This window comes from Rhinatrema bivittatum, chromosome 13 (genome assembly GCF_901001135.1).
Source record: "Rhinatrema bivittatum chromosome 13, aRhiBiv1.1, whole genome shotgun sequence".
NCBI classification, from domain to species: domain Eukaryota; kingdom Metazoa; phylum Chordata; class Amphibia; order Gymnophiona; family Rhinatrematidae; genus Rhinatrema; species Rhinatrema bivittatum.
Window position 1 is genome coordinate 17,472,502 of NC_042627.1, and position 288,358 is coordinate 17,760,859.

The window sequence follows — 288,358 nt, forward strand, 5'->3', positions numbered from 1 at the left end:
TTTCCTTCCTGCCTCCACCTTCTTTTGCTTATTCTACCCTTCGCATTGCACCAGTATCCCTACACTTGCCCTGTTTTCATGGTGTTCAATGTCCTCCCTCCCTATCCAACCCTCTTTCTAACCACCCCCCCCCCTGTCATTCACCTATCCTACAGACTGTAGGCTACAGTGCTACTCTTTTTTTTCTTTTCCTCTTCCCCGAGGAAACTAATCCTTAATCAGGTAAAAACAAAAAAGCAGCTTCTTCCCTTAATCTGGCCTCTTACCTCTGAGAATGCAGCAGCGACAGCACGTGCAGGGGTGAAAGCAGCTGGCGTTATCGTCTCAAAAGCTGCGAGCAGCACGGAGGAGATGAAAGCAAAAAGACGACAAGTTGGAAGAATTCGCTTTCTGGAAGACTCCATGAACCTTCCTCTCCCTTTTGCCCCCTGCGGCAGTTCCTACCGCCTCTGATTTAGTTGCTGCCGACGAGTCATCACTCTGCGCCTGCTGGTTGGGCTGCAAGAGGGAAAAAAAAACCGACAGGAAAGGACTAACAGTCAACTACCCAAACACCCAGCCTAAAACTACCCCAAACCACGCACAAATAGTTTTCCCGCATAACGGGAGGGAGTGAAATAGCCCAACCTAGCGACCCTGCCGCCAAAGGCCGCAAGTTACCGTGGCAACTAGGGAGGACGTGACGACATGGCGTCCTAGGGGGGACGCTGCGGAACTTCCGGTTGGCGGCTGGAACGAGAAGGCCTGGGGAAGCGGTCGGGTTTCCCTGGAGTTGGGTGAATTCTCGTTAAGCAGGTATAGAAGCCCGCAGTCCTCCGGCGGGCTGGAGAGTGTGGTGTCTGCTGGGTGTGAAAAGAAAGAACCGTGATGAGCTGATGGCCGAGGCGGGGAGGGAGGAGGAAGCGAGGAGCGAGAGTGGGGCGGCACTCACCCCGCACTTTGTCACATCCCAGACTGTCCCTCAGCCTTCCAGAGTTGTTTCTTGTCCATGCAGAACGTCGGGATAGTTTGCATCGGTGTCCTCATTCCGTCCCCTTATCCCGAGTCTCCGAACTTGCTTCCCTTTTTTTTTTTTTTATTATCCAAGACTCCATTTCTGTGCACTTATGTTGTAAATGATAAAGGGGGTGGAACAGCTCCCCTATGAGGAAAGGCTAAAGAGGTTAGGGCTGTTCAGCTTGGAGAAGAGATGTCTGAGGGGGGTATGATAGAGGTCTATAAAATCACGAGAGGTTTAGAACGGTAAATGTGATCAGTTATTTACTCTTTTGGATAATAGAAAGACTAGGGAGCACTCCATGAAATTAGCAAGTAGCACATTTAAAACTAATTGGAGAAAATTCTTTTTCACTCAAAGCACAATTATTTTCTGGAATTTGTTGCCAGAGGATGTGCTTAGTGCAGTTAGTGTAGCTGGGTTTAAAAAAGGTTTGGACAAGTTATTGGAGATGAAGTCTGTTAACTGCTATTAATCAAGATGACTTAGGGAATAGCCACTGCTATTACTGGCATCAGTAGTACTTAGTGTTTGCGTACTTGCCAGGTCCTTGTAGCCTGGATTGGCCACTTGGAAACAGGATGCTGGGCTTGATGGACCCTTGGTCTGACTCAGTATGGCAATTTCTTATGTTCTTCTGAGTCTTAGGGCAATAAGTAGGTCTGATAAAATGATGATAATTTTGATTCCTGTATTTCAGATCAGTCTGGCAATTGCTTTTGGCAGAAACTTATCAGAAAGCCTTTACATGACATTAAATGTATTTGTTATATGAACCTATAGTACAAAAGTAAATTCTGAAATATAAATTTGCCTTTGTGCTTTAAACTTCTCAAAATATTACCTGGTGAGATCATTAGTGGGTTATCAGCTTTGGGACTTGCTGTTGCCGCACCTCTGAACCTAACTCTTTTATGGGAAAGACTTGTACTTCATAGAAGTAGTGCATTTTTTCTGGTAATGCAGTTAAATGTGAAGGCTATACAGTTTAATTTGATGCCCTTCATATGATTATCTCAAACATTTAATAATTACAATAGAAAATACTGCACATTATTGCAGAACAATAAAAGATGTCATGAGGCTCACATTTTATGCAATTTCTGAAGAATGAGCACTGTAATATATGGTTAGTACAGTAAATCAGGAATAGTGAGCAAGGACTAATAAACTGATATATATATGGTAGTAAAAGTCTTATTACCATAAGGTGAAGTTACTAGTGTATAACTTGAATCAGAAACCTCAGAATTACCATAAACAAGGACTAGTAAACTGATATATATATGGTAGTAAAAGTCTTATTACCATAAGGTGAAGTTACTAGTGTATAACTTGAATCAGAAACCTCAGAACTACCATAAACAACTGCTAAGGCATTATACTACTAGACAAGTGATGTTACTTGAATGCTGTTCATTTCTGCTAGGGAAAGTTTGTTTTAACTAGTAAATAGATATTTGCCAAATAATTCAATAAATCCAGTATAATTTCTATTTAAAGTAACACTTCAGCTTAAGTTATTTAAAAAGCTGTGTGAGTTGCAACATATTCTATTGTATAGCACCTACTGAAGGAGAAAATCATTCTTAAAATGTTCTGCTTACTTTGTCTCTCATCAGTATATATCAAAAGCGGGCATTTCTATTTAACTGATAATTTAAGCAGGTAAAGTTCATGTTACTTTTAAGTGTATTATTGCACTTCCCAAAATCTACATTTAAACAGAATATTTATGCAACATTGGCCCTGCATTAGTTTTTACAGGATCATTCACAGGATATCAAAATCTCAGCCCCAAGTAACTTAATTTGAAGAATGGTCCTATAAGAATATAAGAAATTGCTATACTGGGTCAGACCAAGGGTCTATCAAGCCCAGCATCCTGTTTCCAACAGTGACCAATCCAGGCTACAAGTACCTGGCAAGTACCCCAAAACTAAGTATATCCTATGCGACTGATGCTAGTAATAGCAGTTGCTATTTTCTAAGTCAGCTTGATTAATAGCAGGTAATGGACTTCTCCAAGAACTTATCCAAACCTTTTTTAAACCCAGCTACACTAACTGCACTAACCATATCGCCTGACAACAAATTCCAGAGTTTAATTGTGCATTGAGTGAAAAAGAATTTTCTCCGATTAGTTTTAAATGTGCTACATGCTAACTTTATGGAGTGACCCTAGTCCTTCTATTATCCGAAAGAGTAAATAACTCCCCAATGTCCTCTTCAGTAAACACCGAAGCAAAGAAATCGTTTAATCTTTCCGCGATGGCTTTATCTTCTCTAAGTGCCCCTTTAACCCCTCTATTATCTAACGGTCCACCTGACTCCCTCACAGGCTTTCTGGTTAGGATATATTTTAAAAAGTTTTTACGGTGAGTTTTTGTCTCTTCAGCCAACCTCTTTTCAAATTCTCTCTTAGCATGTCTTATCAATGTCTTACATTCATCCTGGTGATGAATAGCATATAAAAATATCACCAATGATGAGCATTACATCTAACATTTCAAGTTCAATAACATTGCTAAAAACAACTGAGAAATAAAACATTTACATACATTTACATCAGCTGGAAAGGATTCAGTATTCCTTCCTAAAGTCAGCTTCTTGTTCCTATATATTGCTCTTCCATAATGAAGAATGATGTAAGATGCTGTTCTATTCAACCCTCCTGAATTTTGTATGTTCATATTGTACCTCACTCTGGATGTAGGAAGGGTGGGTAATAAATGCTTTTTAAATAAATAAATGACTTCCTAAAACAGAAACTCAGTATAATAAACAATGTAGTATGCAAAGAGGTGATGTCTTAACACAGTAAATATTTAAAGAAAACAAAGTCTAGAGAATGAAATAAGATCACTTAAAAAATCTGTTGAAAGAGCTAGGTTTTTACGTGTCTATGAAACTATAAATAATCTTGACATTACCTGGCTTTCAATGGCAGGCTATTCTAGATTACTAGACAAGCACTAGTAAAAGCCCTCTCACAAATTGTAGAAAGATAGACTGCTTTCAGAGCAGGGGTAGTCAACAAAATTTTTTTTTTGAAGATCACAGTACCTCAGGAGGTACTGAGAGAGGGAGGGTATTTAACCTAGTCCCTGACCAGCAACACCTTAAGTGTTAAGCATGTGATTTTTAAAAATAATCTGAGAGCCAACTTGTAATCAATGGAGCTCATACAGGTACCTACCTCTTGCGCCTGAAGTACTACAATCGGCAGCATTTTGAACTAGCTGGAGACTGTTTCTTTGGTAAGCCAAAAAGCGACTTTTACAGTAGTTGAACTTAATCAGCATTAGTGACAGTTAACACTGTCTGTAACTGGTCCTTAGCCAGGAAAGGGTTGTTTTGCCTTATCAGTTGTAAAGAAGTAACTAACATATGGTTAATCAACCAGTTATTATCAAACTTAACTTGTAAGCTTTTAGACTTACATTCATCATTTTGCTATAAATTTTGCAGGAATAGTGCCTGCGATTAAAAAAAAAAAAAAAAAAAAAAAGGCATGGTTAGGGTAACTTTTGAGATACTGCAATTTGTTCTATTTTAGCTCTTCACATAGGTATTTTACCGCCCGCGATATTTTTCGCATCACAAGCTGCAAAGTGCCCAGACAGGCATTTCCATGTTTTGGACTGCTGAGGGGGCGAGAGAGAGACTCTTTATAAGACTCTTATATGTCAAGTATTTATATCCCTGTAGGAGGGTGAACTAGTAACTCGAGATGAGGTTTTGGTGGTGGTCTAGGGTTTGGGGGCGGTTTTACATGCCTAATCAGAAGTACAAACAGCACAGTACACATCAGTGAAGTTCTGTTGTGATTTGGAGTGAGGAAAGGTATACAAAAACGAGATTTGTACTCTCAACCAAGTTTGATGCTCTCTCTACCTAGCTGCTGTCAAGCAAATTCCATTTTGGACATATCGCACAGCATAACACCAGGAAAAAAGGTGTAGTTATTTCCGGTGTTAAAATGTGCAATATGCTATTGCCCACAATGTTAAAACACCCTTCATTTTCATAAACGTTGCCCAAACTCCCCCCTTTTGACTAAAATTTTAAAATTTGCATATGCATTTCGTGATGCATTTTTTATCACGGGCATTAGGGCGTTATCGCCCTAACGTGATTTGATGAATGACCCTGTTAGTTTGGCGATGTACAAGGGCTGAAATCTGATTCTTAACATTGAAAACTGCAGTCTTTCAGAGCTGCCTTTGCCAGTCCTGGAGCTCGCTGATCTGCATGCTGAAGTGACCGCCACCAAAAATACAACCTTCCAGGTCAGGTACTTCAGGTCACAGATGTGCAGTGGCTGAAAAGGAGCTTTCATCAGCTGAGCTAATATCATGTTGAGGTCCCAAGACACAGTGGGAGGCCTTAGGGGGAGGCTTCAATTGAAGCAGGCCCTGCATGAAATGTACAACTATAGAATGTACAGAGTTGGGTGTACCATCTACACCTTGGTGGTATGCGCCAATTGCACTAAGATGAACTCTAACAGAGTTGGTTTTTAAGCCAGCTTCCAACAGGTATGTAAGGTAGTCATGCAGTTTTTGTGTGGACAGGAGAATGGAGCTAGGACTTTCTGCTCACACCAATTGCAAAACCTCCTCCACTTCAGTCCATAAGACTTTCTAGAAGCCATCAAGAACCGAGACACATCCTCCAAGATCAAGCAGCTGCAGAATTAACTTCTCAACATCGAGACTGTGAGCAACAGGGCCTGGAGGTTGGGATGCCGGAGGCTGCCTTGATCTTGTGAGATAAGATCTGGGAAGCTCCCAGACTGTTCAGTCTCCAGATGGACAACTCCCATAGGAGTGGAAACCAGATCTGTCTCAGCCAATGAGGGGCTATGAGAATTATAGTCAGTGTCCCGTCCCCCCCCCCCCTCATGAAGCTTCAAGAGAGTTTTCATCACTAAGGGAATCAAAGGATTTGTATACAGAAGGCCCTTGCCTCAATGATGGACCAGGGAGAAAAAGAGGCTGGTTTGCCAGGAGAGGGAGCAAAACCAAGGCACCTTCCTATTGCAAGGGGTCACAAACAGATCTGTGTCACTGACAAAAATGTTGAAAAAAAAGTCAAAGGTCCGATCCTTGAGGCACACAGCTGGTTGTCCTCTTTTCTCGGCGTGAACTCTATTTACCACTATCATTTGTCACCTCCCCCTCAACCGGTTTCTAACCTAGTCAGTCACTTTAGGGTCCATACCAAGAGCTCTCAATTTTTTTATGAGTTGCTTATGAAGAACATGTCAAAGACCTTACTGAATTCCAAATTCACTGAATCTGGCGCTTTCTTGATCCAACTCTCTGGTCACACAGTCAAAGAAATGAATCAGACTTGTCTGACAAGATCTACCTCTGGTAAAAACCATTCTGCCTTGGATCTTGCCTTCATTGGATTCCAGAAACGGCACAACTTCTGTTTTAGCAGTGATTCCATTAATTTGCTCACTACAGAGGTCAGCCTTAACTGGCCTATAATGCCCAGCCTCTTCCTTACATCCATTTTTATGAATAATAACCACATCCGCTCTTCTTCAGTCTTCTGGAACTACTCCTGACTCTTTAAAAAAAAAAAAAAAAAAAAAATTAAAAAAAATTGAAAAGGTCAGAGGCCATCTTGCTGTTTTATCCTAATATGGTGGTATAAAGGAGAAGAAAGTAGGCGCAGGCTATGAGGAGGATATGTGGTGCTAGAGGCAAGTTGCATACAATTTAATAAAGTGCATTATGCTTCATCATTATACAATTGCTAATGTCTCCAGTATCACAAATAGAAATTAGTAGCTTAAGAGCCCTATGCCCCTTATATTGGAAGTGGTTTAAAGCTGTGATCTAGAAATGAACCTGGGTACCTATTTTGAGAGCCTTCAGATAAACCTGATGCAGGGTTAAAACAGCTGAAGCAGTCTGCACAGTGGTGCTTCCTTGAGTAAATCCACTATCAAAACAGCAAATGGCACTTACTGAAACTGATAAAACACTGCCATAGAGGTTTAAATAAAAAAAGAATTATCATTCTAATTGTACAGCATGGACAGATTGGCAAATGCCAAACCTATAGTTCTTGGTTCTAATGTGGTACTTGGGTACATGAAAGAAGAGCCCAGAGCACATTCTGGGTTCTGCAATGCAGTCCTGAGCACATGGCTTCATCGCCAAACTCTAAATGATCACTTTACGTTCCCAAACTCCATTTGAGGTGGTCTTCAGTACACTGCTCACTGCTTTTAAGTCAATCTTTTTTTAATCTGAATTAAGGAATTATTTAGTGGATGATGCTCATAACTTTTGTTGTACACCTAAAATGTGCATTAAAAACCAATAGAAATTATTGTTTGTCTTTCAAGAACCAGCTTTGAAATATGAGTTACTTATTATCACCTGAATGGGATATAAAATTAGTGTTTGCTGGAATCACTCTCATCTGAGCGATAATTGGGGAGCAATGTCCTACACTGCCAGAGGAATGAATTGAGTTCTGTCTGCAGTTATTTCTTGTTTGCCATTTTTCTTGCAGGTTGTGCTTGTAATTAGTGCCGAATATGGCTGCAGACTGGCTTGGGAGCATTGTATCCATTAACTGCGGGGAGACTCTGGGAGTCTATCAAGGGAGAGTGTCCGCTGTGGATCAGCTTAATCAGACCATCTCTCTGACGCAGCCCTTCCACAATGGAGTTAAGTGCCTAGTGCCAGAAGTCACGTTCAGGTTAGTAACTTATCTCCTTGCCTTGCACTTCTCTTGTACATTAACTGTGGTCCTAAAGAGCCATAAACACATCTGTCAGAGCATCCACACAAAATATATTCATCAGGTTCATATTTGCCTTCATGTTCTCTAAGAACCTGATTCACTGGTATAGTTTGTTTATCCTGAAAATAAGGCCTGTTCCCTGTACGTACCCGGAGCAGTCCAGACTGCTGGGTTTTGCCCCCCCCCCCTCTAGCAGATAGAGACAGAGATGTTTTAAAAACAAAGCTCCGCCTTATATAGGAGAGTGCCACCTACAGTCCGCCAGTATTTCTCTGTCTCTAGCAGATGGTGGAGGTGCCAAACCTACAGTCTGGTCAGAGTCTTTAGTTTGGGTTAGATTGGTTTTAGTTAGTAAGAGTTTTCTATGTACTTTTCTAATTTCAGGGTTTGTCTCTTTAAATTTATTTTAAAAATATAGAAGCATTTCCTGTGGTCCGCCTCCCAGAGGGTTGTTAGGCTGTGAGAGGGCCATCCCCTGCTGGTCAGAGGCTGCTGCCGACGGGGGTTGAGGACCCTAACTATTAATTGAGGCAGCGAGGGTGCGATACCGGGAAGCCCGGCTCACTCCACCCTAAAGATCAGCACCCTGGACCACGGTAGGCTGTTTTCGCTTTAAAAAAAATAAAATAATTTTTTAGGTACTTTTTCTTTACTTTTGTTTTTGATCAGGCAGGCTCTCCCTCCCTTGCTCTTATCAGGGTGGGGGGGGGGGGGGATTGTCAACCCCAGATTCCGCAGGGGGCGGATGACCCAGAGCTAGATCCACCGCTGGCGGAGAGAGGCTCTCAGGTGGCGGAGGGCGATGACCCTTTTTCGTAAAGACGAGTTGGCACCTCTTATTCCAGCTATACTCTCTGAGCAGGGCATTGACAACCCTCCCGAGGAATCCAAGCTCGGGAAGATGGACCCTGTTTTGTTGGGCCTGAGAGGTCCTGCTACTGCCTTTCCTTTTCATTTTTCGGCAATGGACTTGTTTCGAGAATGGGATACCCCGGATCTCGGATTAAAAGTCAGTAAAGCCATGGATAAGCTGTATCCTCTGCCAGAGGACGCCTTGGAGATGCTGCGGGTTCCGAAAGTGGATTCTGCAGTGTCCGCTGTCACGAAGAAAACCACGATTCCTGTCACAGGAACGACAGCGCTCAAGGATCTGCAGGATAGGAAGTTAGAGGTGCAGCTCAAACAGATTTTCGAGGTCTCAGCCATGGGAGTCCGAGCGGCTATTTGTAGTAATTTTGCTATGCGAGCCGGGCTTCGCTGGGTGCAGCAATTACAGGCCAATGTAGATTTCTCGGCCGAGGAAGCGGCTCAGACGAACCATTTGGAATCCTTGGTGGCTTATTGTGCTGATGTCTTTCATGACCTCCTCCGGACATCCGCCAGGTCCATGGTGTCGGCAGTCGCTGCTAGCCGGCTCTTGTGGTTGCGCAACTGGTCTGCAGATGTGTCTTCTAAGGCTCAACTGGGGTCCTTGCCCTTTAAGGGTAAGTTACTTTTTGGTAAGATCTTGGACCACATAATTCAGTCGCTGGGAGAGAATAAGGTGCATCGGTTGCCGGAAGACAGACCTCGCTCACGCGGTTCCTTCTCTTCTTGAGCCAGATTCAGAGGGAATCGGAAGTATCGACCGCCTAAGTCGCCCGCTTCGTCCTTTTATTTGGCTCCGGTGAAGCAGCAAACCTATACCCAGTCTTTTAGGGGTCAAAGATTTGGCAGACCTGGGGCGGTTCTCCCTTCCTCAGGAGCAAAATTCTCCCAATGAAGGAGCGCCAGTCCACTCCTCGATCCCGGAAGTAGTAGTAAGTAGTAAGAACAGGGCTAGTAGTAGTAGTAAGAACAGGGCAAGAAGGAGGTAGACTGGCCCTGTTCTTCGAGGAGTGGACCAAGGTGTCTACTGATCAGTGGGTCCTGTCCGTGATAAAACAAGGCTACGCTTTAGATTTTGCACGGCGGCCCCGAGATCAGTTTCTCATCTCTTCCTGCGGGTATGCCACAAAAAGAGCAGCTGTTTGGGAGACATTGCAGCGGCTGCTACAATTAAGGGTCATAGTTCCTGTACCTCCAGGGGAGCAAGGAAGGGGTTGGTACTCAATATATTTCATGGTACCAAAGAAAGAAGGATCGTTCCACCCCATCCTAGACCTCAAGGAGGTGAACAAGTGTCTAAAGATCCCACGATTCCGCATGGAAACTCTCCGGTCGGTCATTACCTTGGTGAGGCAGGGAGAAATCCTAGCTTCGCTAGATCTCACGGAGGCTTACTTCCACATAGGGATCCATCAGGACCACCAAAGGTTTCTGCGGTTCTGCATCCTGGGACAGCATTTTCAGTTTCGAGCTCTACCCTTCGGTCTGGCGACTGCGCCACGGACTTTCACCAACGTGTTGGTGGTGGGACCAATGGTCAGTTTTCTCAGTGGAAAAGGGTAAACAGTGGAATGCCTCAGGGATCTGTACTTGGACCGGTGCTTTTCAAAATATATATATACAAGCCGTAAAGCCCGTTAAAACGGGCTACATCCCTCTGTCTCTCACCTCCCCCTCATTCTCTCTCCCCTCACTCTCACCACCCCCCTCCCCCACCCACTCCTCTCCACCCTCCCTCTCCTCTCACTCAGTCCCCCCTCTCCCCTCCCCCCCTCCCACTCAGTCCCCCCTCTCCCTCCCTCCCACTCACTCAGTCCCCCTCTCCCTCCCTCCCTTCCACTCACTCAGTACCCCTCTCCCTCCCTCCCTCCCTTCACCCACCTCCATTTCCTCCCGGCGCCGTAAGCGCGACTTCCCGCAACCCTCACCCGGCTCCACTAACTCCTCCCGCTCCTGCCGGCAGATCTCGGGGGGGGTCACTCCCGCGCGCGCGGCAGTGACCCCCCCCGAGATCTGCCGGCAGATCTGGGGAGGAGAAGTAGCGGCACCGCGCGTGCGCGGTGCCGCTACTTCTCCTCCCGGCAGATCTCGGGGGGGGGGGGGTGGGCGCGGGAGTGACACCCCCCCCCCCGAGATCTGCCGGCAGATCTCGGTGGGGGGGGGCGCGGGAGTGACACCCCCCCCCCCCGAGATCTGCCGGCAGATCTGGGGAGGAGAAGCAGCGGCACCGCGCGCGCGCGCGGCGCCGCTGCTTCTCCTCCCGCTCCTGCGGCCCCACCGCCATTTTTTTTTTCTGATCGACATCCTTGCCCGCACATGCACAGTAGAGCTGTGCTCTACTGCGCATTTGCGGGCCGTCGGTCACAGGCCATTTATAAGGTAGATATGATCTGGAAAAGAATACGAGTGAGGTTATCAAATTTGCGGATTATTTATTTATTTAAATGGTTTTATATACCGACAACCGTTTGCACGACGTGTCGGTTTACATGTAACTTGCAACCAAAATATATATAGGCATTGCCTTTACAAAGAACAGTAAACAGTAAAACGCAGTAACAGAGCAACAACTAGATAATTAGGAATGGGGGATTCAAATAGGAGTGACATAAGAGGGGGCAGGGAAGGGTAAACAAATAACAAAAAGGGGAAAGGTTATGCACAGGGTTTGGCGAAAAACATTTGTTATGTACAGGTTATATACATGGTTATATAACCCTGTATACAACACTCGTGGATATGAGGTTGTATACATGGTTATATAATAATCTTTATATACAAGGTAGAGTGAGGGGAGGAGGGCTAGAGGGGGCAAGTGTTAGAAATGGGTACAAAATTATTCAGAGTAGAAATGATACAAAATTATTCAGAGTAGTTAAATCACAAGCAGACTGTGATACATTACAGGAGGACCTTGCAAGACTGGAAGATTGGGCATCCAAATGGCAGATGAAATTTAATGTGGACAAGTGCAAGGTGTTGCATATAGGGAAAAATAACCCTTGCTGTAGTTACACGACGTTAGGTTCCATATTAGGAGCTACCACCCAGGAAAAAGATCTAGGCATCATAGTGGATAATACTTTAAAATCGTCGGCTCAGTGTGCTGCAGCAGTCAAAAAAGCAAACAGAATGTTAGGAATTATTAGGAAGGGAATGGTTAATAGAACGGAAAATGTCATAATGCTTCTGTACCGCTCCATGGTGAGACCGCACCTCGAATATTGTGTACAATTCTGGTCGCCGTATCTAAAAAAGATATAATTGCGATGGAGAAGGTACAGAGAAGGGCTACCAAAATGATAAGGGGAATGGAACAGCTCCCCTATGAGGAAAGACTAAAGAGGTTAGGACTTTTCAGCTTGGAGAAGAGACAGCTAAGGGGGGATATGATAGAGGTGTTTAAAAACATGAGAGGTCTAGAACGGGTAGATGTGAATCGGTTATTTACTCTTTCGGATAATAGAAAATCTAGGGGGCACTCCATGAAGTTAGCATGTGGCACATTTAAAATTAATCGGAGAAAGTTCTTTTTTACTCAAACTCTGGAATTTGTTGCCAGAGGATGTGGTTAGTGCAGTTAGTATAGCTGTGTTTAAAAAAGGATTGAATAAGTTCTTGGAGGAAAAGTCCATTACCTGCTATTAATTCATTATTTATTTTTTTATTTATTTAGTGATTTTTTTATATACCGCGGCACGTTAAAAACATCACCTCGGTTTACAATAAACAATAACACAGCAATAAGCTTTACATTCAACAGGAAATACAGTGTACAAAATGGTTCAATTATTAACAAGAATTTAAAACAAGTACAATAAACCAATGAACGAATGCAAAGAACAGTTCAATGTTAAATAGTAAGTCGAGTGTTAACCATGTGATCAGAGACAGTAAAGTCAATTTATAGCAGCGAGGAACATCTATACGGGTCAGCAGTGGAGGATCGTAGGAGACGGGTTATACAGGATAGATAAATCGGAAAGTCAGGAGTAGACATGGTCAGTGAGTGTAAGCTTGCTCAAACAGCCAGGTTTTGAGGTTCTGCTTAAATTTCCTGTGGCAGGGTTCTAGGCGTAGATCAGTGGGCATTTTGTTCCAAATGTTAATGCCGGCTATCGTGAATGAGCGTTCTCTAGTGGCCGCATGTTTGATGTGTTTAATTGGAAATAACGAAAGTTTGGCTTGGTGCATTTTTCTAATTGGTCTCTTTGAAGTGTGGAAAGTAAAGTGGTCGTGGAACCATTGCATATCTTGGTTGTAGATCGACTTATGGATGAGTGTGAGAACTTTGAAAAGAATCCTAGATGCTACAGGAAGCCAATGAAGGAACATGAGAGCTGGAGTAATGTGATCATGGTGGTGTGTATTAGAGAGTAGGCGAGCAGCGGCGTTTTGTAACATCTGTAGTGGTTGTAGTGTGTTTTTAGGGAGACCTAGAAGTAAAGCATTACAGTAGTCCAGTTTTGGTAATATTGTGGCTTGAAGCACTGTCCTGAAGTCATAAGGATGTAGCAGAGGTTTAATTCTTTTTAGTGTATGTAATTTGAAGAATCCATTTTTGATTGTATCCGTGATGAATTTCTTCAAGGAGAAATGATTATCGACGATAACGCCAAGGCTGCGGACTTGTTGTAAATGGAGTGAGTCCGAGGGTGAGATGAGTGATGGGTTGAAGGAGGTATTATTGTGTGGTGAAATGATGAGTAGCTCTGTTTTGGAAGTGTTTATTGCTAGGAAGTTTTCAGTAAGAAGTTTCTTTATTTCCATCAGGGCCGAATCCCAAGTTTTAAGTTGACTTAGAAAATAGCCACTGCTATTACTAGCAACGGTAACATGGAATAGACTTAGTTTTTGGGTACTTGCCAGGTTCTTGTGGCCTGGATTGGCCACTGTTGGAAACAGGATGCTGGGCTTGATGGACTCATGGTCTGACCCACTTTGGTATGTTCTTGTAGAGCGTCATTCAGCACCGGTGATTCTGGTAGCACCGGAATGGCAGAGACGTCCTTGGTTCGCAGACCTCCTCAATCTCGCGATGTCGGGAACCATTCGGTTTCCAGGAATCCCGGATTTGCTTGGAAGAATCCGATCACTTCTGTCTAGCAGCATGGCTTTTGAGCGGCGCCGCCTAAGTGACAAGGGTTATTCTCCTGCAATAGTGACTAATCTTCTCCGTTCGCACAAAACTTCCACTAATCTTGCGTACGTTCGGGTTTGGAAGGTTTTTGAGGCCTGGTATCTTGATCGAGACATTTCACCGATCCGGGCTTCCGTATCTGATGTTTTGTGTTTTCTGCAAAAGGGGCTGTCCATGGGTTTATCGTGTAGTTCATTACATGTTGTTTGTGCGGGGCGGTGCAGGGTGGAACTTTGGCGGCACATCTTGATGTGGCGCGGTTCCTTCGGGCAGCTAAGCATTTATGTCCTCCGCTTCGCTTGTCCTTATTGGAGTCTGAATTTGGTACTTACAGCCCTGTGTGAGGCGCCTTTTGAGCTTTTAAGGAGGACAACTCTGAAGGATCTTACATTGAAGGTGATTTTTCTTGTCGCTATCACTTCAGCTCAGCGGGTGTCATAACTCCAAGCTCTTTCTTGCCGGGAACCTTTCTTGAGGATTTCCGATTCAGGTGTTTCCATCCGAACGGATCCTTCTTTTCTGCCAAAGGTGGTATCTTCTTTTCATGTCAATCAATCGGTGGAGCTTCCAGCCTTTGGGGATCTGGACTGTTCGGATCCTCTGTCCCGCGATTTGCGGAAGCTGGATGTTTGTAGAGCACTTCTACGCTACTTGGAAGTCACCAATGAGTTTCACATGTCGGACCATTTCTTTGTGCTCTGGAAAGGTCCTCGATAGGGTCACATGGCTTCAAAAGCTATCATTGCTCGTTGGATGAAAGAGGCTATCAGCTCCTCTTATTTGCTAAAGGGTCGAGTTCTTCCAGTCGGCCTCCGGGCTCATTCTACTAGGTCGCAAGCAGCGTCCTGGGCGGAGTCTCATTTCGTTTCTCCACAGGAGATCTGTAGGACGGCAACGTGGAAGTCACTGCATGCTTTCACGTGGCATTACCGATTGGATGTGCAGGCTACAGATTCAGGAGGATTCGGAGAAGGTGTGCTACGAGCAGGCCTCTCTGGATCCCACCCCAGATAGGTACAGCTCTGGTACATCCCAGTAGTCTGGACTGATCTGGGTATGTACAGGAAAAGGAAAATTAGTTTCTTACCTGATAATTGTTGTTCCTGTAGTACCACGGATCAGTCCAGAGGCCCGCCCTGTCAGAGTGATTCAAGTGGGGGAGAGTCCGCTCGCCTATTTTCTGCAGAGTTTTGAATTTTTCCTGTTCCTTATTGCCTGTGTGGTTCTATAGGTTCTGGTCTTACTGGGGTTCAGTGACCCGGTGGTAACGTTTCCTTTTCTTGTTCAGGAGTTAGTGTATAAAGTTATGGTATCTTATGGGAGCCATCTTGCTTTGTCATTACGAAATACTGGCGGACTGTAGGTGGCACTCTCCTATATAAGGTGGAGCTTTGTTTTTAAAACATCTCTGTCTCTATCTGCTAGAGGGGGGGCAAAACCCAGCAGTCTGGACTGCTCCGTGGTACTGCAGGAACGAAAATTATCAGGTAAGAAACTAATTTTCCTTTTATGTTGCTTGAGTATGTGGTTACCTATCTCTGCTTTTAATAGAAAGGTGTCTTATTAAAGTAATTTGCCAAACAACATAAACACTTAGACTGATTGGTCTTTTTCTGCCATCATCTACTATCTAATCTGCCCATTTTTCAGTCCACACTGGTAATGATACATCCCAGCTGCCATCCTTAGAGTATGGCCATTTACTACAAGATCTCTTTCCTTATCAAGTACTGTCTTTTTTTTTTTTCGTTTGTTTTCTTCCTTGTACACCACGAGTTTGGGTAGTTGAACACACAAGATCCTGTCTCACACCCCACCTTTCTCACAAAACTCTGCAATAATCTCAATAGCCAGCAATATTAGCATGGTCTTTGCTCAAACATCCGGTTCCTTAGGTCCCTTTGGTAACCTGTCAGACAGACCTGGCTATGTGAGTGCCTGTTTTTCCGCTAGGTATTCTAGTTACTTCATTATTTGCAGCCTGCCAGATAGACCCAGCTGATAATTTGATTCCATTTTCACAGCCTGATCTAAATAGTTACCATTAGGAGTAAGCTTCCTAGGTCCCCTGCGTAGTCTGCCAGACAAACTTGGCTGCATTGGCACCTGTGTTTCCACTAGGTCTTCTAGTTATTATAGTAGTTTCAGGCTACCAGACAGATTTAGCTGCTGGTCAATTCTACGATCACAGCCTGCCAGGCCAAGTGGCTGCCTGTGTTTCTTCTAGGACTTCTGACATTTTAAATTAACCACTTGTTTATTCATTCTGGTAGCCCCAACACTCATAGTTGAACCTATCCTATATGGCGCTGTACACGCTTATATGTGTGCCACTAGGTCATGCTTTCTCCTGTTTCTTCACTTTTAGCAGTCGGGGGATCCCCATTGTATTTGTTTATCCCATGCCCTCTTAAACTCTTATGGGCTAATTTTTAAACCCTGGTGCGTGCCAATACCGGGAGGTACGTGCTTGGCCGGGCTGCATGCGCATCTCCCAGCACGGGCGGAAGAGCCAGGTTTCAAAAAAGGGACGGGGTGGGGGCATGGGTGGTTCGGGACAGCGCTCGCCGGCAGCTGGCCAGCGCGTGGAACTTAATGCTAAAAAATTAGGTTAGTTGGGGGGGGGGGGTGTTTAGGGGTTGGAGTGGAGAAGAAGGAAAGGGAGGAAGGTTAGCTAGGGGGTTAAGGAAGTTTCCTCTGGGAGGGACCTGGGGAAGGCCCAATCGCGTTGCTGCGCACTTCTAACTTAACCCCCCCCTTGCGTGTGCGAGTCTGCACCCGCCCGCACATGCGCGCGCCGGTATCTGATTTTATAACATGCGCGCATCTCTCTTAAAATTTACCCTTTAGTGTTTTATCTTCCACCAACTCCAGGAGGGTATTTCATGCGTCTTAGTGACCTAGTAAATGATGGCAAAAAAAAAAGGCCCAAGTGGTCCACCCAGCCAGCTTTATTTTAATTTAACTTATTTTTTGGATTCTGGTAAGGGTAGTAACTGCAGCTCTGTGCAAGTTACCCCAAAGCTGATTATCCTTTATGTTCATTTCCATCCTTTAGCCACTAGGGATCCTCTGTGTTTATCCTATTGAATTCCATTCCATTCCATCCACTAAGTGTCTATAGTATGGACAGCTGACTAATGAGAAATGTGATCATGCATAACTGTAACATGCAATTAGCTCTAGGCTATTCCATTATCTTTGAGTGAGAGAGAATGAGTCAGTTATTTGTCTTGTGTCTGATGCTCTGTTGAGCTTTTTGAGCTGGTTTCATATGTTAAGGAAGCAGAAGGAATAAAAGCCAGAAGGAAACATGCAAAGTGGGCCTTCAAGGTCTAATTTTCAGGATATCCAGGATATCCATAATAAATATTCAGCATATTTCTCTCAGGATAACTATTCTTACTGTATTGGTGCAATTAATCTTTGGCTTATTGAAAACAAATTAATTTTCAACCTACAGGAAATAAATATTTTTGGCTGAATTTTCAATGGCCTATGCGCGTGGCTGGGTCCTGCACGTGCTGTGAGCGTTTTTGAATGGGACCATCCACGTGCATAACCCCCTATACTTGCAGAAGTGCCGGCCTATCGGAAAGGGGTGGGCCCGGGGGTATGGTCTGGGAGGAGCAGGCCGGGACGGCACCATTAGACACTGACCTAGGCAAGCTGCCGGCATGCGGAAGTTACTTCAAATCGGAAGTTGAAGTAAGTTTACAAAAAAAACCCCCCAAAAACTAATAGAGGAGGTTAGAGGTCGGGGAGGTGAGAGGAAAAAGGAAGGTTTAGGGAGGGGATAGGGAAGTTCGCTCCCTGTCCACTCCTTAATTGGGATGCTTGCTGGACAGCCTGAATAGACCATTGGTTCTTTTCTGCCATCATTTCTATATTTCTGTGAAAGTTTCTCTCTCCTGATTTTAGATTTGGAGTACAAGTTCTAGTTTTCTCCAATTAGAGTACTGTAACTTGGTATGTCAGTACCCTCCCTGTCCACTCCTTAATTGGAGTGGACTGGGAGGGAACTGGAGAAAACCTACTCGTGTCGCCGAGCATTGCTTTTTGAAATCTCTCTCCCCCCGTGCGTGCGAGTCCTGACCCACCAGCACATACGCACGTGGGTTTTAAAATTGTCAGGGAGGGAACTGTAATTTATAACATACACGCGCATGTTATAAAATAGCCGCGTCCATGTGTGGGTGCCGGGAACCGCATGCACATGGACGCACGTGCAGAGTTTTTAAAATCTACCCCTTTATGGTTAAGTAGAACAGGATTGCTCCAGAACTTGCCTTATTTGGTATTAAATGATACAGAAATACAAATAAAATCCAAAGTATGTAGTCTGGGTGTTTGGATATAAAACTTTGTTTAAAACTGCAGGTTATATAGTAGCCAAGGTGATTTTTTTTTATAAATTGTGGTTAATTCAGGAAACAAAGAAAGTGTGCATGGGGATAACTTGCTGGTGTGGCGGTTACTGCTTTAACCAATAACCCTTGATACTTCTGATGCAACTCCAACATTTACTGTCTGCTTCAGTGGCAGGGGAAAAGGGGAATTGGATTTAGACAGCAACCAACGAAGGCCCCCAACTTTTACGGTCTGGGGTACTAAGCATGGGGGAGGGAACCTGCACGGAGCAGCAGTTACTACCCTTAACCAATAAGCCTTGAAACTTTTGATACAACTGCAACATCACTCTCTGTTTCGAAGGAGTGGGATGGGGATGGAAAGAGAGAGGATTTGGATTCAGAGACGACAAACACAAGCCGTGACAATTTTTGTGTCTGGGGTACTGATGCTCAGAGAATAAGATAAACACAGGACGGCTTCTACAGCCAATTCTGTAAACAAAGCACATCAAGCAAAACTGACTGATACATGGGGGTAACCTGCACAGCATGGCAGATACTACCATGGGATGCTTGTTGGGCAGCCTGAATGGACCATTGGTTCTTTTCTGCCCTCATTTCTATATTTCTGTGAAACAGTTTCTCTCTCCTGATTTTGGAGTACAAGTGCTAGTTTTATCCAATTAGAGTACTGTAACTTGATATGTCAGGATTTGCTCAAAAAGTGGTTACAGTTGTTTCAGTTTGTACAGAACACTGGGGTAAGGGTTATAATTGGCAGGACTTGATTTTCAAGCCCAAAACCCTCTGATAGGAAGGAGGATTCACCTATTCCTGGAAGAGCGGCGGAAGATCACCAAGGACTCAAAATTGTGGAGTTTATGCTTCTCCCACTCTCCAGCGTTGCACCATTGTTTGGCCTTCAATCTGGATCTGTTCCACTCAACCCAGCTCCATTTCTAGATGGAGTAGCTTCTCAGCCAGCAGGCAATAGAAACTGTCCCTTCCAAAGAACTTGTCAAGGGGTTTTACTCCTGCTATTTCTTTATCTCCTAGAAGTCAGGGGCATTGAGATCCATCTTGGATTTACTAATACTGAACAATAGCTTGTTAACAGAAGTTTAAAATGAACTCCCTCACATCATCCTGTCCTTTATTCAAATAGGAAACTGGATATGTGCTCTAGATCTGAAAGATGAGGTTATTCACATACCCATCTATCACTCCCTTTGGAAATACCTTCATTTCACTACCAATCCAAAGTTCTTCTTTTTGGGCTCTCAGTGGCTCCAAGGGTTTTCACAAAAGGCCAAGTGGTAGTGGTGGCACACATTCATCATCAGGGAATTTGTGTCTTTCCTTACTTGGATGACTGGCTAGTGACAGGGTCTTTTCAAGCATAGGTGTTGAACTCCCTGCAGAAGAAGATCCAGCTCTTTCAGTCACTAGGGTTTGTTATCAACATTACCAATTCAAACCTTGTTCCTACTCAAAGAATCAAGTTCATTGGGGCATGAGTAGATTTCCAGGAGGAGAGAAATTCCTCCCATTGAAGCAGATATTCTGCCTTTGAGCTTTGATCCAGAGTCTACTACAATAGGATCAAGTTCCAGCCTGAGAAGTTCTAGTTATCTTGGGATACATAGTGGCAGCAGTGCATGTGGTTCCTATGACTGTCTCAACATGTAAATTTTTTAGTGGGGCATCTGTGCTCAATGGGATCAGTTGCTTCAGTCCTTGTTGTTCCTAGTGAGGCTTACCGTAAACATGAAGGGGTCTCTCCAGTGGTGGCTAGACCCAGACATCCTGGAGACTGAGAGGCTTCCTTTAGCTACTACCTCATGTAATGCTGGCACTGAATGCATCCACCTGGGGATTGAGCTCACACAATGGCTTCTTCCGAACCCAAGGAATCTGGTTATCAAAGAACATCTGTGGCAGATCAATCTCCTGGATCTACGAACAATCAGACATGTGTAGAGAGTTTTTTCACATCTCTTTTGGCGAAAGAGAATTCTGATCCAAACCGATAAGTAAATAGCAATGTTCTACAAGAACAAATAAGAGAGCACAAGGTTGTGGATAGGACCAACTCTAGGCGAAATGACATCCTGGGTGAATAATACCTACTCCCATATTGGGCTTTCCCTGAAAATGGCAACCGGCCTGGAGCCAAGGGTTGCTGTAGGTCACCACTAGACTACCAGGGAGACATCTTTTAAGTGAAGGGGGGATCGGTGGGATGGGATCCGCCCATGGCTCATGCCAGAACTGTTAGGCCACAATGGGATGGTGTCTGCTGCGGCTACGCCAGGGCTCTTATCGCAGCCACACCGGGAGTTTCTTCAGCCATGGTGGGATGGGTGTTGCTGACAGGGCCAGGGTATCCTCCAGCTTATGGCACCCAGGCAATCACCCAGCTCATCCTACCCAAACATCGTCTCTGGTCGTGGAGGCTCTGCCAGGAATCTAAGAATTTGGGAGTAGCTTGCATCCACAGACCCTTTCTACAAGCAACCTACCTTCCTGTGATGTCCAACATGTTGGCGGATTGCCTCTGCAGAGGTATTTCGTTCCCATAGACTAAACAGTGGCAGTCAGTTTAACTAGTTTGCATCAGAGGAAAACAGGAAAGTAGAAAAGTTTGCTCTGTTCTTCAAAAGCAAATTCAGATCTGCTCTGGATGCTTTTCTACTCAAGTGGGATACAGATCCACCACTTTTCCACCATATCCATTAGTGGCGAGAACAGTGCAGAAAGCAGTAAAGGATAGGACATGCCTGCTCCTTATTGCTCCAGCGTGGCCCAGAAAGTGTGGTTCTATTACCGTATCAGGTTCAGTCAGCTCTCCAGTCCCTCTGGGATGCAATCCAACTTATTCAGTAAGGGGAGGAAAACGCGCGTCCAACCCGCAGCACCTAATAGCGCCCTTAACATGCAAATGCATGTTGATGGCCCTATTAGGTATGCGCGCGGGATACAGAAAGTAAATATGCAGCCAAGCCGCACATTTTACTTTCAGAAATTAGCGCCGACCCAAAGGTCGGCGCTAATTTCTTCCGGCACCAGGAAAGTGCATAGAAAAGCAGTAAAAACTGCTTTTCTGTGCACTCTCCGACTTAATATCATGGCGATATTAAGTTGGAGGTCCCAAAGAGTAAAAAAAAAGTTAAAAAAAAAAATTGAATTCAGCCTGCGGCTGTCGGGCTGAAAACCGGATGCTCAATTTTGCCGGCGTCCGGTTTCCGAGCCCGTGGCTGTCAGCAGGCTCGAGAACAGACACTGGCAAAATTGAGCATCGGCTGTCAAACCCGCTGACAGCCGCCGCTCCTGTCAAAAAGGAGGCGCTAGGGACGCGCTAGTGTCTTTAGCACCTCCTTTTGCCAGGATCTACCGCCAGACCTCATTTAAATACTGCATCGCGCGCACCGGCAAGTGGCCGGTGCGCGCGATGCAGTCCCGCAGACTTTACTATATCGGCCTGTTAGATTGTAAGCCCTCTGGGGATAGGGAAATACCTACAGTACCTGAATGTAAACCGATGTGATATCTCAGATTGAATGTCGGTATATAAAAAAAAAAAAAAAATAATAATAACTTGATGCTATGGATGTTGCGTGCTTTCTAGTCTCACCACTGTCCAAAGAAGTTGAGAATATTGTAATTGGGCCAGGAAGCCTTCAGCTAGAAGAGCTTACAGTTTTAAATGGAAAAGGCTTTTATCTTGATGTCAAGAAAGCTCCCTGAACCCATTTTGCCTGTGCTCCAAAGGAGTTGCTCAAGTACTTATTCTCTCTGTCCTCCTTGGGTCACAGTACATCAACTGTCAAAGTTCACCTCAGGGCCATTGTTGCTTATGTTCAACTGGATGACAACCCGATCGCCATATGTTCTTTAGTGTCAAGGTTCATGAAAGGTTTATGGCACACAAGTCGCCAGTGCCATGGGATCTTAGTGTTGTATTGGCAAAACTATTTTAAACTGCTGGCTTCCTTAAAATTCTTCTTCTGAAAAGTAATGTTCCTAGTTGCCCTTATGTCAGCTATAAAAGCCAGTGAGCTTCAGGCATTGGTTCATTACTCACTGTACCTACAGTTTTCCCACCACAGAACGGTGCTGCATGTTCACCCCAAGTTTCTGCCCAACATAGTTTTGACCTTTCATCTGAATCAAGCCCAAGTTCTTTCCAAGACCTCAAGCACATGAAGGGGAGAAGGCCTTCCTTTCACTGGAGTGCAAAAGGGACTTGGCATATTATCTGAAAAAACTTGACCATATTGTCAAGCTTCCCAACGTTTTGTCTCTTATGATTCTAACAGACTGGGACTAGCTGTTTTAAAAGGCACGGCACTCTGTCAAGGATCATCAAGTAAGATCAGTGTCTACCTCAATGGCTCATCCTAAGAATCATGCCCATTAAAGACATTTACAAAGTTGCAACATTGGTCACCACTTCATACCTTCGCATCCCATTGCTGTCTAGACAGTTTATCAAGAAGTGACAGTAGCTTTGGCAAGCAGTTTTGTGCAGTTGTCCACTTAGGAGGTCCAAGTTGCTTTTCAAGTGCTCCACCATGCAGTTCTTAGCTTGGGACTCCCCATGTGTCATGACTAATTCAGCCCTGCTTGTCGATGACTAAAGCAAGTTTCCTTACCTTAAATGGGGTCCTCTGTAGATAAGATGAAGTAGCCAAGCTTAATATCTGCCTGACTCCTTGGAGAGTTGACTATCTAGCTAAAGCTATGCTCTGCAGTCAACTAAGATGTTCAAGAGGCAGCGGGCACAACAGAAACTCCCATGCCTGTTCAGTAGAACAAAAGCTCTATCAGCTAGGAGAGAAGGGTCCGTTCAGTGCCGTCTGTTGATGTCACTCACATGTCATGGCTGATTCATCCTGCTGTGTATGGAGAACCCTGTTTATGCAAGCAAACTTGCTTTCATATAGGTATTGTTTTTTTCTGTCACACAGGTTTCATGTTTCCAAACTGTTTTTCCTCTGTTAGTACATACAATAATAATACTTTTTATGTATTTTATGCCTTATCGTTTTGGGTGTTGAAAGCAAGCTCCTTTACTAACGACTTTGTCCCTTGTTTAGAGCGGGGGATATAACGGAACTGAAGATCTTGGAGATCCCTGGCCCTTTGAGTAGCAGGAACTCAGTGGATGTGCAGCAGACAGAATCCAGCATTCCTGGGATTGGGTACCCAGCGGGCACCAATCAGAATGGCACAGGTAAAGTGGTGAGAAAGCCCATTACATCAGCCACTGCCCCTCTGAACATCCCCAGGAAAAGTGATATAAGGAACCAGGATGTGACCAGCTCACCGCTGCAGTGCTCCAAGAGCTACGTGGACAGACACATGGAATCCTTGCTTCAGTCTAAAGGCTTTCGGCGCAGGCACAACTCCTGTGAGTATCCTGTCTTGCTGCTGCCTTTCCTCTCCAGCTGGATCCTACAGGTCTATCAAACCCTTCATCAAATACCAGCACGTCATTGTATTCCCTGGGGATGTTAAAAGAACTTTTAGCACAGCAATAAAAAAATGTCGTCCTCACTTCTCCAGTGCTCCCTTCTGGCATTCCTAACGACCGTCTCTCATAGATGCTGTAGAGGGTCTAGAGGCAGAGATCTTAGTCTCTCACATGCTCTCTCCAACTCCTCTAGTGCTTGGGGGATTAGTAGTAGTAGTAGTAATTTTTTGTTTTATTTATGATACTCAAAACAGATTACATTTTGGTACTATAGTTATTTCCCTATCCCCAGAGGGCTTACAAGCTAAGGATCTCGTTTACTAAGCATTTTTCCCGTAGACATGGAATGGGACAAAAGCCTTAATAAATCAGGTCCTAAGTTTGTGACTGAGGGTGAAATGACTTGCCCAAGTCATTTCACCCTCAAATCCCCACAACAATGAGTTGTTGTGGGGATTTGAGCTCTGGCTTCCTTGATTTACAGCCTGCTGCTCGAACTACAAGGCTGCTCTAACTCCACTTTGTGCTGTATTCTGGTTAAAGGTATTTAACTAGGAGGACTTGTAGGTGCGTCATCAGGGAGATCAAAACTCGTAACTCACAGATGGCCAAAAAAAAAAAAAAAGTTTGTAGTTTGAAAGGTCTTATATAACTAATGGGAATTGATCTTGCATCTCTTGTGTTTTGTGCATCCATTATTTCCTAATATTTATTCACTGGAGTTTTCAGCCATGCCAGCAGCTTTCTTCAGCCTCTAGTGTTTGTCATTTGTACCTGCAAGACAGAGCACGATTCCTTTGTTTTGCTGCCGTGTACGTTTCTTTAAATAGTATACTGTATACTTCGTGAACTTTTCTGAGCATCTTGTCATTTGTGTGCATGTTTGGTTGGTGGTTTGTGAAACGAGACACGCATTTGGTGATGTCTCTGGTATTGCTGTAGTGTTGCTTGTGCTGAGTGAGTTGGTAAGGATAATGTGAAGCCAAAGGTATCAACATTCCTGAAATGACAGGAAGCTTTTATTTTTGGAATTGTATATGCACATGAAATAGAACCATCACATAGAGTGAGTACAGAGAATGAAAGGATATAGTTTGAATGTTGTTACGCCAGATCTCCTTGTGGGCATGAACTTCCTCCTTTCACAGGGCACAGATAAACAATCTTCAGCTAACTTATTATCTTATCAGAGCTGTTTTATAGAAACATGAAATTGTTGAGGGCTAGTAATAAATTTGAAAAACGGTTCACATTTTCCATAAAAACTTGAGATGAAAGATAAGGAATTCATAGCATCACCCACACATGATTGAAAAGACTTATATGGAAAATTGCTTTACGTCTATGCACAAAGTATTCTGATTTCTCAATAGGCTGCTTGCAGACACTTTGATAGCAAGTTGCGCATTTGTCATCCTTTTGGTGTTTAGCAAGGAAATGCTGTTTATGTGAATGTGTGAGACATGACTGTAAGCCCCACGTATCAGGGGCCATTACTTATCTGTACAGCGCTGTGTACATCTAGGAGCATCATAGAAAATAGTAGTGGTGGTGGTGGTAAGTACTCCAAAAAAAAAAAGGAATATTAGTTTCTAACCTAGTCCAAACTTTTTGACAGTGTTTATTGCCATAAATATCACTGTTAAACTACCACCTTTCTCCCAGATGCCACAGCCTTTCCATTGGCTGAACCACTGACAGCAAACTGGCAATGTCCTCGTGCTGTTTTGGTCTTTTTGGAACCTGCTCCCTCTGGGGCTCTGCTGCTATGATCTTTCACTTGACGTTACCTAGGGTTCTTCCTGTTTTTATTCTTCCATCCTCTTCCCTCTTTAGCCCAGCCATCGCAGCAACGGTCTTCGATAGGAAGGCCACAGATAGCAGCTCCCTCAGGAACTTGTGATGTACTCCGAGTCCCACCTATCGGTATCACTGCTGTGCCAAAGCTGGGATTCCCAGTCTCTCCGGCCCCTTTCCGCCTGATCAGCAGAAGCCATACTTGTGAATCAGACCCAGGTTTCCTCCCTGGCAATGCAAAGCGCTGTCACTAAGAAGTCAGGCCGACCCACATGCCAGCCGGCCTTCTTTCCAAAGGAGGAAAACTATGGTTATAAGATCACCTCGTCTCCCTGTTTGTGTTCCTAATAACGTATGTGTTATAGGGATCGGTTAACGCGACATTTTCAGTACTTCAGGGGGTCCGTGGGTATCTTGTTTGGGGTAATTATTATTTTTTTAATCTCTGTATGCATTTGTGTTTTGGAACGTAGACTTCATTATCACTGTGTGAAACTTCTTATTTTTCTCATATCTGCCAGTACTTTCCCCATTTGTCACCCGTCACCATACACATGTCCAGCTCTTGAAGTGCGGGTTACAGTTCATGTGCATGTACATATATGAATTGATGTGCAAAAATACCTTGTTGTACATGTTTCTATTCTCTGGATATTTGGGTTAACCAGAGAGTGATATTTTGACTTCCTTATCCTGAATAGTGTGTGCTCATAGGTGGGAATATACCAGATACCGGCATTGTGACACGGGTACTGCTTTCATCATACAGTATAAACAATGACTCTCTTGATTGGCAAAATGGGAATTGAAAATCTGAAAGAATCTTTTTCTCCAAGTATTGTTTACTGACACCTATTTAGACACCTTTTTTTTTTTTTTTTTAAAGCCGTTGGATTTTACTTTTAAACAGGAGAAAAAGCACGAGTCACAGAGCAAGCCCCCTGGCCACAAGAATTACTAAAACACAGAACCAGTAGACATTGTCCTGCTAGTGAAATCATAGAGTACAAAACAAACATTTTAGTATGCTGATAAAAAGCAAAAAAAAAAAAAAGAAATTCTGAGATAAAAGGGTAAAAATGGGAATCATATAATAAGGTCTTTTGGCATAGTTGTGTTTAAAAAGACAAGAAATTAAATCCTGTTCCTGGAAAAACTGCTAGAAAATATCAACATTTTAACAGTTCATGGCAAATTAAACCCCCCACCAACTCATATGGAATTCAGCACACAAAATGCCATTTGTTTGTTTCAAGGGTTGCCGCTTGGCAATAGTGATCATAATATGATCAAATTTGAATTAATGACTGGAAGAGGAGCAGTATGCAAATCCACGGCTCTCGTGCTAAACTTTCAAAAGGTAAACTTTGATAAAATGAGAAAAATTGTTAGAAAAAAACTGAAAGGAGCAGCTACAAAAGTAAAAAGTGTGCAAGAGGCGTGGTCATGGTTAAAAAATACCATTCTAGAAGCACAGTCCAGATGTATTCCACACATTAAGAAAGGTGGAAAGAAAGCAAAACGATTACCGGCATGGTTAAAAGGGGAGGTGAAAGAAGCTATTTTAGCCAGAAGATCTTCATTCAAAAATTGGAAGAAGGATCCAACAGAAGAAAATAGGATAAGGCATAAATGTTGGCAAGTTAAATGTAAGACATTGATAAGACAGGCTAAGAGAGAATTTGAAAAGAAGTTGGCCTTAGAGGCAAAAACTCACAGTAAAAACTTTTTAAATATATCCGAAGCAGAGAACCTGTGAGGGAGTCAGTTGGACCATTAGATGATCAAGGGGTTAAAGGGGCACTTAGAGAAGATAAGGCCATCACGGAAAGATTAAATGATTTCTTTGCTTCAGTGTTTACTGAAGAGGATGTTGGGGAGATACCCGTACTGGAGAAGGTTTTCATGGGTAATGATTCAGATGGACTGAATCAAATCACGGTGAACCTAGAAGATGTGGTAGACCTGATTGACAAACTGAAGAGTAGTAAATCACCTGGACCGGATGGTATACACCCCAGAGTTCTGAAGGAACTAAAAAATGAAATTTCAGACCTATTAGTAAAAATTTGTAACCTATCATTAAAATCATCCATTGTACCTGAAGACTGGAGGATAGCTAATGTAACCCCAATATTTAAAAAGGGCTGCAGGGGCGATCCAGGAAACTACAGACCGGTTAGCCTGACTTCAGTGCCAGGAAAAATAGTGGAAAGTGTTCTAAACATCAAAATCACAGAACATATAGAAAGACATGGTTTAATGGAACAAAGTCAGCATGGCTTTACCCAAGGCAAGTCTTGCCTCATAAATCTGCTTCACTTTTTTGAAGGAGTTAATAAACATGTGGCTAAAGGTGAACCGGTAGATGTAGTGTACTTGGATTTTCAGAAGGCATTTGACAAAGTTCCTCATGAAAGGCTTCTAGGAAAAGTAAAAAGTCATGGGATAGGTGGCAATGTGCTTTCGTGGATTGCAAACTGGCTAAAAGACAGGAAACAGATAGTTGGATTAAATGGATAATTTTCTCAGTGGAAGGGAGTGGGCAGTGGAGTGCCTCAGGGATCTGTATTGGGACCCTTACTTTTCAATATATTTATAAATGATCTGGAAGGAAATACGACGAGTGAGATAATCAAATTTGCAGATGACACAAAATTGTTCAGAGTAATTAAATCACAAGCAGATTGTGATAAATTGCAGGAAGAACTTGTGAGACTGAAAAATTGGGCATCCAAATGGCAGATGAAATTTAATGTGGATAAGTGCAAGGTGATGCATATAGTGAAAAATAACCCATGCTATAATTACACAATGTTGGGTTCCATATTAGGTGCTACAACCCAAGAAAGAGATCTAGGCGTCATAGTGGATAACACATTGAAATAGTCGGTACAGTGTGCTGCGGCAGTCAAAAAAGCAAACAGAATGTTGGGAATTATTAGAAAAGGAATGGTGAATAAAACGGAAAATGTCATAATGCCTCTGTATCGCTCCATGGTGAGAACGCACCTTGAATACTGTGTTCAATTCTGGTCGCCACATCTCAAAAAAGATATAATTGTGATGGAGAAGGTACAGAGAAGGGCTACCAAAATGATAAAGGGGAATGGAACAGCTCCCATATGAGGAAAGACTAAAGAGGTTAGGACATTTCAGCTTGGAGAAGAGACGGCTGAGGGGGGGATAAAATAGAGGTGTTTAAAATCATGAGAGGTCTAGAACAGGTAGATGTGAATCGGTTATTTACTCTTTCGGATAATAGACTAGGGGGCACTCCATGAAGTTAGCATGGGGCACATTTAAAAGTAATCGGAGAAAGTTCTTTTTTACTCAACGCACAATTAAACTCTGGAATTTGTTGCCAGAGGATGTGGTTAGTGCAGTTAGTATAGCTGTGTTTAAAAAAGGATTGGATAAGTTCTTGGAGGAGAAGTCCATTACCTACTATTAATTAAGTTGACTTAAAAATAGCCACTGCTATTACTAGCAACCGTAACATGGAATAGACTTGGTTTTTGGGTACTTGCCAGGTTCTTATGGCCTGGATTGGCCACTGTTGGAAACAGGATGCTGGGCTTGATGGACCCTTGGTCTGACCCAGTATGGCATGTTCTTAGGGTAAGTGTTCACTCTTAATAAATACTGGAAAAACCTCATCCCTTGTCATCTTCCAAAGCCAAATGCTCATACTGCTACGGCAGCTTAGCTCCTGGACAAAAGCCTTCTGTGATCATATTGTGTCTTTTTCCAGTGTGTTCTGACTGGCCACAGGCTTCGTGCTTCAGTAATGTTAAGCTTCCGTACAAGGCATGGTATGTCACATTGCATTCTGGATAGAAGCATGGCTCAATGGAGAGATGCAAAATGAAGCAATGAAGGGGCTCTTCAGGAGCTAGCTCAGCATGGTCCAACCCTGTTGCTGCAACCTAGGTATCGGCACTGCTACTGCTTGCCGTCATGAAGCAATTTCTGTTCTACCATGCCTGACAAAGTCTCTAGAAATGTCAAAAGTGCATACAGATAAAAATTGTTAACACTTCCCTGCATTGTATTCCATTTCTAAACAGCTTGAAGAGAGATTATCCTGACCTGGCTTTCAGAATAACAGTAATTCTTTGTACCCTTATAATGATGGAAGTTAACTTCCCATATCATTGTCTGCATGAATTGCAGTGTAGGGAGTATCTGACACCCATACAGCTAGCTGCAGTCCTAAAGTGCAACAAGGAACTAGGGGGTACAGAGCATCTCACCTGCGGTGCCTTGGCTGTGCTGGAAGCAGACACTGCATATTCATTATTATGAATATAGCTCTTTAAACAAGCCTACCTTTAACACCTCCTTACATCTTCCTCTCAACCCCCTTCTTTCCATGGAGATTCCTCCTGCCCACTCCCCTTTCTCCACCCTTTCAAACTAGATATATTCGCCTGTATATAAAGCAATGCCTCTACATCCTGTGATGCCTCGCAGATTCCGAACTTTGTGAAATTTATAGTTTAATTTTCCTGTCCACACATTATACACGCGATTGGATATTTGCATCCCAATTTAAATGCTTGGGACTCATCTTCTGTATCTAAGTTTGCGTTATCACGTTCAAGCCGTACGCTTGAATTTGTATATAATTCTGCTATATCGCCTTCAAACTTTATGCTTTCTTTCCTACGTGCACTCCCTCTGCACCTCCCGGTTCTCCATTACCCTGTTTTTTGTAACTGCTCCCTTCCTTCTTTGTTTTCCCCCCTGTTACATGTAAACCGGCATGATATCTCTGATGACGGTCGGTCAAGAAAAAATCACAATAAATTATTGGAAGCAAATTGGAACAGAAGTGCAAGGAGCCTGCAAACTTGCTGTCTGTCACAGCTTCCCACCCCCATCCCTGTGATCTGTTGCAATGGCGTGTGCAGTCAGCAGGCGACTGTGCTGCCTCTTCCCTGTCCTAATGAAGTGAGTGGAGCTCTTAGAAGCACTGGGTCAAGGCCATCCGTTTGACCCACGGCTTTGAAACAGTGCATCTTTTACTCCAGAACTTAATTTCCTGCCACTTCAGGGCGTGAAAATCCACGGAGAAATTTGTGCAAGTAAAAGCCCTGCTCTAATAAAAGCAATGCAACTTCTGTCTGAAAGTGCAAAATGGAAGCAGTGGGCAAAGGTCCCACAGCCCTTTCTGCATTATTTGGGGTTTACATGACTTTATTTTCCCTTCAGAGTTGGCAGAAGGTGCATTATTTCCAGACTGGAAGCTGACGGACTTGTGCCTTTTACCTGAAGCTTAGGGATCAAGTTTAGGGCTCATTTTAAGTTTTTCAGTGGACAAATAACTTTTTTTTTTTTTGCTGCAAACCTTTTAAATCAGAGTTTTTGTAGTTTGAGGCTATGCATCTCTTTTGCTAACACTGGAGAGTTTTTTTGGTAAAGGGTGAGGCCTGGCAGTCTTTGTATGGGAATTCTTATGGGTGTTTATTTTTAAAACAAGTCCGTGCCTGATTTCCTCTTGAGCATTTTATTTCTCCAACCCCACCTAGGACAATATAAATTTGGTTATCTAAGGGGCTGAGGTAATAGATGCCCTAGGCTAATGCATTTTTTTTCTGCAGCAAAATTACTTTCCATATAGTAAAGTTTTTGGCACAGAAAATGGGAAGTAAAAGAAGTGAGCTGATTTTGGCATACTTTATGCAAATGTATGGTAATAACCTACATATGGAATTACTTCCAATGCAGCAAAATGTGCTAAAAATTAGCTCACTTTTTTACATCTTTTTAGCACTGATTTTTTTTTTTTACTTCATCCTTTTGTGTGAAGTAAAGTTTTAACTTCCATTTAAAGCAAATATATACATCAGTATGTGTATATGTATTCAATAGAGCTAACTATCAGCCACCCACACACCTTGATTGAGTTCCCCTTACCTGTGACCCCTGGTCCTAGGGCTCTGAGTAAGGAACCCATGTGCCCTGGAAGGCCTGAATCTAGGACCCCCACTAACTAAGCCCCATAGTCCCTTAATGTCTCCCAGCCCATACCCTCTTGATGCCTGCAACCCACTAAAGCAGTACTTCTCAAGCTCTACCTTTTTGTTGTACTTATAAATTTGCTCAATCTTCATGGCAACAGAATTTAGCATGATCCTCCCCTCTATTCCCTTCCACCAGCAGGAGAGCAGCAGTTTTTACCTACTGTATGTGTCTCATTCTGCTGGCTTCAGTCTAACGTCAGAACATGAGAGCCAGCGGGTCCCATGAGATTACAGGGCCCGGTGCATTCAGAAGGCGCACAAAGCTAAGAAGTGATCCTCTCCTCATGCCAGAGGGCAGGAAGGAAAGGGAGGAAGGTTTGGTTTGTTATTGGGTTGAGGGAGTTGGTGGAATATGTTGGGTTGGGGGGATGATCAGTGGGATGTGTTACTGAGATAGGGCTCAATTGGGTATATTTCTGGGTTTGGGGGTCAGTGAGGTGTGATAGTGAGTTTCAGGATTTAGGACATTAAAGGATATGTTACAAGTGGGGGTCATTAGTGAAGTGGGTTTGGGGGCTCAGTGGGATACATTACTGGGTTTGGGGTGTCCATGGGGTACATTATAGGATTGAAGAGATCAGTGGGCTTATTACTGGATTTGGGGGTTAGTGGAATATGTTACTTGGTTTGAGGGGGGGGGTTAGGGGAGGTATGTTAATAGGTTGGTGGTATTAGAGGGTGTTCTAGTGGGTTTGCCCCAGTGGGGTGCATCGGTGGGTTGAGGGGTTCAGTGGGTGCACTGAATATGGGATATGTTTGGGAGTGGGGAGGCTAGTGTTGGGAGCCTGACTGGTCCAGCGTTCTGCTGCAGGGGCACCCGGATTAGAGAGCCTCTCATTTTTTTGTAATTCCATGGTTAGCGAGTTATTTTTAACTTTCATCTCAAACTGCTGAAGTTAAAATGGTAGTAATGTTAACTGCTGTTGACATTTTTACTTTACTCTCATTTTACTGCACTTTATTAAACACTAACTTTTAAATACTGGATGCAGTGCATATTACATTTAAAGTAAACTTTTTTTGCATGGTAGTTAAAAGCATTAAAAACTTAGCGTTCATTTTTTTATTTTTTTTTTAAACAGCACTGCACTCTGACTGATCCACAGCACACGCAATTAGTTAGAGGAGCACATTTGTCTGAGAAAACTGTCTGAAGCACTCCCCACATGTTTTTAGCATTAAATTATAGCGTCCGGCTGCCTCAGAAAATAAGGATAATTCTATATATGCAGACAAAACAATTGTTTTATATAGTGTGAATAGGGTATTCCATACTATGAGGTATAGTTGCATTTATATTGGAGTACATGCATATTTAGTATTGTGATACTTGCCCTTGAGAGGCAATTATTGGCCAAAAAATTAGGTGCAAGTATTTTAGATACATTTATCTGCAAAGACTCTATTGCATTTTTATAACATTTTCTGTTGACACACTTAGGAAGGGTTGGTGCGGAGGATGAGTTCTTTGAGTATCTGGTGTGTATCTGTGACTCTCTGTAATTCTGTTATCCGTATAGATGCACACACGCATACAAGGGGTAGAAGCCCACATTTTTAGAACTGGGGGAAACAAGTCTGACTTTTTTTTTTTTTTTTTCTTTAAATATTTTTCCTTTGGTACTCTGTTTTTTGTTTCTTTTCAACTTTTGTTTCTTTGTATTTTAACTTTTTGTCGTCTTTCCCTTTCCTTTCTCCTCCTCCTCCTTTCCTTCTATCCCCTTCTTCGGGAGTCAGAGACAGAAGTCATCCCCGGTGGCAACAGCCCTTTTCTTTTCCAGGTTCAGCAGTTGCTCTCATGCCCAGATGCAGGCACTGAGTGCCAAATTTTAGACACCCAGGGGATCTGGTGCCTGGGATTTTTCTAACATATGTTTTTTGTACATACACTTGCTTGTGATATACAAATGTGGAGTTGAGGGTCTGCTTGGCCCATTCATATTCAGTTTTAATAGTACAATGTTTAGTTGTTTTACTAACTTGGATATTGTCAATATTAAATAGATTGGATATTATTAATGTTAAATACTTTTTTTAACTCATTTTTTTTGCTGTGCTTGGAGTGCCTTGAGTTTTGAATATTGTCAAAGAATATTCCTAAAATATTTGAGAACCTCTAACCCTGGAAGTCTGAAATTTGACTTTGGGTTGTGATGCTTTATGACCTGCCCTTTTCACATGTTCAAAATTCTCTGTGTTGGAAGCGATGACGCTTTTACAGTGTGTTTAAAAAAACCCAACCCAAACCTTAAGCTGAAGAAAAGCACAGCAGTTTCTCTTGACCTCTAAGATATCCCTTAGCGTGTTAAGTCAGGAACAAAGTTCTCCTTTTACAATACTTGTGTGACAGAAACCAATAAACAACAAATAGTAATGTAACTTGCACAACAATGGATTCCGTGCCGTGCTGGCCCTGCAGTCACTCACGCTAAGGGTTGGCAGTAAAAGTCCTGAAAGGCAATCCCGCAGGAAGCTTGCCAGCAGCTCTCCTGAGACCGTGCACTTGCTTTGCCGTCCTAACTGAAAGGTAAAGAAATCTGGGAAGTACTGTTTACTCTTTCCAAGGGAGGCGGCTCTCATACTGTGGCGGGCTGCCAGTTTGGTGGGGCGCCAAGCCCAGCTCTGCTTAATAAGCTGAACACACACAGACAGGAACCCTGACAGATCCAGAGAGTGCTGACAGATTTCCTTCATTGAAAAAAAAAAAAAAGAGAGATGGAGGAGTTTTTTAGGGCACTTTGTGTTATTTTAGCATGCTTTTTTTTCTCCTTTCCTCTTTGGTGCTTTGTCCTCACCTCTTTCTCATTCTTTCGGTTTTTCTCATTCTTTTCCTTGCTTTCATGCTCGCTCCCGTGTCCAACTATTCTTACTTCTCTCCCTCAGAGGCTGATGCGAGGAAGTGAACCGAAGTTCGCAAACACCTTAACTGCACAGTAAAATGACAAATACCATGTGCTATCTCATTTGCAAGTGCTTGTGGTTTTACCACATGCTGTTTGGATATTGTGAACATCTGTGCAAAACTAAGCAATGAGCTGCATAATTGTGTAAATCGGCATATTGAAATGTGTGAATGCAGGGCCAGTACCACAAGAAGCTTAACTAAGCCTCAAGGAGGCATAGTTAAGGTTTTGCAATAGACATTATCTCACTCAAAATTATCATCAAAGTAATTTGCATGCCAATAACATGCACTGTTATCACAATTTAGTACATTGGCCTCTTAGTGTTTTATCTAGTGTGGTTTTTTTTTTTTTGTCTAGAATAGAAAACAGAGTTACAGAGAGACTGGCAGCTTTGAGAAAGTGAGGATAGGTGCTGGAGAGTTTGCTAGGACCATGGCCAAGTGTTTTAGTACCCAGTAACAGCCATTAGCACATATCAGCACTATTTCAATCTTGGTATCAAGATCTACATTCAGACTGGATTGAAGCGATGCCCTCCACAATCCCACAGGCTGATGCAATAAGCTGAGCATTAGAAAAAACAAAAACTGCACTGATTTTCCAGCGCACATTTTTAACACTCAGGTTACTTTTTTTTTTTTTTTTAAACTCTGTGCAGTAAGCTAATGTTATGCAAATGCATCAGGAGTTTAAAAATTGTGCAAAAACTTGTGCATAAGTCAAATGCACATTTTAACTCAGGAAGAGAGGGGGGGGGAGCCATCTGTGACAGTTGTGGCTACCACTTAGCCAGTTAAATATCGATTTATCTGTCTATTTGGTAGTGGAAAGCAGCTACCAGGTAGCCGGATAAGTCAATACTTATCCATCTGTCTGGCGTGGGTCACCGCTACTTAGATGAGTAGTTTATCCAGCGAAGTAGTGGTGACCTGTGCCAGATAGATGGATAAGTATTGACTTATCTGGCTGTCTGGCCGCTACTTATTTGGATAAGTCTGTACTTTTTCTTCGGACATTTTTAAAGATTTAAAAAAATCTTTTTCCCTTTTTTTTAGGGGTTTTTTAAGTGCCTGTAGCTCTGACCTAGAGTTAAATTTCCAGTGTTAAAAATGTACACTGACCCGATGCAGTCTCTCTGCAGCAGGGGATACTACTTAATGTCAGGTGCATGGGATTTCCATGTGAGGGTGCTAAAACAGCATTCCTGATTAAGGTGTGCATTTTCTGTGTGCAAAACTCCTCGCTGCATCGGGAGTAAATTTTGTGCACAGAATATGCACCGAAATGCAGACAAAAAGGTACATTGGCCTCCCAGTTTGTTGATTTTTCAACATATTTGGGAGCGACCTCTGTGGTATGGACAAGCCATTGATCATCTTGTTGCTTTAATGCAGTGTTTAGTCAGTATTTGTTAAGCACCATTTTAATGTGAAATTGAAATGTTTAAATTGTTTATATTATGTATTTGTAAAGCTGCAAATGGCCTTTCGCTCATCTTCTATTACTTTTAATTCTGCTGTAAACTGCTTTAAGTTAATTTCATATTCAAAGCTGCGTGTAATGAATTGAAAAAGAGAGAGAAAAGAAATGCTGAGTTGCAGCTTGCTAGCATTTACTGTGCCATTCGTTTTGGTCGGTCCCTTGTCTCCCTGGAATTGGCACATGGCGATCAAAGCCTAGTTATTTTCAGTGCTCTGTTTCTAGTGAACAGCAGATTGCAGAAGACCGGGGAAAGGGAATGCGGTATGTTCCATGTCACCTTTGTGACCGGATGTGAAAGGTGGCAGTAGACAGCTGGGTTAGAAGTAGCTGCTGGTGTTAACTGATCTTTGTCATTCGCGAAAGCCGAGACCTCCAAGTGTTTCGTTTTTAATTGCATCGCAATTGTTTTAAGCAGTCCATATGCTGCTTAGTATAAATAGAAGAATCCTTGGTCCAAAGGGTAGATAACAAACCGGTACCTATTTTGGTTGAAACAGCAAAATTCAATGACTGCAGATACGCATTGACGCATTGAAAATTGGTTTAAACTGATTTTCATGTTAATTGTAGGCTGGTTTAAGAACAACTCCAGAGCTGCAGATGCAGCACTTCAAGGCCTCTCACCAGTGCTGGAAGCCAGAGCAGGCAGAGGGTGCTGCGTTTTAAGTTCCGCCTCCCAGCAGGGAAAGTGCTTGCCCCTCCAGTGTCCTCGGTGCTGAATTTTAAGCCCCCCACCACTAAGCAGCTAAAGCGCCTGCTGTTGGTGCTGCCAGTGCAGTGTTTGAAGTGAACCCCTCTTCCTTCCCACGCCACCAGAAGCACTGCCCAGCAGGCTCCCTAGTCCCACACAAAAGCAGACGTGTAGTGCTGCAGAGCGCGGGAGCCACAGCAAGTATGATGCGGGGGAAGGAGCTCATAGCCACCACCCCTAAGGATGAATGATGCTGCTGTTTGGGTGGAGGGAGAGGAGGATTCCTGGTGGGGGCAAGGATAAAGAGGCACATGCTAGGCAGAGGATAGGGGGGGGGGGGGGGGGGATGCTGCTGAGTTGGAGAGTCTGCTTAATTTTGTTTTACTGTCTTGGCTTCTGTCCAGCAAAATAAACTCAAATATTTACCCAGAAAAATGAGTAACTTTTTTTTTTTCCACTGACTTTCTTCTATTTTTGTTTTTGTCATAATAAACCTTGATAAATTCCCAGGAAAAATTAAAATAATAAAACCAAAAATGAAGGTCCCTATTAATAGTCTAGTTAAAGCTTGTTTTCCATGAAAAGCTATTAAAAAAAAAAAAAAAAAAAAAAAGGCAGATTCCCTAGGAGAAAGCAATGCAGGATGTTCTGTCGTTGAAGATCTAGTACTACGTAAGATGTCAGGCTGGATTAGACCAAGGGTCCATTAGCCTAGCATCCCATCTCCGAGTCACTAGGAGGTGCCTGGCACCTCCTTATTCCCAGGAATAAACGCTGGCCTCCCCTGATTGCACCTTTTGACTTCCATTCCTCTTGTGCTGTATTAATGTTTATATCTGTATATATCTACCCCATGGACTGAATTCTGACAGTGCTTTAATGATAATTATTACTACTATAACTAATAGTTGCATTCAGTTGTAGAAAAACTTCCTCAGCATTCAGTAGCCGTGCTTTAAAGGTTTTATATGGCAAGCAGTGATTTTGTGACATTTTATGTTCATATTTTGCATGTGGCTTAATTTGAATGTATTCAAAAAGGCGGGTAATAAATTCAAATAAGAAACATACTGTTTTTATCTGGAAAAACATCTTGAGCAAAGAAGTATGTTTTGCCATATTAATTCCATATACAATGCCCTGTAAAAGTCTTCATAATCCTTCTACATTTTTCACATTTAGCTGTCTAAAACTTACAAATAAAAATGCATTAAAATAGGAGTTTGTTTCACTGATCCAGATAACATTCTCTACACGTTCATAGTGAGAGAACAATTATAGAAATATTCAGAAAGTGATTAAGAATAAAGGTCTTAATTGCATAAGTCTTTGCATTTTGTCATAGAAAACCCAAATTAGCTCTGGTTTAAAAGATTGCATTACCAAAGCCTATAATCGGTTTACTAAGGCCCACCTGTGTCCATTCACAGTAGTTGAGCTGATTTGAATACTCTTGGATGAAGAATCGAGCTGTTTCTGTTGTATGCCGTGAACAATTTGCCGCTGAAAGAAAACATTGGAGGAGGTTCATAAGAACATTTGTGTGTTTGAATGTCCTTTAGGGCACTGTCAGGTACATCACTGGCATGGTCACAATCTGACTATCCCTGTAAAGTCCATAGCTGTGGATTAAGGAAACTGCTGTGGAAGGGTCACTGTGAGGCCTAGATTTCTGTAAAAGGACTGCAGAGGACTCTGGCAGACTGGGGAAAATAGTGACCGTTCAACAATTTCAAGATTACTCCACAGACATGGCCTGTATGGAAGGATGGCAAGAAGGAAGCCACATAGAGTTTGCAAAGAAACATTTAAGGTATACCACATACAAGGGAGAGGGTTTTGTGGTTTAATGAGGTCAAAGTGGAACTTTTTGGTCTCAGTGTTAAGCAATATGTGTGGTATAAAACACAGTGCATCTCTCTGCTAACATTATCCCTGTAGTAATGCATGGTGGTGACAGCATTATGCTGTGGGGCGTCTGCAACAGCGAGGACAGGGAGGCTTGTTAAGATAGACGGTATAACGTACAGGCAGATCCTGAAAGAAAACCTGTTCCATTCTGCCACAGACTTGGGACTTGGGAGAAGATTCACCTTTCAGCAGGGCACCGATCCTAAGCAACAGTGGACTGGCTCAGCATAAAGAAAGTGAATGTCCTCTTATGGCCCAGACCTGAATCCAATAGAAAATCTTTGACAGGACTGAAGACTGCAGTCCACAGATGATTTCTATCAACTTGAAAGATGGCAGGTTCACTATAGTTGGACAATAAATAAAGAGCCTGAGCTTTTCTGCCAAAAAGAATGGGCAAAAACTGCACCATTCTGTTGTGCAAGGCTGGCCAACACTTACCCTAAACGACTCGTGGCTGCTGTTGCTGCAAAAAGGGCTTCTACCAAGTATTGAGTCAAGGGAATATTTATTTTATTTTATGGTACACACTAGAGATGTGAATCGGAACTGAAATCCAAACCGATTCTGGTTCCGATTCACATCTATAGAGATGTGAATCGGAACTGAAATCCGAACCGATTCTGGTTCCGATTCACATCTCTAGTACACACTGACCACCATAGCCTCTGAGCAAGTCACAACTTCATTGCAAAAAATAATGGAGTGAACAATCAATTTTTTACAGACATATCAAATACAACAAGACTTATGCAGTCAAGTCTTTCTATTCTTAATTTTGGACTAGTTCTGTAATTGTTCTTTTATTTAGATTTATAACCCATCTTTTTTTAATACAAAATTCACCCAAAGTGGTTTACACTTCATCATTCCTTATTTGCATACGTCTCAGACCTGATACAACCTACCACCGACACACCTCATCAAGAAGACTCCACCAGAAACTGTGATGAACTCGCCAACTACTTCAACGACAAAATTACTAAAATAATCGCCACCATTCCGCACACCAACCAGCCTGCACCCAACATAGCACTTCTCTCCACACTATCATGGAGTCAATTTGAAACAGTTGCATCAACCGAAGTAGAATCAATAATTCAAAAACTAAACCCAGCTGCCCACCCCATCGACCCCATTCCTATAAAACTCCTAAAGCAAATCCCAAACACCATAGCCAAACCCATAGCAGACATAGTTAATATATCACTCGAACAAGGCACTTTCCCTGACTTTCTCAAGTGTGCCAGCATCAAACCAATCCTCAAAAGAACACAACTCAACAAAGACGACCCATCCAATTACCGACCCATCTCAAACCTTCCCTTCCTCGCCAAGATCCTTGAAAAAATCGTCAACCGTCAACTCGCAGCACATCTGAAAAACTACAACATCCTATTCCCATCTCAACATGGATTCAGAAAACACTTCAACACCGAAACACTCCTCCTCTCCCTCACAGACCACATCCTAAGAGACCTGGACCTCGGCCAATCATACCTCCTCATCCTTCTTGACATCTCTGCCGCCTTTGACACTGTCAAACATGAAACCTTACTAAACAGACTAAGTGACATCGGTCTTTGCAACACCACTCTCAAATGGTTCAAATCATACCTAACAAACAAACAATCATACCTAACAAACAAACTTTGAGGATCATCCCTCTCCTCCACCCTCTTCAACATCTACATCCTCCCCCTCTGCACACTTCTAACCGGGCTAAATCTAACCTATCTTCTTATCTTCTTATGTGCAGATGATGATCAGATTCTCCTCCCCATAAAAGAAACTATCACAAACACACTAAAAACCTGGGCCAACCTCCTCCCGAAGATAACACAACTACTATCTCAAATGTCCCTCAACCACAGCAAAACTGAAATACTTCACATCAACAACAAGACCATCACAACTCTCAAAGACCACAAACCAGCACCCGCAAAAGACGACAGAATAACTACATCAGCCAGAGATCTCGGTGTTATCGACAATGAACTCAACAATAAAAATCACATCAAATCAATAATAGAGGATGGATTCTACAAATTGCAAATACTCAAAAGAATCAAACCACTCCTCTCTGCCCAAGACTACAGAACAGTTCTCCAAGCTCTGCTTTTCTCCAAACTTGACTACTGTAATGTCCAATACAAAATGCTACAAAGTTCAATGTAAAAATGTTACAAAGCTCAATGTAAAATACTACAAGCTTACCCAAAATGTTATGTTTCAATGTAAAACAAGAAGTCTACATCGATAGGCTCCTCTGTTACCCTGTAAACCGTGTGATATGTCCGATGAACATCGGTATAGAAAACTAAATAAATAAAATAAATAAATAAATAGTAGCAGCAGATCTGCAAAGGCCATTTTGCAGCTTTACAAATATAGATGGTGTATAACAATTTAAAGTGGCAACCATGAAAATAGCAGCAACAAGCATTTCATTTCAGCAATAAAGGTGCTCAACAAAATATTACATTCTGCAAACAACATAGTGGGAAATATTTATTTTCTGAATTAATTTACTAACATGCAGCAGTGTTTTTATGAAGCCACATGTTTAGGGTATTTGAGAAAACACCAATAGTGTCCCACAATCTCTTTAATTTTCTGCATTTTGGATTTGACATTAAAGGCTAGACACAAGAACAAGACTTTTATTAGCTTCCTAAAATGAGAGTAATTATGAATTTATTGGAGCTCTTTTAGGATGACGTTCTAGAGGGCACGATGCTGTTCTTTTTGATTCTTTTTGATTATTTTTGAGGAGCATTGAGGATCTCTGAATAAGGATTTTAGTGGTCTAGAAGGCATGTATATAGGCCCATCTGCACATAGCACTTTGAACATCAGTGATAGTATTTGAATGTTGTTCTCTCTCGTACTGGTAACCAGTGTAGTTTTTGTAGGACTAGTGTGATTATGGTCATGGTTTTTGCACCCTTCTATCAGCTGCAGCTGTATTTGAATCATCTGGGGTTTTTGGAGGACCTTGTTTGTTAAACATTTTCACAATGAAAGTGCAGAGTATGCTGTGTAGATTGGTGAAACAAATGCCTACTTTAATACATTTTGATTTGTCCTAACAAATATTCATGAAATAGATTTGCATACAACTGAGGAGGAGTACAAGCAAATCTGTCATGCATATTTATTAGGAATATAATGAAAACCAGACTAGTGTGCGGCTCTCAAGGATCAGAGTTATCCACTCCTGGTTTAGAAGGTAACAAATTATTAGCCCTGCAAACTAGGGTTGTCCATTACTTCATGAAGCAAGTAGTACTTGTATGGGCTGGTTCTTCCTGTGTTGCCAATGTGCTTCAAGCCTGTTTTAGAAAGACATATCTTGGGTGAAAAGATAATCAAATTTTCTGCTGAGTTTGCCATCAAGAGTGTTAACTATGTCAATGGTTTTTGTTGATGTGAATTTTTGTCTACAAGGAAATAGATTGAAACCACAAGCTCATCTTAGATCACCAAAAAGACTGTTGTGGACTTTTTTTTTTGTTGTTGATTATTTATTTATTTATTTATTTAGTAACTTTTATATACCGACGAACGTTGGGAACATCTCGTCGGTTTACATATAACAGAACTGAGCAACAGGCTTTACAATTTTTGCGTAATTAGATAATTAAATAAGGAACATTTAGAGCATACAAATAACAGATTAGATTATATAAGTAAAATTATAAAAGTGTGATACATGAAAGAGGTTATCTAAACGGGGGTGGGGAGGGGGAGATTCTGATATATAGGGGTGGGGAGGGGGAGATTCTGATATATAGGAGGGTATCCATAATTAAAGGAGGTAAATATACACGTGATTGGGAACAAATTTTTTATATAGAAGTTTTTTTATATACAATATGTAGTTCTGATAAATTCACTTTATGGGGGGTGAGGGGGAAGAGGTAGTTTAGAGTAGAGGGAGGGGGTGAAAAGGAGGTGGAAAATAGGTGGGGGGAGGGGGAGAGGTTAGGAGTTGTAGGGGGTGGGGTTAGAGTGGTTGTGTGAATATAAGGGGTAGAAGTAATTGAGGAGCTAGGATTGGAGACCCAGGTCTGCGGGGGGGGGGGGTGAGAGTGTATGTGTGTATATTAGGTATAAGAGTGTTTGAAGAACCAGGTCTTCAGGTTTTGCCTGAATATTTTTGGGCAAGTTTCTTGGCGGAGGGAGGGGTTGGGTTTTAAATAATTTAATAATTTAATAATGACCTCTAGGTAAATCACTATTTTTGTTGGTCCTTTGAGGCATCAAAGGATGAGGGGAAGAACGTTATAGAAATTCATCAGATTAAGCTTCCATATTAAAAAAAAAAAAAAAAAAATATATATAAAATGTGTCCATTCTCTAAGAAAGCGGTATGAGCAAAAGCCCAACATCAGAACTTGCTGATTGGAATCTATCAAAATCTGAATAACTAGTACTACCATTGCTCTCTAGAAACTCATCCAACCTACATTTGAGAAATGGTTACTGATGTGACCAGAACTAGCAAAATCTACAACTATCTGGAATGCTATGCCCCCTGACCTCAGACAAAGAACCCTGTCTACTGACGTTCAGAAAAAAACTCAAGACTTGGCTACTTCAACAAGCCTTCCCTTAATCTGGGACCTCCCCAGCTACAGTCACACTCCAAGGCCCTCTAGTCAATGCACCCCATTACCGATATTTATTTATTATTTAAAAACTTTTCTATACCGTTGCTAAGTTATATACCATCGCAACGGTTTACAAATAGGCACATAGACTAAGGTTAGTAAATCTAGGATATCGTACATTCTAACAGGTGCCAATAAAGTTTGGTTACAATTTGTTATTGTTGAGTTCCGAGTTACCTCTGCCACTGGCTCCTCTGCTTCCCAGTTCGAGTACCCCTGTTTTATTGTAAATTTTCGCTATCCTTATGTTTATGTTAACGTTTTTTCCCCCTTGTCCTTGTAAACCGATATGATATGATATGATCTGTATCATGAATGTCGGTATAAAAAAAGCACTAAATAAATAAATAAAATAAAATCTTCATTTCCACTCAATAGAAAGAAGTGTTCCCTCCAAATGAACTTTTAAACATCTCTTCTTTCTAATCTTAATGAGCTTGTTCTCCCCATAGCTCTTAGCGTGAGATGATTAAGTGACACCAATGAGCCCAGAGATACTGTAAATTGAAAAGTAAAGCGTTTATTCTTAGACTGGATAAGATTTACAAGTGAGCGATGCTGTTGTGTAGGTGAGTGAATGAAAGGGTAGAAAAGAAATCTGTCCTTAACTTTGGCAGTCTTTTTTTTTTTTTTTTTTCTCTTTCAGGGTCATCCAGTAGTCGCCATCCGAACCAGGCAACTCCAAAGAAGAGTGGCCTTAAGAATGGGCAGATAAAGACTAAAGATGACGAGTGTTTCGGGGATGATATTGATGAAATCTTGGACACAGATTTTGACTTTGAGGGGAACCTGGCGCTTTTTGACAAGGCAGCAGTGTTTGAAGAGATCGAAACTTATGAGAGGCGAAGCGGCACACGCTCCAGGGGTACACCAAACGAGAAGCCCTCTCGCTACCGGCATGACGAGAACATCCTGGAGTCCGAGCCCATTGTATACAGGCGAATTGTTGTACCTCAGCAAACCAGCAAGGAGTACTGCACTGGTAGGTTGGAGCCATTACTATTTTTTTTTTTAAGATTGTAAGGCAGAATGTCATCTAATCCTGCCCCTAGAAATGGAAGATGAGGCACTTGATGAAATTGACAGCAGATTTAGCCCCATATAACTTGTTTAGTAATATTTGATATTTTAGCACATTTTACTATATTGAAATGGTCAACAGATGTTGCTGTTTTATTTTTGTAAAATAGAAGGTCATTATATGAAATTAGATTTAAAAAGTACATAAGAAATAGCCATACTGGGTCAGACCAAGGGTCCATCAAGCCCAGCATCCTGTTTCCAACAGTGGCCAATCCAGGCTACAAGTACCTGGCAAGTACCCAAACACTCAGAAGATCCCATGCTACGGATGCAATTAATAGCAGTGGCTATTTCCTAAGTCAACTTGATTAATAGCAGTTAATGGACTTCTCCTCCAAGAACTTATCCAAACCTTTTTTAAACCCAGCTACACTAACTGCACTAACCACATCCTCTGGCAACAAATTCCAGAGCTTTATTGTGCGTTGAGTGAAAAAAGAATTTTCTCCATTTAGTTTTTAATGTGCTACTTGCTAACTTCATGAAGTGACCCCCTAGTTCTTCCATTATTTGAAAGTGTAAATAACCGATTCACATCTACCCATTCTAGACCTCTCATGATTTTATAGACCTCTATCATATCCCCCCTTCTCTTCTCCAAGCTGAACATCCCTAACCTCTTTAGCCTTTCCTCATAGGGGAGCTGCTCATCTCCTTTATCATTTTGGTTGCATCAGAAACAGGTCTGTTCTGCAGCTCTCTGGCTTCCTTGCTCAGCTAGTCAGACTGTTCTTTGATTGTTTCTTATGAGAACAGATTAGAGAAACACTAAATCACGGTAGCACTTTTATGAGATTTACTGCTAAATTTATAAATTATTCTTATTTATGTATTTTTTAGCTATTTTTATGCCCATTCAATGACATTTCTTTTACCATGAGTCATACGTGATTCCCTTTGGAGCCTGGGCAGGAAGTGATAGCTGGGGTCTGTCCCCTTCTTGGGGCTGTGAGCCTACTAATTTCCTGTGTACTAGACATCTGTGGCATTTGGACTGCCAAGTGGGCTGGTACGACAGCCCCCCCCCCCCCCTTCTTGTCAATAACAATTATTAAAGTAGTGTAATATTTTTATGTTAAAATGTCTTTATTATGATAACAGGATAATAACAAACACATGAAAAAGAAAAACAAGACTGCAAAGACACATCTGTAAACAATAACAGTACTGGCAGCCTTATTTCTAAGTAGCTACAACATCCATTCTGCAATGCAATCAAGAGGATTCCTTTCTTCTCATAATTTACTTCCCCTTCCCCTACCCTAAACTCAAACTCCAGCAGCTATCATTTGCATGATTGGGCCAGAAGTCTTGTTCTTTTACATCTAAACCATAGTAACAGATAAAATTACCAAACAATACAACACCCATCCCCCCCCATCTCATCCCCAGTTCACCTTCACACGAACATTATAGGGGGGCATAAACTCACTCATGCCACACAATAAGCCTCCAGCAGTTCTTAAAAACATGAGTAAGTGTACCTCTGTCCTGTGAGCATTTGAAACACATCTCAGAGGAGGTAATGCTTGCCTTAAAGACAAATGTCTTTGTAAAAATGTAAATTGCATTTCCCCTAAATAACTATTCCCAGTACGTACAGGATCAGTCCAGAGAAGTGGGTTGTGTATCCCTACCAGCAGATGGAGTCAGAGAACCAAAACTTTGGGCACTGCCATATATAATAGAGTGCCACCTGCAGTCCCTCAGTATTTCTCTGACTCTAGCAGATAGCAGAGATACACTCCTGCAGTCTTTAGTTGAGTTTTTTCAGTTAGTTTGTTGGAAATTCTTTTCGTTGCTGTCCCTTCCTGAGGTGTTCGGCACCTTCGTGGGCCATCCCTTAGTGGAAGCCGGGTAACCGGGGGATTAGATATCCCTGGCTGGGTCTCGTCCGTCCAGGTTCGGTGGGCGACAACCAGGGGCTCCTGGCTATTCATCACCCAGGCTGCTGCAGCTGCTCCTTCAATCCCTACAAGAGCTTTTTGGATCAGAAAAAGTTTTATTTAAAAAAAAAAAAAGACATTTCACTTGTTGAGCTGCCAACTGCTTTCGATTTGAGGTAAGGAGTCTGTGCAGGGGGATTGAGATGGTGCAGGGAGGCTGGCAGCTTTATTGCCCTTCAGCTCCCGGGGCTCTGGGCTGACTTCGGAGGGCAGGGGTGAGTTTTAACTTTCTGCCTTTTCTAATCGTTGCTGCAGCGGTGCGCCAGAGTTTGGGCTGGGATCGCGCTATTTTCGGGTTACCTGCCAGCGACTGTGCGCTGTTTTTTTCAGGGCATAATTTTTTCTTACCGGCCGGCCTGGAGGTTTTCCCGCATCGCAGCTGTGTGCGTTGCCTGGTATTGGGCCTGCCCCTCCCCCATCTTGCTGCATGGTGGTGCGCTTTACCGCATGGGGCCCCGATCCAAGTCGCCATCCTGCAGAGTGTGCAGCTCACGCAGCAGTATGCTGAATGCTGATTTTTTTATGCACAGATTGTGCACCTGGAATGGAGGGCTCATCGGGCCTAGAGGCTTCCTCCCTCGTGATAGAATCGGGCGCATCAGGCCTGGACTCGCGAGAGGAGGAGCTCCCTCCGGTCTTGGCTCCGGTGGGGGAGAATCCCAGGCAGGGAGATAGAGAAGGGGCCTCAACCGAATCTCCCTGGAGGGAGGAGTATCCGGAAGGTTTTTCCCCGGAATTTGTTCTTCTGATGGTGATGGCAGCGATTCGAAAGGGGGAATTCCTCGCGTCACTGGATCTCATGGAAGCATATCTTCATATTCCTATCTGGTTGAGCCACCAGAGAGGTTTCTGCATTTCAAGGTCCTGGGACAACACTTCCAATTTCGAGCTCTCCCATTTGGTCTTGCAACAGCTTCTCGAATGTTCACTAAGGTCAAAGTGGTGGTAGCGGCCTTCCTCCGGAAGGAGGGGATCTTGGTCCACCCCATACTTGGATGACTGGTTGATTCGCGCAAAGTCTCGGGAAGACTGCGAACGGTCGGTTCGCTTGGTGATGTTCATGTTGCATTTGCTGGGGTGGGCGATCAATGTCCAGAAGAGTCATTTGGAGCCCACCCAAGATCTGATTTATCTGGGAGCACGGTTCGATACCTTGAAGGGGAGAGTGTTTCTAGCATTAGACCGGGTAACGAAGTTACAGATCCAGGTCCGTTCCTTGCTCCGGAGAAGCAATCCCATGGTGTGGCATCATCTGCAGGTCCTGGGATCCATGGCCTCCACCTTGGACTTGGTACCATGGGCATTCGCTCACTTGCGGTCGTTACAACATGCGCTTTTGTTTCGTTGGAGTCCAGTATCGGAGCAATTCCACCTGCCAATGCTGTTGCTTCCAGAGCCAGTCTGTCGTGGTGGCTTTCTCGTGCCAATCTGGAATGCGGGGTGGCTTTGGACACGTCGAATTGGCTGATGATTTCCACAGATGCCAGCCTCTCGGGTTGGGGAGTAGTGTGTGCAGAGAGGTCTGCTCAAGGGCTCTGGTCGGCGATGGAAGGCTCATGGTCCATCAGTTGTCTCGAGACAAGGGCAGTGTGTCTGGCCCTTCAAGCCTTCTTACCCTGGATTCAGGATAGAATGGTTCGAGTATTCTTCGACAATGCGACGACAGTGGCGTACATCAACCGGCAAGGCGGGACACAAAGTCCCGTGGTGGCGCTGGAGGCTCGACCTCTGTTCGCCTGGGCGGAGCATCATCTTGGGGGCATTGCCGCCTCTCATGTCGCAGGGGTGGAGAAGGTGCAGGTGGATTTTCTCAGCAGACAACAACTCGACCCAAGCGAGTGGGAGCTATCTGCCGAGGCGTGCAACCACATTTGAGTTTGATGGGGAGTTCCTCAATTGGATCTGATGGCATCCAGGGCGAATGGGAAGACTGAATGCTTTTTCAGCCATCGACAAGAGCAGGGCTCAGTGGGCATCGATGCTCTGGTGTGTCACTGGCCCACGGGAATCCTTCTGTATGCCTTTCCACCTTGGCCTCTCATAGGTCGGCTCCTTTGTCAAATAGAGCTGCCCAGGGCGGGTGGTTCTCATGGTGCTGGAATGGCCACGTCATCCGTGGTTCGCGGATCTCGTGCAGCTAGCTCATCTCCCGTGTTTCTCCATCAGGGACCCATATTTTCGGATAGGGAGAATCACTTCTCTCTCGCGGCCTGGCTTTTGAGAGGCGACGTTTACGGTTGAAGGGCTATTCTGAGCAGGTCATTTCCACTCTCCTCCAAGTGTGATGTCTAGCCACCTCCATGACCTAGGTGAGGGTCTGGAAGCTTTTTGAGTCATGGAGTGGTCAGCGAGAATGTGATCCCTTGACAGCTGATATTCCACGAGTTCTAGACTTCCTGCAGCAGGGTCTCGCTAAGGGGTTTAAGTTCAATTTCCTTCGGGTGCAGGTTGCGGCATTGGGTGCATTGCGGGGCAGGTTAGGTTATTCGCTTGCAGCACACCCAGATATTGCACGTTTTCTTAAGGGGGTCAAGCATTTACGTCCGCCCGTCCGGTGTGTCTGGAGTGGAGCTTGAATTTGGTTCTGTGGGTGCTCTGTGGCGCACCGTTTGAGCCTCTCTGCAGGTTTTCTCTGAAGGATCTGACTTTGAAAACAGTGTTTCTGGTGGCCATTTGCTCGGCTCGTCGGATTTCCAAATTGCAGGCGTTGTCGTGTCGGGACCCTTTTCTGCAGATCCACGACGATCGCGTGACTTTGCGCACGGTTCCATCCTTCGTTCCTAAGGTGGTTTTGACCTTTCATGTAAACCAGACCGTGGAACTTCCAGGATTTCCACATTGGTCCAGGGACTCTGCCCAGAACAGGGATCTTATCGGTTGGATGTACGACGTGCCCTATTGCGTCATCTGGAAATTACCACTTACTTCTGATCACTTGTTCATTCTCTTTGGGGGCCCAAAGAAAGGGGATAAAGCTTCTAAGGCAACCATATCTTGTTGGCTCAAGGAAGCAGTTTGCTTGGCGTACATTGCCTGTGGTCGGCCGATTCCTGCGGGTTTTAGAGCACATTCCACTAGGGCCCAGGCTACTTCCTGGGCAGAGTGTCAGCTCCTGTCGCCTCAGGAGATTTGTAGGGCAGCAGTGTGGTCTTCTGTTCACACTTTCACTAAGCATTATCGATTGGACGTTAAAGCGACTGATGAATTGTCCTTCGGTGAGAGTGTTCTGCGAGCGGGTCTTTCGGGTTCCCGCCCAGTGTAGGGTGGCTTGGGTACATCCCACTTCTCTGGACTGATCCTGTATGTACTGGGAAAAGAAAATTGGTTCTTACCTGCTAATTTTTGTTTCAGTAGTACTAAGGATCAATCCAGAGGCCCACCCCTTCCTTCAGATTCCGAAAGACTGTGTTGGCTAGTGTTTGCCTATACTTTCTCACAAAGCTCCTTTTTGAAGTATGGTTTGATGGAGCAGTTGTTCGCAGTTGTTTTTCATTTGGTTTTTGTCTCAAGCAACGAGGTAGTCCAGTTTGTTTCAGCTACCTCTCGCTTCTTAGTTCTGTTCTCATGGGCTTGGGTACAGGACAATACTGAGGGACTGCAGGTGGCACTCTAGTATATATGGCAGTGCCCAAAGTTTTGGTTCTCTGACTCCATCTGCTGGTAGGGATACACAACCCACTTCTCTGGACTGATCTTTAGTACTACTGGAACGAAAATTAGTAGGTAAGAACCAATTTTCTTTTAGAAGAGACACTCCTCACAATGTTAAAACAGGTTAAGTAAAACTACTCTCTGTTCTCCGATCCCAGAGAGCAGCAACCCAGACATCCTGATCTAGCTTTTGCAATTCCTTGAGGAGTCTGGAGAGAGACATTTTTCTGCATTCTGTGTGAAAAAACAGTGTTTACTTTGTCATCCGTAGTCATACCCAAGTCCTCTTTGTGTAAAGAAAGGACATAATGATGCAATGCATGTAAGAGAAAAAAATGTGAACACACTCAGATCAAATAGTCTGTATCATCTGAAATGATAAATCTTCCCCCTCCATCAACACATGCAGAAGTTGTATAATGCCCTGAGCTTTCCAATAAAGGAAACAGCTAAATCTGAGTTCCCTTGCAGTGGAAAAAATGTTGTACATTCACGAGACACTTTCATTATTTCATAAGTTTCTTCCATACCCAATGTAACGAATGGCGCCCCCAAATCTGGCTTGCAAAGCCCATTGGTAGTATAGCAGGTGCTGCATGCAAGATATATCAAAAATCTAAATAAGATGCAATTGCCTTTTCACTCACTATATGAATATAATTAATGCCATCATATAGCCAGTCCTTCACCACCCTTAATAAACTTGCTAAATTATAGCTTTCCATATGCGGAAGCCCCAATCCACCCTGAAACCAGCTGCTTTTCAATTTATGAAGCGCTATTCTAGGCTTCTTGCGCAACCAGATGAATTGTAAAATCAGTTTATCCAAAGCCTTTATATCCCTTCGTAGAACATGAAGGGGCAAGGTCTGCAGTACATCCAACCACTTGCGAAACATGTCCATCTTAAAGAGATTCATATGTCCTCCCAAACAGGCCGATACAGTACAGTGCGTGTGTCCAAGAGCAGGGTCTTATAAAATTTATATAACATGTCTATTACTACTGTTGTTGTTTTAATGTTATTTGTTATTAGTATTTATTCAATTTTCTCCAAGTTCATTTTCCTGTTCCATGTAAGACTCGCATGTTAAGTCACTCCAATGTTATATGTAAACCGAAATGATTAGCAACATTGTTGCTAGAATTTCGGTATATAAAAAAATGTTAAATAAATAAATAAATAAACCCCAGAAGACTTGATACTGAGGGAAAAAAGATGAAGAGCTGCCATAAGCACCACCTTAGCCTTGGGTAATAACAGGATGTCATCTGCAAATAACAAGGACTTGATGTGGAACTTACCCAAGGAAATCCCAGTGACCTCTCTATGCTGACATAATTTAAGAACAAGAGGCTCCACCGTCAGAATAAACAATAGTGGGGACAAGGATATCCCTGCCTTGTCCCCCGCCTAAGAGGAAATGCCTCAGAGAATTTGCCATTAACTAAAATTCTAGCAAGGAGATATATTGATAAATTTGGCCCGCAAAGCCAAATTCCTGGAGAACTTGAGAAAGGAACGGCCAAAAACCCTATCAAAAACCTTTTCTGCGTCACAGCTCACTGAGACTCCTGGATAGAATTGCGAACACAGCTCTCCAGCGCCGCATGTACCTTATGTATGTTAGCAGTGGAGCGTCTACCAAAGACAAAGCCCACTTGATCAGGAGAGATCAATTTGGGCATTAGATATTTCAAGCGGTTGGCCAGAATCTTAGCATAGAGCTTAATGTCTAAATTTAGGAGTGATATAGGTCTACAAGAGGATGGCAGCTGAGCATCCCGTCCTGGCTTAGCTAGAGCCACAATAGTAGCTTCTCTAATTGCAGCAGGCATTGTACCTGCATTACACATAGCATCAAACACCCTGCATAAATATTTAGGGAGATCATTAATCAGGGATTTATAAAACAAGGCATCTAAGCCATCGGGTCCTGGGCCTTTATTGAAGGAAGGGACTGCAAAGTCTCCCGTATTTCATGCAGGTTTATGGTCCGATTTAAGTTCTGTAAATCTCCCTCACTAAGCCAATGGCATTCCAAGCCATTCAAGAAATGAGACATCGCCTCTAAGGCATTAGGTTCAGCTGCATACAGCTGTTGATGATAATCATTAAATACTTGAGCTATGTCAGCCGTAGAGGTCAGTACCAAGCCCGCCCCATTTTTAAGAGGAAATAAATTTAGGTGGGTCTTGGCTTCGTACCAAATTAGTCAATAGGCGACCTGATTTGTCCCCATACTGAAACAAATGGTTTTTCATGTATTGTAGTGACTCCACTGCCCTGCCATAGACTTGAATTCACCCAGAAATTTGAAAACCATAATGGTAAGGATGTTCAACATGCTGCCACTCCCTGTAACATGAAGGTGGGCTGCTTCTTAGTCCAACTGAAACCTGGACAAGCAGTCCTCGTATAGATTCATGCAGCACCCAAACCTTTAACCACCGGGCCTCAAAGTGATGTTGCGTCAGTGGCAGTTAGTCTCCACAAATGCCACCGCTGCACGCTCGTCTTCAAAAATCTTGGCACTCCCCTGATGCCAAATACGCAACTTTGCGGGATATAATAAAGAGAACCACACGTTCTTGCAAGCCAAGGCCGAGCAGACCGAGGAAAATTCCTTCTGGAGATTGGAAACTCTCAGTGAAAAGTCCTGAAGCAGCAGAATCTTTTTGTCGAATTGCATTCCTCTAGTTTTCCGGTGGTGGTGTAGTATTTCAACTTTCTGTGCATCATTCAGGAGCTTGGCAATTACAACTCGCAGCTTCTGGATACGGCAGGCTAGGGGCCCACTCTGTGAGCACGTACAATCAGTCCAGCAGGGACCAAAGAAACGACTGTGTCTGACAGCCATTTTTCCATGGTCTACACCAGGTCTCGAAATAAAATGCCTTCGGGACTGAGATGAAGCAGAGTGTACTGTCTTTTGCATTCCTTGGACATCAACATCATTTACTGCAATACTTGGAGATGACTAAAGATGTTTGGAAGTCTGATCGCCTGTTTGTGCTCCATGGTGAAGATAAATGGGGAGCACCGGTGACATGGGCAACGATAGCCCGCTGGGTTAAGGAAGTCATTGTGGCAACCTATCTGATTTCTGGGGCTGCCTTGCCGAAGCAGATTAAACCGCACTCCTCAAGGGCTTAGGTGGTATCGTGGGTGGAACTTCATTTGTCACTTGCTGAAATTTGCCGAGTGGTGACGTGGTCGTCTTTGCACACTTTCTCCAAGCATTACCACTTGGATATTAGGGCTAGGGAGGATGCTACATTTGTGTGGGCGGTGTTGATTGGCCTGCTGGCAGCCTCCTGCCCTTTTTGAGATTAGCTTTGGTACATCCTACTCGTTGGTATTGATCTGCCCGAATGCTAAGGAAGGAGAAATTACTACTTACCTGATAAATTTCCTTTCCTCCTAGTAAGGGCAGGGCAATCTCAGACCAGCCCTCGACTGCCGATGTTTAAATTTGTGGTTAGCCTTCTTCGGGCGAGCTGTGCAGAGTATGATTCCTGTGCTTTGTGAAAAACTGGTAAGTGGCTTCTCTAGCCCTTAGTTTACTAGATATGTTCCTTCCTTTGGCTGAGTTCAGTGTTCCTGTTGGTTTGGAAGCATGAGTGGTTGATTGTTGTTGATGATCAAGTATAATTAATTTGTCCACAGTTTGGCTTTTCCAGAGAATACTGGCGGGCTGATATCTGGGCGGGGAATAAATGGCCATGACATCAGCTTTTGCTCCATCTCCTGGCAGAGGTGCATAACCCATCCGTTGAGATTGACCTGCCCTTACTAGAGGAAAGGAAATTATCAGGTAAGTAGTAATTTCTCTATTTATGTCATTTCATTTATAGCAGCTTGTTTCATGGTCTGTAGTGCCAACCCATAAAGGGTGCAGATTTTGTGCATGGATTAAATCTTAAATTGATAAGACAGCATTTTGTAAGGAGCAGCATAAAAACTGCAACTTCTTACCCCTTTCTTGATGATGTTTTCTGATTACCTATAGCTAAATCTAAATACAAAGTTTGCACATAAATAAAAGGAGTGGAGGGAGATAGATGAGGTGCAGAGAGGTTTGGCTGGTGTATGAGGGGCAGATGGTGTGTGATAGCCGTGAAGGAAGGTATATGAGGCACACTGGGATTAAATGAGCCCTAGCTAGGATTAGAGACAGCTGATAACAATATCAGTATCCTGAAGAGACCACCTTCACAATTTCAATTCTTTTAACGTCATGTTGTCTTTTTTAGCATAATGTGTGCTGTTTAAAGTAGGCCTTCCTAAACCTGTATTGGAAATCCCACAGCCAGTCATATTTTCAGGATATCCACAATGAATTTGAATGAGATCGATTAGCATATACTAGGCTTCTATTAATATGCAAACTTATCTTGTGCAGATATTGTGGATATTCTGAAAGCCTGACTGACTGTGGAACAACAATTGTGACACATCCTCTGCAACTGCCTTTGTGTATTTAGTGTCAAATACTGGTTAGAAAGGTATGTAATGAGCACTACATTACAGTAAAAGAGAAAAATGGCAACTGTAAAAAAAAAAAAAAGGAACAGCTGTACAGTTTGGCCAGTGTAGACAAAAGGTTCACTGATCCTAGCAGCCCAGAGGCGTAATACTTAAATGGTGTGGAGCCTGCATGATAAGCCTTATGAAGCTAGACTTAGAGGGGGAGGGGGTTATCATAAGAGATGTTCAGATACTTCAGAGGGACAAATAATGCACAAATAAGTAAGGACTTTTCAGGGAAAAGGAAGTTCTGATAGTGTCAGGAGTAAAGTAAAAAAATATTTCCTCTCAGAAGGGGTGGCAGATGCATGAAATGATCTCCTCATGGTTGTGGAGTATTGAAATTTAAGAGAGCATGAGATAGGCACAGAGCATCCTCAGTTGGGGAAATGAAGGTAAACCCCAGTATTATATTAATTTGCAGTATACAGCAAGAAAGGGAAATGAGAAGACTAAAATGGCCTTGGGGTCTATATCTGCCTTATATTCTTCTGTTGCTATGAGTTACTTGCAGGTAATATGCCTTGTCTTTGCTCTTTGTAAGTTTGTACTGAAGTCTTGCCAGGTCTTTGCATCTAGCTCCCTGCCTAGCTTTTGTTGAACTAGTGTAAACTATGAGGGGGGAGTCAGGCAAGATGTTTATCATTCAGCCAGGGCTTTGTCCAAGAACGATTTATGTGAGAGGAATGTTCTCACCTCCAGCATGAAACTAGTTACCCACTGAACCAGTTATACTCAATAGTCTTACAAAAGCCCTGAAACTAATATATTTGGAGCTCTGCCAGGAAATTGAATCTGGTGTATCTTAGTATTAGCATGTGATTGCCATTAGGTTGGAAGGGGGATGGTAGCAGAGACGGATGTGCTTTTTTAAAAGACAAGTGTAAGAACCAAACTTTGACACTAATAAATTACACAACTAATTATGAGGCCAATGTAATAAGCCGCACTGACTCTATAGCATGGCTTTTTACTCCTGTTTTAGCGCAAGTTTTTTGGCACTAACCTAACCCCAATATGTAATAGGGGGTTCAAACACCGAAAAACATACAGCAAAGCAGGAGTTAAAATCGTGAGTATGTGCAAATTGCAGGGTAATGAGCTTATTAGCTATTACCCTGCAGTGCAAGGAGGTGCACTAGTGAGGAGACTGCCTAGCGAACCTTTGTTTACCATGAGAAATGTAACCCCTAGTTAGAAGCAGCAGTTAAACTTCCTGCAGTGGAGAGCAAGCACACAAAGGAGCAGATCAAGGCCCATCTCCCTCCCACATACAAAAATTAGCCTGGCCAAAAGGCCAAACCTCCTCCTTCCCGCCTTCAAAAATTGGTTGGATCGAGCAGACCGAACTCCCTTCCTCCCTCTCACCTTCAAAAATGAGTGAGGTAAACCCACGCCCTCCCACCTACCTTCAAAATAATAAAGTGGCCAAGAGCCCTCAATTGGGCCACCTAAATTCCAAATCTTTCCCTACCCCCCCCAGGAAACCCTAACTCAAGAAGATCTTATACCCTCAGAGGGTGTGGGGGGGCTGCCACCAATGCTGGCACTGCTCCAGGCTGTACAGGCACTTAATATTGATGCCTTCACTGTCTTCTGATTGGTCCTTCCACTCTCAGGGAAAGGACCAATCCCTTTTCAAAATTCTGAAAGGGGTTTGGTCCTTTCACTGACATCTGAAAGTGGAGGGACCAGTCGGCATACAGTGAAAGTGTGAATAAATTAAATGCCACTACACCCTACCAGTACGTTCCATTAATTTAGGAATCTCTCACTTTTCCTTGGGGGAAGTATTCTAGAACAAGGGATTTGGTAGGGGCAGTCGCTTTCTTGTTATGGGCTTCTGGTATGCTCCTTTACGGAAAGTCGGGGAGTCTTTCCTACTGGATAGTGGGGACATCAATAAAGGGAATTCCCTGTCCTCCAGGGTAGGTCTCAGGGGCAATGATATTAAGCGGCTGGTTCAGTCGCAGGTTTTTGGACCTGTCTCTTCCTTGAAAAGATGTCTAGGTGCGGTTTTATTCAATGTCTTCTAGTAAAGGCGGTGAATTCTCCTATGCTTGGGCTGCCCATGAAGAATGACAGAAGTTTTGTTAGGTGGTTCCCCACATAGATATACAGGGCATTACCGCTTATCTCCTCTGCAGGTTATGACCAGATATTTCTCAGAGGCCTCCTCTTGGATTTCTTGATATATATATATCTATATAGAGATAGATATATAGAGATATCCCACATGTCTAGACTGGTCCGGCATGGACAATAAGGAAGGTAAAATTAAACATACCTATTGCCAGTTAATTTCCTTTCCTTTAGTCCGGTCAGAACCAGTTCAGAACCCACTCAAGGAAGCTGTAGCATCAAGGACTCTTTATCTGTTAAGTTTAGAAATCTAACAGCAAGTACATTGTTGTCCAAGCTGAAAGCATCTGGCCTAATTGTGAGCTTGGTGTAGGGGTTCTTGTTCCTGGGATGATAACCATGGAAGAAACCTTTGTGGCGGTATCAGGTTTCAGTTATAATGGTGATTTGGAAACCAAAACTAACAATTGCCTTGTCTTAGTTTTGACATCGGATACTGAAGATCTAAGGGCAGCACCAGAACTTTATAGGGGCGTTAAGTTAGCTTTGAACTTTTGGTCTTTGCCAGAAGTCATAACCCACTTGTCTGGACTGATCTGGCAGAACTAAAGGAAAGGAAATTAACCGGCAACAGGTAAGTTTAATTTCATCTTTTGTCTGGGTTTGTCTCTTCTTTGAATCAGCAGTTATAGTCAATTTGATCTGTTGACTGGTCATCTTCTGTTAGGCATCAGCACAAAAACATGTTTATTTTTAAAGACAGTAATAATGTTCTGTCACTAATAGGAGAAGCTGTTCTGTTTATATGATGAAGCACAAGGGCAATGCTGTTACCTTCTGTCAGAGATAGTTGAAAAAGTCAAATGTTGCCCAGGATTCTTTTATTAAAACATCTGCGGTGAGGCAGTCCATTTGTACTTTTGAAGCTACCTCTGGTCAGGGGTGGCTCCAGAGAAGAAACAGAGGCTGCCCCCCCCTCCCCTCCAGTCTGCCCCTTTGGGTTGAAGGGAAATGCACTTGCCCACACTGACATTCAGTGCCTCTTCTGTGTACGCCTCCTTCCCCTCCCCCCTAAATACAAACATTTCTGGAGCTTCTGCTGCCTCTGCTCAGATAACTGAGAGGAACATAAGACATGATGTGATGACAAGGCAGAGATGCATTGAACCTGTCGTCTTGTTTCTGACACTGGCCATCTTCATAGGAAACTCCATTCAGTGTTGCCCGCCCCCAAACGTATGAAAGGAAGACATTCAAGTCTGTGTGCCTAATAATTGCTTAAGGACCTATTCTCCAGAAACTTGTCCGAAATCTTTTTTTTTTTTTTTTTAAACTCAGCTATACTACTAGCCTTGACCACATTCTCTGGCAACAAACTCCATAGTTAATTGTTTGTTGATTGGGAAAAAAAAAAAATCTTTTTAAAATTTTGATTTAAAGCTGCTACTAGCTAATTTCATGGACAATCCTCTAGTCCTAGTAATTTGATAGTGTGAAATGTTCCTTACACAGCCCATGTTGGTATCGTCCAGAAGGCAAAGGGAATGGAAGAGCGCATGAGTCATTTTGTCAGGATGGTGAAGTGCTACGCTGTTCTGTCCGGGCACGCCATTAGCTATTTCTTCTTTAAAGTTTGTGCCTTGACACGTGTGTTAGTATGATTTCATTTGATGATTGACAAAAGGGAAATATAAAGCTCACGTCTGTGACATCTTACATTGCTACCATTTAGTTGGCTGGAGTTCAAACTTTCTAGTCATACAGGAAAGCTATTTTAATCTTTTGTATACTCCAGTCCTTTCCTTTTTTGAGGAAATTGATTTAGATGCTTTTTTTGTTTCTTTGAAATTAATGTATCTGGCTGGGCAAGTGTACTGCATCAGTAAATGCTGCAATGACGGACTCACAGTTGCAGTCTGAGTAGTTGATGTCTGGTTAGCATTACTCGGATACATCCCCAAGTTGATCTGAAGTCTGCTTGGGTTAAAATGAGGAGTAGTGTATTTATAAAATAAATTGCAGTGTCATGAAAAATATTTTCTTTTTTGCATGCCATATAAGACTGGGCTATTTCTTAACAACCAAATAATAGTTGCACTGTTCTTTCTGCTAGTTTATTTCTGTTCCTTACTTTTGATATAATTTGATTGCAACATGATAATAATGTAGAACATAGTGAAGCTGCTAAATCAGTCCCCAGTCTGCATAACAGAATAGATGGGCTAATACTGATGATGACATGGTTTGTTTTAGCAGAAACATAGAAATGACAGCAGAAAAAGACCAAACAGCCCATCCAGTCTGCCCAGCAAGCTCCCACACTTATTTTCCCATACTTATCTGTTTCACTGACTACCAAGTTCAGGGCCCTTGCTGGTAATTGTTTCATTCGAATTTCCTGCCACCCCCTGCCGTTGATGCAGAGAGTAATGTTGGAGTTGCATCAAAGGGGAAGCTTAAGGCTTAATGGTTAAGGGTAGTAACCGCCGCATCAAGCAAGTTACCCCGATGCTTGTTTACCCAGACTGCACAGATCAGTGCCTTGTTGGATGTTGTCTGAATGTAAATCCTCTTTTCCACATTTCCCCCTGCCGTTGAAGCAGAGAGCAGCACTGTATATGCATAGAAATGTGATCTATCTAGTTTGCCCATCACACCAGTTACTCAGCTCTACAATCCCTACCACCCCATCATCGATCTCCTGTGCTTATCCCTGGCTTTCTTGAAAGCAGGTGTTATCTTTGTGGCCACCACAAACTTTATGTTCTGTAAAATTAATGCAGAAAAATGTCTCTGTCATTTGCATGCCAGTTTGCTCCATTTTGATAGCATGATAGTTCACATGTATTTCTGGATTTTGCTAACTGAGCTAATATTTATTATAATTTTAAAAAAGGGTGTGTCTGATTAGTTTCCATTTACCAGTTACTCGGGTAATTTTTTTTTTTTAATTCAGTTTTACTTCAAAATGAATGAATTTAAGTATTTGTAATCTTGATAGTCTTCATCAGGAAGGGGTTGGACTGCAAGCAGTAAAAGAAAACCCGAGAGAGTACTGCTGCAGATCCTAAGGCTGTGCTCCCAGTCTAATTACTGTCCAGAGTGCAGCAGGAGGAAAACTCTGCAGCTGTCGTGCCCCTTCAAAGTGCGAGAGCATGCTAGCATCAGGCTCCTGATGAAGTATTTATCTGAAAGGTATGATTCTGTGGCCATTGCTCTTTCTCCTCCTCTGTGGTTGCATGCTGGCTGCCAAAACTACAGTAGATGAAATTAATGTTTCTGAAATAGGCTTGTCAGGTATCTGTGGCCACTTTTTATACACATTCAATTTATCTGAAAAGCAGCTGGTTTTAGTGAGCAGCAGAGCTCACGGTAAGATTAATTCTGCACTTTGGGTCTTGGTCTTGGATGAGGTCATCCATTTACTAGGAAGCTTTTTGATCTCCCAGCAGAGTGAAAGCAATATAACCATGGGAAAAGAGTGAGAAATGTGAGTGACTTTGAGCGATTTGGTTGATGTTTTTAGCACTAGTAGGAGCTCAGTTATTCAAAAGACAGTTGGGCAACTGGAAACTACTGCTAAGTCTTATCAATAAATCTAGCGTAAAACTAACAAAGTCGAAGGCACCAGTACCGATTTTTTCCTCATAGTTTAAAGTTCCTAAAATCTAGAAAAATCGTAACACATAGTTTGCTATTGATAACCATATTCTTAATTATTTATTTATTTATTTATTTATTTAGACATTTTATATACTGTTGTCCATATAAAGATCACAACGGTTTACAGAAGTAACATTCATAATTTTTAAACCAGTTTCTAAACAAGTAGTTGCATTATTGTACCTTTAGTGAAATGAAATGCTTTAAGTAACTAGTAATCTGCATAAATTAAAAATTCAGATTTTAAGAATGCTGTAACACAAACAATATAGTTTTAGTATGGAAGTAAAGATCCAGGTACCAATTTCCACAAGGGCATGGGGGTCTCCTTAAGGGCCACACTCCAGTCAAGTTTTCAGGATTTCCAGGCAGTATATGCAAATAGATTCCATGCATATTCATTATGGAAATCCCTTGAGGACTGAGTTTGGAGACCTCTGGATCACAGGGTCACTCAGGAGGAATACCTGTGATGGAAATGAAAGGAGCATTGTGAGTTCTAGTTTAAAAATAAAAAGTGTATTGCAGATGTTGGTCTTTTTCTTTTTCATGAGATCAGGTCAAAAGGTTCTGGACTTTCAGCCAGTTGAGCAGTCTGTCTGGGTGAACCTACAGCTTGAAGTGCAGTCTAACAGACGGTGGATAGGTGAAGAGAAAAAACTCACCAGACCTGCTGAATCTCTTCCTGGATGAAATGATACCTAAAGTGGCGTGCTTGTATTCTTTGATCTTTAGTGATTGAATTCAGCCTAAGGCCATGCATCTGAATTACCTCCCTAACATGTAATTATTCCATACTGCTTCAGGCTGGGAGCTGTTGAGCCTCTTGCTTTTCTTAATTACAAGATACTTTATGGAGGATATTTTTTCCTCTTTCAGATGTCAAACAAATTTCTAGACAGCTCAATATTTTCCCCCACCATTCACAATCTTAAATACTTTGATGGCCAGAGACTAACAGCAACCATTGAGGGGCAGGTGTGACTCATAGTGCAGCATATTTTTAACAAATCTGTCAGTGCCAATCATACCAACAATATACAGTTTCCTAGTCTTTTGGGGCAACACTTGCATCAGAAATGTTCTCTTATAACAGCCATGTCAAAAAAGGAATATCTTTGTTTGTGAAGGGTACCAACAGCCGACTATATGTTGCGGTATCAATTTAAAATTAAAATACAAAAAAAGTATATAAAATTAATATTGCAAAAAAATATAAGTAGCGATAGTACAAATAATGCAATAAGTTGGGCGTTTGTAGGGAAAATGGTTTGTTGTGATTTCCTTTTTTTGACATTGTTTACATACGATGTGGAATTCAATTGCTGCTCTTTTTGTTTTGTTGACATACATACATGCAAAATCTTAGCACTATCAGGCATGTAGTGCAGCATATACTAATACATTTGTCTGTGTATGCCATCACCAGTACTACACATGTACCTATTAGTAGCTGTACTACACCATCTGCTAGTCTGTATATGGCATGCGCCACCATTGGCATTGTACATATTGTTTCTCACAGAGCATTACAAGTTTTATGCAATGTGTATGATATGCATACGCAGCAACAGCAGCATTAGGCTGCTTGAAATACTGCAACACATCTCTGAGGGCATGGCATATATCACTACACAAGTGTACCTGCTGTACAGTACACTCGGGGCCGGCACGTCCATTAGGCAAACTAGGCAATCGTCTATGGTGCCGACCTATATGAGGCACCGAAGAGCAGCCATGTGGCTCGGTGAGCGGAGCTTATCCTGCTCTCAGCAAAGAGGAACAAAGATTCGTCTGGTTGCTTACGGCCCTGAGAAGTACATATTTAGCATGAACGAGGTAGGAGTCGGGGGTGGTGCAACTGGGGGGGCGGGCGCAAGGCAGAAGTTGCCTAGGGCACCTACTACCCTTGCACCGGCCCTGAGTACACTGTTAATTCTTCTGTGGTAGTGGAGCTAATGAATGGCCTCTCACCCAAATAGTGTTGATGAGAGAAACCTGACGTAGTCTCCTCTTGGAATTAAGGGCATCCAGAGAGTGATGGTAAGGGCAAATTGTGGAAGAGAGAAACTTCTACTACTGTAAGGAAGAGTTGCAGAAAACTTTGCAGGTGGCTGTAGTGTGTCCACATTAATGCCCCTATGCTTCTGGTAGGCATTGTTGTAGTATGGGTTAATGTGTTTACACAATCCACAGAAATAGCAAATAAACCACCTCCTTTTCTTCCCTTTTCCAGGGAGTGTAAACTGAGGATGGGCAGTAGTCACTGGGCAAGCAGTGACAGTGCCAGTTACACTGGCAGTTACCAGACAGTGAGAGAGAGTCTCGTGAATCACTGCCAAGACTTTTCGAGGCCCATTAGTTACGTGAGCTCAGCAGCAGTAAATGCCCCAAGTGACATTGTTCTAAATATTCATGAGGCTGAGATGGGCAGTAACTGGTGCTTGACACCCCTAGATGCTAGGTTGCCAGCCAGAGGAGGAAGCATCTTTGCTGCCATTGGTAACATGTATGATTTATATTCCGCTTTTTCAGGCACTTTTAAGTAATTATATTCAGGTACTGTAGGTATTTCTCTGTCCCCAGAGGGCTCGCAATCTATGGAAGGTGATGTGACTTGCCCAAGGTCACAAGTAGCGGCAGCTGGATTTGAACCCTTGGTTAAATGCATATCTGTGACTAGCTGTGGGCCCACTCAGTTGCGAAAGTTAGATGTCTTGAGGTAGGTAACTGCTGACACCAGGCAAGCTAAATCACACCTATTTATATTTTCTTAAGAGCTGGGCGGAAACTGATTATGTGATTGATTCCCACTGGCCGATTATTGGTATAGCCTGTGTTTAAAAACCATTTTCAAATATAGCTCAGTACCCAGGCTATAAAAAAAAAAAAAAAAAAAGTAGTTAAGATTTGTTGGGATTTGTTACATCAAGTTTGATGAATTTCCCCCTTGAACCAGAGGATACTGGAAAATTCCGACAAACTGAAACCAGGCTGATATCCATCCTGGTTCAAGTTGACCTCAAGCTGCGCACAGATTTCTAACTACTATAAAGAAGCCATTCTTTCCAAGGATGAGAAAATAATCTATCCTTAAACTCTGTTTATTCTTATCCTCACATTCCCTCTTTTCTGAGCCTTAGACGTGACCTGGATATGTCATTCACTGTAGGATCAAAGAGGAGATTTGTTTTTGGATGAGAAAAAAAACACAAGATGGGCTGCTATTTGCTCTTTTAAATGAAAAGTCTGATGTTTTCTGCAACAGACACAAGAGATTGTTTTTGTGATGTTATTTGCCAGTAGTGTCAGAGTATGAGGACTGTCCTGGGGATGTCCTGGGGCATTATTTAGTTTGAAGACTTACAAGAAACACCAAGAGTACACGAAGAGGGGGAAACGAGAGATGTTTTTATATCTCCTCGACCTTTTTGGCTAAGATCAACCATAATGTGAGACCTTAACTGAGGATAAGCCCTTATTGGTCTCTTGGCTGAAATTGATACCCTATTGGGGGGGGGGTCACAAAATGGTTCCCGGCCAAACTGGAAGAATTAAACCTCCTGTTTATAAAAAAAAAAAAGTTTCCTAATCATTAACATGGACAGATAATCAATCCGTTTACATTTTTGTAGCCTGAATTTTGTCAGAAATTATTTCTAAATCATCCGGCAGATCCTGAGAAGCTCAGTGCTTGTAATAAATAGTAATATCTTGTAAAGCATGTAGCAATTTATTTATTTAGCCATTTTTATATACTGTCTTTCCAAATGAAGATCACAGTGCTTTACATCATGACATAAATACAATCAGTAGTTAAGTTAAATAATAAGAAAGAAATGTTATCCTTTTATGGTCCAGAAATCAAAGCAATAATGACCCACTTTCCAAACCCAAAGATAATTGTTGACTGAAGTTCAGTTCTTGGTATTTGAATTTTTTACATGCTACATCCTTGATTACCTTCTGCTGGAGTTTTACCGCCCCAGCCTGTTTTCAGGAAGCCAGTTGGACTGGTTAAGCCTTGCGTGTGTGTTAGCAAGGAAGTGTTTTTGGCACTTGCATGCTTCTGTCGGAGAGCATTTACAGCAGCGAGTAATATTAGTTCAATACTTTCTGTTTATGCGCCAGACTGCTGTGCATTTTCGTACCTTCTCTTGCTCTAAATCCAGTTCATTAATCCTTTACATGTTGCCATTCCCTGCAGGCCACTTTGATAAACAAATGCTAGACTTGGAAGGACCATGTAGTGTTAAAAAATAAATATAAAAAGCCTAGTTAGGTTGTCCTATATACTACTCACCAGGTGACCTTGAAAAAATTACTTAACTTCCGTGTATATACGGTAGGCTTTTTGGGGTTGAGAAGTTAAACAAATGGACAGTCTTGCAGAACAAAGCTATTTAAATCATAAATATTGGAGTAAGATTAAACACAGGCACATAGACTTGCTTAAACATGTCTGCAATTCCTATACCTTTCAGATATTGGCGGAGAATGGCCATGAAATTTAACAGACCATTTGATCTCATCTTGTTGGTCTGGTCCTGTTGCTTTTCGTCATTAGAATAATGGCCATTGTCAAATTTGTGATCGCTCTCTTTTGGTACAACTTTTCATTTATCCTCACATGGGTAAAAGTTACCGTCTGCGATCTTTGACTGACTGACTACCTCCGGTCAGATTGTGTATCTCGTTTTATGTCGTAGCCTGATAATTTTGTAATTTTCATAATTTATTGTGCTTGCGATAAAATTGGGTCCCGAGATACTAGATTTCATGTTGTGATCTTACTCAAGTTACAAACTCTTGGATCCCCTGCTTTCAGTTCCATGTAATATCCTCTAATACAGTGGTCCCCAACCCTGTCCTGGGGGCCCACCAGCCAGTCGGGTTTTCAGGATATCCACAATGAATATGCATGAGAGAAAATCTGCATGTTATGATAATGTTGGTGGGGTTCCTAATGAACATTAATTTATTTGACAACTATGTATGGTTACCCTTGATGAATCTATTTGGCAGAACATGTGAGGAGGTACTGCTGCAATCTGACAACCATTTATGAAGGATAAGAAAAGTTCCTCCTTGTGTCAAGATTCACCATCATCTTTGTTAATGGATATTTTCAGGCTGTGATGAGGAAGATCTGTTGATGTTTCTCCATATATCATCTGTTGGTTTAATTTTTGGCCTTTTAAAGACCTTTCTTAGGGCTTCTATAAGTTAAATTCTTTGCCCTTATTTAATTGAATGCAGTTGTTGGACTTGAACAAAAATCCTTTTTGACACTAGCGCGTCCCTAGCGCCTCCTTATTAGCAGACGTGACGGCTGACAGCAGGTCTGACAACTGACGCTTAATTTTACCAGCGTCAGTTGTTGAACCCGCTGACAGCCACGGGTTCAGAAAACGGACGCCAGCAACATTGAGCGTCTGTTTTCCAACCTGCGGGCTGTGGGCAGATTTTTTTTTTTTTTTTTAAAGAAGTGGGGGTTTTTTTTTCTCTTTAATTTTTGGGGCTTCTGACTTAATATCACTATGATATTAAGTTGAAGGGTGTACAGAAAAGCAATTTTTTCTGCTTTTCTGTACACTTGCCCGGTGCCATCTGAAATTAATGCCTGCGGGTGTTACTTTCTGAGAGTAAAATGTGCGGCCAAACCCGGCTCTCTAGGTTCTCATAGAGCTTTTACAGGAATTCCCATGCAGGCATTGCCTCATGAGTCCCCTCATTCTTTTTTCAGCCAAGCTTCAGCAAGGGCATGTACCCTATCTCTTTTTTTTTTATTTTGTGTTGCCTCGCTGCCTTGGCAGCCCTCCAAATAGTGCTTTTCAGTCCTATATAAAAAAAAATCTGTTTTCTTCACAGGATGTCTGGCACCAAGGAGACCACTATTGGTGGCTTCAAGGATGGTATATGCTGCAGGAAAGTGGCCTGGTACCAAACAATGACCAGGCAAATTGTTACCATTGTAGCTGAATGTCTCTGTGCTCCAAAAAGACCAGGACCTGAAAATGGAGGAACTGAGTAAGTCTCTGGAGAGCCATTGTCAGGTTTCCTCCTGGAGCAGAGCCTCGTCATGCTCCCCAGGTGCAAGTTGAGCAGGAGATCCTTGAATATGTTCCCATCCCCTCTAAGCCTTGCTAGAGCAGACCAAATCCGTGGGGTCAAGGAAACATAAGATCTTATTAGTTCAGTTAATGAGGTGTTTGATAAAATGGCCCACTCCTCATCAGCCAGAGCATTCCAGGTGGCTTGGCTAAGAGCCAGCAGTTTGTGAGTCAATGTCCACAATAAGCTAGCAGACATCCCTACCTGGGAGATTACCTCTTCAGAGACAAACTCAGAGAAACGGTTGATCAAATCAAAAAGCAACATGTGGCAGTCCATTTGCTCTTAACAGGCTCAGAGCAATGGTCCACTTTATGGTTCTTTTTCCACTTTAAGCGTGCTTACTTAAAGACACACCTTCCAGCAATTCTAATGGCATCAAGCTCTGCCTCTGCTTCCATAACAGCAGCTTCCAGCTCAAAGCCAACATTGTGAAAGGTGCCTACCAAAAGCGATGCATGTCCAACCCAAGCTTGGACCAAGTTTTTGACCAGTTTCCAAGTCCAGCACTCATCCTTTCTGATAGGGAGGAGAATTCTGCCTGGTCCTCCCTTGATGAATGGCATAAGATTACCAAGGATCACTGGGTTCTCAAGATTGTAGAGTTTGATTACCAGTAGCATTTCTCCCAACTTCTCATGCTTCCATATTACTCAGCCTGATCCTGATCTGCCTCACTTAACGCAACTCCACCTGGAGATGGAGCCACTACTCTCACAGCAGGTGATTATAACCTGTCCTGCCCAATTAACCTGGCTAGGGGTTCTACTTCCACTATTTTCTTATCTGCAACAAATCTCGGGAATTGAGACCCATCCTGCATTTAAGAAGTCTGAACAAGAATCTACTACAGGAGAAATTCAAGATGAAATCCCTTCATAAGATTCTATCTTTTATCCAAGCTGGGGGAGTGGATGCGTGCCCTGGATCTGAGAGATGTTTATGCTCACGTACTCCGCAATCCCTCCCATGGACATTATGCTTTGTAGTGGATTCCTCTCATTACCAGTATCTGGTACTCCCGTTCAGTATGTCAACAGCTCCAAAGGTCTTAACCAAATGCCCTATAGTAGCAGCACACCTCCATCAAGGCATCTGTGGCTTCCCTTATGGATGATTGGCTAGTGACTGTGACTTCCCAGGAAAGAGTGCTTACCTCCCTACAGAAGTCAATTTAATTCCTACAATCACTAGGATTCCTAGTGAATTTTGAAAAATCAACCATGATTCCATTTTAGAGAATCAAGTTAATCAGGGAGAGAACATTTTTTTCTGATTGAGCAAATACTGTGATTCCTTGCTCATTGATTGCTGAACACAGATCAGACAACAGCCAGGGAAGTGATAGTGCCAGTTTATCTAGTATCACTAACTTGCCTCCACAGGCAACTCCTTCAATAGGTCCTCCCTCCCAGTGGGATCAGTTGACTCAACCCTTGACTGCTTCATTGAATGCCCCACAGGAAATGAAACAAGAACTTCATTGGTGGCTAAACCTCTACCTTACAAGAGGGCGTACTAGTCTGCCTACTTCCTCACCAGATCACATTGGCAATAGATGCTGCCTACACAGGTCCCTTATAAACCCAAGGGACTTGGTTGTTAGCAGAAAGGCAGTTTCAGATCAGTCTTAAAGTGTGAGAGATCAAATATGCTTTAACAACTTTCAAACATCTCCTTGAGAGGGAGAAACATTCTCATTCAAACTGACAAAGGAGGAGTTATGGAGTCATGGACTCTCTGCCAAGAGATGATAAGGATATGGGAATAGGCATGTAATCATCAAGCTGTTCTACAAGCAGCCTACTTTCCGGGGATCACCAATACTTTAGCAGTCTACCTCAGCATCATATTTTGTCCACATGAATGGTACCTGCAGAAGTCAACAGATTGATCATCTTTAGGGATATTCCTCCACAGACCTCTTTGCATCAAAAGAGAACAGAAAAGTGGAAAGAGTTTGTTCCATTCTTGCTAACTAACTCAAATCTGCTCAGGATGCATTTCTGCTCAACTGGAATACAGATTTTTATGTATGCTTTTCCATTGATTCTGTTGATAAGCCAGAGTGGTAAAAAAAAGTGATCAAAGACCAGGACTATCTAATACTTATTGCACCCACATGGCCAAGATAAGTGTGGTTCACATACTTGATACAATTATCCATCATCTCTACGATTTATCTTGGAGCTGACCCATCCTTGTTAACTCAAGGTGAGGGGTGTTTAAATCAGAGTCTTCCCTCTCAACTTAGCAGACTGGTTGTTGATCACCCCACTTTCTTTACCAAGAGGACATAATGTTCACCAGAAAACCCTTAACTAGGAGAACTTACGACTTTAAATGGAAACAGTTCTTTGCCTGGTGACAGCAAAGCTCTTTGGATCCATTTGTATGTGAACCCATGAGAGCTACTTCAGTACTTCCTCTTTCTTTCTTCCTCAGGTCTCAATACCTCACTAGTGAGAGTAAATATCCATGCCATAGAGGCCTACCATATTCAGATTGAGGGTAGGCCACTCTCCACGTATCCTTTGGCATCAAAGCTTATGAAAGGCTTAAGGCATACTAAATCGCCAGTTGTCAAACTACATGTCCCATGGGACCTTAATGTGGTCCTGACACAACTCATGATGCCACCTTTGAACCTTGAAGTCAACTTCTCTTAAATTTCTAACGTGGAAAGTATTATTCCTTGTTGAAATAATCTCAGCAAGAAGAGCCAGTGAGCTTCAAGCTTTGGTTCATTATTCGCCTTATATTCAGTTCTTTCACAACAGAGTGGTGCTTTGCACCCTCCCAATGTTTTTCGTATAGGTGGTCTCAACTTTCCATATTAATCAGGCCATCATGTTACTACATTCTTCCCAAGGCCACACACAGATGAAGATGAAAAGGTCCTTTTCCTAGACTGTAAATGAGCATTAGCTTACTACAGAAATAGAGCTCTGCCACATCATCAAGTCTCGTAACTATTCATCTCTTACTATCCTAACCGACTGGGCATAGCAGTTGCCAAACAAATATTGTCCAACTGGCTGGCAGATTGTATTGCACATTGTTATGCTCTAGCAGGATTCAGATTACAGCCTATCAAAGCTCATCAGGTGAGAACCATGGCTGCATCAATGGCTTTGAAAACAATACGTGTTGAAGACATCTGCAAAGCTGCAACTTAATAGTCTGTGCACATCTTCATGTCCCATTACTGTTTGGACAGTTTATTAAAAAGTGACAGTAAATTAAGATAAGTTTTGCATAGTCTACTCACCTAGTAGTCTAGTCTCTGTGGTGGGGTCTGGGTTGGTTATTCAATAAATACTTTGCTGCAACCCTCAGTTTAGGACTCATGTATCATGGCCAATTCAGCTTTGCTTGTCGATGGAGAAAAGCTTGCTTACTATAAATGGTATTCTCCATAGACATCAGGATGAATTAGCCATGCAAAATACCTGCCTCCCTGGAGAGTTGACTCTAAAATCGACTGAAGGGGTCACGAGGCAAAGAACATGCAGGAATTCATGTACTGGCTCAGTGGAGCAAAAGCTTTATGAGTTTAGAGAGAAGGGTCCATTTACTGCCGTTGGATGGTGTTGGCCATGTGTCATGGCTAGTTCATCCTGTTGTCTACAGAGAACACTTTACAGTAAGCAAATTTGCTTTCTTTCTTCCTTTGGTTACATGCAAAGGATTGTGATTTTTGAAAGCTCCGGGACAGCATCATCTTTGGATAGTTGTTGGTTGTATAAAGCAGTATTTCCATCCTCTCTTATTTACCGCAAATTTGGGCTTGTTTTTGTAGCGATTTGCTTTTTTTTTTTTTTTTTAAACTCACGGGTAACTTATTATTGGGTGTGGGTTTGTTTTTGGTTTTTTTTGGGCTTGATGGGCAGGACTTGTGCCCTGCTGTTCCTGTCACCTCTGATTGGCTGCTGCTGCAACTTCCTGTCTCTCTTCCATCCAACCCCAGTTGACAGTATGGGGATTGTGACTGCAGTGTTAAAAGCAAATTAAAACTAAAGGTCTGGGCTAAGAAGAAAATCATGCGTGAACCCAGGTTAAAAAAAACCCCCCAAAAACCAGCAGGAAAACATTCTAAACTCAGAAACAAGCAACTCATCTACTTACAGCCCAATGATGCCCTCTCTGCTGGTAGCGATTCCTTTCATAGTAGCATGATATGGTCCCGTACAGGAGGCTCATGAATAATATGAGAAGCCTGGGAGTGAGTTCTAAGGTGGGGGAATGGTTTGCAAGTTGGTTGAATGACAAATGTCAGTAAATAGTGGTAAATGGAACTTTCTGTGCAGAGAGAAAAGTGATAAGTGGAGTTCTTTAAAGATCCGTTCTGGGACAGGTTCTGTTCAATATTTGTGAGCCATATTGCGAAGGCCAATGCAACTCTTTCAGCAGTATTGCAAGTGTGTTATGGAATGAGACACCGGGGTATTTGCTATACCTACTTTGTGCCAGTCAGTAATATGCTGAAGCGATTCAATGAAAATGTCTCATGACTGTGCTGACCACTCCAGGAGAGAGGGGGTGCCAGCATGGCCATTTGGCTGGGGCCTACTTTTGTTGGGCAAAATTAAAAAAAAAAAAAAAAAAAAAAAAAAAAAGCTAAATATATCTATTTCTAACATGCATAAATAAAAATTTCAATTGTAGTTGAAGAATTTGCTAACAAAAAAAGCTCATAAAGCCGCCTTAAATAAATAACAATTATTTGGGAAGTTTAGAAAACGATTTCTCTTAAGTATCACATCAGAACCTTCCATAGGGGCCTACTTTTCTTAGCGGGCGCGGGCCTAATTCCTGTTCTCTCTGGCCCTGATGCTGACAATACAGAGAATGAAGAGGTACTGGCTGTTGTCATCGATTGTCAGACCTTTTTTTTTTAGTTAAATGTGAGAAGTACAATTTTTTCCTCCATTACAATCGCAAAAGTATTTTTTAAAATGTTTTCTGTATATAAATATTTTCTAATAAAAGTAATTTAAATCTTGCTTGTTTTGGGCTTGTTTTTTTCGGCAAAGTGTGCTTGTTCTTTCATAATTACCTGGCAACACTGGAGGTATCAACCAACAAAAAATAAGTGCCCCATTAGAGACAACATAGTGAACAAAACACATGCTGGGTTGATGGATGTTCAGAATTTTGTCCAGTGTCTGGATTTATCAGGTTGTCTTCAAATATTTTTATTGTATTTTTTCATAAGAACATAAGATTTGCCATACTAGATCAGACCAAAGGTCTATCAAGCCCATTATGCTGTTTCCAACAATAGCCAAGCCAGGTCACAAGTACCTGGCAGGATCCCAAGGAGTAGATAGATTACAAGCTGCTTATCCCAAAAATAAGAAGTGAATTTCTGTAACTCCAGCTTAATAATGGGTTATGAACTTTTCCTCCAAGAACTTATCCAAACCTTTTTTTAAATGCAGCTACACTAACAGCTTTTACTACATCCTTTGGCAATGAATTCCAGAGCTTAATTACGGTTTGAGTAAAAAAAAAAATGTTCTCATTCGTTTTAAATGTCTTTTCCAGTAACTTCATTGTGTGTCCCCTGGTCTTTGTGCTTTTTGAAAGAGTAAACAATTGATTAACGTTTACCCGTTCCATCCCACTCATTATTTTATAGACTTCTATCATATCCCCTCAGCCGTCTCTTCTCCAAACTGAAGAGTCCTAACCTCTTTAGCCTTTCCTTAAAGGGGATGGAATGGTTCCCTTATATCATCTTGGTCACCCTTCGCTGTACCTTTTCTAATTCTGCTATATCTTTTTTGACATGTGACAACCAGAGCTACAACGATACTCAAGATGAGGCCTTACCATGGAGCAGAGGCATTATGATAGTCTGTTTTATTCTCCATTCCTTTCCTAATAATCCCTAGCATTCTATCTGCTTTCTTGGCTGTTACTGCACACTGAGCAGAAGATTTAAACATATTTTCAACAATGACACCTAGATCCTTTTCCTGAGTGGTGATCTCTAATGTGGAACCTTTCATTATGTAGCTATAATTTGGATTACTTTTCCCTATGTGCATCATTTTGCATTTATCCGCATTAAATTTCATTTGCTATTTGCATGACCCTTCTCCCAGTTTTGCAATGTCCTCTTGCAATTTCTCACAATCATCTTGTGATTTAACAACTTTGAATAATTTTGTGTCATCGGCAAGTTCACCTTACTTGTTCCCATTTCGAGGTCATTTATAAATATATTAAAAATCAGTGGTCCCAGAATGGATCCCTGGGATTCTCCACTATTCACTTTTTTTTTTCATTGGGAAAATATATCATTTAGCCCTATTCTCTGCTTTCTTTTAACCAGCTGGCAGTCCACAATAGGACACTGTCCCCTATCCCATTAATTTTTAATTTCCTAAGAAGTCTCCCGTGAGGAACTTTGTCAAATGCTTTCTGGAAATCCAGGTACATTATATCAACTGGCTTGCCTTTATCCACATATTTGTTTACTTCCTCAAAAAAAAGTAGCAAATTTGTGAGGCAAGATTTCCCTTGGCTAAATCCATGTTGGTTTTGTCTCATTAAACTATGCTTATCTATGTTCAGCAATTTTGTTCTTTATGATAGTTTCTACCATTTTATCTGGTACAGATGTTAGATTCACCTTGATCCCTTTTTAAAAATTGGCAATACATTGGTAAGCCTCCAGTCTTCAGGTACCATAGATACTGATAATTTACAAATTTCCAATAGCAGGTCCGCAATTTCATTTCTCAGTTCTTTCAGCACTCTGGAGGAGTTAATGGATAAAAATTGACTTCATTTTTACATATAATAGAATAAATGTTTCTCTCAAAAAAAGGGGTTCAACTCTTTAACGAAATTTCTATAATCAAGGACTTGAAAATTCACCCGCGACTCACCATTCAGAGGTTGAGGGAGAGGGCGAAAGGCGTGAGGTGTTCTGTGGCAGGTTCTCCTCCCCCCACACACGAGTCTCACTCAGCTTCTGTGGTGGTCCTCTGCAGCAGGTGCTGCCGGCTTCCTCCTCGGGCGGGTGGGGACGCTCCCTGCCACTAGCTGGCCTGTAGTATGCTACAGCTGCTATGGGAGTATTCCCCAGTGGCCTGTTTCTGCTGTGCTGCTTCCTCCTGTGGCCCATTCAATTGTTTGCCTTCAGGCAAAAATCAACTTACCACTGGCGAGCAAATGGAATGCATTTTCCAAAGCTGCCCATAATGATGGAGGTACTGTCTCAATGTGATGTAGAGGCTTGTTATACATTTTGGATCTGTCTGGCAGTGTCTAGGGAAGCTGCTGTGACCCCTCATGCCTTGTAGCCCTTAAATGTACATAAACCGCAACTGAATTTGAACCCAAACCTCCAGCCCTTAGGTATTGCTGATTGACATTTATTTATTTAAAATGACTTATTACTCGCTCTCTCCAAAGTTCAGGATGGGAAACATAAAAACATACATAAAATAATTCAATGCATATAATGCATACATTGGTCATTGTGCTGTTATTACATTGTCCCATCACACCCATCTCTAGCCCTCTTGAGTGTTGTATGTCCTAATTCACATTTTTTCCCCCTATATTATTTTGTAATATGCTTCTGTATTCTGACTGCTCATGTATTTCTCTGTCGTCATTTTGATCTGAATAGTCACTTCCTCATGATCCCCAATGCTACAGACTTAGATTTCTCCTTTATTAGTGATAAACTAGCCTGTACACCTCGTAGAAGAAAAAATGTGATGATATAAAGTTACTGCACTGTAATTGTTCAATGAAGCTTCGTGTTCTTTGATGCAGAAATATCATTAGGTGTATGTATAGGCAAAATGTTATTTGTTCATTGAATTTATCTTTTACATTTTGTTTCCATTTGTTTTGTTACTTTACATGTGTGTAACTTTGGGTTTTACACTCATGAAATTGTATTTTGTGTGTGTGGAAAAAAGTTATGCACATGCCGAGCTGTCCTAGACTAGCTCATGGATTTGATCCAAGGAGGATTAGAGAACCTAAAGGATGGGAAAGGAGGTTGTGAGAGAAAGTAACACTTCCTCTGGGGTGTGCTCTTGCCTCGGGTGTATTATGAGGTGCACCCAAGAGATGACAGTAACTTCTGATACACGGAGCTTTATCAGTGAATTATTGGTAGTAGAAAAGGTGTGCTTTGAAAAGATATTGTAATTACATTTGTTTCAGTCCAAAATATTTTCAAGCATTCTTATACTGTATGAATATAGCTCATAATAGAAGTAGTCTGACATCTCCCCTAAATTTCTTAAATAGTAAGGGACGTTGGAGGGTTTATTGTTCCCAAAGCTTAGTTATTGGATGCAGGATTTGCGTCTTATTCAGAGTTTATTGGTCCCTGAAACAAAGCTGTTTGCTTGCAGTGACATCTCAGGATGACAGGAGTTCAGATTGTATTATTGGATTAAAATCCTTAAATGGGGTGTACCTCCTGTCTCCTTTAAGCTGGTTGGTGTAAATACAAAAATGTCTTTTGATTTCCAGGATCCAGGGAGCAATCTTTTTTTTTTTTTTTTTTTAAGGTGGTATTGAGTACCTTTAAACTTCTTCCAATCCCTATTTTCTTTGCAGTACTCTGGCAGCTAGGAGGGCAGGCTTAATTAGCCTGCTAGAAAGCAAGGTTTCTGCTCACCTTTGCACTTCAGACTGCTCTCTGTTTGGGAATCCCAAAGCATGGAATGGGGGTGCAGTATATGGTGCCCTGGCCCTTCCCCATTTCTACCAATGGAGCTTTCAAGGTCCCTGCACAACCAGGAATCGGGTCTGTACTCTAGTAGTGATATAAAAGTGGCAAGCTAGTTTTCATATTGAGAGAGGGAGGGACGGGGAAGGGGGGGTGAATGGCTTTCTACCTACTCTCAGATGTGTAGAATGATTAAATGGCAAAAAAAACCCCCAAAGCAGCTGAAGTTCTAAGCTGTGAGTTTGTTGCTTTGCCAGGAAAGTTAGCAGTTTACACTGGTGGAGCTGCCTCCTCTTTGAGATATTTGGCAAGTTTCCAGAAAGCAGTCGCCTTGTGTCATTTTCTGATATCTGGTATTCATGGTCCCGCACAGAAGGCTGCGTATGAGAAGAATTGGCAAGGGAAGTGTTTTGCTTGAAAGCAACCCTTGGGGTTGGGACGGCCTCATCCTCTGTTGCACGCGACACCTTCCGGGTGTGAAAGAGGGGTGGGCACCCGATTTGCAGCTTTTGACTCAGTGGTGTGGAATTTCGGCTGCTGCTGTGATTTCACATGGTAGTTTATTCCATGAATGATAATTGCAAGACACCAAACGTTTCTGTGCTTTGGAAAGTGCAACGTTCTTGTAGCTGAGGTGGCCTTGGAGAAAACTGGATTCTCTGTCCACTGATTGGACTTGCATGAGAATGATCCGATGACATACGTCGTCCATAAGAGTTTGAGACTGCAGGAGCCTTCTTCAGCAGGTCTGGACTTACATCTCATGCGTCTCCAGGCACAGGATCTTTACTTCCCTACCTCCGCACACAAGCAGGGGGCCTTCTCGACACATAGACAAGAGGGGGGGTGGGGATTTATTGGGCCTAACAAACAGCCCTCTGACACAAGGATGGGACTCTGTGGGCCCCCAAAATGAATCCCAATCAAAGGCTCAGCAACCCCCAACATAACACCTCCTTTTCATCCTGATACATGAACAACAAAGTCTTGTCGGCCGCAAAACCGCCGCACTTTCCCTGATCAAAGGGCCTCCATGCACGATCCCTGCCCTAGACTTTCTCTTCTCCCGCCGCCCCTCCGCCCCACAATCCTATCTTGCAGTGAGGTCCACACAAAGCCTGGGGCAGAAGAAAGCAGGACGTTTTCCTTCCCCACTGCAGACAACCTAAACAATGGCACCAGCTGACCTCTCCCCCAGCCTATCATGCATTGCCCCCTCCCCCTTGTGGCCAATATCTGCCCTCTGTTCCTCCTCTGCGTCTGGTAACCAAGTCCCTCTCCTCTGTCTCGTGTCCCTTTCTCTCATCTTGTCCCATGTCTCTCCACCCTGCCTGCTGTATGTACCTCTTCTCTCTTCTACTGCCTCCCCAGTTCTGGACAACATTACCATCTCTCTCTCTCTCTCTGCCCAGTCCCATCCCTTCTTTTCTTCCCAGTGTCCCCCATTTGTGCACCCCAACCCAGCATTCCCTTTTCACCCTGCACCTAGCATCCCTTCCAACCTCCATGCCCAGTGTCTCTGTTCCTTGCTCTCTCTTTGCCCAGTGGATCACAGATTCTCAGAGATCTCACCCAAAGCCTCCCTTCTTCTACCAATGGTGGCTCTCTGTGCAGTGACAGCTCAGGCAACAGGCCTTCTGGCAGCTGGTGGCTCGCGCACACTCCAGTACAGGCGCCAAGAGTCATCCTGACTCCTTACTTTGGGGGAAGACTGGCAGCAACAGCTCTTCCTGCAGAAGACTCCCACATATTTTTTTATTGTAGGTCCTGTGCGACTGCCTGTCGGATTGGTTTCAGGGAGGGGTGGCTCTTTGCCTCATTTTGGTGTGCCTGTTCATTCAGACTGGGACTGGGACCTGCAACACAGGTGCCCTGCAAGGCATAGTGCCGCTAAGAAGGCGCCTACACAGCCTAGTGGGAAATCTGGCCCTGTTCTTCAGATGTGACTGCAAGACAGAAGGAAAGATGCATTTAGAGTTGTGCTCATCCGTTTACACACCCCTGGCAGAATTTGTAAGATGTGTAGCATTTTAAGACAACGTGAGTGATCAGACAAAGCATGTCTTCTTTGTAATGCGTTTCAAATTAACCTATTGCGCATCACAGAATAGCACAATCATTAAACAAACCATAGCGCTAAAGGAAATAATGAGATGGTCCTGTTCAAAAGTTTGCATGCCCTTAGCTGAAGTTGGAAGACCCGAGTAGTTGTACTGGGAGACGGGGAGCATAGCCTGGCCTTGGGTTTCCGGTTCTGAAAAGTAAGACCAAGAAGACAGGAGGGCACCAGGTCTCCACTTCCACCAGCAGAAAGTGGGAAGGTTGGCCTTGGGAAGCTCCTTGAGGAGTGAGGACTCGGCTAAGTTCTGGCGTTAAAATGACTTTGCAGAGGAAATGTGCACTGTGGAAGAGATCTGAAAATCTTCTTCGACTGTAGAGTTGCTGGGGCTTTCTTGTGAATCTGTTTTTTGTTACCATATTTGCTATAGACGTTACATTATTCTGGCTGAAACCTGGTTAGTTTTTCTTAAGTACACTTTTTTCTGTTAGGACATTCTACTTTGTGTGGACTGTGTGTTATTTGTAGACGTGACCTTGCAGGAATTCCTGCCCCCATTCAGCGGGACCCAGAAATTGGTTTCCCCCCACCGCGGTTAAGTGATTCCAGTGCTCTCTGGGCCTGGGAAGGCGATGCCCAGCTGGGGGGAGGGGGGGGGGTTACATATAATTGATGTGTTTCAGTGACTGTTTTATTTACCTGTATCTTCATCTTGCTCCTTTTGGGCTTCCAGCTCAAGTAGATATAACTGAGGCTGCTGTAACATGAGCCTTCATTTGCTTTTACCTGGACATTCTACTGCAGCCACAGATCATGGCTGTCCTCAAGGGATCTTTTTGCAGTATTTTATACATACAGAACTGTTCAGCTTTGTTTTGTAGTATCTGATGATATTTGCAGCAGCACTTATGCACTTATCCACTGACATTAGTCTTTCTTAGTCAGATAAGAACCTGCCATAGTATTAAACTCCCTTGGTTTTGCTTCAGAATTTAGCATAACTGGAAAACACCTCTAAAATGCTATCATGTTTTAAGTATAGCCCTGTTTGAGAGAGAGCACACCTCCCGTGAATATGGGGTCAGATTAATGATATCATTCTGGCCTCCGACAACAGAAACAACAAACTTTAGGCTAGTGAAATAACAAGGTCGATCATGTCATGCTGATTGTCCTCCATGCTAATGTCAGACATTACTGATACCCTCTCTTCTTTGGTTTTTTTGTTTACAGATGCTGGGCTGGTCGTTCCCAGCATATCGTATGAGCTACATAAAAAGCTGTTGTCGGTAGCAGAAAAACATGGCCTGACTGTGGAAAGGAGGCTAGAGATGACTGGTGTCTGTGCCAGCCAAATGGCACTCACTTTGCTGGGTGGACCCAATAGGTAAACATTACCTTCAAGAATCTAATATTGCTGTAGTGCAGCTCAGAGTCCAACTTGATAGACCAGATCCAGGGCCCCTTGGCCATTTCCTTGCATTAGTATTTATTCTGAGCATGCTCAAGTAGCAGGTAAATGAGAAGATTTGTCAATACGCATTGTACATAATTCAAATCTATGATAGAAATGTTCATCCAAGTCTTAAGCACATAATATTATCAGTATTGCCTCCTCAACTTGTTTAGCATCACAGCCACTTACTGTGACCAGTGTCATGCATACACCTATTGCTGACGGCTCCAGTATCAATCCTTTCCCTGATAACACTGAGATAGTTTGGCTGCTTGATTTCTGTAGGTGTAGATGAAAAGACACAGATGTGTACCTGTTTGGCTGCTTTCCATACACTCCAAGTGCATTTAGTACTGTGATGGAGGAGTGTGCAATGCTGGAGATGACATCGAAATTCAGAAGCCATGGTGCCAAAATGCTGGCATATCAGGCAAATGTTGGCGACAAGGGTATGGCCCTTGTGCATGATTTTGTAAACACATTGAACTACTGGCACATAAGCACATCATGTATGCTAAACTCCTGCATGCAGTTTTTTAGTGCATTTTAAAGGGACATGGGCATCCAGAATTCTGTACTTACCTTTACCAGAGGCATAAAGGAAAATTAGTTCTTACCTGCTAATTTTCGTTCCTGGAATACCACAGATTAGTCCAGTCAAGTGGGTTTTGCATACCAACCAGCAGATGGAGGCAGAGAATAAAAAACGTTTCAGGCACTGGTACATAACCAAGAGTGCCACCTGCAGTCCCTCAGTATTGACCTGCCAAAGTAGAGGCAGATTGCCAACTTTCACTAACAACTTCCTCCTCACTAGGGTGAACATGGAAAACTAGGGTTGAAGCCCCCTGAAGTGTGGAGCTCTCACCTCTAACCAAGGAACCGAAAACCTTTCAGTCCGCAGGATACAACTATATACAGAAAACACCTATCATAACCATAATAGTCTTTCGGCATCTAGGGGCGGGTTTCTGGACTGATCTGTGATATTCCAGCAACAAATATTAGCAGGTAAGAACCAATTTTCCTTTCCTGTTCATATCCCAGATTAATCCAGACAAGTGGGATGTACCCAAGCACCCCTACACTGGGTGGGAACCCAGAAGACCGCTCACAGAACACTCTCCCCAAAGCTCGCATCCTCTGACGTCTGCACATTTAAGGGGTAATGCCTGGTGAAAGTGTGAAGGGAGACCACCATGTCACAGCTCTACAGATCTCCTGCGGCAACACCAACTGACACTCCGCCCAGGAGGCCGCTTGCGCTCTAACAGAATGTGCCTGTAATCTCTCCAGAACCTTCCAACCTTTACAAATAGAGATCGAAATAATACTCCTTTAACAACCGAGCAGTAGTGGCTTTCAATGCCTTAGCTCCTTTGCTTGTGCCACCCTGAACAAGACAAATAGATGATTTGAATGCCAGAAACTATTAGTGATCTTAAGGTAACGCATGAGGGTCCATCGCAAATCCAAAAGGCAAAGCTCCCGCACATGTGACCTTGGGCCTTTTGTTCTTGACAGACTGCCCCTCCCCCCAACCTTTGAGGCTGGCATCCGTGGTCACCACTACCCAGTCCTTCACCTCCCAGATCCACTTCCTTTTCCAAATTGTGTTGCAACAGCACCACGAGAGACTGGATCTGGAAACACCCTGCAGTGGTAAGGGCCGATGAAACTCCTCTGACAATGGATTCCAATGGGACAGAAGTGCCCTCTGGAGCGGATGCATATGGGCAAATGCCCACGGCATTAAATCCAGCGTAGATGACATAGAACCCAGCACCTGCAGATAATACCAGGCCCTGGCCACCGGCATCTTCAGTAGTTGGTTCACCTGCAACTGCAACTTCAAAATCTTCTCTGAGGTAAGAAACACCTTGCCCAGTCAGGTTTCTAATCTCACCCCCATGTATTCCAAAGTCTGGGCTGGAACTAGATGACTCTTAGCTAGGTTCACCACCCAGCCCAGAGACCACACCATCTCCAGTACCTTCTGAATAGACTGATGACATTCCTCTTCCAACTTTGCTCGGATAAGACAGCTGTCCAGATGCAGATGATCTAAAACCCCTTCCTCACCTTCGTGAAAGTCTGTGGAGCTGCCTCTTATCCAAAGGGAAGGGCCCAAAACTGAAAATACTGGCTCAGTACCATAAATTGAAGACATTTGTGAAGATCTGTGTATGGGTACGTTCAAGTTAGCCTCCCGTGAGTCAAATGAGGCTACAAACTACTTGACTGACCGCAGCTATTACCATTCAAAATGTCTCCATACAACACTGGGACACTTCTTGTAGGTTGAGGATGGGCCATCATCATGGCTTCATTGGGAGGATTTAGCACCTCCAGTACCCTGACCAGAGCTACCCCTGGAGGGTCTTCTGCAGCCCCAAAAGGAGTTCTGCTTTCCAGAGCCCTGCTTCTGCACGGATGTTGAAACACCTTTATTGAAACAAATCCTTCTCACATCCCTGACATGGGGACAGTCTTCCTGCCGGTCTTCTTATTCTCTGGCAATTTATTCTCTTTTGACTCCCCTCAAATACTTTATCAGCTGTTTCCTTAACTGCCCTTGAAAAGGAAGATTACCGAGCTGCGAATTGGACCACATATTCACTGACCAATACCTCTGAAGTCGGAATGCCGATACTGCCACTTCCATACTCCTGGCTGAAGTCTGGATCAAATCATATAGTGCGTTGGCACAAATGCAACCCTGGCCTCCAACTGGGCCGCCTGCTTTCATTGCCAGAGCCGGCTAAGGTCTTGTGCTGAGACTTTTGTACCCAGCATAAACAGGCCCTTTGCATCAGGCTACCACAGATCGCCACTCAAAGGTTCAAGGCCAAGACCTCAAACAACCTTTTCAGCTGAATCTCCAATATGCAGTCCTGAGCATCCTTTAGCGCAGCCGAGCCTGCACCTGGACTCGTCATCATCTTGGTGACCACCGAAACAAAAGCATCTATCTTAAGCAATACTAATAGCTACAGTGTATCCTCGTTAAGCAGGATAACCTCGCCACTGCCCTGGCCACCTTAAGACCCATTTCCGGAACATCCCATTCCCTGTTCACCAGCTTCTTAATCTTCTCAGTAAGCAGAAAAGCCTTCAGTGGACCTTGCAGCCCATGCAGTACCAGGTGCACACCTTCATTATCCGACTCCTCCTGGAGCATCTTAAAACCCAGCTCCTGTAGCACTTGGTGAATAAGAGGCCTCAACTCTTTGCAGAGGAGATGGTCTACTAGTGGGTCATCTCCCTCCGTAATTGGGACCTCTTCCGGGTTAGACAACTGCTTAACTTCCATCTTGGTCCACATCTGTTGCATTGTCTGCCTGGGGATCTCCTAGATCATCCCCCAGATCATTCTCCAGCCCATCCTGCAAATTATCTGAATTCTCCGAGTCCTCTTCCCAGCAAGATGGTCTAGATCCACATGGTGGAGTAGATCTCCCAACCCCCTGGTCGGGGACCTCTTCGGTCTCTTAAAGAGACTTTGAGGCTGCTAACTCAGGGGCTGTTTGCTTCCAGCACTCTTTCTGGCCAGATAAGCCTTGTGCAAAAGGCCAAAAACTGTAGTAAAAACTTCAACATTTCCTGTCCCCTGCAGCTGAGACGAGCTCCTCCAATTGACTCTCCTGAATTACAGGGGATAGCGGGGGAGGGGAGTTTGGGCTCCTGAGAGACTGTTTGGCTCTTTCTATGTGCTTGCTGTCTTCCTGCCTGTCAAGCAGTCAGGAGTTTCTCCCACTGGGCACGGGGAATGAGTGACCCTTTTAGCACCCGCAGCTCCTGTGGAGGGTCCCCCCCGCACAGCACACTCCCAGTAGCACGTGGCCGAATTGAGCCAAAAAGCGGTTGGAGCCACAGGCCTGGAAGTTTTCCTGCGCTGAGGAGATGGCGTCGGCGCCATTATGCGCGCACGTGGCTGAGACTGCCTGCTGCAGGAAAACGCTGTCAGCCTGATTGCGGCTCGAACCCGCCCGTTCAACACACTGCCCCAAAGCTTCCCTCGCTTAAATGCACTGTCCCAAAGCTTTGTAGAGCAGCAAATACTCAGCCACTTCCTCCCCAGTGGTCTGCTGCGCGACTGGTCGCCTGACGACCCTTCAGCTGTGCTAGCTGCCGTTTTTCTTTTTTTTTTTTTTTTAAAAGACACAACGCCAGCAAAAAGAACAAACCCATACAGAAGAAAGAAAGAGTCTCCCCTGCTGCTGGAGACACTTCAGGGAAAGAAGTCCTCAGGAGGAAAGAGGGGAACCAGGACCCCTGGTTTTCAGACCCCTGCCTGCTGCGAGCTAAAGCTGATCAGGGACTGCAAATCCCCCTGCTTGCACTGCTGAACCTGAGGGATGGCCCATGAAGATATCCAACAAATCGGGCGGTGTCTCCCCAAATCTTCATCTTCTCTTCTGCTTTAATTCTAACCCAATTTTTCTTTTTATCTCAGACTGCAGGTTTGCACCTTTACCATCTGCTAGAGACAGAAACATACTGAGGGACTGCAAGTGGCACTCTCGAGGGATGCAAAACCCACTTGTCTGGACTGATCTGCGGCATGAACGGGGAAACCTGTTTTGTCTGTGTTCTTTTCCAAACTTTAGCTTTTGTCTTCATTATTGTAATGTTAAGTGAATTACAGCAGGACTGATTGTATTTATTTATTTTCTGTAGGTTAAACCCCAAAAATATTCACCAGCGTCCCACAGTGGCAATGCTATGTGGACCTCATGTGAAGGGGGCTCAGGGCATCAGCTGTGGGCGGCATCTTGCCAACCATGATGTTCATGTCATCCTTTTCATACCCAATTTTGTCAAGATGCTGGAATCCGTTACCAATGAGCTGAACCTCTTCAGCAGAACACAGGGTCAACAAGTGTCCAGTGTGAAAGGTAGGAAGCAGGAAGGGGCGATCAGAATTTCTGCTCTTTGGCTACTGTACATAGAGCTCAGGGCGCTAGCGCTTCCGCAGACAAAGCTCTGCTGTGCAGGTATCCTGTTTGTCACAGTGCTGACAAACAGGATACCTGCTCTCAGGTTACTGTACATCAGAATCAGGGTCCTAACACCTCCTTAATTTAATAAAATGAATGTGTAAATCGCCTTTACGGCTACCTGACCAAGGCAGTGTACAAAATATAATGAAAACATAGAAAGCGATGTGGATTCATCAAGAATCGCACTGGAAGGCAACGTCTCTGCCGTAGACCCACATCAGTAATGCAGCAATACTCACAGCTCTTTAATCAGTCTGTAGGCATCTGGGTAAAATTCTAAATGATTTTGCATGAGTTGTCAGTTATCTTAAATCTAGCAGTGTCACCCAGTGGCCAAAGATGAAATAAGCCCTCATTCAGCTGTAAACAGGAGCTGAGTGGATTACTGCGAGAGCATAAACACACTACAGCTTCTCTGTCTCCCATTGATCATCAGGTGATATGGCCCCTATCTTAAGGGTCATGTGTTTGCATTGTTTAATTGGTATTGCTGAACTGATTTTTTTATATGGTGATATTGGTTTTAATTAATGTAATCTGCTTAGAACAACTGGTGTTTAATGAGATGGAATAAACATTTATAAATAATAAAAAAAAACAAAACATACTAAAGATATAACATTTATAACCTTAGCAACATATTGGCTAAAATGTTTTAGTGCTTTGCCATAAAGCAGCTATCATAAAAAGTCCTGCAGGTATGCAGAGGCCTCTAGGGAAAAGTCTATAGTCACAAGCAGTATTACTTCCAGATTTGGGGTTAGTTAGTCTGCAGTTATTAAGCAAGCATGTAGAGCCACTGTTTTATGGATTCTAGACTTAGAGTGAGGCAAACTGCCTGATGACCAATGGGAGACACAGAAGGTGAAGAATGTTTATGCTCTTGTCCCATACAGTAAACTCCTCAGTTAATTCAGGTAGGTAAAACCATAAAACAAAAAAAATACCAGAAACTGATCCCTCGAGGAGAGCCATGATCCATGGCACCTCGCAAAAGACTGGCTGCAGTGGCAGGACTAGATGTGAGGAGGCTGAGGGATGCCCAGGTAACAGCAAATGATGGCTCATTATACAGTAGCCTCGGGTAGGTTCTATCTGAGCAGGAGGGAAGATACAGGTAAATAAAATTGTTAAACCCATTAATTAAGCATCATCACTGAGAGCAAATATTTGCTGATTATAAAAGCCTTCCCAAATTTTACAGCTTGTATGCATTATTTTGGAACTGATTATTTTATTCAGTCAATCGATCTCATTTGTGGATCACTTTCCCAAATTCAGCTCAAAGCTCTCCCACCTCTGAGCCCACTGCACATAGAATAAGAGGGCTTGGAATGTTCAGAAAACCAGGGGTCCCGATCGGCTGCTGCTGTTGAAAGGGGGTTTTTTGAGAGGTTATTTTCCAGATCCTTTGTAGGTTGAGAGATGTTTTATTGGACCAGTGTATGCTTTTCTATAACCCACAGAAAATCAGCTTCCATACAGTGCCTGAAGCTAATCCACTTTGAAGTGGCTGAAAGACCGAATATAAATCTAAATAAAGAGATAAAAGCAGACTGACCATGTACCCCCTTGTCATTGTTTACAGCCCTATAATACCAGCACGCAGACACTCTTGTGCTTTTCCGCTGCGCACTGCACAGGTACTAGGTGGGTTCTTGGGCAAACCAGACTATACAGTTTCGTGTTGGAATTCAATATTGTGACATTCTTTCTCCCTCCATTTGTCTGGCTTTATTTTATTACCATGCACTCTAATTGATCCAATAGCGTTGCTCCATTTGTGAGTGTACATGCTCTGTTAGAGCAGACAAAGCCACCCACTTCGTGTCTGAAAGTGGTAGCTAACTGAACTGTGTATTCTTTGTTGCAGATTTGCCCGACTCACCTGTGGACTTAGTAATTAACTGCCTGGACTGCCATGAAAATGCCTTTGTGCGAGACCAGCCCTGGTATAAAGCAGCAGTGGAATGGGCCAGTCGTAACCGAGCACCAGTGCTTAGCATTGACCCACCCATGAATGAACTGCAGCAAGGCATTGATGCCAAATGGTCCTTAGAGCTGGGCTTACCCTTGCCCCTGGGGGAGCGAGCGGGGAGGGTGTATCTGTCTGATATTGGAATCCCTCAGAAAGTCTTTCAGGAAGTGGGAATCAACTACCATTCCCCATTTGGTTGCAAGTTTGTCATTCCATTGCATTCAACTTAGAACCAGAGAAGGCCCAGAGCAAAAGGGTGAGGAGAGCGATCAAGAAGGCAAACTTACAAGACAGTTGCATGACCATGTTATATAAGGAACCAAAGTGCTGCACTTTGAGGCCTTACAGATGTGAAGATCCACTGAGTTATTTCAAACAGAAGAAATTGCACGCTTTAATGTGCAGACAGTGCTGCCCAATGTTTTCCATTGGGTTTTGTTTTTTTTGTGCTGTTTTGTGTAGGAACTGATAAAGCCAGTCCTTCAAATATGAAAGGATGGCTTCCCCTGTCTAGTGTGCTCAGACAGTGGATGCTCTTGGTGGGCGGAGGGCAATGTTTACAGCAGGCGTCCAAAGATAGGACGGGAGGCTCCTGCTGTCCTTTTTATTGAAAGTGGGGGAGAAGCACTTTTCGTTTAGTGATGCTATAGCACAGGTGCCCACTTTTGGTTTGTTTGTTGAGACGTTGACAGGCATGACATGTTGTTTCTCGTCAAATGCCTCCCCTAAAACCAGAGTAAATGGTTCCCTGTACATACCCAGATCAGTCCAGACTCCTGGGTTTTGCCTCCCGTCCAGCAGATAGAGCGAGCGAGAGTTTTACTGACACTGCTACTTAACCACATGTGCCACCTGCAGTTCCTCAGTATTTCTCTGTCTCCAGCAGATGGTAGATGGGTGTAAAACCTGCAATTGCAGTCTGGGCAATCTTTTCCTTTTTGAGCCTTCCTCCTGGGGTTTGTTTTTTTTTTAATCCTAGTGGGTTCTTCCCTGTCTGGTTGAGGCGGACAAGCCGGGGGTTGGTGATCCCTTGTGTGTGCTCGTACTGTGTGCCTGTGGGGTGTAAATCTGGTGGTCCAGATCCCTCCCCTTCAAAGGTCGCTTAGGCTGCTGCAGGCTCCAAATATCCCTTTGTTTCTGAGGCAGTCTTTTTTTTCTTTTTAGACTGTTTGCCTCAGTTTGGGTGCTGAGTAAAGTTTTAAAAACAAAAAAAGAGAAATACAAAAGGCAAGGATCTGAAGGCAGGTGCAGGGCTCTGCTGTGCAGGCGGCTTCCTCCTTGGCTGAAGTAGCTTAATTTTTTTATCTGGCTTTTTTGTTTGGCTTCAGGGCAAGCAGCTTCTATCTGGATACAATGAGTTGCGGCTCGACAGGGTCGTGGCTTAGTCGGCTCGGGCTGTGTGTTGGGTGCTCCGAGGGTTCATCAGCTTGTTCCCTTCCCACGAAGCAGCATCGGAAGTCCCCCACCACTCTTGTTTCGGCTTTGCTCCGGAGCCCTCTCAGAGGTGCTGATCCCTTTCCGAGGAGCGCGGGGACAGCGGACATCTTAGATTCGCTGTCAGCCGTTCCTGCACTGCCGGGGAAGGGGAGGCTCCCCTGTTCTTGGCTCCAGTCCGTTTGATTTCCAGCCGCGATCAGGAGCATTTTGATGAGGAAGATATGCTGCTGAATTCTAGCTCCTTCCCTGCGGGGTATGGGGATTTTAGGCCTTTCTCTACAGATTTTGTGCTGTTGCATGAGGCTTATCTGGCCAGGTAGGAAGCAGCTTATGCAGCTAGGGATTCATGGTCCCGGCTGGCTGAGCTATCTGAGAGGATTACAGTAGGCCCGAAACAGATTGGCTCTGGGAGATAATGCGTTTCTCCAGTGTAGAGGTTGCTGCGTCACCCCTTGGGTTCTGACCCAGGGGAAGATGGGTCCGATGAGTCAGGCGAGGTTCCGGACCCTGATGTTTCCATAGATCCGATGGACCCGGTGGCTGGAAGTGCGGATCAAAATGATGATCCGTTAGTCCCTGTTCCTGAAGGGGATGACCCAAATGTAGTTTCTCTTTTTAGAAGAGAAGAGCTTGATACCTTGCTACCGTTGGCTTTTCAGGCCCTGGGGTTTAAGATCCCCCAGGAGGATCCTTATTTGGCGGGGGAAGATCTGGTCCTGGATGGGATGGGGGTTCTCCCGACAGCCTTCCTGTATCACAAGTCAGTAAAGAAGCTGGTAGAAGCAGAATAGAGATTCCCCGCTTCTGGATTAAAGGTGGGAAGAGCCATGGTGAAGCTTTATCCATTACCGGAGCAGGCGCTGGAACTGTTCCCTAAAATTGATGCTGCGATTTTGGCGGTCACTAAGAGGACGACTATCCCTTTGGTAGGCTCCGTGGCATAAAGGACGTTTAGGATTGCAAGGTGGAGGTACACCTCAAGATGATTTTTGAGGTTTCGACTCTGGGTTTGCGTGCAGCTATTTGTACCAGTTTTATGCAACGTGCTTGTCTGTTGGGTCCAGCAGATGCAAGAAGGCCTGCCCAACTCGGGCGAGGAAGCAGACAGGGCTGAGAGAGTTGAGGCGGCAGTGGCTTACAGAACAGATGCTCTGTATGATTTGGTTCATACCTCCTCTCAGATTATGGCATCTGTGGTTTCCGCCAGAAGGTTGCTTTGGTTGTGTAACTGGGCAGCAGATGTCTCCTCCAAGGCGCAACTAGGTTCACTGCCTTTCAAGGATTGATTCTTATTTAGTGAGGACCTTGAGCAGTTGATAAAGGAGATAATAAGGTCCTTAGGTTGCCGGAGGATAAGCCTTAAAGCCAAGAGGTTTTTTCAGATGTGTTCCTATTTTCAAGTAGATAAGACTCGTCCTCCAAGAGTGGTGGCTGGGCCTCAAAGCAGTTTCCCCTTTGGGGACAGTCCTGGAATCCATCCTTTTGGGGTGATTCCAGACTTAAGTCTTCGCAATGGTACAAGGCTGGTCCACTCCATCATTCCTGGTATAGGAGGTCGCCTGTTGCGGTTTTACGAGTGGGCCAGAATTACTCAGGACCAGTGAGTTCTCAGTGTGGTAAAGGATGGCTACACTTTAGAATTTGCTTGTCCCATCCGCGATTTGTTTTTTGTTTCTAGTTTCCCGATGCGGTTCCTTGGGCAAACAAGTAGCGGTTTGAGAGATGCTGGACCAGCTGCGCTGCCTAGAAGCAGTGATTCTAGTTCCCCGCGAAGAGGTTCACAGGGGAAGATATTCCATTTACTTTGTGCATCTGAAGAAGGAAGGGACTTTCCTGACAGATTTTAGATTTAAAGAAAGTAAATGGAGCTCTAAAATTTCTGTGTTTTCGGATGGAAGGTCAGTGATTGCAGCAGTTCACAAGGAAGAGTTTCTGGCATCTCTGAATCTTACAGAGGCCTATCTGCACATCCCCATTCTCGCAGCATTTTCTGCGATTCATGATTCTGGGGCAACATTTTCAATTTCAAGTCCAAGGTGATGGTGGTGGTGGCAGCAGCGCTCCGGAAAGAAGGAATTTTGGTGCATCCGTATCTGGACGACTGGCTTATCAGGGCAAAGTCGGAGGTTCCTTGTCACTAGTCTGTTCAAAAGGTTCTTCACATCCTCCAGCCACTAGGTTGGGTAGTGAATGTGGTGAAGAGTCACCTGTTACCGAAGCAGTCCCTGGAGTTTCTGGGGACTTGGTTCAACATTCTAGTTGGCAAAGTGTGCCTCTCAGAGGAGCGTGTTCTGAAGCTGCAGGGGCAGATTCAGCAGTTGTTGCAGGTGCCCAAAGTATGGGATTAGTTGCAAGTTTTGGGCTCTATGGCTTCAACTCTGGAGTTAGTGCTGTGGACCTTTGCTCACATGAGACCATTGCAGAGGGCACTTTTGGCTCGATGGAATCCGGTTTTGGAGGAGTTTCAGCTCCCATTGCCACTCAAGGACGTCGCACAGGAGAGCCTTTCTTGGTGGCTTCTAACTTCCAATCTCATTCAGGGTGTGTACCTCGAAGTTCTGGATTGAGTGGTAATTACTACCGTTGAAAGTCTCTCTGGTTGGGAAGCAGTGTGTCAACACCAGTTAGCTCAGAGTGGCTGGTTTGTGAAAGAGTCTGCGTGGTCTATCAACAGGCTAGAGACCAGAGCGGTTCACTTAGCCTTGCAGGAATTTGCACCATTGGTGAGAGGCCGGTCGGTGGGGTTCTCTTGGACAATGCAATGATGTGGCTTTTATCAATCGTCGGGGCAGAACCAAAAGTCAAGCATTAGCTGGGAAGCATAAGAGTTAATTCTTTGGGCAGAGCAGCACCTGGAGTGGATAGCAGCATCCCACATAGCCAGGGTCGAAAATGTTCAAGCGGATACTTGAGTGGGATGGTGCTGGATCCAGGCGAGCGGGAATCGTCGGAGTCCACAATGCAGCTGATTTGCGAGTGGTGGGGCTCTCCCCCTATGAACTTAATGGCGACTCATCTGAATGCAAAGGCCTTTCGCTTTTTCAGTCTGAGGCGAGAGCATGAGGTCGAGGGCATCGATACTCTGGTTCTGCATTGGCCATGGGGGTCCTACTTTCTTTCCTCCCTGGCCACTCATGGGCAAAGTGTTGCGTTGCATAGAAAAGCATCAGGAAGAAGTGGTTTGGTGGCTCCAGAATGGCTGTGGCATCCATTGTTCGTGGATCTGGTCAACTTGGCTGTGGACGGGCCAATTCGGTTTTGTCATCTGAAGGGTCTTCTGTGTCAGGGACCCATGTTTTCCGACCAGACTGCTCACTTTTGTCTAGCAGCATGGCTTTTGAGAGGTGGTATTTGAGACATAGAGGTTATCCAGAGGCGGTCATTACTATGTTGTTGCAAGTCAGGAGAAGATTTACTAATAATTCCTATGTAAGAGTATGGAAGGTGTTTGATTCCTGGTGCTCTACGAAAGGCATTCATTCTCTCAGGTCTTCAGTCACTGACATTTTGTCCTTCCTGCAAGAAGGATTTGCCAAAGGCTTGTCTCTCCAGCTGTCTTAAAGTTCAAGTGGCAACACTAGGTTATCTTCATGGCAAGATAGATGAGTCCTCTATTTCTGCACACTCAGATGTTATTCAGTTCCTTACAGGGCAAAGAATTTTCATCCTCCGCTTTGGCGTCTTTGTCCATCCTGGAATCTTAATCTTGTCCTCAGGGGTTTATGTGAGGCTCCTTTTGAACCACTCTGGCGAGCGATGCTGAAGGACTTGACACTTAAGGTTGGTTTTCTGGTGCCCATATGTTTGGCTAGGAGAATTTTGGAGTTGCAGACTCTGTTATGGCGTGACCCATTTCTTCAAATTTTGGATTCAGGGGGTCTTTTTGCCAAAAGTGGTGTCTGCTTTTCACAGCAATCAGACAGTGGAGCTTCCAGCCTTTCCTACAGTGGACATGTGTGCGCCTCATGCAAGGGAGCTCAAGTTGTTAGATGTAAGAAGAGATTTGCTGAGGTATCTCAAAGTGATGAATGACTTCAGGTCAGACCACCTTTTTGTTCTATGGAGTGGCCCGAAGAGGGGTTTTTAGGCTTCTAAGGCTACTATTGCTCATTGGCTTAAGGAGGCTATTGGTTCCACTTACATTATTTGTGGTCGTCCAGTTCCGGATGGATTGTGTGCTCATTTTAAGTGTTCTCAAGCGGCCTCGTGGACAGAGGCTCAACTTGTTTTTCCACAGGAGATTTGCAGAGCAGCGACTTGGAAATCACTACATACTCTTGCTAGTCACTATCGTCTGGATGTGGGAGATAAGGGCTCCCCAACTTTTGGCGAAAGTGTTCTGTGAGCGGGACTCTTCAGGTCCCACTCTGAGTAGGGAGCTTTGGTACATCCCAGGTGGCTGGACTGATCTGGGTACATACAGGGAAAGGACAATTGGTTCTTACCTGCTAATTTTCGTTCCTGTAGTACCACAGATCAGTCCAGAACCCGCTCATTCTGTTTTTTTTTATAGCAGACTATATTTTCATAGTTTAAGTTTAGAAAGTTTGGATATTTTTGACATTTTGGGTATAGAATAATACTGAGGGAACTGCAGGTGGCACATGTGGTTAAGTAGCAGTGTCAGTAAAACTTTCTCTGTCTCCATCTGCTGGAAGGGAGGCAAAATCCAGGAGTCTAAAGTGATCTGTGGTACTACAGGAACAAAAATTAGCAGGTGAGAACTAATTTTCCTTTTCATATTAGTTTACTGTTTTATAGTTTTGATTAAAAAAAAAAAAAGTCTTGTGGATGTTATGTAACCCTTATCTGTCCCCCTGATGTACATTACTTTGCTGGAGATCACAAGAGCTTCAGGTGGTCTATTAAGAAACCAGTTAATGGAAAGATCTTGCTAATTGAGTAAAAGAGTAGCCGACGGCCATGCACTGCAATCCTCCATTTTAAGCTATTGCTTGCTACTCGGAGCTTTGACTTGGGTTTTACTTGCTTGTGATCCTTCCTGGCATGTGCTGTTCATTCAGAGCTGTGAATTACCACTTTTCTTGTAAAGCATTCTCAGCAGTTGCTTGTTTTCTATGCAGAATTAAGGGTTGCTCACTAAAGACTGCTAGCTGGCATTCATTTGCTATTAATTATGTTCTGTTTGCTGAGTGACAGACAAGTAGCGTTGAGAAAAGGAAATTATTCTGCTATACAAATGCTTGCACTGAAAAGAGATCTTTGGAAAGTAAGTGTGCTTAATGTTAATTCAGAGATGTTTAGACAGTCCATTAAAACCCGTGACCAGGGCGATAAGCCAATGAGTTACTGTAGGGTAGAATGGTTTCATGCTCTTGTGGGGGGCATGGTTGTGTGTGGTCCTCATCTGCAGCAGTATTGTCTTATTACCCATAGATTTCATATTCTTTTAGCTTTCTTTTCTCTGTATTATTTGGCACTTGGCTCCAGCTATACAGTATTTATCTCTTTTGAGAACACCTTTCTCCATCTATTACTTACAAAGTAGGTTTTGTGACTGGGTTTCAGGATAGCATAAAACCTGAAATTTTCATGCTTCTAGTGAAATTTAGCAGGCAGTGACCAGACATATGCCCGGTTGCTGCTCTTCCCCGGTAAAATCATCATCAGCCTGCAGTATGGGATCCATGGGTAGAAATTCTGTACATTTATGTGTAGTATGGCTGCTGGGTTAGTTCACTTAAATGTATAGAAATAAAGGCTGGCAAGCTTTTTTTTATTGGACTAACAATACATTTGTGATTAGCTTTTGAGAGCTAGCTAGTTGCAGATGTTTTGAATTAATCCAATAAAAAGTTATTACCTACAATTTGTGTGACCTTTCACTTCTGGGAATCTTTGACATGAATACAAGTTAAAGGGATAGTTTTAGGTTTGTTTTCTGAAACCTTAAGTTGCAAGCCTGGCTGAGAGGAAGCCCCAGTTTAATGCCTGCAAATCTGAAGAGAGAACTAAATCTCTGAGTTTGGACATACTGTTTACAATTTATAAATCATGGTATGGGGGCCAGGCAATTGGGGGGTGTGATGCCTCTTGTACCTTAAGTCTAAGACCCTCATGCTGTAAGAGGGCTTATCATTTAGTTGAATTATAGCAGAAGTATTAAAAAAAAAATAATCATCTGCTTGCAAATAAGATTTTGGTGATTATAAGGAGAAAAGGGGGTTTCTGTTTGCATGCTTACATGGTTTTTCTAGAGTACTGCTGTCACCATGAGTGCCTCTCTTGTATGAAAAGGGTATATAACTCTCAGCTTCACAATCCTTGAGCCTTAAGAGTGCACAAAGAGACCCTTGACAATGCTGGATGCATGCTGCAGTGGTACAATCAAATAGTTTAGGGTGAGTTTCTTTCCTGTACTGGCAACTTTGGATTTGGCCTGAGCCTTCGATAACTGCTCTGAAGTAATGCCCCACTGTCCTTGATGACAACTGGTTCCTTGCTTAGTGCCACCAGTTCATTGTAGTGGTACCTGCAATCTAATACGAGTAGTAGGACAAATGCTTTCTTGTATGGGATGGGTGAAATAACTGCAAACTTAATTCTGCTGGTTATCAGACTCACAGCAGATGTCTTAGGTACCATTAGACATGTTCCTTGCTACATCTCTTAAGTTGGCATAAAGTACCTACTGAATTTACTTGTGATATTAATTTTTTTTTAAAGATATAAAAAATTGACATGAGGAAGAACAGTACTGCGATGCTCTGATTTGCTGCTACTCTGTGAGGCAGCAGTAAATTGAAATAAGCTGGGATGATCTGATTAGCTGAATTTCTCTCCTTACCACTATTACCTGCTTTACAACAAAGCCCCTGGCTGCTGTCACTCTTCAAAGAGGCTGATAAATGACTTGTCTGAATTGTGCTGCATTCAGGAGCCACATGTCTCTTCTGTTACCAAGATGCCGTAAAAGATAGTGTTAAGAAAATAAAATTAATAGGCAGTACCTCTTTCTGATCTGTAACCTCAAAGGAATTTCTTCTTTCCTGTGTGCAGGTATTGGTGCGGGTCATTCTAGAGTTTCCCTGGAGTAAATGTGAGCCTTGACCATAGTTTTAGAAAAGCTCTCCTTAGGTGTTCAGTGAATTGCTCTTGAAAAGATCAAGGTAACAGTCATGATCTGGAATACATTGCCAGAAGTTTCCTACCTGGCGTGCTCTGTTAGAACAGCAGCAGAAGTACACCACTTGTCTCTATTGCAGCTTCAGCCTACCCATAGTAAAATCAAATAAAGTGGAGAACAGCAACTGGAGCCAGAGTACAGAACAGGAGTCTGATTGTAAAACACACACCAAAGCACAACTCCAAGGGCTCCACTGCTCTCACCTCAAGGCAGATTGGAATAACGTTACTCTCTCAGGTCAGAGGAGGTGGCCCTGGTGCACAGTCAACTATGCCAGAACAACAAACGTAGGGACCTTTTGGTTGCAGTTTTTATTTTATTCTTCCTGGGAATGGCAGTTATAACCAGAAAATCAGTGGGGAAAATGACTGTTATAACAAAGAGGAGATAAATGAGTGGAAAAGTTTTTTTTGTTTTTTAATAGCCTTGAAATTCTTAGGAAAAATAAAATAAAAATGAAGGCCCCCTACATAAACTTTATATTCAGGGTCTCATGAAATAAAATGTCTTTATTCAAAACAGAATCCAGACTGGCTGCCCTGTTTAGGCTGTGGGCCAGCAGCATCTGATCTGGAAGTATCTGGGCAGAAACAGTGCGATCTCAGGCCTGCTGCTCTGAAAGAAATAGCAAATGAGGCTTGTAAGCAGCAACTGGTCCATGCATGTGCTTACAGTAAGAAGAGATGGGTCTTTCATAACTGACATGTAGGAGAGCTAATAGCATCATGAACTACCCCTTTTCCACAGTCTGTTTTCCAGAATAAACAACTCTACTTTGCCCTACCACCTTTTTGATGCACGAGGATATACTCATGGGTTCTTCATGTGCAATTCTGGAATGTCTTTAGAACGGCGTGGAAGTCTGTTTAGTCTACAGAGGTAGTATTCCTATTCTCTCTTCTATAGTGGTTTATTTTTTTTAGAGCAGGCATGCTGTATGAGTTCCTTCTCCCTGCAATACCACTAGGTTCTCCTGCCATCAGATACACAGCAAATGTCATCATAACTATGATCACCAAGTTTGATGATATGCAAGGAAAAGAGGCCATGAGAAATGATGGGACAGGCTTACCTAAGACACACAGCTGGAGAAAGCTATTAGGCTGTAGGGTCCTTTCTAGTCACTGAAAAGTACAGGACAGTGATAGAACTTGCACACATCTCCATAAAGAAATTAATACATCCATGCATCTTTTCATCTCTTGTGTTGGCAGCTCATGGATTTTTTTTTTTTTTTTAAATGTTATAGTCGTCATACAAACAGCTTTAACAGACCTACTGAAACCACATGATTGTTCCATCTCAAAGAGCTCATTGCAATCCAGTTCAAAAGCCAGGAGGACATTTTACCATCAAGGTCTCCTCGCTAACCATAAAACTCAATTTTTATCGGCACTTTCAGCTTGCTACCATGGGTGAACTTTAGTGTAATGTTATTTAAACCAAGCAGCCCATAGTTCTTTTGAGAGATCCGTGCCACCACTTTCTCTCTGACGCTCCTGTACAGGAGCTGCTCTGAGCATCCTGTGCGAGAACGTGAACAGCAGACACTTTCTGTCGAGCGGTAGCAGCTGCTCTTTGTCCTGCACAGTGGTTTAAAGAGGGAAAGGGGTCTCTCTCTCCCCTCCTGTGCCTGCTTCTTTCGTAGCAATACCAGATTTCATTTATAGTGATGCTGGCTGGTGGAAAGAGGGGGAATTTACAGGCTTTGGCTATCTTTAAAATAAAGGCCCCTATGTACAGGGCCTCTCCTCCTTTTGGGGAAATAGGTCATCAAGCATGGATTTAGAAGCCTCTACCCATTAGCGTTATTTGCCCCTGCGCAGTGGGGTGGGATAGGCTATTTCATATGAACCAATTTTTCTTCACTGAGAGGGTTTGTACAGTAGGTATACTATGACTGATGGAGCCATTAAGAAGATGGGAGACAAAACAAAGTCATCTTTACAGTTTGATTTGAAATAAAAAAAATAAAAAAAATCTATGGCCTGTAGTCTTGCAGTATATCAGTTTTATGGCATGAAGAGTCAGATATACTAAAAGGCTTTTCCTCTTTTCTGTCTGTGGAGGAAAAAATACATGTTACATCTGGCTCTAAAAGCTAAGGAAAGTGGGCGATATGTAGTTAGCTAAATATAATTACAAATGCTTGTGTTCCTTTCAAAAATGCTTTTTTTCCCTCCTTGGACCAGAGTTATTCTTGCAGCAAGGATTCACATGTGAAATCCTACTGGACCTGTCTGCTCTTTTGTAATTTATATCACTGACGGATCATGTGCATAATGGTATTGGGGGTGGAGGGAGTTCATTGCTATGAACCATAGCATTTTACCATCCCATCCAGCTCCTTGGCTGCTCTGGAACAGTCCTGTGGGGGAGGACATTTTAAACAGAGTGAAGTAGCTTTCCTCAATGCCCCCACCTGCCTTTGTGTTTGGAAAGATCCTCCAATAGTGACTTCTCTTTGAATACGGATATCTGACAGCATCTGAGAATCAAATCCAGTGCTGCCAAAATAAAGGCATTTTTTGGCTTTGTGTGTTTATTTTTACTGGTGTCTTAACGAGAACAACTCTGTTTTGTGTGCATTCATTCTCAACCTCCAGGTTCGGAGGTGGAGGAGTGGCCTACTGCATGCCCTGCCATTATTCTTTATGGCACTCATCGATTATGTCAAATCCAAGTTACTGCTTATTTCCTTTAACAGTGTTTCTGATTTCTTCAGCAATCACTGGTGAGGCTTTCCAATAATAACTTAATACTAAAGAAAAAAAGTCAGATTTCAATTTTTCTATAGAGGATTTTAAATTCCTGTGCAAGTTAAAAATGACAGATGCTGTCTTGAGACTCCAGTGTAATTAAACTCAGTCTGTTACAGTTCTAAGCGGAATATCCTGCAGTGGGTCTCTAGAATGTTTTAAAGCTTTAGCTAAATTCTTATAGCTGTGAATTTTCCCATTACTAAGTGGGCTAAGGAAACCCAACCTGCCTTTATCCAGTGCAGTTACCTGGACACAGATGTATTAAACATTCTCTCTTGGGAAGTGTATGTGAAGTTTTAAACTTGTAATAAAAACAGATCCAGCAGCTGGTTTTTCCTTCTGCCATCTTAACTTTACATTTTGTAAATGGAAATTTTTGCTTGCAAATTTACAGTAAGTGACACCACAACCATGTTCCAGGATGGTGGAAGACTCTGCCCAACATTAGCCTTTGTCATGTAGTTTCAGTGCAAGGCTGGAGTCTTACAGCCCTTTAGTTATACATATACAATTATTGGTGCCTTTGTTCCTGCTTCAAATTCCATGCAGTGCACACCTGTTCGTACAATAAAACATTTCAGTATATGTAAAACAATAAGAAACACTTTATTTTAAATTGTACAATATATAAATATCCTGTAAGACAAGCTGTGCTCTTTATGAATCCCTTTCCAAAAGGTGGCCATATCTTTCTCTATCCGAGTGCAGTAGTACATCAGGACCACCTCCCATTCAGTAGGGGGTGTACAATTAGGTAGTACCACTCCCTTACTTCGGAGGTTAGACTTGACCAAGTCCATACACTGATACATATAGACAGCTCCTTCCAAATCCTGCCAGTGATAGTACCCAGTGACTTGAAATATCAGTTCCAAAAGGCACCTGTCATCTGCTTAGATCACGACTGGAGCTTCGACTAAATAGCATCCTCTCCTCTGGAGAGAGACCATTGAAAAATGGATGTGTTGCAGCCTCTTGAAGCGTGATCCTCACTGATGGGTCATATTCTAGCATCTTTCTCATCAAGTCGAACAACTGTATGTGCTCTGTTGAGTTGTGAAGCATGTAACTCTAGAAGAGGGGCAAAAAAGTACATTTGTATCACCACGCTAACATAACCAGTAACAATTCATTTAGCCAGAGCATAGGCATTGACCATGTGGCTCAAGCTATAAGGGCAAGAGGAAAAACAATTCTAAGAAACTAACATGAAAAAAATAACCTAATAGCTTACTGTTTTAAGAACTCTGTGATCTAGTCACTTAAAAGGAGTTTGCCTAGTCTTAGTCTAACTGTTCACAGAATATGTAAGAAAAAGAGTGATCCTTTCCAATTTGCCCAGTTATTCCTGTTGACACTACCAACCATACAGTCTGCACCACTATAGGCTGTCCTTCCTTATCCAAGACTGGTTATAATTTTCCTTCTTTATACTCCATCCTTCTGGATAGATAAGCATGTAAGATATCTTATTCAGTTCACACCTAGCTCCATCTCTAACTACAAGACCCCCAACACTAGCATGGCCATTGCCTAAACATTCAGGCTCTATTCTTATGTAGTAATACAACAAATTAATGCATCTGAAGGCAGAGCATGTCAACTTATCCATAAGTAAATGCCAGCAGAGACAGAGCCAAGCCCTATGGGAAGTGTACTTGCAGGAGACAGAGTACAGTAGAGAAGCATGCAGAAAAAAACCCAGAAGGAAGTGAAGCACATTTGGGCAGTGGTATTTACTCCTAGACCACAAACAGGTCAGATTTTCAGGATACCCCTAATGAATGTACTTGACTTGGATTTTATATAATAGAGGCAGTCTGTATGCAAGTCTGATGTATTCAATAGGGATATCTTGAAAACCTAACCTGTTAGCAGCCTTCAAGGACCGAGTGAATACCACTGCCTTAGGGCAACACATTAAGACATTGTCAACAGTGAGGCATACTGGGAGGAGCTGGAGCACAATACAGTATTTTCTATAAGAGGCAGGTGTTAAGGTTAGGGCCAACAGTCAAGCTGCCTCCCCATCTCCCAAACAGGTACTGCTGGTGCTTAATCCTCCTATCCCTCTCCCTTAGCTGCTGATATCTTCATCACCACTAACAGACCTGCTCAGCTCCTCAAAGGTACAATGAGCAGTCACACAGGCACTTAGCTGTTATATCCTTATAGTCCCCTATTATAACATGGCCATGCCTCTTCCACCTATTCTGGAAATGCATCCAAATGGAAGAAAGCAACTTCACAGACTGTAAGCATGGCCCAGCCTGATCCATGGCTACCCAAAGATGGAGGTGAGGAATAGAGGAGAGCATCAGTAAGAAGCGAGGAGGCGCCAGAGAAAAGGAATAGAAATGAAGAATGTGATTTTACTGCCCCCTTACAACTTGGTATCTGGGTCTTGCCTGACTTAAGAAGAAACTCTACAATGCACATTCAGACAGACTTAAGTTTGGATTATGTAATTCAAGGAGACTGGGAGGGGGGAGGAGGAAAACAAGCTTTACAGTGTACACAACACTGCTCATCCCAAATTACAGGAAATACAGCTAGAAAGAGTAGAACATTGCCAATGGCAGGTATCAGGTATGATAGCTAGAATTAAAAAACATATTTAAAAAGAATTAGCTTTCCAATGCCACATAATCAGATACTTAAATTGAAAATAAAAGATTTTTTGCCCTCCCCCCCACAACATACTGTTTTGGCCTCTGCTTTCATAATTTATTGTTCACAATTCCAACTATTCAATATGATATAAATATACACAAATACAACTCAAAAGCATATACAAAATTATCAAATACAACAATCGTTTTCTGGCACCTCTTGAATCCTTTGTTTCTCTTTCCATATTTATTTTAAAAAAAAAAAAACCCCCAAACCAAAGTGATTGTTTAGCTGCTACATCCAATAGTTCGTAGTGGATGACAAATGAAAATATTAAATACAACAAAATATATTAAAACAATACTTAATGGTAAACAAAATAGAAACCTGCCATAAGTTCAGATTTTGTTTTGTTTTGTTATGCTGCTAATTAACCTCAAAAGCTATTTTAAACAAATGTCTTTAAAGCTTTTTAAAATGTTTTACTGCGTGATCTCAGACATAACTGCTCAGGGAGGGAACTCAGTTATTTTTTTTTCCACCTGCTCTCCCATGTAATGTCTCAGTCTCTTTTCTCTGCTTCTTCCATCCATCACTACTTTGCATCTGATTTATTTTTATTCTGCCATTCCAGCCCTCCCTTTCTGGTTTTTTGCTCCCTTCCAGCTTTCAATCTGTCTCATGACAACTCCTCTATCCCTCCCCTCTTCCCACCCTCCTGTTCTTGTCCCTTGGTGCCCTATTTGCCATTCCCTCTCCTTAAATCATTTTTCTCTGTTCCTTTCCACCCCCTTCTCATTACTCCCACTCTGCCCCTCTCCTCCATCCCTTCCCTGCTTCTCCCTCGTGTCTGCCCCACCTACTCTGGGCTCCCCCCTTGTACCCTTCTCCAGGGTTGCCAAGTTTTTCAGCAGCAACAAGCAAGATTGTTCTTTTACAAGACTACTGTAAAAACCAGCCGCAGGGGGATACACTGAAATGCATCAAATCTCCTAGAAAATTTATTTATTTATTTATCAGTTTTTTATACCGACCTTCATAGTAAATAACCATATCGGATCGGTTTACATTTAACAGGGGGTATAACTGAAGGAAACAATTCAGGTTTCTGGAGTTAGGGAGTGTAACAAAAGAAAAGATTATGGGGGGTATTAAAAGAGAAAGGAGAGACTGAGTAGGAGAAGCATTAGAGTTTATTAAACACTTCTAACACCAAAGGCTGTGGCTAGCTGAAGGAAAAGAAGAGTCCATGAATTAGCAGCTTGTCCACGGGAAGTTAACCTTGCTCACTAAGCCTCTTCTAACAGCAGAAAAGTCAAGGCGAGCAGCTGAGGGTATACACACATAGCAAGTCAAACAGCTTAAAAACCACAAACAAAGCCATGATGAAAAGCAGCACTTGGCTCTATAATTTTATACAGATACATCGGAAAATGAAGTAATTTCAAGTGCTGACAGTTCTTCGAGGCTGTGTGACTGTCAAGACCTGTTGTTTTTTTTTTTAATTGCTCTGCTACCCCCAGAAGTTGTTGCCCAGTACTGATGCTCAGTTTGTAGTACCAGCCCCGGTTATTGCATGCATGAAAGTACACAGAAGGAGTGAGGGGGGATAAAGACTTTGCTTCACGATCCTGCCACAAGCAATTGGCTTTCACAAGGGGACTAGAGCAGCCACAAAGACTGTATCTGGATCTCCACTGCACTCCCGAAGGGCATATATCTTTTCAAACTTGTACTTGATCATTCTTGACATGAAAATCTGTCAAAAATTGAAGGTAAAACTCAGTAAAGACTTTACTGCGTTGATAGCTGAAACATCTTCATAAATGAGTATGTGCTGGAGGTTCCCATACATGCATGCTCCCTTGGGAGTCTCTTCCAAAGCTTTAGCAAAGTAGTTGACTCTCCAGGGAGACGAGTGGGTATTAAGAATAGCTAATTATTCCTACTGACTACAAAGAACCCTTTCTCAGTTGACAAGCAAGCATGAATTGGCTATTATGTGTGGGGAGTCCCAAGCTGAGAGCTGACATGCAGAAGCACTTAAAGCCAACCCAAACCCTCCAAATGAAGAGTAGATTACTGCAGAAAACTGATTGCCCTAAGTTACTGTCTTCTTGGAGCATCCTGTAGTGGAACGTTAAGGTGTACAGAGACGACCAAGTAGCTTTTCAAATGTCTTCAATGGAAATGACTATGAGATGAGCCACTGAAGTCACCATGGCTCTCACTTGAGACTTGACTAGAGTCTGTAATCTGTAAAGCAGCCAAGCAAGTAACACTACGGTACACAGTCTGCTAGCTAATTAGACAGAATTTGGTAATTGCCATGTCCAATACACTGGGATCAAAGGACACCAACAATTCAGATGCTTGACTGTGAGGACCCCCCCCCCCCCCCCAAAAAAAAAAACCACAAAACGTGCAAGGGCTCTACCTAAGATATGCCATACTGGGTCAGACCAAGGGTCCATCAAGCCCAGCATCCTGTTTCCAACAGTGGCCAATCCAGGCCATAAGAACCTGGCAAGTACCCAAACATTAAACAGATCTCAAGCTATTATTGCTTCTTTTTTTTTTTTTTTTAATTTATGAATTTTCAAATAAAACAGTTACAAAAATAACTAATTTGCAATTACAGAAAAAGATTGAAATTACCAAAATAGAGAAGAAAATAAAATATATCATTACAAATGGGAACATATACATGTACTTGTTCTAAACTAAATATAGGAAAATTTAAGGAGTATCCTCTATCAGGAAACCCAGAGCGAAATCAAGGTAATAAACATCAATATGCTGAATACCATGGGGTTTCCCTTCATATTCCATAATAACCTGATGTTTTCCCCCCGTGAAAGTTTTTAAGCTGGTCTGGATCTGTAAATGAATAATTTTTCCCCCCCACATTTGACAATGCATGCATCTGCAGGGGTATTTTAATAAGAAGAAACCTCCCTTATCAACTACTTCTTGCTTTAAAGTTAGAAATTTCTTCCTACTCCTTACCAAATCGGGGACCATCCATATTTTCTGTCCGTGAAACAAACCAGTGGAGAATCTTCCTCCTCACTGAAGGAGTATTCTCTTTCCACCTCACAAATTGAGACCCCTGACCTCAGATCTTGACTCCTCCAGCTCCTCTTTCTCCTATCTTACCCTCCTCCTCAGGGGGCTTAGAGGTAGAAGGGCCTGCTCCAGCCCCCAAACAAAGGCCTGTTGCAGCATTCTAAAGAATAAGGAGGAAATCACCAGAGGAGTCAACACTAATCTCAGGCCTAATACATTAACTCCCCTGAAGAAAACAGAGGTCCTTGAAAGAGAGACCCCAAAATGGCTCCTTCAATCTCAAGCAGCTGCAAATTGGCCACTGTTCCTGCCGAAGAAATTGCACCAAGAGGAATGGTGAATGAAGAAGGCCTGGAAGTACTATTTCCCCTGGAGCAGCGGTTTCCTGGTGCTGCTGCTTTGTTCTTCATCCTCCCTGTAGAGCTAACAGAGCTAAATGCTCCCTGATCTCATCTGCCAAAACCTGCGGGCAGACCACATGCTGCTATGCTTGCATTCCAGCAGCACAGCTATTCTCTCAAAAACTTATGCCAATTCTGAAGAGGACTGGGCCATCCACCACCTCCTTAGAAATGCTGCATCTTTTCACTGCATCGACCCTAGCAATGCTGCTACTAGAGCTGCTTGGGGTTTTTTTTTTAATTTTTTTAAATTTATTATAGCTCCAAATGTCCACTAACTCTTCTTGTCAAAGAGAAGGAGAAGCACTACCACCAACCCCCCCTAACGGGGAGGGGGAAGGAGGAGGCACTGGGGGAAAAAGGTTCTGTCAACTCAAGAACCTCTGCAGGCCACTTTTAGCAAGGTACCTATACTCTAGAAGTCCCCCCCCGACAATGGCTTTGCTCAAACTGGGGGCGGATCAGCCCTAAGACTGTTGGCCCCAGAAGTAGCCTCAACTCCAACTTCCTATTCATCCCCCCTTGACCAGACACCAGCTCAACACATGATCTTTCCTACCATCTGGTGGAGGCAGGCTGAATGCAGCATGGAACTCTATACAGGGTGACATCACCAAACCAGTTGTTCTCTGTCTCCATCAGCTGGCAGGGGAATATAACCCAAGTGTTTAGACTGGTCTGACTGGATGAAGAGGAAAAATCTTTAAAGCAATGAGGCAGATGGGGCATTAAGCCCCAAAAAAATAAAAAACGAGACAGACCGGGATGCATCTGTGAGGTAGCTCAGATGAAGGAAGACTAAAGGACTCACGAGGCAACATGCATGCGTAATTCCTGCATCTGCTCTTTAAACTCTTTACTGAGCTTGGAAAGCTGGATCCATGTTGGCACAGCCACCCATGCATAATGGCTACTTCATGCTTGCCTGTCGATGGGGAACTGATATTTAACAAAAATAATATCTGATTTTTAACAAAAAAAAAAAAAAGTTGCCAGAAGTTAGAAATAAGCTAGGAGCAGTGTATACCCAAGTAAAAAGGTTGAAAAGTTCAGTTCAGTTACTCACATTGGAAAGGTGTTAAGGTAGTGTGATTTGGTTTGGTTTGATTAGGTACCAACATTTGTTAATCAAGAGAGCAGTGAGCGGCTGCCAGCTCTGCATGAGCAGTGAGTAACACTTCAAGTCTATGCCATAGTGGTTCAAGACCAAGGATCCATTAAACCCAGCATCCTGTTTCCAACAGTGGCCAATCCAAGCAACAAGTACCTGGCATGTACCCAAACATTAAACAGAACTCAAGCTACTGTTCTAGGAACTTATCCAAACATTTTTTAAACCCAGTTACATTACTTGCCATAACCACATTCTCTAGCAATGAATTCCAGAGCTTAACTATGCGCAGAGTGAAAAAGAATTTTCTTCGGTTTGTTTTAAATGAACTACTTGCTAACTTCATAGAGTGCCTCCTAGTCTATTATCTGAGAAAGTAAATAACTGATTTACATTAACCTGTTCAAGTCCTTTCTGATTTTGTAGACCTCTATCATATCCCCCTTCAGTTGTCTCTTCTCCAAACTGAACAGCCCTAACTCGCCTGCCTTAATACTCAAAGTTGAGGCTCTCTGCTACTCTACATTCTGGTTTTATGGTTCTTGTTGTGTGAAAGGTTGGCCACCCCTGTTACGCAAGAATTAGTCCCCAAGTGTCTCCAGCAAAGACTATACAGAGTTTTCTGCACATGGCTACAAAGAGTATACAGGAATGTTTGTTCTCTCTTCTAAGACAGAACTGTTTGCTGAAAGCTGCATTGAACCTTCTTTAGAAAAGAGATACCACAAATCCAAATTCTCCTATCAGGTTGGTCCAGCTGCTTACTTACCTCCAGTGGTTTGCAGTTCTCAGTCACATATTTTCCATCTGACGTAGTCTCATCCCAGATCAGCGTTCCTTTGTGGAAATATTTCTGTTTTCTACATATTGAAAATACATTGGTGTATAATTCCTTTTGCCACACAAGAGTAGAAGAATATTTTCTTTAGTGGCTAAACCTTAATCACCCTCCCCACCCTCTGAAATCATACTTGCAAAACAAAATGGGCCACTCTCTCCAACTCTGCAGCTCAGACCATGTCAAACACAAGCAGTGCTCCTCCAACTATCTGAATCAGTGGGTTAGGAAGATGCTACAGTTTTTCCAAGGCTTCTCACCTGGTTTTTTGGATCATGCTAGCTGGGACTGTTCCAAGGAACTTTTCCATCATTGCCAAGTGCTCACGATTGTCATGGGTCTATGAGATAAGGAGCTGTGATTATTCTCACAAACAACTCAGAACCTCTAAGGAAAGATTATTTCTAGTCTTTAAAGTGGATGGTGGCAGCAACATTCAGGCTGCACTTCAGAACACACACTCCCAACAGAAATAATTCTGTAACAACTAGATAAGGAACACAATATATGTATATTGTTTTGCAACACTGGACAGTGCATTTGTGGTGATTATTCTGTGTTATTCAGAATTTTATTTCTTTTTAAAAAGATCCACTAAAACTGCTCTGAATGGTGAAATTGTTCATAACACGCTAAAGAGTAAATATCTGCCCTGCAGAATTCAAATATTTCTTTCTAAACAGTTACTTTCACAATTCTTAAGTAATTTATGCTACATTTCTCCACTACTTATAGATACTACTAATGCATGCTACCAAGGACATTACATGGCGCAATCCAATACAATTGTGCTGAATTGTTTGTATGTAATGTAAGGTTGTTTGCTATTGGGTTTTTTTTTTTTAATTACACATATATATTTGCTGAATTGTGCAGGACAGAATTTTTTTTTTTTTTTTTTACATAAAACAAACATGACAAATCTTCCAAAAAGGGCTCAGAAGCCATTAAATATTACCTGAAAGAGTGTGAAACCACGGTAATACTCAAAGAGAATGCAGCCAATGCTCCACACATCACAAGGCTGTGCCCAGCCCAGCTCTGGAATTAAGTTAGAGAGCACATACTTTAGCCAGAGACAGATCCCCAAGCAGATTATTCGCTCTCTTTAACACAGTACTATCAAGCAAGAACATACCTTACCCTCTTTCCCATTTTTCCCTTTCCTCCCAATCTTCTATGAGGAAACTTTTCATTCACCCTTTCCTTATTCACAATCTTCTGTTCAAGAAATTCTCCTCATTCATCAGGCCTCCGCTTCAACTGTCAAGGCTTGCAGCTTTTCCTTGCCTACCACTCCTCTTTATCTCTTACTCTATCTCCAAACCCAGGCAGCCCTCTCCCCCACCTACCAATGTCTCAATTTGTCAGTAGTAATTTGGATTTAATTATTCCCCTTCCCAAATCCAAGATCAAGGTAGTTACAAATCATGTACAGTAGGTACTTCTCCGTCTCAAGAGTTTACAATGGTAATGGAGGGTGAATTGACTTGCCAGAGGTCATAAAGAAACAGGATTTGATCCCTGGATTTCCCGCTTCTCAGCCTGCAGTCTAACCACTAGGCTACTTCGCCACAATACAAACCATCTTTAGGTTAAATCTTCTCAAAGAGGGTTTCCCCCAAGCTGAAACGGAGCAGTTGGGTTGGAAGAGGTATTATAATCCGACGACACCAAAAAATGAAATCCACGCAAAATTCGATGTCCTTTTAAAGTAAATGCAAATCCCCATTTCATGGTACAATCAAAAATGGAGAAAGGGGCCTCTTACCCAGAATCACTTCAGGGGGTCTGTAATGGCGGGTTGCAACAATTGTCGTGTGATGCTCATGATCAAAAGTGGCACTGCCGAAATCAACAACTCGGATGCTGGAGTTCCTCACAGACTTCTCTTCACATTTCTGTCGGACACAGAGGTGCTGGTGTTAGTGCCCCTAAAAGTGGATGCTAGCTAACAGAAAACAGGTGCTGTTCTTCTCCACATTCAGAAGCAGCAGTTTTAGCATTAAAAACACAAGCTGAATTTTTAAAATTCAACAAGTAGTTAAAACTGAGCTCATGAAGGTGAAAACATAAAAATCTCTCTCTTCAAAGGATTTTTTTCATGTTGTGCCCAAGGGAAAATTCTACAGGTAAAATGCAAAATGAAATTAAACACGAAGGTTAAACTACTGTATAAAATATACAGAGACTGAACAGTATCTAGTTTGTTGAGCAGGTCTTTTGGGAATTGTAGAATTAAATAAACCTGATCTGGAAGTTGTATAACACAACCTGCACCCAATCCTTTCCATTTTATAAGGTAAAATATCCTGGGGAAGGGAAGCAGCTCTCTTTCTCCCCAAATTCAGCTTCCTAGAATATCCCGCAAAGACACAAACACGCACCTTCCTTTCGTTATACGACGTGCTGAAATCTGAATTCACAAACAAAATATTTTCAGGCTTCAGGTCAGTGTGGGTCAAGTGGTTCTCGTGAAGAACTGAGGAAAGAGAAACTGTTAAAGCTCAGGAAGGAATCCGTACCGAGCCTTCAGCCCACGCCACCCAGCAGAAAAAACAAACAAAAAAAAAAATCAAGTTCCAGCACCACTAATCAGAAATGCTAGGCCTGCGGCCCCCATCGTACCATTTTCTCACTCACTGAAAAATAATGGTGGGTGCCCAGTTGCTGCTCCACTATCCTCTGTGCATATTCAGCAAAGCCTCCACTGGCACTGGGGCTGGGAGAGCAAGGAAGAAGCAAAAGTGCCAAGCAGCTGGTTGAAAGCTGCTCTGCCATGCGCTGCGTTCCTAAAGGGCAACTGCCCTAACCATGAATGAAGATGTTCCAGGAACAATCAAAGAAAGGCTGCCGCCTCCATGGAGGCGCAATTCATCTTTTGTTTGTGGGAAGAAAGGATTTATACAATACGCAAATGTACAAACCGAGCAAGGTTACAGAAATCCAGGGCATGGAGGCAAACGGGGCTCGCATTCAGGATATCAAAATGAATATTCATCCCATAAATTTGCATATATCCAACCTAAATAAGAACCAAATTAATTTACACAGCTTGGCTATGCTGAAAGCTAGATCTGTTTGCAGATCTCAAGGGCCAGTATTATGCAGGTGTTTGGATAATTACAGGCTGGATTAGCTGCCTAACCAACTAGCTACAAATTAATTGCATACCTCACCCTGTACTTACTAAAATTGGAGGGGGGTGGTTTCATGGAAAGACACATTTAAGTTGAATAAACCATGTTTTCAGGTCTTTTTATGAAAATATGAATGTAACTATATATAAAACACACAAATAACCTTACATACGTAAAAGATCCAGTAAGGCTTGCCCTGAAGTGGCCAACAACTAGGACCCCTTCCCGATCCACCCCTGTGTATCGCCTTCATATTTCAGTCTTGCAGAAATAAAAGTTAATCCCAACTAAACAAAGGCTCCTGGTGGTTTATATTCTGTGAAAGAACTTACATTTCAAGGCATGGCACAACTGATAGGCCATGTGTCGGACATGAGGAAGACGGTACGGCAGGAAGTTGTTGTCCTTTAAGAACTCAAAAGTGTTTTTCCCCAGCAGCTCAAAGGCAATACACACATGGCCATGGAAGTTGAACCAATCCGACATCAGGACACACATGCTATTCCAAAAAAAGACAACAAGGTTAGTGGTTCATGTAGAGATCCTACAGGCAAAAAGGTAGTTCCCATGCCCTCCCTTCCTCGTCAATAAAGAACAGAAGTAGATGGAAGCTCATGTAATAATTCCGGAAAATCCATCCCTGCAGCTCTAGGGAGAGAACAGGATTTCACAAGCTCTTATTCATGCTAACAGCTGAATGCCATCATTTGTAGACCAGTGGCAGAAATATATGGGGAAAGGAAGCAATGGAAGGGGCTGACCATTTAGCTTTAATTATTCTTGAGCTTCCAGGACAACAGGAATCTTGCACCTGACAGCTAGGATGCAGTTGTGTGTTTATATTATCTCTAGCACTCTAATATTTACCTTCCCCCACTGGCTAAATTGATTGATAAGTTCGGCACCAAGTGTCATATGTTTGCAGATGACATTCAGCTTGTGATTTATGTTATGTTGGAGAAGATGAAGTAGCTGCACTATCCAGACTGAATGTCTGTCTTGAAGCTATTGCAAACTGGCTGAAGTAATCTTGGCTTAAGGTAAACCATGCAAAAACAAGAGGTCTTGTTGATGCCAAGGCAAGACTTCTCTAGGAACTTTACCTTGTGTGTCTAGGGTGTCTGTGAGGCCAAAAGGCTGGGTGAAAGGTTTGGGGGTAAAACTGGACAGTCAGCTATCCATAGGTCCACAGGTATCAACAGTGCAAGATTAACTTTTAATCATCTGCAGATGATTAGACAGCTCCAACCAATTTTGGATAGTAAGGATTTGTTGATCTTGGTCCACGCACTGGTTCTGACCAGATTAAACTGTTGTAACTCACTTTATCACGGACTATCACATGCAAACATAAAGCGGTTCCAATTAGTACAAAACAGCAAGGATACTGACAAGGACAAAAAGACACGACATGTTATGCCTGCTTTGCTAAGCCTTCTTTAGTTGTTGGTAGAAGCTTGTTTGTGTTTTAAAATTATCCTTTTGGTCCACAAGTGTTTGCATCAAAATATCTGGTTGACTGATTCCAGAGATTAATTTATGGCCCTTGTAGTAGGAGTTATCATAATTAGTGTCACTGGCAAGGGGGAGTAGCCTCTAATTATATGGTGGAGTGTGGTAGAGTCTTCTTCCACCTGAACTATGTAAGGTAGGCAGGGATTTGATTTTCAGAGAGAGACTCATGGCTTGGTTGTTTGATCGAGTTTTCAGGCCTTGATGCTTCTGCTTGATTTAGGAAGCGATTAGGAGTTGTTAGGGAAGCGGGTTAATGGGTTTCATTTGTAAAGTGGCCGGAATGATTATTGGTAGAAATGGAAATGGCTGGGAGGAAGGGGAATTATGTGTTTTTATGTTTTGACTGTACCCTCTTATAATGTTTAATTATGAATAGTTAAATAATTTTAAAAAAGCAAGCAGCTGAGGCAGCCCAAAGCAAGGGCGCCATGGGCTGCCTCCTGTTTTAACTCCTTTTACCCACCACCTCCTTAATAGGCTTAAGCCTCTCAGCAGCAATGAAGGAACACAGAGTGTGTCCCGGAAGATGTCATTAGATCCAAGTTGGCCTGAGGCTCTACTGCTTTTCTCCCACAGAAGTTAGATTCACTCTTCAGTAATGGCAAAAAAGTTACCTTGCAATTACCCCACAAAGAGGTTTCACAGGTAAAGGCCCCAAGATTAACACAACTCTTGGCTTGGCAAGCAAATTCAGCCTCTCTATGTACATTCAGTGCTGGGAATGCCCAAAGCTATTCCTCAAAAAGAGTTCCCACCCTGCTGAGGGGAAAAACATCCCCCTGGGCTTTGAAGGCCTGAATGTACCCAGGGGCAGAAATCCTAGGCTTCTCACTTTCTGTAGGGAAAAGGAAAACTGTAAATCTTATGCCCATTCAAGAGAGCTTCCCCTCAATGTGCTCCATCTCCCCAGTTCTAGTTCAATGTTTTGTCCTCGCCACCACCTGAGAAGTCAACAGAACAGCAGTCACATGGTTTTACTTGAATGACCCAGGGAACACTTACAATTTGTTTTCCTTGTCTTTTTCTTTGATTTTCTTGAGAACGTTGATCTCAAGCTTGGCTGCTTCTCGGTATTTCCCCACATTTCGAATTATTTTCAGTGCAACCTGGGCTTTGCCTCTATGGCAGAAGAGAGACAAAGTTTTGTGGTTTTTTTCCCCCCTTTTGGGCCCAGCACTTTGCTCCTGCTCCTGTGGGCTTCCAGTTTTAATGAAAACTGACTCTGAGGGTATGGCACCATAAACCTTTATTCACAACTACATGAAGGCTTTTCCCATTCCTTTTTAACCCTCTGCACTTCCATGTAGCTCAGTCATTGTACTGACAGTTTTATGACCGTGGCCACAGGCCTCCAAACCCCTTCAGAACGTGTTCACCTTGGCGTCTTTCCACTAAACATCATCAATGTGCAATGACTAGGACCCTCTCCCCTTGGTTGCTGTGAATGCCGTTACCACAGCATCCTCAGCCCCAGCCGCCTAGAGAGCAGAAACTGGATCTAGAAGTTAAATTCAGGTGCTCTGCAGGTAAGAAAAAGATGGAATGTGCATCAACACGTTAAAGAAGCCACAAACCGCCTGCTGAGACTGACCAGGCTCTGTACGGCACAGCGGGAGACAATGTCAAAAGCTAGATTTGCCTTAACCAAGCTAAAACGGTGGTCATTTACAGGTCTGTGCTCAATCCAGACCTTTGGCTGCTCTGAGCATGTACCAGGAAATGTTTCGCCAAAGGGGGAAAAAAAAAAAAGAAAGACTATTTCAGCAGTGGGAAGTGGCTAGTCTAAAACTGCATTTTAAATCATTAAGAGTGCCTTACATATTTGTTTCTGGCTTAGACTAATATGCTATTACATAAGCATTGAGGAGAAGGTTGTAGACAAGGGTTAACATTGCTCAACTGCAGGTGATGGAAATATGTCCCTTTGAGTCTTTCGGAAGTATACATTTTTATTGAAAAGCGGTATAAAGTTTACGAAAAAAAGCCCCATATAAAAATGTTAGTCAGACAATACTGTATATATTGATCTACTGAATGTTGGACATGTTGAAAATTATGGAAAACAATATAAAGATTTAAATATGAAAGTTAATGAAACTCAAATGAAAACATATGTTAGCGAGGATTTATGCCATAGTGGTATGAGAGTTAGAGAACACAAAAAGAGACTGAGTCCAGTCCTAAATAATCTTACAAATTAGGAGAAGGAACATGCAGAGTATTTTAATTTTTTTTTTTTTTTTAAATCATTTATAAAGCACTACTAGATATATGCAGCACTATATATGAGAGAGTCATATATAGTCAAGACAAACATTTATGAAGATGAGAAGCAAAGGGAAGTGTATTTACTGAAGAGAAGTGGTTAAGAATTTAAAGTAGCCTCAAAAAATGTGAGCTTTCAGACTGAATTTGAATATGGCCAGAGAAGGAGCATGACGTGACAACTAGGTGGTCCATTTCAGGCATACAGCACAGCAAGGTGGAAAGCGGTAGTGGAGAAGGGTGCACAGATAAGAGTGACTTGCCCACTGAATGGACTTCATGAGGAAGGATGTAGAGAAGTGAAAATAGATAATGTGACGCTGCAGAGTGAATGCATTTGTAGGCAGTAAGAGAAACTTGAACTGTATACAGAAGTAGGGAACCAATGCAGTACCTAGAGAAGTTATATGGTCATAGTGACACTAGAACATAAATGCCATACTGGGTCAGACCAAATGGTCCATCAAGCCCAGGATCCTGTTTCCAACAGTGGCCAATCCAGGCCATAAGAACCTGGCAGGATCCCAAAAGGTAAATAGATTATATTCTCCATTCCCTTCCTAATAATTTCTAACATAGTTTGTTTTTTGTTTTGTTTGTTTTTTTTAACCATCACTGCACACTGAGCCAAGGATTTCAATGTACTGTTCCACAATGATGCCTACATCTTTTCCCTGGGTGGTGACTCCTAATATGGAATCTAACATTGTGTAATTACAGTTTGGATTACTTTCCCTATGTGCATCACTTTGCACTTGTCCACATTAAATTTCATCTGCTATTTGGATGCCCAGTCTCCCACTCTCACAAGGTCCTCCTGCAATTTCTCATAATTTGCTTGTTATTTAACCTGGAATAATTTTGTGTCATCTGCAAATCTGATCACCTCACTTGTTTCCTTTTTCAGACCACTTATAATTATTATTAAAAAGTACTGGCCCCAATACAGATTCCTGGGGCATTCCTCTAATTGAGAAAACTGACCATTTAGTGCTACTCTCTATTTCCTATCTTTTGTTTGCAATCCACAATAGGACGTTGCCTCCTATCCCATAATGTTTTAATTTTCTCAAGAGTCTCTTATGAAGCACGTTTTCAAAACGTCTTCTGAAAATCCAGATACATTATATCCACCGGCTCACCATTATGCACATATTTATTAACCCCTTTGAAAAAACTGTAGCAGACTGGTGAGCAAAGACCTCCCTTGGGTAAAGCCATGTTGGCTGTTTCCCATTATACCATGTCTATATGTTCTGTAATTTTGTTCTTTAGAATAGTTTCTATGGCTTTTCCCGGCATAGTTATCAGGCTCACCAATCTATAGTTTCCCAGATCACCCGGGAACCCTTTTTTAAAAGATTGGCATCACGCAGGCCACCCTCCAATCTTCAGTTACAATAGACAATGTTAACAATAGCTTACAAATTACTAGTATAGGTCTAAGTGAAGGAATGTCCCTGAAAGCCCTCCTTAAAAAGTAGCTCTCTGGGCAGGTCTCCTGAGAGCAGGAAAAAGGCAGTAGACCCAGAGGGGAACAGACAGGCCCAAGTCTTTTGGATATAGCAGCTCCTGTCACATTGCTGTCCTGAGTGAGAATGCTGTATTGTTGTGTTGCTGAAGGTAAGCAGACTGAATACTGTTTTATGTTACAAATAAACCACTGTTTAAGGGGAGAAAGCTAGAGTCTTATGTGGTTCATGCCTCCAGCCTCAGACTGCTCAGTTGGTTATAATCTGCAATTGCATTTGAGTTCTTTCAGAACTCTGGGGTGTATGCCATCTGGTCCCAGTGATTTGCTACTCTTTAGTTTGTTAGTTTGCCCTATTACATCTTCCAGGTTCACCATGATTTGTTTCAGTTCCTCCAGATCATAACCATTAAATACAGTTTCTGACATGCGGATCTCCCAACATCTTCCTGAGTAAATTTCAAAGCAAAGAATTAATTTAGTTTTTCCAATATGGCCTTGTTTTCCTTACGTGCCCCTTTTATTCCTCAATCATCTTAAGTAGCCTAAGTGACTTTTTCACAAGCTTTGGATGTATTTGAAAAAAAAAAAAAAGTTATGAGGTTTAGCCTCTATGGCAAGCTTCCTTTCAAATTCTCTTTTGCCTGCCTTAACAGTGTTCTTCGTCTAGCTTGCCAGTACTTCTGCTTTTCCAAATTTTCTTCATTTGGATCCTCTTTTCATTTTGTGAAAGAAGTTCTTTTGGCAAGAATAGCCTCATTCATTTCACCTTTTAACCATGCCAGCAGTCGACTGGCCTTCCTTCCACCTTTTATAACACGTGAAATATGACTGGTCTGGGCTTCCAAGATGTTTTTTTTTTTCCATTTGATTCATAACTAGCAAAATACAGGACAGGCACATGAACACTCAGAAAAAAAACTCAAACTCATCTACAGAAAGTCAAATTATCCAATTTTGCTATAAACTGTTGATATAAACTGATCCCCCTCTCAATCTCTCAAAGAATCACATCACAGGGAAGACGCCATGCTTGTATACGCTGTCAGATACAACAATACAGAGAAAAATTTAAAAAAAAACCCCTTCAGCAAACACTCTCTCAGTTTAGTGACTCAGGGCCAAAGGATAATGATTAAACCCAGGCATCTGCAATTACCGATGACCAAACATACAATGAAAATGGGTCAGTGATCTATTTTGAATCACTGTTAAGTGTTCCATATGATACGCTCTCCGAAGCCTTTCCCTGGATGGAGACCATGTTAGGGACCATTTACATGCTACTTCTCCCTTAGCAGCAAGCAGGATTTGCATTAGGAGTTTATATTCCAATTCAGAGAGTGATTGATTCAGAAGACCCAATAGAAACAACGTGGGATCCAGAACCACCGTCCTCCCCGTTAAGGACCGAAAAAATGAAATAGTTTATTTATTTATTTATTTAGAATTTTTATATACCGACATTCTTACATTAAAATGCAAATCATACCGGTTTACATAAAACAGAAAAAGCAGGAAAAAATATTTCCATAGTCAAATACAGAGAACATTTATAATAAAATTGTTAACAAAGGCATAAGGTAGGAACTTGAAAAAAGGTTACTTAACAGAAAACGTAAAAGAAAAAATAGTAAATGAAGCTTACACCCAAAGCCCTTGAGAATACGTGGACAGCCCCACCATAAAAGAAAAAATGTTCCCAAAGCCCCACATCCTCTCCAGCACTTTTCGGAAAAAGCGGGAAACATCTTATGAAATTTAGCTGGGGTTAAATATCACCAATATAGTATCTTATAACCACTCTCCATAACGGCTGTGGAAATTGAACTTGTTTTTACAGCTAGGAAACACTGATCCCACTCCCAGTGGGCCCCCAGATCTCATTCCCAAGCCCTAATGTGAGAAGCTTTGGTCTTCAAATCAGCGTTCAGAATATTATACATTTTGGAAATAGATCTACGAAGAGTATCAGCTTCATCACAAAATCCCTCAAAGAGGGTCTGACCCCTCTCCTAGTCAGAAATTGTCCCCTTCTGATTAACAAACTGCAATAATTGAACTAGTGCAAATATGCCCAGCGGAATAAAGAGTAAATGTCCTGAATTACTTGAATAGGAAGCACCCCTTAACCTCCCCAGACTTGTTCCAGGCTTGTTAGTCCCACAGATGCCCATCTAGAGCAGAGAGCGGCATCTAAGCCAGGAGAAAATTCTTTTCAAAACAAAAAGGAAGACCAGTAATAATAGTTCCGCTCCCCCAACCAAAGCTAATCTCCACTTTTTCCAAACCTCAAAAGGTAATTCATGAGTAAGGAGAGAGATCCTGCTTCTGCACCACTCTCCCTTACACAAACTCTCATATCAAGGGATAACTTCCCAGCTCTGCTCCTTTCTATGACCCTTGAGTCTATGCCAGTCAAGAATCGCTCTCAACTGAGAAGCAGCATAGTACCACCCCAAGTTAGGTAACCCTAAGCTACCCCTCAGTTCGTCCAGATAAAGGGTCCCCCTTGCCACCCTCGGAGGTCTGCGTTTCCAAATGAAACTAAAATATCTTTTTCTGCCATTGCCGCAAGAGCTCGTCTGGAATAGAAACTGGCAGAGTTTGAAAGAAATAGCAAAATCTAGGGAGGAAGTTAATTTTCACCGAAGAAATCCTGCTCAATCAGGAAAGGTCCAGTCTATCCCATTTATCTAAGTCATGGACTATGTTTTGAAACAAAGAATCATAAGTCAAATGAAAAAGATCTCCCTTGGTGCCAATTTTCACCCCCCAAGTATTTCACCCATTCTTTGGCAACCCTAAAGGGAAAAGAAACTCTCAGACATTGAAAACACTCAGCATGAGCTAATAATTTCAAGATGTCAGACTTATCTTCATTCACTTTGAACCCAAATACCACGCTAAAGCTATGCATTTCCACCAATAAAAAATGTAGAGATTTTTCAGGTATTTCCAAAGTGAACAAAACATCATCAGCAAAAAGTGTCATCTTATAACTAGAGGTCCCTAATACCTTTGATCTTGCTTCCCCACCGAATCCTAGCAGCAAAGGTTGCCAAATTCTGGGCAAACAAAAGTGGGGATAATGGCATCCCTGTCGATTCCCCTTTTAACTTCAAAGGTATCAATGTACCCCCACTAGTCTTAATACAGGCCTTAGGATGAAAGATAATTGTTTCTGTATTCATGTTATAAAATTGGATCCTAACTGAAATTTTTCTAAAACCCTAAACAAATGTAACCAATTGACACAATCGAATACCTTTTCGGCATCCACCGCTAGCAGCACCGCTCGCTTACCCAAGTTCCTTGCCCCCACATGCATCGAATTAAGAACTCTCAGCACATTGTCTGAAGCAAGCCTACCTGAGACAAACCCCGATTGATCCTCATGTATCAAAATTGGAGCTTCCAAACCCAGTCTATTGGCCAACACCTTTGCTAAAGTCTTGAGGTAAATATTTATGTGAAATAGGGTGATAGGAGCCACACAGCGTGGCATCACGGCCTGCACTGGCCAAAATCGTGATGCTCGCTACATTAGTATGAGATGATATTGTCCCCTCCCCAATAAGAGAATTAAACATGGCTACCAGTGAATCAACTAAAAGGGGCTGAAAGGTTTTACAGAATTTGGCTGTGTAGCCGTCAAGTCCAGGCGATTTACCCAGCTTCAAAGCTTTGATAACTTGCACTACTTCTTCTGCCCTAATATCCCCATTAAGCAAATATCTGCATTCCGGTGGTAGGACCGGCAGTGCAATATTCTGAAGATACTGTTTCATCCCTTCATCGCCCATTTCTTCTTCACTGGGTGTTAGTGCTTCATAAAAGCTGGTAAAATGCCTCCTTATACCCAGAGAGTCATATAGGTACATCCCGTCTATATCCTTGATTTTCGTGACATGGTTCTGCATGGCTCTCTCCTTCAACTGCCTAGCTAGTAGCCTCCCAGATTTATTCCCATATTCAAAAAAGGTCTGCTTGGACAAATCTAAGAGATGAGCATACAGAGTGAGATCCCAGGACTGTAAATCTTGCCTTGCCTGCTCTAATTTCTCTCATATAAATCGGATCAGGGGCCCTCTTAAGAACATGCCATACTGGGTCAGACCAAGGGTCCATCAAGCCCAACATCCTGTTTCCAACCATGGCCAATCCAGGCCATAAGAACCTGACAAGTACCCAAAAACTAAGTCTATTCCATGTTACCGTTGCTAGTAATAGCAGTGGCTATTTTCTAAGTCAACTTAATTAATAGCAGGTAATGGACTTCCCATTTAGCAATCTTTTGCATGAGAACCAAATGGGCACCTTCCTTTTCCTTAACAAACGGCGCTCTCAATATCAATTTACTTCTGACTACAGCCTTCTTACACTCCCATAAGGTGACAGGGGAGGAGTCAGCTATGTCATTCTCTACCAGAAATTCCTGGATCTCTTTCATTGGTTGACCCACATAAACTACATCATCTAGCAGGCTGTCATTCAGCTGCCAGAAAATATTTGCCCACACAGGCAGTGGAGAGGCATTAAGGAAAGCCACATAGGGGCGTGATCTGACCAGGTGATACTGCCCATTCCCACCCAGCTATCCATCTAACCAGAAATTTATCAATTAAAAAATACTCTAGTCTAGAATAGGATTGATGGGCTTTAGAGAAAAGAGTGTAATTGCAAGAAATCAGATGGTTTAAATGCCCAATATCCACTAACCCCCTTATCTAGCAACAAATGTTTCAGGGCAAGACGAGACACTCTCGAACCTGCAGCCTCCCTCCTGGAATTGTCCAGATAGAGATAATGGGTATGGTTAAAGTCATCTCCAATAACTAAATGACCTTCCGCCCAATTCTCCATCAACTTGGCAATTTTAGATAAGAATGAACCTTGCCCCGAATTAGGGGCGTAGATATTCAGCAAGGTGAAGTATATATGAGCAATTTAATTGCTATAAATCTCCGTTCTTCATCTTTTAAAGTAGCCTTAACATCAACCACTAAATTTTAATAATATCCCCACCCTGCAATATTTATGTCTCACGGATACAGAGACTAAATATTGTTGTGGAAACACTAGTGACCAGAGTACCCCTTCATTACCCCTCCGAAGATAAGTCTCTTGGCAAAAGGCCACAGAAGCTTTTAGTCCAACCATTTCCTGCAGGAATAGGCTTCTCTTACCGAGGGAAATTGAGCACCTTAGTAATAAAGGAAACAATAATCAGTGTACCCATAATGAGATCTCAAACTGGGTAGGCTAAGTAGCCCATGCTAAATCTCCTGCTTTCCAAACTAAAATCTGCACAAATCTCTGTATAAATGCCTTCAGAATCAATACAGCCACCCTCATCAAACCCTGGATGACCTGCCACCAACCCAACCCCTTTCTGCCCCCCCCCCATCCTTCACTAGCCACCTTTCCTCACAGTAGCCAAACTCTTCCCTAAAGAACGATGTCATCTAGGATTACCACCCCAAGCACACACCCCCAACCCCAAAAGTAAGCACTATATGCAACATGCTAAAGAACAGCATTGAGTCCTTCAAGCTGGATTATCTTGAGATTAGAGGAGGATGAAGACAGAAGAAGGAAAATCATTTGATTACCTCTTCAGCTTCTTGCCACCAGTTGCCATCCTCTGCCATCTTGACTGCGTATGGCCTCCTCGCAATTGTTTCGTTTCATGTGGACCAGGTTGCCCCCTTGGTACAATCACACCAGCAGCTTTCAGGATCTCCAATGCTTCCACTACTGTGCAAACTCTAAATGTAACTCCCTCAATTGTAAAGCTGAGTGCAAATGAGAACATCCAGCAATAACACAGATTCTGTGATCTCAGCTCTGAAATAATGGCCTTAAAAGCCTTCTGCTTGCGGATAGTGATGGAAGAGAGGTCCTGAAAGATCTCAATCTGGTGCCCATGCCAGATGAAGGGTCCTTCCTGTCTCGCAGTAAGAAATACTTTTTCCTTCACTGGGAACTCATTGAAGCAGGCTATAATATCCCTGGGCAGTGAGCCATGAGGTGATGCCAAAGTCCTGTGATCTCTTTCCAGGTGCACCTTCGGGGAATCCGTAGCCTATTCACTCTCAGGAAGAATATACTCCCAAATGTTCTCCACGACTTTAGAACTATCCGCATACTCACCACTGTCAGGGACCCCCCTGAATCGTCTGTCAGCTCTCCTCATGCGATTCTCCAAAACCTCCAAATGATCTTGAAGATTGTCCTGTGAGGCCTGATATTTAGCATGCACCTCATGAATCTACATCAGTTCTGCAGCACGATCATCTAGCCGAGATTTGGCCTCCTCCACGCGTCACCCCAGCTCCAGCAAATCACTTCTAATTTCAGCTCCTGAGCCAACGATTTTCTCCTTGATCACGACCATATCTCCCCGCAGTTCTTGAAACCATTGCTGGAATTCGTGTTGCGAAGGGGCCTCCCCCAGGCCGCTGGAGCCGCTCTATCTTCTGCACTGACAGGAAGTGCGGAGTGGTCCGGGACCTCCGACCCACGCGCCGACATGCCGGAATACGAAAACCATTTTAAATCAGTTTTCTTCCAAAGAGTCGACATCAGAGCCGGTCAGCAGTACTTGCTCCACAATAGCAGTCCGAAATCAGCAAAGCCAGATGCAGATGAAAGGGGATACAAAAAAAAAAAAAAAAAAAAAAAATCGGATCGGGAACTGCCACTTCAAGCGGCCATTTCTCGAGTTGGATGTCACTTCCCCTCTCCCAAGATGGTATTTTTAAACAATGTCCCACACTCGATGTAAACTTTTAACCTTTGTAGTTGCAACTTTTAATAACTTTTCTATTTTCCTCATTTTATCATAATCTCCCTTGTGAAAGTTAAATGCTAGAGCAATAGTTTTTTCTAATGTCCTCCCCTCCAGTAAAGTCAAATTAAATCGTGTTATGATCACTATTACCAAGGGGCCCTCATTCCACTAAAAATTAAGTCTAAAATAGCTTCCCCTCTCTTCAATTCCTGGACAATCTATTCCATGAAGCAGTCATTTATGGCCTCTAGGGGGGAAAAAAAACAAAAATCTTTCCCCCCCTAGCATGTTCTGATGTCACATTTACCCAGTCAATACTGGTGTAATTGAAATCTCCCATTATCATGCTACCAAATTTGTTAGCTCCCTTAATTTCTGTTAACATTTCATTTGTTTGTTCATCTTTGCCAGATGGATGGTGGTGAACCCCCACCACTATACTCTTCACCATCACATGAAATTTCTATCCATAAGGATTCTACAGTGCATTTAGTCTCATGCAGGACCTTTATCCTGTTTGACTCTATGCCATCCTTAACATATAACCCCTCTCCCCTCCTCTCAACAATTTGAGACACTATCATAGCAATTTAATTTGTACCCTGGTATTACTATCCTCTTGGTTATCCTCCTTCTACCAGGTCTCTGACATGCCAATTATGGCTACTTCTTTATTTGGTGCTATACATTTTAACTCTCCTACCTTCTTTTTCATCTTTTTGGCAGAAAGGAACACATTTTAACAATGTAAGATTAAGAAAGGAAAATTGGCTCTTACCTGCTAATTTTCATTCCTGGAATACCACAGATCAGTCCAGCCAAGTGGAATGTACCAAAGCCTCTCTACACTGGGTAGGAACCTTCAAACCCGCATGTAAAACAATTTCAAACAAAGCCTCCTCCAGAGCCCTGACATCCAAACGGTAATGTTTAGTAAGGGTGTAACGAGGACCAAGTCGCTGCTCGACAAATCTCCTGCAGAGAAACTAATTGACACTCCACCCAGGAGGCTGCCTGCGCCCTCATAGAATGTGCTTGCAATCCCTCAGGAAATCGACCGACCTTTACAAACATAGGCTGAAACAATTGCCTCCTTCAACCATCTTAGAATCATGCTCTTAGCTGCTATGCAACCCTTCTTTGTTCCACTGAATAAAACAAAGGGATGGTCCAATCTCCAAAAGTCATTTGTCAGCTTGAGATACCATAATAGCACCTGTTGCACGTCCAAAAGGTGAAGATCCCTTGCATGGAGAGAATCAGATGTCAAGCGTAGAAAGCCTGGCAATTCCACCATCTAAGATGAAACGCAGACATGACTCTGGGGAAAAAAAAGAAGGCGCCACATGCAAAAAAACTCCATCAGAAATCCGCAAAACAGGATCTCTGCACGATAAGATTGAAGCTCCGAAATTTGTCTCGCTGAAAAATATCTCCACAAGAAGCACCATCTTTAGGGTAAGGTACTTCAAAGAAGTGCTTCTAATTAGTTCAAAAGGAGGTCCACGCAATATTCGAAGAACCAAATTAAGATTCCAAGCTGGACAAAATCCACGGACCAGAGGATGCAAATATTTTGCTCCTTTAAGAAAACATACTATGTCCGGTTGAGATGCTAGCGGTTGTCCTTGCAACCTCCCTCTGAAACAGCCCAAGGCCGCCACCTGGACTCAGAGAGAATTATAGGCTAAACCTTTTGACAAGCTATCCTGCAAACAGGCCAAGACCTGGTCAACGTTCACCTGCAAATGGTCAGCATCATGATCCCCCACACCCAGACTCAAACACTCTCCAATCTCTGATATAAGCTAAAGTAGCAGATGATTTTCTAACCTGAAGAGTAGTAATCACCGGCTCCGAATATCCCTTTAAGCAGAAGCGTCGCCTCTCAAAAGCCAAGCCATTAGACAGAAGCAATCTGCTTGTTCCGAAAAGAAAGGTCCCTGATGCCACAATTTCCTCAGGTGGATAAACCGGACAGGCCAATCTATCACCAGCTGAACTAGATCTGCAAACCACAGATGATGTGGCCACTCTGGCGCTACCAGGACAAGTCTTTCCAGATGCTGCTTGATGCACCATAACACTCTCAAACTACGAGCGGCCATGGGGGAAACACATAGAAACATAGAAATGACGGCAGAAGAAGACCAAACGGCCCAACCAGTCTGCCCAGCAAGCTTTCACACTTTTTTTCTCTCACATACTTATCTGTTTCTGTTGGCTCTTAGTAATCTTTTTTTATTCTATCACCCTTCCACCCCCGCCATTAATGTAGAGAGCAGTGTTGGAACTGCATCTAAGTGAAATAGCTTAATTTAGTTTGGGGTATTAACCACCACAATAAACAAGCTGCACCCATGCTTATCTGTTTATTCAGACTGTGTAATTCAGTCCTTGTTTATTGTTGCCTGAATATAGATCCACCTTTCTTCATCCCCCCTGCCGTTGAAGCAGAGAGCCATGCTGGCTATGCATTGAAAGTGAAGTATCAGTACTGCTCCCCTGCCGTTGAAGCAGAGAGCTATGCTGGATGTGTGTGAAGTGTCAAACTTCTTCCCCGCCGTTGATGCAGAGAGCTATGCTGGATATGCGTGAAGTGTCAAACTTCTTCCCCGCCGTTGATGCAGAGAGCTATGCTGGATTTGCTTTGAAAGTGAAGTATCTGGTATTTTTTGGTTTGGGGTAGTAACTGCCGTAACAAGCAAGCTACTCCCCTGCTTTTATGTGGTTGCAAATCCTTTTTTCCCACATTTCCTCTTGCCGTTGAAGCATAGAGCAATGTTGGAGTCGCATTATTGAATAAGGATATTCATCTCCAGGTAGTAGCCATCATTCCCTCAAGCCACCCCCATGCCTCTTCTCTTCATTCACATCCTTTAGACTTTATGGATCCACAGTATTTATCCCACGCCCTTTGAAATCCTTCACAGTTTTGCTCTTCACCACTTCCTCCGGAAGGGCGTTCTAGGCATCCACCACCCTCTCCGTGAAGAAATACTTCCTGACATTGGTTCTGAGTCTTCCTCCCTGGAGTTTTAAATCGTGACCCCTGGTTCTGCTGATTTTTTTGCAACGGAAAAGGTTTGTCGTTGTCTTTGGATCATTAAAACCTTTCAAGTATCTGAAAGTCTGTATCATATCACCCCTACTCCTCCTTTCCTCCAGGGTGCACATATTTAGATTCTTCAATCTCTCCTCATAAGTCATTCGATGAAGACCCTCCACCTTTTTGGTTGCCCTTCTCTGGACCGCCTCCATCCTGTCTGTCCCTTCGGAGATACGGTCTCCAGAACTGAACAAAGTACTCCAGGTGAGGCCTCACCAAGGACCTGTACAAGGAGATAATCACTTCCCTTTTCTTACTCGATATTCCTCTCTCTATGCAGCCCAGCATTCTTCTGGCTTTAGCTATCGTCTTGTCACATTGTTTCGCCAACTTCAGATCATTAGGACACTATCACCCCAAGGTCACTCTCCTGCCCCGTGCACATCAGCCTTTCTCCCCCCATCGAATATAGTTCTTCCGGATTTCCACATCCCATATGCATGACTCTGCACTTCTTGGCATTGAATCTCAGCTGCCATATCTTTGACCACTCTTCCAGTTTCCTTAAATCCAGTCTCATTCTCTCCACTCCTTCCGGCATGTCCACTCTGTTGCAGATCTTAGTGTCATCCGCAAAAAGACAAACCTTACCTTCTATCCTGTCCGCAATGTCGCTCACAAAGATATTGAACAGGACCGGTCCCCAACACCGACCCTTGCGGCACTCCGCTCAACACTGCTCTCTCTTCAGAGTAAGTTCCATTTACCATCACACATTGTCTTCTGTCCGTCAACCAGTTTGCAATCCAGGTCACCACCTTGGCACTCACTCCTAAGCTTCTTATTTTATTCACCAGTCTCCTGTGCAGAACCGTATCAAAAGCTTTGCTGAAATCCAAGTAGATGACATTGAGCGCTCTTCCTTGATCCAATTCCTTGGTTACCCAGTCAAAAAATTCTATCAGATTTGTCTGACAGGATCTTCCCCTGGTGAATCCATGCTGCCTCTGGTCCAGCAATTCTTTCAACTGTAGATAGCTCACTATTCCTTCTTTTAACAGCGACTCCATTACTTTTCCCACCACTGAGGTGAGGCTAACCGGTCTGTAATTACCAGCCTCTTCTCTGTTTCCACTCTTGTGAAGCGGGATCACCACCGCTCTTCTCCAGTCACTCGGTACCACTCCCGTTTCTAGGGATCTATTGAACAGGTCACACAGCGAACCCGCCAGCACATCTCTGAGCTCCCTCAGTATCCTGGGATGAACCTCATCAGGCCCCATGGCTTTGTCCACTTTCAGTTTCCTCAGCTCTTCCCATAGATTCTCTGCTGTAAATGGAGTAACATCTACTCCATTCCCCTCTAGTTTGTTAACTAGCAACGGTCCTTCTCCAGGGTCTTCTTTAGTGAACACAGAACTGAAGTATTTGTTTAATATTTCTGCTATTTCTTCGTCTCTCTCCACACATTGATCCTTTTCACCTTTCAATTTCACTATAACACTTTGAACCTCTCTCCTTTCACTGATGTATCTGAAAAATGTTTTGTCACCTCTCTTAATCTCTTTGGCAATCCTTTCTTCCGCTTGACTTTTTGCCGTCTTGATTACTTTCTTTGTCTCCCTCAGTGCTACCAGATATTCTTCTTTGTGTCCTCCTTTTGGGATCCTTTATATTTCTTGAACGCTGTTCTTTTAGCCTTTATTTTGTCAGCCACCTCCTTGGAGAACCAGATAAGTTTCATTTTTCTTTTGCTTTTCTTTACTTTTCTAACATATAGATTAGTTGCCTTGGTAATTGCTCCTTTTAGTTTGGTCCACTGTTGTTCCACATCTCTCTCGTTCTCCCAGCCTACTAGTTCTTCCTCCAGGTAATTCCCCATTTTATCAAAGTCCTTGTTTTTGAACTGCAAAACTCGGGTTCATGTGCTTCTTTTCCATATCCTTTATGTGATATTAAACCATACTGTTTGATGATCACTGGTGCTGAGATGGGTGCCCACCTGCACATCAGAGACATTATCTGCATTAGTGAGCACTAAATAGAGTATAGCTCCCTCTCTTGTGGGTTCCATTACCATTTGTTTGAACAAAGCTCCGTGCAGAGCATCCACTATTTCTCTACTATTGTTAAGATTCTGCAGATGGGATTCTCCAGTCTACATCCGGCAAATTAAAGTCGCCAACAATCACCACTTCTCCCTTCTTTCCCATCTTTTGGATGTCTTCAACCAGATCTCTGTCCAGCTCTTCCTTTTGGTTTGGAGGCCTGTAAACCACTCCAATAAAAATGGATGTCCCATCTTTTTTTAGGTTGGCCCATAGTGCTTCTTCATTGCCCCATCTTCCTTGCAACTCAGATGCTTGGATATTGTTTCTGATGTAAAGGGCCACGCCTTCACCTTTCCTATCCGCTCTGTCCTTCCTTAACAGCAGAAGTCTCACTGGCCATGGCTGAACCAGAGCATTGATCCCTGCGGAGCCAAATTCCCTCCAGCAGCTGAAAAACCTGCTCATCTTGACATTCTTCTGCATTGCTATGAGATCGAACTGGGGCTTGCCCCACCTGTGCTGGATGAGGGCAAAGGCCTCAGCTAACAGCTTCCATTCTCCTAGGTCCAGCTGTTGTCTGCTGAGATAGTCCGCCTGTACATTGTCTACACTTGCCATGTGCGAAACTGCTAGTGCTGCTAGATGAAGCTCCACCCAGGCAAAAAGTTCCTGAACCTCCTGAGCCACCAAACAACTCTTCGTTCTGCCCCGTTGATTAATAAAGACAACCGCTGTCATATCATCAGAGAACACACGCACTGCACATCCCTGCACCGCTCTCGTTTCCAGACTGTTGACTGACCAGAACGTCTCCACCAGCGACCACTGTCCTTGGGCTGTAGATCCTTGACATTCCACTCCCCAACCACTATGGCTCACATCTGTGGTCACAACTACCCAGTCTGGAACTTCTAGATCTACTCCTTTCTCCAAATTGGGACATGACAGTCACCATGAAAGACTGGATCTGGCTTCCTCTTGGAACGGTAACAGTGGCTGAAACTCCTCCGACAACAGATTCCAACAGGACAGGAGCGCCTTCTGAAGAGGTTGCATGTGAGCAAAGGCCCATGGCACCAACTCCAGTGTAGAGGCCATGAAACCTAGTACTTGTAAATAATCCCAGATCTTGGGGACCACGAGATCCCACAGTTGAACCACTTGTGACTGCAACTTGACCACCCTTCTCTGGAGTATGAAAAACCCTGCCTAACTGGGTGTCAAACCACGCTCCCAGATTAATCCAATAACTGGGATGGCTCCAGATGGCTCTTTGCTAGGTTCATCACCCAGCCCAGGGACCTTAGACACTCCATCACATGCCAAATGGAACAGTGATACTCCACCTCCAATTTTGCCCAAATGAGCTAATCGTCCAGGTATGGATGAACCAGTATCCCTTCCCTTCTGAGGGCTACTGCAACCTCCACCATCAACTTCACAAATGTTCTTGGCGCAGTAGCTAGCCCAAAGGGAAAATGCTCTCTTAGCATTGCGTTGCATAGAAATCTTTGATGGTCTGCTGGGTGGGAATGTGAAGATATGCCTTCATTAGATCCAAGGAGGCAAGAAACTTCCCCTTGCGTACTGCTGCAATCACCATCCGCAACATCTCCATATGAAAACGTGGCACCCAGAAGGCCACATTGACCTTTTGCAGATCTAAAATGGGCCAAAAGGAGCCCTCCTTCTTGGGTACCACAAAGCACACAGAATACCTTCCTTGACCATGTTCCTCCTGCGGAACCGGGATGATGGCTTCAAAGCACTGCAGTCTTAGAAGGGTGTCCTGCACCACCGCCTGCAAAGCACAACAGGATACCACAAAGTCCTCCTTGATGGGGGTGTGAAAATTCTAAAACACAGCCATCCCTCATTACTTCCAGAACCTACTGATCGGAAGTGACTCTGGTCCACTCCTCATAAAAACGGGGCAACCTTCTTCCGACAGCTTCCAGGGAGTAGTGGATCAGCTCACATTCCTTGGATGGATTTTTCACCTCTGGAACCCCTGTCTGGAGATATCTCTGGCTGGTCTCTGGGTCCCCCAAAAGGACTGATGCCTTCCCAGACCCTGCTTCTGCGTGGATGCAGATGAACCTCTGTTGGATCGAATTCTCATCTCACAAAAGCGGACATACGGTGGAAAGGTCTTCCTACTCCCTCTCTTACCTGCGGGCAGTCTATTCCCTTTAGAATCCACCAAATGCTTCATCAGCTTCTCCAAATCCTTCCCAAACAACAACTTCCCTTTGAAGGGAGATTGCAAAGCTGTTCTTTTGACCACATGTCCGCCGCCCAATTAGGCAACCATAGGAGCCTTCAAGCAGCTACCGTGGACACCATATTCCTGGTCAAAATCTGAACCATATCATACAGGGCATCTGCCACATAGGCCATCCCCACCTCTAAAAGAGTTTCCTGACTAAAATCAGCAGAGGCCCCCAATATCTTCTCCTGCGCCTTCTGCACCCAGCACAAACAAGCTCTGTTTTAGGCTAGCACAGACCATAGCTCTAAGACTCAGAGCAGAGACCTCAAATAGCCTCCCTTAGCAAGATCGCTAGCTTCCAGTCCTGGCATCTTTCAATACCACCGACCCTGCCACAAGGATGGTAGTCTTCTTCATCACGCCAAATCCAGCTTTGGCAGCTTCCAAAGCTTCAAAGTGTCCTCCGGCAAGGGATACAACCTGGCCATAGCACTGGCCACTTTCAGTACTCAATCAGCTTCTTCATCTTCTTCAGCAAAGGGAAAGCCTTTCATGGACCATGCAGTCCGTCTAACACCGGGTTTACTCCCTCGTTGTCTGAATCCTCCTGCACCACCTTGATTCCCAGCTCTTCCAGAACCTGGGGATGAGAAGCTGCAACTCCTCCTTACGAAAATCTCACCATCCTAGGGTAATTCCCTTCCACGAGAGGAACGTCCTCTGCATCCAGGTTACTACCCACTGGGACAGCAGGATCCACACCCTGATCAGCACACCCTGGTCAATGCTCGGATCCTCCTGAGAATCATCTCCTTTCGATTCTTCAGAGTTCTCCTCCACTCCTGATCATCCCAGGCCTAACAGTTGAAGAATACCCACCCCCACCCTGGGAGGCACCTCAGCTTGAAGCTTCTTAGCCATGCTCTGGGACTTCTGGGTGGCTGACTGCTTACCCGCTTCCTTCTTGGTGAGGTAGGCTTCATGCAGCAACAAAAATAAAATCCATGGAAAATCTGCCGTGCTCACTGTTCAGATCTTGCCCTGGTTCCGCTGCCACCTCTCTACCTTCTCCAGACTCTTGCTGTACTGCAGAAAGCTGTGGAGAGGAATCCCTGTACTCCCTCATCCATGGCAGGTCTCCTGCCACATGGAGACAAAATGGCCACCGTCTCCTTCAACCCCCCTGGGGTCTCCTGGGCTGGACCTGCAGAACGAATGCAGCGTTCACCTGCTGAGCTCTCTGTTTTGCTGCTGCTACCAAGCTGTCCTGGCCCAGAGTACTGAAATTGCATGAGCCACGTGCACCTCCCTTCTCACCCCAACGTGAGCTGACCGCTGACTACCGCTGCAGAGAAAAAGGTCGACAGCACACTTAAAAACAAAATAAAAATAAAAAGATACAGTCCCTGAGCACCCCAGAGAAACAAAGGGAAGGTTGTACTTTCCAGCTTCTGGGTGCTCCTGGGCTGTGCAGACAACCAGGGTGGGTGAGAAGGCCTTAGGGGCAGTGAGGGAACTAGGACCACTGGCTTTCCCTCCCCCTGGAAATCAAGGGTCAAGCCTGGCTGGGTATTTCCATCCCCCGCTCGCCCTGCTCAACCAAAGAGACAGCCCATGAAGGAACCCTACACCTGTGGGAGCATGTCTTCGCTTCTTCCCTCTTTTTCCCAAGTCTATTTTATGCCTCTTTTTTTTTTTTTTTTTAACTAAGTTTAGACTGCAGGTTTGCACCTCTACCATCTGCTGGAGACAGAGAAATACTGAGGCACTGCAGGTGGCACTCTCAGGTAAGTAGCAGTGCCTGAAAATCTTTTATTCTCTGCCTCCATCTGTAGGGATGAAAAACCCATCTGTCTGGACTAATCTGGGGTATGAACAGGAAATGAAATGCTTTAGTAGTGTTTTGGATGTGCATACAGAAGGGGAGAGAGGCATCAAAGATAACCCAAGAGCATGGGCAAGGGAACCAGTATGATGAGAGTGCCAGCCACACAAATAGAAAAGGAAAGAAGAAAGGAAACAAGTTTAGGAGGAAAGACAAGAAGTCCTGCCTTGGCCATGTTAAGTTTAAGGTGGCAGTGGCACATCTAGACAGCAATGTCAGACAAGCAGACTGATATTTGGGACTGGATTCCCAGTGAAATTTCTGGCATAGAGAGTTATATCTAGGTATCATCAGCAAAGAATTAGTATTCAAAGACATGGAAAGAGATCAGAGCACCGAGGAAAGACATGTAGAGAGGAATCAGAAGACCGCCTAGGGCAGCCTTGAGGTATACTGACCGATAGTGGAATAGCTGTAAAGGAAGAAGCACCAGAAAATACAGCAAACGTACAATGGGAGAGGTAAGAAAACCAAGACAGACCAGAGTTCCAAAAATCCAATCAAATACAGCATATCAAAGAGTAGACCGTGATCAACAATGTCAAAAGTAGCAGCAGGTTGAGGAGGAGGATCGAAGAAAGGATTTTAACCACAAAGAGGCCACTGGAGACTCTGAAAAGAGCAGTCTTTATGAAATGTAGAAGGCGAAAGCCAGACGGAAATGGATCCAGAACAGAAGAGAGGAGGGAGATGGGATGATATTCAGAAGAACTGGTAAGATCCAGCAAAGATGGTTTTTTAAGGAGCAGCAAGATCATAGCATGTAGATATGTGTTAAAAGCAGTCTCAAAAAGGTGAGCATTTAGAATGGATTTGAATGAGGCCAGAGAAGGAGCATGACATGAACTCGGGAAGTCTATTTTAGGTGTGCGACACCACAAGATGGAAAGCAGAGTCAGAAAATGGTGGTGGTGGTGAAGTGCACAGATAAGAATGACCTGCTCGCTGAACAGAGTCAATTGGAGCATGTCTGAAGGAAGAGGGGACAGAAGTAGCAAGTGATCAATTGATGATGTGAGATGAGAGGAGATGATTACAAGGTAGACAGAACTGAGGAGCCTGGAGAGAATGGGGTCAGACGAACAAGCAATGAGTATGGAGGAAAAAAGAGAAGACGGGCCATTTCTTTCAAAAAAAAAAAGCAAAAAGCATGACAGGGGAGGTGAGGTGAGAGATAAGAGAATGGATATAAACAACCAGGCAAATGTAGATATGATTCTTCTAAAAGCTCAGTTTCAATTCTGCACGACAGATCCTGGTTTGGCGCCACAAAGTTAGAAGTTCAAATCTTAAGGTACCTGGTTTGGACAACAGACTGTAAAACTGGGGAATTCTTCATTAATGGCCAAATTTTCAAACCCCCCGAGCATAAAATCCGGGGGTTACGTGCGTGGCTGGGCCTTGCGCCCTGCACACATTTTAGAAGGGGCCCGGCCGCACGCGTAATCCCTGTTACAAGAGCCGGGTCTCACAAAAGGAGCGGTCCGGCAGCCTGCCAGTTGGCGTAAGTTCTGAAATAAAGTAGGTCGTGTTAAGGGGTCGGGGGGGGTAGGAAAGTTCCCTCCCAGTTCGTCCTTAATTAGAGCAGACTGGGAGGGAACGGGGGGGGGAGGCCTGATCTCGTCGTCGTGCGTAAATTGGCCAAATCTAGCCCCCCCCCCCCAGATGAGCATGTGTGTTTTAAAAATCTACCCCTAAGTGTGAAACTCTAACATAACCTATTCAAGGTTTCCACAACCAGTTTTGTTTTGTCCAGTCTAGCACACACCTGGTAACAAGGACTAGACGATCATATAAAAATCTCTTTACTGATTGGGAAGATGGCAGATTGGGAAGTGGGGGGGGGGTCAATTAATGTAGCATGCAATGATGCAAATCTTTTGTTTACTTTTATGACATGTGAAATGGTCCTATATATGTATTACTAAGGTGGACAATCTATTTGCTTGTATGTATATGTCCAAGACTTTTCTTACGTCAAGTTTTTTGAAAAGCAAAAATCCCCAAAGGATTAGATAAAATTATCTACAAAATGAAAAGTTGTTTTCCTGGGTATAACATGTAAAAATAATTCAAATCCAAAAGTCGCATACCTGCCATGATCCAAACATTCCACCACTTTGCCAAAAGTGCCCTCTCCGAGATGGCCAACAATCTCATCTGCAAGAAAGAACAGGTGAGTTCATAAATCACAGGGTACTGAAAGGCGGGAAATCCTCCAAGTTTACATCAATCAAATCTCAAAGGTAGGTCTCACTGCTATGCTCTCTAATGGAGAAAGTTCTATGGTCTGCGCCAAGAAATTTACTTATCAACCCTTTTAAGAACAGAAAGCACTAGAGGCCCCTCCTGAACAATAAAGAGAGATCTCATCTAACATGGGGATAGAAAGTAGAGAGGTAAAGTTTTACGAAAAGGTGGCTGTACATCGCTCTTGAAGCCAATCGCCGGTCCGGCACACCAGATGACCATCCTTATCATCTTCCGCAATCCTCTCCCGTTTACTGCTCTGACGGCTTCTCTGTACGCACCGCCCCCCGAAACACCATCCGAACAATCGGCACGGCAGGCAGTTCAGATTGGCAGATTGAGTTGTCAGTCAAAGGTGGCAGTGATGAGGACGAGGCGGTGGTTTTCGATTTTCCAGTTCCCAGCATGTCATAAGGCACACAGCATATATAACGATAGGGATATTGCAAGGGACACGTCAAGACAAACTGACTTTAAAAACAGCAAAATAAAAAAAAAATAAAAAAGGCAGCTCTAGGTATGTAAGAGAATGGCGCCATTAGATACAGTGTTGGATGAAGCAGCCGTGGTGCTGTCATTGCCCAATGGGAGAGCCAGCTGCTTAAAAGAGCAGACGCAAGCAAGTATTAATAAAGGGGAGTTCTCCCCCTCAGCACTGAAGGCAGTATCCAGTCTTCCAAAAACCTATAAAAATTATCCATTTAAAAGAACAGTTCTAATATAGCCAAAAATGGTTTGCGACTAAGACCAGAGTGCGCTCACATGGAGATGACATCACCTCCACCACCTCCAAGGAGATCAGAAGATCCTATCGCTTTCTGACGGATTTCTAATGTAACTCAATATGCAAGGTTAGACTTTTTAGGTATTTTAAGGTAATGATAATATGCAACAGTGTTCAGTGCATACCTAGATGAAGCAAACATGAACTGCTGCTTTGATCTTGGAGTTAGCCCCTCCTTCCTTATATGTGCCAAAGAAGCACAAAGCAGTACACTCTTCTGTTACGTTTATTAGTGCTCTTCGCCAAGACACAGAATATTACTGGCAGAACAGCAACTCGCTCAGTCCCCTTTAGCCTGCAACAAGCTGATTTTACAAGTGCACAAAATGGGAAGCAGAGGAGACAAATAAAAATTAAGGTGGGAAGCAATTACTAACCAGAGCATCTCTAGACCCTTTACTGTGATTTCAGCACAGCTGAAATAGTTAAAACTGCCGTGTCTCAGTGTGATGCAACTCCCCACTATGAAGACTTCTCCATATAAGAGAATCTTTTGCAAAACTGGATCCTTCATCAGTGCTAAAGGTAAGAATTACCCTACATTACTATAAGACACCCTCTATAAGGCTCTGCTCATTAGCCAAGTGTTGCAGTAAGATACTCCAATGAGAGGAATTATGTTTTGATATCCCATGAATGCCAACAGGCCAGTGGGCAGTGTACAATAGTCATACATATGATACACAAATGAAAAAAAAGAGTAGCATACTAATAAACCGATTACAATAAAGGACTGGCTTAACAGGAACTTTGGAGCCAAAAGAAGAGCCTTAAATCAGAGTGTGTAGGGAGAGGGCCCCAATGCCATGTGTGAAAGCTCTCCTTTCAGCAGGTTTTCCTTAAGAAAACAGGAATAAAGTCTGTCTCTGGGGAGGAGGGCGGGATCTAAGAGCCTGAGGCTCCTCTCTGGCTCGGATTTACCACAGGCCATGACTGAACAGCAGAGCTCTAAGAGACTTGCACAGACTCAGAATCACTCTTTTAGAACTAGAAATTAGGAATGGTCAATACCAATTTAGATCAGCCACCAAACTTCCTGACAATTTTTTTTTTTTTAAACAAGAGAAGAACAGTGGACAAAAATATTGCAACTTATTCTAGAAAATTACCATTAGTCATGAAAAGATTTCAGAAGGGTCCAGAACACTGATATCTTGTAGAAACAATGGATTTCTTAAATGAGTCACTTCATGCAGATTTCACCTGGAGTCTGCTGCGTCTGATGAGAAAGCAGCAGACCCAGCTACAGGATCTCTGCAATGAGTTTCCCAGCCTACCCCACACACACACACACATACAGGGTTTCTGCTACCGGTAGGCATCCAGGAACATGTGGCAAAAGGCCAATTCTGCCAGACTACCTGGAGGGGCACATACATTTCATACACACTTATATAAAAACTGCACTATATTGGAAGGGTGCAGGGTCAATAGCCTCCTCGGTAGAACTGAAACAAAAACAGTCATGTTATACAGCCAAAATTTAAAAAAAAAAGGGAACAAAAACATGTTCTCTATGACTGGAACTTTGGCCAAAACTCCCCAAGTTCAGACTCTGAAAATCACTGACTAAAATACTAACGACCAGTAGGTGGAAGCAATGTCGAAGACAAACCAACCCCACGGCAGAAAGGAACCAACATTGCTTTCCACTAGAAATCCAACCAACCATTTCTGGAGACTCCACTGTGGCTACATTTTAAAAGGGAGTCCAGTTTCAACTGATTCTAGTCAGACAGTGCAGCAATGCAGAGTGAACAACTGAAGAATTATTATGTCTCACATTCCAATGCATTAATAAAATTAATGTAAATTATCCTAGACACAGACAAACAGTGCTTCACTGCTATGACGGGGGTTACAACTAGGGCAATGCATTCTGGCCTACATTGTCCCTTACTAATGCTCTCATGATCAGTGTCCCCCTCCCCGGCTGCTTTTTTTTTTTTTTTTTTTTAAATCAGTAATGGAACTCTTCTTCCTTCAAAGCAACAACTTCAGCCAGGACAAATCCATATCATCAATAATCTTCCAGGCAATTTTTGCAGATTAGAGATGCACCTTAAGGGGGCAGTTTCCCACTGCTAAAATTTGACAGCTTATGTAAAAAAAAAAAAAAAAAAAAAGTCCCGAGAAGCATTTTGTAAAATTAGATGCTCACCAGAACCAGGAAACAATTTTAACATGCATTTCTCTACTGACACAGTATGTGGACCCATTTCTGGAATTACTTCAGTATCAGAAAGGTAAAAAAAAAAAAGATCTACTTTTTTCTCCTGTAAATAAATCTCCTTCAAAATTTGCAAAAGGTCACACTACTGAAGTTGTACAAGAGTCTCAGTTTACCAAACAGAACAACTTGGAATGCAACGCTTGCAATGACGCTAGAACAAATTCTGAATGTCACCTAAAATAAACTAATTTGCAAGTCACAGAAACGACCGATAGCATATTTACAATTCACTCTTGCCCTGAAGAACAGCAGCAATCCATGTGCTGCCCTGTGCAGGGTGTGTAAGCAGTGAAGGTGCAGCCCTCACTAACCATTGAAAGAAACCACCACTATTTATTTCAAAAGAGCACATAAGCCAGGGTGCACTGTACTTGTTACTAATTGTCAATATTTACTTCTGAGTGTTAATTTCTTAAATTCCTTTAACAGTTCCGCGGGAGGCTGCCATATTAACAAAAGTATCACATAGGACATTACCAGTGCCTGACGTTCCTACCCGCATGATGTCCCAGGATATATATTTTTTGACCCGATAGCTTTTTGTTTCACTGAACATCCAAGCGGGCTACTTAACTATCAGAGCTGGTAAGCAACCCAGAACAAGTCCATGAAGCTGCACACGGGTGTATTTCAAGAAGTTTCAAAAGAGATTCCTTGCTGCTCTACCCTGCAGAGCGCTGAATTCACTCCAAGCTTAGGCAAATAAAGCCAAGGGTATAAAGAGAGGAAGATGAAAGAGGGAGATGATAAAAGTGTAAAAAATTTTGAGTAAGGTAACAGATGATTTTAAATCTGCACCCCCCTGACTTTTCCTGATCTTGGGCCTCTCATTCTGACTAACAGTTCAGTGAATACTAGGATATTATTTGTGCATCTCTACTAGATTGAAAAATCTATGCAGCAAGGACTGTCTCTTATGTATCTGTACAGCCCCACATACATCTAGTAGCGTTACAAATAACTAGTATGGTGACAAAATAGAAAATCTAACAGAGACAAATGTGGCCTAGAATTTATTTCAGAGAGGAAATATTAAAAACTATGAACCAGCCAGCAACAAGCATGTCAAATATCTTGCCTCTTGCATCACACACACTGAATTGGGTAAAGCAGCCCCTAGTGTGTCTGTGGGTAAGACAAGGATGTTCAGAGGAAGGAAAAAAAAAAAAAAAAATAGAATGTCATACTCAGCAATATTAAAGTACACAAGACATACAATACCTGAACATACATAAGTGCTGCCTGATAAATTAAGTTTTCTTGTAATAACTATTGTAGGAAGAGCAAAAATTGCCCTGGCCTTTGCTATGAGCCCATGGAAAAGTTTGTCCCAAGCCAGGAAAGTAACACCTGGTACTTGGACAAGAGACTCTGTTATAATTTGAAGACAATACCCTTAACTAAGTCTTGGAGCAAATCCATACTCTGAAAACCATACCGATCACCAGATCATATGCTCTAACCCACTCAACAGCAAGATAACAAAAAAAAGGATAGAAGGTACTCACCCGCATCATTTAGAGCTGAAATAATGAGAGACATTAGAACCCAAAATGGAACTTAGTCCATATGCTACTCACCGAGGAGGAGCTGCTACAAGACCTGGTTTTGCGTTTCCGGCAGCGATGTTCGCGTCGTTTCTTCCTCCTTTGGTGTTGTTCTCTATCCTTTGATCTCCGAGGATGATGTGACCGCGACGAGTAGGAAGAACTGTTGCTGTAGCATCGACCAAAATCCTCAGACCTGTAGCTTTCTTTGTGAGGCTTCTCATTGTGCCTGCGATGGTAGGAGTTTCTGTCATGACTGCAAATGACAAGGCGTGGTCAGGGACAGCTCTTAAAAACAGCAGAGGTCATGCTCCTGCACACCTCAAATCTTCCACAGATCACTGCAACCCATTGTAACCTATGCTATGTCAAGCCCCCCATATTTCCAATTGAAGGATTTACACTGTCTACCTATTTTAAAAACCCACTAAATTTTCAATAGTTTTACTTATTGTTATCTTCATAGAACTGCATCTCTATCTGCGATCACTGGTTTAAAGAGACAATTTAAGACAATTAAGGTTCCAACACTTCTCTCCCTTCATTTCTAAAATTCTACTTATTTACTTTCAACAACTCTCTCAGCAGTATACATTCCTCATGATTTTATACTTCAATTTGATCTTAATTTTAACATTTTGTAGCATTCATGTAGTCTGTGAAAGGATCCTACAACAAAATAACAGAATAGGCTAACACAAAACAGAAGGTTTGTAGCCTATAAAAGTAGGAATTAATCCCCAATAGTGTTCACAGTGAACAAGCACCGGCAATGTGCAGCAACACAGCATAATTGTAAAGTGGTGGCCAGTCTTGGTTCTTCTGAATTATGTCTTACACCTAATACACGAGGCAAAGTTCCTGGTACAATTCTACAGGCCAAAAGTAAAACTCCTGCTCATGTCTAGGAACTAAGCTAAAATACTACAAAAATACTAATGCTGGAGAAAAAGCCAAGATCAATCAGCATATTTGCGAAAACTGCTGAGAACTGTCTACAGATCCTGTGTGCATTCAGACTTGAAATGCTATGTTCCTGTTATTCTGGCTTTACCTAAACCACTACAGACACATCTCTTTGCAAAACCACAGCTCCTCCTAATTGGAAATCCCAATGACTGTGTAGAGCAGTGGTTCTCAGCCTTTTTTCTATCGGGACACACCTAAAAGATGAGGCTCACATGCATGACACACTGAACACATGACCATGATGGGACTTAATATAAGCAAATGCCCTGCATCCACAGGAGTCCCCCCACTTCCTAACAATGGGTACAGAGCAGAACTAAGACATTTCTCTGTACAACTCATCATACAAAAAAGATATTCTGATTCTGGTGTCATTTTTTTTTTTTTTTTAATTGTATATCTTTTTATTGTTTTTCCATAAATACAGACCTTTGTTTACATTTAAAGAATAGTGAAAGAAAAACCTTTAAACACCAGATCTGAAATGTTCAGTGCGAAATACTGAGTCTACTGGAACCGTATCGATAGGGTATTCGCCCCTCATCATACTTTCTAATTACATAATAACAATACAGGAGTAAAACCAGAGCTCTGGCATAACAATGAACAGTGTTATTGACAGTTCTTGAATAATCAAGATATAATCCATCAACTTAAACTTAAGTATAAACAGTAACAGGAACAATCCATCTCTAACAAACAATCTCTAACAAGTTATTCCTTTGACTACCCCCTTCCCTCCCTCCTTCCAACCCTCCCAGAGGTACTTGATGAAACAAGAAACGGAGTTGTTGTCTAATAGGTACAAATCTGTAGTATGTGTCTACTTAGACTATATGTTTGCTGTTATATAAAAGTTATATATATAAGTTATATATATAAGTGTCTTACTTACATACGTATATACATGCAAAGGTGCATCATGTGGTAGCCATATTTATCCACTCAATTCTCTCTGCCTCTGAAACCTCAGCACCAATTATGAGAGATCTATTGTGGAGGGCTGCTGTTCCCTGTTAACCTGGTATTGGAGGAATGACCCCCAAATCTGAGACATCTTTTTTTTCTGGACTGTCTGTGTTTCAGCTGTCATACGTTCAAAAGTAGCTAACTTAATCATTTTTTGCATCCAATGATTAAAATTGGGAGCAGTGTCGGAAAGCCAATGTTGTAGGATTAATTGTTTTGCCAATATTCCTGCTTTATCTATGAACAAAGCAATGTGTATTGGTGGACGAGGGAAAGGTAACATATGTGAGCCCAGAAGCCATATCTCCGGTGTCAGCGGGACATCCATGGCACAGACCTTGGAACAGAAAGTTTTTATAGAAGTCCAAAAATTTAACATGTACTGGCACGCCCAGAAACTGTGGAAGTAGTTCCCAACTTCTATTTGACATTTGAGACAAAGGGGAGAAGAACACACTCCCATTTTAGCTGCTGTTTCAGTTGTGACATATAGCTGCCATATGAATTTAAACTGTAATTCTCTTAATTGAGTATTTTCAGTAATTCGTGAAGACCTCTGAAGAAACATTTTGATTTGGGGTTTCGTTATCTTGACTCCCTGTGTGCTCTCCCATTTCCCAGCAATCCGTTCTAAACCTGTCGTAGTACGGTAGGGTTTCAGTAATTTAGAAAAAGTGGAGCTAGAGTATAGTACCGGCCGGCCTACTCCCAGGACAGAGTTTAATTATTCTCTTTGAGCCCCTGGTATACTTGTGAGTGCACTACTGTTGAGAAAGTGTCGCAACTGTAGGTAGGCATAAAAGACCGTCCTGGGGAGATGGTACCTGTCTTGCAAATCTTGAAAACTATATAGTGCATTGGTATCAGAGTTAATCAACTGGGAGAGCAATCTTAGCCCATTAGCTGCCCAACTTTGAAATACAGTGGTACCTTGTCCAGGTGGAAAAAAGGGGTTATCACATATAGGTAGTAAAAGCGACTCTCTTCTGGATAATTTCATTATCTTGCCTAGATACTGCCAGGCTTTACGACCCGATTCAATAAGTATAAAATGTCTACTGGGCGAAGGGCTCTCTGCTGACCTCAACTGTATTATAGAGGCCGGAGACCAGTCCCCCAACCAGCTCTGTACATAAGATGTTGGGGAGAAATACTCTGTATTCTGTACCCAATCTCTAATGTGTCAGAGCATTGAGACCAGGTTATAATGCTGGAAGTCTGGGCACTGTAGTCTACCTTCCGACGCTGGGCCCATCAGATATCGAAGTGCTAATCTTGCTCTTTTCCCTCTCCAAAGAAAAAGGCTCTCTCTCTGTTTATAGCCTGTAGGTCCGATCTGGATAACCATATCGGCAACATGTGGAGGAGGTACAGCCACTTTGGGAGTTCCACCATTTTCAGTAAGTGCATTCTACCTACTAAAGAAACTGGTAAGTTTCTCCATCTCTGTAAACGTTCACGCATCTTTTTGAGCATTGGTTGAACATTAAGGTGGTATATCTCTGTAGGTGAACTGGAAATTAGAACGGCCGAGGGGGGATATGATAGAGGTCTTTAAGATCATGAGAGGTCTTGAACGAGTAGATGTGAATTGATTATTTACACTTTCGGGTAATAGAAGGACTAGGGGGCATTCCATGAAGTTAGCAAGTAGCACATTTAAGACTAAATCAGAGAAAGTTCTCTCTCACTCAACACACAATTAAGCTCTGGAATTTGTTGCGGAGGATGTGGTTAGTGCAGTTAGTGTAGCTGGGTTCAAAAAAGGTTTGGATAAGTTCTTGGAAGAGAAGTCCATTAACTTCTATTAATCAAGAAGACTTAGGGAATAGCCACTGCTATTAATTGCATCAGTAGCATGGGATCTTCTTAGTATTTGGATAATTGCCAGGTTCTTGTGGCCTGGTTTGGCCTCTATTGGAAACAGGATGATGGGCTTGATGGACCCTTGGTCTGACCCAGCCTGGCAATTTCTTATGTTCTTAACTATCATTAAAACAGTATACAGGGGGGGGGAAGTGATGTCAGCCTTCCAAGATGGACACTTGAAGCGTTAGCTCCCTCCATGCTTTCACATAAATTATCTAAAACAGCGATATTTTAGAACGGACGACATTCTAAGCTGCAGAAAGCGAGCGGATCACGTTTTGCGAGCTGATCACGTTTTGCGGCCTTGAGGGAAGACCCCGGGACGGAGGCTGATAAAATGGATGCCACGGGCTGCCTGCAAACTCACGAGGCTAGTATTATAAATGATACGAACGTCTCACCGACTGGCGGGGAGCCTACTAAGGAGGACTTTAGAGTCTGGTTCCATGAGATTAAAACAGTATACAGCGCCTGAAGACACTGAAGGGTTGCCAATGTAATACCAATTTTTAAAAAGGGATCAAGAAGTGATCCAGGAAACTACAGATCAGTGAGTCTGACATCTGTGCCAGGCAAAATGGTGGAAATCATAAAGAATACAATTACTGAAGATATAGATAGCCATAGTCTAATGGGAAAAGCCAACATGGATTTAGCCAAGGGAAGTCTTGCTTCACCAACTCTAGTACATTTTTTTGAGGGTGTAATTAAACATGTGGATAAAGTTGAGCCAGTTAATATATCTAGATTTCCAGAAAGAATTTGACAAAGTTCCTCATGAGAGACTTAGGAAATTTAAAAAAGTCATGGGATGGAGGCAGTGTCTTATTGTGGATTGCAAACTGGTTAAGAAAAACAGAGAGTAGGGCTAAATGGTAAATTTTCCCAATGGAGAAAAGTGAATAGTGGAGTGCCCCAGGGATCTTTTCTGGGGCCACTGCCTTTTAATATATTTATAAATGATCTGGAAATGCGAAAAACAAAGTGAGATGATCAAATTTACTGATCACACAAAATTATTCAAAGTTGTTAAATCACAAGAGGATTGTGAGAAATTGAAAGAGGATCTTGCCAAGCTGGAAGACTGGGCATGCAAATTGCAAATTAAATTAAAAGAATGGAGAATGAAACAGAGAATATCATAATGCCTCGCTCCATGGTGCGACCTCATCTTGAGTACTGTGTTCAGTTCTGGTCACCACACTTCAAAAAAAAGTTATAGCAGAATTAGAAAAGGTGCAGATGGCAACCAAAATAATAAAGGGTTGGAACAATTCCCCTATGAGGAAAAGTTAAAGAGATTAGGACTCTACCTTGGAGAAGAAATGGCTAAGGGGAGATATGATAAAGAGCTATAAAATAATATTTGGCATGGAATGAGTAAATTTGAATTGGTGATTACTTGTTAAAAAATTATAAAGACTAGGCGGACACACAATGAAGTTAATAGGTAATATATTTAAAACTAATAAGAGAAAATATTTTTTACTCAACACATAATTAAGCTCTGGAATTTATTGCCAGAGGTTGTGGTGAAAGCTATTTGTGTAACTGCATTTAAAAAAGGTTTAGTCAAGTTCCTGGAGGAAAAGTCCATAAACCATTATTAAGGTGGAGTTGCAGAAATCCACTGCTTATTCTTGGGATAAGCAGCATGGAACCTCTCTATCCCTAGGGATCCAGCCCGGAACTTGTGACCTGGATTGGACACTGTTGGAAACAGGATACTGGGCTTGATGGACCTTGGTCTGATCCAGAATGGGCAAGTCTTATGTTCTAAAGAGGGGTCTCCGGATACCCTGGAGGAGAACATTCCCGGTGGATATCTTGTGACTGGCTGGACTCTGCTGCAAGCAAATATCAAGAACTTGAATCACCTCATGTGACAAGAGTACCTATCCTAACAGAGGATACTGGAACTCCATCACATGGAAGCAAATGTGATTTTCTGGAACAGGAAAGGTGGTCTCTCTTGATCATCAGTTACCAGCGGTGTACTATATATCCTGGACAGGAAGGCATGCAGTGTCCTATACTTAACCTTTGTCTCAAAAGTTGTGGGAAGGGCTCCCATTTGAGACAACCTTACCATCATAAACCTTGACCAGTCGACCAAATTGTGCCAGAGTAGAGTACATGCAAGAAACAGTGTCTTACTGATCAAAAAGAACAAGCGGTCATAGTCTCCCACATTCCAGTTTGTTTTGGCTTAGAAGCAGCCTGCTGTGGACTTTGTTGTATGCCCGGACAAGGTTGGACTATGTTCTGCACTCGAGTGAGGGCAAGCTACATTTGTGTTTGGCTGGCACACCCCGTTTTCAATTTGCAGTGCCCCACTCACCTGGGTCTCGCATAAGCAGCACCACACCCGCTGGATCGTGCATCAGCAGTGCGACTGGCAGCAGCATCCCATGCATCGGGAGCAAGGACACCCGTGCTTACATATCTGCATTGGAGCCAGATTATTAGATGGCTCCGGGAGTACTGCAGCCCAGTATATTTATTAGAAGCCTCAGAGCCTTTTGCAAGGAATGAAGTTGAGGAATATAACCTGGAACCCTCAGGCTCTGAAGCCCTATGATTTAGTGTTCTGCTCAACCCCAAAAGAACAGAGAACCCACGGGTTCTGTCTGTGGAGGAGGCCAAATATAAAGAGTCCAGAAATGAAGTGGTGTGCAGGTTGTTGACTTTCCTTCTTTTGCGCTGGTTTTTTGTTGTTGTTGTTGTTATTGTAGCTTAATGGCTGCCAAGGCAGCAAGCAAAAAAACAAAAAAAAAAAAAACTTAAAAAAAAAAGTTAATGTTGAAGAAAAAAAAATCTTTTATTCTTCTCTGAACCAAAGACATGCTTTTCAGCAAAGTTTAGATAAATATATAAGATATTCAAAATAAAAGAGAAAGAAGTGGTATATGTCCATGCTGGTGCTCAGATAAAAGACGACTGAGGAGATTTATGAAGCAACACCCACGCAGCAATTCCCGCACATGCTCAGAAGAGCAAAAGCTCTACTAAGCTGAGAGAGGAAGGTCCATTTGGTGCCGATGGATGATATCATCCACAAGTAATAGCTAATCCAGACTGTTTATCAATAGAAAGAACGTATAATCTCTACCCCAATATACATGCCTCTCCATGTCTTTCCATAACATTTTAAGCATCTTTCTTGTTTTCCCATCATGACTAGCTATCAACTTAGAACAGTCTAAATGAGGCTTTAAGTCATCAACAATGAGAAATTACTATTTACCTGATAATTTCCTTTTCTTTAAGACAGTCAGATGAATCCAGACAAGTGGGTTATGCACCTCTACCAGCAGATGGAGACAGAGCAAATTGACGTCACAGTACATATACCCCTGCAATGACATCAGCCTGCCAGTATTGTCTTCAAAAGCAACTGTGGACAGATTAGCAAAAATCTTGATTAAAAACAAGTAACCATTTCAATACTTAGTCAATATTGGGCGCAGACAAGAATATATAAATATTAGTCTAGGGACTGGATTAACACTTACCAGTAATCCCTGTAACATATAAACACACAAGGGGACCATAATGAAAAAATTCAGCAGCCACAGGAGGGAAGCTGAATTCATCTGACTGTCCTAAAGAAAAGGAAATTATCAGATAGGTAGTAATTTCTCATTTCTTAGCGTCCAGTCAGATGAATCCAGAACAACTGGGATGTACCCAAGCTACTCCCGAATAGGGCAGGAGGCTGCCCATGGCCACATCCTCCTGGGTCTGCACATCTAGATAATACTTGGAAAGGGATGTAAGAAGGGCCATATCGCAACTCAGCAAATGTCGTCAGGGGACAATAATCTAACTTCTGCCCATGACACTGCTCGAGCCCTAGTGGCATGAGCCCTAATCTGACTAGAGAACAGCTTCTCAGCATCCACGTATGCAGCCATGACTACCTCCTTAATCCAGCGAGTTATCATAGCCCACGAGGCCGGCTCTCCCTGTCTAGTACTGCCGTGAAGAACAAACAGGCGATCTGATTTTCGGAAAGGCTTAGAAACCTCCAGATACCTGACAATATGTCTCTTGACATCTGAGGTTCACAACAGATGATACGCCTCTGTATCTCTCTCTCTGTCCAGAGAAGGCAGGGAGATGGACCGATTCAAGTGAAACTCAGTGACCACCTTCGGTAAAAAGGAAGGAACAGCACACTGCTGTACCACTCCTAGAGTCACTAACAGTGATTTATGTTTGCAATCAACTCAATTGAAAAATTATCAATTACCAGCAAAACTGGTAAGACAAGACCTGGAATTTGGAAACCCTACGCATGGAGTAAATTGCCACAAGGAACACCGTTTAAGGACAAGGTTCGGAGGGGTCTAAATGCAGGTCCAGCCAAGAAAACCAATACCAATTAAGACTCCAAAGGGGCACCAGAAACTGAAAGGGAGAACGAAGATGGTTTACTCCTTTCAGAAAATGGCACATCAGGAGAACCGACAAGGAACCACAGTTTACCTGATCCCTGAAAACAGGCAGGAACCGCTACTTGCACCTTTAAGGAAATGAGAACCAAGCCTTTATGCAAGCCATCCTGCAAAAATTCCAAAATGAGCGGAATCTTGACCAAGGAAGGAAGAGTACCTCAATCCTCACACCAGGCCTCAAACACTCTCCAAATTCGCACATAGGCCAAGGAAGTGGAGAATTTTCTAGCTCTCAATAAAAGGTGGAAATCATTGTCGCAGAGTATCCCAACACCAGCAAGCGAGCCCTTTCAAGGGTCATACCATAAGACAAAATAGAGTCGGATCTTCGTGAAGAGCAGGTCCCTGCCACAACAGGGTCCTGTGCACCGGAAGTCAAAGAGGCAAGTCCACCAGGAGCCTCCGCGGATCCACATACCATGGTCTCCTGGGCCAGTCTGGAGCTACCAGGAGCACGTTCCCTCTGTGGTGCTCGATCCTTCGAACCAGCTGCCCAACATGAGCCATGGAGGAAAGGCATACAGTAGCTTGTCTTCCATCCACTACTGCATTAGGGCATCGATCCCTAATGACTTCAGATTTCTTCTGCAGCTGAAGAATCATGGAACTTCTGCACTATGCGAAGTTGCACAGAGCAGTGCATCTACTTTAGGGAAACACAAATGTTCTCTTGCTGACGGATTCAGTGGGTATAGAGCTTCTAATGCTCGTCCACCATTAAATCGTGCTTCTGGGGCATCCCATTCCAGGTCAATCAACTCCTGGATGGCTTCCAGTACTGGAAAGAAGCAAAAGGCTTTCTGTAGGGAAACAAGAATAGGATTCTTCTTTGGTTCCGTCAAAGAGTCTGCCCCAAGAACTCCCAACATCTTCAGGGTCATAAGAACATGCCATACTAGGTCAGACCAAGGATCCATCAAGCCCAGCATCCTGTTTCCAACAGTGGCCAATCCAGACCTGGGAAACCAGGGTCGGCAATTTGTCTCTATGAAAAAACTGTAACATGGTCCGATACGGTTCTAAACCAGGGGGGATTTCCCCCATCTTCCAAGGAATCTGGATACTCTTCTTCATCCGTTCCATCCAGGACCCTGCCAGGGATACCCTTGGTGAGTTGAGGCATGGCTCGAGGTCTGCCAATAGGACTAGGAGAGGGAGGGCTTACCGGCTGAGGTTCCGTCCAGACAGGGGCGAGTAAGGTAGCAGACTGTGCCTGTACAAAGGCTTGAAGGCCTTGAAAGAATTCCACCACCCAAGAGAAGGCAGCTGGGTCCATGCCTAGCCCAGGAGGTACTGGGAGAGATGCCACTAAATTTCCTTCTCCCGTGGATGATCCAGTCCCGGGGTTACTCAGATCCAGGGTACTTCCGGTTAAGGTTGTGGTTGACCCATCCTCTGAATGAGAGGAGCTGGGCTTAGCAAAGTCCGGGGAGGCCAACTCTCCCTAGGCTTCCTCACAGTGCTGATATAAGCAAGAATCCAGGTCAGACTGTGCAGCCCTAATATGATATGCAGCGCAGAGAGAAAGGTGTTTATGTTTCTTTGCTGCCAAAATCATTGGCGACGGTAATTGCGTGTTCAGACTGTTCATGCTTAAAATTTTATGCACACAGATTTTGGGCGCCTACACAGGCCGCAGCAAGGCGCATGCACAGCCTGTGTGCCCGGCTTTACTTGTATTCTGCACCTACTAAGTTGTGCGCGTATGTACACACGTGACATTATGCACACAGCCTGTGCACACAGCAGACACTCACTGCCCGTACCAAAGCTCTATGGTGGGCAATACAGGCACAAAACGCACGCATGATGACGCCGCCACAGCCTACCGTGCGGTGTGCTGACAAAGTCTAAAGCGGGGCCTAGGCCAGGGGGCCACTCAACCCACTTGAAAGCCCACTTCCCCTTCTCCCAACAGGATCGGGAACGTCAAGCAAGGAGACTGGAGGAAGTCTTACCAAAACCCTTCCAACATCTCTGAATTGGGAGGAAGTTCTTTAACTTACCTGGGCTCAGCGCTTACCGGCTGAATACAGAGATAGTCTCCAACTGCGGGGGTGAGAGGGCTTTGGCCATCACTGCCGCACTCAGCTTCCTGCACCCACTGCCTTTCAGCTACTTTAGCAGCAAAGTCCACGCCGGAAACCTGCTACTGGACCAAGGCACACCTCTGAGGGATCTCGGAAATCACCTCAGGAATTCTCGACTGGGGGAGGGACCTTTAGGTATCACCGCAGGAGAGCGGGGCTCAATCTTTTCTCCAACTTAAAAGTAGAATTTCTTCTTCCAAAAGGTACAGCTATCCCCACAGGGAAAGCACATCAACATCTGCTGGAGATGGGGAAATACCTAAGGGCTCAGGTCACTGCAGGGGTGTATCTAGGATGACATCAGCTTTGAAACCCGATCCAGTCTCCATCTGCTGGCAAGGGAGCATAAACCCATTTGTCCTGAGTCCATCTGGCTACATGCTAGGAAATCATTTGAACTGATTTGGTTTCTCTAGTTTCCTCTAAGCAGCCCCTGCAGCAGTGTTCAGCTTTGTTCTTTCAATCATTGTATAGGTTTGGTATAATTATGTTCTCGCATTAACAAATCTGTCCTCATTAACTTGGCTATATTCTCTCACATCTTTTTCAATACAAATACCAATAAAACCACAAATCCCATAACCAACCACTGAGTTAGGCATAATAGAGAATATACTGGAGAGTGCTATCTGACCATGGTTCTCTCCAGCAATACAGAGAAGTAGTTACCAATGTAATTCTCCCTTTTTATATTCTCTCACCACCTGAGGGGATCTCTTTCCTAGCACTCATCTACTTTTCTTTGCCTCTCAGCCCAGATTCCATTTTCCCTCTCTTTCAAACTTTGTTCAGCCCCATTTCCACCCTCTCTGACCTCCCAGAACCATCTGTTTCTTGGTCCCTTGACAACTCCCAGGCCTTTTCTACTGCTTCTCACCCCTTTCCCAGTCCTTCAAGTCTTTTGCACCATCTTGACCCCTAACCAACCTTCAGCCCTCCTGTCTTTTAACTCCCCCCACCCACACTCCCAATCACTGAGTCTCCATTGTTTCCTCTATCAATCCTTTAGATCCTGCTTTCCCCTCCACAATACTAGTTTCTGAGACCCTGCTCTCCACTCTTCATCCAGGATCTTTTTCCTCTCTCTCAAACCTCCCCCCTCCCCCCCAGGATGTCAGAAGAGTAATACCAGCACTGCTGCATTTCTAACCTGCTCCTCCTGCCTCTTACACCTCTCTACCAGGCAGTACACAGATATCAGTTTGAACTCCAAAGTGCTCTACACATCTCTACAAAACATCACACAGAAGAAGCCACTGATAATGATCTGCGTGGGAGACAGTGGCAATAGAAGCTGGTTAGACGTGCCAGGCTGCCAGCCCCACTTGCCAGGTGTGATCTGCACCAGAGGAGGTCATGAGGGGAGACTGGACAGGACAGGTGCTTTTCAATTGTTTTGTATATGCTGTGCAGCAGGAGGCAGACGCATGAGGCTAATCCGCTGCCAGGGACAACTTCTAATTCAATGTGGCAGATGCAGCAGGGAACTGGCAGGCACAATTCCAGACAGGTGAGCAATGAAGACCGAGCTGGGAATGTGTACTGTACTGCGCTGGGACTCTAGAGCATCAACAGCCCAGCTCCAATTCCAAGAATCCTGCCGCTCCATGTGGAGCCAGCTAATCATGAGCACCCAAGCCCCAGGCTCCCAGAAGGCATGCCCTCGGCCTCCAACTGGCTGCTGCCACCACTGTCACCTCCATAAAGCACCTATCACTGGCCTAACCGGCCCATCAGAGCATACCTGAACCCCCGTCCCCCCCCCCAAATAGGCCAATCTACCTCCGTTTCTAATAATTTTTCAAGTAAAAAGTACTTTTTCAGCTATTTTTGATCATTAGCAAAAAAAAAAAAAAAAAAGATACAGCAAACAGCAAAAGCAAAGAAATATGCTGTCAGAAAAACAAAATTCACAAACAGCATGGGGCATACTACTCTTCTGGACCCTAACATGCCTGCCTGAGCTGTGACTCACCTTCTGGATCGGGATCTCCTTGGAGATTCCCAGTGAGGTTGATGTCTGTGCCTTCCCTCCTGTTCTTTGCTGTGGGACCTCTTTCTCCGCTTCCATGTGTGATTTCTGTAGCTCTCCTTCTCTGGGGACCAATACGACTTACAATGGTACATCTATGACACAGGAGATATACCTCAATGAAACATCAGATGTGTAAGTCCACTGTGACACAATAGATGAATGCATGTGGAATTCCAAACAAGAGGAAGCAATTCTGATTTTCAAGGGCCACAACGAACACTACTCAACTCTGAGCATGCGCAAGACAAATTTGCCTTCACTTTTTTGATCTCATGGAAACCTAATTAGATTCAAGAATTGGCATTATTTTTCTTGACTTAATGGTTGAAAACAACATTTATTAACAAGGTAACGTACATGAATATGAAACTTTAAAATTGACTGGTAGTTTCTTGGAATTTACATAATTACTCAGGGTCCAAGTCATTATGAGGAAAAGAGATGAAGAGAAGGAGAAACACAAAGTATGAAGGCTCGCTGCATAATAGAGATGAATTCGTAGGTGTTCAGTGTCTGGAAAGAAAGCAAAATATCCAATACTGGAGACAATGTAAGTGTACTGTAGCAGCACAGGAACTATTACTTAATGCACAGGTTGAAAAATGTTTTAAATCCCGATGCAGTAAGCTAATGCATTAGGAGTTAAGTGTACTGACCGGAAAATGCGTGCTCACCACAGGCTGATTGCACATTTTAACTTAAAACATCTCAGAGCACATAAAAAGACTTATGGGCACAAAATGATTTCTGCGCCTAAATCCTGATTATAGGTCCCAGCATCAGCTTTTTTTTTTTTTTTTTTTAAATTTAAAAGGTTTTATTTTATACCACCTATATCAGGCAGTTAACAGTAAGACATAAACAGTACAATTGCCCAAAGACTGCCAATGGAGAAATTACTTACCTGATAATTTCGTTTTCCTTAGTGTAGACAGATGGACTCAGGACCAATGGGTATAGTGTACTCCTGATAGCAGATGGAGACGGATCAGATTTCAATCTGATGTCAGCCCTAGTACATATAGGGAGGAGGAATAGCCTAGTGGTTAGAGCAGTGGACTATGAACCAGGAGACCAAGGTTCAAGTCCCGCTGTCACTCCTTGTGACCTTGGGCAAGTCACTTTACCCTCCATTGCCTCAGGTACAAAAACTTAGATTGTAAGCCCTCTGGGGATAGGGAAATACCTACAGTACCTGAATGTAAACCGGTGTGATATCTCAATTGAGATGAATGTCGGTAAATAAAAATAACAAATAAATAAACAAACAAACCCCTGCAGGAAGTGCAGCTCTTCAGTATTCTCTTCGAACACAATTGTGGATAAATGTGTAACTGAATAACGTGGTTAAGTTGAATAACTTGGTTAACGTGATTAACTTGGAACTGGTTAATGTTGTCATAGCTGGAGACCACCAGTGCACTCAACCGAGAAACGCAGACACCCGGTAGGTATGGGGTGTCTTAGAGGGAAACTTGGCTTACCCATTTTTGTCTTGCTCTCGGGGATTGTCACCCGAGGTTTCCGTGTTTGTCGGCAGCCGTGAGCAGGATGCTGAGTCCATTTCTCTACACTAAGGAAAATGAAATTATCAGGTAAGTAATTTCTCCTTTCCTAGTGTGTAGCAGATGGACTCGGGACCAATGGGATGTACAAAAGCTACTCCCGAACCGAGTGAGAGGCTGTCCGTGGTCCACTTAATACTGCCCTTGCGAATGCTGTGTCCTCCCGAGCCTGAACATCCAGGGGGTAGAACCTAGAGACGGTGTGAATGGAGGACCATATCGCGGCCCGACAGATCTCGGCAGGTGACAGCATCTTGGTTTCCGCCCAGGACACTGCCTGGGCTCTAGTGGAATGGGCCTTGACTTGTAGGGGTGGAGGCTTGCCGCCTCTACGTAGGCCGTCTTGATAACTTCTTTGATCCAGCGGGCTATGGTTGCCCGTGAGGCCGCTTCCCCATGTTTCTTCCTGCTGTGAAGGACCAATAGGTGGTCCATCTTTCGTACAGATTCCGACCTTTCCAGGTATCGGACTAGGAGTCTGCTTACGTCAAGATGGCGAAGACGGCGAGATTCTTCTGAGTCCTTATGCTCGTCTGGCAATGGCAGCGAGATACCACTTTTGGGAGGAAGGAGGGGACCGTGCGTAGCTGTATGGATCTCGGTGTGGACCTGAGGAATGGTTCTCGACAGGACAGTGCTTGAAGCTCGGAGATGCGACGGGCGAACAGACTGCCACTAGAAGTGCAGTCTTCAATGTTAGTAGTTGGAGGGACAGACCGCGGGTGGGTCTGAAGGAGGCTCCTGCTAGGAAATCTAGGACTAGATTGAGCTTTCATAAAGGTACCAGTCACTTTAGGGGTGGTTGGATCTGTTTGACTCCTTTCAGGAAGGCTAGGCTGCCACCCTCCACCTTGGCTCTGTAGCAGGCCAACGCGGCCACCTGCACCTTGATGCAGGAATTCCAGAATCATGGGAATTTTGGCTGTCCGCAGAAGGATGTTGCGGTCTTCACACCAGGCTTCGAATATTCTCCATATTCGTATGTAGGTTAGGGATGTGGAAAATTTGCGTGCTCGGAGCAGAGTGTCAATCACCGCCCCCAAGTATCCGCTCTTCTTCAGGTGTGTCCTCTCAATGGCCAGACCATAAGAGAGAATAGAGTTGGGTCTTTGTGGAGGATCGGGCCTTGTTGGAGCAGATCCCTGTGTGGAGGTAGTCTTCGCATGTCTGCGTACCACGGCCTTCTTGGCCAGTCCGGGGCCACTAGAAATACTGGTCCCCTGTGGTGTTCTATCTTGCGGATGATCCCACCTAGTAGCGGCCACGGAGGGAAGGCATATATATACACTACTTATTTATTACCGGCCTTTCTTCCTTCCAGCTTGTTGTAAGCTTCCAAGTTCTCTCTCCCTGTTGATTGTAACTTTGACTTATTCCTACCATTGTTATCTGTCATTTCACTTGAATTGCTACTCCAGTTATTCCCTTGTTATATTGTAAACCGATCCGATATGGTTATTTACTATGAAGGTCGGTATAAAAAAAACTGTTAAATAAATAAATAAATATAGCAGGATTTCCTGTGGCCAGGCCTGGACGAGAGCATCGATCCCTTGGGATTGTGGTTCCCGTCTGCGACTGAAGTTGGGAACTTGGGTGTTGGACCGGGTTGCCAGGAGGTCCATGGCTGGTGTTCCCCAATGGTTTACTATCAACTGGAAGGCTGTGGCCAACAGCCTCCATTCCCCTGGATCTAGACTTTCTATGCTGAGGTAATCCGCAGGGACGTGTCTTTTCCCGCGATGTGGGCGGCTGAGATCTCTTGTAGGTTTGATTCCGCCCACGCCATTAGGGGGTCTATTTCCAGGGATACCTGTTGGCTTCTGGTTCCTCCCTGGAGGTTGACGTAGGCAACTGTTGTGGCGTTGTCAGACATGACTCTGACCGATTCGCCCCGGAATCTGTGACTGAACCATAGGCAGGCTAGCCCGACTGCCTGTGCTTCCAGTCGGTTGATGTTCCATCCAGACTCTTCCTTGTCCCATTGCCCCTGGGCGGTCAGTTCCTGGCAGTGGGCTCCCCACCCTCGTAGGCTCGCATCAGTGGTGAGCAGGATCCAGGTCGGCGGGGATAGCCTTACTCCCTTGCTCAGATGGTCTTCTTGTAGCCATCATTGTAGCTGGGTTCGAAATTCCTCCGGGAGCTGGAAGCAAACGGAGTAGTTCTGGGACATCGGATTCCATCGTGATAGTAGGGAACGCTGTAGGGGTTGCATGTGAGCTCTTGCCCATGGAACCACTTCCAGTGTGGATGTCTGGAGACTGAGGACTTGGAGGTAGTCCCACACCTTGGGGCGAAGACTGCTTAACAGGTTTCGCAATTGGTTCATCAGTTTTGTTCTCCTTGTAGGAGTCAGAATGACCTTGTCTTGTCTGGTGTCGAATCAGACTCCCAGGTATTTCAGAGATTGGGAGGGCTGCAGACAGCTCTTGTTTGTGTTGACCGACCACCCGAGGTTCTCCAGTAGAGTTTTGACTCTGGTGGTCGCCTGACGACTTTCCTCTGGGGATTTTGCCCTGATCAGCCAATCATCCAGATATGGGTGTATGAGGATTCCTTCTTTCCTCAGTGTTGCCGCCACTACAACCATGATTTTGGTGAACATAAGAAATTGCCATGCTGGGTCAGACCAAGGGTCCATCAAGCCCAGCGTCCTGTTTCCAACAGAGGCCAAAACCAGGCCACAAGAACCTGGCAATTACCCAAACACTAAGAAGAACCCATGCTACTGATGCAATTAATAGCAGTGGCTATTCCCCAAGTATAATTGATTAATAGCCATTAATGGACTTCTCCTCCAAGAACTTATCCAAACCTTTTTTGAACCCAGCTACATTAACTGCACTAACCACCTCCTCTGGCAACAAATTCCAGAGCTTTATTGTGCGTTGAGTGAAAAAGAATTTTCTCCAATTAATCTTAAATGTGTTACTTGCTAACTTCATGGAATGCCCCCTAGTCCTTTTATTATTCGAAAGTGTAAATAACAGAGTCACATCTACTCATTCAAGACCTCTCATGATCTTAAAGACCTCTATCATATCCCACCTCAGCCGTCTCTTCTCCAAGCTGAACAGCCCTAACCTCTTCAGCCTTTCCTCATAGAGGAGCTGTTCTGGGTGCTGTGGCTAGCCCGAAGGGTAGTGCCCGGAACTGGTAGTGGTGGTCCAGGATCGCGAAGCGTACAAAATGCTGATGCTCGTGATGGACTGGGATGTACAGGTAGGCTTCTGACAGATCCAGGAATGTGAGAAATTCTCCCGGCTGTATCGCCCTTATGACCAAGCATAGGGTTTCCATGCGGAAGCAAGGTACCCTCAGGTGGCGGTTGATGGACTTGAGGTCCAGGATGAGCCGAACGTACCCTCTTTCTTGGGAACAATAAAACAGATGGAATAGTGCCCATTATTTTGTTGATGCATGGGCACCGGCGTTATGGCCTTTAAGTCGAACAATTTGGTCAGTGTGGTTTCCACTGCCATCCTCTTGGAAGGGTCGTGGTAGGGAGATTGTCCGGAGGAATGTGTGGAAGTCCAGATAATATCCCTCTCGAATGATGGTTAGGACCCACTTGTCCGAAGTTCTCTCGACCTATCTTTGGTAGAATAGGGCAAGTCTGCCCCCTATGGCTTCTTCTTGTGGATGGGTCGGCTGATCTTCATTGAGGGGTGCGGCTGGGGCCTGGACCCGCGCCGGCTCCCCTTTTGCTGTGTTTCTTCCGAAAGGACTAGCCCCTGCCTGCGGGGTGAGATGCTTGATATGTACTTTTCTACGGTTTGAAGCACTGTGATCCATGCCCTTAGATATTCGGGGGGAGGGGCACTGGCTTCTCTTGTTCTTGTCCTCCGGTAGCCGCAGTACTGGGGATTCGCCCCATTTGTCGGCTAACTTCTCCAGGTTGCTTCCGAACAGGAGGGTTCTCTTAAAAGGCATTCTCGTGAGTCTCGTCTTGGACGTCGCGTCGACTGACCAGCTTCGGAGCCACAGTTGCCTTCTGGCTGCCACAACGGACGAAACGCCTCTTGCTGTGGTGCGCACCAGGAGATTGCATCCGTGAGGAATGATACTGCTGGTTCTAGTGCTTCGACGGGTGTGGTGGCGTTCCTGGTCTTTGTTAAGCAGGCGCGTGTCACCACAGCACAGCAGGCCACAATCTGTGTGACATAGCTGATACGTCGAATGACTGTTTGAGGGTGGATTCCAGACGTCTGTCCTGGGCATTCTTGAGTGCCGCTCCTCCCTCGACTGGGATGGTAGTGCGCTTTGAGACGCGCAGACCATGGCATCCACTTTGGGGAATGCCAGGAGATCTTTGGCAGCGGGGGTTCAGGGGGTATAGTGCTACCAGGGTCCGTCCCCCCTTGAACATAACCTCTGGAGCCTCCCATTCCAGGTCAATCAGCTGTTGAACGGCTTGCAACAAAGGGAAATGGCGGGAGGCCTGACGGAGTCCCTCGAGGAGGGGGTTCGTCTTCAGTTCCCCTGTGGCATTTGTGCCTGGGATAGCGAGCTCTTTCAAGCTATGAGCCACGAGGTCTGATAGTTCGTCTCTGGCGAAGAACCGCCTCATGGTTCGGTAAGGTTCCGTCCCTGGGTGAATTTCCCCTTCCCCCAGGGAGTCTTGATCCTCGTCCGAGGTGTCCGTGTCCCCACTGTTGAGGCTTTTGGGTGGGAGAGGCACTTCTCTGGGTTTAAGGGGCTGCGGGATGTTAGGGTCCTTTCGGGGAGGCTGTGACTGTGTCATCGGAGGTGCTGGTTGCATGTGGACAAAGGTATGTAGGCCTTTGAAGAATTCTACCCAGGAGAAAGATGCTGGATCTAAATTGAGAGGCACTGTGTCCTCGGGGAGCCCTGTTTGAAGGAGGCTCTCGCTGGGGGTAGAGAGGTCCAGTGTACTGTCGGTGGATCCGGATCCCAGTACTGGCTGGGGGGAGGGGGGGACCTTGACCTGGTTCACCCAGGGCCTCCTCGCACTGTAGACACAGAGCCGTGGCCTCTTCGTGCTGCGCAGCTCTTATGTGGCATGCTGGGCAGAGGACCTGAGCCTTGAGCTTCTTGTACAGTGGCGCCATGGCTTGTGGGCGTAGAATTGCAGAAACCCCCAGTTTGTGCGTTCAAGTGTACGCCGGGAGGCTTAGCTAAGCCTTCTGACCGCACCGAAGTTGTGCGTGTAGGTCAGATGCGTGCGCCTCCGTGCGCACAGATTTAACTTATGCGCCCGGCACAGTTGAGTGTGTGGCTGTGCTTTCAGGAGTTGCTGCGCACGCCCAGCTCGCCTCTGTGTGCACGGATCGGTAGCACTGACGCCGGCTGGCGATCTGTGTGGCTATTCGAGCCTCGGAGACTTTTAAGAAGTTTTCTACCTTACCTTGTCTCAGCGTTTCCTGTCTCCGGCTGCAGGGGGAGAGGGAAAAGCACCTTCATAGCCGCGCTTGAAGTTGCACCCACTGCCTCTCAGCCGCACCCATTGCCGGGGGCTAAGGCCACACCGGGAATCGGCTGCCGGACCAAGGCCTACCTCGGAGGGATCACGAAATCACCTCAGGAATTCTCAACTGGGAGAGGGACCCGTAGGTATAACCGCAGGAGAACGGGGCTCGTCTGTAGAGGTAAGATTTCTTCTTTGTTTTAGATTTCTTTGGTTAGAATACTCTAACGCTGTGCAAGCGTGGATAGAGTCCCAAACTGCTATGGAGACTGAGAAATACTGAAGAGCAGAGCTTCCTGCAGGGGTATGTCAGGGCTGACGTCAGATTGAAATCTGACTCAGTCTCCAATTGCTATCAGGAGCACACTATACCCATTGGTCCTGGGTCCATCTGCTACACGCTAGGAAATAGCACCCTTCTCTGCATTGGGGGTAATAGTTACTGCCTTCGTTAGGATGGGATTTCCACACAACTGCACTAAACAAAACAATTTTACACGCACATTTTTGGTGTGCAAAACTCCCTATTGCATCAGAGTAATATTTGCATTTAAAAATGTACAGACAACTGGAGGTAAGACTGTGCACTCTGCTGAGTTCACCTTATTACATTGGGCCCCAAGTTTGTACCCGAGACAATGCAGGGTTGCCAGATACCAAAACTTTTTAGAGCCCATTCAATCACTCTAGCCCAAAAGTAATCCAAAACTCAAAAGCTGCAAAAAATGTTTATTATGCACAACTGTATACAAATTATTGCATTGTATACAGACAAATTTCCGAGGGGGAGGGGATGGTGAGGCAGTCAGGCAGTGAATGGTCTGGATCATAGGGAGGGAGGCAATTAGGGAGTGAATGCTCAGTATCTAGAGGAGGGAGCAGGGCAGTGGCTCTCTGTGTATGCACACCCGTGCCTCCATGTGTGAGCCCCTCAGACTGGCAGTGGTGGTAAGGGGGTATTATTGCAAGAACAGTGGCAGAGGTGGGGAAGTCATCCCTCGCTGACCAGCCCCCACTCTTATACTTTCTGCTCCCATACCCGTGTAAAAATACAAGCAAGAGGGTGGAAGACTCAAACTTCTCACCCATTTTGTGCCCTGCCGTCACCGCCCCCCCTTCCCTTCTCCGTGGAGTAGCTTGTGACATATTAGCAAAAAAACAAGCACTTCCAGCTTTAAGGCCTAATGCCCCGCTCACTCTGCTCCCCTTAAGCAAGATGCCCAAAAAAATGTACATTAAAAAAAAAAAGAAAAAACCCCCAAATCCCACAGCTAAAAGAAGCAAAAAATGACCAGCACACACTCACAAAAAATAGCCCAACTGGACGTGAAACCATCCATCTGGCAACACTGATGGAGAGTGAAGTGACTTGCGTAAGGTTACAAGGATTGAACCTTGGTTTTCCTAGTGGGCAGCTTGCTCCTGTAACCACTAGTGCTACACTTCCACTAATCCTTTTTTCAAACTAATCAAGCAAAACAGCAAGAAGCATTAGCCCTATTATCACTTCTAATCTGATAAACAGCTAACTCTTACCAGGGAAATGCTGTGATATTGTCAGCCCAAAAAAAAAATAAAAAAATCTAAACAGACTGAAAATATTATAAAGCCGGGTGCCACGTATTCTGACCTTCAAACAAGGCTACTTCTAAATCTCAAAGGCAATCTCTCCCGGATGATGTGTGAAGAAAGACTAACAAACAACTTGTTACTATGCCAGGGAAACCTAACTGCTTCTGCTCAATATTACCAGCTCATATTTTAGCATTTTAATAATGCGAAATTCAGAGTCCAAAGTCTACAGTAATAATTATATTATTTATAAAAGTAAAGCAGCATTTTTTTTTAGAGTTGTTTTGGAACACAAAGCAGCTAATCCCAACTATAATTTGAGTCACCTAATAAATATTTTACCTGGATTTGCATAAGAAAAAAAGATATTACATTTTTATTGCACAAATCATAAAACGGTGAATTATATCTGCACCTCCCATCCCTCCCAAACCTTGCCTCCATGCTTAAGTACTAGCAACACAATTCTCCAGGTAAGAGATTCAGAATTTAAAGTTATGTCTGAATTTGAGGAAGTTAAAGGAGAAGCAGAAGAAATATTCACACAATGCTTAGTGACATCTGCACAAATTATGGGATGACTGCATTTTCATCTAAGCAAATTTAAAATGTACTTTATAATTTAAGCATTTCATAAACATATTTATACACTTCCAGTACGGATGGTCAGGTACATTGGCTTTCATACTGCAAAACTGAATGGGAAGATAATTGTATTACTAAAGTTAAGTTGATAACAGTACAGGCTGATAATTACTATATTTTAATTTTTATATTGTGGGGGTTAATACTATGAGGACTCAATCTTGAAATAGCCTATTATTTGTTTGTGAAAACATTTTATATTCCGCAATTCCACATTGTTCAACGCGGATTACAATATTACAAAATCAGTATGTCTTAAGAGGGCCCTGGGCAAGAGCAAAGACCCCAAGGCAAAAAAAAAAAAAAAAGAGAGAAAGTGCTCCAGAAGGGGAGAGAAAGGGGTCTGGAGAAGAGCAGAGAGGAAAGACCACAGATGAGGGAAAGAGTGATGGTTCCAGGTAGATAGGGATGCAGCAGGAAGGGAGAGGATCCCAAAACCGGAAAGAAGAAAAGAAAGCGATTGGGTCCCAGGAAGGAAGGAGGGAGGGAGAGAGAAAGGACTTCAGAGAAGAGGATGGAGCGAGGATTAGGCAAAGGGAGGGCCCCAGGAAGGAGGGGAAAGGCTACTCAGAATGCGGGGATAGAATTAGGCCTCAACATGGGAGGGGGGAAGGGCCGCAGAGAATAAACACGGAATTAGGTCTCAGCCTAAATGAGGGGATGGGGGGGGTGGAATAAAGGCCCCTGCGGGTCTCACCCTGGAACGCTGGGCTTCGGGTCCGGCCACTCCTCGCCCCGAGAATGTTTCCCTGCAGGTTACTGGCGCAGTTCCCCCGCCGGAGCCTCCTCAAAGTACTAACCGTTTCCCGACTCTCTCCGGGTCCAGTTTCACCTCAGCATCGGAGGGGGGGGGGGGGAAATAAATTAACGCAGACTCGAAACGGGGCTAGCGCGCCCCCCCGCGAGTAAACAGCTCCGGCCTGTGCTGACGTAAGCTTGAACGTACAGGCCTCGCGGACCACAGAGCCCTGCATCAGTCAGTCAGGCTTGCCCCGCCGCTCGACGTCTCTATCATCCTGGAGGACCCGGAACTCAGAGACACGCGAGAAGACGGCTAGAGCGCTGCGAATCGTAGCGCGCGCGCGCAATGAATACGATAGAAAAGGTCACATTTAAGAATTTTTTTTTTAAATTATCTTTCTATTGAAAATGGCTTTCCTTGTTCGACCCCTGTCGGCCGGTGTTTGATGCGTGGCCCGTGTTGCTGTTTCCCCGGAATCACCTGAGATGTTTGAAGTTAAGGCAGTGCCAGCGATAGGTGGGAAATGGGGACAAAAATCAAATGACTGTTAAAAAGTCGGTGAAATCCCTGGGAAGGAATTCTTCACGAACTTTTTTCCCCCAATCCTCTTTTCTCCAGAAATATTCAAGCAGTGCCGGCCGGACGAGAATTGCTTGCAGACGGCGTCTCCCTCTCCTCCTACATCTTCCGGCCCGACATTCTCTCAGGGCTTGGAGGGAGGGGGGAAAGTAATCTCCTTCATTTCTCTTGTCCTCCATCTACTTCTTTCGCCCTCCAGGTAAAGTCCTGTGGCTGCCGTCCACTAGAATGACTGGACTTCAGTAATACAGCTTTCCAGAGCTAATACTCTTCCTCAGGTGAAAATAGAATGAGCAAAGAATAATAGGATCAGAAAATATTAGCCGAGCAGTTAGTTGGGTTACAATTAAAATATGAGAAGTCGTTGATTATAGGGGATTTTAATGCTCACGTAGAGAATGTGAGCTCCTTGCATGCCAAATAGCTGCTTTCTGTGACGGCTGCGTCTCGTTTGACACATTATGAATGAGGGCAAGTACATTGCATCGGTTGTACTGCTCAGACAGGTATCTTAATGTTTTAAAATTACAGACGGTTTTAAAATGGTGTGGTCGGATCACAGTTTAATTTTATTCCAGATTAGTGATTTAATGGAGAGATCATGTTGTCTTCAACCATCTTATAAGACAGTGTGTCCTGTTATAGAAAATGAGGTTTTTAAAAGCTATTGGCAATCTGTATATAAAAGTGAAGAGAAGAATGGAAATACTGAGTCTCAAGATGGAGATTGCCTTACTGAACAATTGTTTTATATAGTACACAGATAATAAAGAGGCCAAAGATACATGCAACACTGTTGTGTAGATCTACTGTAGTATTTTCAATTACATAGTCAGACAGGTACCATAAGTGGAATCATTTTAACTGAACATAAAATGGATCATCCACCTTTGGAAAGATGGACCACTTTTACACATGTGGCTCTAGTGGAGATACAGAAAATTGTGGGAAATCTTAGGCCAACTTAGATCCCTGTCCTTTTGTATATATAAAATGTTCGAGTGAGATAATTTATGAGAGATTCAATTGATTACTAAGTGGTAAATTGCCTGAAATATTGACAGTCTGTTATTAGACTTATACAAAAAAAACTGACATTCCCACCAGATATAGTGGAAAACTATCACCCCACTTCAAACCTTCCAACTTTAGGGAAGATAATAGAAAAAAGTGTACTTAGACAATTAAATGATTATCTAACTGAAAACAGGGTATTAGATGTAAACCAATATGGTTTTTGGAAGGCCCACAGTACAGAGCTGCTGCTGTTGTATTTATGTTACATTTTTTATATGATCCCATAAGACAAATTGATTGATAGATTACAGTATTTTGTTCTGAAGGTAAGTATTAGAATGGTTTAAATCTTTTATAACTGAAGAAGCCAATGGGTGAGAATCAGCCAAAATTGTTCAGATTGGGTAAAAACAAATAGTGGTGTCCCACAGGGCTCATGTCTATCACCCATTTTATTTAATATATATATATGTCCATTAGCAGAGTTATTTAGAACAAGGGGTCTTTTATATTTCTTTTATGCAGATAATATCCAGTTCCTCTTGCCATGTTCCGTAGAGGGTGGGTTTTCAAGAGTAACATTTGGTTACTCTTGAAATAACTGGTTGAGAGCAAATGGTTTGAGTTTAAATATTGCAAAATCAACTTATTTTGGATTTGGAAGCCGTCCTCATTGCCAGGGATTACTGATTTAGTATTTGAAGGGTTTACAATACCTATAGGATTTGAAGCAAGGAATCTAAGTGTACCTATAGATTCTAAGTTACCTGTGAAACCTCACATTAAGAAAGTAGTACAAGCTACTTTTTGCAGATTAAAAATGTTGCAACCACTTAAGGCCTTACTTCCAATGAGTTATTTTACAGTGACTGCTATTTGGTCAAATTGACTTTTGTAATAGTGTATGCATAGAGTTGCCAAAAACTTTTATGCAATTGATGCAATTATTAGTGAATGCGGTAGCAAGAATTCTAATGGGGTTGATAATTTATGCCCATATTACACCTATTTTACGAGAATTGCATTGGCTGCCAATTTCAATGCTTGTGTAATTTAAGATGACAGTCATTATTCTTAATGATAAGGAGACTTGCTCCCTAAAGTTTACATTGCAATTTTATAAATCTAGGCAGGCCCTTAGATCTGAGGGAGTATATCTATTAAGCCTTCCTTCAATAAAGAAATATAGATCAGGAACAGCTCAATCGAGAGCCTTTTCGTATGCAGGACCAGTGCTTTGGAACAGCCTCCCTGAAGAGTTGCGGGGAGAAATGGATATAAAAAGTTTTAGAAAAAAAAAAAGGCAGTTTATTTTAACAAGGCATTTAATTAAATTTGTTTTGTGTTTTTAATGTAGTATTATTATTGGAAATGGTTTGTTTAGTGTTGAATGAATTGTTTATTGATCTGCATATGAATGTTTATTTTTAAAATCTGCCCTATACATTGGATGTAGAAGTGGCAGAATATAAAATTGTTTTAAATAAATAAAATACATGTCAATCATAAAAGGCATTCCAATTAATAGGGGAAAGGGGGGTGGATTTTGATGGGTGATCAGAAGGTGAAAGACAATTTTATGGCTTATACTGTGATAAGAAACCTGGGTCTTTGAGTCCTTTCTTGTGAATTCCAAAGTCTCTGATCATTTAAACTTCAAAAGTTTTGGGTTCTTGGATTGTTTTAAATTTTCCTTTACTTATCTGGATCATAAGGTCATTTGATGCAGTGTCTGGTTCTGAAAAATGCACCCTCACAAGAGGTGATACCTTAGTCTTCTCTGTGGTGTTTGAACTTGTGTCTGTGTGAATTGACTCTTGCCATTATGATCTGATGTGTTTCACCAGTGTAGCATTTGTTTATGCCTGTCGGTCACAGACAGCTGTGACCGCAAGTACTCATCTCTTGCACCGCTCTCCTGCCCTCCCTGGGTCTGCTCGCAGCACGGGCCAGCCTACAGCGCCGCGTTCCTCAGGCGGCATGGACGTCACTGCTTCCTACTTCGATGTCGGGCCTTCCTAGGTGCGTGCGTCACCTCCTTTGAAGCCTCGTCGGGGGGAACCTCGGGGGCGTCCCTGGTTGATGATGTCATCAGACTCCTGTACTTAAGCTCCACCTTCGCCCCCAGCTAGCCGACATGGCAACAAGTTCCGTACGAGTCTACAACTCCTGCCCTTGTGTTCCTGATACGTCGCTACGTGCCTTGCTCCTGGACCCTGTCTGGCACCTGCTCCTCGGGGGTCAGTGTGCGCTCCTATGGGGACTTCCTCCCCTGGCCTACCCCACTCCTCGGGCTGGCTCTGTGCCTCTTGGGTCCTACTCTGCAACGACTCCTGCTGCTCGGGTCTCCCTTGGAACACTGCGGCAACCTGTGAGTTCCTCAGCTAGCCTTCCCTGCTCCTCGGGGTTGCGCCTGTGTTCTAGCAAGACTGTCTGCACTCACCCGCTACTCGGGCCGCGCTTTTTACTCAAGAGACTATCTAGAGCTTCCCCACTCCACGGGGCTGTGCTCCGGTTTATTCAACGACTGTCAGCTGTCCCGCTCCTTGGGGCTGCTTCTCTACTAGACTGCCGGCACTCCTCCACTCTCCGGGTTCCTGCCTACGTCAGCAGCTGAGATCAGGCCCGGGCTTCCCTGCCTCATAGGTTGGCCTGTACCTCCAAGTCTACGCCCACAACTCTGCAGCTCCGCCCCTCGGGGCTGACCTCCCGGAGAACCTTCTGCACGGCCAATCCTGTGCCTTCCGCTCCGCGGTCTGCCTGGCGCCTCTCTCTTCAGGGTCTCCAGGTACTACCTACTGTCTGTCGCCCTACGGGGGTTACCTCCTGGTCCCTGGGGAGCTCTCCACTACTGTGCCCAGAGCTCCCCGCTGTGCCTGTACCTCGCCTCCTGAGGGTGCGGACTTGTGGGGCTCCTCCTCACAGGTTGTTACAACTCACACCTCGGGCCAAGAGTCCACATACCCACAAACCATAACAATTTTCTGCATTGAATAATGTATACTATATTGGAGAAGGAATGTTTTTCCCATATAGTTGACTATGGGGGTCCTATGATATTGGCATAGCTTGCAACGTGTAACATTGCAGTCCAAAAGATAGGGACAAACACCTCAAAGTCCTGTGACTGAATTATTCAAATAAAAGGGCTTCAACTCCAAAATCATTTCCAAGAAAACTGTGTTTTAGAGATGTGAATCGGAACTGAAATCGGATCCGATTCTGGTTCCGATTCACATCTCTATAGATGTGAATCGGAACCAGAATCGGATCCGATTTCAGTTCCGATTCACATCTCTACTGTGTTTACTTAAAATGTCCAGGATAAAGCTAGTACAATACAAAGCAAGGAACACCACAGAGCGAGTACCTCCTTGTAGTTTCATACCACCCAGAGCTGGAACAACTAAGAAAAATCATAAGACCTATAGGCACTATTCTTGGAGGATGAATCACTGAAAGAAATATTTCTTGCTTTTCCAGTATTGGCCTTCAGGCAACCACCTAATATGAAGCAAAATTAGTTAAAAGAAAAAGAAAAGCAAGCTTCTTACAGAAACTCAGAAAACATATGGTGATACCATGAGGCTTGGTTGTGAGAAGTATTGTTAGTCCAATAAAAGCGTATCACCGCATACATTTTTTGTTTTTATTTGTTAACCTTTATTTCTGTTCTCCCTGCCCTCCCTCTCTCTCACTCCAAGGCATTCTGTCCTTTTCCTTCTCATGCCTCCCTCCAGGCTTTCTCTCCCCCTTCTTCCAGGCATTCTATCCCTCTCTCTCCTCCATTTTCTCCTCCTCCTCTCCCCTCCCTCCAGGCATTACATCTCTTCCTCTCTCTCCCTATCTTCATTCTCTCCCTCTTGCAGACATTCCATCGTCCTCTTTCTCCCTCTCTCCATCCATTCTTCTACCTTTCCTCCTTCCAGGAATTCTCTCCCCTTCTGTCTTCCCTTATCCCCAATCCTAACCTGTCAGATCTATGAATTTATTATTTCACAAACTTTAACAAAAATTGATCCAATCAAATGTAATTATGAGTGCCCAAGATGCCTTTGAATACTGGCACACAACTATCACAATGAGTAAATGAATTGGCTCCTTTGAAATCTATTACCGCAAAAAATAAGTAATAATGCACCTTGGTTTCCTAGTGAAATGAGAACATCTAAATCTCAGCTGTGCCGACTATAATGGTGCTGGAGAAAAGTTGGCAGGAATGAATCACTTCTTGAGTATAATCTCGCTTTAAAAAATTATAGGAAGAAGATTTTAACAGCTGTAAAAGCATTTTTTTAATAAATCCATTTGCGATCTCTTTTTAAAACTGTTTTGAAGCTGACAAATTGTCTTAACAGTACTCGAGGGAAGACTGATGGCTCAGCTAATCAGATCCACGCTGAGTCTTTTGCTGCTTTCTTCTCTAAGAAGATTACAGATTTATGCGCCACATTTACTTTTAGCTCCTCCAAAGAGAATGACCTTGACTGCTGTTAAAGTATCCTCTTGGAATCAATTTGGTTTCTCAACTTGAAATTTCCAAAATAGTGAAGACTATGAATTTCTTTGATTATAAATTGAAGGACACATGGACTGAATAGACAAAGTCTTTGCTGAATGAGATTTGTCCTCTTTTGGCCCATAAAACGAATACCTCTTTATCTGAAGACCACTAACCATCGGTTTTGAAAACGCAATCTGTTAGACCTCTGTTGAAGAAGTCCCAGCTTGATCAGTGTAAACCAGCAGATTATCATCCAGGGTTGTCTCTTTCTTTCCTGGCCAACGTAATCGAGGCTGCTGTTCTCAGACAGTTCCAAGACTTCTTAGGTATGAATGCTGTGCTTGACTCCTTTCCATTTGGCTTTTGTCCGAAGCACAGCACGGATCTTATAACGTTCTCTAGTCTCGATGTCATCCGGCAAGGCTTTGATGTGGGCGAAAGTGTTTTGTTAGTGCTGTTGAATGTATCTGCAACTTCTGATACTTTGGGTCATGAAATATTGTTAGTGCATCTTTCTGACATTGGACTTGATGGAGTTTATTCTTGGTTCCAATCATATCTTTTGCATCATGTCCAGCAGGTCTCTAGTTGGTATATGCTTAAAACTGGTCTGCAGCAGGGTTCCTCCCTCTCGACATTGCTGTTCCACATCTGAGTCTAATTTGCAAACTATTAGCAGGCTTAGGCCGGCATTATAGGTTGTATGTTGATGACAGTTGGTTTTTCCGGTTCCATCTGACAGTAAAAACATTTCTGGCCTGCTTACAATCTATTTTAGTGCTATTAAATCATGGCTAAATGCAGGTCATCTATTTTTCACAGTTTGTTTTCTTTTGAAGGCTTCATTATACCTATTTCATCTGCAGTCCGAAATCTGGGAATTGTATTTGATACAGAACTATCATTCAAGCCTCAAGTTAAATCTGTGGTATGTAGCTTATTTTACAAACTGCGCACACTTAGATGAAGTCCTATTTAGAGCCAGCAGATTTTTGAACTGTGTTACAAGCCCTAGTTATTTCAGTATGTACTATCAAGGCTTTGCGGGTGATTTCAGAATTCAGCGGTGCAAATCCTCACAGGTACAACTCGTTATGAGCATATCGCACCTATTTTATGTGCCCTACACTGGTCACCAGTAGAATGCAGGATTGTTTAAACTCTTATCCTTGCTCCATTAGAAGTAAAATTTAAGATCTGCGCATGGGTGCACATGTGCATGCTTTTGCCAGCGCTCACATACGGATGCGGCGATTTTATAACACGTGCATATAAAATCAGCCGTACGCGCATACGTGTGCGCACGATTTTATATTGATTCGTGCATCCGTGTGCATATGGCAACTCAAACGCGTAAGTGGGGGGGAGTTTAATAGCTATGCGTGACTACGCAATTACCTGTTTCCCTTGCCTGCTTCTTGGACAGCCTCTTCGAACGAACTCTCTGGATATTGACGCTGCATGATCTCTGCCTGCTCTGACCCCTTGTCTGAATACTGATGCTGTCTGATCTCTGCCTGTCCAGACCGCCTGCCTGACCTCTGCCTGCCTTAACTGTGGCCTGCTTATGGAATCAGCCTGCCTGCACTCCTTGTGACTGTCACCTAATTCCTGCTGGCCTCAGAATCCAAGGGCTCGACCTGCAGGGGAAGAGGCTGGTACAGGTGAAGCCCAGCTTCTGTCCAGTCCTAGCGAGTCCACCTAGCTGGTTCGCCGGCTGGGCAGCCACCAATCCCACCACGGCCAAAGTTCTGTGACATGTCGCTGTTGAAATACAGATTTCAGAGCCTGCTTGGGATGCAGCCAGTAGGTTAGAATTTCATTCTCCTTTCCTTTTTTTTTCCTCCCTACAGGCAGAGTGAACGAGAAACGGGTGAAGATGAAACTAGATCTTACTAAAAATACGCAGATATTATTTAGGACTTGGTTTTGGAAAAATGTTGTTTTCCCATAAATATATTCGGTTCTACAAGCCTTCCAAAGGTTTTGAGTTCATGAGAGAAACCGTGTGGAGAAATGACAGACATGTTGGATTCATATCGCAGGCAAATGCATGATGGGACATTACCATTCCTCAGCATCCCCCTCTCCTCCCTCCCTTTCATAAGAATCCCTGAGGCTGTTCTTTCTCTTACTGAAGAACTCGTGTAAAGCAGTTTGAAATCTGAATCCCCCACATCTCTTCATGCGACAGTCAATGGAAACTAGCAGAATTGCAGAGCCTTGAAAAAGTCTTAAGGAACACTTTGAAGACAACATTTATTTTGAAGTATGTAGAGTACTATTGACCTGTACTGGTAAATACAAGCCACCCCCATTTACTTAGGCACAGAGAGAAGAGCTATTTTAAACATAAATGTATATTTATCAATTGAACTGCAAGTTGTGGACATGTCTGGACATGTCAGTCTGGAAGCAGTTTTCATACTTAGGAAGTCATCGGTTTTCACCCAGAGACTCCAAGAATGTATATCAATTGCTGGTCTCTCGGAAAACAATAGAAAGTTCCAGGACTCTGTTTACCGCTCCAGCCCGTCCCCTTCAGGAAGCCTGCAGGTAACTGGAGGGAGGGACTCGAGAAGGGAACAGAGCAGGAGTAGGCAATTCTGGCCTTGACGTTCCACAAATAGGTCTCTTTTTTTAGGATATCCATAATGAATATGTATGAAGTATATTTGCAAGCAAATATATATATATAATGCATATTCATTGTGGTTATCCTGAAAATCAGACCGGTGTGGCACTCCAGGGCCTGATTTTCCTACCACAGCAATTATTTTCTACTCCATCCTCACCCCCTCCCCTTGCTCAGGAGACCTGGGAGGAACAGGAGGGGAAGATTGAACCTTGAGCATACACTGTAGGTAGCATGTGGAGAGAAACTGGAGAAAGGCTACCACACACACAGCTCAGTCTGCAGCTGTGTGTGATTCCAGGACTTGGGACTCAGCTGAGGGTAGAGTGAGGGTGAACAAGACAGGAAGCTGTGACTTATAGGGGGGCAAGAGCAAAGAAACTGCTGGGTCAGGGAGGGAGGAAAGGGAAGAAATTCTGGGGTCATCCCTGGGGGGGAGGGGGAAGTGATGGAGGTGAAGGAAGGAGGAGAGAGAGTGTGGCTTAATGGGGGTGGAAGAGAGAAAGCTGATATGCATTAGTCTTCCTCCCAACCCTAGCAATCTTAGGATGACCCCCAACTCAAAAGTTTGCAAGTAGGGCATTCCTCAACTCACATGGTTTTAACTGCAGATCATTTTAGACCAGTCCGGTCTTCACATTTTTCTTACAACACTTTATGCATGTCTGAAACAAGATCCTTTCTTCAGTTGCTTTAACTGGCTGACTGAATACAAAGAAAATGGAGACATTCAATAAACCATTGTTGTAAATCATTTACTTTCTGAGTTGTATTTAAAAACTTATTTTGTATTTAATGATTTATGGCTGCAATTAAGATTGTGTGTATTCTTTATGTACCTACTGATTTCAGAACACCCTTTGAGTATGGCTTTTCTACAAAAGGGAAGGCCCAACCAAAATTCATTTCAGTTGCCAATATTCAGAATGTTTGCATTTTATATTCCGGGGTTAAAAAACCATGAAGAAAGAAAAGAAAAAAATGAACATAATTTATCAGCATTTTCATCCTGCATTGGATTTATTAACTGTCCTCAATACTGGCAATTATCTTTCAATTATCTCAGGCATGGAGCAAAAATAAAGTCGCAATTTACAAATATGGAGCTGAGATACTTTGACAGAATGGGACATTATTACCAGAACTTTATCAATGCTGTTAAACCTGCCATTTTAAAATATTTTCAATTCAAGTTTTTGTTGCTTATTCATTATAAAATATATGAAAAAAATGCAAATGAAATCACAAAGAATTGCAGGAAAAAATGTCAGTGGTCATGAAATAAAAAAAACAATTGTGTTTTTTCATGTTGTTGGTTCCAATTACTTTCTCAGGACTGTATGTTCCAATATTGTTACTAACTGACCTGTACATTTTCATTATCTTGTGACAATGAGGGATGTGGCTTGGGCCATTTCTATTATGTCATCAGTAATGGCTGTTGGGGTATGGCTGAGGTAGGACAAGAGGTGGGGCTTAGAATAAAGTGAATGCTGATTGGCTGGAGAGGGCCAGACGTGGACAGAGCTTACCATGGAAATCAAAGTTGATTGGCTGACCTCACCTGCCATGTGAAAATGAGTTTGACAAGAACCCTAGTTTTATACTACTAACTTACTACCTAAGATAATTTAGGTTCCTCCATAAAAGAAAATCAGTATCCTCTGCATTTAATAATTTAAATTCCTGTGAAACAGTAGCCTTGCCCACAGAGTCAATATCCAAATGAGCTGACGCTGAAGAACAATCTTCTGCTAAATTCCAGTTATGATTATCATTTAATTCTATGCACTGAATAATCAAAGTGCCTAGTTTTACACACAGGATTTTTTCCCATTCTATGCCTGTGGAAAAACATCTTTACTGAAGAAGGCCAATAGGGTCTTCCTGAATCTTCTGATTATACTTAACTTTTTTTGTAATCCATTTATGATGTCAGGGGAGAGGTAAGAATTGCTCAGGTTTGACATTAAAATAGATTTCCCTTGACTAGAAAAAAATGAAAGTAGTAGACTCCTTTTATTACTTAAAGAGGCCTGGACATATTAATTTAATTATCTCTACACTGAGGAGATTCATACATCATCAGCAGAAGCAGCAGTGTGTGTTTATTACACACTTTCCCAACACATGCGATCAGAGCGTGTTACAGAATAACCAATCAATGCAACAGAAAAAGGCTCAACCAATGAGCAATGCAAGAGATACAGAAGAACAGAGTAAGGTACAATAAACAATTTAACAGTAGTCTACAAAGTAGGAACAGTCCAAATGCCAGAATAACTTAATCAAACAGAACAATGGCTGTAGCAGCAGAACACTTACCTTTAACTGAAGTGAACAGCCCATATATAGCAACTACATGGAAGGAAACTTTAGATTTTAGAATAACTTAAATCAGTCAGAGCAGTAGGTGGCAGGTAGCATCATATGGACACAGGGAGAGGGTCAAGCATATTAATGATGGCACAACTTCCTAGGGGCCAAAGGCCTGTGTGTGTGAAGGTCAGGAGGTCTGAAGCGCATCTGATATTCAGTGGTAGGGAATTCCAGAGGGGCTTTGCCAGTGAAGGTTCTTGTGCTGATGAGCTGGATTTCCTTGGGGGCAGGCACTATCAGGTGAGTATTAGGTAAGGTGTGAAGTGGGCGGGCTGGTATGTATAAGGAGATTTGGTCAGACAGACAGTGTGGGGCCTGTCCTTTGAGGGTTTTGTAGGCCAGTACCAGGACTTTGAAAGTGGAGTGCAGGGCAATTGGCAGCCAGGGAAAAGACTTAAGAAGTGGAGTCACCGGATCAAACTTACAGGCATTGAGAAGGGACCGCCACAGCGTTCTGGATGAACTGCAAATGGACAAGTTTTTTTTGGGAAAGCCAACGCAGAGGGAGTTGTAGTAGTCTAGATAGGAGATGACGTAAGCTTGAACAATGGTGGCATAGGCCAGTGCCTGATGGAGCTGAAGAAGATAGAAAAAGGCAGTTTTAACAAGAGATTATATTTGAATTTTCATGGTGAGCTTGTAATCAAGGATGAAATCTAGACTCCGGACTTGGTTGCTGTATGGTATCACGGAATCGACCAGGTGTATATCCAGGGATGTGGGATAATGCTCTGCTTTACCTGTCCAGAGTACTTCTGTTTTTTTGTGAGTTTCAGCTTGTTGCAGTGTAGCCAGTTAGCAACCCGCATTAGGCAGATATTTAGGTTTTGGATGGCTTGCTCCCGGTCAGCACCCAATCAACAAAGACGTTGAATGTCATCTGCATAGATGAGGAAATGGATATTGCAAGATCTAATTAGATCACCTAATGCAGCCAGGTAAATGTTGAACAGAATGGAAGAGAGGATAGAGGGGGGGGGGGGGGGGGAGGCCTGGCCTAAAGTGATGGTCTGGGTGTGATACTGGAGGAAAGACTTGACTATGCTAGAGATTCCTACTGCAGGTAGATGGAATATAAGGATTTCATGGTTGACTGTGTTGAATGCTGCCAAGAGATCCAGAAGTACTAGGAGGGCTTGCTTACTACGGTCTAGGTATAGTCATAGGTCATCAATCAGACAGATTAGGGATGTATCAGTGCTGTGGAACAGTCTGAAGCCAGATTGGTGGGTGTCCAGTTTGTTACTGGTATGAAGGAGCTCCATTAGCTCTCAAAGGACTGCTTTTTCAATGAATTTACTAAAGAAGGAGAGATTGGAGCCCGGACGATAGTTCACTTGGGTCAAGGTGAAGCTTTTTTAGAGTGGGTCTGACTACTGCTTGTTTGAGGATTTTTGGCACATGGCCTTCTGGCAGTGAGGTGTTTATGACGGTCTAAATATGAGTGAGAAGACCAGCTTCGGCCATTTTGATGAGCCAGGAAGGGCATGGGTCTTCAGGGCAGGTAGTAGGCTTGAGATGTGTAAGGATTAGTCCATCCCATCGAGAGGAAGGAGGAGAGGGCCTGAGTGGTTGGGTCTGGGATATGCTGGGATGGGGAAAGCTTGCTGTTGGTATTGAATCTAGCTGTGAGCTGGGACATTTTGTCTGGAAAGATTCCAGTGAATTTGCTGCATTAGCCATTTTTATTTTATTTATATAAACTTATTTATAGACCGCGCCCTCAAGTTTGGGGCAGTTTACAAAAATACAGTCCTAAGAAAATAAAAAAAACGTAAAATAGTTGAAGGTATGGGCCCTGCCATTCCAATGAGTTTATTGACCTTGCCGAAAAGTTCTCGTGGTGAGTTTGCTACTTGGTAGATAGTTTGTTCTCTAAACAAATAAGGAGGATAATTTTCAAAGACTTGTGTGGGGATTATACACATAAAATCAGTATATAGGCACATAAGTAGCCTCTGCACATGGTAAGCAACATTTTTAGAGGGGCAGGCATATGAGCATAATGTCACTGAGGCTCGGAAAAATGTGGAGAACGAGGGCATTCTAGGGATGTGCTTTGGAAGTCTGTGCACATTTACATATTTTATAAATGGAGTATGCACATACATCATCAAACATGAGTGCATGCTTTTACACCTGCTAACCAGGTCGCGGATATTAAATCTGACGTCTCTTTGCAGTTTTTATGTGGGGCGGGGCAGGGCAGGGGGGTCTGAAGCAAGTGGTGGAAGGTTTGTATGAATAGTGATGTTCTGGTCAACGGGTGGAGGTCTCAGCAAACAGGTGCTTGGAAATGCATGCACAATTACGTATTTTTATCAGCTAAATGTGAGCACACATCACCCAGCTTTATAAAATACCTCCTTCTGTATATAAACCAAGGGTTATTACGCGCAGATGTTACAATTATTTAATGTGCAAATTATATGCATATACTTATATAAAATAGGAATATTAAAAAAAAACGTGTACTTTCAAGCTGGTGATATACTAGATTTTCTAAACTCTATAGCTCCTGCGGCATACTTGATAAAATAAGCATAGCGCATTTATTTATGGGTACATCTGCTGCGTCATGCACGCTTTTAAACATCAAAGCTCTTATAAAAGTTGGTAAAGGAGGCTCTTTGTATCCAACACACCATTTAGCAGGTCTCACTTTCTGCTCCTTTTTGTGATTATCCAGATCTAAATCTTTATCTTCTCTCATGGGCATGATAGCAGCGGGGTTGAGCACATTCAAAAGCAATAATTAAATGGACTTAGGTAGGTGCTCAGACTAATGCAGTGGCCAGTGATTTCTTAACTTCCCGCTGACTTTCCTGCTTGCCATATTTCACTGTGATGTGGCAGCCTGCAGCCCTGATGTCTGCTTAGCCCTAACAAACTCACCGTTAACTATTGAACTGAAAACTTGGGTCCAGATAGTGCCCCAGCTGTAAAAACTGCAGCTGCTTACAAAGTGTAGCACCCAAACAACTGATGCTGCTAAATGCTGACCCCCCAACACTGAACTGCATAGGACCTGAAAACGAGAAACTGAGACGAGCACAGAAGCTTTACACTGAAATATGGTGCAGGGGTGGGCATTCGGGAGAAACAAAATAGGAAATGGGACAAAATTTCTTACTTCGTTTCGGATCATTTTCAGAATGGAGCGAGTTAAATTCAGATGAAATTTTGCTGGAATCTTGTTTTGTTTTGAAATCCTATTAAAGAAAAAAAAGTCACCAGTTGGACCTGGGCCTCGCCTAGGGAGAGACTGAGACCCAAAAGAGGGCTCCCGGCCTCCGCCTGAGCTTGATTCCAGCGCCTAGGCCTAGGCTTAGGCCACAACCTGATGAAGGAGCTATGGACAATGCCCAAGTATGATGCTGGGGTCTTGGCCTAAGCCCTGGTCCTGGCTGAGCCGCGTATAAAGGCCCAGGGCCAGGAACTTTCATGACAACTCCCCCGTACTTACCAAATCCGATGCCTCATCCTGGCCCAGTCCCATTGCTGGGACCTCAGCCTGGATTCAGACTTGCTGGGGTCGTCGTACCACAGTTCATTAACTCTGGTGCATTGACCCCAGCAGAGAGAGTCAGTTGCAAAGGAAGAAGACACTGAATAGGAGCTCCGGGCCGGGGCTAGGGTCTAGGTGTCGGGGCTAGACCACCAGGCTGGGCTGAGGCCTCAGCATAAGGACCTGGCCTAGGCTGAGGCCCCGACATCTGGTCCAGGCCTCTAAGCCTGAGCCTTGTGTAGGGCCGAGGTCGTGGCAATGTACCACGGCCTAGGCCTAAAGGTTGAAGCTTTGGGACCAGCTGGCCCTGCAGTCGTCCTTGCATAGGCTTAGGCAGGTCACTGCAACCTCTGCCTAGGTTTCCACACAAGGCCCCTCATCTGCGTATGCCCCCCCCCCCCTCTCCCGCGGACCAGGTAAGTGGGGGCCAGGGAGGGCCCTGGCATTTTTGTGGGGATTAGGGGAAGCCCCTGGGTTTTTTTTTCTTTTTTTGGGGGGGTGGGGAGGTGGGGTTCAATGTTTTGGGTTTTTTTAAACTAAAGAAACAAAATAAAATAAACATTACACAAAATGAAATTCATGGAGAAACATCCCCCCCCCCCCCCCCCCCAAAAAAAAAAAAGAAATTTTCCCCTTTTCCCACCCCTAATGTGCAGTACAGAGCAGCTGCCACCTATTGAAGATTGTGACTATGTACGTGTGTTTGTAATCTGCACTGAATATGGCTTTTTAGAAGATTGTGGAATATAAGAATTTATAAATAACTAAAAGACCACTTCCACGCAGTCATAAGTACTGAAGCTGCTAATGCAGAACGTCCTTACCCAAGATTTCTGCCTGTATTCAGGATAGTCTAGCAGGTTAATGCAGGGGATGCTAACTTTTGGGCCAAATCATTTGTAGATTTCAGAGTGGGCCAGTTGGTAACCCAAAGCCCACGCAGGCAGACTTGAATAATCTATCACGTTTTCCTTCTGCTGGGTACAGAAGAAACCCAAGGGGGAAAAAAAAAGCTAGCTGTAGCTATTTGTTGTTGAAATGGATCCTCTCCCTGAATTTTGTTGTTTCCATCAGCTGGAAGAGATGAGTTACAGTCTGGGTCATTCTGGGTGCAACATCCGAAAATAACTTGTTTATATACATATAGTTACAGTCCCAAATTTAAGACTAGTTGCATGCACTCAGGACATTTAGATTCCCCAATTGCATTAATGAAAGCACCAGCTGTCACTTGTGTTATCAACCTTAAGTGTTTAGTTCAAAGTTGTCCATACATAAAGTTGTACAGTATAGGGAAGGAGCTTTGAGTTTTAGTTGGGTTCCAGTAGAAATGTTGTCCCTGAAATCACATTTGCTACTTTCCTGATAAAAGCAGATGTTTCACTTAGAGCAGAGGGAATATTTCCCCCCACTTTCTCCTCAGTATATTTATTTATTTATTTATTTAAAGAATTTTTATATACCGGGGGCACGTATAATTTAATTGACTTGTCTCTGAAGTGACAGTAAATCCCCAAAACACACTAATGATATCCAGAAGACTTTTTTTCATTGTATAATAAACCGTAACTTTTCTAACTTGCAAAATTTCCTGGTACTAATCACAACTGAAAGGAATCTACGAAACTGTAGACAGCATTGGTGATCCCTAAGCAATGCAGAAAGGACATAGATAGTTTAAACAAATTTGTAAAGTGACGTTGCTTAGGCCATTCAGCAAACACAGTCCCCCCCCCCCCCCCCCCCCCAAACCTTTGCTTCACATCTCTTCCAGAGCAATGAAGAGTAAAGTGAAGAAGCAGATCAATCCCATGTAACTATTCTTGTGCTGAAATCCTTCGGGTTTAGAATCTTTGAAATAAGAGTCTGACAATATGGACGGCATTACTCGGAAGCAAGTACTGCTTAACAGTAGCAGAAAAGCACATTACTCGGAAGCAAGTACTGCTTGCTTAACGGTAGCAGAAAAGCACATATGGAGTTCAAGGTCTAAAATGAGGCTCTTCCTGAGAAAAACAAAACTGTGTTTAAGTTGAAGGCAGGCAAAAAGAGCACTCAAACCCCAAATGCAAATGGGAAAACAGAATCTGAACTCCCAAGGATCTGATTTAACTGCTTCCAGAAAATGAAATGCCTGAGGCCTCCCAACAATTATTAAAGGTGACTTCCTTGTGCCTGCTTCTGTCTTTCAGGGGGTGTCAGTTCTTGCACGAGGGGCACTCTCTCCTCCCCAGCACTATTACCAGATCGCCAAAGATTCTTTTCACTGACTGCCATCTCTGCCAGGCTAAGCAGGGATGCCATCTGATTTTGAGGACAGCCCAAAGTGCCCAGCAGACCTTTGTTTGACTTAGCCTGTTGCGGTTCCGGTGGAAATATTTGATGCTTCCTTATTTTTCATCACTTTATCCAGCTCATCCCCGAATAACGATCATGACTGGAGTGCAGAGCAGGTAAAGATGAATTAAGGCCGCCTTGTGAAAATTCAGCTCCAGCTAAGCTTAGGAAAATGTGGGCAACTGGCAGTAGTGTAGAGACCCCCCCATGGGGTCTCCACTAGATGGCGCTAGTTCCCAGCCCTTGGTTTAGACAGCAGTGGTGGTGGCGCATACCATTCTAACACCTCCCCAGAGGTTTGCTTAGAGGGAGAGATCTTGGTATACGAGGGGGGGCCTAGGATAGAGGGGAGTGTGGCAGTATAGAATTGTGTTTCAGAGAGTAAGGAGTATTTGGTGGTGCTCTCTGTTTTAGGCCCCAGCCTAGAGCAGGAAGGGGGAGAGGCACCTCCTTGTACAGGGCTGGCAGGGAAGTTGAGGGAGGAAGAGTTTTCCCCTAATTCTGATGTCTTTTTAGTCTTTTTTTTTTTTTTCTTTTCCTGTAAGACCTATGCTTTTCTGGGAGGTTGTATCCCCTTCCCAGGAGGGAGCTGTATGCTTCTTTGCCCTGTCCAAGAGGGTGGGTTGCAGCAACCATTAAGGTGAAGAAGGACAAATATTTGCCCAATTTTGGCGCCGATCTAATAAAGCCGCACAGAAAATGGGCACTCAAGTATTGAACGCCTGCTTTCCTAACGCCCGCCCAGCACCACTCCTGGGCCCGAGATTATTTAAATGAGGGGTCTTTTTAAACCTTTTGGTTCCTCGGACTTAATATCACCATGATACTAAGTTGGAGGATGTACAGAGAAGTAGTATTTTTCTGTACAACGTTTTTTTGGGCTGCTTAGAAATTGATGCCTGCTCTGGGCAGGCGTTAATTTCTGAGCGTAAAAATATGCAGGTCGGGCACACATTTTTTATTTATTTATTTATTTTTTAATCTGGGGAGAATAGTTTAATAGTCTCATTAACATGCATTTGCATGTGATGAGCGCTGTTTGTCTCGCGGGGAGTTGGATGCGCGTTTTGGACTGCATTGCATCGGCCCCCTTGTGTATTGTCCACCTGAGAGGGAAGGAAGTCTTGTTTTCTATCCTTCCTGTAAGATTTGTTTTTCTGCCTGATTTGAAGAGGAATTCAAGGGAGAGAAGAGGAGGACACGTGGAGACCCCCAAAGGAGTTTACACCGGGGGGGGGGGGGGATGGAGGACACTTCCGGGTACTGTGAGAAGGGGAATCATCCACACCTAGGACACCCTGGGAGCTGGGACAATTTGTTCTTAAATGTGATTTATATTCTGCTTTTTGGCTCTTCAAAGCAGATTACATTCAGGTACTGTAGGTATTTTCCTAACCCCTAGATTTATCAAAATGCTATAAATGTAGTGAAAATAGCGCCTGCGATTTAAAAAAAAAACCAATTTCCATAATGCGATAAAGCATAACAAGAGGAGCTGATTTGTACAATGCGGCCTGCTGCATTGCACAAATCAATTCCTCTTCTTATGCTTTTCATCCATTATTTAGGAGGAGTTTTTTTATACACCGAGGTAGAGCAAAAAATGCCTTCACTTCGGTTTACATTTACAACAACCTGTTGCATCTAAAGCATTTAAACAGTAATTGGAACAGCTACTGAACAATAACTACAAATGTTTAGTGATGTCAACATTACTATGAATCCCTCAGAATGTATCTGTTACAACATCCCCCTAAACCCCCCCCCCCTTCTGCAACCCACCCCGATTCAAAGTGCCCCCTACAGTGGTTCTCTCGCTCTCTAGCACAATGCACCGAAAATAGGTATAGTTATAGTTGAATTTGCATACGCATTTGTGTTGTGGTTTTTTTTTTTTATCGTGTGCGTTAGGGCATTAATGCACGCGATAACGCCTTCAGGGCCCTCTGGTGAAATGATAAATGACTCGGAGGAAATGGAGGGTGAAGTGACTTTCCCCGGGTCACAAGGAGCCGGCAGTGGGATCTGAATGCTGGTTTCCTTGATTTGTAGCTTGCTGCTCTAACCACTAGGCTGTTCTTTCACCCCATGAAGGATAAACAAGTTCCAGGCCCCTGTACTGAGGGACACCTCCTCAGAAGTAGAGACACCTTAGATCTGTACTCCCATATATGGCTGAAGAACCGGGATTTGACCGGACACTTCATTATTTATTCATCTGAATTCTTTTACAATCAGTCCTGGTAAGCTTTATTTAGGACACCATCTAGTGAGTAACACAGACAGAAGGGATTCCACCCAAGCCCTGGGCCTTGAAGCGTATCCTTCCCCCCCAAAGACAAAGAATCCCCTCTCCGAGGCTCAAGGCCTAGTGACTGGAACGCTGGGATTCTGCCCTGGGGTTTTTATGCCCTGCCAAAATTCAGCCAATCCATTGAATTGGGGTGACGGTAGCCAGAGCCAGAAACTGTTCAACATTACCCGCAAGATACCAAAATGCACCGGAGCCAGGGGAATGCATATGCAGGAGCCAATTAATATTCGGTGTCATTTTGAACAAAATCAGAGGCCCAGTTGGCAAGTTTAAATTGCTGTAAATTCAGTTAACCCATATTGAAAATGCATTTTAACCCAGGGCAGCCTTTGCAGTAATGTCAGAGATCAAAACAGCCGTTAGCTTTTGGATGTGCAAATCAGAAGACTGGCCTGTGTTGGATAATCTATACTAGCCAGCATGGATTTATTAGCTCTGGTTAGTGGAAGTAGTTTGATGTTGGCGGGGCACATATTTTTTTGTCGTTGATTTATGCTTTTTAAGTAGCATTTGTAAACATCCAGCTGCAGAAGAGGCCCCCAAGGCTGGCTCATCCTGAGTAATGCAACCAGTAGGTCTGGGCAATTCTTTTCCCGAATTAAGGAACCAATCGGGAGCGCCCCGGCCGGCATCAGGTTCTCGTCGGTGACGGCCCCGGAAGCCATTGCCCACGCCGTCCACCCCAGGAGTGACTGCAAAGGACATTGCTGACGTACCAACCTTTGAGAAGCACGTCAAGCTCCCACGGTGGACAAAAGGCACAATGACGACTCCAGTTCTCGTTCTCATGACTTTCAGAGGCAGTTGGGAGGCGGACGTTATTGTGACTTACCAGAATTACAAATCTCCAAGTCCTGGTTGGCCAGGCAGCTTCCTCCAGCCCTGCAAGCTCCAGAGGCTCCCTTTGTTGGTGAGTTGGTGGCTGGTGCAGCTGCGCATTGTGATGTCACGTTACCACAGCTACACCCTTTCTCATTCAAAGCCCCCTTCTCAGCACCCAGGGTTCCCATCAGCCTCTTCAAAACGCTTTTCTTTATTAGTTGCTGCTTTTTTCTGTAAAATCAAATGTGGTTATTTTGATTTGCCTGTAGGGTTGGCTGTGTTTTTGTTTTTTTTCCCCTCCCGGAGAGGCTGATCCAGTCCTGATGTTATCCCATTGTATGCTGGAGCGGCTATTAATAAGATCGACTCGTGGATCTGAGAACCCGCCACGTCTTTCATGCAAGAAAACGATGCTGGCCCACGAAGAGCCCGATGCTGTTTTCTTCCAGGGAAAAACATTAAAAATGGTGCCCGCCTCGCGACCTCGGCCAGAGCCATTCTTATGTAAGCGTCAGTGGTGGCAGGAATGACCGGAGCTGCTGCCCCGCCCACATTTTCACACGACAAATGGGGCAAAAGGGATGTGGGAGGAGCGAGAGAGGGACCTGGAAGATATTTTCCTTTGTTTTCATGAGGAAAAGAAATGGGGCCCAGTTCAGACATTTGTTTTGTTACATTTTGGTTTGCATTTTTTTTTAAAGCTTCATTTGTTTTGTTTGTTTGTTTTTTGTTCTTGTTTTAAATATAAGGAAAGAAATGACATGAATAAAACAGAAAACACAAAAGTTTATAGAAACATAGAAATGACTGCAGAAGACAACCAAACGGCCCATCCAGTCTGCCCAGCAAGCTTTCACACTTATTTTTTCTCATACTTATTTTTTACTCTTGGCCCTTAGTAACTTTTTGGTTCTATTTCACTTCCACCCTTGCCATTGCTGTAGAGAGTAGTGCTGGAGCTGCATCTAAGTGAAGTATCTAGCTTAATTGGTTAGGAGTAGTAACTGGTGCAATAAGCAAGTTACTCCCATGCTTATTTGTTTACCCAGCCTGTGCAATTCAGTCCTTGTTGGTTGTCTGAGTATAATTCCACTTTACTTCATTCCCCCCTGCCGTTGAAGCAGTGAGCTGTGCTGGATATGTATTCCAAGTGAAGTATCATGCTTAATTGATTCGGGGTAGTAACCGCCATAACAAGCAAGCTACACCCATGCTTATTTGCTTATCCAGACTATGTATGTAATTCAGTCCTTGTTGGTTGTTGTCTCACTATAAATAATCTTTTCTTCATTCCCCCCTGCCGTTGAAGCAGTGAGCTATGCAGGATATTCAGTGAAAATGAAGTATCAGGCATTATTTGGTTTGGGGTAGTAATCACCGTAATAAGCAAGCTACTCCCCTCTTTTTTTGTGAATGCAAATCCTATTTTCCATATTTCCTCTTGCCGTTAAAGCATAGAGCAATGTTGGAGTCGCATTAACCGTGTGTATGTTTATTGAATAAAGGTATTATCTCCAGGTAGTAGCTGTCATTCCCGCAAGCCACCCCCATGCCTCTTCTCTTCATTCACATCGTCTAGACTTTATGGATCCACAGTGTTTATCCCACACCCCTTTGAAATCCTTCACAGTTTTAGTCTTCACCACTTCCTCTGGAAGGGCATTCCAGGCATCCACCACCCTCTCTGTGAAGAAATACTTCCTGACATTGGTTCTGAGTCTTCCTCCCTGGAGTTTTAAATCGTGACCCCTGGTTCTGCTGATTTTTTTGCAACGGAAAAGGTTTGTCGTTGACTTTGGATCATTAAAACCTTTCAGGTATCTGAAGGTCTGTATCATATCCCCCCTGCTCCTCCTTTCCTCCAGTATCTGACTAACTTTCCTAGCTGACCAGCAGCTGAATCTGGACCTCAGAATACTTAAGTACAGAAGAGAGCCCTCCTTATCACATGGTCACATGCAAGCACCCAATTTCAACAAATGCTTAACATCTCTTGTCAGTCCTGGGACTTCCCATGTTCTATGATGGAGCTGATGTTTATGCATTGAGCCAATATTTGCTTTTTGAGTGTCCTTCATAGTTATGGTCAACAATGCTCCTTCCAAGGAGTCACTAGGTGTCTGTGCAACTTTTTTTTTATGTGAGCAACAATTTTTTTAAACTGTTAGTTTTTGAGCACCAGTATTAGCATTGCATTTCTGGATATAGCACAAAGGAAAATTAATGTGAACGACCATGCAAAACATGTGAGCGATGCTCCAAAATGTATGAGCAATCGCTCACGTGCTCAGCTTAGAAGGAATTATGATGGTCACTGGTAGTGAGTGTATTCTGTCTGCATATCAGCAGTCACTCCCAGCCAGCACAACGCATGCTCCCATGCATTAGCTCTCACGCTCTATGCGTTGAGTCCCTCAACCAGGAGATCGACTGAGGGTGGGAGGTCTGGCAGCCCAGTAGACCTGGAGATTGATAAAAATATTTGGCCTTAAGATGATGAAACAGTTTTATGTGTCCTAATGCAATTTTGTCAGGGTCACAATTTTTGGCTTCTGCCTCAAAGCCCTGATTTGTAGTCCTGCTGTCCCTGTCGAAAAATAGGACGACAAATCCCAGAATATTTTACATCCATGGAGCGCCGGCTCTACAAGCATCAGGCACAGGGACTGAGGGCATCGGTCGTTTGCAGTTCTCAAGAAGGAACCCTTTTCATTGCTTGAAATTTTCTACACAGAGCAGGAGGAGTTTAATGGCAAATTTCAAAATCTCCTGTACTACAACATGGTTGATCATTTGCAGGAGCGGACTGGACTGCCTATGGGCTGCCACCGGAATTCAGCTGTCACCAGAAGTGCTGCTCTTGCATGGCCCCCTTATTAATTTGGGAGGGCTAACTGGTGCGATGGGCTGACCTCAACTTGCAATTTTGGAAAGAAGGAGGGCCTCCCCTCCAGGTTCATCTTGAGAGGGGAATCACCCCCACCCCTCTTCCCCATCCCAGCTGGCGGGGGAAGGGCAGCTGGCTGTCCAAATCTTAGGGGCAGTCAGAGAGCCTAAATCCACCCTTCTTACATTGCTCTAAGTAAGATCTCTCAACCTGCTAAGATTTCAGTTTCCTGCAGATCAAGAGCTACTAAAATTCTGCACTCACAGTCATTATTATATGAAGAGAGAGAGCAGACGCTGGAGGATACTAGAAGGGCTTTGCACTATCCTGAGTTGTCTACTAAAAAAAAAACAACTGGGGAACGTGAGCATGCAGTAATGGGTTCCCTATTGTTCTGCAGTGGTAATATCCCAGTATACCCTGCGCATCTGAACTATTTATAATTATCGGCCGCATGCCTGGACAGGCTCAGGACTGCACTGGCAGAGTTCCCTGGTGAGTAAGGAATAGAGAAACTCTATCTATGAGGGGGAGGGGAACAGCCGGTCGGTGAATAGCAGGGAAATGTTCATTTTGAATTAAAGGAAGGCCATTCAACGACCGAAGGATTAACCAAAGACCTTTTAAAAAAAAAGATTTCCTAAAAAGTATGAGTGAGTGGGAGGGGCGCATTGTGGAGCGCTTCAGTAACTCGGTGTGATGTGGGGAGTTTTTCACTTTCCACTGGGAAAACCCCCCAGGTAGCTGTGAATGAAGGCTCCTGGCACCAGAAACCCAGCCCTGAGATGTGAGAAAAGAGAAACTACTGGGCCAAAAAGAGCAGTCCTGAAGGAAGAGTCCAAGTGTACTGTAGCAAGCTTTTCTGGAAAGCCAGGGACTTTGGAAATGTTTTTCTCCTGGAGCCCTGTCACATACAAGCAGGGGCCTGGGGTTAGGTTAGAAACTCCTCCATGTGGGTGTAGATTTCTCCCCACCCCCGTTGCAGTGCTGCTGTCATGGGTCTGCGTGCATCCTTTTAGCCACATACTGGGTGGGCAAAACATTTTAACCTGCAGAAATCCCTATGAAAATTGCCCTTTATTTATTTATTTAAACGATTTTTATATACACACACGGAGTGGATCTAGGCGGTTTACGGATGGGAAATAACAGACATAATAATTGAACAAAGTATAAAAACAAAAATAAAAACGTTGAATGAAACACGAGGTACAAACTCTGAATAGAACGAGGAGGATGGCACATTAAGTTGTTAAGCCGGGGTTATGAACTAGGAAAGGCTTGTGAAAATAGATAGGTTTTTTTTTTTACGGCTTTTATGAAGTCACGTTTTGTGGAGAGGTGACGAATGTGATTGAGTAAGGAGTTCCATATTTTTGGTGCGGCGACTGAAAAGGCACGGTTGCGTGTTAAATTCAGTCTTTGTGCTGATTGGATTTCTGTCATAGCCTGTTACGGTGAATCTTTCCTGAAGTCCTGGTTCCTTTGTGCCAAAAGTATTTCACTTCCCTTCCTGAGTTAAAATGTGCATTCGGCCTGTGCTAAATGCACATTGTAATGTTCGAGTGCATTTTTTAACTCCCAATGCATTAACATATCATTAGCTTACTTTCAGGCGTTTTCGACGCACTAGCTTTACCCCTTATACAGTAAGGGGTAATAGTGCGTCGAAAACGCGCATCCAACCCCCCCCCCCCCCCCCCCAAAACTAATAGCGCCATCAACATGCAAATGCATGTTGATGGCCCTATTAGTTATTCCCGCGCGATACAGAAAGTAAAATGTGCAGCCAAGCCGCACATTTTAATTTCGGCCAGCACTGGGAAAGTGTACAGAAAAGCAGAAAAAACTGCTTTTCTGTACACCCTCCAACTTAATATCATACGGTAGCGATATTAAGTCGGAGGCCCCAAAATTTAAAAAAAATTTAAAAAAAAGAGAGATTTTAAATTGGCCGGCGGCCCGCGGGTCGGAAGACGGATGCTCAATTTAGCCGGCGTCCGTTTTCCGAACCCGTGGCTGTCAGCGGGCTCGAGAACCGATGCCGGAAAAATTGAGCGTCGGCTGTCAAACCCGCTGACAGCCGCCGCTCCTGTCAAAAAGGAGACGCCAGGGACGCGCTAGTGTCCCTGGCGCCTCTTTTTACCGCGGGCCCTAATTGGCCCATTTATTGGGAGTTAAAAAAAAAAATATATGTATATAATCTGGGCGTTAAAAATGTGCTCATATTTTCTTAGCGCTCAGATTATTGCATCGGCTGTTTTTAAAGCGTGCAGTATGCTGGCTACATGTTGGTTTCCAGAGGGGCTGTCATGTGGATAGGAGTTAAAACTTCAGGACCCATCTACAACTTTTGCTCCTGTGCGCGCTCTGTCGGGCTGCATGCATCGAGAGACACGTCCCGAGGTGGCAGTTCTCTGCCTGGCCCTCCCGCTCCCATGGCTGACCGTTGCCCAGTTTCTCAATCTCAGGTTGGTATATTCTATTCATCGAGAGCTTATGGCTTTGTTGCTGTATTGGTTTCCATAGCAGCAATCATAAGCTGGGAGTTTCCTGAAATGGGGACGGTGGAGAGAGACAGCCGTGCAGCACCCAGAGACTAGCAGTCCTTTCCTTGTGGGGGTCTCCGGGGGCAGGTAAGGCGCAGCCTGCTGCTTCCTTTTAAGAAGAGATTTTGCTTGGGTCCTGCCCAGCCTAACATTTCTAATTGGTGACTTCCTTCTCACATCAAGGTGCAGGATATGTTTGAATGGGGGAAAAAAAAAAAATCAAAACCGTAAATGGTGAATGTCAAACTTCTGCTTTTGTTCTCTGGTGCGTTACTCCAGCTTAGCTTGCTTGAACAGGATCATTTACAGCAGTTTGCTCTAGAAATGATAAGTAGGAGTAGTGAGTAGCAGAACAGAGAGTGACATAAAGCTGGGATCTGCTAGAACAGGTAAAGCCGTGAATAAGCATTTTATGATTGTTAAATGATTTTAGTGGAAACACTTGTTTGTCATTTTTTATTCATGGTTTTGTCTCGTAATCTGCTCTTTGTACAAGGCTATTGAAAAATGCAGAATAGAATTTTTTTTTAAATAAATGAACAAACAGGACACCCAGAAGCTTTAAAACCAAGTTCTAAGTTGTCAGTTTTAGAGAAAGGCAGAGATGGAGTATGGCAGAGGAGAGAGAACTAGTGAGCAGATGGGGGTGGAGGGATCTGCAAAAAAGGAAATACCGGTACTTTTTATAAAGCAAGGCAGGCTGGAAGGAGTGTTGGTGAATTATTTATTTATTTAAAACATTTGTGTTTCGCTGGTATCCCCTGTTGGTGGAGGATAATGGAAAAATGTGTGAAAGGCAGAATGAGGCACAGCTGGTGAAGCATTTTCAGCAGTGAGCAGACAGCGTAGCAGAAGGATTTATGGAGACAAGCACAGATATTACAGAGACTTGAAGTGGCAGATCTTAGAAAAGAGACCTGCACTTAAATTGGAAAAGAAATTGTCAGTTTTAGCCAATTACACTTTGTTGCATTAGTATTTGAGCAAAGTCGCATTCCATTCGTTTCAGAATGTAACCAACCTAAATGGTGACATCAGTGAAGAAATAGGGAAGTAAAGGCTACTGCTAGATGGAAATAATTCAGTTAGAAGCTGACATTTTTAGTAAACAGAGACACACACTACAGAAGTATCAACTGAATGGGAGGAGGAAGGAACTGATGGGATATTACCTGACTAATGCACTAACAAGTGCTAAATGCCAGGCAGCGTAGTTAAGTGTGGAGATATTTGAAAAATACTGCGATACTAACACACTGATGGTTTTTAATGTTTTCTTCCCTTAATAGCCCCAGGGTCATTTCTTGGGTGATTCAAGGTTCCTTGCTGGAAAAAGACTGGAACGAAAAGTATCCTCCAAGGCTGAGCCTGCACGCCCACTCTTGTCAGCCGGGCATTGCACTTTCACTGGCAATCACCCAGTCTTTCCTGCTGCGTGCACGCTGCCAGGCTTCACAGGCCTTTGCTGCAGGGTCACCCTAAGAGATGCTATTTTTGTCCTTGCCGTAAAACCTCTGATAGCAGCCTGGCTCAGGAATGCTGTGATGAGTTGGATCATTCTTTCTTTGAGCGGAACAGCATAGATGGAGGCCTCCTGAGGGCATAGATGAAGCAGTTTCGCTGTACTTAAGAAGTCTGTCCTGATATTGTCTTATATTGTTCTCATGCCAGTTTGCTGTTTTATTGGAACACTAAGAATCCAACAAAAAAATAGTGGAAGAGTGGTCATCAATCGAGCCTCTTCCTACCTCCAGAGAAGACGGCGCCTTTTTCTGTGGACGCTGCAGGCGTCTTCTGCTGATTGGTACCAAAAGATCACATGGAGAGGAGTTTCACTACATAAGGGTCCCCTTGCCATAATTCAGACAGGAATATGATGGGATACATGTACAAATATTTTTAAGCAGATTCCATTGGGTTCGTTTTGTTGCCGAGATGAGAAGTTAGTGAATGAAAGGTCACACCCGGTGTTCAAGCAGATTGCAGTTACAAGGACTGGACGCTCTGCTGAGGTTTGACTCTGCGCTGTAGTAATCTACAATCAGTCAAGTGGAGAAATTTGAGTGTTTGAGAAATACAAAAGTAAATATCGTTACCTTGTTGGGACTGCTACCTCCTGAAGTTTGAAGTTATTTCTCCTGACGGGATTTTGTTTTCTTGAGTGTCTGCCAGGGTTCAGCCTGCCCTTGTTACTCTAAGGATGGATTTGTGGATTTTGGTCAGCTAAGAAGATCCCAACATGATCCCCAAACACTAAACAGTAGAGATTAAATGACAAGAGGAGTTTGTGATCCCTTGGATGTCCCCGAAGGATATTTTTTTTCTGCTTCCTCGTCGTCCTGCTCTGTAAATGTTGAATCGAAGCTGCAGTGGGTATTATAGTTTGCCCTCTCGCTACAGTGGAAATGGATGCATTCAGTATGGCTCGGACTCGGGCAGGAGGTCGCCATGCTGGGCTTCAAAGGACCTTGGGAGCAGCAGAGGGTGTTGGGAAAGGAACTCTGGCGATGGACTGTTGTCTTCACGAGGCTCTTTTCAAGCAAAGGTAAGAGAGCTTAATAGGTAAGTTGGAGAGGGGGTGCATGACCGAAAGTTCGCCTAGGGTGCCAGATACTATTGCACTGGTCCTGCCCCCAATCCAAACGTTTCTGGAGACCCCCAACCTCTCTGATAATCCCTGTCTTCCTTGAGAGTATTCTCTGTAATGCACTCATTTTCGTGCTCCAGGAACTTGGGTATTTTCTGCAATGTAACTGCTTCTGTACATGGGGGATCACAAGGCATTTTCTTCAGCACACATCCTTCCACATCTCAGAACTAAGGATATTGTCTGCCAACTCCAGTCCTCAAGAGCCTCCTAGTTTTCAAGATATGCACTGTCTCCATTGTCTTGGCCACCCCTGTGGTATTCTCTGAGGTACACCCTTTTACACCTTCTCTGCTGTATGCCTGCTTCTGTACCCCGAGACTGTTCCCTTCAGTGGAGCTCCTGCTCTGTACACCTGCTTCCATGGTAGAAGGCATAGTGTATTCTGTGCAGTCTGCTTGCTTCCATGCCATGATACAATGGGGATCCTCCTGCACCTCACACACGTCCCTGTGTATGGAATGTGGGTATTCTCTGCAGTGCCTCTATTTGAGTGCTTCCATATTTCGGGAGCCTCATAATGCTCATAGTAACTGTGAGTAAAATAAACAAAGGCATTTCCATGGGTAAACGAGAAATGGGCTCAGATTATTGCTCACTCTGTGTGTGGATAAAGGTACACACATTATTTAATACTGCTCATACTTCTATTTGCATATTGTGGATATGTTCCCAGGGGAGGGGGGGAGAGACAATGGCATTTTGTGCCAAAAAATTATGCGCAGGGAAAGGAGAAAACTTTTCCCCTTAAATTTTCCTGAGGCACCAATCAAAGGAAACCAACCAGCATAGTTTTGCTTTGATTATTAGTGCAGCCGCCACAGGTAACATTACTCACGGAGTTTGACCTGCTTTTCATTATTTACCCCTGAATATCCTGGTGTTACAACGGGGAAAGCAGATGCCTCTGAGAGAAGGTACACACAATGCAGGATCAGAAAAATCTAATAGAAAAATTGTTGTTACAGACAAACACAATAAACTTCCCAGCCAATGGAAACTTTGCATTTTCTTTTATAATTTTGTACAGTTTATTTATGTATTTTTTCGACCCCATGTCTGAGAAATATGGCATGCACGCCTGAAAGTCTGTGAAAATCTAGAATGCCACTACCACGGTTGGGCAGAAATGGAATTTTAAAGAATTTGTTTCAGTGCAATTAGTGCCGATGGCTGGAGAGCACAAGCAAGCTAGCAGCGCTAACATCCCTACACCACACTGGTGTGGAGACAGCGCCTCTAAATGCATGAGTCTAACTCACCATCCATGCCAAGTCCCTCCTCCCTGCTGAGAGTGACTGTCGACAGGAACACCACTTTGTTCTGACTAGGCTGCTAGTTTGATCAGTTATTCCCTAGGAACTGGACTGAGACCATTCATCGATGGAATCCAGGCAGTAAGTTTTTTTAGTCACTGATGACGTGAGCCAGATTTGAATTGGTGACTCGGAGAAGAAAAGGCTCCAATTTCTCCATGCCACTTTTACTGAGTTATCCTTTCATCTTTTTGCGGGTATGTTATAGGGGTGTGCAGGGGTAAAAAAAATTGTTTCTTTTTTTTTGTTTCTGTTTCAGGAGGTTTTCCCCCCACAAATTTCATTTTGTTTAATGTTTAATTTGTTTCTTTTGTTTAAAAAAAAACCCAAATAAAACAAACAAACCCAAAAACAAACAAAAAAAAAAGGAAACGGAGCATCCTGTCCCCACCACCCATCCTTCTCACCCGGAAAAATGCTAGGGCCAGGACGCCCCCAGCCCCCACTTACCTGGTCTGGTGGAGATCCTCTGGCAAGGCCTAGGCCCAAGCTGAAGACTCGGCCTTGTGTAGGCTAAGGCCATAGTAGGTCACCATGACCCTGGCCTAGGCTTTACGCAAGGCCAAGGCTTGGAAGCCTAGGCCCAACGCAGAGCCTAAGTTAGATGCTGGGGCCTCAGCCTTGGCCAGGTAAGCAACACCTGTGCCTCGGCCCAGGCCTGATGCCAGGGCCTGGTCTGGAAACCTGGTCCCAATGCCTGGGGCCTTGGCCTAAGGCAGAGCCCCGATGTCGGGACCCATTCTGGAGGCCGGGTCCTGATGCCTGGGCTTCAGCCTAATGCCGGGGCTGCTGGGACCCGACACCAGAACCTTGACCCAGGGTCAAGCCCAGGCCCAGGCCCCAAGGCCAGACCACAAGTTGGGTAGGTCCTTTCTTCTGCAAATGACAGCGTCTGCTGGGGACGCGCCAGAGTAAATTAGCTCCAGCACATCCTCCTCCGTGGAGGGTACCATTTTGCTGTTCAGCACTTATCCATCGCGTTTTGCTAATTCCGTTAAAACGAATGCACACTCCTAGTATTTTTTAATAGTGCAGAAATCCTTTTCCTGTGACAATTAATGATAATTTTCTGATCTCTTTTAGACCGCCCTGAAATTTGCAGCTGAGCATCCGGAATCCAATTACTCCAGTAGCCGGAGTCGAGAGTATAACTGGGGGTCCATCAGCCCTAGACAGTCAGCCAGATCGAGGTCCACAAGCCCCATACGTGGGATCCACTCCTTTGAGAGTGCAAGGTACAGACCTGTTAATATTATCATTTTATTGTTTCTTTTACAAAGTAGTGTAAGGCAATACTCATTAATTCACAGTACAAAACACAAGTGAAGGTAAATAAAAAAAATAATTGTTTCTTGAAACTGAGAAATAACCTAAGAGCAAAGAAACAGGCCTTTACTATCTCATGTCAAAGAAGGAGGGAAAATTAATGGTCATGGTTGATGTCTTATTAAGAAAAGTAAATTTCATGTTGGAGGGCAGCGAGTTCCAGCCCATTGGGCAAATAGGGAGATTGAAGGTTGAAGGAGCAAAATCTGTTTTGGCTGAATTTAGCATTGGTCCTTGTGATTTTAGTGTTAAGAACTTAAGAAATGCCTTGCTTCATCAAGCCCAGCATCCTATACCCCGACAGTGGCCAATCTGGATCTTTTGGAAGGTACTCAGCAGATCCTAATGGGGCGATCAATTCCCTCTCTGCCTGGCTAATAGATCCTAATGGACTTCATCTCCCTTTTATAACTCAGCTGTACTACCAGACTGCACCGTATCCTCAGGCAACAAATAACACAACTAAGTCAGTCAACTTGGAGGACTTAGCCTCTTCTTTGTTGAGAATGGAGGGGATTTTAGAAGGCTGTGTCAGCCAGTTGTGTTCTTTTTCATCCCAAGCGGCTGCCAAGTTCCAGGAGCAAGAGAGCAAGCTGGAAAAGCACGTTTACTGTCTTCAAACTATTCCTCCAAAAGGGGAAATTAAGTCCGCTTTGGTTAAAGAGAAAATAGTTCTTCAAGGTAAATTGGAGGCTTTGGAAAATTTTTCAAGATACAAGAATCTTCGATTTTTAAACTTTCCTAGGCCTAGGATGTTCTCGCCGTATGAACCCCTCCAAAAATACCTCTTAGCTGCCACCAGTGTGCAAGGCCTGTTTTCTTTCGGAATTCAAAAGGCTTCTATGGGTTACGGAGGGGGACATGGATCCATTGGTTTCCTTAGATAGCTTGGATGTTATGGCATTTCTTGCATCATCTCTTAATTTTTGCTTTAGAGACGAATCAGGATTTAGTCTTTGAAATTATATTTCCAGAAGCATGCCAAGATACCACTCAAGAAAATAGGAGGAAGTTCCTGACATTAAAAAAAATCAAATACTTCAGATTGGAGCTATCTTTTATTTAACATTTCCATGTAAATGTGATGTTCTTTTCCAAGACAAAAAATATATTTTCTATCATTCATTGCATTTGAAAAATATCTTAAAGGTACAATTTCTAAATAAATTCTAATGAATCCAGGTTTCTGTACTTATGTATTCCAACTGTGATCTCTATAATGATTTAGGTTGGCATTTTGGAGGGTTTTTTTTTTTATTTGTTCCGTTTTGTTTTTTACTTATTTGATATATTTTCTGTTTTTTTTCCCTGATTAATGGGTCACTTGGCGGCCTCTGTTGGGAACTAATATCATGGTGTTTGTAATTTTTTCTTGAACAACCAGGAGTATAATTTTAGAGCATTGAATAACTGTAGAAGATTGATCTTCATTGAATATACAGCGGATGAGCTAAGTACACCTAAGAGACATTTAGTTATATTGTGTCATAAGCGGCTGTACAGTTTTTATACTGATGTTTCACATTAATATTCACAGATTTTCTTCTAAAACATATGCAACTTGTGTGAATTATATTTGTTGTTCAAGGCACTGCACTTTATCTTACATTTTATATTCATATCATTTGGTGGCTGGTGGGTGGTTAATGATTATATTACATTATTCATTGGTCTACCTGGTTAGGTATTTCTAATGAAGCATATTAGTATGAATGTTTTTGTTTGCATTTATTGTAGTTAAGCAAGCAGTGCAGTATTGCTTCTAACACAAGTCTTTAAATTTAGTGGGGCTTGATTTTACTTTTTTGTTTTCCTGCAAAGGAATAAAAGCAGGACTGGATCAGGCTGCCCAGAAAGTGTACGCCCACCAAGAGGACACACGTGGGAGTGGCGTTACCACGCTCACAGCATCCTTTGCCCCTTCAGTCACTGTGTCCAACACCCACTTGTCTGTAGTAGCAGAGTCCTGCCACTGATCAGTTTACCACAAAGTGGACATGTGAAATGTTGGCACAACAGAGCGAGAGCACAAAGCAGCTTCAGAATCGGGATGTGACGCGAGGATACCACAGGGCTTTAAACCTCCAACGCGCAAGTCAGTGGTTGCTGTAGTTTCACCTGTGATACCACATCACAGACAGATGGATGAACACGATCTTTACATAAGGTGTTCTTGCTTTATTTTGTACAAGAACACCTAAAATTGGAGCCAGTTGGCAACATTAATTTCTTGGGACAAAAGCCAATTGATTTAGCTTCTGCCTGAGTGCCATCAACCTTGCAAACCATCAACCTTGCAAACCATCAACAGTTTTGTGATGGTCTGCTTCCTTTTTATTAGACAGAAGTGAACAAGTAAGGTTAGGAACAAATCATTCAACTTAGAGAGCATTCTCTTTGAAAGTTCCACAAGGGTCATGGTTATCCTCAACTCTCCTCAGCATTTATATATAACCAATAAGGAAGGTATTTGCATCCCTAGGAGTCACATATTATACGTATGCTGATGATTTGCAATGTTGTTTACATGTAATGAAGATAGTGGTTTATCCCTACAACAACGTAATCACTGTTTAGGAGCAGTACAGCGATTGGAAGATGGCCAATGTGACCCCTATATTTAAAAAGGGATCCAGGGGTGATCCTGAAACTATAGATCAGTGAGCCTGACTTCAGTGCCAGGAAAAATTGTGGAAACTGTTATAAAGAATAAAATCACAAAACATTTAGATAGACATGGTTTGTTGGAACACAGCCATCACTGATTTACCCAAGGGAAGTCTTGCCTCACAAATCTACATTTTTTTGAAGGGGTGAATAAACATGTGGACAAAAGTGAACCAGTAGATGTGGTGCATTTGAATTTCCAGAAAGCATTCGATAAAGTCCCACATGAGTGGCTTCTAAGAAAACTAAAAAATCATGGGATAGGAGGCGATGTTCTTTTATGGATTGCAAGTTGGTTAAAAGACAGGAAACAAAGAGTAGGAATAAATGGTCTGTTTTCACAGTGGAAAAGGTAAAGAGTGGAGTGCCTCAGGGATCTGTGCTTGGACCGGTGCTTTTTAATATATTTATAAATGATCTGGAAAGGGGTACAATGAGTGAGGTGATCAAATTTTTGGATGACACAAAATTATGCACAGTAGTTAAATCTCAAGCAGATTGTGATGAATTGCAGGAGGACCTTGTGAGACTGGAAGATTGGGCTTCCAAATCGCAGATGAAATTTAACGTAGACAAGTGCAAAGTGATGCATATAGGGAAAAATAACCCTTGCTGTAGTTACACAACGTTAGGTTCCATCTTAGGTGTTACCACTCAGGTAAGAGATCTAGGCGTCATAGTGGATAATATATTGAAATTGTCGGCCCAGTGTGATGTGGCGATCAAAAAAGCAAACAGAATGTTAGGAATTATTAGGAAGGGAATGGAAAATAAAATGGAGGATGTCATAATGCCTCTGTATCGCTCCATGGTGAGACCGCACCTTGAATACTGTGTGCAATTCTGGTCACTGCATCTCAAATAGGATATAGCTGCACTGTAGAAAGTGCAGAGAAAGGCGACCAAAATGATAAGGGACATGGAATGGCTGCCCTATGAGGAAAGGCTAAAGAAGTTAATGCTGTTCAGTTTGGAGAAGAGACGACTGAGGGGTGATATGAAAGAAGTCTACAAAATCATGAAAGGACTTGAACAAGTTAATGTAAATCTGTTATTTACTCTCTCAGATAACAGAAGGACCAGGGGGCACACCATGAGGTTAGGAAGTAGCTCATTTAAAATAAATCAAAGAAAATTCTTTTTCACTCAGCGCATAGTTAAGCTCTGGAATTCATTGCCAGAGGATGTGGCTTCAGCAGTTAGTGTTTGGATAAGGTTTGGATAAGTCCTAGATGTTAAATCCATAAACTATTACTACGGTAATTAATAAGCAATAGTAGCTTGTGATCTATCTAATGTTTGGGTACTTGCCAGGTACTTGTGACTTGGATCGGCCACTGTTGGAAACAGGATACTGGGCTTGATGGACCCGTGGTCTGACCCAGCATGGCATTTCTTATGTTCTTAGGTTCTTCTATGTTCTTATGCTGTATATCCATTGTGAGCCTTTGACACAGTCCTGGCTTTTTGACCTTGATCCCGTTGCATTGTAGAAGACGACAAGAATTAAACTACAAAAGGATGGGAATTGGAAAACCAGGAGTGAATGAGATTGTTGAAATCTTTTGTTCCTCTCACTTAAAAGAACGTTCTGAGGAAGTCGGCAGTAGACTACTACCTCATGAGGGAATGGAATTATGTTGTCAACACTATCAACCCTAGAGCTAGGATTATCTAACAATCCAACTGATTTTGTGCATCATTGCCTTAAAATAATATGTAATGTAATAACACTAATATTATTATTATCAGTCATTATATGTGTATATTTTTTTTTTCAGTGCTCTGGCAAATGGTACCGAGTATATAGGAAGATGTTCCAGTTCAGCAGTGAAAAGGAGGCATTCTTTATCCCGCCTTCCATCTTGGCCCAGAGAGGAGACTGGCTGGGTCCAGTCACTGACTCGGAGAAAGTGGAGTGGGTCTGACTTGGACCTGCGGGCTTCGTTGTCAGAGAGCGCCCAGAAGAGGGCAGATCTGGTGAAGCAGCTGCGAGAGGCCCATGACGAGCTGCAGGCGCAGTCGGAGGAGCTCAAGAAGCGCGATAAGGAGCTGGAACTTGGCCAAGCAAAGTTTGAACTGCTCTCCTTTAAACAGAAAGTAAATTCTTTTTCTGCTTTACTCACTGGGGAGTTTCCGTGAAGGTTTGGGGTGCTCAGGTTGCAGATTCGGAATCCAGTTAGGTACCTCCAGGCAGTGGTGCATGCTGGCAATGGGGGGTGGCATGCAGGGAGGGAGAGAGCGAGGTGGAAATAAGGGATATACACTTTGCATTGTCATTTTTAGAGCACAATTTATAACTGGAATATTTACTATGTAGCCCCTGCTCCACTGGCTAGAAAGACTTAGGGGCACATTTGGGGGTTCTGGGGGCACATTCTGACCTAGTTCCCCGGCTTTTGTCCCTGACAGCTAGAAGGGTAACGTTTTCAAGGCCCTAAGGCTGTTTGGAGATTTTCTGCCAAATTTCAGTAAGAAACAAAGACACACACACAGAATTGCGATGGCTGAAAAATAAAATCCTTTATTGGTTACTTGACTGTAGATGAAATATCCCACCAGGTACATTTACAAATAGTGCATTTCAATACAGAAAAGGGAAATCCATGAACTAACAGATACAGTCACTGGGAAACCCGCACTCCCTGATGGTAGGTACTCTCTATAAAGGCACCTTGCCTGGGCGGTAACATACAAACTGGATGCAGACTCCTTCCCAGAAGAGTCTCTGCGGACAGATTCTTCCAGCAGCAGCTCTGCAAGAAGATTTCCCAGCCTGGCAACCCTCAAGCTGATGCCAATCCACTCTTCTGAATACCTTGATAATCTCCCACAGAATAGCAGGAATATGGGACTAATTCCCCTCTTCCGCTGGATCACCTCTTGGTCCTTTCCGCTCTCAAGATCCTCTTTGGATCCCAAGAAGGCCTCCCATGTCCTAGGGCCTGAGAACCCCACCCTTGGGCTCCAGCATCTTCTATGGATAGAAGGAACAGAGCCCCGAGCCAAGTGCGCTCATGAGGTTTGATAAATGCATGCTCCCTGGAGAGTGGTCACGTCTGCTCTCTCTAACATCACTGTGGAGACTCTGATGAGGGACACCATCCTTGTATCTATAATGTGGTGTGTGAGATAGGCCAGAAATGCTTATTGGACTAAGTTTGTAAAAACTCAGGCTGAGAGTGGCCGAAATCCAAGCAATTGACTGCCGTGCATACAGGCTAAACCAATAAATGGCAGATGAATTGTGCAGTTTTAGTATTTTTGCTTCTTAGATAGTCCATTGTTAACTGGTGTAGTTTTTTTAAACTAGTAGCCTTCAGAAGTGATTAAACTCTTATTTACAGGCAGGCTAGGCATTAAGGTGCTGTTACATTTTGGGGTGTACTTTAATCCTCTTATGAGTTATTTTAATAGACTGGAAAAGTCTAGGATGTCCTATAAAGCTCCTCTGGTTCTCACTCGTCGTTGGCCCTGATTTATAGTGTATAACTCCCTTCTCTGTGTTTCCTTCAGGTGTAAAACCTCCCTAAAAGACATTATCACTATGCTTGGCTTTCAATTTCTCAATTCTTCTGGTTTCAATCTGATTCCATAGCAGCTGGAGAGCTCCATAGCACATCTTGAGAAGGAGAAGGGATGGCTAGAACTGTCTCGCTCTGAAGAAAAGACTCAGAGAGGGGAGCTGCAAGAAAAGTAAGGAACTAGAGACTGAAACGGAAGTGGGAGATGGAGTTCAGTTTGAAGACTGGGACCTGAAAAAAATGTTGTGATGGGAGATGGGGGGAATTTTTTAGTGTTAGAAACAAATGGAGGAGAGATAAAAAAAAAAACCAGATGATAGATCTAGGAATGGAAATAGAGAAATGATAGTCTAGGATAAAAAGCAGAGTCTGGTGAGATAGTGAGTTATCTAGATTGGTACAGGAGAGAGAAAATAAAGGACTGTAGTTGGGATAACACTTAGAAATGGGGCAGGAGCTGTAGCTGGGCTAGACATCTAGAGATGAAGTCGGAATTGGATAGCATCTGGAGGTGGAGCAGGGACTGCAGTGGGATTATCTCTAGAGATGAAGCAGCATCTGCAGTTGGGATGATGTCTAGAGATGGAGCAGAGGCTGCAGTTGGACGGTGTCTAGAGATGGAGCAGGGGCTGCAGTGGGACGGTGTCTAGAGATGGAGTAGGGGCTGCAGTTGGGACGGTGTCTAGAGATGGAGCAGGGGCTGCAGTTGCGACGATGTCTAGAGATGGAGCAGGGGCTGCAGTTGGGACGATGTCTAGAGATGGAGCAGGGGCTGCAGTTGGGACGGTGTCTAGAGATGGAGCAGGGGCTGCAGTGGGACGGTGTCTAGAGATGGAGCAGGGGCTGCAGTTGGGACGGTGTCTAGAGATGGAGCAGGGGCTGCAGTTGGGACGATGTCTAGAGATGGAGCAGGGGCTGCAGTGGGACGGTGTCTAGAGATGGAGCAGGGGCTGTAGTTGGGACGATGTCTAGAGATGGAGCAGGGGCTGCAGTTGGGACGATGTCTAGAGATGGAGCAGGGGCTGCAGTTGGGACGATGTCTAGAGATGGAGCAGGGGCTGTAGTTGGGACGATGTCTAGAGATGGAGCAGGGGCTGCAGTTGGGACGGTGTCTAGAGATGGAGCAGGGGCTGCAGTTGGGACGGTGTCTAGAGATGGAGCAGGGGCTGCAGTTGGGACGGTGTCTAGAGATGGAGCAGGGCTGCAGTGGGACGGTGTCTAGAGATGGAGCAGGGGCTGTAGTTGGGACGATGTCTAGAGATGGAGCAGGGGCTGTAGTTGGGACGATGTCTAGAGATGGAGCAGGGGCTGTAGTTGGGACGATGTCTAGAGATGGAGCAGGGGCTGCAGTTGGGACGGTGTCTAGAGATGAAGCAGTATCTGCAGTTGGGATGATGTCTAGAGATGGAGCAGAGGCTGCAGTTGGGACGATGTCTCGAGATGGAGCAGGGACTGTAGTTGGGATGGTGTCTAGAGATGTAGTAAGGGCTGCAGTAGGACAGTGTCTAGAGACAGAGCAGGGGCTGCAGTGGATAGAGTGTTGCAGTCATTGTAGACAGAATGTTATTAGTCTGCTTCTATTACAAAGTCTGCTTTTTTCACAGGATTATAAATTTGGAGATGGAAGTGGTGAAAGCAAAATCCTGTCTGGACGCCCTAAGTTGTGGTTCTGCATCTCTGTTTCCCAGCTCGGGGCCTTCCATGGTAAGAATAATGGAACAGATACCAGAAGGTTGTGGTAAGATATTGGGCGGGTTATCTGGCATATCTATCGTAGCATTCCTTGTAGACCCAATGGGCTCTCCTACCATGGTGCGGTTGAACCAGTTGCTACTCCAGTTTGTTAAATGTGTTAAGGGATGGCTTTGATTGAGAGTTTTTAAGGAGAAATGAGTGCGTGTAGCTGCCAAAGATAAAATTCCATTCACAGATACAGTAGGGAAGTTCCAGCTGAGTTTTGTACAGCAAGAGAAATGAAGTCAGAGATGATGGTTACAGATTATCTCTGCACAAACACACTTGCATTCACTTTTACACACAGTTTCTTACCATCACCGTGCACAAGCACGTGTATTCCCAACAATTGCTATACACACGCCCCCAGTGGCGCACTCGTTCTTAACATTACTGTGCACATACATTCACTTTCAGTTGTTCATATGCTGATTCTCATTGGACCTGATTTATTGAAGCTTTTCTCCCATTCTATGTCTCTGGGGGAAGAAAAAAAGCTTATGAGTGAACCTTTGTTACGCGCACAAGAGCCGGGCCAAAGAAAAGGGGGCGGTCCAGGGCGGGGCTTGAGGCGCTGGTACAGCAGCCATTTGCCGCTGTGCCGGGGAAGGGCGCGCCGGCAGGGTGCCGGCATGCGCAACTTGCTCCTACTCCTTTGGAGGAGCAACAGATAAAATTTAAAAAAACCGAGGTAGATAGGATAGGGGGAGGGGGAGGGAGGTTAGGGTAGGGGGTAGGGAAGTTCCCTCCCAGTCCACTTCTTAATTGGAGCGGACTGGGAGGGAACTGGGGAAGGCCGCGATGCGTCGCCTCATGAAACTTGCAAAAATCTACACCCCCCCTTGCGTGTGCGTGGATTGCAAAATCCAGCACACATGTGCGCGCGGCCCGCCAATTTTATAACATGCATGCGCTGGCTCGCACATGTACTAAAATCTACCCCTTAGGGGAACATTTTCAAAAATAGCGCAAGTGCGAACAAAAGTACGCTGGATTTTATAAGATACGCGCGTAGCCTATAAAATCCAGGGTTGGCGTGCGCAAGGGGGTGCACATTTGTGCAACCTGCGTGTGCCGAGCCCAGTGCGCGCTGCTGTTCCCTCCGCCTCCCCTCACCTTCCCCCCCCTAACCCCCCCCCCGGCCCTATCTAAACCCCCCCCCTACCATTGTCGGCAGATTTACGCCTGCCAGAGGCAGGCGTAAATCTGCGCGCACCAGTGGGCTGCTGGTGCGCCATCACCCGACCCGGGGGCTGTTCCGGAGGCTTCAACCACGCCCCCGGGCCAGCGTCATGCCCCTGACACGCCTCCCGGCCCGCCCCAAAATTCGCGCCACCCACCCGACACACCCCCTTTGCAAATCCCCGGGACGTCCGCGCATCCCGGGGCTTGTGCAAGCCGCTGAGCTTATGCAAAATAGGCTCGGCGTGTGCAAGGGGCTTTTTTAAAGGTTACGTGCATAACTTATGCTTGTAACCCTTTTAAAATCCGGCCTTTAGTGAATAAGTTCCATCGTGGGGTGGCCCCTGACTATGACCTCAGCACATGCTCAGCATCGCCGCCTGGAGAACATGGGGGCAGCCTGTCGGCCTGCAGTGCAGTGCATGCATGGATTTCTGTGGGGGATGCTAACGTGTGCACAACTGCAGGTGCTAGCGAGCAGCCCTTCTATCATCTGCTTGTCATTTACAGGGCAAGGATGACCTCAACCAGGAGCTGAAGGCCGTTCGGGAGCACCTCCATTACTACAAACACCGTGCAAAGGTTTTAGAGGCAGAACGAAATAAAGCCATCCAACAGCTGAAACTGGTCAAAGAGGTTCGTCTCTTGATGTTTCCATTGCCAATATGTCCTGTCTTATCTGCTGTTTACCAGCAAACGTGCTACACATCAGTGTGCTGGCACATGCTGTGCTGGCATTGCACCCTTGCTGTTTATTTATAATAAGAGCTTTTTCCAAAATGCTTTTGTTAGAATTTAAAGATGACGTTTACTAGAAATGGTGACATGGATTTTTTTTTTTTTGTTTTTTAAATCTGTAACTCTCCGACAGGGCACATAAAATGAGGCGAGGGTCTGAGCTTAGCCACCGGTGTCAAGCAGAGGGTGTAGTGGACCTGGGTCAAAGGCATGGGTAATATATTCTTAGCTGGACAGAGAAAATGTTACCAACACCTCTTTCCCCTCTGACTGCTCCCATCTTCCTTCAGCATTGACAGCAGCCGTTGTCGAACCCCCCACTTTAGGAGAAAGTTAGACCTCCCCCCAGTCAAAAGATTGTCTTCAAAACTTTACAAACTGGGGATCCCAGCAGTCAAGTGTAAAATTACATAAAACCACTGGGTTTGTCAAGGTTCACAGGTCTCTTACAGCACTGGTAGCAGCATCAGCAACGGCAAAAACAAACACAAAACGTTCTTCCTCCAGATTTGTCCATCATGAAGTTACTACATAAAAAAAAAAAGCAAACTTATTTCCACTCTCCCTGCTCCAGTGAGATAGATTACTTTACATTCCTCTCAAAATTCTCTTCAAATATGGCCACATCATCACTTGTCTCATAAATGCAGTTCTTGCCACCCTGGGGCTACTCAGTATCCTCCCGAGATGTCACGGAAGCAGTGGCGGTCTAAGGGAGGTGAAAGGGGTGTGGTCTGCCACAGGTGACAGCCAGGAGGGGGTGCCGTTGGGAGGGTTGAAATCAGGGGTGGCCTAAAAAAAAAAAAAAAAAAAAGGCCCATTGAGCTACGGCAGAGCCCATCCCACTGGGGCCCGAAGAAAGAAAAAGCGTGGCAGAGCTGTGGCAGGAGAAGGAGGCTCTCAGAGTGTGTGTGTGTGTGTGTGTGTGTACATGCATGTGTGAGAAGCCTGTATGCATGTGTGGGAGAACCTGTGTGTATGTGTGTGTGAGAATGAGAGCCCATACACGTTGGGGTGTGTGTGTGTGTATGTGTGAGTGAGAGCCTACATGCATGTATGGAGTTGTGAGGCAGCCTGTATGCATATGTGTGTGTGTGGATGTATAAGAGAGCCTGTGCGCATGTGTGTGTGAGTGGATGTGTAAGAGAGGCTGTATGCATGTATGTGTGGTATGTGTAAGAGCCTGTATGCATGCGAGAGAGTGTGTGTGTGTGTGTGTGTGTGTGTGTGAGTGAGATCCTGTATACATGCATGTTGAGTGAGAGCCTATTATACATGCATGTTGAGTGAGAGCCTATTATACATGCATAAGTATATGTGGTATGCATGAGAGCTTGTGTGTGTGTATGTGCGAGTGCGAGAGAGGGTGTGTGAAGAACCAGTGTGTGTGTGTGTGTGTGTATGTGAGGGAGAGAGATCAGGTGTATGTGACAGCCTGGGTGTGTGTATGTGAGAGGGAGTGTGTAAGTTTGTGTGTGTGTGAGAGAGAGGATGAAGTTTATGCTAACACTCCCAGAATCCACAAAAATCTCAGGGTGACTGGAAATCAAAAGATCCAAAATATGGAGCGTGGGAAATGTTTTTAATTCATATTAGCTTTAAATGTTGGGTGTCATTTGATGTGTCTGTTTTGAAATATTTTATTGGTTTTTGAGAACTTTAAAAAAAATTTGTGTTTAATTATTGAATGAGGTCCTGTTCGTCAACTGTTTTGAATATTTATTCTGTTAGTATAGTTTTATTATTATGATTGATGTATTATATTTTCTTTGCTTTATTATTTTTTTATGAGGAATGATGGTATTTCTGTTTTTCTATTGTTGCGCTGTTTGCAGATCCTGGCCAGTTGCTACAATTTGGATCTCCTGTTCCATCATAAGTATATCTCTGGGGATAGGAGAGCAAAAAAAAAAAAAACCCCAAAAAAATCTGCTGGCCTCTCCGGCCCTTATTGATTTCTTGACCCCTGACAAACCAGGCTGAGACAACTCCCTTGGCCTGTGCACACACTGGGTTGAAACTGGAAGGCCCCAGGAAAAGAGAGAGAAAAACCCTAAAAGGAGGGGGTTTTTTTTCCTTCTGCTCTGCAGCTGTGGATCCTTGTCTGTGCTTCGTGCTTTAGGAAAGTGATCCCACTGCTGCCACCATATGTGGGTCAGTGGGTTAGGTACAGTCAGAGGAAATCACAATTAGATTCTGACTGTACTTCAGTGCTCTTTATTTACAGAGGTAGTAAACTCAAACAAAATGGCAACAAATGAAGAAGAAATACTTCAGCAGTTCACCACTTCAAAACGGCAGCAAAACACTTCAGCAGTTCTCCTATTAGCCTCAGGTACTTCTTAGTCTTTATACAGAGAAAATCTTCACACAGAGAAAAGTCTTTAACCAACCTGAGCATAAGCTGCAACTCCATCAGCAACCCAGGGCCCGTCTAACCCTTCCAGGGCCTGAGGTTTTATCCCTTTCCCCAGAATTCCCTGCGGCTCTGTATCTTAATGGGGACGGGGGCGAGATAGCTGTGCCCGGTCCTTTAAGGTAGACTGAGGGACTTTGCTATACACTCCCTCACAACCCCCTTTAAAGGATCCATTTCCCATCACCGTTTGAAGGTGACATAGGGTTAATCATCCAATGTATAGCATATATGACCTTCCCATTAGTTAATATTCACACAAGAAATCAGAGAATATTACCCAGTCTGTTCCAAGTGTTTCCACCTTATATTCACCACGAGAGACCGCTATTTCTTGTCATCTACATTCCAGTGGAGGATAAGCCCTGCTGCTGCATCGTAAGGTCTGCATCAGTCCTTTTTCCTCTCTTGACGCCAAACCTTTTCCAATCAGATACTCAGAGATATCAATCATTACAGGAAGTTTCCACAAAGCAATGGCCATATCGATGTATTTCTTTGGTAGCGTCTTATGTGGTGTGTCTTGGACAAAGCACCCAAACATTGGATAGAGTTGATATTGAGGGACCTCAGCATATCCATGGTATAAATATTGCACTCAGATATCTTGATGGTGTTATCTAACATCATCACCAAAACCCCAAGAAGAGATAAAGGGACTCTACCTACCTGCCAAAATAATTCTCCACTCCTGTGACATAAGGCCAAGCTCCCTGGGACAGGGAAATACCTAACGTGCGTGCATTGTAACTTGCCTTAAGCATGGGTTTGGGTAGGTGAGTAATTAAATCCAAATATAAATGTATTCAGTGCACTGGAGGTAACTTCTTGAGAAAAGTTAAATTTCATGCAATCCTTTTATAAGCAGAAAGAACAAGAACTTAAATGTCCCATCCACAGCTAAACATTTTCAAGAACATATTACCCCCCTAAACTATGCTTCAGGACCAACCAAAAGAGGAAATCTGAGAGGGCCCAGACTTCCTGGAGCACCTGCTGCTCCTTGGGGATCGCTATTCAGGCACTTTTCAGGTCCATCTCTGTTTACCTTCTAAGGTCTTACAGGTTCAGAGCCCAAGCTGGCTACCATTTGGCCAAAAACAACTTATGTGTGATCTCCTTGTTTTTGTTCTTTTCTCCATATCATATTCCTGATCTCCTTAGCTCTTGGGGGACATCCAGCTGCCCCTGCCTTGTCCTCAGTCTCTCTTCACTCAGGAAAACATCATTGCCTCTATTTCCAGGGACATCAGAAGGCCTTCAGTCAGACTCATGAAGCAAACCAGAGATTGACAGACTCCCTCCAAACTCATCGGGACCTACATGACGAACTTTGTGATCTTCGCATGTCCAACAGCAGCGCAAAAGTGGTAAGAAGTCTCCTGGGTCCAATCCATCTGTTATACGTGTGCAGCATGCAGAGAAAGTTCTCCCTGTCTGGGGGTGCATGTGCACCCCCAACATGCTGACCCAGAACCTGTCACAAAATCAGTATGAGAAGATTAGCACCACGAGCCACGTGTCAAGACAACCGAAAATTATTAACCTGGCATCTCATGGGTTACGGTATAACCCGTTGCGTTGCCCTCCTCAGTAAAGGGAGTAGTAACCAGAAGTTTCTCCATGAGAAAAATGTGGTTTTATTATTGCCCGTGCTTTTAGTTGCATGAAGGAAAGGAGTTGGTATCAGGTTGGTTGGTGGGAGGGAGTGAAAGGACTCGTGGAGATTTAATTTTCAAATCTCCACACATACTTTCACAAATGTACTTACTTTGCACAGTACGCAGGCTCAAACAAATCTACGTTGAATGGGTTGGCTACATTTTCAAAGGGAAACTGCATGCTCCATAAAGAGACTCAAAATCGCCCTGTAAATGGGAGGACGTACAATATCATCCAATTTCTATGTTCCAGAAAGGGATTCTGATTATTTGGCCTGCACATAAAGGGCCGGTTTCTGAAGTTAATGATCTAGAGGTGATAAGAGACGGCTATGCTTTAGAATTTGGTTCTGGAAAAGGAGCAGGGTCGAGGGAAGTACTTGATTTATTTCATACTTCTCAAGAAGGAAGGGACCTTTCGGCCCATTCTTGACCTGCAGGGAGTCAATGCGGTACTGTGGGCTCTGCGCTTTCATATGGAGACTTTGCAAACAGTGATAGTGGCGGTTCGTCGGGGAGAATTTCTGGCTTCATTGGATTTAACAGAGGCCTATCTACACATCTCCATATGCGCGGAGCATCAGAGATTTCTTTGCTTCATGGTGCTGAGGCAGCATTTCCAGTTTCGGGCCCTGCTTTTTGGGTTAGCGACGGCTCTGCAGACTTTCACAAAGATGATGGTAGTGGTTGGCAGCTGTGCTGCGAAAGAAAGGGGTTCTGGTTCACCCAGATAGTTGTGGCCTGGTTTGGCCACTGTTGGAAACAGGATGCTGGGCTTGATGGACCCTTGGTCTGACCCAGCATGGCAGTTTCTTATGTTATGTTCCATTGCATTCTGTCGGACCCTCTCGTTTTTATCAATACAAAGACTATAAAATTGGGTTTAATGCATTTTCTGAAGCTGGACTGTTCCTTCGGGAGCATTCAGCGTCTCATCTGCCCACAGGTCAGACAGCTGCGAGTCCTGTAGAAGACAGGCTGCCCTTCCCAGGTTCTGCTCCGAAGTCCGTCATCGGAGCAATGCTGGGCAGAGCTCAGAGGCACTGAATGTCCCAAAAAGGCCAGCAGTGTTCAGTGGCACTGACGTGGTAGAGAATACCCGAGATTAGGAAAAGGCGGAACAGGAGCTGCTGAGGAGAAGGGCAAGCAGGTGGGAAGATGAAAGAGTGATTTTACAGAAACAGACAAAATTAGGATACGCTAAAGAAGCAGGGAAAACCATGCAGAAAGGAATTTAAAAGCGGAAATATTGGGGTCAATATTTAAAAGCCAGCTATATTTAGCCCCAATCTGGCTAAATTCTAGCTGGATAAACTAGTTGCAGGGCTAGAATTTAGCCGGATAAAAAGGTGTTTTGAAGGCGTCCCAGGGAGGGGCTGAGATATCTGGCTAGGTTAGCTGGATGATTTTAGAGCTGCTTATCACCGGAGTAACACTGGAAGCAGCCGGGATTGCATTGCTCTGCGATCCCGGTGGCAGAGCAGGCCCAGTTAAGGTACCGGGTGGTTGGGAGAGAGGGGCATCAGATACCGGGGGTGGGTGTTAGAAGGCAAGGCAGTAAGTAGATGGGGTTTAAGTTTTGGGTTTTTTTTGTTAAGTAGAGATGGAAGGAAGGGGGAGGGCTAGGCCCGGCCTCGCAGCTTACTTTTTAATTGTACCTGACGAAAGGGTTGCGGCAGTGGTTGACGGATATTTGGGAGGGGCAGGGCCCACGAGTTTAATGCATTGATTTTAGTAAAGAGCGCTAGTTACCCGGATATCTTTTGAAGATTTCTGAGTAAGTAGCCAGATATCCGGCCACACAAGGCCAGCCAATTTTAGGCCTAATCAGCCAAATTTAAATGCTGGCCAGTTAGGCCTAAAGTTACCCAGCTATCTGTAGCTGGATACATTTATAATTGCATATTCAGTGGGCTGTTTATCCCGCTGAATATATGGGACAATTTATGCGCTTAACCTCAGCCGGATAACTTGTCCACTACCCGGCCTAATGAATATTGGCCACGTTTTTCCTATCAGCTTTCTCAGCTCAAAGCTTGCGTGTTTGTTTTTTTAATTAAAGTTGCTGAAAGTATTTTAGGAGAGTATTGCCGACCTCCATTTATCTGCTGAGGAACTTGAATGCACTTTAACAGTCCCTGGGGCAGATTTTCGTTTGAAGGGTTGAAAGAGATGGGGAAGAAAGGGGAAAAAAAAACAACCCACGAGTCACTTTGCTGGCCCAGTTTGGAAGCAGTTGCATCTTTTTACTAAAAGATTTATTGACTTCCAGTTTCTGAAAGGGAAACAAATCCACAGGGCAAGAGAGAGAGAACAAGCACAAACCATTGTGAAACTTTTCACTGCGAGCGCTAAATTTCAGTCCCGCGTTGGGCGCTACTTTTCTGGGCTTGTTTTTACCGCTCCCTAATTAAATTGTTAGATAAAAACTGTGCTACTTCAGAGCTGTCCAAGCAATCTGTGCTCCCAAAATTAAACCTGGACCCTGACTTGTAGTGTTGGCAGCGAGGCAGCGGCTGCATTCACTGCTCTAGTGATTGCCGGAAGGAGGTCGCTCAATCTTGGCAGTGATGCAAACCAGTTTATGAAAAGGAAAAATACCCCAAACATTCTAACTAGTATTTAATTTTATTTCAATTCCACTTTTCTGCACTCTTTTCAACTACCTAGGAATTTCCCCCCTCCCGATTTGAACAGACCCAGCTGCCACTATTCCTAGTCCGCTCCCTGAGGCCGAGAGCCGTACAGCCGGGCTCCTTCTGGAATCCCACAGCAGGTGTCGCCCTCGTAGATTATCATGACTCCATCTCCCCCAGAGGCTGTGGGGGTGTCTCGGGGGGGTGGAAAACCTGACCCAGGAATGCAACCAGGGACCCTCATAAGTACATAATGAAAGGCCAGGCTGAATTAGACCAAGGTCCGGTCACAGCATCTCAGAAAAGGTTCAGAGAAGGGCCATAAAATGATAAAAGGGATGCAATGCCTCCTCTCTGAGGAAAAGCTAGAGAGGTTAGGGTTGTTCAGCTTGGAGAAAAGTCAGCTAAGGGAGGATAAGATAGAGGTGTATAAAATCGTGAAAAAACTTCAATGAGTAAATGTGAAATGGTTATTTACTCTTTCAGATAAATAATTCAACGCACAATTAAGCTCTGGAATTCATTGCCAGAGGATGTGGTTAAGGCAGTTAGTGTAGTTGGACTTAAAAAAGGTTTGTACAAGTTGCTGGAGGAGACCATAAACTGCTTTTAGTCAAGTTGACTTAGGGAATAGCCACGGCTATTACTGGCACCAGTAGCTTGGGACCTACTTAGTGTTTGAGTATTTGCCAGGTACTTGCAGCCTGGATTGGCCACTGTTAGAAACAGGATGCTGGGCTTGATGGACCCTGTGTCTGACCCAGTATGCCAACTTCCTATCTTCTTTTCTCAATCAAACTCAGCATTCTGTCTGACAGCAGTCCGTTCAGGTAACAAGTACCTGGCAGATCCCAAAAAAGTAGATCTATTGCTTGTTACTTGCTCCGATTGATAGCAACAGCTTTCTTTAGTTTACCTGGCTAATAATGTTTTGCAGACTCTTCCTCCAGGAACTTGTTCAAACCTCTTTTAAACCTTGCTATGATAGTTGCCTTGACCAAGTCTTCCAACAGATTCCACAGCTTGATTGTGCACCGAGTAAAAAAGTACTTTCTAAGATTTGTTTTAAATCAGCTGGTTGTTAATTTCATGGCATATGCCCTTGTTTTAGTAGTATTTGAAAAAGTAAATAACCATCCTTTATTTACCCATTCCACCCTCCTTGTGATTTTATAAACTTCTATCAAAGGTTCCCAAACCTGTCCTGGATGCCCCCTAGCCAGTCGGGTTTTCAGAATATCTGCGCTGAATATGCATGAGAGAAATTTTCATGCACTGCCTCCAAAGCATGCAGATTTTATCTCATGTGTATTCATTGCAGATATCCTGAAAACTGGACAGGCTGGGAGTCCTCCAGGACAGTTCGGGAACCACTGTTCTATCAGGATCTCTCTCAGCCATCTCTTTTCCAACATTCTACCTGTCACATTTTATTGTTGTATTATTGAATCCGTGTGCGTTTTCATGCTGCACGCACAAGTAAATTCATGCCTGGTGTAGCCAGGTTATCTGTCATGTTTCTTCGACGTGCCACGCACCTGTGTGTTTATATCTGCTGTCATTTCTGTTGTGGAATGATTATTTCACTGCAGCTCACTTTTACCGGCAGGAGAAGGAATTGCTGTCTTCCAAGGTCGTACGTCTGGAGGAGAAGATGACAGATCTGAGCATGAAGCTAAAGGCAGCAGATTGCGACCGAGAGAGGTTCCTGCAGGTACTGCAGAGAGGTGGGGCCTGCAAGGGAACGAGAGAAGACCAGTGAAGAGGAAGAAGAAATATTCTAGCTGTGCATTATCTTGTGCTCACACACTCAGCAGAGCACAAATTCCCCTCAGGGCGTTCTCACTATGCTCCACTCCTTGTCTTTATTAAGATTTATAGATTGCATACATGCAAAAGCTCTAAGCGGTTTACGAGGCGAACAGACATAATTCTAAAATATGATCAAAAGGGAGAGTCCAAAGCTGCTGACTGGGCAAAAGTGGGATTTAATCGGCATCTGTGTGCACTGTGAGCTAAACTGTCAAAAGCTTAATCAGGACCTACATGGATAAAAAATAAGGAAGTGTATGGGGAAACTGGCTGAATATGCGTGAGTGAATTAGCAGCTACCTACATTAATACATGTACTTTGATAATGTTCACATACTTGATTGTGAAAAAAAGCACATTCCATGGGCTGGATGGGAGAGTTCGAGGATAGCACATTCCAGGGGTGGGTATTAGATGCACGTAGATTACATGCCGCTAACACACCTACAAGTGTGCAAATAGATATCATGCTGCTAACACACCTTCACAGGTGTGCAAATAGAAATCATGCCGCTAACGCACCTACACAGGTGTGCACGTAGATTGCATGCCGCTAACACACCTACACAGGTGTGCACGCAAATTGCATGCCGCTAACACACCTACAAGTGTGCAAATAGATATCATGCTGCTAACGCACCTACACAGGTGTGCACGTAGATTGCACGCCGCCAACACACTTAAACTAGGTGGCAAATATATGTGTAAGTTTTACACCAATTTTCAAAATGGACTTACACATGCATAAAATCAAGTTTTTCTGCAGGCTTAAAAATATGTGCGCAATTTTGTAGTTAAGAGCCCTATTGAAAATTAAGCTCTATGGGGCTGACAGTCAGAGGAAAGTAGCTGTCTAACTACATAGTTCACCCGTTCCCCCTCCCCACCTCCTGCTGAGCAGCTAACTCTAGCTGCATGGTTGCACTAGGCAGTTATATTTTGGCCAAACTGTAGGTGGCCCTGGAATGAAGAGGACGAATGACCCATTTGCACTGATTTTCAGCACTAACAGGCTAAGTTTTGCTGGCTAACCCTGAGCACCAACATTGCAGGCTTATAGTCTTAACTGGTTAGATTTTAGGTGGCCAGATCTAAGCCTAATTTCAGCCACAACCCAGTTGGCTAGGCTGTGGCTGAAACCAAGCCCAAGGCAGCCAGCTCAGCTGCAGGCTATCAGGCCCTAAAGAAATTAAAATGGTCCCTTGGAATTATTATGCACCCATATCAAAGGTTATGCACTGGAGGAAGAAAATAAACCCTGAACAAAAATGTTACAAAAAATATCATTACAATGAAAGGAGGGAAAAAAAAAGATTGGTATCTTAATTTAGGGAGAATATCATAGCAGATAATTTGTTATTGATTAGCCTTCATGAACTACTCCTGAGCTCTCTGGCGCTGTACACAGCCAGCAGCGTTTAAAGCACTGAGCAGGGTAGGCCACATCTGCATGTGCCTAGGGTGCCAACTTAGGAGAAGCATCCAAAAGTGGGGATACTCCCCTCCTCCCTCCCTGCTTGTGAGGGGGAAACCCCAACTCCATTCCTCTGCCTGCGAGCACTGTAGTCTCATGCGACTGAGCTCTGCAGGAATGCAGCACTGGGGGTTTGTTTTCAACATCTAAAACATAAAAACAAAAAAAAAAGAGAGACACCCCCCCCCCCCCCCCAGGAAAATAAATGGACTTGAACAACAGCGGGCACCATAATATCCAAAACGCGTGGGCAGATGCAAATACCGCTTTACCAATGAATTCACCAATCAACTTCATTTCTTAGCAGAAAGATGTCAGGCGAGCAGTGAATCCCATAACAACAGGAAGCAACCGCAAATCTGTGTATTCGAGCAGCCCTGTATCTATCAAGAAAGGATGCTTAAGATGGAAGAAAATGATTTTTTTAAGTTGTTTTTTTTTTTTTTGTAATAGATAAATTTATAGGCGAGGATGAATTTGCTGATCAGGGTATAACATGGTTTTCTTTCCAGGAGAAGGCAGAACTGCACCAGCAAGTGCAGGAGCTTGGCCTACAGCTGGAGCATGCTCAGAGAGGCCGGGAGGGGTTCGATGAGCAGATGTCAGAGCTCCACGTGGAGCTGGTCGGCGCCAAGACGCAAGCAAACCGCCAGGACCAGGAGAAGATTCAGACGAAAGAGGAGCTGCTGTTGGTCAAAGCAGTAAATAAATACTAAGTCATCTTTGTTTCCAAAACTGGGGCTGAACTTCCAAGAAACAGTTAGCGATGATATTGTTGACTGCTAAAAGGATCATTTAGCAGTGTAGTACATGATTCAACAAGGGCATGTGGAAAGGAGGCGGTTAGGGGGATTTCTGAGTAGAGATGGCTAAATCAAGCACAGACCTGGTTCTCTGTCCCTTACTGTGGTACTCAGGAGGAGTGAGAATGGAAGATCCGGCTATTAAATCGCGGTCTATGAGAAACGCCATTCCTTGGCCTTATATACAACGTTCCCAGGCGTTTAAAGTTTTAGGACGATGCAGGGAGTGGGTTGCTTTTGTTTGGTTTTTTTTGAGGGGGGTATATCAGCTCTGTGGTAGAGGTAATTATCGCTATGATTATCAGTCCATCCAGTCCTGCTTGGAGTGAGTTTGACTGTACCTTACCTTAGAATCTCCTGACTCGCCTTGCCCCTATTCTGCTTTTGGATTAAACATATCAGGACACAAGTGGAAGTTGCTGTTGCTTTACAGCAGCCTATCCGGCCAAGCGAGCTGTGTCATGAGAGATCCAAATCAGATTCCAGTCAGCTTCTTGCCTGGGCTGCATCCACTCATCATGGATGGCTTGGAACTGAAGAATGTGCACTTTGTTCTAGTAGCCTGGGAATGTGTTGAGGTTAAAGGGCTATTTACCCCTATCGCCTCAATTTTCATGACAAGAAGTAACAAAAGGAGGCAGACTATAGACAGGAAAGCAAGAGACGAAGGTAGGAAACAATAAGGTGTGTTGAAACATGTTGCTTTTTCTAGTTAATTTAGTGAATCTGAAAGATGTCAGGCTGAGAGCACTGAAAATTGAAGTCTTCCATTTATCCAAAGAACAGATATTGCACGTGCATCAGCAGAGCTAATCCGCCCCACAGGCCACTGCCATTGTGCCTTGAATCCTGCCCTGAAGGGTAAGGGGCGGGGGGGAGCTCAATCAATCTGGGTACAATTGGCAGTTTTGATTTTAGAGATAATATGGACACTCACATAGGCCTCCAAATAACTCTCAAGTATAAACCACTTATGCTCGTTAGTGGCCTCCTGGAGCCAGATGTGAAAGGCTCTGTACCCTTCCAGCTCCATAAACTCCACGTTTGCCATGCCAGAGTATCATATGAATTTCAACAAGCAGTGTCCGAGCTATGACACTGCAGGTCTAGGAGAGGATTGAAACTGCAGCCTATGCCAATGGTTGGAGGATACAGAGTGGCTGGTGAAATAGCTCTGAGGTGAGGGCTTTCTCTTGCTCCCTCTCAGGTCAATGAGAAACTTTCATCAGAGCTAAGTCAGTCTAACCAGAAACTAGAGGCCTCCCTCGAGCAGCTCCATCACCTGGAGGCAGAGAAGAAAATCTTCACCAATCAGATCACAGCCCTGGAGACAGAGCGCACTCAGCTGCTTGGGGAGAAGGAGCTGCTGATGTCCGCAATGGAGGGAGATGCTAAAGGCCAAGAGGACAACCTGCAGTCCCTGCCTGAGAGCTGCAAAGAACTCCGGTAAGACCAGTGGGAAGGAGGGAAAACAGCTGGGGTGAAGGTGTGGGATGGAGTATGAGGCTGGTAGATAAGAGTGTGGAGGAAGATGAATAAATCTAGGGTCTAACTGAGACAGACAGAAGAAAACTTTGCAGATGGCAAAAGCCAGGGGTTATTAGGGGAAGATGGGCTGTCAATGGCCGTCCAGCCTGTGTTGTAAGTCTTACTCCTCACCTGGTGGGAGAGGTGTCTCTCCTAATACAAAGCTGAGCTGCCTTTTCTTCTCTCCCACATGTTGTAGAGAACTACAGGAGGACAAAGAGGCCCTGCAGGCCCGCTGTCTGGAGCTGGAAACCGCACTGGGGCAAACGCAGAATACGTTGGCTTCCCAGCTGCAGGAGCAGCAGCAGGTAGCCCAGTATTGGAAGGACCGTTGGCAGCAGGCAGCAGTGCACCTGAAAACCAAGGAAGAGGAGCTGGAGCGGACAGCCTCGCAGGCCCAAAGCCTGTCAGCAAAGGTGCGTCGCCTTTACGAACCCCACCACCACCACCTTACTCTGCCCCACGGTGCCAGCCCTTGTTAGTGCATCCCCAATGTGCCTTCATTTCTGCTCCACAACCCCAGGTATTTTCACTGCTATGCATAATCCCAGTCCATCCTTCTGCACTCTCACTGCCTCGCTGCAGTCCTTCCACTCACCCTCACTCTTTCCAATGCCAGCTTTTCCGTCATGCATTGCACACACAAGTGATTCAGACTCTTAATGCCCCTGCTGCTCTGGAAGGAGCTGCGCCTGGTGGAGCAGGGATCCACTCTCTTCATCCCCTGCTCCTGCCTTTCAGAATGCCGAGCTCCTGGAGGACTGCGAGATGCTGCAGGCCGAGGCGGAGGAACTGTCGGAGCTGGGAGCCACCGTACAGAGGTGGGCAAAAGATCACTACGTCCGTTCCCGGCCATGAAGGTAGAAAAGATAAACGCTGGCGGAGAAAAGGGGGACCAGAGAGACGAAGAAAAAAAGAGAAGTGAAGGGAGGGGGGTGTCAAGCAAAGAGGGCTGTGGGTGTCGGGGAATAGTCAAGGATAAAATCAGAGCTAGAGAGGAGACTGCCCCCCTCCCAAATACCTCCCGTGTTTTACCCACACTGAGGAGAGGGGCAATATTCTAACAAGCTTTCAGCTGCATAAAATCTTTGGATTATTGCCCCCCCTAAAAAAGAACAGCTTGGCTTGTATTAGCAGAGTGCAAGCAACCCTTGACCTCTACTAGCATTAAATCGAATCTTCCTGTTCATACCCCAGATCAGTGCAGACAAATGGGTTTTGCATCCCTTCCAGCAGATGGAGGCAGAGAATAAAAACTTTTCAGGCACTGCTCCTTAACCGAGAGTGCCCCCTGCAGTCCCTCAGTATTTCTCTGTCTCCAGCAGATGGTAAATGTGCAAACCTGCAGTCTGGAGATTATTTAAAAAAGAAAAAAAAAAAGAGGAAATTCAAGAAGCTGGTGAAGTCTTGTGCTTCCTTCGTGGGCCATCCCTCGAGTTGAGCAGGGCAAGCAGGGGGGGGTTGGTAATCCCTGTTCTGGCTCGGCCCTCATCTTCCAGAGGGAGTGAAAGCCAAATGTCTTGGTTCCCTTGCTCCCTCTGAGGCCTTCTCACTCTCTTCCAACAGCCAGGAACAGCCAGAAGCAGGAAAATACATCTTTCTTTTTTCTTGGGACTGGTTGGTTGCGGTTATAGCGGCCTGGATTTTGAGAGGTGATGTTTGTGCTTGAATTGTTATTCAGACTCAGTGATTGCCATGTTGCTGCAGGCTAGGAGACCTTCCACTTCGCTGGCATATATCTGGGTTGGCGAGTATTTGAGCCATGGTGTGGGGAACATGGCCTGGATTGTTTGAAGGTTTCCCAGGTTTTGGGCATGCTTGCAGGGTGGCTTAGTGAAGGGACTGGCCTATAATTTGCTCAGAGTTCAGGTGGCAGCCTTAGGTTGTTTGAGGAAAGCTTCAATGGAGGCCGTTTTCTTAAAGGAGCGAAGCACTTATGCCTGCCAGTTCGTAGGATGTGTCCCTCGTGGGACCTTAATCTGATGCTTTGAGTGCTTTGTGGTCCTCCTTTTGAACTGTTGAGAAGGGCGTCTTTGAAGGATCTCACCTTGAAAGCTGTTTTCTTGGTGGCGATTTGTTCGGCTAGACAGATTTCGGAGCTTCAAGCCTTGTCATGTAGAGATCCTTTTCTTCGGATTTTGGATAACAGGGTGCTGCTGCATACAGTTCCTTCCTTTTTGCCCAAACTCGTGTCCTTGTTTCATCTCAGTCAGACAGTGTAATTACCCGCCTTTCTTCACCTGACAGCAGATATGCCCCATATGAAGGAACTTCCTTTATTGGATGTCCGTCAAACTCTGATGCGATATCTTAAGATCACAAATGAATTTCAGAGGTCGGATCATATCTTTGTTTTATTCAGTGAAGCAAAGAAAGGATATAAGGCGGCTAAGAATACGATTGTGCGATGGTTGAAGGTGATTTTTTTCAGTCTATCCTTGTAAGGGTCGGTTGGTTCCAGAGGGGCTGCGGGCGTATTCTATTAGGGTGCAGGCAGCCTCCTGGGCAGAGTGTCTGCCATCTCCACAAGAGATTTTTGGGCGGTGACGTGGTCTTCCCTACACACTTTTACCAAGCATTACCATATGGATGTTCGAGCGCCAGATGAAGCAATGTTTGGAGAAAGTGTGTAACGCACAGATCTTTCAGATTCCTGCCCAGAGTAAAGGGGACTTGGGTACATCCCACTTGTCTGGACTGATCTGAGGTATGAACAGGAAAGGAAAATTGGGTCTTACTTGCTAATTTTCATTCCTGGAATACCACAGATCAGTTCAGACTCCCATCTCCGTATTTTTATGAAAGACCTTTCCCACTTCTGGATGTTTATAAAATGAAGATTTTTGCGAAGACTGTATAAGGTTAAGCAGTTAGGGTTGAAAGTTTTTTCATTACCCTGGAGGGTGGGGGTCCAGATTTTAAAGAGTGCTCCAACTTTGATTCTCTGCTTGCCCCAGATCGAAATCATTTGGGTCTTTTGGGAGTAGACATCTTGGCTTGGGTACAGGTGAATACTGAGGGACTGCAGGTAGCACTTTCGGTTACGTAGCAGTGCCTGAAAAGTTTGTATTCTCTGCCTCCATCTGCTGGTAGGGATGTCAAACCCACTTATCTGGACTGATCTGTGGTATTCCAGGAACAATAATTAGCAGGTGAACCAATTTTCCTTTCCTTCTGTTTCCACACATACACATGTTGAATCATGTGGGTTGCCCATGATGCTCCACAATATGATATGAAATGAAAGATATTTTATTTGCTTTTCATTTTTTTATTTTGCTGACCAGCTTGAAGAAAGAAAATGGGGAACTAACAAGGCAATTAGAAGAGCATCGTCAGATCACAAGGCTACTGCAGTTACAGAGCGATGTTGCAGCAAATTCAGTAAGAATGGGGCAATTAACCTATATTGTCTGTGAATTTCATCAGAATGGGGAGGGGCAGGAGGAGGAGGCTGGAAGGGATCTGTCCTAATTTTCTCCCTTTTTATACCCCTCCCCCTCCTATGTATGAGCAATGCAAGATCCTTGGCTGACCAAGGGCCGGAGAGGAAAGTCTCAATTAATATTTAGGCCTTTAGGGCTGCTGTTTGGGCAGTAGGGATCATGTCTGTACCACTAGCAGCTGCTTTCACCTGTATCCACTTGGAGATTGAACATTTCACTTCTGCAACACATTGGAGGCCATCAGAAAGAAGACTTGAATTTGAGTCTCGTGTTACAACACATAGTACTTTGGTTGAGGCTAGTGACTAGCCTATATCAATTACTGTTTTAAAGATGTCAGATCAATGATGGAGGCAGGGACGGATTGCAGGAAAATAGCCCAGGGAATTTTTTCAAAACTGGCCCATGGGATACCTGTCCGACTCCCACATGTGCTTTCTGTGCAGCACGTGCTTCAATAGCTTCCAAAAGCCCTCCAAATCAACTCTTGGAGAGCTCATATGACCTGGAGCACATACACCTCTACTAGCAGAACTAAGCCAAAACACCTCCGACACAAATTTCACATTTTTCCTAAATAAGCAAGAAGTAGAGCACACCCTAGATATGAGGGGGTGAATAAACTGAACTGCAGTCCCCCCTTCCAGCCATGCAATTGGTTGGGCACCTCCTCCCTCCAAGTTTTGTTTACAATTTTCAATCATATATCCTGGATATTCATTCATGTATATAATTCATTTCACTACTGGCCACGGATCGGCCCTTTCATTGACCGCTGGCAGTGAAAGGACCAATCCCAGTTCATTCTCTGTACTGTGAGAAGTTTAGCTCCTGTCTGTGCCATTGTGTCTGTGTCGGAGAAGGAACATGTATGTCTGTGCCACTAGCCGGCAGTGAGGTTCCCTTATTGCTTAGCAACTGGTTCAAGAGCTGATTGGGAACGAGAGACTAAAACTAGATCAGGAATCCAGGAGATATATATATATGTTGCTTCTCCGACACAGACACAATGGCACAGACAGGAGCTAAACTTCTCACAGTACAGAGAATGAACTGGGATTGGTCCTTTCACTGCCAGCGGTCCATGAAAGGAAAGGACCACTCAGTGGCCAGTAGTGAAATGAATAAATAATATGAATTCAAGGAAAGCTGAGATTGCAGTGGGCTGCTGGCAGAGGAGATAAACTCTTCTTCTCCAGCTGGGGTCGGAGGGTATGGAGGGAACTTAGGTGCCCTGGCCATGGCCACTGCTTGCACGAATGTGGCCAAACGTCACTAATTGTTTTTCCGAGTGGGTGGGAGGGAGGGGGTTCACAGCTCTGCAATGCACCGCAGGTGGTTGGGGAAAGTCAGGAGGGAATTTAGAGGATGGGGAACTTAGGTTCCCCGGGTCACAGCCACTACGTGGCGGGCTGAGTGGACAGGAGGGGGTTCTCTACTTAGTCTCCCTCTCCGGTCTGAATGTTTTCTGTTTTGTCTTGGCTGGGCTGAGGAGTCAAAGGAAGGCCAGGGTCAGGGCAGGCTGCAGACAGAGGTGGTCAGGTGCAAGCAAGAGGTCAGGTCCAGGAGGCAGACAATCGTGGTCAGGTGCAAGCAAGAGGTCAGGTCCAGGAGGCAGACAATCGTGGTCAGGTGCAAGCAAGTCGTCAGAATCCGGAAGTCAGGCCAAGGATGAACGAAGACACGCAGAATGAGAAGGACAGGACGAGGCAAGGCACAGAAACCAAAACAATCATGAAGGCAAGGCACGGGAACAAAGAGAAGCGGCAACGCAGGAGCAACACGCACTACTAGCAGTAGGAGACCCGTTACTGAGGCAAGGAGCTTATAAAGCCCTGGGGCTGTGACATTATCCAAGGGTGCTGGCGCTCTGTTTCCGCCATGGACCCTTAAGAATCTGTGCATGCCTAGAGGGAGGCCCGGTGGGAGCAGGAGCCCGACGTGAGCTAGGCTTTGCACCGGTGTGCCAACCGCACGGCACGGCTCTGGTGGTTTTACGCGGCATCCCTGCTGCGGGTGGCCGGGAGTAGCATCAGGGATAAGTGAGGCAGCTCGCGGGGCCTTCCTGCGAGCCACGCGTCATGACATCCAGATCCCAGCCCTGGTTCCAACTGAGCTGGAAGTCTACTGTAGCAGGAGGAAACTGCCAGGTCAAAAACAACAACAAATAGAAATTATAATTAAAAAGTTTTTTGTCTCATTCTGTCTCTGTAGGACACGGATTCAGAGAGGTTAACAACTGAGCTGGAGATGCTCCATAAGGAGATACAGCAATCCCAGTAAGTACTGCTGCTTCTTTCAGTAGAATTGATCTGAATAGCTGGGAATTGACTGATCATTGTAGTTGAATTACAGCGTGTTTCGCAATGATTTTGCAGTGGTTGCCCAGACCAGCTGTGCTCCTGGCATGGCTAAGAAACTGCATCCCTGCCAGCCACGTATCTCCTGGTTTTAAGACGTAGAGAGGTAACATTCCTCTCCCATTCTGAACAACTGTTCCATTGTTCAGCTACTGTGGCACGGGGTGAGACAGAAAAACTCTCAGATCTTATTCAGCTTCTATAAAATTTCCAGCTTCAGATCTGCAATAGCTTGCATAGCTTTTAGATATGCCCATACGGGCCTCCTAGTGGAGAGCGGATTATGGCATTTTGGTAACAGGTTTTCTTTGTTTTCTCTTTGTGTAGCGCCTTGATGAAGGAATTGGAAAGCGAGAAAGCTGAGCTGGAGACCCAGCTTAGGAAGCTGAAGGTCAGCCACTTGTCATTTAGAAGGTCACTGAAGACTGGCCCGTTTTGATACCCAAGTCAGGTTTTCAACTTCCTGGATGGCTGGGGATGCTGGGGAAGGGGTAGAAAGAGGGAGGTAGTTTTCCTAGCTCAAGGCACCTAGTGGTCGGATTCAGGGCCCATGATTTTAGGATCTGGTACCTGCAGGCCTTGCATCAAATTTCAAAGGCAAAGTATCATGCGTATTTTCCCTTTCAAACTTACCAAGATACAAAGTACTAATGGACCCTTGCCACCTGCATTTTGTTCAGATAGATTTCTCATGAAAAATAATGCATGTTTATTTAAAAATACAATTTAAGAGTTTTTTTTTCCAATCCTGCCCAAAACACATCCTTGGGAATATCTCCCCCCAAATATGGCTAAAGGTATGCATATTGTACAATACCACATGCAGAGCTGGTTTTTAGGATGGGCAACTTATGAAGTTAGGGGGCACCACTGCATCCTCCCAAGGTAGCCAATAATAGCCCCTGTTCTTACCTCGCCCACCAATAGAGCCCATAGGGCTGAAGAACAGCTGCTCCATTCCCCTTCCACGGGCCAAATAACTATGGCTGCTGCCTGCCTCTACCACTACCCATGACCTATAGAGCTATAGAACTACTGTTTCCAGCCTCCTATGGGGCCAAACAATAGCTGCTGGGGCTACTGCCTCTCACTCTGCTGGGGCCTGCTGGCAGTATAGCAGCCCTAAACACTTCCTGCCACCAGCACTACTTTGTCCAATGTGGTTCAGTTTAAAGATCAGCTGTTTGAATTGCTCAGGACAGAGAAGCACTGTCTCCATTGTAATCAAATCAATCTCATGTATATTCATTGTGGATATCCTGAATACCTAGCCTGTTTATGGCTCTCGAGAACCGAAGTTGGCCACCCCTAGCCTAGGGCACTTATACTCTTGTACTGGCCCCTAAGAAGAGATGTAGAGGGAGAAGTAAAAAAGACAAGGAAAAGAAACAACAAATGGAAAGGAGACCATGGAAATGGAGTTAGGAGAAGGCTGGCAAGAGGAAAGCAGAATAAAAGAGACCAGGACCAACACCATTTATTTCTACCAAAGGTAGAAATAAAAACATTTAATTTATTTATTTAAAGATGTTTCTATATTGCCTAGCCAATAAGTTCAAGAGAGTTAACAATGAAACATACAAATCAATCACATTAAACAATTAAAAATTAAAATCATTAAATAATAAAATCATAAAACAATATAAAATATTTTAAACAAGAAAGAATAAAACATTAAACAAATTCATAACAAGACCCTGAGGCGTGAGATATATTGACAGGACCTTTAGTACTTTACAAGTGAAAGACAGGGACAGCTCTGACTGTCCTTCCTTTAAGGGTAGAAGACAAGTTCAGTTCTGACTTTGTTACTTTCAAGTTTAAATGCTAATTTAAAAAGATAAGTTTCTAGTGATCTGAATATGTCAGGTTTGGGAATGTGCAGTTTTGAAATCTTTGTATTTTGTATTTTCCATACTATAGGTCTGATATTTTAAAAGCATTTGTATACACAAAAATAAATGCATTTCCTCCAGTGTTGCACTGCATGCAGAATTTGGATTTTTGGATTTTCCATTTGTTTTGTTTATATGTTTCTTTTTCTAGTTTGTGATAGCGTGTTCTGTGTGTGTGACTGAAGTGAGGGATTCTGCTAGCATGTAGGAGTCTACAGCAGTTCAACTTGTTCTCTTTCCCGTGTTCTAGGACCTTGTTTAATATTTGCAATACTGCCTTTTCATAGGTAGGATTGTTGTTGTTTGAGTCCAGGGTTTTAGTGCTGTTATGGTATTGAAGATTTACTATATAGATTCTAAGTGATTTTTTTTGTAGGGTTTTGTTTACTTCACCTTTTTTGTAGAGTCTGTTGTAAGAGGAAACCTCTTACTTCTACTCTGCACCCATTGTTGTAGGAGTTAGATACAGTGTACATTTATAGAACTCTGTGCAAGCTTTACATTAGGGCTTTTTCCCATCCTATATAGATCCCAGACTTCACTGATATTGTCTGATCTGCCAGGGACAGGAGTAGGGATGTGATGGCACCAATAGTGCCTAGGAGTACTGAAAACCTAAACTTGTCAATAGGATTGGGGATGGGGAGGAGAGGAGAGATCCCTAAAAAGGCTGCAGGTGGTGGTGCAAGTGAAGTCAGTATTTTTCCTGAGGGGGGAGGGGAGGAAGACACGCAATTTCAGTTTTCATACAGGTTCCAATTCTCCTAAAGCTGACCTGGATCACTTGCACTTTTGGATGTATTAAGGGATTTTCAGACAGCAGATTTACAGCAGCAGATCATATGAATTAATAAAAGACTTTGAAAATTGCCCATTCAGAGAATGACTTCATTTAGCTGGGCTCTGGATCTCATGCTGTTGTATTCCTGTTCCTCATCAGGGATATCCTTGTTTTCTCAATTTTGAGTGTTTACTTTCTGGTTGGCACTCTCTGAAGCAGGACTTTCTGAGCTCCCTCGCCTGTCCAGCATGATTTATTTGGATGAGACCAATTGATAACTCACACATGGCAGACTTTCTTTCTCCTGGCAGCTGGAGAATGGCTCCGTCCTTCAGATTGAATTGGATGCTTCTAAACAGGAGCTGGAACTGGAAAGGAGTCGCAGTGTGGCCCTACAACACAAGCTTCAGATCCTACAGTCCAAAACCTGGGTACGTGATACATTGCTAAGCTGAGCCAGTTCCACCATCCATAGGCCAAGGAACTAGTGGAGTATAGGTTTTGGATCAATACAGCAGTTATGGGCTTGACAACAGAACCCGCTGAACAGCATTGGGTCCATATAGTACTGCACTGGGGGCTTTGGGTCAGTAGTAATACTATGAAATAGTGAGGGCAAATGTTTCCAGGATTCTCTGAAACTCATCTTTATGACAGAAATTTGAAGCAGGCATCCTTTGTATTAAAACACAAGTGTGCCTGGATTTTTTTTTTTTTAAGATATTTTTCTTCTTTAAATGAATGGCTGTTTTAGATTCCTTGACATTTGTGATTGTTTTGTGTGCATAGAACTAACCACTCTGAACTCAAAATGAAACCTATCACCTGTTCAAGTCAAACACATTTTTATTTTTAAATAATTAATATTCCGCTGATCCACCAATAGCAGCGGATTACAACAAACATACAATAATAATGAAAACATAAAATAAACTGCTACGGCATGAGGGAACAGTGAGCATATTCAATATATATCACCTTAAAATTTTCAAGAAACATTGTTCAACAAATAAACACAAAATGATCAATTAAAGCTGGCATCATACATGGTGAACATTGAGAGGTACTGAACACAAACATTTAGTGGTAGGTGTATTGCTCAAAAACAGAATTGTAATAAGCTGTGTTTCACCAAATTTTAATCATCCACCAGCAGTTCTCCTCAATTTTTTAAATCTTTTTTTGTCTGCACTAAAAACTTAAAGAAATAACTTTTCTTGTATCAGTGTCAAGCCAAATGTTTGTATCCATGGTTCCAAGGCAATCTTCCAACTTTTGCACAATATTAAAGTGACACACTTCCTGGCAATTTTGCTCCTCCACTTCAATCCACTGTGGTATAACCCTCATAAGAATATAAGAAATTGCCATACAGGGTCAGACCAAGGGTCCATCAAGCCCAGCATCCTGTTTCCAACAGTGGCCAATCCAGGCCATAAGAACCTGGCAAGTACCCAAACACTAAGAAGATCCCATGCTACTGATACCAATAATAACACTGGCTATTCTCTAAGACAACTTGATTAATAGCAGTTAATGGACTTCTCCTCCATGAACTTTAAACCCAGCTACATTAACTGCACTAACCACACCATCTGGCAACACATTCCAGAGCTTAATTGTGTGTTGAGTGAAAAAGAATTTTCTCAGATTGGTTTTAAATGTGCCCCATGCTAACTTCATGGAATGACCCCCTAGTCCTTCTATTATCCAAAAGAGTAAATAACCGATTCACATTAACCCGTTCTAGACCTCTCATGATTTTAAACACCTCTATCATATCCCCCCTCAGCCGTCTCTTCTCCAAGCTGAACAGCCCTAACCTCTTTAGTGTTTCCTCACAGGGGAGCAGTTCCATCCCCTTTATCATTTTGTTTGCTCTTCTCTGTACCTTCTCCATCGCAATTATATCTTTTTTGAGATGCGGCGACCAGAATTGTACACAGTATTCAAGGTGTGGTCTCACCATGGAGCGATACAGAGGCATTATGACATTTTCTGTTTTATTCACCATTCCCTTTCTAATAATTCCCAACATTCTGTTTGCTTTTTTGACTGCCGCAGCACACTGAACTGACGATTTCAATGTGTTATCCACTATGACACCTAGATCTTTTTCCTGGCTGGTAGCTCCTCGTGTATCTACAGCATGGAATATTTTTCCCTATATGCATCACCTTGCACTTGTCCACATTAAATTTCATCTGCCTCGCTCACCATGTCAAGTTTGGTAGATTGCTGTTTTTTTTTAATGTGCCCAGATGAAACACCCGACGCTGCAGTATTTCGGCATTATTTCACCTGCATCAGAGGTGTCCGCTTCTAAATAAATTTGGACCAGTGTCTCATTCTGTGATTATTCGAAAAATGGCAAGTCTGTGGCACTGTGAGCGGTCTCAGAGTAACTGGAGTACAAATTCAGGCTGGACTCAGGTAGAAATCTTTGCATAAACTCTTTAATTAGTGACACAAATAAATCAAAAAACAGTTCTGCTATTTTCTGCAGTTCAGCAACAAACAAATAGTATCACAACTTACAGTTCAGTAGTGTGTTCTTTCTCTAGGCTTCCTTCTCTCCCGTGCACCTCCTGTTCACTCCTGGCCTGGCTAGTTATACCCCTTCCCGTGGGCCTCCGCTCAGAACAGGATTCCTTTTTACCCGCGGGTTAAGGTGGACTGGGTCAGATCTCTGGATCTGGTCCTTTAAGGTATTCTGGGGCTCTCTTGTGTATACTCCTTCACACAATCACACCCACACACACAGTGGATTGAAGAGGAGGAGCGAGATTGCCAGGAAGCGTGTCTCTTTAATATTGTACAAAAATTGGAAGATTGCCTTGGGACCATGGATACAGACATTTGGCCTGACATTGATTACAAGATAAATAATTTCTTTGAGTTTCTAGTGCACACAAAAAAAAAAAAAAGATTAAAAAAATTTGAGAACTGCTTGTGGATGATTAAAATTTGGTGACGCACAGCTTGTTACAGTTCTGTTTTTGAGCAATACATCCACCACTAAAAGTGTGTGTTCAGTAGCTCTCAATGTTCACTGAGTATGAGGCCAGCTTTAATTGATCATTCTGTGCTTATTTATTGAACAATGTTTCTTGAAAATTTTAAGGGAATATATATTTAATGTGCTCAATATTCCCTCATGTTTAAGAGTTATGTATGTAGCAAAAAATTAAAACCAGATAATTGGATAGTGGGATCATAATGATAGTTCTTAAGTCTTCCAGAACATTGCCATGCATGAATGAATGTCCCCTTTCAATTAAATCCTTTCCATGGGCAAAATGCTGCTTTACCTCCAGAAATGGACTTTTTGATTGTATATCAGTAACGCAGTTACTTTTATTGCGTATCTTTGGAGGAGGTAGAATTAAGTCTGGGGAGGCACTTACACACGTAATGTTTCCTAAAAATGGTACCCACATGAAAAGTAGGCACAGATTTGTGTGGGTACTTTTCGTGGGGCAATAATCAAAGCAAAACGACTTGTGTGGTTTCACTTTGATTATTTCAGCACACTTCGTGGGTATACCATAGGGTTTATATCTTGATCACAAGTAGCTTCATTATCTACCCCACAGTGCCCAGGCTTAAATTCACACAGGAGTTACTTGAATATTTTTCTTTTGCAAGCCACATTTAAATCCACGTGTTTCTAATTACGATGAACCAGTCCATCATTTGGAAGCTGGTTATCTGCGTGTGTGTAGTTCCATAACTTCGTCCTCTCTCCCTCCCAACGTGCACACATTCCTGTGATACGTCGAACAGTAAACATGCTAAAATATAATATTTTAATTCATTCTTTTATAAACGCAGTTGAGCACTTGGCAATGCTAAACACCTCTAGTTTTAGAATAAGTATAGCTTATAGCAGCCTCTGTGACTCTTGGGCGCGTGCTCTACGAAGCAGCTTGAGATGTTCCTGTTACGTGCTCCTGGGTTCTAACTGTGCCATTTTACTGTCTCGCAGAGTAATCTCAGAGCTGCTGGAATGGAAACAGATCTTGCGCCACCTGCTATAGAAAAGTAAGTTCTGAAATTACAGGCTAGTCTTTGCGCATCATGGGGGCAATTTCTCTAAATGGGTTTGTTTTTCGCATAACTTGACACTAATGAATCTCGTTCATAAACCAGGATATGTTAAGGATGTTCTCAATCTCTCCGATTTACTGCTAATGAGATACTCTTGGTAGGGGATTGATTGCTCTAGGATTATGGCTAATTCTCCAGGAGGGTCCTAGTCGCCCTTAAGGCCATCAACTGCCAGGCCTGAGAGCCCTTGAGTGCTGCTGAAGCCCTCGGGCAATAGGGGTTTCAGCCTTGGTGCTGTTGAGTGCTGGGGTTGCCGTCTACTCAAGGCATCCTGGAGCGCCGAGGCATCCAGGCGCAGTATTCCGGTGCTCTCGAGACTCGTTTGCGGTGTCCAGACGGGGCCAGGGGCCAGTGATGTCCCATCACTGGCCTATGGCTATCGAGCACCAGGGATGCCAATGATCTTGGGGGCCCTGAGCTGCTGGGATCCGGGGACATCGGAGGCCCTGCCTGGCTTTGTTTATCTTCGGTGCTAATGAGCGTTAGCGAGGCTATCATCAGCCATAGCTGCTGGTGAAGGACGTCATCAAGCTCACAGCATTGATGCCCTCGGACATATAGGTGAGCCAAGGGGAACAGTCAATGGCGCCAACAGTCATCAGTTCCTTTGGGCACCGATGAGGCGTGTTGGGGCTGCAGAGCCTCTGCCTGCAGGCGCCCTGGCATCCTTGGTACCACCTCTCCATCAATGCCTTTGGACACTGGGCTGTCCATGTCCACGGGCTGCTGTGGCGCTGGGCTTGGCACTATATACCGTCAAACTGATCAAGATACGGTCAAGTGCCGTTGAAGCCCTGGGTGCAGCATTGTCTGGTGCCATTGATGTGATCCATTGTTGGTGAGCACGAGAGCGCTATTGACCCTAGGGGTGTCATCACCACAGTGAGCATCAGTGGACGCGGTCAAATGCCACAAGCCATGACCGCAGAGCACAGGGGCACTGTCGGTTGCTATGAACTTTGCTGCTGCCGTTCCATGAGGGAAACAGCGGTGAACCATTCCCCACACAATTTCAAGGGCTATATCCAGGCTCTGGGAGTGTTATCAGGTACTGGGATGTCATGGGTGTGACGCCATAGAACGCTGCCCACCACCACGCCATAATCAGAGCCCCAGTGGTATTGGGGAGCCGTCGTAACACTGTTCCTATCCACTTCATTGGGTGTTAGTGTGACAGTGGAGCACAGCATGCACGGCTGTGTATGGCAGGGCATCTATTCCAAGCAGCTTGGCGCTGGCAGGCGGCATTCTCTCTGTGCAGTACACAGCCAGGACAGGGTTCTGCCATCTTCGCATCAAGGTATCAGCCTTCTCGTCTGTTCTATAACTGGCATGGAAGGCGCCATCACACACTCTGTGATTGCTTTTTGACAGCGAGCTGCCACCAATTCTAACAGGTGGTGCTCAGTCCTTGCTGTGCCATGGGATTCTACCCACAAGCATAGCATTTGTGGTATATCTTAGGGTATGCCTGTAGGGAAAGATGCACCACTTTTCCCCCTATATTTTTGCCATGTTCTGGCCAGCCTTTAGCTTTTTTCACCTCACTGGATTGTCCAAAGTGCCTTCCTGCTCACCTGAACTATCCTATAGACAGGATGGATAGCCCTGCCCTTGACAGGATGCAGTGTGGGTGAGCTACAAGGGTGAAGTTAGGGTAAGGAGACAAAGTTAAGAAAAGAACTGATTTTCAGGAGAAGGCACCTAAATTAGGAGCCTAAATCTAGGAAGATGACTTTTGCCCTAATTTAGGTTCCTAAGTTTTAAACCCTACATTTGTGAAATTTCAGCTAAAAACTTGTGGACAAATATTTAAAAAAAAAAAAAAGTTGAGCTCCTAAATTTAGGTTCCAAAGCTAAGCCCCTATTTTCAGCTGAACTTTGGAGCTTAACTTTTCAGCTGAAAATTCACAAAAATTTAGGGGCCTAAAAAGTGGTTGGCTACAAGGGGTGGAGTTAGGGTGGGGAAACATAGGAGCTTAGCACTGCTTTTCAAAAAGCCAGGCACCTAACGTAGGAGCATAATTCCAGGGAAACAAAGAACTGACTAAAATTTAGGTCCCCAAATTTAGACTCTTAGGCTCCTAAATTCAGCTGAAAATAGGTGTTTAGGGACTTACATGTGTTGTTTTTTTTTTTTTTTTAATATCAGCTATTATATGTCCACACAGTGAGAAACACATACAGCAGATAGGGATCCTGACTCCTGCCTGCCACTTCTCTCCTGCTTTCCCCCGTATGACCCTCCCATCCCCCACCCTGCTGTACTCTTGCCCTTAGCTACTCATCCTAGACGTGTCTGACAAAGACACGAATGGCTGCTTAAGCTGCTCTCAGTGCATCCAAAGCAAACATTAATGGGCAGCATACAAGATCTCTTTTCCTCTGACTGGCCTGACCTGCTTTAAATGGGAGGTTTGGCTGCAGGTTTTAAAGTAGTGTGTTAAATTGTAGTTTATCAGATTTTTATGATTAAAAAATCCTTCATTTTGTGAAACGCTACCGTTACAGAATATCTGCACATTCGTACATTTCTATTTCTTTATTCATTCATTTTGAAAGGGGGTAAAAAGATAATGGACAGGCCCAGGAGATGGGCACTTTGAGCCAATCTGCATTTTATTCCAAGTTTAATTAAACATACTTGAGTTTCTCACCTTCTCAGGGCTTCTTGTTTGCACAGATTTGGTTAATTAAACTCAAAAGCTGAAACTGTTCAAACGTCTGTAGGAGAGAAGTCTTAAAAAGTTCTCGCACTAGGGGGTCTGAGCTGGAATAAGTTATGGGAGAACTGTGTGTGTAATTTGTCTCCTCCTTTGATTTCTGTCCCTCAGGTCAGCACCCAAAGGGAAACAGACAGAAGTGGAGAAATCGCAGCATCAGATTGATGTGGAAGGAGCATCACAGAAGGAAAAGGAAGATGTGATCCTGAGTCTGACGGAGGTGAGAAGCAGATACAGCGCAGTCCTGTCCTATGTAGGGCGCGTACGGTGACATATACCAAGTACGGTGGTAAGGATGGGTGTTTACTGTTTCCTCGCGCAGTTTGTGGTAGTTAAGTTTGCCGCTATAAGGTTGACATTTACTGGTTGATAGCAGCGTGGAAGGGGTAGCCCAAAAGTAAACATATATCAAGAAGACTGAATTGTCCTCTAATTCCAGGAGAGGATGATATCTTCAACGTTAGGCGCTACAGTTGAAGAGTCTGGAATGTGTAAAGCCCTAGGAACGCAATTGCCTCTTCCTGTTTATTACTTCCTTTCCCTGGTGCCAATGCCAGTCGAGCATAGCTGCAGTGAGATTGAATTTGCTCAGAAGTTAACATGTAATTCACGCTGTGTATTGCATATCACTCATTGGATGGGAATACATTCATGCAGTGAAGTCCATATTCAGTAAACCGGGGAACAGAGAGGGTAACCAGCTAAAGTTATCTCGCCACGGATATTTAATAGGACAAATCTCCTGCTAATTATACTCTGCTAAAGTTATCCAGGTACCCATAACCGATAATTTGTAACCTAAATGGCTATATCTGAATGCAAACAGTTAGGTTTAAAGTTAGCTGGGAATGTGTACTCTTGAATATAACCTTAACTGGTAATATTCAAAGTATAACTAGATATGTAGCAGAAAAAAAAATAAAATCCTTCCAGGCCAGCAGCTTCAATCCCTCATCCTTCTACCCCACAAAATTAATAAAAATGTTGTCAGGCTAGTACCCAATCCCTGCTCCAAAGCAAGAACAAAATATTGTGGGCAATATCCTCTCAAATTTGCTAAAAAGAAGCAGGCTCTAAGCCCATTCCTTCCCGAACCCACCCGCCCCATCTGGAATCCCCCATAAATCCCAGGGTTATGCCAGGAATGCTGTACATTCCTACCTCTCTCAGAAGCAGACACATTGTTCCTGTTCATACCCGGATCAGTCCAGACTCCTGGGATTATGTCTCCCTTCCAGCAGATGGAGACAGAGAGACTTTCACTGGCACTAGCATATAATCCGGAGTGCCGACTGCAGTCCTTCAGTATTTCTATGTCTCCAGCAGATGGTAGAGGTGCAATCCCTGCAGTCTGGGAGAAAAAAAAGGGAGAACAAGAACAAAGATTCTTTTTATTGTCCCTGCCGGGACGTTGCTAGGCCCTGGTGGGGCTACCCCTCCTTGTGTTGAGGAGAACGAGCAGGGGGTTGGGGAACCTTGTCTATTTCAGCTTTTCACCACAGGGGGGGTGAATAGCTGAAATAGACAAGTACCCTTAATGTTTTTCCTTCTTCTGTCTGAGTATCTTAAAGTTCAGGTTGCAGCCTTGGGCTGTCTTCGAGGCAAGGTGCATGGAGTGTCATTGGCTGCTTACCCGGATGTGGTTTGCTTCCTTCATGGGGCAAAACATCTGCGTCGTCCTGTGCGGAAAATATGTGCCTCATGGAACCTCAATCTAGTCCTTAGAAGGATGTATGTTGTAGCTCCTTTTGAACCTCTGAAAAGGGCAACGGTAAAGGATTTCACTTTGAAGGTGGTGTTTCTGGTAGCCATTTGTTCCACCTGTAGGATTTCAGAACTTCAGGCGCTATCATGCAGAGAACGTTTCTTGAAGTTCTCAGATTTCTTTGCGGACGGTGCCCTCTTTTCTCCCAAAGGTTATGTCAGCGTTCTATTTGAATCAGACCATGGAACTTCCGGCCTTTCCAAATTTGGACGCGTTGGCTCCGCATGCCAAAGACCTACAAAGTTTGGATGTGAAACGAGTTTTGTTGTGTTACCTCAAAGTCACCAATAAGTTCAGAGTGTCTGACCATCTCTTTGTGCTTTGGAGTGGTCCTAGGAAAGGGCAGAAGGCTTCAAAATCTACTATAGCAAGATGGTTGAAAGAAGCAATAAGCTCGGCTTATATCTGTAAGGGGCGTCTTGTCCTGGTAGGATTGAGGGCTCACTCAGTTAGGTCTCAGGTGACTTCTTGGGCCGAGTGACAGCTGGTGTCACCACAGGAAATTTGTCGGGCAGCTACTTGGAAGTCGTTGCACACTTTCACCAGACATTATCATTTAGATGTCCGTCATTTGGATGTCCAGGCTCCAGAGGCCATGGGCTTTGGTGAGAGTGCTCTTTGAGCGGGACTCTCACAGTCCAACCCTAATTAGGGAAGTTTGGGTATATCCCACTGGTCTGGATTAATCTGGAGTATGAACAGGAAAGGAAAATTGGTTCTTACCTGCTAATTTTCATTGCTGGAATACCACGGATCAGTCCCGAGTCCCGCCCTGTGTGGGGGAGAGTCCACTCGTACTTCTGGCATGGTTCTATTGTATATAGGCTGCAGAGCTGCTTAAGATTTCAAGTAGGTTCTCCTGGTTTGGTTTGGCATTATGAAGCAAAATGTTTTTTTCCTAGGTGAGGTTTTAGCCTTTTTCCCCCTAGATTCCAGAAGTCTAATATGGTTGCAATAAGAGTTTTTTGTAGAGCTTATTATGTCTATATAATTGGAACTTTTAGGACTGAAAGGTTTTTGGTTCATTTGTTGGATGTGGAGGCTCCAACCCTGGTTCCCATGTTTGTTGAGGATGAGGCTCTACTTTGGCTTGGGTACAGGTCAATACTGAGGGACTGAAGGTGACACTCTCGGTTATGTAGCAGTGCCTGAAAAGGTTTTATTCTCTGCCTCCATCTGCTGGTAGTGATGCAAAACCCTGATCTGTGGTATTCCAGGAACGAAAATTAGCAGGTAAGAACCAATTTTCCTTTACTGCTGTTGAGCAGGTCTAAATAGCTGGATAAACTTATTCGGCAAACTTTTAGATAGCCAGGTATATTCAGGGGTGCCATGTTCAACAGCTGCACTTACCTGGATACCTATTTGTCTGTTTTATCTATTTCAGGCCTCATTGGAAGAAGTGGATACAGAGTTAGTTGTGGTCCGAGAGGAGCTTTTGAAGGTCTGGGACATGCTGAAAACACGAGATACAGAATTGGAAGAACAACACCAGCAGCTGGAATCGGCGAGGAACCAGGTAGAAAAGCATAGTGTTCATCTTCTAAAATGAAAGCTGTCCCAACCCCACACCTCTCTTTATAAGAGCCCGTCTAAAGGCATCTGCCCCATGATAGGATGGGCCTTGTGGTCACTGCTTGCTGTCTTGTTGTATGTTTCTATCACCACATCTTCATTCTAAGATATGTTTGAGAAATTGGGCTGCTAGTCTCAGTTCAGTCTCCTCTTCATTTTTAGCAATCATAAACTTACTGAGGTTGACCCTGCAGAGATGCAGGGAGAGGGGAGAGCGACATCTAGCACCAGGTCTGAGAATGAGCAACCGCTCCAAGCTCACTTACTGCCATCCTCTGTCTCTCCACAGTATACAGAATGCAGCACAGAGAAGCTGAGACTGGAGCAACAGATGACATCCTTGAAAGAACACCTGGCCGAGAAGTAAGGACTCTAGAAGGAGCCAGTCCTGGAGCACTCATAGACAGATGTATCAAAAGTTCTTCTCCATTTTTGCCCCCAGGCCTTTTCGCATTAAAAATATTGAAATGTTTCATGGCTAAATCTAAAACAAGTCCTGCACTGTAACAAAAGTGGAGTAAAACTTTGCTACATCTGCCCCAGCATCTTCATTAGGCTGATGAGCACAAAAGGAACTATTTTTCTTTTTTTTAGCAGTGTATAAAACCTCACTATGGTCATTCACAGATTGCATCAATAAAATGCTTATTCTTAATGAACTCTTAATGAATACCGAGCTTACAGTTTTAATTAATTAGGCTTTCAAATTCCAATTGTTAGTTTAAGTGAGGCATAGTATCTTGGGTTGATCATCCTGAAACCAGCAGCTCGGTTATCCTAAGTCTCTGAGTGGGCCCCACTGGATTCTTCAAGGTGTTTCTCCCCGTTTGCATTTACTGTGGGGCCTCCATAATATCTTTGTGTTTCCCATAGTTCTAATCTGGGGTTTTCTTAGGTCTTGGTCTGGCATCTCAGAATTTTCCAGATTTTCAGCATGATTCCTATAGCTTCCAAATCTCCCTGACCCATCCTTCGAGGATTTCCAGAGGCTCCAAAACATTCTCCAGTAATTTCAAAGACCATTTCTCTGACTCTGAAGCATTCAATTTGGGCCTAAAATTTCAGGAGCATGTGTAACTGCAGATTTGCGTGTGCACTCAAGGACATGTAATAACCCTTATAATTTTTCAAACACAGGGTAAATACCCAAGTTGACTTTGAAATTTGGGTTGATTATATACCTACCATGCACATGCATAAAGCTACCATTTCAGTATGTGGTGAAAAGCTACATAATCAACATGCTCTTTAATTTAAAAAATGTTACACACACAATATGGGCTGAAAGAAACTCTTAATTCTGACAAACTAACAAGAGAGAAAAATCATTTATTCAAAATTGTGTTATCCCAGGAGCAGCATGCAATTACTGGCAAAGGTGATTCAGGAGCAGTCTCAGTGATAGTTATTGATACAATAAGTTAAATAGGTCACCACCTCTAATTTACATACCAATGAGTTAGCTACTTAAAGGCAGATTTTAAAAGCCCTATTTGCGCCAAAGCCAAGAGATACGCACGTGTATCGGGCCAGCGCATGCCACGTGGATTTTAAAAAGCACTCGAGTTCGCTAGTATTTCCTGGTATGCACACAAAAAATGTTTTCAAAAAGAGACGGAGCATGGTCTGGGCATTCCTGATTTTTCTCAATGAAACCGGCGTGTAACTATTTATGCGCACAAGTGCGTCCCGGGGTCCCTATCTGCGTAACTTTACTTCTGCTATGGATGGTGTGTAAGTTGTCAAACAAAAGAAAATGTGCTACTCAGCCGGTTTTAAGGGTTGGGGCAAACAGGGTAAAAGGGGGGCATTGTAACTAGAGGTGGGGGGTTTAGGAAGTCCTATCCTTTCTCTGGGAACAGACTGGGGGAACTGGTAATTGCATCAATGTGGAAAATTCCCCCACTTTTGCGGTAGAGTCTGCATTTGCATGCATATGTGCACATATAAAATTGCGCATACAGCCAATTTTATATCATGCGTGCATATATGAGCATATGGTAATAAATGGCCGCGTCCATTGGCACGAGCCAGCATACGCACGTACAAGTATGCCCACACAGCTGTTTAAAAGATACAGTCTTAGTTAACATTTTTCTAACTGGTTAGCATTATAATTTTATCTCATATATGCTAATAAGACTGGATTCTTGTAAGTCATAAAGAGGCCAATATTGAAACGATGCTTAGCCCGATAAGTAGGACTTATTGGGCTAAGGAGTGGCTATTAAATATCTGGCTATGTTCAGTGACTGCCACTTAGTTGGATAGTCAATGGGCAGGGAATTGGCGAATCAGGCCAGCGCTACTTATCTGGTTAATTTAACCAGATAAGTGTTGATATTCAGGCTTATCCAGTTAATTTAATTGGAAAAGTTAGATCTGCTGTAGAGCAGTTCTAACTTATCCAGATATAGCTTATCCAGCTAAGTAGAGACTTATACACGGATATTCAGTAGTATAGCCATGCTGCTGAATACCCCATTTAAGTTAACCAGATAAGTCTTATTAAGTTAACTTAAATAAACATTTAATTTTGACTATTGGATCCCCAATTTCTTGCAAATTGAGTCCAGAAGGCAGAAACAAAACTTAATGCTGACCTTTAACATACTTTTTTAACCTTCAGCTTACATTTTGGCATTTCAACAGCCGTGGCTATTTCCCTCAGCTATTTCTACAAGTCTGATCAGTGCAATCTCATTGAGCTGTAATTATCTTTTTCTTCACCGTCACCAAACTAGTCATGCTTCATAGAAAATTTTCTTAAAGCACCCCTACACCCCTGAAACAGTCCCTGGAATGCCCCTTTGCTGTGGTTGCAAAATCATATGTGTAATGAAATTATGCACAAATTTTAAGGCTCTTAAAAATCCACATGGCATACATATGGTTGACTTAGGCACTTGACCTCTAATTTTATACTTCTATGGGCCTGATTCACTATACACAGAATGGGGAAAAAAGCCTTAGCGAATCAGGCTGTAAGTCCCAGCTAAGCTTATGAGAATGTATCCCCAGCTTTCTTGCATGGCCTCATAGAGTTTACAAAGTTATGTTTATTTAACATTCATAAAAACATAAGATATGCCATATTAGACCAGTTCAAAAGTTCATTGAGTCCAGCCACAATGGTCAGTCTGGGTCATTACAAAGTAACCAGCAGATCCCAAAGAGTAGATCCATTCTTTGCTGCTCATTTTCAGGGATAAGCATTGGCTTTCCTAAGTCTATCTGTCTAATAATTGTTTATGGACTTTTCCTCTAAGAACTTTTTAAAACCCAGCCAGCTATGGCAACAAATTCTATAGTTTGATTGTGTATTGAGTGAAAAAAAAATGTCTGCAATTTGTTTAAAATATGCTGTCAGTTAATTTCATGGAGTGTTTCCTAAATCTAGAACTAACTGAAAGGGTATTTACCGTAACTGTTCTATTTACCAATCCATGATTTTACACATCTGTCATCTCCCCTATTCTCAAAGCTGAAGACCCCTAATCTGTTTAGCCTTTCCTCATAGGGAAGCTGTTCCATCCCTTTATCATTTTGGTTGCCTTCCTCTGCACCTTTCTTTAGTTCCACTATAACTTTTTTGAAATGGGGCGACCAGAACTACACACCATACTCAAGGTGTGGTTGCACCATAGATTGTTATACAGAGGCATTTATGATACTCTCCATTCTCCAAAGGCCCTCACAATGATGCCTAGCCCTTATGCTGTCGTGTCTAAGCTTGCAATTCTTGAAGTGTGCCCAACTCCTTTAAAAGCAGCTTCAAGCTGGTGCAGATGATAGGAGGGGGCAGTAAGTCTGCCAGAGGAAGATACTGCCATGGGAATCGTTAAGAGTATTACAAAGAAATTCCCATGCAGCATTAGAACTAGCTTTGGGATGCCCAATGACCAGCTTGTCTTTAGCCCTATCCATTGGCACTTGAACTAATGCAGAGCTTTGTTTCCCTAGGGATCAGGCTTTAAGGCAGCTTAAGCAGCTAAAAGAGATGGAGAAGACTGAGATGGAGATTAAACTCTCTTCATTAGAGCTAAAGGTAATGCCTGAGAAAGACGATCATTCTACATATAGAATGCATGTGAAAGTGCATGTATAATGTTTGTGTGGGGTAGTGAGCAGTAGGGAACAGTTGGCATGTATGTGGGTATGGTGCACGTGTCTAACGTTTGTAGAATGCAGAGCCAAGGTATAGTCTGCTGGCTGGTGTATTGTATTGGATAAGGAGAAGAGGGCATGGTATATGGTTAATTTGTGATGCAAGAGCCACACACACAAGCAAATTATTTTTGTAGTGTGGATTGTATGGGTGAGCTGTCTTGATACAGGGGAAGGGGAGGTAAGGATCATATATGTTAGTATTCTGTCTCAATCATGCTAATAGATGGCAGTGTGCTATATGTGGCCACATATGTATTTTATGAGCCAGTCGTATAGTTTAAATAATAAATATAGGATTTCCTCCCCAATAATTGTGTTCCAAGTTGATGGTATTCCATGTTGAATTGGGGTTTGAGAAGTTGTATTTAAACAGTGAAATGCAATAAATTTTGTGTCTCAGACCATTTGTCAGTAAAGAGCAGTTGTTTTCTTAGAGCCACTGTAGGATGTTGCAATTGTTTGGAAGCTCATCCAGAGGACCCTTGTCAAACAATTTTATCGGAGTACCTAAGCCATTACCTGGATAAGATGGAGGAGGGGAGGGGGCTGAAAATTGCCCTCCCCTCTGCGGGTAAAAGTATCTCTGGTGTGAAACCAAACCGACAAAGATCCATTTTCGGGGAGGGCGAGCACTATAACCAGCATGATCAGTTTTGAAATTTCACTGAGGTTTTTAGTTTTGGGGATAATTCTCCAAAGCACTTGCATGCATCAAACTCACTTTTAGACACATGCGTAGCTTTTTGAAAATAGTCTGTTTCGCAAGGGGGCCTGGACCAGAAATTGAATTTTGTTTGTTTAAAACAGAAAAGTGAAAGAAAAGCCAACAACTGAAATGAAATATTTCCTGTGCGTACCCCTACTTCTCATTTATCTGTGGCAATGAGGCCCATTAGAATATTTGTCCTGCAAATAAAGTTTTGAAATCACATCCTAGGACTTGTGTCTGCGGTTTATTTGGAGGCAAGTGACAGGAATTTCAGCTGAGGCCACGAAGAGGAAAGGGTCCTTTGTATTGAGTTTGTTCCACCTGCGGTCTCTACAACATCTGATGGACTTAACTGTTAAAGAGCTCTAAAACCAATCCGCCATTATCCCTGCTGTCCTAGTTAGACGGGGTGAATATATCTATGAAGACCAGGAACTGAGGCCGTGCAGCTGTTGTCTTTGCTGGCAGACGCACGGTGCAGTTTAAGCAGTGGGATTGTCATCACCTGATTTGATTGGTTTCTACTGCTTTCTACTGCTATTAATCAAGTTTACTTAGGGAATAGCCACTGCTATTAATTGCATCAGTAGCATGGGATCTTCGTGGTGTGTGGGTACTTGCCAGGTTCTTGAGGCCTGGTTTGGCCTCTGTTGGAAACAGGATGCTGGGCTTGATGGACCCTTGGTCTGACCCAGCATGGCAATTTCTTAGGTTTAGTTGTGCTATGGGCAGGGAGTCAAACCATCTCCCTGCCACCCCTGGAGGCTGCCATAGCAGTAAAAAATAAGAGGTCTGGCCGTAGCCTTGCCCTTAACCCCCAACCTCACTTTTCAGTAATAAAAAAAGAGCCCCCAAGGCCCAATCCACCCACCCTCTGGACCCCCACAGTACTTATTCGTTAAACCCTGGCAATATAGTGGGGGTCCTTAGCGCTCCCTAGGCTCCGGGCCCAGTGGCGGCCATGTTTCAAAATGGCACCAGCCAGCTCTTTGCCCCTATTTTCCTCCTTGTGGGGGGAAAAAAGCCATGGCTTAATAAATGCCCCCCTACGTTTGCAGCTGATGCAATGGAGGGGAAAGTGACTTGCCTAAGGTCACAAAGAGTGCCAGTGGGATTTGAACCCTGGCTTTCCTGGCTCTTAGCCCCCTATGCTCGATCATTTTTGTTTATAAACCCAGATAAGAGACGGATGCTCAGCTTACAAACAGGCATCAGACCCGCTGTCATTCCCCACTAACAAACTGGCTCAGGCCTCAGGTCTGCCGCTGCTAATCTGAAAAATAGCAGTGGTGGACGGGCTCATTGCTGCCCACTGAAGATCCATGGCTAGGATAAGAGAGTGGGGGTCCAGGGGGTCCACAGAGTCCTGCAAAGTTTCATGAGGGCCTGGGGATTTGGGGTGGGGGGGGGGGAGGGGCGGTGGAGCTCAGTCAAGATTTTTAAAATGGCGGTAGAAGCAAAAGAAAATGTTTTTTTTTCACTTTTCATGAACTTAATTTTGAAAATGAAACAGCACATCCCTAGTATTTTTCTGTTTTATGCTCAGTCAGAAGCTAAGCTGGATTCAAAGTAGCTCCAGTCAGACATTACCTCTAGACAAATTCTGTCTGTTAAATATTCCTTATTATAATACTTGTAACTTTTATCCCGCCACTAGACGTACTCAGTGCTGCACAATGATAAGAATTCAAGTACAATAAGTGCCTGCCTGAAAGAGTTTATGGGCACCTGAGGCAACGGAAGATAAAACGTGACTTGCCCAGGGTCACGAGGAGGGTCAGTGGGATTTGAACGCCGCTTTCTCCGCTTCTCAGTCCATTGCTCTAACCTTCCCAGCCTTTCTTTCTGGCTCTAAATCGGGCAGGCCAGGGCCACCGTTCATGCTGCTCGGCTAAAATACCGCTCTCCCGGGTCCCGCTGTGACGTATGGGCCGTTTCTTTCCCAGCTGGCAGAGGTCCAGGTCTTGAGAGAGACTCAACCGGGTGAGACTAAGTGGCGGGCGGTGCCAAGAGAGTCCCGACGATGGGCCCCACCCCAGGCAGCAGCGGGGCATCAGGAGAAGCGGGACGCAAGTTTTCAGAAGAAATGTGCTCGATGTGATGCCTTTCTGCAGCAACTGGACAAGAAGATCCAAGGTGAGTTTGCCTCACGCCTTTCTGCACTTAACCCATTGGCCCCCAGATGCTCGTTTCTGGGATTCTTTCATTCTCTCTGTATGGGCACGGGTATGGATCAAGTGTTTCTCACCCTTCTGTATGCCAGGCACCAGCTTGCTACCTTCCTTAAATTACAATGGACAGTTCTAGTCACGGATTTGTTTCTGAGGTGGGCTTTGTCTTTAGACTGTACAGGGAAAAATGTAGAGCTCCAGGAGGAGAAGAACCAGATTCTGTCCGTGCTGCATCAGCTGCAAGAGCTCTTAAAAGTAAGTGGAATATTTCTCCCTTCGTCAGAAAACCATGGAGGAAGGCTCCGCTCTTGGGGGGTCTGGTTAAGGGGTTTTGTCCTAGGCGTAAAATGGAAGGAAATCTTGGGTAAATCAGGCCCTTAACATCTAACGCACAAAGGGGGGTAATTTTCAAAAGGATTTACATACTTAAACCTGGGTTTTACGAATGTAAATGCATTTTACCCTTTTAAGCAGGCTCTTGAAAATTGCTGCAATAGATGCCATTGAATTGTCTTCCGAGAGTGTGGCATATTCCTAGCAGCATCCCGCAGTCACGCTGGTAGCATATGCATCGCGCTGGCAAAGCAACATAGGATGCCATTGGCAACACTATGAATGGAGCACACTCCCAGCAGCTTTTGGAAGGTCCGGGTGGGTAGAGATTAGGACACCCAGAGCCCTTGAATTTGTTTAGATAAAAGGGGGGGGGGGGGGGGGGGGTCCTGAGAAGACAACGTGGACTGCTATTTCTCTGCAACTTATATTTATTTTGGGGGGGGGGGGGGAGGGGAGACTTGTGGAGGATGGGAGGATCATATCCCCAACGTAATTTGATTTGATTTGGAGGGCTGGGGATTAGGCCTGCTGGCAAAGCAGGTAGTCTTGTTAGTTTATGGGACTTAACCAGCTATAATTACATTAAATGAAGCAGGCTAAAGTTAGCTAGATAAGCTATCTGGATAATGCCAGTATCAGAGTTAGCTGGTAAATGTATCCGGTTACGTTAACTCTGCCTTGGACACCCCTGAACTGCATGCAAGTTATCCGGATGCGTTCTATCCAGCTAACTACTTCAGCTGGATAACTTGGAAGCAGTCTGAACGAAGGAATTTTGAAAGCCTGCAGTTTGTCTGGCTAAGTCTTTAACATAGCTGGAAGACCCCACTGCCGTCTCAGATTTTGGCACCTCCTCCCTCTGTCATTACGACTTTTCGGGGTTAGATGTGGATTCAGATTTGGTTGGAAGCTCAGGAGTTGGAGGTTAGTGCATTTGTTCTTACACAGATATACCCAACAATGCCAAACTGTTCTGTGATTTTGTTTTTATCCTATGGGTTTGTTTGCACTATTTCAAGAAAATATACCTAGAATAAATAATAAAAATAGTCCCAATTCCATCTGCCGGAGTTCTGTATCTTATAACTATGTAATATAGTAATGACAGCAGAAAAAGGCCAAATGGTCCATCCAGTCTGCCCAGCAAGCTTCTTATGGTAGTAACTGCCGCCCCATGCAGGTTACCCCAATGTCCCCACTGATGGCAGCAATTGCCACTCTGTGCAGATTATCCCCAAGCCTTATGTTAAGGGTATAACTATTCAATCAAAATAACTAGGAGTGCATAAGCCCCAGTTTCAAAAATATATTGTGTAACTAACATAAGAAAGGCTGAAACTGCTTGTGAAAACCATCAAAGGTTTATTTAAATCGTAGAAGAGCAGTGTAGACAATAGTTATCGAAGTAGCTGAGACCCCCAACATGTACGTGTTTTGTGGACGTACTGCAATTAGGAGGGACAAATTACCGTTTATGCCATAACGTGACCGATTATTTTATTAATAGGTCAGCTAATTCATTCAGACCAAGCAAGATTCATGCCTGGTAGAATGGCCTCAGATAACATGAGGAAAATCATGAATATTATGTGGTGGGCATAAAAGGCGTCAATACCGTCTTTGTTTCTTTCTGTTGATGCAGAAAAAGCATTTGATATGGGGCACTGGCCCTTCGTGTTTAAGAAAATGGGTGTTGGAGTATATTTCCTGAATTGGTTGCAGATTATATCACAATCCTCAGGCTTGTATTAAAGTCAGTGGGGGATACTTTAATAATTCTCCAGTAGAGAGAGGGACACGACAGCGCTCCCCTCTTTCACCACTTTTATTTGCTATTTTTCTAGAGACCACTTGCCATCGTATTGATGTTCAACTTTCCTTGCGGAAAACCTTTTTAGAAAACTTATGTATGCAAGCAGATAAGACTAAAGGTGTGATTTCTAAATTTTATGCAGCTTTGAACTTGGCTTCGGTCAATACGCCACCTCATATTAAAGCGTGGGACAGAGAGAGAGGGCAGGTCTTGTCCGAAGAAGAATGGAGTATGTCCTTTAGGGGGTAGTAAATATTCAGTTTCTTCTGCTTTAATTGAAAACAGCGATAAACTCCTTTTTAGATGGTATCTTACTCCAGAAAAGCTGCATAAGATCTATCCAGGAGCAGATGACAAATGTTGGAGAGGATCCTCTTAAGAGGGCACATTTTTTCATATTTAGTGGGAATGTGGGCTAATTAAAAAAAACTTTGGGAAGAGATGTTATCTCCGATCATGGATATTATTTTTAAAAAAACCCTAACATTTTAACTTCTAGTATTGCTCTATTAATATTCCGGATGAGGACCTTAGCAGACCCATTCAAATATTGGGAGCATCAGCATGTTTCCAACAAAAAGCAATTTTGCATCTTGCAGCTAAAAATATTTGTTGCACTAAGATTAAGGCAATTATACAGCAACTGGAGAAGGTGTCGAGGCTTAGTGAAATTACAGCTATCAGAAACCATAGTTATCAGAAATTTAATTTAATTTGGGAAGCGTATTCTTCTTAGAAGTCGGCTCCAGGCAACCTATACTACAAGCAAGGAGCTGTTTTGTAATTTCATCTTATTTTGCTAGTGTTAGCTTAAGGATGATTTATCTTAGAATCTCTTTCTAAGGTTGCTAATCTTTTTTTTTTTTTTTTTTTTTTAGTATACATGACTTTGAAGTTATAACCCCTGGATCGATTTTATTCTGGTATCATCATCTCTGCTGGGTGGGGGTGGGAGGGTTTTGGCTCAGGTCTGTATCGGAGGGAACTCATTTTGGGGTTTATTCATGGTTTTATTGTGTATTTTGGAGTAAGCATTATAAGATTTATAAACAAATTTTTGTATCATTTTTATTATTATTGTATCTATCATTGATGTTAGGGCAATGATGTTTTTGCTTTATATTTTGCTTTATATTTTGTGTTGTAAAACTCTGATACAATAACAATTGATTGATAAACAAAAACCCATTGTTGGTTTTCACAAGCAGTTTCAGCCTCTCTTATGCTACGGTTATACAACATAATTTTGAGACTGTGGTTTATACATTCCCAATTATTTATTTATCGAGTTTTATATACCGTCATTCGGTTTCGCCATCACGTTTTACAAAGTTTCGATGTTTAACAGAGTGTTCAAAGTTCTTACGCTTGTTAACATAGTTGTCTTAGTCGTTATAAACATAGTTTGATAGTAACTTGTATAGGTTAATTTACGTGTATTGGATTGGATCTGCATGTTTATATGGGCTGATAGGGAGGGAAGTTGAAGCATAGGGTTTATAGGGTGCTTTGGTGAACATCCACGTTTTTAGTTCTTTTTTGAAGGTTTTTAGATTTTCTTGTGTTCTCAGTTGGGTTGGGAGGGAGTTCCATAGCTCGGGGCTTCCTAGGGAAATGGCTCTCTTCCAAGTTGAGGTAAGTTTGTGATGAGCAGGTGGAATTTTTAATAGACCTTTGTTAGCTGACCGGAGATTTCGGTTTGGTGAGTGGAGTTTTATGGATGTACTTAGTCAATTTGTTTGTTTTTCATATATTATTTTGTGTATTATGGATAGTATTTTGTATTCAATCCTGAATTTTATTGGGAGCCAGTGTAGTGAAATGAGGGTTGGAGTGATGTGATCATATTTTTTCATTCCTGTGAGTATTCTGGCAGCTGTGTTTTGAAGGATTTGAAGTGGTCGGATGGTGGTGAGAGGTAAATTGAGAAGCAGGGAGTTGCAGTAATCTAAGCTGGAGAAGATGAGTAGTTGGAGGACTGTTCTGAAGTCGTTGGGGGAAAGGAAAGGTTTTAGGTGTCGTAGGGTTAGGAGTTTGTGATATCAGTCTTTGATTTTTGCAGAGATGTGGTTCTTGAAGGATAGTTCTTTATTATTACTCCTAAGTTGCGGGCATGAGTTACAGGGGAGATTGCAGACTTTTGATTCGCTATGTTGAGTGGTGGTATGTGCGTAGATAGTTACTTTGATTGATGTTGGTGGTGTAGCCTCTGGCCCACTTGTCCCCGAAGGGTATCAATATTTACAATCCAAACCAATCAACTGTTAAACCCATTACAAAATTATTGCTAGCAACATTTTTACAGGGTGAGCAGCCTTCCTGATAATTCAGACAATGCTGCTTGAACGTGCTTTGCATCTGGACTTGGTTGTAGAAGCAGTCCTGTGCTTTGCCCCTAATGTCTGCATATCAGTACCCCAGCCCGTAAAAGTTGGGGTCCAGCATTGGCTGTCGTACGAATCCAATTCCCCTTTTTCCCCCTGCCGTCAAAGCAGAGAGCAATGTTGCATTTGTTTCTCAAGCATCAAGGCTAATTGGTTAAAAGTGGTAATCCCCATGCCTTCTATTAAGGATAGTAACTTCCGCTCCGTGCAGGTTATCCCCTTGCACTCTTTTCTTCATTTCCAACCAATGGACTTTAGGGAGTTTGGAAACCCAATGTATATTGTGAGGTCTGAAGCATAAGTGTGAATTATCTTAGTTTCCCCTGCACTGTTCTGTTTTGCCCCTGGATGTACTGATGTATTGTGCTTTTGATTGTAATGTGTATTGAATACTGGCTTTGCCAGCCAGAAAGCCGTGCCCCACCTGGAGTTTACACGACATTACATAATCTCATTCCCTGCAGGGTCTGACTAAGCGGGCGGATTTGGATGAAAAAGTCGCGCAAAGCCTCCAGGCAGACAACGAGAGCATGAAAAGGCAGCACCAGCAGGTGACGGAGCAGGTGAGACCTTCTCCTTCCCTTCCCTCCCATGCCACCTGAAGCCTCACACGCCGATAGGCCGGACGACGCAATGAGATGCGCTCCTGTTGAGCGCCCGTTCTCTTAATGCACACACAGCCACGTCTCCTGGGCACCCAAAGCAATATTGAAATGAGCTGCTGCATTAAAAAGGACGCGCCAGGGAAGAATTGTGCGTCCCTGGTGCCCAAATGCATCGGGCGTCCACAATTGCAACAGCCGCTCAATACGAGTGTCCATTTTATCCCGTTTCAGGGTCAATTTCGCCCAATATACATGCACAAAATACAACAGCCTGGAGCGTGTCTATTGTGCGGTTATAGTGTGCGTCCAGAATTTTTTTTTTCATCAAGCCATTACATTCTACTTTTATTCTTAAACTCTGCAAGCAGTAGATCTAAGTATCGCAATGATACTACTAGGAGGAACCACAGAGGACAGTATTTTTTTAGTTTCCCCCTAGCCCTTGACTTGCAAATTGACTTAACGCCAGCTCCGGGGCTGGAGTTAAACTTGCCGAGTTAAAAAGTGTGTGTTGGGAGCCCAGTGATTTTCTGCATTGGGAGGTAATAGCTATTAGCCTCATCTACATGGAATTTACATTTGATGAGCGCTATCAGCTAGGCAATCATCTTAAGTATATTCACTGTGGATACACCAAAAAGCAGAGATTCTGGACTTTGAGCCTCTGGGGGCTCTCAGGGATGGGGATTTGGGGATCCATGAATTACTGCAACAGGCATAGAGAGAGAGAGATATAAGGAAGCCCTGGTCCCGCTGTTTCCAATCGTCGGGGTAAGCCAGCAAACAGTATCAGAACGTGGGTGTGCCTAGCAGCTTTTGTTGCTGACATTTGCTGCGGATTGATGCTGTGTTTTCTTTGCTAGTTAAAGAGTTTGTTTAAAGAGAAGGAGCAGCTGAGAGAAGCATACAACAAGCTGCCGTCCACACAGAAGAGAGAGTGTTCTACCGAAGAATGGATGAAGAAATCCCGAGTGGTTAAGGTAACATCAATTATTATTATTGAACATGATATACTGCTTAAAACCAAATAGTCTTCCAGCGGTTTACAAAGCTAGCATATACACATGCATTACACAATTACACCGAATAAAAATGTTCCAAAAAACACAAACCCACATCCCCCCTCCCCCTTCCATACAACAAAACAAACTCAGTACCTAACCTTTTTCTGTAGGCATAAAGTCCAGGCTTTTCACAGGAAGCAGTTCCTGCAGCGGAGACACGAGATTTTAGCCTTACAGGCTGCTTTGTATCTTGAATATCCATGCAAGCAGGGCCGGTGCAAGAGGTGTTTGATGCCCTAGGGTGGCGAACCTTTGCGCATGTACCCACCCCACCATATCTCCAGCACATCTCGCCCTTCTTAAATGGTTTTGTTCTGGCCCAGCACCCCAGTTGACTTCATGCTGGTGGGATTTTGCTGCACCCAAAATGTTGGCGCTCTAGGTGACCGCCTAGTTTGCCTAATGAAAGCACCAGCCCTGCAATGCGAGTGCTTGGTTAATTGCCAAAAGAACAATTTTGTGTTCCTCTCCATCTTGAGACCTTTATTAGAGAGAAAGCTGTGGGATAATGAGTTTACAAGTAGGTAGATACCTTTTATAACTCTCTCTTCCTTTCTGTTTGCAGTATTTTCTTTTTCTATTTTTTTCTGTTTTGAGGGAGCTTCCGTACTCTAATGTGGACTAGTTTGTTAGGATAATAATGTATAGTTAGCTTGAATTGGATATATATTTCCTATAAATTTTTGTAAATGTAATTGGAGTAAAATGTAATAAACAGAAAATGAAAAAAAAAAAGAAAGAAAATTGATGATTGCACCTGTTGTCTTTGCTGTATGTGTACAATACCTTTGCTGCAGTACTTTCTGGAGCGTATCCTAGCATTAGTAAGAAAACCCTGCTTATCCTGGAATGTGGCGTGAAGTGCTTTGTGCAGCAGATCCTGTCAGGAAGGGAGCCTGCAGGATACTGGCCTTGTTTGTGTTTCAGGTACACCCACAAGAGTGATTTATCACCTCCATTGGCAGCAAATTCCAGAGCCTGATTGTGCGCAGTGTAAAAAAAAAAAAGATTTTCTACGATTTGTTTCAAACCTGCCGGTTGTAGGTTCATGGAGTGTCCCCTAAGCCTACTGCTATTTGAAAGGGTAAATAACTGCTCTCTATTTAGCCGCTCCACTGCACTCATGATTCCATAAATTTCAATCATGTCCCCTTCTCAGTCATCTCGTTTCCAAGCTAAAGAGCCCTAATCTGTTTAGCCTTTCTCCATAAGGGAGCTTTTTCCCTTCCCCTTTATCATGTTTGTTGCTCTTCTCTGTACCCTTTTCTGTGTCTGTGCATTTTCTGAGATGGGGCGACCAGAACTGAAAACAGTACTCAAGGTGTGGTCTTACCATGATCGATACATCTCAGTTTTCTTCTTTTTCCTTGTGGGATATTTCTTCCTATCCGAGTCAGTTTTTCTTCCTCGTTTGTTCTCTAACCCCCTGGGGATAGATGAACATACAATATCCCATACTTAACCCAACCCCCATCCCTGCCCTTCCCCCCACTTTGACAACCCTAAAGCCAAGGATCCACAGATCTAGTCCTGGTTACACCAGCTGTGCAGCAAATCACATGAAGGCTGAAAGCTTTGGTTGCTTTGCTAAGCTATCTCCTTTCAGTATACTCATGGATCTGAAAGATGTTATATTGTTACTCAGCAGGAAAAAATGATCTGGTAGGAAAAAAGAAGAGGGCTAGCCTGTGCATTAGTCATAATAGATTTTAAACTAGTGATAATTTACCATCTGATTTCATTTTGGCATCCTCAGGCAAACTGGATATATTCTTAGCTACTAATAATTTTTTATGCATACATAAATATATGAACAGCAGAATCAAGCATAGGATGTCTACAGAAATTGTGATAGCAAGCTGAATATGGTGGATAAATTGTCTGCAATCAGTCCAAAATGATGTACTATGTCACTTTCCAATTATGAAATTATTCATCTGGAAATAGCGTCCCTGAAGAATAGGGAAGGGACAGTAACAACCTTGATAAGAGCTACAAGCTCCGATGATGTGTGAGATAGGGACATTTTCAATATGCAAGATATCTGCATTTATGACACAGCTCTCCTCACTTCCACAGAATGTGCTAGAAGCCATCCAGTCTCAAGAAAGGCAGCAAGAAGATCTTCAAAATGAGAAGAAGCGTCTTCAAGAAAGCCTTGGATTTCAGAGCCCCATGGATGAAGGAGCTGGAGAAGTGCAGAACCTCCGGCTACAGCTTGGAGAGAAGATGGAAATGGTACTGAGCTGTAATAATGTCCACTATAAGAGCAGAGTAGCAGAGACTTGTGATTGATCTTCATAACCATTTTATGGAGCTGGGAAGCCCATCAACAAAACAGGAGCACCTGTGTGCAATATTATTTTATGCTGGGTACATTGATAGCTAAGAGGGCAATGCATTTATTAATATAAGTTGGCCTGGTTGAAATTTGCCCTCAGCTAAATGGCTAACAGTATGGACGGGCTTCCATAGTACATGCACTTTTAGCTGGGTTAAAGCGAGGCATTCCTGGGGGGTGTCTAAACCAGGGGTGGAAAACAGCAGCACACAAATGGGATTTTCAAGAGTACACGCCCTATTTTATCCCCTTCTGCCACCTGTGCAAAGTACGCGGACACTTCTCTCAAAGAGAAACTACCCAGGTAGTTTCTCTTTGAAAATTAGCTACAAAGTGGGTGTACTTCACTACTAAAAATTGCCCCATAGGCTAATTGTAAAAGAGTGCACGAGTGCCCCATACATGAGCATCTGGGCTTGCAAGCAGAGATACATTGGAACATGAAATCATATGCGCACTTACATTCATATGATTTAAAATATGCCTACCACGGGTCAGTATGCTCCTAATTTTAAGCAGTTACTTGAGCGCCCTTCATGTATCTTCCTTATGTGTTAAAGCCGGTAAAATCCTATGTCAGCAGATTTTAAAACCTGCTCGCGCGAGGGACATTCCCAGTTTTATCAATTTGGTCCACCAGTTTGTCCAGTCATTTTCAAGGTCATCCAAGCCCCTCTGGTTCTTCATCCTGCATGCTCCCCCCAGTTGACCCGGACCCCTCACCCTGTCGTGTAATGCGAGTTCTGAAAACTTGCCCCTCATCAGGAGCAGCAGTAAATATACACGGCTAACAAGCTGCTGCGCGTTGCGGCCTCTGGTTTTAAAATACGGAGTTGCACATGTAACTGTTCATCCCACCCTAGAATGCCACCTTGTTTTTTGCGCCCGCAGATATACGCATACTATTTGCAGCTTTTAAAATCCATGTTGCTCACGCATGGCCCAAAGACTCGTGTATATGGGCCTTTATGCACGAGCAATGCTTTTAAAATCAACCCCTAAATGAGGAGAAAGTGGATGGATGGATGAACCAGTGTTTGAGATGTATAAGTGGCTAGCTCGAGGAATGGATTCATGGGCGAGTGGATGAATCGATACAAAGATGAAAGAAGATGAATGCATAAACCAGACTTCAAACGAGAATAGTTTCATTTTAACTGGAAACCTCTTGTAATTACATATTCTTCTGCTGCCAGGAACGAGATTGATATTCCCAAGTCATTCATCGTAAAAGGGTTTGGCTCTTTCAGTGTATGGCTTATCCTTTAGTAGAAGGTGAGCAGTATGGCGTTGTTCTACGTCCCATAACCCGGAGAGTCATCTTTCCATTAATGTATTTGGGAGAGGGTCGACTGAAGCAATTATTTGCCTTTTGGAACAGAATCTATTGATTTTATTTTCAGATTTCTGCAATGGCTTCTGAAATCAAGATGTTACGGGACAAGACCGAGAGCCTGATGAAAGGTAACGTTTAAAGACTCTAAGTGGCACTATTTGGGGATCAGTCGGTCAGGTCTGTGAATAGCAGTTTCCTTCTGCTCCTTTGTATTTCCAGCTCAGTCAGTGCTGAGATCTGATGCCAGGGGATTTTTTCCTTCATTTTTTAACCCCCCCACCAATGTACCTCATCTGCTAATTGCAAGGATGGTACTGGGTCAGATCCATGCACCAGGGCTCCTTCTAGAACCCTGCAATCCTGGACCTCGAACTTGGTCACTAGTTGCCATCTTCCCCTGGGATTGTGAGTGCTTCCTTTGCAGCTGCCCTGAGGAGAAGATTCATTTGGGGATCAAACTAGGGACCTTCCACGAGGCACTGAGCTAGAAAAAACTATTCACAGTAAGGATATCAGAATTATATCAAAGTGGTACACAGTAAACAGATGAATCAATATAGGGTACAGCAATGTACAGATGTCAGACAGGTACACAACAGGTAAAGAAGTTCCAGTCCAAAACAATGTAAGGAGAAAGAGAGTCAGGCAAGAGACAGGAGGCTGGGAGCAGATGCAGAAATGGTTTTGGTAGACCACAAAGGAAATGATCATTTTTAGAGAGTTTGTGATGTCATATCTTGGAAAAATAAGAGGGATTCAGCAGCCTTCCTCACCCACTAACTCCAAGAATAAGAAGGTTAACCTTTTTTTTTTTATAATTTACAATGTTATTAAAATAATTATTCTGATGAACACTTTATAGTTATTATTTATTGAATTTTATATACTGTGCGTAAAACAAGTTATCCAGGTGGTTTACACAATAAAACATATATAATATGAGCAAAACTTAAAACAAAACATTAGAAACCATCTTCATACAGTGAAGCACAAACAGAACATCAGCAACTAGTAAAGCCAAACCTGACTCCATAGTCAAGGTTCATCTTGCGGGTGTTATCCGTCAAAGGTCTGTAAGAATAGTCAGGTCCTTATTGGCTATATAGTAATGATCGCAGAAAAAGACCAAATAGTCCATCCAGCCTGCTCAGCAAGTTTGCTTATGGTAATAACTGCCACTCTGTGCTGGTTACCCCCAAGCCTTATGTTAAGGATAGTAATATTTACAATCAAAACGAAGCAACTATCAAACCCATAACAAAATTACTGCTAGCAACATTTTTATGGGGGGAGCAGCCTTTTTTTTGTAACTTTTTATTTAACAAATGTCAAATAACATACACACAATATATTAGCAAGTCTCCACATCATAACATGTATAATGTCTTCTCACAAAACTGTCCATGGAAACTTCTCATCATATCGGCATCATACATAAAATGATTCTCACGGTTGTCATGCAACTCAGCCTTTATAATCCCAAAATTGTTTCCAAATCAAATTATATTTATCTTCCTGTCCCCGAGAGACTATGTGAGTTTCTCAATAAGCACTATTTCCACCATTTGAGACTCGCAATAGGAATCCGCTTCCAAAACGTAGCTATAGTGAAGCAGGCTGCATGAATACAGTGAGTCGCTAACTGAATCTCAGTCCTTGTCAGACTCCCCTCACATACCTAACAAGCCCAGGCTGGGAGTCAGAAAAAAATCCTTCCTCATATTGGCCTGAATTGTTGCTTCAACTATTGATCAGAATGACTAATTCAGGGCAGGTCCACCACATATGGCTCCCTCCATCACAACAGAGATGCGGCCTAAGAAAATTTTGTAAAAAAGAGAGGATAGCTATACGCTCAGTGGAACAAGCACACCATCAATTCCACCCTTCTAGCACATGTAGAGACTGAATGCGCATCATGCCAAATTATATCTCAGTCATCCTCACCCAGGATCTGCATTCCAGGCGTCTATCAAAAGCTGGTACCCCTCCGTAACTTCATCTGAAATGGTGAGACCCTTACACAAATAGAACAATGTTTTCCCTTTAACCCACTTATCACATCGAAACCTTTCAACTGCCCTCGAGAACTATGGTTCTCACCCTGCACTCTGAATCCGAACCAACGCATCCCTAATTTGCATAAAAAGTGAGTAAGATCCCTGCTCCACTGGAAAACGATCCCATAATTCCTGAAAAGACGCCCAACTCTCTCCTCTCCACAACTGCCAGATAAACCTCAATCCCCTGCTGCTGCCAGTGCCCCATATCTGGGAAAAGGGAACAATATAATATCCTGGTATTCTTAGCTAATGGCAAAATAGAAGATAAAACCTCCACTGGTACACCAAGGTGCCTACAAACATCCCTCCACACCTTAACTTTATGCAAGATAATCGGACGGCTTCAAAGAATTCTGAGTACAGAGGTACTCGGCATTGGAAGTAGCAAAGGCAACTCGAAGCCAGCAGTCTCCACCCATTCTATTTGCACCCATTCAGTATTTATGTCCATGCTATACCAGTCTCTGATGCAGACAATAAGAGCCGCCCTATAATAGCTAAGAAAATCAGGTAGTCCCATGCCACCCTGCCACTTAGGCTGACACAAGGTGTCCAGTGAAAAATACTCGCCACTCCCACCTGCCAGACAAAACTATTCATCACACCCCTAAGGGATACAAACATCCCCCGTAGCGCATGGAACATGCCAAAATAAATATAACAGGCCAGGGAGAATACTCATCTTAATCAGGTTGATGCGGCCTGCCCATGAAATAAACAAATTCATCCACTCAGTAAGCTTCCTTCAAATCTTTTCCATGACAGGAAGTTAGTTTATCTTGTATAACTCCGAAAATCTATGAGACACTTCCACCCCAAGATAAGTAAATCCCTCAACGACCCTTGAAAAAAGTGACAAACGTCCTCCAAAATTAGCATTTTAGATTTCATAAAATTAATTTGGAAACCAGAAACCATCCCATATTCCCCTAACAGCTCCATCATGCTCGGGCCCGACACCTCAACCCATGTCAAGAAAAGCACACAGAGTTCTCCTTGGGTTCAACCTCCTCCACCTTAAACCCCTCTATTAGCGAATTTCCCCTGATCAATTGAGCTAGGGGTTCTGTTGCACAATTGAAAAGAAAAGGGGAAAGAGGGCATCTCTGCCTAGTACCACAAGCAAATGGAAACCTGAGGGTCCATGAATCATTAACCCTCACAAAGGCCTGAGGCTGAAAATACAGCGCTTTAAGCCAGCAGTTGAATTTGCCTGCGAATCCGAATTTGCTAGGCATGTCAAAAAGAATAAGGCCACTGAATCCTATCAAACACCTTGTTTGTATCTAAAGATAACATGACACCTGCCATTTTCCTGACTTTAGCAATATGTATTAAGTTAAACAACTTGTGTATTATATACAGAGTGTAGACCTTTCATAAAACCCGTCTGATGGATAAGATGGGGCATAAGGTGCTCCCATACGCAATTGTAATGCCTTAGCCAATATCTTCACGTCCCCCTTAAGCAATGATATAGGCCTATATGCGTCTACATCAGACACATCCCCCTTTTTTTTTTTGTAAAGAAGTGTAATACTAGCCTCGTTTAACTCTGCCATTCTTGACGGGGCCCTTTGAAGAAAATTAAACAACTCAGCCAGCACAGGCGTCACATCATTTATGCATTTCTTATAAAAAAAAATCCAATTGATATCCATCCGGGCCAGGGCTCTTGCCTGCTGGCAACGCTCAGATCGTCCTCCTAGCATCCAGAGCCGTCAATGGAGCCTTTAACATCTCCACCACCTCCTGTGCTAGTGTCGGTAACTGCACCTTGTCCAAGAATTCCCAGGCCACGCTAGCCTCAACAGACCCATGAGTCAAAATATCACATCCGGAATAATCGTGAACAACGGCCCCCATATCCCTAGAATCCATAGTGCTCCCACCATCTTGTTTACACAACCGGTGGATAATAGTTGGCACATGCCTCTTAAGCGTCACTCGTGCCAGGAGGGCCCCTGTTCAATTACCATATTCATAATGCCTTTGATTGGTAAATCGCATAGCCTTTTCTATACTGTTAACTTGCAGCAGTCTCAAACAATCTCTCAGGCTCACCAACTGCTTATACCCACGAGCAGATAAAGTTTGCCTATGTTCCCTAACTTCACATGTGGACTTTTTTTTTTTTTTAACATGACTAGCAAAACTAAACATTTTTCCCCGCAAAACTGCTTTAAGGGTTCTCCACCATAGTACTGGATCATATATGGCAGCATTGTGATGAGAGTTAAAATCTTGAATAACCAACCAAACCATCTGTAAAAAAAAAAACCCACTCGTGTGCCAACAAAGACACATTCAGTCTCCATGTGCACCAGACGTGGGAGGGCGATGCACCTACTAATGACAGCAAAATGGGATGATGGTCCGAGAGCTGACAAGAAAGGATATCAGACCCCACAACTATAGGACATAAACTCTCATAGCATCTGAAATAATCAATGCGACTGAAAGAATTATGACATGGAAAGAAGAAAGTGTAATCCTTCCCTGTGGGATATCACACAAAGGCAGCCCCCAGCGCTCTCTGCTCCCCTGTAGCCCCCGACCTGTCTTTAGAGGGATCCAAGCAGGATTTCCAATCCCCACCACCACAACCAACGGGAGTCCAGCAAAACGTCCCCGGCTCCTTCAGCAGCACCGCTAAAAAAACCCCATTGTGATCCTGATTGGGACTATAGATGTTATCCAACACCAGCACCTGCGTATGTATGATGCAGTGTAGAATAATAAATCGACCCTCCCCAACCATCTTTGGGTTCAGCACCTGCATGGATAAGTGTTTATGAAACAAAAATACTTACTCCCCTACTCCGTGATGAAAACGGAGCAGAGTATACTTGGCCCACCCAATCCCTCTGCAATTGATCACTTTCCAGTTTAGACAGGTGTATTTCTTGAAGAAAAACTATACGCTCACAGTGCTGTTTCCAAAATTGCAACAGACGCTTACGTTTAATGGGATGTGAGATTCCCTTTATGTTAAGGGAAAGCACATTAACTTGCCCAGACATTATTTAAAAAAAAAAAAACCAAAAAAAACCTGAACTGTGAAGGAACTACCCCCAGATTGCGACAGCAGACACATTGTAAGAGCTCAACCCTACATAAAATAGACAACCTAATCCCATCCCAAACCACCAATGCCCTTGAACATGACAGTATATGTGTCTGACCATTACCCCCCATTAACATTCCCTTCCAACCCCCCCAACTCTTGTCAACTCTAAACTAACTAAATTGACAATGCTCCCTCGCTCCCCATACCCTCCTCGTACCGCCCCTTCGCCAGCTGCCCTCCACCACCAAAACAAACATGCTGTAGCTAGCACCCTCTCCCACAGTAGATTTTCGCCAGGTGGGACCATCATTGAGACCCTGAGGAACATATAGAAATGACTGTTTAGCTGATAGAAATATGCTTAGGGATATTCAGATCACTGGGTAAAAATGGCTCCTTTCAATTGTGTTGATATTTTTAAATGTTTTAACACTCATGAGCTTTAATCCTTTTCTTTCTTTGTCTGACAGCAAAACTGAGGTTCCAGCAGCAAGTCCAGCACATTCAGAGCCTCTCGCAGCAGGGACGGAGAAGGACTGCAGCAGATCCATCGGTTCCTAGACTCTGTGGCAGCTCCAAGGAAGAATCTGTGCAGCCCTGCCAGAGTTATGAATCCAGCTTTTCTGCCAAGGGACGCAAAGACTCAGCCCTCCCCCTTAGGGAGGACCTATACCAAGCAAAACAAGTGCCTGTTTCAGAGACCGAGGCCCCTCCATGCTCTTTTCTTCCAGAAGGTGCCTACCTGTTGAAAAGCTCGTCTGAAGGATCAGGGACGGCGTCTGCAGCGCCCACGCCAGGAAGCTCCAGATCTGCAACTCCTTTGCACATGAGAGCTCCATCACCTTTACTGAGACTGGGCCTGCCCACCTCTCCGGGGAAGTCCTGGAGAAAGTCCTCTCCTGACACATCTCCACCGAGTCCCAGGAGCCAGGCGGACAGCGAAGGATCCTGGGAAACGCAGGCCTCACTCACCCCCAAATGCTCAATGCTTCTCTCGCCGAGACCCTTCCGGCCACAGAAAGCAGAGCAGGCTTTTGCATTTGGAGAAAAAGAAACCCCACCCAACTGACAGAAGGGCCAGGGCCATCTAAGGGAGTCAGATTCTTCTGTCTCGTCATAGATTTATGATATCGCAGTGTTCCTCGATCATCACCTCCTTCAGTATTTTCTACAATTGAGTCGCTAGAGATCCCATCTGGGAGCTGCGACAAAGATCTGAGCGCCACCGGTGCCCAAAAGGAAATACAGCAGGGGTCCTCCCGCCCTCAACTGATTACCGAAAGCTTCTGTATTTGTTACTTCCATTCTAGATCCACTATACAAATGGTCATATTTTTACTAATCACTTTAAAAAGAAATGAATGTGTGCATTGATAAATCAAGAGTGCGGACACTCTTTTTGTTAAAGTTCAATTTAACCTCTCACTTCCAGCTGCATGTTTCACAATTACAGAAAAACAATTGATATTCTTGGGGAATCAGATGAACTTCCCATCCTGCTTCTTTAGTTCTCGTATGAACACTGGAGAAGCTCCAGTTTAGGTCTCACATTTTCTCTCCAGTTCTTTTAGGAAAGCCAGATTAATTGTGCCCTGCTCTGAACGTAATCTTGTGCATTCTATAAAACAAAGGCCTTAAAAGCATAAATCAAATTAAACTCATCCATGTTTAAAGTCCAGTTTACTGAACAAGTAGTGAGAGCATGCAGAGGCATTGCTTTGGGAATGCTTTCCAACCTAGATTTGTAGAAGTGGAGTGCGCAAACGTCAAACCTTTTCTGTTGGAAAGGAAACAATAGAACTAGGAGTCACGAAATGAAACTCCCATGGGGGATGACTCAGAACCAACATCAGGAAATATTTCTTCACGAAAAGGGTGGTGGATGCCTGGAATGCCCTCCCAGAAGAAGTGGTAAGGATGAAAACAGTAAATGACTTCAAAAGGACATGGGATAGACAATACGGATCCCTAAATACTAAATAATTGAAAATGAAAAAAGGGGAGCATGGGGGAAAGCTGCATGGAGCGGCAGTTACTACTGTTAATAGAAGGAATGGGGATAACCTGCCCGGAACGGCAGGTACTAGGGATGTGAATCGGGCTTCGGACGATTGAAAATATCGTCGATATTTTCAAAATCATCAGAAATCGGGGGCTCCCCCAAAACGATAGGAAAACCCCACGATATTGATCGTGGGGGTTCTCTTACCGTTTTGGGGGAGGGCGGGAAAAACGGCACACAAAAATAACCCCTAAACCCACCCCGACCCTTTAAAACTAATACCTTAGCTTCCCCCACCCTCCCGACCCCCCCAAAAAACTTTTTACAGGTACCTGGTGGTCCAGTGGGGGTCCCGGGAGCAATCTCCCGCTCCCGGGCCGTCGGCTGCCACTAATCAAAATGGCGCCGATGGCCCTTTGCCCTTACCATGTGACAGGGTATCCGTGCCATTGGCCGGCCCCTGTCATATGGTAGGAGCACTGGATGGCACGCGCCATTTTTAAAGATGGCACCGGCCGGCCATCCATTACGGCCGGCACCATCTTTAAAAATGGCGTGGGCCATCCAGTGCTCCTACCATGTGACAGGGGCCGGCCAATGGCACGGATAACCTGTCACATGGTAAGGGCAAAGGGCCATCGGCGCCATTTTGAATAGTGGCAGCCGACGGCCTGGGAGCGGGAGGACGGCCCGGGAGCGGGAGATCACTCCCGGGACCCCCACTGGACCACCAGGTACCTGTAAAATGTTTTTTGGGGGGGGGGGGGGGTCGGGAGGGTGGGGGAAGCTAAGGGGTTAGTTTCAAAGGGTCGGGGTGGGTTTAGGGGTTATTTGCGTGTGCCGTTTTTCCCGCCCTCCCGAGGCTCACCAGCCTTGCTGGCAGCTCCCTTCCACACCTGATCCATCATGGAGTCTTCTCCATCTGAGAGCGTGTTCTCGGATCACTAACTTAACTGACGATATTCGAAGAACATTGCCGATTAAGCAGTGGATAGAGTTAAAAAAAATACAGGCTCCTGTGGGCCTCACAGTCTGCTCCTCCACACTATCCACCCATTTCAATGATCCCCAAGCCCCAAAAATAAAAAATTAAAGTTGCAGGTCTTCTCTGTTGATTATTATTAGGTCCATTGTATTCCTTCTCCTCATATTCTTTATAGGCTGAACCATAACATGCATGTGTGCCTATCCTAAACGTGGATAACTGGATGTTGCAGCACCATGGCTATGAATGGATTCTACTGGGATGAAAGATCTATATGAAAATGATTATTTATTTAGCCACGTAACATTCGCTACAGCCGAGAATTAGCATTTCATAACTCCCAAAGGTAGACTTTTACACTAATATGTTAAAACCTCAAGTATTCCTACTAAACTTCAAATACCGCATATACTGCTGAGATAAAAGCATCACAGAACGCAAGAAAAGATCACTTTCACTGTGGAAATGTGGGTTCATGCACTCATGAAGTTACATCACTGTGGTGGTGCTGCCTCTTGCACATCAGTTTCTTTTTTAATGGAAACTACAGCCTTTTTTTTTCCTAGACATTTATCATATGTAGCATGCACCCATTTGTTGGAAGGCTCTCTGGATGAGGTACAAAGTAGAATCAACAGTATGAGATGAGAACAAAAACAAACAATAAAGATCATCATAAAACATTAAAAACCAAAGGAACAAAAGAAGCAGAAAACAATGACCCAAACCTACAGAAAGGCCTCAGAAGTAAAGAATGTCTTAACTCATTTTCTAAAGCACAAATAACTGGTGGTCAGATGACCCTAAATAGGCAAGTTGTTCCAGACATGAGGGGGCAATGCAAGATGAGGCATATTTTCCGCGACCAGGATGGATCCTTTAAGAGGGCATCCTATGATAAAACAAAAGTAAATGTGTAGATGTGTAAAATGCAAGTCAGGAGCACCACTGCCCCAAAAGACTTTGAATATCAGATGGGTAATCTTAAACCTCAAATGATGTGACCGGGGCAAGTGAAGAGTATTTGTCCCCTAGGCAAACCTTCAGCCTTGCATCCCCCCCTCCCCCACCTTACCTCTTGGCTGCAGTGGCTCCAGCACACTGCTCCCATCTGTGGTGATATTGGCAGAGTGCGCCTCACGCTAGAAACACTTTGCTGCCTCCTCCCCAAATTTTGGCGCTCTAGTCGACCACCTAAGTTTGCTTAATGGAAGCACTGGCCCTGGATATGACCCAGGCAACCTGGGTAATTTGGCAAGAAGCGGGGACATAGATTCCCTGTAATTGAGGTCAGCAATAATGCGAGCGGTAGGGTTTTGAGTTAACGGAATTACAAAGGTCAAGTGTAGTAATTAATGCATAGCCTACCTTGCTAAAATCCAAGAAAGGGCCAAGTTGTTTAAGAAGGCACAAGGGCATAAGAACATAAGAAAATGCCATACTGGGTCAGACCAAGGGTCCATCAAGCCCAGCATCCTGTTTCCAACAGTGGCCAATCCAGGCCATAAGAACCTGGCAAGTACCCAAACACTAAGTCTATTCCATGTAACCATTGCTAAGCAGGACTTGTATGAAAAGTTATTTCCTTTTAATGTAAGGACACAGCAATATATTTTTAGAGTTTTTGAGCTAGCTTGGCATGACCTTTTAAGAAATCTCGTCTACCTACAGACTGACAGAGCCCAGCAGGTGAATTATGTATTGAAAGGATGAGAACTCTAAAATCCCCATCTGATTTACGCTGGCACTTCTATGGGGTGAGCAGTGCTGAGCAACAATTACAACTTTTTACCTAGGGTGGCCAACTCTTGTCTTCAAGAGCCACAAATAGGGTTTGTTTTTCCGGATATCCACAACGAATATGCCCGAGATCTATTTGCATGCACCACCTCCGTTGAATGTGTAACGACCCTTTGGGTTCATTACCAGTAAATACCTCATAACTCCTCCTGCTACGACAGACAGGTTAGTAATTTAGGGTACAGCCCCTTCCTTTCAGGGCACTGGGATGGCCGTCCCTTTGGGGTATAAAAGCAGCTCTCTTGAGTTAGAGGACGTGCAGGAGTTTTGCTTCAGTTGAATTTTGGGCCTTCTTTGTGGGCTCGGCACCACCTGCCTGTGGTTCCTGGGAAACGGGCAGGAAGCTGCCTTTCCAGTCCACTCCACTCCACTCCTTGATTGGGTTTGGTTTGCTTTCCAGCTTGTTTTGGGATTTTTTTTTCCCAATAGTAGTTGTAAGAAGCTTTGTGAGACCCCGGTCTTTGGCCTGGAGAGAGATTATGGAGAGGTCTTTTCCTGGGGGGGGCCAGGATCGGGAAGACCTGTCACTCTCCTCACCTTCCTTGAGACCTGCTGCAAGTGACTTGGTGTTTGAACTCAGTTTTTAGGTAAGGAGATTTTGGGTTAGAAGAGCTGGGAGGAAGATTTTGCTGCCCCCTTCCTTGCCTGGAGGAAGAACATTGAGAGAGCTGTGGTGTTCTTCACTGGATCCTTTCTTCAGTGAGGGATCCAGGGAGCGAAAGAGACCTTCTGGAGAACTGTGAATAAGACTTTTGAGAAATTCTTAGAACCTTCACCCTGGGGAAGAGAGATTTTGGGACTCTGTGCAAAGATGGAGTTTTACCATTTTTTTGCCCGCTTGTTGCCCCAACTAGAATATCACACTGCCCCTTTGGGAACCTTTACTTGTCCAGACCCTGGAGGGTGAGTGTTTCCCGTACCCTGCTGAAGACAGAGACTCTTGCAGATAGAGAAGAGACTGAGAACTGGATTCGATCTGTGAGCTGTGCCATTTATTCAGGCAAGAACTTCTACAGTAACGTTTTACTTTTTGGACACTCGCCTTGAGTTTAGAGCATGGTTATTTGCACTCATATCCCTAAAGATGAAGGCAAACCATACCTCAGGTAGAAAGAAACATTTTCACCCCTGCTATCCTTGGAGGAGAAATTCCCCCACCCCCACCCCCAATATATGAACCCAGCCCTGGGGTCAAAGAGACTATGTGAGAGATTGGAGTTTGTGTCTCGGCCCCGAGAACCTCATGTGCCACTGAGCCTATGCAATCCACAAGCAGGGCTTACATATGCAAATATATCTCATGCATATTCATTAGGGATATCCTGAAACCCAGACCTATTTGTGGCTTTTGTAGGTCGGAGTTGGCTGCACCTGCTTTACACTGCTAGGGAGACAATTCAACATATCAAACGTACACGTAAGCTGTGAAGAAGTGCTGCTGTAGGGATAGCAGCATCAGAAAAGCACAGGTAGCGCCTCCAGCTTAGCCCTGCAAGCTGAGTCAGCTGAAATAAAGCAGGGCTGCCCAACTCTGGTCCTGAAGAGCCAATGACAGGCCTGGTTTTCAGGATGTCTGTAATGAATATGGATATGCAAATTTATCGCATGCCTATTTATTTTGGAGATCCTGAAATCCAGGCCGGTTTGAGGCTGTTGAGGACCGGAGGTGCCATCCCTCTTCTATAGGTTCCTGTGCTGTCCTTCTCTCACTGAATCTATGGCTAGGGGGGGTAGCCTTTATGGAATGCTAGCTTATATGGAATTGTTTTATGAACCCTCAGATATCCTAAATAACATCTCATGAGATTGCAAATCTGAACACAAAGCAGGCCTAAAGGGAAGGTGGAAGTCAATACGCTGTTACCCTGAAACTGTGTGAGCACGGTGGCTGTAGAAACTGTTAGCGACCCTGCAGTTGTCCTTCTGCCTGTTGGATCCTGTAGATCTGAAAGGCAGAGTAACAAGTCCATTGATTTGGAGAAATGGGAATTGAAACCCAGAACCGTCCTTTTAACCTGATGCTGATAACCAGGAGCCATCTGGTAAAGACAGAGGAGAGGGGGCTTCCACAGCGAGGTTTGCGTGCTCGGAGCAGCATCTGGATTCAGCCGTCACTGAATGCAAGTCAGGTCTGGGGGTTGTAGCGCTCCTTCGGGCTGAATCCATGCGAGAGGCACCGTTGCACAGAATATGAAAACCTACTGAGCCCAGCGATGCAGAAAAAGCACGAGAGGCAGCGTCAAGTTTCATCTGTTTTGATTTTGCCGGTCAGTGGCTCAGGTTCCAGATAATAAAACATTTCCCCCTTGGCCTCTGAGTGAATGTTTGATACAAGTTTTTCTGACTGGCTCTTGCACTCATACAGTGGGGACTACAACCTGTTTGGCTGAAGCGAATGCCAGCGGGCTGACTCTACGTGGCCCCGGCTGCACATCTCCTTCCAGTGTACGAGCCCCGACTCCGGAGCCTGGGGGCCAATCAGCACGCGACCCAAGACACAACTGCGCTTGCAGAGACGGCCCTTGGAAAAGGAAAACAAAAAAAAAAAAAAAGCATCAGTGGCGCCCGAAGGAATTCACGTACGTTCAATATTCAACACCAAGCTTTGGGGTGGGCGTGTGGGAACGCTTAGGCCTAGCTGCAAATTAAATATTAAGAGGGCGGCACATGGACAACTTATCCAGCTAAAAGATCGACAGATACGTTGTCGGAGATATTCAGCAAGATAAATGTCCCGCTGAATATATTCACCTACTCGCATAAGCTATATTAAAACATAGCCAGCGCGGTGGCTGTAAAGTAAAACTCTAAAAAAATAAATAAATAAAAGTTTGCGGGCCTGCAATGATTTTAAATCTTTAGGGGGGGGGGGGGGCTTAGCGGGGAAGGAGGTTCGGGCACACAAACCTTTTATTTTCAGTTTTATTTTGCAGCCTGTTAGCTGGCTAAAGTTATCCGCTTATACAGTCTATTCCTGGAAAGCTTTGGACCCACTGTGAAGATGGGCAGACTTGCTGGGCAGCAGGGGGGACAAGGTTTAAACCCCCAAGTTTGTTCAGCTAAATCACCTTCGGGAAATGCAGCTAAGAGTGTGGTGGGACAATTTGCATTCTTTCTGCCACGTTGAAGGCGTTCAGTTCTCTGCCAGTTTACAAGCATAAAATTACTATTTACCTGTGTACATGAAATTTCTATTCCCCTTTGGCTCGTTTTCCACAAAAGGACTCCATTTTGAAGGGAGTGGGGGTCATTCAACGTGCTAGGACTGGATATGGGGGGGGGGGGGGGTGCAATGTGTGGTTTACTGGGCTGAGGAAAGAAATCACCCCTTTGTGAGGAAAGCAGCTGGAGCTTTTTCAGACCAAGTTTTTGTGATAGCAAAACATTGCATGATGATAAACTGATTAGATAGTAACCTCTGAATATTATTCTGAGACATTCAACAATGTACAGTTCTCTGATTTATGGAAAAGCCCCCAGCCCAGTCCAGAAATGATGTTCCCAATGGTAAATCCGGAAGCTCTGGAAACCATTATCTGTGGAAGCTCTAAAGGACCTTATGTTCCTAGGGGGAGGAGACATCATCCACTTCAGGCCTTGGTCCAGGGCCCATTCCACATGGAGGGGTCCCTGGGACCAGCAGCCCGAGGCTGGCTCCCTTCAGCATTCTGCTCCATGCTTGGAGGTTCCTTAGTCTCCAACTGACTCATCCTCGCCTTTCAAACCTGAGCCAGGATATGTACCCTTTATACAATCCTCTTTCCAGCTCTCTTAAAGGGAAATACTCACTAGGACCCCTACCCATTAGACAGTCTATAACACAGGGCAATACTGTTTCTTGTGCCATCTAGTGGCAGTTCACTGGTACTGTGGTTCAATACCATTTTCCGCTCCCAAATCTCCCAACATAGGGCTCTCCCACCCAAAGTCTCTTCAAATACCAAACCTACAGACATGGCCCCAGTTTGGGAGTCCTGTCACACTGCTATTAAACATTTATGTAGCACTATAAAGAATATGCGGAGCTGTAGACATAAGAGGCAGTTTTTGCTCTAAGGAGCTTACAATCTAGTCAAGGCAGACTGACAAGATAAGCAGCATTTGGGGAGAATGAGGAAAGAAGATGGATTAATACGTGCAGTTTTATTGAAGACTGAAACTGTTTTTTTCTCATCACAGATACTCTGGGAAATAACATAAAACACACTCATCGTATGTGTAGCACCCGTCCTATTGAAAGGAGAGAATAAGACAGACTGCTACAGATCCCGACACAGAAGTCTACATGTTAGCACGATCATGAGTGCAAAACACAGCCATAAATTAGAAGTAGAAATCTGCAGACTGTTATTTGCCGGGGCAGTCGTTCCAGCCTCATCCCTCTCCTCCTGTCCCCCTACAGCTTCCGGGGAAAGCGGGAGGCAAGGTGCTGGATCAGGGAGCAGCTTACTTCCCTGCTCTGCTTGCTCCAGCTTCTCATCCCTCTCCTCCTGTTTCCTACACCGCAGGCTAAACCCTGGCAACAAAGCTGAAAGCTCAGGGACTGTCAGAGGTGAGGGCACAAAATGAGTCAAACCATTAAAAAAAAACAAAAAAAACCACAAAACAAACAAAACATATCACACACAAATAAAAGAAATCATGATGTAAAGCAGTATACGGTGGAGTTGTTTTATTTGTGCACTCGGAGGTGAAGACAAAGCAATTAACAGCAGAGTTAGCTCTGTGAAGTTGTTGTGACTATCAGGACCTATTGTTTTGCTGATACAACTGTTTTTGTCTGCTCTGACCTGTATGACGGTGAACTGGAAGGAGAGCTGCTGCTCCTGGATGTTCCCAGCTGGCACATGAAAGAGGAACGGGGCGTTCCACACTGGATTGTAGCCCGCCACTGGCTTGGTCTCTTTGGTTTCCTTTAACCTTCCGTCTTGGTAGAGATGAACAACAACGTAGTGGTCTGTAAATTTGAAAGGCAGAGATAGTAAAAGGGAATGAAAAAAGTCTAAAAACCCACAGAGACAGGTTCTAGAGAGAAAATCAGCAAGCTTGTGCTTGTGTCAAGAGAATAAATACAGGAAATATTGAAAAAAAAAACCAACCCCAATAGCATTATTAGCTCTAACAGGGTGCTCTACTTCCCATATATATTTAACATCATTCGTCATTGGCAGCGCCACTATGATTTCTTCTGCATCTCTATCATCGCAGACTAATGATCGATCGCCATCATCAGAATCTCCAGCACACTGAATTCTCACCATAGTCATCATCAACAGCTTTGCTATCTTACCTTCTGCCGCCACCACCACTAAGATTCTTTGAAATACCACCATCATATTCAAGAGTATCAACAGTATCATCGTCAACATTTCTATCTACAACAGCATAATCACCACTAGTAGCAGCAACATAATCATCATCATAGATTGAGCTAAACCATAATCATAGTAGCGATGGCTTAAGTGTAACTATGATAAACACCAGCATCAACAGCAGCAGCAGCATCGTTATAACCATCAGAAAGACATCTACAGCACCATTACCATTTGCACTCTTATCGCCATTACTGTTTCCAGTCCCATCAGGGAAGTTAAAGGGCTGCAAGGTAAACAGACATTGCTTCCAGGCAGTGAGCATGTTACAAAAGGAGTATGTTTAAAAGGGAAGGGTAGCAAAATAAAAAGTCAGAATGCAGGCATGTTTTATATTTATTATAACAAAAATTAATCAAGAACCCTTTAACAACGGAGCTGATACAATTATTCAGTAGAACTCTCCAGTATGAAATATTTTTTTGCTATGCAGTCAAGTTACCTTGAGATTAGAATTTCAAGCAAAAGTGTATAAAAATTAGCATTTTTAACAAGGGAGCAGACACAGGTCCTTGCACTGCAAGCTTGCAACCAAGTTAACCTTTCTAGAAGGCAGTGTGACAGTTCTAATCTCCTGCCACTAGAGGCCACTCAAAGCGAAGAGCAAGCATGGACTTCCACCACTGAGTAGTCCAGTTAAACTATTGCCATATTTCTTTTTTTTATTTATAAGCATTTCAAATTTTCTCTACAAGTGAATCTTGTATAAGAAATACCAGATGGTAAAGCTAGTCAATTTTTACAAATCATTGCAAAAAAACTCAAGAAAACAACAAATGATAGAGTACATTGATTTGGCACACCCACATTAGACCCAAAATCAGAGGGGGAGAAGCTTGGTAACCAAGAGTAAATTAAGGAAACATGAGAAGAAACAGGAAACCAAGAACATGTAGGCAGGTAACCACCACATTCTAGTGATCGTTTTACAGGGCCAGTGTGAGGCATTAGATGGACTAGGTGGTCGTCTATGGTGCCAGAAGTGGGCAGGGCGCAGTCGCTGGACGTGAGGGCAGTATTCTTTTTAATGCGAAGGAGTCGGGCGGCAGTTTGAAATTGTAGGTCTCGCGCGTTGGGATGCATTGGTCAGCAAAGTAAGGGAGCTCTGGCAACGCGAGCACTGTGACAGGGGGATCTATGAAGGAACATGATATCACCTTGAAGTCACCGCCTAGGGCGGCTGGACACCCTCGCACCGGCACGTTTTAGAATCAAGAAAAAAGTCTAAGCTGATCAGGAGCAAAGAAATTATAGTTAACAGAGCCATCTATAACAATGCATTTACATGAGTACAGAAGAAAAAAAAAATACTGCACTTAGGGGCCGATGTACTGCAGGTTTTTACCCTTGTAAAAACCTGCAGTACAGGTTTACTCTGTATATAGCAGGAGTAAGGTAACTCTGGTATATAGCAGGGGTTTTAACTCCTAAAAAATGTGCACAGGAGTAAAAACCAGCACTAAGATTAGTACAGGTGCATGCAAATCACATGTAAAAGAAGGCATTAGCTATTCCCTAGCAATGCAGAGAGATGTTTTAAATGGGCAGACAGCTTAAAGCACATTTTCTTAATGGAAATTCAACTCCTGGGTCAGAGCTGGAGTAAAACTTAACTCACATTTCCAGGGGTGGTTTGCAGGAAAATATCAGCCCTGGTGATTTTTTTCAAAACCGGCCCACAAGGTACATGTTTGACTCCCTTGTGCATTTTTCCTGCATTGTGTGTTTCAACAGTTCCCAAAAGCACACCAAACTGACTCTTCATAGGTAGATCATGTGACCTGGAGCCTGGCAGAACTGAGCCAAAAAATCTCCAAAATAAATGTCACATTTCACCTATAAAACTAAGTCGTAGAATGCACCCTAGACCAGAGGTGAGCAAATGGAGCTGCGTGCCCTCTTCCATCCATGCAATCGGTTGCCATCCGCCTGCAAGTCTGGGTACATCTCTCATAATTATATCTTGGCTTGCTGGTCTGGTATTAAAGTCTTTTGCCAACCAATCATGAACCAGTTGCCAAGTAATGTGTCAACCACAGTGCCAGCCAGTGTCAGACGCATACATAGTCTCTCATACACAAAGACGCTCACACACACACACTCTTGCTCTCAGTGTATGGGTGTGTCATAGAGAAAGCTAGCTTTACCCCTTATTCAGTAAGGGGTAATAGTGCGTCGAAACCCCCCCGACACTAATAGCGCCCGCAACATGCAAATGCATGTTGATGGCCCTATTAGTCATTCCCGTGTGATTCAGTAAGTAAAATGTGCAGCCAAGCCGCACATTTTACTTTCAGAAATTAGCGCCTACCCAAAGGTAGGTGTTAATTTCTGCCGGCGCCGAGGAAGTGCACAGAAAAGCAGTAAAAACTGCTTTTCTGTAAACCTTCCGACTTAATATCATGGCGATATTAAGTCGGAGGTCCCAAAAATTAAAAAAAAGTTAAAAATTAAAAAAAAAAAAAAAATTTAAAATGGGCTCGCGGATTGAAAACCGGACGCTCAATTTTGCCGGCGTCCGGTTTCCGAACCTGTGGCTGTCAGCGGGTTTGAGAACCGATGCCGGCACAATTGAGCATCGGCTGTCAAACCCACTGTGCGCAGTGTGTTAAGGTCTACCTGCGGCTACCACACTGTGCATCGCAATAGAAAATAGCTTTGGCCACCAGAAATGAGAGTTTACTCCTCCTCGGACCCAGGAATTAATTTCTGGTGCTCTCGGGGAGGGCACCTACAGCTGAACAGAATACCGGCACCGGGCATCCCGACTTTGGCGTACCCTGCTTAACTGCAGATGCCCACCCCAGGGAGCTTACACTTTGTTCAGCTAGCTCTACGTGCCCCCTCCAGAGAGCAAATTCTTGCATCCAAGGCCCTTTTGGCAGAGTAAAATCAAAGTATAAACTCTCTGGGCTGGGAAACAGCTAGCTTAAAACAAACTCTCAGTGGGAGGCACAGAAAGCTGAACAGGATGTCAAAGTCAGATGCACACCACCAAAGTGCACACTGTTCAGCTGATACAGTCCAACCCAGAGAGCTTCTGCTTTGATTTTACTTGCCATGACTTGCCAAAATGGCAATACCTGTGAGACTGGTGCTGTGCATCCCCAACTTGTGGACAAATTCTCTCATTCAAGGCCATTTTGACAAGGCATGGCAAGTAAAATGAAAGAATAAGCTCTCTGGGGAAGGCACCTACAGCTGATAAACAAAGCTTAGGCTGTCTGGATGGGCAGCAAAAGCTGAACAGTACATACTTTATCGCTACATGTGTGTGTGCTGTCCAGCTGTTCAGGAAAACAAAACCTGTGACTGGTGCCTGCCTCAGAGAGCTTATATTGCAAATTTAACTCCTGGACCTGAAGTGATGGCAAATGTTGTCTATTGTTGTGCCTAGTGTGGTACTCCACCTCAGAGGGTGCCTTCCCAAGAAAGCTTATGTTTTGTTCAGCTATAGGTGCAAACCCCAGAGAGCTTGTGCCTTTTTTGGTCTGAGGTGGAGTAAACTCACATTTCTGGGGGCCAAAGTTATTTTATTGCTGCACTATTGCTGCACTACCACAGCAATAGAATATCATGGCCATCAGAAATGTGAGTTAAAGGAGTTCACCTGAAAATCCACTTAATTGCATTAAACCAGGAGTATGGCGGTAAGCACTTGAAGTTGGAAAGAGTGTGACCAAAATGGACTTGCATGCAAGATTGTGCTCAAGTCTGGATGCCCAATGCCAATCTCACATGCAAGGCCACTTTGCCAAGTAAAAACAAAGGGCAAGCTCCCTGGAACAGGCAACACAGCCATTTGAGATGCACAGCACCAACATGCTTCCTGTTCAGCTACCGGTGCCTGCCCTACAGAGCTTACTCTGTGATTTCACTTGGCATGCCTTGCCCAAATGGCCTTGCATGCAAGATTGGCACTGGGCATCCCAACTTGGGCACAATCTTGCATGCAAGGTCATGTCGGTCGCACTCCTTCCAGCTTCGAGCACTTACCTCCTTTACTGTTGTTCTAACACACTTTCTAAATCAATTTTCTGCATGAGTGCAGATGTTTCAGTTTAACTCACATTTTAGCGTGCATTCTTTGTTTGGCGCACATTTGTAACTCCCATTTTATTTGCATCCCATTAGCTTGCTGCATCTTGCAGGGAACCTTGTTTTTTAACGCACATGTTAATTAAAACCTGCACTAAAATTTTTCTCTGATTCTAGAGTGGGTTTTGTTACATCGTCTTCCCCCAAGAGCACAAGTCTCAGGATGCCTTACATTGGAATTGCATCCGGAATTCCCAAAAGCAGGCCCCAGTATTGGAACATTGATTGCATTTATCACATTTGATAGAGGCGCTACATTTCCTTATTATTAAGTGAATATGTTTAACACACGCAAGTGATTTTTCTCTTAAATTATGATGTTGGGAACAATGGTAGATTTTTCCCTGGTGGGGTTTAATCAGGAAACAGCGTGACGAGTGTTTTTATAACACTTGATAATTTTCTGGTTGGAGATTTACTTCTCCCTCTCATTTACATCAGTTTTAATTATTTGTTGCATTGTGAACGGTTAGTTTGAGAATATGCCAACTATTTCACATCTTCAGTCTCGGCTGTTTTATGTTTTTGTTTACTTAGTCATTCATTTTTGCACCGCTTCATTTTCTGCAGCTGCATTGTTGGAGAAGTCTACTATACGTTTATTTACCAACCCCTCTGAAACACAATCATCAGTACAATTAGCAAAAGCCATGCTTTCCCCAATCTTCTTCTACTGTGTCGTTGGCTTACGTTCCCTCTCTGTGAAATCTCGCTATCTTCTTTTTCTTTAGGAAGTTTGCACTGTTGAACATTTTCTTGGACTAAAATAATAAAAAAAACAAACCAGTGGGGGTCACACATTTTCCTTTTACAATAGTTTTAAAAAGTATTTTGTAACCTTGTAAAAATGATAACTGAAAACCACTTACTATGTTGTTTATCTTTTGGTTTCTTACTTAATGGCTCTTCAGAATTTGTTGACATGTTCAGTTCTTGGTCTGATATGAAAAAACACACGGTGCTAACCTTTTTCATTTACATTCATGAGATCTATTTGGAAGTTTGGTAGAAACGCTATAAAGAACGATTACTTACCTGCGCTTGGTTTGTTCTCAGAAAAGCCACTTGACCTTTCAGTTTTTTGAGTTTCACTACATGGTGGATGCTGGTCTGTGCTCAACAGGGTGCCCAGTTTTAATATGGAAACATTTTCTTGGTCTAATATTAAAAAACAAACAAAAAAAAACAACCCAAAACAGACTGTCACACATTTTTCTTTTTACAATAGTTTTAAAATATATCCGAAAAGAAAAACACAAAACCATTCCTTACTTCTTCGTTGCCGCCGCTTAGTAAGTGACATCTTATTGACAAACTTTGCCTTTTGCCTCTCCTTGCTTGAAGGATCCATTTCTGGTTCAGCCTCTTCAGACCTTACAAATCTTGCAGACTGGTGAACCTTTCTGTCACCAGCTATACCTTTATTCCCCCTTAGGGGCGGAACACACAGCAATCCTCACAAAGAGTTGTGTATTGCATCACAAAAACTGGCATGTGATAGACATCTATTGCACCTACATGGGCCCTTTATAATATGTTAGTTCTCTTGAGTGGATTATCATTTGCAGACTTCTGAGTGAATTAACACCTCTTTTCTTTAGGTCTGAGACACTTCACAAACTGCAGACTGGTGAACCTTTCTGTGATATAGTGGTCATTGGGTTTACTTTCATTCCCTCTAGGGGCGTAACCCACAGCAATTATCAAACGTCTTGTGTATTGCATCACAAAACTGGCTGCCCAAACTATCATGTGATGAACATTTGTTGTACCTACACTAGCCCCTTATAGTAGAGTTAGTTAGTTCTCTTCAATGGGAGCTGTCATTATCAACCCAGACCCTTTGTTTTCCTTCAAAGACATCCTCTTTCCATTGTTTTACTCTGATTGGATTGTTCATTCAAAGATCTTGAGTCCAGACATCTGCCTCAACTAGGTCTCTGGCCATTCCCCTAGTTCATGAAATGGCTGCTGCGTCCTGAGCTTGGTGAACGTTGAGGCTTAATAAACCCATATAAGCATCTCTTGCTACACATGTTTGTATGGGTATACCCTTTGTCCTCTCATTCGGGCCGACGGAGTGCACTGTTAGCCGGCATTTGGACGCACATTTTGGATGCGCTATTACTCCTTACTGAATAAGAGGTAAAGCTAGCATGTCCAAAACACGCGTCCAACACCCCCCCCCCCCCCGAACCTAATAGCGCCCGCAACACGCAAATGCATGTTGATGGCCCTATTAGGTATTCCCGCGCGATACAGTAAGTAAAATGTGCAGCCAAGCCGCACATTTTACTTTAGGAAATTAGCGCCTACCCAAAGGTAGGCGTTAATTTCTGCTGGCGCCGGGGAAGTGCACAGAAAAGCAGTAAAAACTGCTTTTCTGTGCACCCTCCGTCTTAATATCATGGCGATATTAAGTCGGAGGCCCCAAAGGTTACAAAAAGTAAAAAATAAAAAAAATAAAAAATTTAAAATGGGCCCACGGCTTGCGGGCCGAAAACCGGAAGTTCAATTTTGCCGGCGTCCGGTTTCCGAACCCGTGGCTGTCAGCGGGCTTGAGAACAGACGCCGGCAAAATTGAGCATCGGCTGTCAAACCCACTGACAGCCGCCGCTCCTGTCAAAAAAGAGGCGCTGGGGACGCGCTAGTGTCCCTAGTGCCTCTTTTTACCGCCAGCCCTAATTAAAATAAATTATAATACTGAATCGCATGCATAGGAGAGTGGCCTGTGCATGCGCTGGGAGAGCGGGCGTTTGCCCGCTCTCCCGCGTTTTTACTGTATCGGCCCGATTGTTTTTTAACCATGAAGATAAAACCTTCCATACAGCCTTAACACACACTTGACACAGTTGTTAGTTCAAATATATATTTATTGCTTTTACATGTTTCTTTAACAACTATTTTGTTCACATGGCAAAATGCATTATACATTAATGTACACTTTTCCCTCTTCACAGTGTTTCGTGTTCAATACAGACACAAAAAACTTTGGTAACACAACATCTAATGTTTTATCACTATACCGTTTTGACCAGCGTGTATTGCAAAAAGGCGGTATATAAACACTTTAAAATAAATAAATATACAGTTTTAAAAAGATGCCTGGTGCTTTCTCCCAAACATGATGGCATTTATATATTTCATCATTAAAATCTCATCTGTAGGCCTAAGCAGACTGTTTACTTTTTCCACAGGACTGCAAATATTTTTCACACTGGAGGTCATTTTAAAAGGAGTTACACATGTAAATGTTACCTACTATCACAGCAATTTTCAAAAGTCATTTATGCATGCAAAGTGCAATTATAAGTGAATATCCTATGGACAATTCAATGACATACATTGTAGCAATTTCCGAAGCCTACTTACATGGGTAAAATTGCATTCACACATGTAAAACCCAATTTTAAGCGTGTAAATGCTTTCTGAAATCAGGCCTAATGTATATAAGGTAAATGATTAGTTTCAAGTCGGCATTGTTTAGACTTAACACAGTTCTTTTATATGCAGCTTATAAAACACTTACAACACGTTCTAGGCACAACTTGCTACAAATTGTCCTTAATTTTTCCTGTTCACAGATCCTCCAGAATATAGACAAAAGAAATATTTTCGGATCATTAGCAGCAGTGACTGCCAGAATCTCACAGGCCGATACAGTACAGTGCGCTCCGGAGAGTAGGCCTTCTGCTTAGATAATATAGTTCTGTAAGTATTCCAGAGCCTTAGTGTTACAGCAGGGAATGGATTCGCCTCATCCCTCATCCGAGCACTCTTTCTGGGCACCCACACTATATCCCTTTAGTGTTTGCTCTCCCAAACAGTATCTTTCTATAAAAGACAGTGGTGCTGTGACTCAGACCAAAAATGCAGGAGGGCAGTCGTGAACGTCTCATTTCCGCTGCTCAGCCTGCTGCCTGCACATTCTCTAAATGTGCCAAAGTGACTTTTTGCTCTCATTGCTCTTCAGTCTTAAACTCCTCTCTTATTTCCGCAGTTAGGATTGCTTGCTGGGTTACTATTGTTACATGCGGGTCAGCATGGATTGCTCAAGGCTTAAACTCGGCTTCAGGGCCACCAAAAGACGGGAAGCAGAACGCTGTGTGGCAGCCAGGGTTTTATGGTCAGGGAATGGGGTTGGCTGTGTTCAAGGAACTCTGCACCACGGGTCAGAAGCAGGTTCTATGCCCCCGTGCCTGCTGCAGAATGTAAGGTGGCTTGGGCTGTTGCCTACCCCCACCCTTCCTGCCCCAATATAACATGCTTAAGAAGATGACAGAGTTCAGTCTTGATTGCGGTGAGAGCATGAAAGGGGTTGTTATTGTTAAACGGAAACAAGAGGTCCCCATCACTGATAGACCTGATAGCCAATCTATTAGAACAAAAGTTTAAAGATCAGCAAAACCAGAAACTAAAACGATTTACAAAATGATTCATCTTAGTTAACAAAAGGTACCCTCTAAGTGACCATAATATGCGACTTCCTCTCCATGCTGCGGATGGTAACACAGGGCTTTGCCTGCATCCCCCTAACCACCAATCAGGCCGATACAGTACAGTGCACTCCGACGGAGCGCACAGTTAACCCGCCATTGGATGCACGTTTTCCCTTACCCCTTTATTCAGTAAGGGGAGGAAAACGCGCGTCCAACCCACGGCACCTAATAGCTCCCTCAACATGCAAATGCATGCGCGGGATACAGAAAGTAAAATGTGCAGCCAAGCCGCACATTTTACTTTCAGAAATTAGCGCCTACCCAAAGTTAGGTGCTAATTTCTTCGAGCACCGGGAAAGTGCACAGAAAAGCGATATTAAGTCGGAGGTCCCGAAATTTTCCAAAAGTAAAAAAAATTTTAAAAAAATTGAAGTCGGCCCGCAGCTGTCGAGTTGAAAACCGGATGCTCAATTTTGCCGGCTTCCAGATTCCGAGCCCGTGGCTGTCAGCGGGCTCGAGAACCGACGCTGGCAAAATTGAGCGTCGGCTGTCAAACCCTCTGACAGCCACCGCTCCGGTCCCAACCGCAAAACCCTGCAAAAGACATTTGGCACCCATATGGTGTTAGGCCTATTGTTAGGCTTGGACTTGGCCCTTGGAAAGTTTTGCGTAAACTGAATTACATTATAGTAAACCTCCTATACCAAAATAGAACTACCAGCCAGCACTCAAAGAGTAATAATCCCACCTATGAAAAGGTAACATTATGAATATTACACCAGGCCCTAAAACACCGATATACCTCCTATTAGGAAATAAAGGAATACAGGATGCTACTGATCCCCACACTAGCAGAATCCGTCACCTCAGTTATACGTGCAGAACACAGAAAGACCCTCACCAAATATAGAATAAAGAAACCATAAAGTATATATAGAAATATGCAGCTCTTCTGTACGCCCGCCGACTTAATATCATGGCGATATTAAGTCGGAGGTCCCAAAAGTAAAAAATAATTAAAAAATTAAAAATGTAAAATCAGCCCGCGGCTCGCGGGTTGAAAACCAGACGCTCAATTTTGCCGGCGTCTGGTTTCCAAACCTGTGTCTGTCAGCGGGTCCGAGAACCGACGCCGGCAAAATTGAGCATCTGTTGTCAAACCCGCTGACAGCCGCCGCTCCTGTCAAAAAGGGGGCGCTAGGGACGCACTAGTGTCCCTAGCACCTCCTTTTACCGCAGGCCCTAATTAGCATAATTTTATTTACTGTATCGCGTGCACAGGACACTGGCCTGGGCGCGCGCCTGCTTTCCCGAGTTTCTTTCTGCATCGGCCTGTCACTGCAGTACTGAACCAGTGAACCCTGAGTAATCAGTCATTTTTTAAGATTTTTTTTTTCTTTGACTGTTAGAAACCCCAGAATGGAAAATACAAATTTTCTTGTACGAGTGAGCTCTCTCTTAATGCCAGGGAGGGAGTTTGTGAGGGATCCGTTCACGAAAGAAGCTAGGGTGCAGTCAGAGGGGTCCCAGAAAGGGAATGAGTGTTCTTTTGATGCTTTCCCTATCCAGCTTGAGAAATATCGCCCTTGCCACTGGGCCAGGTCCACTACACCCTTTACTCAACCATTTTAGCCGATTTTGGACTCGCAGAGGCTGGTGCTCATCTCCTAAACAGGCATCAGACACTGTCATTTTATGTGCCCCCAAGGTTTTCCTTGTTTTTTGGCAATAGGATGCTGGGAAAATTATTCTCTGCTCCTGCTCCTCTCAGAGAGACTTCAGATTGCCCCTTACCTGGTGCCCCTGGTATGCGGGTCAGTCTGCCCAGATTTTCTGCCTTGCGGACCATCACCTTGATGCGATTGGCCAGTGCTTGGTACTGCAGGAGAAGGAAGAGCTGTCCCAGGGACTTGGGATCAGAGAGTGAAGAACCCATAACATCCTGGGAACTGCGGCACTGAAACAAGATGGACAGAAGCTTATCCTACGGATGGCATCAACCTCGGAACCTCTCTGTTCCCCCACCCCCATCCCTGGGCATAAATAGCAGCAAATGGAGCCGAGGCAGGTTCCAGACGGGCTAAGAGCAGGTTGTCTGGCCCAGCTAAGTCGTTTACTGTCCTTCTATTTTATATTCACTACTCTATTTTTTTTTCTCTCTCTCTCTCAACTTTTGGAAATGATTGACTCAAGAGGATCTTAAGAGTTCCTCTGCTGGTTTGACTTCTATAGCATTACAACTTGGTCAGAAGATAAAATCTTTAAATGTGAAATACATTCAATCAAGTACACCAATGAGCACCTTGATAAGAAGATGAGGGTTAATAACTGAACTTCCTACAGAGAAATTCCTCCTACCGCCTGGGGTCAGATTTACAGCCTGTAACCTTTAGTGGTGCTCACACTGATGCAGGTCGCTAGGGACAGGCTGCTGTAGCAATACTTATTTTATAGTGCTACTGGACAAACAGCTCTGTACAAGGCTGATAACTACTTAGGTCCTGCCCCAAAGAGCTTACAAGCTAAGTGGATGCCTGAGGCAATGGGAGATAAAGTGACTTGGTCACAAGCAGAGTCGGTGGAAGATACAGGATTGGAACCCTGGTTTTCCTGGTTCCTGGCCCATTGCACCAACCATTAAGCCACTTCTGTTGGAATTTAACGCCCATCCCATATTAGTTTAGAATCTCCGGGGTTTCCTTCCTCCCTCCCAGCTGAGAAAATGTATTAGGATAGGAGGTCAAAAGCAATGATCTGACCAAACTGTCTCTAGACCCCTGGAACGACCACTCCGCCTGGAGTTTCAGAAGGATATGAGCTAAAAGAAAGTAGAATATTGTTTGACCTTCCCTCTCACTTAAGATGGCGAACAGCATGAGGCACCTGTGGAAGCAGTGTAAAATAAAATGGTCACTCTCATGCATTTACAAATTCAGCTTTGCCCTTTTGTTTAAAGAAATTACTTTTTTCTTTTGCCCTGCTCCCATCCAATCAGATGCCTTAGGGGCTTCCTGGCACACCCTTCAATTGCATTATCAAGACTCCAAGGCATTACATAATGTCCGGCCCACAAAATAACCTCCGAATTAGCGTTAAAATACTAAACGGCTAGCAAAAAGCTAACCTCTGACCTTTTTTTTTTAAACTTGATATTTATTGATTTCAAATTTATAAGAAGGAATACATCTTGCTTACAGTAAAAGACAAATGGTTATTCAATCCACAAAAGAAATAGATATAAGGAAAAAACAAATATATATGAGATACATATTATAAACCAGTCATCATCTGAAGTAATATTAGAAGGGGGGGGGAAGAGAAAATATAGGTGAAAGAAAGGAAAAATAGTAAGGAAACTGACTTAACATCACACAGGCAGAGATAAATCCAAATGGATCACCATCTAGACCTAATTATTCCCAAAAGAGGAAGCTAGAATACTCCTGGAATTGATAAAGGATTTAAGTTGTTCAGGCAAAAAGAACACAAAGCAATCATTACGAGATCCGATAACCGATTTATGGGGATATCCGAGAACAAAGAGACCTCTGACCTTTTTGAGCTTGGTTTTGGTGGTGGAAAGCTCTCGGCTGTATCCGGAGGACTCCTCGGTGCTCCATTTGCCCTGTGCGCACGGGAACAGCACCTCACCCACGAAGGAGTCCCTCAAGCTGGGAAGCTCCCTCGTGTACACGGCAAAGCGCAGGGTGAATCCTCGCAGCTCCTCCAGGCTGTAGCTGCCGAACTGGAACTGCTCCCTGAACTCAGGGTTCAAGCTCTTCCTGCGCACAGACGTCCGCTGAGGCTCGATGAATTTGGGGAGCAAGTACACCTTGACGTAGGAGTCACAGCTGTTGCAAAACCTCCTGGACAGGTTGGACACGCCAATCACCGTTACTGAGAGAGTTGCCTTGGGCTGTGAGTAAGAGAGGGTAAAGTGAAGCAGGGGCCGCCGTTTGCCCTTCATGCTGGAAAGGTCACCCGGCACGGTGCGGGACTGGCGGACCAGAGACCTTAGTGTGGGGCTCACCAGTCTGCTGTGTTCGTCAAAAGCCACGCTGCCTCCACTCATAGTTCTGCGACGTTCTATAATCCGCTTGGGCTTGGTGGACAAGCTGAATTTTGGCGGGAAAGCAATGTTGGGTAAGGAGGCCCTGCTGTTGAAGCTGCTTTTTTCCGAGGTAAAAGAACTCGGTGAGCCATTAGGTCCTTCCAGAACCCCTCCGCCCATCGCCTCGTACTGCAGCTTGATCGGTACGATGCTCTGGCACGGCACAGCGGCTGAGATGTCCACGACTATGTGCTCTTGTGCTTGCGTCCTGCAGCCGCTTTCACCGTCGCTGGTCAAGTGACGCCTCTTGCTCCGACGCCAGCAAACGGCGCATCCCAGGAGGAGAGAGAAGCACAGGAGAGCCAGGCCTACACCCAAGAGGACCTGTAAATCCACTGAACATCGGAAATACGAATCGAATCACAAGACGGAAAGAGACAAAGAAAGAAATGTTACCATAAAATATCAGATACAGGCTTTCAAAGGTCACTGAGCACACAAGTTAGAAATGAGAGAAAAGACCAAAGACTCAGACCAGAAAAATTATATGCAATGGACACGACCCTCAGCAGTTACATAGCACGAGCAACATTAGTAAAGTTATTTGATAAGCATTTTAAATCCAGATGTTTTCTAGAAGTCTAATCTAAGTTTATAAAACTGGCTGAAATACCATCATAGGGACAGAGTACGTAGCATGGAATACAGACCGGAATCAAACACAAGGACATTTTATGGCAGAAGTTTCCAAAAGTCTATTCAAGATCCACTTTTGACTTACAATACCCTTCATAGGACCTGCCAAAAAATGGTTTCAAAATCTAAACCAAAAATTAAGTGGTTTTCTTTTTCCAGATTTTATCCCATATAACAATTTGCTTTGTACCACTATATTATTTTTCCCTTTCATTGTTCTACTGTTCTCTTCCACCCTCCCAGTTAACAAGTTTATTGTAAAGCACTATTGCATATGTTCATTAACAAGTTTATTGTAAAGTTTATTGTTTATTGTAAAGCACTGTTGCACATGTTCGTTCTATTTGGCACAGCTGCAATGTTTCTGGTAATTGTGAACCGATGTGAGGTTACTAAACAAATGTCGGTATATAAAAACTGCAAATAAATAAATAAATATTAAGCTGTGGGTTTAAAATTCCTTACAAGCTGCCTTCCAGGTCTGTTTTTTTCCCTCTTAAATTCTTTGAATGTCTGGTGGATTCTCCTATAACCCTTCAGTAGCCCATAATGTACTCAGACCCACAGTTTGAAAAGCCTCATTGGAGTTCTTTCTAATCATAAATCATGTTTGTACTCTGCAGACCTCCGTTAGACAATGTGATACAAAACCAAATAGAGCCAAGGTACCTATTTTATTCATTTTAGAAAAGCATTTTAGTTTACTTGACAACCAAGATATTACTGTGAATTAATACCAGCTACAATTGGCGGGTAGGTCTAAAATGGAATTAAAATAACGTATTTACTTAGAACCTCAAAGTTTAGAAAAATCTTGGAGTAAAGTAAGGATGATACTCACTTAAGTCCAACCCCTGTGTAATAGCTCAGTAATGTACTGAGGAAGCTCAGAAGACTCCACGGTTGCAGGACTAAAGTTAGAAGCTGTTAAGGTTAGTGGTGGAATTGTCTTCTTTGATGACCTTGCTTTGATGCAGTGTTTGACTTCTAACAGAGGATGCACAAGAACTTTGGGAAATGCCTACAAAAGAGATTTTGAGTCATGTGCAGTTTTCTACAGTCTAGAGAGACATGTTTAAAAATCTATACATCACCAGCCAGGATATAGTCAATAACTCAATATTCTGGAAAAGCAAGATCAGCAATCTAATGTCATCGTACCCCTCACCAACAGAGGTGCTGAAGAGTTCCAATTCCTGGAGCAGCGAGATGCCCAGAAACTCAGGTCCTACTACTGGGAACGTCTAGGAGGTCAACTTGGTTATGCACTATTTTGATTTTTTTTTTTTTTTTATCAGCTTGAGAACAGAAATTATAACAAATGTTAGACTTAGAAAAAGTAATTGTATCCTAATAGCCAAACAAAGTAAACACAGATCAGACAGAAAATTCTAACAGTTCAAACAAAAGCCAAAAGTACGTGAGACCCATACATTTTTTTGCGTTAAGTGAAGTTCAAGAGCAAACAAGCAGATACAAGTACCCCGGAATAATACTTCTGGATTTAGTGAAAGTTAACCAGCCAGGCAATTAAAGTGCTGCAAATGGCCAGTCTTACACCATGTCTGGCAGTGAAGTTAGGGATCCAATACAACTTCAGGAGAAATCAGACTTCCTCGTCATCTAAGCAGGTGAGTCTACACAAGTGGGTTATGCACTCCAACCAGCAGATGGAGATCACTGTCTCGTTGATGTCACCTCCTATAGCCCTGCACAAACATCAGCTGCCGGTATTCTAGGTCTCCATGCTTGCTTACATGTGGACATAGGCCTGCCATGCTCCTAAGGTGATAGTGAGATCTCCCTCCCTCAGTTGAGCATCCCGAGGATTTCAAAATTGGGAGACTTTGTGAGGTGAAGGTTGGTAGCCCTCTCCCTCCACATACAGCACCTGCAATTCAGCTAAGGGTAAGGAAGCCGTGGGCTCAGGCCTCCTTTCTCTTCCCGGCTGTCAGTCTCCCTCTCCTTCCCTTGTTGGGACCCATGGGTGTCAAGCAAGTGGAGGAGGTGTTGCTGCTACGGGCTGGCCAAGAAAGTTAATTGGGAAAAAAAAGCACAGCAATCTTGCACTTTGAGCAGGCATTTTACCTGACTGTGGGGGAGTTCAGCATTACTAGCGAGTGTTTCAGCAGCATTTTGAGACTGAAGTAGGAGCAGCGCAACAAGCAGCACGACAGATGCAAGGCAGGCGCCATTTCACCGATTACAGACTGCGCGTAGCAGAGTCAGATATGATGCCGGGCAGCCAGCGCAGGAAAAGGATCCCAATTTGTGCAGCCTATCATAGGAGGGTGGTCAACCCAAAATTATCCCTCACAGCTTGTGCCACAAGTGTTTGGAGAAGTGCCCCTAAATGAATTTACCCCTGAAAAGGGATCATAGGCGCGGGTGCATGAGCCGGTGCAGTCTGTCACCCGGGGGAGGGGGATTTAGCTGATCCTTCCCTGGGGTAGAGGAGCTCACCCCTCCTCCATTACGGCTTATTACCTCGTGTACCCGTGGGGGTGGGTTCAGAACTGATTTTGCCCGTCTCCCTGCCACCGGGCTTGAACCTTTCTGCCCTATCATGGATTGAATTTTTTTAAGGGACTGCAGTCCTTTTGCAAGGGGCAGGAGAGGTCATGCTTAGGTTTTTGTGTGTGTGTGTGTTGGGGGGGGGGGGTTCACCCCAATTCACCCTCCCTGTGGAGTGTCAAATACTGGATCCTCCCTCTTCTTCACCCATGCGAACTAAACAGTGGAAGGGACACAGGGAGGATGGAGGGAAGAAGATGAAGTGGACCGAGGTCTCTTGGGAGGAGTCTGGTTTCCTCTACAGCGTAGGCTGCAGATGTGGCATTGGAGGATGGTGAAATCCCCCCTGGATGTGGAGCCGCATAAAACTATGCTGCAGTTCTTTCATCGGGAAAGCTGTCCAGGCTGATAATGCAGATGCTAAAGGCGCTGGGATATGTGATGGAGCAGCTCCAGAGACAACGAAGATGCAAAAGAAAAATCCTAGTATGGTCAGCTTGCAGAAAGCTTCCTTTTTTTTTTTTTTTTACCTCCCCATGAATCAGTGCAAGAGCTGATTGATTTGGAGTGGAGTGCTCCAGACGCTAATTTTAAAGAAGGATGGTCCTTGGCGGGTATTTACCCTATGGACCCTAAGGCAAGAGAACAGTTTCATTTTCTAAGAGGTGGACATGCTGGTGTGCTCAGTGACACAAAGAACCACCATTCTGGAGCAGTTCTGAAGGATGTCTATGATTGGAAGATGAGGCTATACTGAAACAGACCTGTGATGCGATGGCCATGAATCTGCAGATTTCCGCTTGCTGTTGTATGGTAGAATAAGCCAGTCTGTGTTTGACCAAGGAGGCTCAGGAAGTACTGGGAGAGACTGGCCTTTCTTTACAGTCAGGGATCACATTCATGGTTGATGCCGGCTATGATCTGGCATATACAGCAGCTTGTGGAGTGGCTTCAGTGATAGCGGTTAGACACCTGCTTTATCTGTGGAACTGGTTGGCTGTAACCCTTTCTAAATCAAATCTCATGAAGTAACCCTTCAAGGGTAACCTGTTTGGGGACAAGTTGGAAAAGATGGTGAATCGGTGGGGAGATTCCAAGATTCCGTGGTTCCAGAGGATAGGAAGTTGGCTCACTGCTTCTCCAACTCAAGAGGGTGGTTTTGTGACTCTTGCTGATTTCATCCATCCAGAGTTTCTAGAAGTCAGAAGTCTTGATCCTTTGGAATATCCCAGTTCTTTTGGTCGAAGAAGCCTGGGAAGGATGGAAACTCTGGTTACAGAGCTTCTCGTTTTTTGCAATGAAGTTTTGGGGTCTGTCTTTCAGTGCTGGAAATAGACAACCTTCTATCTCAATTTTATCGGAAATGGACCCAACTCACTTCTGACCAATGGGAGATGGATATGTGCTGGAGCTTATCTTATCACTTACCAACGCTTTTATGGTTTCCTCATGCAACTCCATGGAAAAAAGAGCAGCCGTACATTCCACCTTGTAGCGACTGATCGCGTTGAAGGCCATTGTGCCGGTTCTGAAGGAGCAGGAAGTTAAAGGATGTTATCCCATTTACTTTGTGGTTTCCATAAAGTAGGGAACCTTTCACCCCATTTTGGATTTGAAAGGAGTCAATCTATTTCTTTGGGTGACCCACTTCAGGATGGAGTCCTTGTGGTCAGTGATCATGGTAGTTCAGAAAGGAAAAAGTTTCTCATGTTGCTCAATCTGATGAAGGTCTATTTGCATATACCAATCTGTAGGGAGTACCAGTAATTTTTACGCATCATAGTGCTAAGTCACCGCTTCCAAGTTCAGGCCTTACCGTTTGGCTTGGCCACAGCACCCAGAACCTTTTCCAAGGTAATGATGGTGGTGGTTCAGTTCTTTGCAGGGAAAGCATCTTAGTCCACGCATTTCTGGATGACTGGCTAATGAGGACCAAGCTGTAGGCAGAGAGTCACATGATAACTCGCAGGGTGATCCAGCTATTGCAAGAGCTGGAATGAATAGTAAATTTAGCCAAGAGCAGGCTACAACTCTCCCAGACTCTGGAGTATTTAGGGGTCCAGTTCGATATGATTCAGGGCAAAGTATTTCTCCCAGAACAGTGTAGCCAGAAGATTTGAGAGCAAATCTGGCCCCTGCAGGCAATGGACCTTCTAATGGTGTGGTCACGACAAATGCGAGCCTCTAGGGCTGGGGAGCCCACTGCCAGGAGTTAGTGGCGCAGGGACAGTAGTCTCCCAAGGAGATGGGTTGGTCCGTCAATCAACTAGAGGTCCATGTGATTCGAATGGCATTCTTGGAGTTTGCAGACTGGCTAATCGGGAAAGTGGGGTGAATGATGTTGGACGTCGTCACAGTGGTAGCCTATATAAATCATCATGGGGGGACTCAGAATCAACAGCTCTCTCTGGAAATGCTTCCTTGGGTGGAGCAGCATCTTCAAGCACTGTTGGCCTTCCATATTGCGGGGTCGACAATGTGTGAGTGGATTATCTCAGCTGTCATTCATTGAACCCAGGAGAATGGGAACTGGTGCACAAGGCCTTTCAGCTATTGTTTCTCGATGAGGGTGGCTTTGCCTGATCTAATGGCAAACCGAGAGAATGCAAAGGTGGATCGTTTTTACAGTCCAAAAGGGGTGCGCAGGCATTTGGAGTCAATGTGCTTGTTCAGTCCTGGCCGCTGGATGAGTTGCTCTGTGTGTTTCCTCCATGGTCCATGATCGGCCCAAAAAAAAAAGGTTTGTGCTAATGGTTGTTAAAGTTTGTGTTGTTCAGTTGCCCACAGTTGGCTTTTGCAGAAATTCTGGCAGGCGGATGTCTATACAGGGCTATATGAGTTGGCATCAATAAGTCAATGATCTCTGTCACCATCTGCTAGTTGGACTGCATAACCCACTTGTGTGGATTGGGCTGCCTGTCCTAGAGGAAAGGAAATTATCATGTAAGAAGGAATTTCACCATTTGCTCTTGTTGTCACATATAAAGAGCTCACTAGAGATATGTAGTTTGAAATGACATAGGATATGTCAAGATTTCCAGTCATTTCATGTAGTTTTCTTAACAAAACAAAATTGAACAGTTTGTTGTTTGATGTGCGCTAATAAGAGTTCACACTATTGTCAAATAGTGTATACTAAGAGATCCATATTCAGTTGTTGAATGGCTCAGCTAAGCTAGATAAACTTATCTGGACAACTTAGTCTATTTATTCAGTGGTGTGGCCATGCTCTTGAATGTATATGGATATCTTAAAGTTAGCCAGATAGGTTTATCCAGATATATTTAGGACAAGTGTATGGGCTGGCCAGTTTTAGCTGGATAACTTATCTTGCTAATTCTGAATACTGGAGTTAAGTAGATAATTCAGCTCCACCCCTGACTTATCTGGCCAAATTTTAGCCAGATAAAAAGTCATCTGGCTAGAACTTAGCCAGAAAAGTGCCCAAATATTCTTTTAGCCGGATAACCTCTGATTTATCTTCGTTGAAGACCCAGAGGCTTGCTGGATAAATCGCTGTGATCTCTGTTTTTCCCATTTTTTTCTTTTTTTTTTCCCCAGACGCTGCACCCGAGGCCCCTGAACCCGGAAAAGACAGCAAGGCCCCTCCCCTTTGGCTGACACTACCGACGTCGGAAAGCGCGCCAAAAGGGGATTTAAAAAGAGGGTCCAAGACCGGAGGCGCCGCGCGCCGGCATCGCACACCAAAGGAACTCAACAAAGGGGCATGCCCCTTCGTACGCCTGAGGTACACCAAAAGAAAAGGAACATCAAAACACACACCAAAATCAAGGCATGATGGAATCGTTAAGAGGAGGGGATGGATTGACAACACAACCCATTGAAATCTGCATCAACAAAGGTAAGTACAGCAACAAACACAACTACTCGAGAAAATCAAAAGAAAGTTACAAATCATTAGCTAATAGAGAAACCAACTTAAATAATCTCATCCAAGTAAAAAAGACTAAAAATCCAATCACATTAAAAATGAATAAACTGTTAACTTTAACTTTCATTCTAGTAAATGCTCAATCTATAACAAAGAAATTCCCAAAAGTAACTGACCTACTGTACGACATCAAACAAAGTTTCAGCGCTATCACCGAATCTTGGTTAAAAAAATCTGACATTATCCTAAAAAATCAAATAGCACACAGAAATTATGACGTATATTCAATTCCCAGGATAAATAAACGCGGAGGCGGCCTAGTTCTAATTATTGAAAACAAATTCAAGTGCAAATTGATTCCAACAACACCCCCTCAAAATCATGAAATTGCAATATTTGATACTGAACACACTCAAATATGCCTTATTTATTGCCCCCCCAGCCTACTTGTCCTAAACATATCCCTGCTAATCGAATATTTAACAATAAACCTAAACTCTTCCAAACCAACCATCGTGCTTGGAGATTTTAACCGTCACATGGACGTGTATCCATTGTCAAATACATGCCAGACACTGAACAATATGATGGCAGCACTAGGATTCACATTAATTACAGATAAACCTACACACAAAGTAGGGCACGCACTTGACCTTACATACATCAACCATAGCTTCCTTGAACACATGAGCACTAAATATAATCAAATTCCATGGTCAGACCATTCCCTAATTCAGTCCGGTATTAAATGTATAAAGCTAAAAGAAATATAGAAAAATGAACCTTTAGAATTTAAATATTGTCCACCTTTTAACACTGAAATACTAAAAAACAAACTAGAAGAAACTCTAATACACTTTGGCCACAAAGACTGTGTAGCCGCAACAACAGAATGGCTGACTAGCATGAGTAAATTGGCAGATGACATAAACCCCACAAGAACAATGCAAATCCATGAGCCCAAACAAAAAAACCCATGGTTTAATGAGAAGATAAAATAAACCAAACACAATCTAAGAAAAAAAGTGGAAAAAAGACAAATCAGCAGAAAATTTAACCAAATTTAGGAAATAACTAGCTTATTATAAAAAAGTAATTCTTGACGCAAAAAAACTATTCTTTAGTTCAAAAATTGAAAAATTTGCAAACAACCCAAGAACACTATTTAACATGGTTAAAAATCTGACTAATGATAAAACAGAGGCACCCCAAGCCCACAAGAGAATAAATGCAATGACTTAGCACACTATTTCTCAGACAAAATCACAAGCCTTAAAGCAAGATACCGATCTTAACAAAGCAGGAAATCAAGAGAGGTGACACAATGATCCACATCTGACGAGGTATCCCAGATCGAAGTGGAATCCATGATAAAAAATTTGAAACCCCCCTCCACATAAAACTGACACTATTCCCACCATGGATATAAAAATCTAGCTGATATAACTTCCTACACAATAGCCAAAATAATTAATCTATTCCTTAGCGAAGGAGTAATGCCAGACTCACTTAAAGGTGCAATAATAAAACCAATACTGAAAAAGAAAAACAGTGACCCAAATGTCTTAAGTAACTATAGACCTGTTTCAAACTTACCTATGCTTGCTAAATTAATAGAAAAAGCGGTACAAAAGCAACTAGCTGAACATCTAGACAACAATAACATACTCTACCCCTCACAACATGGCTTCAGAAAACACTATAGCACCGAAACATTACTAATCTCTCTAACAGATAATGTACTACGTGGATTTGACAGTGGAAAACACTACATTATGATATTAGATCTGTCAGCAGCATTTGACACAATAAACCATAGCATACTACTGAAAAGGTTAGAAAAAATAGGATTACAGAACAAAACAATTGAATGGTTCAAATCCTACCTTAACAATAGATCTTTTCAGGTACAGATAAAAAACACAATATCAGACAGAATCGAACTAAAGACAGGGGTCCCCCAGGGTTCAGCACTTTCGGCAACTCTATTTAACATTTACATGCTCCCCCTCTGCCACCTGCTGGCAGGACTAGGTATCACACATTACATATATGCTGACGACATTCAGCTAATTCTACAGGTAGAAGAAACAATTAAAAAGACACTGAACTTTGCAATGTTGTATCTAGATATAATAAAACAACTACTAAACCAAATGGAACTAGTAATTAATATTGAAAAATACATCTTGAACGAAAAAACATTGAAATAATTCAGAATCCCATCAAACTTAAAAATGACAAAACAGTGGAACTAACTGACAGGCCGTGTGGACGAACGCCCACTCTCCCGGCGCGCGCACAGGCTACTCGCTGTACTGTATCGGCCTATGAGAAAGCTTGAAACCTAGGAGTAATAATCGACACGGAACTCAGCCTTAAGCAACACATATCACTGAAAGTTAGAGAAGGCTACGCCAAATTAATGGTCCTTAGGAGACTAAAACCCTTATTAACTCAAGCACATTTTCGAACAGTTCTGCAAGCACTAATATTCACTAGCACAGACTATTGTATCACACTTTTCCTAGGATTACCATATGCAACACTAAGACCACTACAAATTCTACAGAACTCGGCTGTCAGAATACTTACTGGAAAAAGCAGAAGGGATCACATCACTCAAACACTTGCCGATTTACACTGGCTGCCAATAGAACAAAGAATGCAATTTAAAACGCTATGCACAATTCATTAACTAATCAATGACGAAAATGCTGATTGGCTAAACACTGCACTACGATTGCATGTCCCCCAGAGAAATCTCAGATCAGCCAATAAAGCTCTACTAACCATACCCTCGGTCAAAACAGCAAAACTGACCCAAGTTAGAGAGAGAGCACTATCTTTAGCAGGTCCAATATTATGGAACACAATGCCACTCGAAATAAGATTAATGAAAGATTTAAAACTCTTCAAAAAAAAGTTTAAAAACATGGCTCTTCAAAAAAGCCTTTCACAGTGAGGTCGATGAGTAAGAACACCTACACACAGCTGAAAGTCACCTAAAAGTGTAATTGCTTACTTTATTATATTTTATCATAATTAAGTATTAATTTAAAAGAAGGACAGTATAAAACGTATATGATTATCCTATTACTCATATAAATGGAAATTCCAATCCACTTTCCATATAGAGTATATTATTGAAACATGTAACCGAAAAATGTATTGGCACCCTCTAGATAATTTATAAACCAAACTTATTTCGTGCCTAATTGTGAACCGTTGTGATGGTGCATTACTAAACGACGGTATAGAAAAGTTTTTAAATAAATAAATAAATAGCATGCACTGAAAACAAAAAAGACAAAATTAATCAAAATAAAAAAGGAAACAAAATAACAAAGGAAACAAAATACAAACCTTTTTTGTGCTTCCAGACCCCTAGAGTTCACGGCACTGAACTGAATCATTGCTTGTCAGAACTAGACAGTCAGCTGTCACTGCTTACCCTAAAAAAAAATACACCAAAGCTGATTTTGAGTCACACAATTTATAACGACCTTGAATCTTCCCAGTTTGAAGTGTAAAGTGCTGACCTTAAAATGCAATTTACCATATCACCATTGAGCTTTTCAGTCATGGGGCAGAGTTAAAGAGAGGGCTATTTTCAAAAGCATGTGATGTATGTTTTTATTATGCTATTAATTAATTAATGTAGTATGTATAACGACTCGTTGTTTAATTATGCTTCCATGCTTTTGGAGACCATTAAAGACCTGGCTGTTCCAAGCTGCTTTTGACTGTTAAAACTGAGATAGCTGTGGCTTGTGCTATGCCAGCTGTTTTAGGGAACTCGGGTACCTGAGACCTTTTATGTGGGGAACTTAGGTTCCTGATACTTATTAAGGTCTTTAACAGAACAAGGGGTGGGAGATGATCTTTGTTGAAATGCAGTCATGCATTGGCAGATATTAGGTGAACAAAGGAGTTCTGGTGTTATGATGCATGCCTGGGTGCTGTAGGGGGAGTGGTTTTTGTTTAAATTCAATTGTGTCTGCCATGATATTTTGGTATACTGGCTTCAGGCTGCTGGCATCACAGATCGAGTGCTTAATTGGTTTACATCCTCTCTGTTCAGTTGGGTCCAGATCATTCCTTTTGGCCCCGTAAGGATGCATTTTGCAAGCACTGGGAGTGTTTTATTTCCTGTACACGGGTATTCTTAGAGAGGAGGCCAGACTTGTTCCCATTGCCTGATTTCAGGATTGTTTGACCCAAATTAGGTCCTGACTGGGAAAGAATAGTCTTGTGCTTAATATTCAGAAAAGCAAAGTATTGTGGGTAGGCAGGGCCGGTGTATTTGAGGAAATCAGCTCGATTTCTTGTGAAGGTAAAACTATAACCATCCTCCATGAGGTACGCAGTCTTGGAAGCCTTCTAGATTCTGCATTGGACTATGAATTCCCATATTTGTCACTTGTCCAAAGTGTGTGTTTTGTTTTTTTTAAGCTAAAGATGTGAAGATCTCTTCAGCCATTGTTACCAGCTTCTTTGTTCAGAACTGTTTTGCAATCACGAGTCCTAGGGCATTTAGATTATTGTGCCACCTTATTATTAGGGCTTCCTGATAAGTTTTTAAAAATACTCCATCCAGGACAAAATTATTACAGGTTGCCCCGGCTAAAGAGTTATAGACTAAAACAGACCCATGTTAAAGCTTTTGTCCATGGCAGCACCAGTGTTGTGAAATGCTAGTCCTGAGCAGTTAAGGAATGAGCCAGACCTATGCAGTTTTAGACGTCAACTGAAAATGTTGTTATTTGAAGCGGCACATGGAGGAATTGTATTTTGCTTTAAATCATGTATTAGTTTTGTAATGGTTTTAATTATTATTTTGTGTGTTTTATGACTGTTGTGTAATCCACACCGAACGGATATGTATATTGGAAGCTGTGTAATACAAAACCTTTCAATAAATAAATACATACATATACATAAATAGATACTTTTGTTGGGGGGGGGGGGGGGGAGGATACTTGTTTTGTATACTGTGTGGAATATGTTAGCAGATATTAGATAATATGTGGCCTAATGGTTTTATAAACTGGCAAGATTTATGTTATGCCCCAGATTTATGATATACTATGCAGTGAGCACATATAGCGATAAGGCGTGTTCTAAATGTTTTAAATATATGTGCAGAGATCGTAAGAATAGGAACACAGACAACTCACTTAGCAATCGGTAAATAAAACTCTCCTCGCTCCTAAACCAAAAATCCACCTCCATTCCTGAGTGCAGTATCCACCCCTTGACCAAGAGCAGTGGGAATTTTCATTAAGAGAAAAAAAAAAAAAGGTTTGAGGTCAGGCCCAGCAGCAGCCTCCACCTTTCAATCCGGTTTCAGGGGCGGAAGGAAGCAAAGTCCCAAAAGGTTCAGGAGTGTGTGAAAGTGCTTGTTTGTTAGTTCTGTCTCTCTCTGGGTCTATAAGGGTTTGTGATAACTTGGGTGATAGTGGCTTGGAAGCAGCCAGATGGAATAAGGAGGCAGTCGCTGGCTGTTTCCCTTTTGTGCAATGATTCTACAGTGAAAAAAAATGCAGAGGAAAGCAAAACAAACAAATGATGTAGCTCACCTTAACCTCGGGTAACACACAGTCCTCAAACATAGCAGGTTTTCTTATACAGTGACTTCCTGCCTGTTTAAATCTTCCAGTGCAGGAGTTCTTTAAACTCTAGTGAGGGGCTTCTCTCAGAATTCCCTGTGGATTTGAATTTTAAGGAGGCCCGGGAGAGATAGCTGTGCCCAGTCCTTTAAGGTAGTCTGAGAGAGTTTTCTATATACTCCATCACAGGGTTTAGCAAGGGGCAGAGGAAAATGGGTGGGTGTGTGAGGGGTGAGAATATCAGGGGAGTGAGTGGAATGAGGGCGGGTAGGGAGGATAACTGAGAAGACTGGGGGAGGAGCAGAGAAGAGAGCTGGAGGTTTTGTAGAAATATCAGGAGAGCAGAGGAGAAGGGTAGTGCCAGCGGGAGTGGGAAGCTGAGGGGTAGCAGCCAAGTGAGGCCATGGGGTTGAAGAGGGGGCAGGAGATATTATGCTAGATAGCCTCTCCTCTACTAGCCAAACCTTCAGCAAAGACCTGCAGAGAACTAAGCAATGTAGCATTCTCTATAGCAGATCAGCATTAAATCAGATGGCAAGCTACAGGAAGCAGTCAGTCAGTGCTAGGAAGCAGCCACAGTGGCAGGCAGGTAATTACTCTCTTACTGAATAAAATCTAAATTGTTATAAAGCCTTTGACTCTATCTCAGTGGTTCTCAACCCTGTCCTGGGGACCCCCCCAGCCAGTCGGGTTTTCAGGATATCCACAATGAATATGCATGAGAGAAAATTTGCATGTTATGAAGGCAGTGTATGCAAATTTTCTCTCATGCATATTCATTGTGGGTATCCTGAAAACCCGACTGGCTGGGGGGGGGGGGGGGGTCCCCAGGACAGGGTTGAGAACCACTGCTCTATCTAGATTTTGGCACATAAATAGGAGAGACCCA

General features: G+C 43.7%; 4 protein-coding genes and 1 long non-coding RNA gene across 12 annotated transcripts; 3 read left to right on the plus strand and 2 right to left on the minus strand.

Moving 5' to 3' along the window:
• Window positions 1-644: 644 nt before the first annotated feature.
• EDC3 (enhancer of mRNA decapping 3) lies at window positions 645-93,784 on the plus strand. 2 transcript variants are annotated; one of them, XM_029574484.1, is made up of 7 exons: window positions 645-795; window positions 7,538-7,726; window positions 23,230-23,543; window positions 43,745-44,080; window positions 78,174-78,327; window positions 83,077-83,294; window positions 85,273-93,784. In XM_029574484.1, exons 2-7 carry the CDS (start codon window positions 7,563-7,565, stop codon window positions 85,605-85,607), a joined length of 1,521 nt encoding a protein of 506 aa, XP_029430344.1. In that variant the 5' UTR covers window positions 645-795; window positions 7,538-7,562; the 3' UTR covers window positions 85,608-93,784. The 2 variants fall into 2 exon arrangements, with proteins under 2 accessions (XP_029430344.1, XP_029430345.1); XM_029574485.1 differs by having other exon boundaries at window positions 23,230-23,366.
• A 3,522-nt stretch (window positions 93,785-97,306) lies between these two features.
• On the minus strand, window positions 97,307-158,498 carry CLK3 (CDC like kinase 3). Of its 3 annotated transcripts, none has more exons than XM_029574488.1 (13): window positions 158,356-158,498; window positions 148,286-148,437; window positions 135,987-136,209; window positions 131,567-131,660; window positions 131,233-131,299; window positions 110,413-110,529; window positions 108,228-108,394; window positions 107,143-107,237; window positions 106,527-106,656; window positions 105,714-105,796; window positions 105,016-105,095; window positions 104,687-104,777; window positions 97,307-97,794 (listed from the first exon to the last, which is right to left on the minus strand). In XM_029574488.1, exons 2-13 carry the CDS (start codon window positions 148,435-148,437, stop codon window positions 97,609-97,611), a joined length of 1,485 nt encoding a protein of 494 aa, XP_029430348.1. In that variant the 5' UTR covers window positions 158,356-158,498; the 3' UTR covers window positions 97,307-97,608. The 3 variants fall into 3 exon arrangements, with proteins under 3 accessions (XP_029430348.1, XP_029430347.1, XP_029430349.1); XM_029574487.1 differs by having other exon boundaries at window positions 158,253-158,487; XM_029574489.1 differs by lacking the exon at window positions 110,413-110,529 and having other exon boundaries at window positions 158,253-158,487.
• A 140-nt stretch (window positions 158,499-158,638) lies between these two features.
• On the plus strand, window positions 158,639-167,786 carry LOC115074723. The gene is made up of 2 exons (XR_003852325.1): window positions 158,639-165,325; window positions 166,251-167,786. It is a non-coding gene; the product is annotated as an uncharacterized LOC115074723 (long non-coding RNA).
• A 15,884-nt stretch (window positions 167,787-183,670) lies between these two features.
• On the plus strand, window positions 183,671-254,209 carry LOC115075020 (myosin-9). Of its 5 annotated transcripts, none has more exons than XM_029575106.1 (29): window positions 183,671-183,750; window positions 185,118-186,373; window positions 188,875-189,026; window positions 193,566-193,884; window positions 195,383-195,480; window positions 196,913-197,012; window positions 198,735-198,860; window positions 202,623-202,748; window positions 207,285-207,389; window positions 209,474-209,662; window positions 210,972-211,210; window positions 211,491-211,707; window positions 212,033-212,112; window positions 214,579-214,675; window positions 216,952-217,016; window positions 217,425-217,488; window positions 220,085-220,204; window positions 223,762-223,817; window positions 226,718-226,826; window positions 229,759-229,890; window positions 230,236-230,309; window positions 233,910-233,994; window positions 236,772-236,961; window positions 237,169-237,251; window positions 241,994-242,092; window positions 242,998-243,114; window positions 245,278-245,436; window positions 246,943-247,003; window positions 252,479-254,209. In XM_029575106.1, the coding sequence occupies exons 2-29, from the start codon at window positions 186,179-186,181 to the stop codon at window positions 253,075-253,077; spliced, it is 4,056 nt and encodes a 1,351-aa protein (XP_029430966.1). In that variant the 5' UTR covers window positions 183,671-183,750; window positions 185,118-186,178; the 3' UTR covers window positions 253,078-254,209. The 5 variants fall into 5 exon arrangements, with proteins under 5 accessions (XP_029430966.1, XP_029430963.1, XP_029430967.1 ...); XM_029575103.1 differs by lacking the exon at window positions 183,671-183,750 and adding an exon at window positions 183,798-183,915; XM_029575107.1 differs by lacking the exon at window positions 183,671-183,750 and adding an exon at window positions 183,798-183,915 and having other exon boundaries at window positions 195,386-195,480.
• A 3,906-nt stretch (window positions 254,210-258,115) lies between these two features.
• Window positions 258,116-285,311, minus strand: LOC115075316 (synaptotagmin-5-like). Its single transcript, XM_029575611.1, has 6 exons — window positions 285,224-285,311; window positions 276,293-276,472; window positions 274,258-275,150; window positions 272,499-272,661; window positions 261,586-261,752; window positions 258,116-259,316 (listed from the first exon to the last, which is right to left on the minus strand). Coding segments are annotated over exons 2-6 (1,374 nt in total). The 5' UTR covers window positions 276,294-276,472; window positions 285,224-285,311; the 3' UTR covers window positions 258,116-259,166.
• Window positions 285,312-288,358: the final 3,047 nt, after the last annotated feature.

Bases quoted from the DNA above. Each gene is read 5' to 3' on its own strand.
- EDC3 (XM_029574484.1), top strand. From the start codon at position 7,563: ATGGCTGCAGACTGGCTTGGGAGCATTGTATCCATTAACTGCGGGGAG. The intron at 23,544-43,744 runs GTGAGTATCCTG...TTTCTCTTTCAG, and splicing joins TCGGCGCAGGCACAACTCCT to GGTCATCCAGTAGTCGCCAT. The intron at 44,081-78,173 runs GTAGGTTGGAGC...TTTTGTTTACAG, and splicing joins CAGCAAGGAGTACTGCACTG to ATGCTGGGCTGGTCGTTCCC.
- LOC115075316 (XM_029575611.1), bottom strand. The intron at 261,753-272,498 runs GTAAGGGGCAAT...TCAAATTTACAG, and splicing joins CCGCATACCAGGGGCACCAG to ACCACTACGTTGTTGTTCAT. The intron at 259,317-261,585 runs GTCAGAGCAGAC...TCCTTTTCCAAG, and splicing joins TCCAGTTCACCGTCATACAG to GGCCGTCTCTGCAAGCGCAG.
- LOC115075020 (XM_029575106.1), top strand. From the start codon at position 186,179: ATGTTGAATCGAAGCTGCAGTGGGTATTATAGTTTGCCCTCTCGCTAC. The intron at 211,211-211,490 runs GTAAGACCAGTG...CACATGTTGTAG, and splicing joins GAGAGCTGCAAAGAACTCCG to AGAACTACAGGAGGACAAAG. The intron at 217,017-217,424 runs GTAAGTACTGCT...CTCTTTGTGTAG, and splicing joins AAGGAGATACAGCAATCCCA to CGCCTTGATGAAGGAATTGG.
- CLK3 (XM_029574488.1), bottom strand. From the start codon at position 148,437: ATGTACCATTGTAAGTCGTATTGGTCCCCAGAGAAGGAGAGCTACAGA. The intron at 131,661-135,986 runs GTGAGTAGCATA...CGGTGCGTACAG, and splicing joins CTTGTAGCAGCTCCTCCTCG to AGAAGCCGTCAGAGCAGTAA. The intron at 106,657-107,142 runs GTGCGTGTTTGT...TGTGTCCGACAG, and splicing joins CGTCGTATAACGAAAGGAAG to AAATGTGAAGAGAAGTCTGT.